Here is a 243793-nt window from a genome sequence, read left to right as displayed (position 1 = left end):
ATTATTGAGACATTTCACTAAAAAACCTCTAATGTCGACCTCATTGTTGTGCTACAGAAGATTCCAGCAGATCACCAGAGGCATTAACATTCACCCTCTGGTGACCATGGATATCAAAGACGCTAAATTTGTTGCATTGAGATATTTCAGTCTGGAACAAATTGGTGGACCAACTGGCTAACATTGCTAGCATTGCCAAAAACCATTCAGACTTACATGCACATGCAGATAAATATCCTCACAACTTTCTTACGATTGATCATCTCTTTGGCACCACATGAAAGATTCTTTAAAGTAAGCTAATCTCTCTAAAGCCTTGTCAGAATTTATCAAATCCAACAATGTGTTTGAGAAAAAAAATAGTAGTAGCCAAAGGTGGCAGGGGGAAAAAAAGTAATTTAATTGTGACACTCAGAAGATTTCATGTTAGAGCTAACACCCAAAGACTTACCTTCTGCAGCTTGTCAGCCTGTCCTCTGCTTTACAATGACGGACAGGCACTCGTCACACTGTCTTTGGAGCTCCGCCACCTGCTCCTTGTTCTGCAGCTCTCCAGACATGGCCTCCACCTTCTCCCATGTGTCACTGATCTTAAAAAGGCCATTATGCAGCGTGCTCAGCTGCTCCCCCGCACCGCCAACTCAGTGCATTTTTCTGTCAGCAGCCTAGATGGACACTCTCACACACACACACACACACACACAGACACACACGCGCGCGCGCACACACACAAAAGCAAAACCAGATGAGTGACACAGTTATTGTTATCGAGACAGGTGTTTAGTAAATTCAAGACAGACAGAGACATTTATCCACAGAGGAAGATTAGTAGAAGTCAGACACTGTAAAGTGACTGTAGCGGGAAGTCAAACTGCACATGGCCAGAGGACAAAGAAGAAAAAAGAAAAGAAGACTCTTTCTTTTCAAGTCTGTCTTACTACAATACTCACATGCCCACATGTATATTATTGGTTGCTGTCATCAGTCCTCCTGTCCTTACTGGCTGTGCAATGATCCATTCCTGGCACAACATAAACAGAAAAGCATGTTAGTGATAATGTGCTCTTGTTTAAAATATTGAAATAATAATGAAATAATTATCAGTATTATTGATGCAATTTACATAAAACTACTGTTATTAAAAAAGTTTGGGGGAAATACCATTATTAACTTTTTGCAAAGAATGCAGCTGGTTTCATCGAAGGTACGTTTAAAAACAATGGACAAACCTTAGAAGTCCTTAGAAACAGAGCGTTCTATTTCTACATGAATTATCGAATAGTTAAGTTTCACTCATGTGCACACTTTTGTAACAGGAACCAAAACATCACAGCCCATCCTTACTAAATGAACATGTTTGTATAAATGTACCTTTTGTAGGGAGCTTATTAAATTATGATAAAACATTATGAGAATAATAAAAATAAAAGGCTCCTGCTCTCTGACATTACATGGCAGCCCAAGCTAAACATTGTGAAAGAGGGCTACAAAACCCTTATTTAAAATGAGGTCTGGTGGAGAGGCTTGTAAATGCAATTAAAGTCAGTTCACGTTTAATGGGCACGAAAATGAAAGCCTCATGACGTGGAAAGCTAAAAAAAAAAAAAAAAACAGTCTCTGTTCCTGTTCAGCCATGTTCAGGTTACTGCCTTCATTGCCGACAGCAGTCCTCTCTGCTTTCCCATTCAAAAGCAGCTGCACTCACAGGTTGGCCAGCCTCGAGGCTCTTGTGGAGCACATGTATTTCATAGGGTTCTTATGGGCCTCATTACGTCAGAGGAAGGACTCTAGTCATACTGAAATAAGTGAAATTAAAAAATGGAAACAGTGGCCAATACAACCTTGGCAGGACTTCACTTTTGCTGCTGACTCATCGAACCCGGCCAGAGCTGCTAACTAGCGCTGAGCACAGAAGCAAGGACAAACATCCCCATTTAGCCCTGTGAAAACTGAGTCTTTTAGGTGATACGGGTAGGTATGAGGTGAGTGTCTTATTTAAGGACACGCACTTCAAAAGCACTACCTACAAATATGGCGAAGCAGAGTGTGTGAGTCGTGAGCTTAGCTGGTTAATTGGTGCAGCAAGACTCCCTGAGCTCTGGCAGTGTGATATGGATCCTGCTAGCAGCTAGTGGTCAGAGGGCCAGGACGCCTCGTCACCCAGAGAATGGTGATTAGCTCTGGGTAATGGTGCCTGCCAGCCCAATTAGCAGCATTATGTGTGACCAGTACCCTATGCCACTAATTACAACCAGGCCGTGAGTATGTGTGAGCGAATCAGAGAGAGACAAAAAAAGAGGTGTTCTATGAGAAAGGATGTGTGTGAGTGTGACGCCAGAGAGTATGAAGGATGAAAAATGCGTGCGCATGTGTGCGCACACAGCTGACCCTCTCCGCCACTGCATCCACCCTGTCATTTTCAATTAAGGCAAGCCTCAGGTCTTTGCTACAGCATCACCCAGCTTAACTAGACCTCATTTGCTTGACACCAAGCGTCAATCAGCCATTAACACACTGATTCGTGGTGAGACACGACCCACTGTCCTCAAATGTAATATTGAGGAGCTGCTGAGAGGAACTGTGGGGGCATAATTACATGTATCCGAGGGATGGAAGACCACTAGTGTATTTCAATTGGATCTTTTTTAGATCATTAAAAGGGTGTTATTATTGTCATTACAGTGGAGCAAATGAGCAAAATAAACAAAAGAGCAATGTCACAAAAATTAAAAGTTCAAATACAGATATGCTGCAAATATCAAAACAACTTCAAAAGGTAAAGTTAGAGTTGAAATATAGCATGCAGCAGGTGGTTCAATGAGCCAATTCTTCTAATTAAAAAAATGCAGCTACTGTGTATTATGTGCAGTTGTTCATGTTGCAGTGCCTGTTGATTATATTCCACATAAGTACTTACAAGAGAGCGTATTCTTCTTAATTTACCATGTTTATCTGACTGAAAAAATGTCTATTACTAACATCAAAAATCAACAAAAGCAGCCTCTTTATGCTGAAACCACAAATGCCATTTATTATTTTAAATAGTCATAAGCTGTGATTTCATTAATATATATATATACTCCAAGAATTGCATTAGAAAAGCTGTATGGAAATGGCAGAACTTAATAAAACTCCCCCAAATATGCAAGCCTTCAGGCTTTCTTGAAATTATTTTGCCAAAAAAAAGTTTAGACGCTGAATAGGATATGGAAACACTTTTGCCAAATAAGTTCTGTCATGGGGAAGATTTGACACAAATTTCTGAAGACCTCCCTTCATTTTTCTTTGGTATATGGCTTAGATGGCCGAGGCAACCTTTTTTGTTTCCTGATTTCAACTGTCGAGTCATACATTTTGTGTATGAAACAAGAGGCTGACTAACATCTAAGCTGGAGGGCAAGAGTACCAAATCTAAAACATGTGGGGCATGATAAGAGATGATAATAGCAGAATATTCAGTAAATTTCATGGCAGAGAGAAGGGTCCTGTCTAAAAAAAAAAAAAAATTAAATTCAAGAATAAATTTGGTGTGCCTAAGAAATACAGGAAAATTCTTTTGTAACCCGATTAAGAAAACGCCAGGAGTCTACACATCCCAACTCATTAACAAGGGATGATAATGTCCTGAGCATAGCAGGGGGAGTAAGTGTTTTAGGGTGTGAGCGGTTAAGTTTGGGATCTATCACTAGATTTAAATCACCTCCTATAATGAAAAAATCTGAATGATACTAACAATTAAAGCATCCGTGTACCAGTGTCTGCTTTATATCAGAGTGTTGCTCTTTCCAACAAGACCGTACGTCATCACATTGTGGCAGCGTAACATGGGATGGCAGACATTATTCAACCGCCTTGCAACCACACAGAGAAAAAAACAGCTAAGAGGTGTGTGAGTGTGTGCTGAGCCTTACACATACAGGTGAAGTAGAGTTGTTTACTTCTGAGTTTTACTGGATTATCAAAGTGCCCCACCATGTCTCAAAAATATACAATGCCTGCATATTATCCTTGTTGTTAAGGCAACAATTCACACACAGATGCTGGGGGGAAGCTGAAGTGCCATTAAGTGCAGAAGCTCTTCAGCCTAGAAGCACTGAAATGTGATTCATACTGCGCTCCTTTCATAAACCTGTGTGTCGACGGCTCGGAAGTTGGTGTGTGTGCACAGTGAGTACCTAGCCAAACACATTAGCGGATGAAATTTTCTGCTCTAATTATGGTTGTACAGGCAGGGCTATTCATCTGTGTTAATGTACTCATTGAGGACTACAGGTCAGAACAGTGTGAAACAAGAGAGAACAGGATTCTCAGAAAGATGAGAAATGAGGAGAAAAAGGGGAGGCAGGAAAATGTTGTGTTCCAGCCGGTCCCATTTTTATTTGTTTAATCTTTTAAAATGCTATTTTAAGTATTTATTAATCAATATAATGATAATGGGAAATAATAAAAATGTCACGATATTTACATTTTATTCCACATTTATATTGTATATATATTGTTGGATGGAATTCAAGGTGAAATTGATGAAGGTAATTTAATTTTGTGAGAGGCTGTTGTATCGAGATTTAATATTTTTTCAAAGCGATGTGATTTATGCACGCAATGCATTTGTGGTTTAGCCAAGAAAAAAAAAACACACAGTATTACAGTTAGACTTAATCACGCTTTTTTGCAAAAGACTTTCATAATGCCCTTGCAACAATTGTAAATCACATTTTTAGAGCTCCATATGACGGTGGGCAGCGAAATAATATGATATGTAGGCTACTTTAGTCATCAGTTTAACTACTCTGACAGCACAGTCATCACTCATGGCAAAACCACATTTTTAAGCGCTGCTGTTGGTTGAAAAAAAACAGTATTTTGTTCATTCTGGAGAGGCTGTCTGAATTCGGTCCAAACCTTCATGCCATAACAGATCAATAGGCCTGCAGACAAATGACTACAGGAAACCATACAAAATATTATAGAATACCATCAGGAGGCTCATGCAATTAATAAACAAAAGATATTGTGGGTTACAAGGACCAGGAGAGGTGGGGTGCAACATGAAAGAAAAAAACAAAACACATAATACAACTAACTCATCCACCTGGGGATGGGGTTACAGCAACACCGTCAGCACTCCTCCTTCCAGTTGTGTCTCCACAGTAGATGCAGTTTTTGTTAATAAGTCTCATGTTTTTCTTTTTACTTGAAAATTAAATTTCTGAGAGTTTGAGGTGTGCATAAGTGGGGGAGAAATGCGACGGACATTGCACCCCCTTGGCGGCGGGCCCGATACCAGCTGATATAGGACACAGTGTGCTGCAAGAAACAATGTCAGAATGTACCTGAAAGACTCTCCCACTGGGCTCATACAGAGCACTACGTGCAGGTTGTTCCTGACTCGCTCTATCAGATAGGTGGACAAGGACGCTGGCGTCTCCACCACATCTTTCCTGGCAGACTGACAAAGAATTGCCCACCTAGATAGAGGTAGGATGACAATGATTGCATGATATGATCATTGGAATTAGGTCTTGAATTACTTGAGATGTGTTATTAATATAAATTTAATAATAACATGATAATAATCACATGATATTGCAGCATGCAAATTAAAAACATATTCAAGGCTATATGTTACTTGTGGAAGATTTTGTGAGCAGACTGGGAGTCAGCCACTACAGTCAGGTCAGTAATAGCCTGGTAAGACCATCCTGATGACGTGAGCTTAACATTGTGTTTCGCTCTCTGTATCAATTTGACTCTCTGCCACCCCAAACACCCAAATTCAGCCAGGCTAATCAGAGATAGTTGGAAACGTAGGCAGCCAATCAGGGACAGCGTTATGGGTGATTATGCAGCAAGCAGGCTGCTGCTTGCAAAACAACAATGGCGGCTCCCTCTGCAGTGCTAACTTTAGCATTAGTAAAGTAAACACAGCAACAAGTGAAGCTGATTCAGTAACAGACTCGATAACAACAAACAAGAGCAAGAGGATGCACTCGCCAAGTTTCTCAGAAGTTAAGACTTTTTTGCCGTTTTTGTGTCTGGATTTGGCAAAAGCTTGATTTACTAACAGGCTCGCTTGGAGATGAAGAGATGTCCCCCTGTATAAATCCATGTTTATTGTTGTTTGGCCACTGATTTTGCTAATACGCCAATACGAGGAGCTGCAAAGCTGGGGATCAAGGCCATGCAGACTAGTGTTCACAAAACTTCAGACAGACAACAAGGATGCTGCCAGCTGCTATTCAGCAGTCCCGAGGCAGCTGGAAACAGAATGATAAGCTCATGTCATAAGGATGTTTTACCAGGCTAGATCAGTAATGCAATAACACAGGGATGATAGAAAGATAAGAGAAACACACTATACAAATTATTAATATATTTATCTACTTGATCTTAAACACCAGCTTGTCACAATCTTTAATAAGCCATTAAACGAATAGAATGTATGCTACTGATGGACCTAATGGCAGAAATATGCAGCATCAGCTACATATAAAACGTTTTTATTGTTACAAGTACTAAGAGATGCTCACTGACTTTAATTTAAGGCCTTCTGGAAACACACAGCTAGTCAGAATTCCCACATAAAATCAATAGGGGCTGACCTTCAGTCCTGCATGACACAGATCATCTGAGAGGAAGGGTTTCAACTGAGAACAATTTGATTTGTGTATATTTGTATTTTTTACTCCCCTGCTGTTTGATTTAACAACTGTAGGCATTTGAAATTATTCAACTAGAAAGTGCAGAGTCAAGCTCTTAAAGTGTCAATCTGAGTCAATATAGACTTCATATAGCCACATCATTTCAACTTTTGTGCTAAAAGGTCCATATACAATCGAGACATACACAGAGAATGGGAGAAAATCAAAATCCTTGCACGGTTTGCTCAACACGCCTTTCAGTTATTACAGCTTTACTACCTTGGTGTTGAAGGAGACAATATTTGAAATCAAATATTGTGCCACAAGAACTTCAATGTAACTTACATCTCCTGAGCATTTGTCAGAAATCCAACTTTGTTTTACTTGTTGAAATGTAACATTTTATTCCTGCAAGTATGTAAATACGAATGAAGACAAAACTGCCTATTGATGTCTAGAGGCAAGGACAGAAAAATCACCTTCTGTAATGCAGCTGACTGAAGCGGATGAGAGGAACTAACTGTACAAAGGCAGAGGTAATTCATCAAAATGGTAATTAAGGTCATTAAGTCAGGAGCTAAACTTCTTTATCCTGTTTTTCACCGAATAATTGAGGAAGTCATTAACTACAAATAGTGTCCATTGTCTATTGAGCAGGTCTTTCATGAATCTTTCAAATTGGAGAAAAAAAATATATTTGTGGGCTTTGGACTTGACTGTCTGCACCTTGAACCAGCTGGGAAAATCTGAGCGGTATTCTCTCCTACTGCTTATACACCACTGTAGCATCTTTGAGGAAGGAATTCAGCCTCCAATTGCTCGTCACCTCCAATAGAAGTTCTCTGTTGTGAATATAAACAAGAGTTTCAAAGTGTAGCCGCGTGCTGCTGTACAGCAGGAGCGCGCTCCGTCAACTTTTCCCAGATAAATACAATTTGAGGCAAAACAGAAAGCTTGATTATCTCAAAGAGACGAATAAATACAAATTACCTCAGCCATCACATTCAAAATGTCACTTTGTTGATATTGCAACAAAGATGCAGTTAGAAGGGAGATACTTTTAGTGGCGGACCAAATACGAGATGACAGCAAATAACTGTGACAAATGGCTTCTGTGTAAAGTGTTCCATTTAGTGGAGATCAGCAACATAAGGGCGGCAGTCTGAGACAATTAATATTTAATGTTCAGACAGTCGCAGCAGTATAATTCACTGCAATTATGTGCAAATGAACTTCTCTTACTCAGTCTGAGGCACAACAATCTCTGTCCCTCAGCTGTATTGTGATTTTGATCACTCCACTTTCTTTTCAGAAAACTACTGGACTTCAATGTGTGGTGACGAAGTGGCAGCATGAAGAATGTGCCAGTGGAGTTATGGTCTGTAACAGAAGACTGATGGAAGCTATATGAGCCCGTGGTTCGATCTAATCTTGTTTCATTTCCGTCTTGGATTCCAGTTTTCCTTGTTTTAATTTCTCAGAGGTTAGGGTGATTTCCTCAGTGGAAGGCATCAGATAAAGTCATGTTCTTTTCTCAAACATCAGTGAATGTACAACACTGCTGTAGTAGCAGTGTGTGTATATGTGTGTGTGTGTGTGTGTGAGTGTGTGTGATCTCACCCTGTCTGAACTGCTGCTTGCCGTACTGCTTTGTGACTTTCACCTGGAAAACCTGGTGCTCAGATAGAGCCAGCATTCTTAGACAGGCTCTGTCTGCCCGACTGATGGGTAAAACACACGTAAACATACAAATAAATACACACTTACACACACAGATACAGCAAGCAGCATGCCGTTAAAAACGAACTAAACACTCACACACTGATTTATGCTCAGGGATATTTTTCGAGAGGCGTATCAGCAAGTGCCTTTCATGCTGTGATTGGAGACGGACTACTTAAAGAGCAGAAAACACTATTGGAACTTATTCTGAGTCCTTGTGTGTGAATGGCATAATAAACAGAATGGCTGTTTTAGAAAGACAGCTTGAACAACTGTTAAAGAAGTCTTACCAACAGTAGACGCTAAATCATTTGGCATGTAATAAAAACTGCAAACCATTTTGTTGAACTGCAAAATTCTTGCATTCTTCCTTAATCTGAGCCACATCTGATTAGCACTGTTACCAACCTTTCACACTTTGCCCCCCCCCCCAAAAAAAACGTACAGATTTCTTATTTTTTTAAGTAGACTGTGTTAAATGTTGATGGATTTTCATTCACACAGACACATAAAGACAGACAGACAGACAGACAGACAGACAGACAGACAGACAGACAGACAGACACACACACACACACACACACAAACAAACAAACCCTCTATACCAACTGCCATGTCCAAACTGAATGCACAAAAACAGAAACCTACTGTACACAAAAGCCTTCAGCTGAGTGTTGACCCACGATGTTTCTATGGTAATTTAGTGCTATTGATTTGCAGTGGCGTGTGGTAAAGTGGCAGATTGACAGCGGTGTGCAGAGAGCAGAGCCCGGTGCTGAGAGGCCCTCTCTCTCTCGACTACAGGGTAGCTTTTAGCTGCACCTCATGCTGTGTTTTTCAAAGGAGCTTCAAACTGGGCCTGAATCCTAAAACTGACAAACAGTGAACACAGCAAAGACACATCAGCGTACAGCAGATGAGGACCTCTTATATTGATTGTGGTAATATACTGGATTGACTGGACAAAATGTGATGGGTGGAATTGACGCTGTGGGTTGATGCATCAGGAGAAATGTCTGCACTGCGTGTTCATTTAAAATGTGTGTGTGTGGTGTTCTCAGACGCACTGTGATCGATGGTGTCTTGAAAGAGCACCGGGCTCATGGGCACGTCAGGTAACAGTCCTCCAGTTGGGTCTCCATGAATTTCTTGAGACCCCTCATGTCCAGTCGGTTGTCTTACATGGGAGACTCACTTGGGAAATCACCTGACACACACAGAGAGAAACAAACACACAAACACATTCTTATCTCCAGCTGTATTCATCAATCTGTCAGTTAAGATATTACAATCAATAGATTCTCTAAATGATTATTTAACCTCAGAACATCCTCTATTCCATCATCTTATCTGTGGGGCCATCTCTACATCATTATGTGTTCACTAATAAGTGCACCGGATATTGGCGGTTGTTTGTCGGTCTCCATGTCACCGTGTTATGCAAAGTAGTTGAAGACATCCCGGAAATCAACAACTAGAATTACCGCCTCGCTGTTTTCTGCCATCCATGTTTATGTGGGCTCGTGCTTTAAATATGGATGTTGCTGCACTGTCAAGGTGGGCACCCAAAATTACTGTCACCAATTCAGTATCTGATCAAATGTCTCTCCTTCTGTTTCAGAGATATGATGCTGAGTTGTGGCCAGAAAAGAGTTTTTGCACAACATTGTGATGTCACACAAAACTGACCCTTGACCTTTTGGATATCTATAGTGATCACTTCATAATTTTGTATTTTTTTATCTCAATTTTTGAATTATGGCAAAGCATGTTTTGCGAGGTCACTGTGATCTTTGACCTCTTACGACCAAAATGAAATCAGTTCATTCTTGAATCAAAGTGAAAATTTGTGCAAAATCTGGGGAAGTTCCCTCAAGGCCTTCTGAGAAATCATGTTGATGAGAGCGGACAGACGCAACGTCACAGCAACCTTGACCTTTGACCACCAAAATGAGTTCATTATTGAGTCTAAGTGGACATTTGTGCTAGATCTGAAGAAATTCCTTCTTGGCCTTCTTGCAAATTGCATTCATGAGAATGAGACGCATGTTAAGTCACAGCGACCTTGACCTTTGATCAACAGGTCCCTAAATGTGGTCTGAAATTATTGCATTAACGAGAATGAGATAGACGAGGTCTTGGTGATTCTTGACCACCAAAATCTAATCAAATCATCGCTGAGTCCAAGGGAATGTTACGCCAGAGTAGAAGAAATTCCCTCAAGGCGCATGAGAGTGAGACAAATGGATGAATGGACAAACGTATGTATGAAGGAACATCCCAGAAAGATAATGCCTCAAGTTACAGCTTTGGAAACCTTTGTCATTTCTCTTAAAATTAATATTTATTTTCAGACTGTTTGTTTACAATTTGTCTTTTTCTCTTTCTTTAAAAATCTATTAACTGTTAATAGAGTTTACTTATCAACCTTATATACCGTAAACACCTCAAAAATCTGGATAAACCCATTGAATGTACAACCTTGCTTTCGAGGAAGTACCTATAGTAACTTTTTACGTTGCTTATTGAAAATGGCAACAAGAGGTACGTGAATTATTAAACTTTATAAAACAGAGTTTCACTTGGCCAATCAGGGTGAATCCAGAGCATTTCAATTAGAGAATAAGATGTTCTTCTCTGTTGCATCCCTTTTTATGAGTTAGGCTGATAAAGTGGATTTATTTTGCATTAAGATCTTGCCTAGAGCAGCAAGTTTATTTGCACAACATATTAGCACTTAATTGGAATGATAAAAAACATGACAGTAAAAAAACAAGGGGAGAAAGCAGATGCAATCAATAATATGCCGCTGAGATAAAAATGCCAAAGAGGCTTATATCAACTTCTCACCTCGAGACAAACAAAAACAAATCAAACTGAAACCCAATATCACCACTATCACAGGCAACCAAAACCACAAGGCAATTAAAAAAACAAGAGAATATTAACAGTATCCATAAAAAAAAAGATAATTACTTGTATGTCATCAAAAAGGAATATAATAATAATGATCATACTAGTGTAAGTTTTAGCCAAATTGATCTGGTTTCAGAAAAGCTAGGCAAATGATTTAATAAATTAGACTGTTTGATAGTTTGAGATCTTAATAAAGAACAATAACACACTTGAACGCAAAAAACCCGCTTAAATTCCCGCTTGAAAAACAATCTGACATTTACAAGAAATGATAATAATCTCTCTAGTTGATAACAAGGAGCTATTCTCAGGCACACACATTATTGTCTGCAAGAATAACATCACATGTTCAATTTCAATGCAGCACAAACAATATAATGCGACACAATTAACACTGTAGCCTGTGTTTAGTGCTTTAAAATGATTATATAGCTCTCCAACTTTACGCTAGAGCAGGAAGAGTGTGAACAAAAGACTTCTTTGTCCTCCACATATTTTATTTTCTTACATAAAACATACTAAAATGTAATTGGTAGGCCTTGAAATAAGTAAAAGATAAAGCATTGGTGTTACTTTATACCATTATCTGCCTCTTTATTAGCATTGATTAGAGCGTCGAATGTAAGCTATAATTATGTTAAAACTGTAATAACTTTGGACTTGATTTCAATTGAGCCATTAGATCCAGTCAAAAGATTTTCCATAAAAATGTCAACCCAGCCCTGATGCATTCTCTATAAGTTGATCAATAATTCCATTTAGAGTGGAAACTCTCTCACGAATGCCATGCTCATATCAAGATTTAGCTATGTGTTATTGTAGTAGAAATTATGTGTAATCTATGTTTATACTGTGGAGTGGATAATACCGAGGAGATTACACACAAAGATAGATGGGACTGCGGTGCTCACACAGTATTGATATTCAAATATCCAGCTGATGATATCATGAGTCTGGGCAGACAATAATGTGGAGGGAGCAATGAAACAACTTGATTGAGCGAGTGAGAGAAGAAAATATACACAAAAAAGGAGAGACAAAGATGCTGGTTACCTGAAGCACTAAAGGATCCAGCCTGCGGATGGTGCTTTTTGTTTAAGGGAAGTCTGGGGCAGCTCTCAGCAGGCCCTGAAACATCCAGAGGGAGATTATGGGGAGGTTGATAAAAAAGCAAATATATAATTGAGTTTATCCTCATATAAATAAGCATTGATTTTCAGGGGGAAGCAGGGGACATGCCCAACTTAATATTGAGACACGTGCATTTGTCCCTGTGGATAAAAAAAAAAAAAAAAAAAAAATTGCTTATAGAAACTTTAATATGAAAATCATTTTGAATATTAAACTAAATAACATATTGAAACAGATTAGTTTATATTTTGAACGAGCACGCTTGTTATACATCACCACAGGAACTAAGATAGAAATCTCTTGCTGCAATGGTTTATCTGTACATCCCACCTCCAGGCTTAATGGAAGGAAATTGATAATTTAACTACAGAATGTAGCACAGGAAAAAGTATGGAATCATTCATTTTTTCTCGTCATTTATGCTTATTATTATTATTTTTCCCGTAAATGTTATTTTTTTTACTTATTTATTATATATTATTGATAATTTTTACTTTTTTGTATCACCATTACCATCTCCCTCACATTATTATTATTATTATTTTATTTGTTTACTTTTAGTTACCTTTTTAACACGATTTTCATTATCACTATTACTATAAAGGAAATTGTATTTACCCGTGTATATATAGAACTTCAATCAATCTCTGTATGCCCATGGAAATTTTAATAAACAAAAACTGTAAAATAAATAATGTAGACCCATACTTGATAACACATGATGAGTTCTGCTAAGGTTGAGGACTGTGAGAGACTCAGCTTCTGAAGTCAGGACCAGGAAAGAGACTGGTCTTGACTTCAGCATGACAGAATACAAAACTGTCAAAGGGTAGTTTTCCTTTCCCCTCATTGTTTATGTGACTGTTTTCAGCTCAGTTTTATAGCCCCTAAAACCATACACAGCCAGAGAGTGACGATTTGCTCCCCTCTTTGCCTCATAGTTAAAAAAAAAAGTTTCTCTAAAGTTGTTGCCCTAATACAGAAATACTGTAAAATATAGTAAAATGATTATAGTAAATCAAAGCCGACAAAGATTAAGAGCACATAATAATGGAATTTGGAGGGCTGGAAGCAAATAGATTTTGTGTTACTTTTAGTTTAATGAGGCAAAGTGCCAAATACTTCCTCAGTCTATGGCAGCTGTGAACAGTTTGAGCACAAGTTCAAACTTTAAAAAAAATGAGCCAAAATTTGTCTTGTGTGGGAAGAAAAGCTTTAACAGCATAATAAAGTTTTAAGTTTGCCTGAGTCAGAATTTCTCCAGCGGGCTTCACCTCCTCCTTCATCCTCTGTTGCCTTTGGTTGATCATGGTTCTGCAGCCTGATCTGGGACTCCTGCGTGTGGGGACAGTCTGTTCAGGTTTTGTTCCTCTTGTAAATGACATAGATTTCAATGTTATACAGGTAAAGAAAAATGAAGGAATAACATGAAATGCATGAGGAACGGGCATACATCAATGAAAGATAAAGGACAGTAACAAAGCCTTTTCATGTTGTCCACTTCACAAATTCAAGAGGCAAGGCGACTCTGTAATTATTTCCTGAATGCAACATGGCTAAAAAGCAAATGTATCTTGTTTCTTTCTGGCAACAGAATGAGCAGGCACAAGATGACAAGAGCAGAGAGAGGAAGACAAGAACAAATAAGGGGCTGGGAGAGGAGAGAGACGAGGACAAGTGGCAGAGGTAAGACGGACCAGGGAAGGTTGAAAGGAGCACAACAACAGAGATGAAAGACTGCCAGAAAATTGAAAAAGACTGAAAGGAGACAAGAGGTGAGCTGGAGAGGGAGCGAGCGATGAGTGGTGAGAGCAGGGAAAGTATAAAAAAGCCAAATGAAACCAAAAAAGAGAAAGAAACAAAGAGAAATTGAGGGAATCTGAAAAAAATGAGATGGGGGAAACATTTTCAGGCAGCCTTTCAGTCAATCATAATCTCCTGGGTGTTGGATATGAGAGAGAGAGTGCAATTTTGCAGTGGTTATCATTATCATCACAGCTATAATCATAATCAGGGTAATTCCAGTGTGGGGAGATGGAAAGGCGGATGGCAAAGGGTGATGGAGGAGGATAAAATGTCAGATAGGAGGAACAAGGACATTACTGGGTGTAACCATGGCGAAATGCACAGAGACAGGGGGTACAGTTGGTAGATGAGAGTGAATGAAGGACAGAAAGTGTAGAAAACAGACAGATTGAGGCTCTTTTAATTAAATCAGGTGCAATTACCATGTTCACAAAGCCTGGGTTGATAACAATAATGTTAGTTTTCAGCGCACCACAATGCAGTGTAAAAAATAGAAAACATAATAAGGATGTTTGGTAGCAAAAACAGAGGCCTGAATCCTTTTCATTTCAATGACCCTATTGAAACAACCCTTTTATCATTACATATTGTATGTGTCTCAATGACAGACTGTTCTGTAATGAAAAAGTACAAAGAAAAATACATTTCTGTTTTTCAAACAGCACTGGAGAACTTTATTTGTAATGTAATAAACCACACAACAAAATAAATACAGACATTCTGAAATTATAGCTATTGAAAAATAGGGCATATGACTAAATAGGGAAAGTGTATATTTAGGAGAGAAGTGAGTTGCAGTAGCAGTGAGAGGAGAGGACTTAGAGTACATTAGGGAAGGTCATACTGACCAGAATGTGGGAGTCCTCCCTCCAACAGGGGGCTCCATCGACGCCAGCAAACACACGTCCTACAAGCTGAGATGCACACATGCACAAACACATGCACATGCACCCACAACCACACCCACACACAGCAAAATTCTATCAGGAACAATGTAAGGATACAGAATCTAGACTGTATATAAAGACGGACAACATGACAGTTGCTCCAAAGTGTAACATTTCAATCTGGATTGCCCCCTAGTGTCTGCCTGCAGTATAGGTCATAAAGCCCGCCCCTCCATGCTAGTGAATGGGAGATAGAACGAACTAAAAACTCAAATCAAATAAATTTTTCCCAAAGACAGTTTCTGGCGCTAAAGGTAGTTCTCATCGCCCTGATGTTTGTTAAAGAGATCGTTTTTATGGTAAGCACCCAAAATTATTGTCACTAATTCAGGATGTGGTGAAAACTCTCTACTTGCGTTGTCCCGGTACGACTTGAGTAATGACCAGAAAAGTATTTTTGCTGAATATTAGGATGTCCCAGTGAAGTTGTCCTTCAACCTTTTATCCTATTTCTGATTTGTGTAAAATTTTGTCTAAAATTATGACTTCTTTTGTTACAGCCTAAAACGTGTTTTGTGAGGTCACTGTGACGTTGACTTTTGACCATCAAAATTGAAATCAGTTCATCCTGTAGTTCAAACTGATGTTTGTGCCAACTTTGAAGAAATTCCCTCAAGGCCCTCTTGAGATTTTACATTCACAAGAATAAGACGGATGTATGGTTTTTGTATTAATGCCAAAACCTTCATGCATGCAGCTGGATGCAGAATACACAGTATGTAGATTGATAGATGCAGATTGCTCTACAGTTGTAGGATATGTGAATAGAGACCCATCCAACACGCTAACACACATTCAACAGCAACACCAGATATGCCAGGATAACATTTGTTTGGGTGCTTTTAAAAAAAAAATATATATATTATTTTGGATTTTTAGTTCTAGCATTAGATGCTTTTCAGTTTTACAGCCTGCTGTGACCTGTTGCCTTTTGGGAAAGTGTTTTTACTTCTTTTTACTAATATGAAAATAGTTCACCAAAGTTGCCAATGGGCATAACTACTGTCTTTTCAAAGTAAATGAACTTGTACAGAGCTTACACTGAACTATAGCTTCTGTGTAACATTACACCCCTGTTTTACAGTGATCTTACACACACCTACACACAGACTTGCACTTGCGCCCTGACCAAAATGCTCTCACTTACCACGAAAAAAATGTAAGGTTCTGTTGACTGTGGCGACAACAGAAGCCGCAGTCCAGTGGTGGCTGGGAGCCAAAGTGGTCAGGTGCAGGTATGTTAAGGTCATCCAGGCAGCACAGCAGGTGTTTCCTGCCTGCTGGCACAAACACGCCTTTGGCTCTCTTTCGATTTGGCTCTCCATGATGGCCTGGATGTTTTTTTAGAGGTGTGCTGGACAGTGGTTGAGACACAAAGGGAGAGACAAAGAGATTCAGGGAGAAATAGATAGCTATAGTCTTTTTCATCAAGCAGCCTGTTGCACCAGCTGTTTAAACCTTGGCTGAGAATGAGGGCTTTTTAAAATAAAAATATACATATTAAAACAAAAAAGCTCAATTGTTACTACATATTAACACCTAACAAGTACTAGGTGTAGCTGCTGCATAAAAGCTGGTGAGAATCACACAAATTGACCTAACAGTGAAAAAAAAACATTTGGCATGCTCACTATCAAGAGAAGAGCCAAATTGGACAGCTATCATTAGACAGTGTTTCAATCCAAGGCTAAACTGCAAAAAAACCCTCTAAGACATAATTTGATTGCTTGCTCTATTGACACTGTTGTTTCTGTAATTAGTGTGATGCTGCTGTTATTTTTTTGATGATTTTTTAAATGTTTTATTTATGATTGTAGGCAACTTAAGTGTTTCTCAGTAATTCATTTGCACTTTAAGGGTTTTACTGACTTCTGGTGTGCCCTGATTTCATGAACTGCAACTTTTTAAACAAATTTATAGCTACTAAGAACTTTGCAAGAACTAAAACAGATTTTATATTTTAGAGACAACAAATGTCCAATAATTAAGTCAGTAAAATTTTCCTTTTTTAAAAATATAATACCGAATCAGTGTAACAACAATGATGTAATCGAACAACTGAATTCAAACAAATATTAAAGAGTCAAAAATGGCATTTAACCAATGAGGTGTTGAATTGTTTTAGTTACACTAAATGTCACTAGATGAAAGTATTTTGTTAGATCAACAACCATAAATAAATAACCCAAAAAATTGAAACAAGTCTGTAAGAACATCAGTTTAAACCTCACAGTACCTCCAAACTCTCTTTTTAAACTAATACTTTAGTGAGTCAGTGTTCCTAGAAGGCACCCAAAATATTCAATTTTAGAAACAAATGGAGGCTTTGGAGGAAGGTATTAAAACGGGTGTGGGAGCAGAAGAGTGAGGGAGGAGGAGATGGATTGATACGGGCAAAATGATTCAAGCCAGGTGAAATGCATCAAATTGGAGAAGATAAGGGGAGAATAAGAGAAATCGAGCTATTAAAAGAGGTGCATGGCTCTGAGGAGGAAAAAAAAACGGAAGGAAGGGGGAGAGCGAAGCACTCACAGAAGCTAGAGAGAGAAAGATGAATAGACATGCGGATGAACAGAAGGAAGGAGAGTGGATGAAGGATAGAAAGTTGGAAAAGGCAGAGAGAGAGAGAGAGATAGACAGAGAGGGAAAGCAGGTGGAAGATTCATGGAGAGCACTTATCCCGAAATATATATGAATCCGTGGCAGGAAATGAGACAGATGCAGAAAAGAGAGGAGGGAAAAATGGCAGGGGGAGAGCTGCCAGGTTAGAATGGCTCTTGCTCAGAGTAGTTGCCTGGGAAAGTTTGGTAGTAATGGTGATGGATGTGGAGGAGGAGGGTGGGGGGAGTGGACCATGTGGAGGGGATTGTGGTGACGAATGGTGATGATGGTGACGGTAGTAAAGGTGGAGGGGGGGGGTGATGAGTGCCTCCATCATCCCTGGCTCTCTAATAGCCCTTCATCAGAGCTGTCCAGCACTGACGTGACTCAGCCTAATTGCGGCGCCTTGGAGCAACGCGTCACTTTTACTCTAATTGTAGTGAAGCCGAGATGGAGGCTATTCAGAGTCGCCACGTGGCCGGATGGAGGCAGATGCTCTCTCCCGCACACACAAAAAGAAGCAGCACACGCACACCCAACACCTGTACTCAATCACCTTTGGACCTTGGCTGCATCTCATGCTGCGAGTGAGGGCGGCTTGTCCTGAGCTATATTTGTCTGACAGGTGAGATGTGTGTGCATGTGTGGGCGAGTGTGTGCATCTATAGATTTGTCCATGACAGTGTGTGTGTGTCGCCTATTGGACACTGAATACTGTCCATGTAGTGGTACAACAGGAAAGACAAGGACAAGGAGCTGCTTAGAAATAGTTTTTAAGGGTCCAGCCATTTAATTATAAATTGCCATAAAGTTTGGGACTCGAAAGATATGCAAATAACTGGTTGAAAGCAAAAGAGATAAAGACATCCAAACTTTTAGTCCAAAGTATTTGTAAAGCTCCACAGACATCAGATCCTTCATTTTTCATAACACATCAGATATCATCACCTTGTTTGCGCCTCCCTACCTCGTAAATGCCAACATCTTTCAGTTTCCCAAGTTTGTAACACAGACGTTCTATCAAATAATTTTAACTTTCAGCTACCTCCCTTTTTGCCCGTAGATTATTGTATATGTTCTTTTGTTTTACTGTATTATAGCACTCCAAGCTTAGAAATCCTACACTTCCTGTTTTAACATCACTACTACTTTGTATTTTACATATAAAGCAATGTTTTATGCATTTGTCCTTGTCAAATAAACAAGTAAATGAATAAATATCCAACTGATACAGTGTGAATACTATATCATGGATTTTGGGGGAACTCACTTTTGGCTAAGATTTTTTGGTAAATCCAAAATTTGCGAGTAAATCCCTTGTTTATATTCTGGCTACAAAATTGAGAAAGAATTAAATAAATCTGTTACAAACTGAGGGGGATAGGTTTATGAATTTGCACATGGTGATGGCATGAATAGCATGAAGTATCTTTGTTGAGGTGAATTAGTGACGACTGATGAATCATCCTCACGCATGACTCATGCATCAGTCATAGCCTAATTTTAAGCATGATCACTGATGATGAAAATACAGAAAATAGCAAAAACAGCACTAGCCAAGCTCCCCCTGGCTCCGCTGTGATTCGCACCCTTCCATTATGACATCATCAGGTTACACCTTACAGGTGCCCTATGGAGATTTGTTAACGTTCGGTCTTTTTCTCCAAACACATTGTCTGTATACTTAAAGTCTAACAAAACATGCCGAGTGCTTTTCTGCACTCTTTTTTAACATGATAAACTGCGCATAATCTACATCAATATTTGCCTCCGGTATCCTCTTGCGCTGCCTGTATTTGTGGATTGCAGTATTTTGTGGCATGTTACTGTGGGAGGGTGACACAGGACTGGATTATTGCTCCTGTCCTATCCTGGAAGAATGACTCTCTCCAAGTCACATTCCTGTTCTGTGTTTTCATTTAAAGCCTGGAACTCAATATTCAAACATAAATATTATATACATTATATACATTTACATTGTAGCACAATGCTGAAATCTGCTGAAAATCCTGAAAAGATATCAGCCTCTAGTTATCGCCACTAACTGTCGATCACCAGAGTAGCATGAATCCAGTGGTAATTGCACCTTATGTAAGACCTTGTCAGACATTGCTTCATCGCAGTTCGAGTGGTCAAAAGCTCCATATAGGAGTCATTTCTCCCACTCGAACAGGTGCAACAAAGCTTACGGCACAGTGGGGGACATGTCAATCAGGTTTGCACACTCCCACAGAGACCAGAGAAGAGGTCTAATCATCCAGAATAAGTACAATTTCATGTGCAGTGGTACCATAGATGTGCAAGGTCTTTACTGCTCAAGGAGAAGTCTTAAAAACTCTGCAAAGATGTCCTTATTCTAAAAAGACAAAAAGAACAAGAGCATGAACCTGGCGTACATAAGCACAAACACACACCTCACGTTAGGGCACCAACATGTGACAGAGACCGTGAGGGCAGTACGCTTGGGGTTATCCAATCACTGGGTGCTGACCCAACACCAAAACCTCAACCAGGAAGTTGTAGTGACCTGTGCCCATACATAATCTTATACAAAGGAGTGCTGCAGGAAAGAGCAGCGGATATAAGGAAATGGATGTGCTGCAGATATTTATGATTAGATTATATCACATCATATGCGCGCTTTCCATTTCAATTTAAGAGCTCAATGCGCTTTGGCTGCAGGAACTGGCGCCTGTTGGATTTTTTTTAAGTGACATTTTGTACACTGTTTAGGGAAAACCGTCTCTGATAAGCAGTCGGTAAAGTAACTAAACTGACAAACGGGGAAATGGATGAAAGGATGAGCGGAAAGTGGGATGAGATGAGACGGGGAGGATAAGAGGGGAGGGATGAAAGCATGACAGGAGAGAGAAAGACAGAAGAGATACGGGATGAAGGGTAAGAATAGAGAGAGACAGATGAAAGCATGAGGGGGTAACAGGGATGACACGATGAAGAGAGATAGGTAAAGCGGAATGAGAAAAAAGGAAACGATAACGGGAGAACAGACAGGAGGGTGAGGAGTGAAAAAGGAAGGCAGAGGAGGTGATGCATATGGGGATGAGAGAGAAATTGGTTCACAGGGGTGAAGAGGGTAGGGAGACAAAACAGGATTAGAATAAAACAATCGACTCATCCCAGAAAGACAGAAAATATCTAAACGTAAAAGTAAAGAATCAGTCTGACGTCACTGATCATTTTTTAAAAATAGTTTTAAAAAGGAAACTGATGATTTTAACAAATTAAAAACTTAGTAAAAGTATTGTTTAACAAACTCTGTGTGTAATTATGACTTGTTTTTTGGCCATTTTTCATGTCCCACATTTTAATTTAAGTACTTAAAAAAGCATAGCCCCTGGGTTGAGGGTGTGACGGTTCATTTGAAGTTGGAAAAGCTCAGATACACCACTCACAGCTCACTTAATAAATTCCCCAAAATATGGCAACCACTCCTGGATGGCTGCAATAATGTTTTCACTACAAAAAATATAACTTAACTGCCTGAAACTGATAACCACAACTTAGAATTTCTGTAGAATCTTTATTTTATTCATTTATTTAATTTCAGTATATAAGCTGGTTTGTTGCTTCATTTTATTATTTTCTATTTATTATTGTTATTAGTTTTATTATCTATTTTTGTTATTGTTGGGGTGGGATGCAAATGTTGACATACTGTTTAATGTACATTATAATCTTTAAAAGCTAATCAAATATTTTAAACCATATGAAAGAAACCATATAATAAAAAAAACTAACTTACTAACAAAAACATAGCTTGAAAAAGTTTTAATGCTTTTGTAAAGATATAAAGACTGTTCTTTGTACTACTGCACTGCTTTTATTAAGGATTGTAGTAATGTCTACTGTTTGGAAACAATATCACCAGCCAGGAGTGAAAGCCTACTTGAAATTCAAAATCTTTTTTTCGTTTTTTTTGGCAGTGTGTCCAGGATATTTGTAGCTTCCTCTTAAATACATGCTGCTTTTGGTCTGGTCACTATATTTGTATAAAGTCTCAGCCTCACTGTGTGTTGTGCTGAACATAGCAAAATAAGAAGATAATAAAACGCAGGCAGATAAATACACTGCCGAACACTTCAGTGGAGAATGTGTTTTACTTTTGTATGAGTTTGTACATTTGTTTTTAGTGAACTCTTACAAAGTAAAACTTTAACATCAGTGTGGACAATTCTTCACACTGCTAACGCAACAAGCACCTTAAAGTCCTGGTGCAGTAGAAATAAATAGGTGTGCTGAGATTGTCACACTGCAGAAAAATGTCTTTTTTACCAGCCACGCAAATTTGAAGTATATCCAATTAGGTTTCAAAAGCATGAATAACTGAAAGTATTTTATTTGCTCTGAGACACTGGAGCAACAGACTCTTGTTAGGGGCTAAACTAATAGCACAGTAACCTACACAAATCCCGAGCTGAGCAACGAGCCACCATGCTCCTAACCCAGTAGCCCAGTAACATACCAAACCCCCTCTTGAGCAGTAACTGCCTGCAGGCCGGGTAGCTGATTTGTGCTCTTGTAGTCCTCATACTGTGGTAATTTGACCAAAAAAAAGTGTTACATAATAAAGTACACCAAAAAAAAGCACTTGGAAGAGGTTCTGCGTACAGGACACACGCATTCACAATGTCAGTGATTCTGTATATGGAGGTGAGGCTGGCGACTGTGGATAGGCAAGCCTGGCAGCAGGTGGCTGTCAGCTAGTCGTGCTGGGTACACACACACACACACACACACGCACAGACTCACATATATACGCATACTCCACCTGAGGTCAGGTACACAAGGCCAGACGGTCACTCACTTGGCAGTATTGCACCAGCCTTTTGGCAGCTTATCTTCTGAAGAGGACCAGGTTTTTCTTCTTGGAGTCCACATGGTGCAGGTAAAATAGTGTCCTGGAAGAGTTCAGAATGAAAGAGTTCAATGCATAAAAAGTTCAGACAATGTTAGTGTCTGCCAAGGAAATGATTCTAGTTTGTTGGACAAATAAGCAGCAGCACAGTATATTATTCGCAGCCTGTGGTGTGTTTACTGTGAGATTTTGCTCTTTAGTAACATTTAGTGACAGCTGTGAGAATCCTCAAAATATGGGCTAACTTGAGTCGTTCTCCACAGCCCCCATTTACAGAAGAGGAAACACAAACATTCACAGAGATGTAATCCATAAGCACCCCCAAAACACATGTGCTAAAGATTATTTTCCATCACGTCTCATGGTCGTCATGCTGTGTGTGTATTAATGTTTGTGTATGTGCAACTTCGGTCGATTCAGTGGTCTTGGCAGCCATATACAAAGCATGAAACATAAATGAGCAGAAAGGCTGGCACGACAGGTGGTACTGGCCAACTATGACACTTACTGCTACCACTTAAGAGGAAGCGCCTTTCCTTTTTCATGATATCAAGGTATATTTGGAAGCTTGCTTTTAAATTAAGTCATAGCTTTAAGGTAATTTTAGAAGCCTTTGGAGCCAACAGATTTATCCGCGTCCAGACTCTGGTAAAAGAGGCCAAATGAATGACCCTGTCAGTCTCCTTCACAGCACTATAGTTGTGATATCGGTACAAAATATAACAGTGACATATTTCTGAAGAGAAAAAAAGAGAATTAACCTGCATAAATGTTTTTTTTAGCCACACTTATTACTCGCCTTACAGCTTAAATGCAGAACCTGTTGGCAAACAGTTGCTTATTTATATTTCTGATTGGTAACCAGGTAACATTCACATTGCTTTGGAGTTTTTTTCTGGCTGTCTGATGCATGAAGGTACATATTACTACATTTGAGCTCTGTTGGGTTTCCACCAACCCCTGAAGGATATAACCAGCAATGATCTGCTAAATGCTCCCCTATAGTATGTTTAGCTTGTTGTTAACGTTGTTTGGCTGCCAATTGGTGTTTAGTAGTGGTGTTAACTTTTTTTTCAGGATTTTAATTGGCCAACATCTACTTCTTCTTTAAGTAGCTTTGGAGTTACAATTATATCGCCGCCTGTTGATTTAGCAGGCTGAGACGCAGGGATTTTTTAGATAACAAAGGGGCAAAAACAGTGTTTTAAAACATACCCATGTCTGGACGAAGCCAACAAAACTAACACCGTTGGGCAAGTAGTCTACAGTGGGGTTATCTGAGCTTTTTAACAGAAATAGCTGCCTGCTGTGGTTGAAAATTACACTGATGAGAGCACTGAGTGAACCTAAAAAGTAAAGATGTGGGCTGGAAAATCAAAATAATAATAGTTATTAACGCACATTAATCTCTGTGAGTTAATAACGCCGAGTGACCCCTGTAGAAGTACTCATCTGACCAACTGTCAAGATGAAAATATTGATTATAACAGCTCTGAGTAGTGCTTGCAGTACTGCAGCAACGTGACTCATGTTGCCAGAGCCACACAAAATAGAGCACCTCATGCAGAGAGAAAAGTGAAAACCTGAGTAGTTCAAGAGCTTTAATATGCCTTTGTTGTGCTGCCAAAGTATGCAGACTTCTACTAACCCGCTGATGGGATCAGTCACACACACACACACACACCACACATGGAAACAAAGGAATGCAAAGCTATGAAGCAAAAAAAGTATCTCCTTATATGCTCTGCTTAACTTAACCAAAAACAAGCTCAACTTCTCTCTAAGTTTTCAAATAAAGAAAGCAAACAGTGGTATGAGAGTGACAATAATAGCATAAAAGGTCGACTACAAACATTAGATGTTCCACGTTATTCCGACTTCACAGACATAATGAGGGAAATCTCTTCAGCATGATGCAAATGAAAAAGTTAATGGGTGGATTGGGATCAAGTCAGTCTCGATATGTGATATTCTTGATTTAGTTATCTAAAATATCATCTAGGTAGCAGACAGAGATGACTCCACACAGACAAAATTAAAGTTCAAGTCTCTGAATACTTCTCAAAATACTTCTTTTACATGGTCTGCTTCAGCCTGTGGAGAGACAAATCAATACAGAGAGGACCTGATGGAAAGAGGAGAGCTAGGATACCAAGAAGAAAGAACAAAAACATGATATACTGGAATGGATCAATTTGTTTGCAACTGTGGTTGTTTATATACAAAGTATACTGTATGTACTTTACAAACAATACAGACTGGATTGCAGCTTTTAGGGGGGCATATTACTTTTCCAGAAAGTATTCTCAAAAATAACATGAAAAATGGCTTGTAGACTTTTTAGGTCGTTTGTGCAGGCACCTTGTTGCGACTCATATTCCCCTGAACTGTATCGCGACAATCTCTGGTGATCATGGTATTAATGATGGAAGCAAAACAAGAAAGTCTGGTGACGTAGTAAGTGCGACAAAAAGCCAATGTATTTGCAGTCACAATGTTGGAGGGTTACAGCAGATGGCACTAGAAATAAAGGGGCTGGTTCAGCTCAGGTGCTTTTCACCTTTTTGGGTGCGCTCAAATGGATAGTTGTCGACTATTTTCATATGGAGAGTGGTTATTATTGATCTCTCATTGAGGCTCTTTTCAATAATTGCAGAATTATCATTCCTACCAATATCTTTCTCAATATATTTTGACCAAAGTCCAATTGTGGATGCCTCTGTGACACAAATCACTTATCCCCATGTTCTACAACAATGTGCCAGCTATTTAGCCATTTGGAAAGTGTATACTAGATTTTACTACATGTGTTGTACCCCAATGATATGATGCAATATGACGCTATGACTTCTCTTTTATACCTCCGTGGTAAGGAGGTGAAAAAGTTGGATTGATGGGTCAAACAAACAGAAGACTTTTACCCAGGAGACCACTGTTTGTGTCCCGGGTGAAACCAAAAGTCAATGTTTATTATTGTAACTTACTTTCCTATGTAACTTAACAAATGTACTTAATTTAACCCAAATCTCGTTTTCTTTAAGCTAACCAATTAGCTATGTCAAAACCTAACAAAACTGCAATGGTACCACAATGTAAAATAGTAGTTATTGCATGTAGCTTGAGTTCTATAAAAATGTGCAGCTGTTTCCAGTACTTTCCAACAGTCATATATATTATTTAGGTAGCAATTGGCAACCTATATTGTCATTTAGGTATAAGGACGTATTGTTTTTAACAGGATTACAGTTCTTAGATAAAACTTACTTGTACAGTTTGTGTAAAAGTAGTCTCTTGTGATCAATTCACATGGACCAAAAAGAAATTGCAATGGTGCACTCAGTAGGAAACTCCACTGTCACGGTGAAAAAAATCCAGCAAAATATGCAAAATTGATACGAATCATGACTTGACATGACTAAATGGGAATTATATAATTAACGTGGTTATTAAATATGTAGAATTAAATTATTATATTATGGTTAAAGTGGAAGTCTGATAACTGTGCTTCTGATATGAACAAGAGCGAAGCAGCAGTGTAACAGAACGTGTCCAACAAGGAGGGGATTTGTGTTTTAAACAACTGCTGATATATGTGGAGAAGTTGTCATTAATTGATGGGAGTGTCTTTCAGACAATGAAAGGCAGGTTAAGCTTGATTTAAAACTCCCTCCATCATTTAATCATGTAAAACACACAAACATGGGAGTGATGTGTTGGCTGTCACTTTGTTTCATTTCTAATGTGAGCCAGACTGTCAGCTAAATGGATCAAGTCACTTGGATGTTCCGGCTCCTTTTCCGTTTTGAGCTATTAATCTTATTCTGTCTTTGTGCTTCTGCCTTGTAGGATTTTCAAGACAGAAACCACACAAAAGCTTCAGTTTGTTTCCTTTGGACAACTTGGAGAACAAAACAATTTCTTGTCAGTGTATAAAATCATATGAAACCTGGCACTTATAACACAGTATACGCTGGCCAGGTTTCCATTCTCACCTGTTCAGGCAAGGAGATTTTCCCTGTGATGATGAGTGTGGGAACACTGTTATCATCTGTGACAGAGTTGTCATATTCACAGTTGAGTCTACAGTTCCTGTACTCCTCATCTGGTTTCTCATCTAAAGAATAAAGAGGAGAAGCAGAATGTGTGTGGCAGAGGAAGTGAGATAAAGTACAAACACCAGTAATGATTACACCTCAACACACTTTCTGGGAGCACTTACAAAAGGGACTACCTCACATCGTTGTCCCACAGAAACACACGCTCCATACTTCTCTTTTCATAGGTCTAATAATTTTTCATATACCTGATCATTCCACATTTAAAATATTGTACAGCATGTACTATACTTTACCCCTTGCTCTCATAAATACTGGTCACGTAATGCTGGTTACTAGCGTCCAAGTAGGGCTCAGCAATTAATCGAATTTCGATTACAATTTTGGCTTACCTCGATTTTCAAGATATTCGAGATAAAACGATTTTGTGCAGCATGATGAGTTTAACTGCTGCTCCCGTTTTGTCTTTTATTTTGTAAATCAAGGGCACCCTTTCCTAGTGCTAGACCTGTCCATCCACAGTCCAGTGGTTTTCCACCAGTTTCAGCACTGGTTGAAAATAGCCAGTCATGACGCGCTGCCTCTCTGGTTGTTTTTAAACTCTGGTTGTGTCTCAATTTGGATTCAAACAGCATGTGCAGCGAGAGAGAGAGCACAAGCAACAACAAGCACGAGCGGGGGAGCAGACTTGTATGTGCTGGTGATGGTGACAGTGAGGCTGCAGTGAGAGGAGCAGAGAGTATGATGTAAAACGCGGCTGTGTGATGTGTCAAACAGCTTAGGCTATTTGTCAGTGAATAAATACTACAACTCTTAAAGACCTGAGACACGTTCTCTTGTCTCGCTTGCCAGCTAATGATTAAAGTGACAGAGGTCAGCCCTGAAGTTAGCAAGCTAAGTTAGCTTTCCACTGGAAACAGACCAGGCTCCCTTAAGGTGGACTGTTAAGGTGGACCAGCTTTTTTCATTGTACTGACACTCCCAGCTGCTTCTGAACAGATAATGGAGAAATGTCTGTCTGCTGAGTCCCTCCTGAGCTAGTGAAACATCATTGCTCCTTGATACAGTAACTGTTATATATTGCTAAATTGTATTAGTTGGGTTAGGTTTTATTATTATGTGAATGTGAACAAACTACGGTAATGTGCAAGATGTGTTAAAGTCATTGCTGCACCACAAAGCCATCATTTTTTTCAGTTCACTTATATTTAAGGTTAAAGGACATCCAGTGTCCAGTTCAATAACAATAATAATAATAATAAAATAATCGTGATTATTATTTTTGTCATAATCAAGTCACCCTACTTCCAAGGCACATTGTTAGTGAAACATTTTACAAAATCTAAAGTACATTCTTCAGATTTGTTCTTTAGAAAATACTTGAATAGTATATTTAATGGGCAAAATTCCACGACAAACTCACAATTACAATTCATATACAATTTTAGAACCACTCATCTAGAAATCACCAAAATGTCAAGTAAGTTATCAAAATGTCAATATAGTGAAAGTCCTCCCCAGCTTAACATCTGAAAGCATCTTCACATTACTGATGCAAACTTTGGACCTCTAAAAGTCTTTGTTCAAACATGGCATGACATTTCCATATTTTAGTGTCACCCATAACAGGACCATAATGCTATAATGTCCATCATTTTATCCATCACTTCATGCTCATTATTAGCCGACATTTCCAGCTTGTTCCAAACCGAGGAGTGGGACAAGTCGAAAAAACTTTAAATGTGAATGAGATGGAACCAACAGCGGGGAGAGACAGACGAGACACACGGAGGAGGAAATGCAAACACACGTTTGACAAGTAAAACTGTCACAAGCCTTCTGGGACTGAGCCTTTCAGCAAATAAAGGTAGGAGGGGAAGATAAACAAGTCGAGCTGAAAGGAGGAGCAGTCAAGCGCTCGAGCAGGCATACGCAATCACACCTTCTCACACACATACATTCATATATAAACTCATGCGTCTGCTGATGCACCTGCACACATGTTCGCATAAGGAGAGACGCAACAACAAAGCAGATGTTACACTAAGGAGACCAAACTACTCCACAAACCCTGACGGAGTTTAAAATTCAATAACGGGTGAAAAAAAAAGATGCTGAAGAAAAATGGCAAATGAAAGGCGTGTCTATGAATGCAAGCACACACACGCACGCACGCACGCACGCACGCACGCACACACACACACACACACACACACACACACACACACAGAAGTGCCAGCAGGTGATGGCATGATTGATTTATAGATAGATTGGTGGTTGTGTCTCAGCTGTTAAAGCCATCTCATCTCAGTGCATGGACTGCAATGCACAAACACAGCTGGGAGCAGGCAGAGGGGAACAGGTGATCAGAGCGAGAACAGTGCAGAGATAAATATCGAGTCACAGTGATAAGAGGTGGAAGGCATGAAAGGCAATGAATTTGAAGGAAGAGAAACCGGCGGAGCAATTAGAGGCGGGGAAATGGAACAGAGGAGAGGAGGGAGGAAATAAGGGGTGTTAAGGGGATGAATACGATGAATGGATGCTGTGAAAATGGATGGCTGTGTGTGTGTGTGTGTGTGTGTGTGTAGGTGTGCACAAAAGTGTGTTTTCATTCACTCGTGTAATGGTGACTGTCAGTTTTTTAGTGTGTCTTGGTTAAACCCATTGACTTGTATATGGCCTGCATCAATTTAAAGAAGAACAATGCACTGTCTATTTCATAACACACACTTTTATAACAACACATTTCAGGAAGATGTTTTTGATTGAAGGGAAAACACAAAAGGGCTATTATGTGTATCCATGGTGATAGCTACTTCCTGGCATTTACTTTTTTTGAAGCAGCAGTAAAAGAGCGAGTAAAAGTTGAAGCAATCAGTATTATTGTAGTACAGTCTATCATTGCTGCAGCATTATATTGCTGCAAGCAATGTGCCTCAAATTACTAGTGTGAAATGTCCTGACATTTAGTGTTTGAGCCACACACATGAAGAAATAGCTGACATTACAGCCACTGCACATTTTTCTTGGTTGATTTTCACAGGGACACAGAAAACAGCTCTAGCAAATGGCAGTGGAGGGCATTTGTGATGATTACATGGCACTAAGAAGTAGGAAGATGTCAAAAAAAAATTTGGAGAAAGAAAAGTGTGTGGAGCTAAATAATCTTTTAACCACAGAGTTTTTAAAAGAAGTGAACGTGGCCTCTGGGTCTGAAAAATGAAGCCAATGTGAAATGCCTTAAACTTGCATTCTTGCTACTGGCCAGCAGGCGATTCCACTGGCTGCTAAAAGAAGTAATGTCTATGACAAAATGACCATATTTCCTTACCTAAGTTCACATTTTCTTGATAAGTTTATGATCTCAATCGCTATTTTCTAGTCTTCTTAAATACTGCATGATGTTCATTTTGGATATTATGGTTCCATTTAGAGTAAAACAAGCTATGAGGTAAGTAATACTTTCGAGGCGTCTTCAACATTTTTTAGGCCAAGTACCCCTGACCCAAAAGAGAGATGGAGCATGGTCCCCTACTAAATATACTGCATAAAATTCACTTGCATATTAAACTGGGGGGATGGAGGTTGTCAGGCAGAAAGCCATATCAGCCTCAGGCTGTAATCTTGACCTGTTTTTGCTTTTTTAGGCAGGTGAGGGATTAAAAACTCCCCTTTTACAAAGATAAATTGTTGCAAAAGTTAAAAAAAAAAAACCCAACGTGTTGGATTAATGTTAATGTATATTTTCAGGCATATTTAATTTTTTAAAAAAATAATCAAAAAATAATATGGCGACCTCCCTTGCAGTAACTCTGAGGACTCCCAAGGTGTCCTGGACCCTCCCTTGAAGACTCAGGCTTTCAGGTGTAATACTTGGTGACTGATACATTTCTACAGCAGCAAATCTGTCAACCCCAATACAGATGTAGTAATGTCAATGTGTAACTAAAATAGCCATGAATATATTTTTAGGTACTGTCTGTGTTTTCATTGTAGAAATTTGACTCTTTTTTGGGTTGTACTAAAATAAACTTTAAATAGTTGACTGTTCATTTTTTCCAGGTAAATTCATTTTGTTTTGACTCTGTTCCGTTGGTAGCCATTAGCATCACAATTAAATTTACAATTAATATGAATTACAGATACACCTTAATAACTAAACTGAGCTTGGGCAATTTTTAAGCTATTAAGTTACCTAATGTAAGTCAAATCCAGCCCTCCCTCCTCCACAGCTTCAAAACTGAGGCTTAAAAAAAGTAGTCAACAAAAAAGCGGCACCATATTGATGGCTACGTCCACGTAAGTCCACCTTTTTAAAGCTGTATGGCACTAATATTTCAGATGTGACCTATTGCATAGAAAGAGATACAGAAGTAGGGCCTGACACAGATTTATATTCACAGGTGGACAGAGGCTGATTGTATAGCATGTGTGTATACATGCACTGTCTATGTGTGTGGTTGTTCATCGAGGTGAGTGTGGCATCGCTGAGAACAGAAGACTGCAGCAATGAAAGGAGAGCGAGCGTGATAAGAGCACATACATCAGAGTCAGAAAACACCATCAACAGCAGCCAGGTCCAAAACGCGGGCTAACAAACCAATCAGATACCGGCTCAAAGAACGTCTACAAAACAAACTGAAACAAGAGGGAACAGCGAGATTAGAGCTGCTGTCCCAGAGGTGAACGAGACAGGATGAATGCTTGATGAAAAAAACCCAAAACATTACACAAGAGCAAGGCACATAAACAAACACTGTGTTTTTTCTCTCTCTCGGTTTGGTGCGCCCGTTTGAGTCTATGTGCATGTATATTGAGGCATGAGTGTGTGAGTGAATATTTGGCCATAGTAAAAAATGTTTTTGTGAGTGGCGTCCCAGCAGGACAGAGCTGTGTGCCAGCACAATACTGGTTGCAAAACCTGGACAAAGGTCTTGCTGGGAGGGACTACATGAAAAAGAACGAGGGGAAAAAAAAGAAGAAACGTTCAGGTACACCAAAAGAAAATGTTTGGGTGATGGAGAATGAGAGCAAAGGAGGGGAAAAAAAAGAGTAAAGAGAGAATGATAGGAGAAGTAGAAGAGGAAGAAAGATGGGGGGATTTGGCCCTCCTCTGTAGGTCTTGGTATCTCCAGTGAGCAGCACTGGGCCTCAACAGACCACAGAGAGAGAGGTGGATGGGAAGGAAACACAGAAGGTAGTGGATGAGAAATTTCTTGCGCTGGCTGGCTGGCTGTCAGACACCTGCCTGCGACTCACCACCCTCCTGCTACTCTCCCCCTCTCCGTCCAGTGGGGAGGAATGAGTCTGGGCAGAAAGAGAGGCTGTTAAGAAAGAAAGGATTCAGGAGAAAGCGATGGGGTTTCCAGGTAATGATGTGCGAGGGCTAAACACAGACACGGTTTTCGAGAGAAAGAGAGCTGGAGGGGGCAGATAGCTCTTGATAGGCAACAGGACACAGGTGTATGAGAGAGGCCTCCCCTCCGCACACACTCCACCTCACTGTCAGAAGGTGATGGTGTATATGAGCGTGTCCAAACTACTGAAGATACTTCACTTCCAATTTCAGTCGACATGCCACTTCTGTCTCAATCTATCTCTCCCGACTGCCTCTTTCAACCTTTGTTGAAATCTCTTTTCTTTTCAGAAGAGCTCCTAGGTCTCCTCTCTCTCTCAAATGTCACTCTATGTTCCCAACAGCATTATTGGTTCACAATAAACCAGTATGAACACATCTTTGTATGAACTCCTCTCCATCACACTGAAGCTATGACTTCCTTTTCAGCATTAGGTAAAGATTGTTTCGTGCAATTATCCTCAGAGACAACATTGTGTCCGTTTTCCTTCCCAACACTGCAGTGTGCATCCGTTTCTCAAGAGCTGGGGTGTGCCTGACAGGTGTTAGATGCACATAGAGCAGTGTCGGCATTTTTTGTTTTTATTTGGAAATTAGTGTTCAGCTGTAGCATGTGTGCACCTTACAAAACTTTGCCTCTGGCTTTTTTTGTTGTTTTTTAAAAAAATTTTTCTCCACATGATGAACGTGAAAAAAAAACAAAACAAAACAAAAATCTTAGATTTGCTGGGGTTAGTATACTCTGCTTGTGTTTCACAGAGCTTTGTCAGGTTATTGCGACTAGTTTGTAGGTCTACAGTAACTTGTCCATAATAATCCCCAGGGATTCTGCGTAGCCTTGCAATATTGTCCAATCACCGCAACTTGGACACTGCAACTTTGAGCAACTTCAGTGGATGCTTGAACTTAAAATTGATGTTTTGTATGTATTAACTTTGTCAGCAAAAATAAAAGATAGCAGTTTACGCTATGGGGAGAAATCAGCATGTTGGCTGATTCCAAATTTCATTTTAAAACCAATATCTGCCGATACTGATGACTTGGTGATATTATGTGCATCCTGAAAACAAAATGCAGCGCGTCCTGTGCTGAACACAAAGAAAGGAGAAAGTGGGCCGGTTTTCTGAAGGATTTGGGGTGAGGGTTTTCCATTTAAATTAATACTATACACCTTTAAAGATATACTATGTCAGATTTATCATAATCCCCTCATTGTTCACTTATGACCACTAGATGTGTGTGGGGTTTTTTTTCTGTAAGGACTTTGCCCTCTGTCTGTATTGTCTACTTTTCTCTTATTTTCTCTGTTTAGGACATTTATTGGAGTGTACCCTTAAAGTGCTTAGTTGAGGTCGGGGCTTTTTGAAAAGTAAGTGACCAGCTGTCAGACCATAAGCAGCAGGCATCAGAGAGCAACAGCTTCTAAAAACGCAACTGTAGCAAGGTGAAACACCAAAAAAGAGTGAATCTGGGGCTGTCTTTTACCTCCACTTTTGTTGGCAAGCTTAAAAACATAGCAGTGACATATTATCACCTCATAAAGTGTTAACACATCAAGTAGATGTGAGCAACATTAGGCTTCATTGTGTCCAATTTGCACTCTCTTTTAGCTCTGCTTTAGTCTCTTTAGCTAGCTTCAAACTTTGTGTGTCTGCTCTGCTGGACAGGCAGACAGAGTACGGTGGGTTTATCACAGCTTACACACAACCGACTGCCGCAGCTCTTCTGACTGCATCACATCAATGTACTGTAGGTGAGATGTTATTATTACTGTGTGCATTACTTTTAACTGAGTGGGCTCTGGACTGGCCTATAAAGGCTACCACTGTACCACAGGCATTTCACACACGCACAATTCAGCATGGACCTATTGAAAATCCCATCATCTCCAGCCCTCTGCAGCAGATGTAGAGGCATCTACACGCAAGCGGAAAAATGAACACCATCTCTTTTTTTATGTGCAGCAGTGTGTGGATTGAATGGCAAACTTACACAGTGTGAGAAAAAAACCCATATTGGAGCTACAATTCTGTGTGCTGGATCAAATCAATCCATTTTCACAGCAGCTTTACTAGCACAGCCTACAAGCCTGACACGCAAATGCTACTGAACCAGTAGCCCACTTTTCTGCTTGGACTTCTTTTCTCTTTCCTACACGGATCCTGAATGGAGGATAACAGTTATGACAGGAAAAGCCTTGTGGGGCTAGTGCCAGAAACAAACTGTTATCCCTGTGTGCATAGTGAAACAAAGAAAATGAAGTTCTGCAGACGATAAATTTAGATGCACTGATTACACGGTGGAGGGCTGTGGCTAATGCATGCAATAAAAGCTGGATAAATGTGTGTTAACATAAGGTGCCACCACAGATTTGATATGATTTTCTCATGTAAATGCTCATTTCCACAGCTTTTTTTTTTTTTTACAAATACTAATCATTGCTTTATGAAACACAGAATGAGAAAGAGCCTCAGTTGGGTTTATAAATGTGAATGGAGTACTGCCACTAGACTACATGCAGCATAATGTGAACAGTGCTGTGTGTGTTTCTATTATCTGTACCTGTGCAGGCTGATCTCATGAGGGAAGAAAGCACTCAGTTCACTCGCTGGCGGAGAGGTCGTTTTCTCCAAACAGCTTTCCCAGACTCATTGTCATGGAGTTCAGCTACTTCCATTGTCCCACTAGGGATCGAGGAAAAGATGAGATTTAAAAAAAAAAAAAAAAACAGTGCATGGTGAAAAAGCGTTGACAGCAGGGAAGGCACAAGATAAAATACTAATAAAGGTCTAGAAACAGATGATGCACAAACTGTACTTGTAAATATAATGATCGTCAAAAATGTCTTTCTTGTTTGTAAGCTGTCAAGATTTGCAAGACAAAATTGAAAAAGTATTAAAAATAATTAGAATTAGAGAGTTGCTTTTAAATGAACATCTGCCTCATTTTATCAGAAGGTAGCAGAGGGTGTGCATATTTCTCACATCGAGTGACAAAAAAAAAAATGAGGGCACGATAATAATGTGCTAAAAAAAAAGCTGTACAAATTGGGAGAGGAAAAAAAGTCAAAGGTGGAGATACATGTACACAAAGGCTTGTTGCAGTGTGATCATATCACGAAGATAACTGGCTTGTTTGTTAGCTACTAAGGTTTGAATGACAAAAAACATAATGCGCTGTAATTTAACAGCAGCTATCTGAGGAACATCTGCTGCGCTTTGTCTGAAGTTGCAGAGTGGGGATCATTAGTGACAAAAACAGGAGTTCACGGATAAAAAAATAAGTTGCTATAGAACAAAAGGCGGCAGAAGTGAAACATATTAAAGGCTTTGTGAGATTTGTAATAACAAATTGTGTTTTTCAGATCATGTCGCTGATAAGTCGCTTGAAATGTGAAAAAGACACTTCAGGAACAGATGCTTTTATTTATTGGCAGGTTACCGTCTGTTCCTGTAAGACTTTTTTTTGTTGTTGCATTAGCTGGAGAAGATAACATTGCAAGCAAGGATTATCACATGACACCTATGTGATAACATAATGGAAATACGACTTGCTGCAAGTTTAATTTCTTTCATTGTTTGATGTGTGACATTCATAAATGTTTAGGCGGTCAGTGTACAAGCCTACACTGCTTCCAGCTCTATCAAGTAAAATCCTAGCAATGTTTTCAAGGGAGGAAGGAAGGGAGCCAATCTTCGACAAGGTGTGTCTTGATGTTGCAGTTACCTTTCCTTTTAACAAGTACTTTTAGCACGTTTCTCATATTCCCAGAGGCAAAAAATAAAATGAATACAGGAGAAAATGACTGGTCTGAGGATGCAGCGCCTTTTAAAAAGTAAATGTGTGTGTGTGTGTGTGTGTGTGTGTGTGTGTGTGTGTGTGTGTGTGTGTGTGTGTGTGTGTGTGTGCTGTTTGGGTGCACACGCATGCACATGTGGGTGGGACAGGTTCGGGAATAGAAGGTATCTAAGTAGAGACAGAAGCAAGAGAGAGGAAGAGAGGGAGACAGATAATGAGAACCAGGGGGAGGTGATGCTGGCATGGGGAGAGGAAGATAGAGACCAGAAATAGACATGCAAAGAGCAAGGTGTTGAGTCAGAAAATGAAAGAAGAGATGGCAGGCATGGAAGGAGGATGGGAGAGAAGGAGGGAAGTAGGGAGAAAGTGGGAGGAGGAGGTGGGAAAATGCACAAGGAAGATGGAGGGACAGAGAGAAGGGAGAGAAGGAAATGAAAAATGGAAAATAGGAGATGTTGAGTGGGAAATGAAGAAGAAAGAGAGAGAAAATACAAGGAAAATTGTTAGGGAATGAAAGCAAGGAAGAGATACTAAGAGTGAGATGTAGGGAGGAAGGAGATGGAGAGAGGGAGAAAGAGACACAAATAGACGTGAGGTTGAGTCACACTGGGAACCTAGAACAAGCTGAAAGCATACAGAATTACAGCAGGAACCGCAGGGAGCATCACACACACACAATCCTTTTGCATATGTGATGTTGCGATGCATTTCTCAAGTACAGAATGAGAAAGCAAGGGCAAGAGTCCTTTTAAAATGCTCAAAGATAAAAGGAAGAAGGAGGAAGAGATGAAGATGGAGGTTAAGCAGGTGAAACACAACATGCTCAGAGTGATGAGCACTTTAGCTTGCATACAAAATGCACACAAACACACACAAACTTTTAAATGGAGGTTAAGTCTTCCTTTTCTAACCTTATTTTCTATTAATAACAGCATCTGGAATTGCTACACAAGAAGTGAGAGAAACAGATGAGGAAGAGGCGACAGTGATGATAGCCATGGAGGGAAGAGGAGAGTTAGACCATAGTGTGTGTTGTGTGTGTTTATGCCCTAGAGAGGCATCAGCCAGCAGCAGCAGCCAGCTGAGGCGACAGCAAACGGCAAAGTTCCGTCACAAACATATTGTCACTAGAAAGCACCGGTAAGCAGCGGCAATTAGCGCTGCCATCCCTTCCTGAGCGGGAGTGTTTCCATGTGAGCGACAACTCCCAGTTAATACAGTTGTGAGTGTGTTTGTGTATATAGATTCATATACGAGCGGGGCATGAGCATATATTTATAGTTAAAGTCTTAACTTGTTCATTCGTGTGTGACGATTGGTAAAGTGCGTTTGCCTCTACAGTATCTCGGGGGTTCATTTAAAACACTGCAAGGCGTCACTGTGAGCCAGTCAAGTGTATCTGTGTGTGACTTGATTGTCTCAGGGCCCGAAGAGACACAACATCCAGATAAAGCTGGATCAACATATGTGACTAAAACAAATAGTAGAATATGGGAAGACAAGGGAGGGAAGTGAAAGAAAGCATGAAAGAGAGATAGTAAGTGAGAGTGGAAAGAGACAAATGACAGACAACATAGATATCTAGTGTCGGTGGAAAATCTTGTTGGACATTTGTGAACCGACAATTGAACCACTAGATTGTTTACAATTTTGCGTGAATGCTGCTGTCACACTGATTGTCCAGCGGAGCCTGTTCAAACTTTAAAACTTTGTAAAGAAAATAAAACAAATTGTCTTATATGTGTACTGAACGGCCGAATCCGATTCGACTGACATGATTCTGAGTTGAATACAGCTAGAGTGTACAGTAAAATGCAAAACGCATTAAGGCTGGGCGATATGGGCCGAAAATTGTATTGCAATATTTTTAGGTTAAATCACGATTAACTATATATCTAAATAAGTCCATTTTTGATCAATAATCATTAACAATACTTTATATATTATGACTAAATGGGTAAAGGCGAGTATTAAAACAAGTAGATCCGTCTGATAAGTTCAGAAAAACACATCACTTTACTGTAATGCAACCTCAAAAATCAGGAAAAAACACAATTAATTCCGTATCACGATATAACAATATTCAGCATCTAAGATGATATATAGCCTTAAATCATGATAGGATATATTATCTTTTTATTGCCCAACCCTACAATGCGTGTTGATTATTAATTTCTCTTTGAGACAATTCCTGCATGGTTCATGTGATGGTAAAATAAACATTACTAAAAAAAAAGCTGAAAGTCAGCTTGTTAGGTTCAAACACCTTTGTTCTTTAAGCGCTGAACTTATGAGCCAACACAACAACAAAAAAAAAGAATAAATAATAACTTCCTTAATGAATAAATACATCTGAAATACTGAATATCAAACCTTAAGTTATAAATATCTAAAAAATATATATATGTAAAAAAACAACAACAAAATAAAAAAGCTGGTTGACAGTATTTTTTTTTTTTTTTTTTACTTTAAATTTTTCTTCAAATTCAACCTAAGACAGGGCGACCTTTAGCTCACCAGGTAGAGTATGCCCCCGGGTTTGATTCCGACCGACAGCCCTTTGCTGCGTGTCATCCCCATCTCTCTCTACCACCTTTCCTGTCTCTACTCTGCTGTACTTACATTAAAAGGCATAAAAAAAATTTTTTTTAAAATGAAAAAAATAAGTCAAAAAGTCAACCTGAGATTTGCAGGTACACAATGACCTTGCCTTGACTTTGCGTATGAAGCCTCCATGCAAAATGGTGAGATGGGCAGTGTATGTTACTTGTATTTTGTTGTCAAAATTCTCAAAATAATTTTACCATGATTGATAAAACATAAAAAATAGTACAAAGTCTTAGCTTAGTATATGGCTGGACTGTATATGAAACACTACAGGGCTTTTAATTTGGAATGAGAGCTTTTCATTTGGAACAGGAAGCAGTGGCATTCATTTAGTCATGGACCCATGGACTTTTGTTCCAATGCTATAATGCTATAGTGCTGGACCCACCCAAAAAATTATATAAATACATGTTAAAATGAAGACACTTAGCAGAAGGGGCCTGACTTTCTCTGGAGCTGCGCTGCTGATGACACTTGACACACTTTCTTTGAATCGTAAATCGAGCCTTCATTTTCCCAGGAGATTATACCCGCTGGAAGACAGGATTGCATGGTTAAAGCGAGGCTTACAGAAAACCAATCTAAACGCAGATGGAGTCATTATTCAATAGTCATTACATTGTGCAATTAACATTTACTGCATAATGAAAAGTCGAAACAAAAAGTTTTCTATTTCCACTCAAAGTCTGTCCTTTGTCTTTAAAACCGTTTCACAGGTGTACCGCACTGCTTACATGCTGCTGTTAGTTGGACGTTAAAGAAGCCACTGCGCTTTTCAGAAACCAAAAGACACCATACAGTGAACACTCCTCTTTCACTTGAAGTAAGACTGTTAAAAACTCTGGGTGCGCCCCTTTAAAATCGGAGAGTCAAACCATCAGTCAGAGCCCTCAGTAGATGAAGAGTGTATCAAGTTGAGCGATCAGTTTTTTTGTTTTGTGCTTGTCAGTGTGCTACAGATTTTGCTGCTGAGTGAGTTCTCTTGATCATACTACTCTTCGGTATAGGAAGTAGCGGCTGCACAGACAGTGGCACAGAGGAGAAAAGACACTGTACAGTAAGGCTCTGAGATAACGTTATCTATTCTCTTCTGCTTAGATGTGGTCAATTTACAGCTCTGGCTTTTGTTTTATCGCTAGTATTGTCAAAAAATGTTGTTGCACACTACTGATCTGTCGTAAGGGTTGTTAGCTTATTCATGTAATAGAGTATATTATACTATAGTACGTGAATGCTGCTGTCACACTGAACATCCCACTGATGTGTTCAAAGTTTAAAACTTTGGATGGAAAAAATATGAATAGTATATGACTATGTAAATATGAATAATAGTACATATGAATACGTATTTACCGTCTGAATCTAATTCGACGGACACAATTCTAAATCACGTGTAGACTGAAATGATTTTGTTATTGTAAGTGCAAACTAGAGGGCGACCAATATCAGTATTTCATGGCAGATAGTTCTGAATGAGACCGAAAAAACGACATTTGGAACCGATATGCATTAACAATAACAATAATATTTGTCGAAATTTTGGTTTATAACAAACTCTAACACAAAACTTTGTTTAAATGCCTTTAGCAAAGTTTAATTAAAACAGAAACTTTCATCATCATATAAAGCAAGTTCCCTGCAACTTTTTTAATAAAGTTCAGTGAAAATTTACATTAAAAAGAATGAATAAAAATAGAACCCTGAGGTTTTAAAAAGTAAAAGTTCCTCCCATGCTAATACTTTCTTTGCATGTATTGCAGACTGTTGGTTGAGTGTAATATGCACTCTTATTTATTAACTAATTTTATCAGCAATCATTAAAATAAAACACAGATACAGATAATCTGCAAAATGCCAAATATCAGTCCCAATAATTGGCCAAGCAGATAATATGGTGAACCTTAGTGCTAAACAACAAAAATCTACATGTAGGGTTTAAAAAGTCAATTTACAAATTTCTAAAGTTTTTTTTTTAAGGAAAAGTGCAAAAACACTTCCTCTGAACATCGCATGGAGTGTATTGTGACAATTCTCATCTCAAGTTCAGTCACTCGCTGTATGACAGGGTGTGCCACTTCCTCATCCGTCTCTCTCACTTAGACTTTCTTAGACTCCATGTCAACAAGATGATTCGCATTGGTGCTTTAATCCTCCACACTTGGCCCACCCGATCCATTTAAAACACTCACAAATACTCACACACATAGTGCTAGACTCCCTTGAAGCGGTAAGGGTGGTAGAAAGCAAAGGAGCTCTTAAAACTCATTAGAGGGGGGGAAGGCCCACTGCAGATGATGAGATACACTCAATTAAACAGGATAGGGTTCTACTGTGCCCAAGGGAGCCATGCTAAACCAGTAGGAAGAAAAAAACATGAGAGGGAGAAGATTTGTAATATCTTTGGTGTGTGTGATGATGCCTGTGTGTGCGAGATGAGCATCATAGAGTTGACAGAAACATCTGAATGTTTGGCAGTCTGTGTATGATGTGTGTCAAGTGTTTACGTGTGTGTGTGTGTGTGTGTGTGTGTGTGTGTGCTGGATGAGCTACAGACCCCCCCAGGGACGGCGGATGTGATCATATGTTGACGACGCATCCTGATAGGTGTGATAAATGCTTCAACACGCCTGTGTCAAAGTGAAGGGTGTGTAATTTCTTAGAAGGGCCCCTCGGGGACGGATGTTGCGATATTCATAGTAAATGAGAAATGGATGGACAGTATAAGAGAGAAAGAAGGAGACAGAGGATCATGGGGGAATTGGGAATACAGGCAGATAAAAACAAATAGAGCCTATTAGTCAAACAGACAGACACTTACTCTAAGCTAATGACAGGGAGCTGTAATCTACAGCCAATCTGGATGGCAGAGTGGATGCTGATCAATACTTCTGATTATTTGCTCAAGTCATTGATTCGATTGATGGTTTGATTTGTAAAATATCAGACTTTGAAATTATACAAAAAACAATTAAAATAATTGCAATCAAAGGTAGCAAAATCCTCACATTTGAGGCTTTTAAACATTTAGCACTTTTACATTAAAAATGATTTAAATCTTAATGTTACCTTATTTTTTGTCAATCAACAAATTGTTTCAACTCTACAACCCATATTCAAAAAAAGTCAAGATGCTGTGTAAAACAAAAATAAAAACAGAATGCAATGATTTGCAAATCCTTTTTGACTTACATTCGATCCAAACCATTACAAAGACCAACATTAATGTTTTGGTTTTTTTTAAATAAATATACACTCATTTGATGCCTGCAACATGTTCCAGAAGAGCTGGGAGAGGGATATATTTACCACTATGTTACATCACCTTTTCTTTTAACAACATTCAGTAAGCATATGGGAACTGAGGACACTAATAATTTGAGTTTCTGAAAGTGAATTTCTTTGCCATTCTTGCTTGATCTATGCTGTCAGTTGCCCAATAGTCTGGGGTCTCCACTGTTATATTTTGTGCTTCCTGATTTGCCCCACATTATCAATTTGAGACAAGTCCTCACTGCAGGCAGGTCATTTTAGTACCTGCACTCTTTTACTATGGAGCCACGCTGTTGTAACACATCCAGAATGTGGTTTGGTATTGTCTTGCTGGAATAAACAAACAAACAAACAAAAAAACAATTAAGTTTATAAGTTTGAACATCAAACATCTTGTCTTTGAACTGTATTCAAATAAATGGCCAATCATTGTATTCCATTTTTATTTTTGTTTCACATGTCACAACTTTTTTGGAATTAGGGTCGTACTTTTACTGTTGTTTTATGCGTGGTGCTGTAATAAATTTTATAACAGGCATCCTATTTATAGGTTCTTCATATGTTTTGTATGTGTATCTTAATCTGTAGACTAATATCTGAAGTTATCAAATAACTGTGGTGCAGTAAAAAGTAAACTATTTCCCACTGTCATGTAGAAAGGTAAAAGTATAAAGAAGCATAAAAAGAAAATACTTAAGTAAAGTAACAGTTCCTCAAATTTGCAATTAATCAGGTAAATAGACCAGGTTTTGTCGGCATTTTCCGAAAGGATCCCAGGTGGCGAGTTTATTCTCTAGCCCTGGGAGCCAGTCTGTTTAAAATCTCATACAGCTCGTGTCCTGTGGAGACCCACCAGCAATAGGCCCACAAACTATTTCTGGATCCAGCCGGAGTGGAAGAAAGAGGTCAGCTCCCAGTGAAGCTGACAAGATAGGTCACACATTGTCTTTTCCAAGAACTTGATGTTCTCCCCCAGGCAGAAGTCTTGGCTTTTTAAATGCATTTATTTTGGTGATTGTGATAAATATTCAGCCACGTCACTGCACTTAATACTAGCCCGATACCTATGTGTGTACTTTTAGTATCCTCTGGTTTACTTTACCGTGACTTGGTAAATTGGAGACAACAGGAAAAGAAGCTGACCAAATAAATACACAGCTAAACTCAGTGACTTTACTGTAAAAGACATTTCAAACACACTTGGTCTTTCTCATGGTATACCATGGGAGACATTATCCAGGTCTTGACAAAGCAGGACCAAGTGTGGTTGAAATGTTTGTCACATCAAATATATTTCACAATTCCCTTAGGTGTAGTCTTATTTTTATGGTGATCTTTGTGATGGTGTATGTACCGAAGATCAACATTTCTGGCAGATGAATCAGCTAGATATACCACTTTATAGAATGTAACATACAAACAAGTTTTTATTCTCTATAAAAGTTAAGAGAGTTATCTTCAGACAAGCAAATCAAAGAGAGAGCAGGGGAGGACAGACACAGGAATAAGAAAAAAGGACAGGGTCAGAATGTCGGCAGAGTTAAAAAATAAATGGTACAGATGCTGACTGAGGTACAAAAGCGACCACAGAGACAGATAGACGGCTGCCTGACAGTGAGCCAGACAAACAGACAGGAGGAGTTGAACCACACAGCAGGTGGCGTTTAGCCGCTCCCAGAGCCTCCACACAGAGAGAGGAAAGACGTCTCCAGTAGCAGATTCTGATCGAGGTGGAAATGAGTAACCAGTGGAGCCTGTCAGAGCAGATGGCTGAGAATCCATTAGCTAATAGTGGAGGAGCCTCCCAGCCAAACTAATGACGCCCTCATTACTACGCTGCACGCGCTCCCGCCCAGCCAATGGACTCTGGCTGGGCCTTTGTCTGGACTGGGATGCACAAACACACATACACACACACACGCATATGGATACATACACACTATGCTTGAGCATGCATCTGCACAAATGTCTACAGACATGGTCACACACACATGGAGGAGTGCATGCACGCACAAATACGCAGCAATAATGTGATGTTTGCAGGGAGAGGCTGCATTTTGTGAGTTAAAAAGACAAAAATGTGTGGACTGAGACACTATCCCATCCATCTATCCATCCTCCTGCACACATGACTGCCACCTCAAAATATGCCATCTGCTTTTCACAGCACGGAGAGATGAAAAACGAAGCAGAGATGAAAAACGCAATATCACAGCTGCATAAATAATTTAGCCCGTGTGTGCTCTGCATGTGATAATGCACAGCTATTCATTCACCTATCTGTTATCACCTGTGTTTATAAACACACTGGGGCACATGCTGATGGGCATGCAGAGGCGTGAGTCACAAAACCCACTGCAAGCTAAAGATGCAACCACATAGACACACGGGCAAAGAGACAAGGACAAAGGTGAGACGGCTGATGCAGTGACAGCAGTGTTGTCTAAATATTGTTGAACTCTACTGAGCATTCAGGTTCAGCAATGGTAAGAGGTGTTTATGTATTTTTTAGTGCTACAATGAATATTAAAAGGAGCTGACAGCTCTCAGGACAAGCTTTGCGTTTCATTTTGGATCTACCTACTCAGAAGAGGATTCACCTTCTTGGTATTTTGCAGTCAACAGAAATAAATAACAGAAACAACACAGGTATGCAGTCAAAAGACAATACAACAATAGTTCTGTGCAGGAATGCTGATCTCACTAGCTTACTTACTTTGCTGTAGTGTATAATAGGTGTTTCCGCAGCGGGGAAGTCCTGAGTGATTCCACTGAGCAGAGGCAGGTCACCTGAGGTCATCTTCTTAATGTCCATGTCCTTCGTAGCCATTAGCAGGTTCTGAGGACAAAGAGACAAGGGTAAATTCAAGCATAATTCAACTTGCCGATGTTAGACCAGTGCAGCTACTATAGGTTTAAAGGTGCTCGTTCACCTACAGTGTATTAGCATTTGGTTGTGTAGACAGACGATAAACTAAAGGAGAGATGACAGCACAGCTTGAGTTCACATTCCAGCTAATGCAGTCACAGCAACTGCCTGCTATTCCCATGCAAGTTTGTCCTAGACCACTCAGCCATCAGGGCAACCCCACCGAGAGAAAGTTGACAGCAGCTTGCATGACTAATATTACTTTGAAATGCAAGCTAATAGGCTTTTAAACAATAGTGACATTTTGGGGTAAAAAAAACTGAAGAATGTGACAACCAGTGTCTGCTGTTAGTGAATGATTCGCTCACATTGCCCCCCCACCCCAAAAAAAAAAAAAAAAAAACTGAAGAAAAGATTTTGTGATCAGGTACAAAATGATGAGGTCTTTTCAAGTTTGCTGTTTCAAGTTTTTGCCCCCTCTTTGATACATTTTTGATCACAGCAAGTTCCCCAGTGGGGTGTTAGGCACACATTTTCCTGGTGTCAAGCCTTCATCTACAGGCACTGTCTCATCAACTCCCGGTATGACTCAGTGTGCACAATCCTGTGTTTGTTAGCGCGTGTGTGTGTGTGTGGAGGCGGGCCACTTTCACAACAGAGCCTGGAGGACAAGGAGAAGCAAAGGGAGGGGACGGTAGTCCTAGTGTAGAGAGTCTGACTGGCAAAAGATGAGAATATGAGGTCAGGTAAGAGGTGAGTAGAGATGTACGCTCCATTCTGCATGTGCCAATTGCCTGTGAGACCTTTCTTTGATCTGTGAGATAGAAGCATGCAATCTGACTGACAAGGTTAGTTTAGGCAGTCTGGTGGAGCCAAAATAAGAGCTGGGTAACGGACACCAGTTGGTGAGCAATGTTCCTTGTGTGTTTTTGTAAGATTTGAACATTGTTTCCTCCACAATTAGTAAGACACTGCCCTGAGCTCTACTGGCTAAAGGCCTTGGCATGCTCCATTTTTTCAGATGCCTTTTTAAAATCTGTCAACCAAAAGAAAAAGAACAAAAGTTACGCAAAAAAACCCTGCACACTGAATCCGATGCATTGTATTGTTCTCTTTGGTGTGAAAAGGTACCTCCCTGGCTGCCTCCACTCTCTCTCCGTGTCTTACATTTGGCACTGCAAATGCATGAAGGGACTGAGGTGTCCTTCCCTCTGTCACTTAACTTGCACTTTTAACTGTCATTGTGTGGTCCACATCCTCCTCCTCATCATCATAATCCACCTGAGTATTAATATGTGACCTGTTTAAAGTGAGCTGTCCGAGTTATGAAATGAAATGATGATTTTTTTTTTATTTTCTTCACCGATGCTTGGTTAAACAACTCTCTCAAGGCTTTTTAGGGATGTATAAACGCAGACAATTGAACCTGTTCCGAAAACTAAAATGACGGACGAGAGTTTCAGAGTCAGTGGGCAAACGTGATTAACACACCACGAGATTGTATATATTTTTTGACATTCGACAATTTCGGATGAATAAAAACAGTCTCAGTGTGCAAAGGCTTCAACATACATACATACATTGCTTCTGGTCTTTGTGTAACTGGAGGGAAAATTGTGTCCTCAGTTGAAGGTCGGGGGGGGGGGGTTAAGTCCACAATATTTTACCTTCGAATGGTGCATTGTTTCTATTTGTTTGTCTATTTGGTTTACATATATTGGGGATTAGATTGAGCATGAGATCTGTCTTTTGCATCACTGCAGTCATGAGTTGAACCTGAATGTAAAACTCTCAGTTTATCAGTCTATCTCTTACCTCTGGCTACATAATTTGGGTAGTGACCAAAACAATAAGGTCATGGATAAAAACAGCTGTAATTCATTTTAACTTCAGGATGTTTGGGCAGACCCTTCAGAGCAAAACATTACCCACATAATTTCTCAAACACATAATGTTTGAACTAAGCAAAGTCCATTCAAAGTTGACGGTGCTGTTGTTGAACTCCACAATGGCCCGGCCAAAATTCCCAGCACGATGCGTGTGTCAGCTTCAGTTTCAAGCTTTGCGGTGAGGAGTGTTACATGAGGCAAGAATACGAATTGTCTTTTGAAAGTCTTTTTAAAAATGTGTTCCTACATTTGCACGTCTGTTCGCTCTTTCTCAACTGTCACGGCAACCCAGTTTGACATGTCTCTACTCATATTGGCTCCTTGAGGAATAAGATGTCTAATTTCACAGGGACAGGAGAGCAGTCACAGAGTTCATACAACCGCGCCATGCTTTTCTGATGTAGAAAGCAGTATGGTGTACTTTGGTTTACATACTTGTTGAAAGTGGGGTATATTTTTGCCGTTAGGGATAGGGGGAGGATTCAGGTGAAGTGTGTCACACCACAGAAAAATAACCACCTAGCCAAATTTGAATCATTAGAGAAAATCATTAAGTATGTAAAATTAGGTTCCAAAATTGTGGGGAAAAAAAGAGCAGTATGAAGCTGAAAGAAGCTGAAAACCTTGTTACAGCTCAATGTTGTGCAATGTTAAAGCTCACAACATTATATTATATACACTTGTTTTCAATTCACCCTCTGTGTGTGAGTAGCTAATTCTCCAAGTTCTACAATTCTCTTGGCTATTTCAGTCTAATAAATACATGAAAAACACCTCTGTTTATTCCACAATCATAAGAATAATAAAAAAAAAAATTAAATCATCTTGCTGCTTTTTTAACAGATTTATGTTTTCTGTCCCCTAATTTAATCATGGCAATGTCAACAATGCTCTCACAAAACACAATGACCCTGTCTTTTCTCTCACAATGATTTTGTCAAGATAATATATTAACTTATGACTGTTCATTAATGATTGTTTGACATTATGATCTATGGATACATTGCTGCTTGATTTTTTTTTTCAAATTATGTCTTTTAAGGTGTCTTTAAGTGCTTTGAAATGCATTGCATTGCAATCCTTTAAATGAAATATTATTATTATGCTATCAATATTAAAATCCTGGACACAGAAAAGGTGGTTTAAATGTCTAACTCCACAATGCAGAACTACACAGGTCCAAGTTATTTCTTATGTTTATAACAAGCATTTATCAGAGAGTATTTAAGAAATCACTGCTTTGCTTTAACTGGACTTTTCCTAAAGGGAAAGCATGGCAATATGCCCTATGAGGCTTTTGAGGGCCTTTGGAATACAAAATGTGTTTGAAAAATTGTTGTTTTAATTAGGAAATGAAGGCTCCATGCCTAACAGCAGATTTGTCAGCTCATTGATTGTAAATAAAATCAACACACAAGGTGAATCTCCTCTGGAGAGCAGCCTTTTCCCATTAGCTTCTGGTGAACATAGATGTTCATGTTTTTTTAATTAAATTGTTACTTAAAGCCTGGGATGAAACAAAAGAGTCGGTGCTGGTGACCAAGACCTACCAATCGTTTTAAAGGCTTGTCTCCAGTAGTATGTCATGAAATCACAAATTTGAGTGTTACATAGTCAAAGTTTGCTTTGAAATCCTCCCTAAGAGTTTGTGAACAGCCCTTATTACCCTTATTTGTACTAATGGAGGTTTTAACGTGCCTGTAGCAAATGTTGAAGCTCCCAGTACATTTAGAAAACAGAAACTGACCTCTTCATTAGCAGCACTGAGAAAAGAGCACAGATTCTTCCCAGCGTGGCGGAGCAAGGAGGTGTCGGCATGCAGGCCAAATCATAGTGGTACTGTTTAGACAGCTGCCCCTTCACCAGGGAGTACAGGGTGAACACCTTCTTAGCCGGGAGCTAAAGAGCAGAGAGACAGGTGAAGGAGAGGGTGAGAGAGGGATGAAGACATACAAGGTGACAAGAGTAAGAAGTATATATAAACACACAAAGAAGAGACAAAAACAGAACAATCAAGAGAGAACAAAGAAGAAGTATAACAGGAGAAGGGTGAATTATACAAGGTTGTCAGCTTTGGATAAATAGGATCAAAATTTGCAGTATGAACCAGAGATGAGCCAGGGTGACTGAGAAGGGCAGTGTGCCAGTAAAGCATGTCATGAAACACAAATCCATCAATTCCTATTCCCTGCCTCGGTGAACTTCAAAGACAGGTCTCAAATCATGCCTCCATTCAGCCATAGAGTTGGCTTGCATTGCAGCATGAAGAGTAAAATGTGGGCTGAGCATGGGAGAGTGCAAGTCTGCCTGTGCAGTATGTGGATATGCACTCAGGATGTCCCAGCGTGGAGTTCTTTAAGCCCTATTTTTGGAAGTTTAAGTGCTTATATGTCTGTGTTTGTACCGCATGTACAAGCTCTGTTTAAAATATGATACACCTAATACACTTAAATGTACATACAGACTGGTTTAACATGTACTGTTATTTTCCAAAAATACTTGGAATAACAGTTTTAAGACTTCACTTTTTCCAGACGACATATTTTGTCCATGTAAATAGTTTATTTGTGTGTGTACCTGAGGACGGGGGGAAAAGTGACAGGGAGTACTATATGTCTGAGAGAAAGAAAAAAAACTGACACATATTTCATTCAGTATGCAGGACTCCTGGGCCACTATGTCAGTTTGTTCTCATCAAAACCTGCTCCATGCAGCTCATGAGGGGCAGCAATGTGTGCAGACACACACACACACATGCACACGGACACATGCGTACACAACACGGCTGTCACACTAGGCAGCGCAGATGACGGGCTTGTGGGAGGCAAATCCACCTCCGTTCTGTTCCCGCTCAAAGAGTAGTCAGAGAGCTCCCAAACCAGGCCAAAGCACGCCGAAGTAGGCCAGTCCTGGGACCAAAGTCTCCTGCAGTGCCAAGACGGTTTTCTTCTACCAACAAGAGCTAAATCCTGGTCTTGTCAGCACCTGGCAACTTGTAAAAGGTGGGTGTGCATTGGTATTTTTGAGAGTTTGTGCGTAAGAATACATCCCAGTGTATTTCAGACGGATCTTAAAGCTTTGGTTTTTTTAAGCTAAAATCATTTAGGTTTCAGTAGGCATGGGTGCAATATGAAATTTCATGTTGGGGTTTTCCTATATTGATTAATTTTTATTTCGAAAACATTTTCCCTCCAATCATCAAAAATAACTCTTAAAATGGCTCTAGAACAGGGGTCTTTAACATTTTTCAGGCCATTTTTTAGATAATTTTGGGTATCTCTTGTTTGCCTGTAGCTGCTTAGTCAGCAGCAGTTGCAACATGGCTATGTGCTTTAAGCCTCACCATCTGCACGGGTAACAGTTATCTGATCATTATTGTTGGGTGCTGCATGTCGATTCAAGTTTATGTGTATTTTCAGACATATTTCAATTTAAAAAAAAACTCTGAGGACCCCCTCAGGGTCATGGAACCCCTGTTGTAGACCCAGGCACTAAACATAATGAAATCACTTTGAATATCTTTTTCAGATAGGACACACATATTTCTTTAGCGAATATCATTTTTTAGTGAAGAAAATTTAAGCTTTGTTAAAAAAAAAAACAGGCTTTAAACTACTTGATACAGATTCTGAATTTGCAATCATGTTTTGATATGAAACATGCCAATGCCTAATCAAGATCCTTTGCACTTTTTGAGGTTGGTGTGTATCCAGCCTGTTTTTGCACAGTCCCATTTTTTGCTGGCTGCCGAGCAGTCTGTTTGGGTGCTGTTGGACATGATGTTCACGATGCTGCTGATGATGGAAATTCCTCAAGATCAATCAAATCAAGTTATTCTGCTGTTTTTTTTTCTATCGCCACCCACAATAAAATCATATATTATCTCATCCCTCGGTTTAAATAGGGTTTCCTGCTGAGGTTAAAATTGGTTTAGTTTCAGGTAACAGTTTGGCATGTAGCTGTGAGGATTACTGTTTGGGCTAATAAGAGAGGGCATGGTAACCTTGTCAGAGGAGTCCATAAAATAATAAAGCTCCTACACCACAGTCTTCAGCGACATCGAGTACTGAGTGGCTGTGTTGTTTCAGTCTTAATCTGTTGTTGTTTGCACTGCTGCTTGGTTAACACTCCTAATTCTCTATCTGGCACATAATTACGGCTCCCAACAGGATCCAGCATGGCAAGACTGGTGCCATCCTAGCGTTCAGCCTAGTATACGTGTGTGCGTCTATGTCCCTGTTTGTGTGTGCATGTGAATGCGTCTGTGAGTAATAGAGACTGCTGTTTTGCTAAAGTTTTGCGAAAGTTGGTGAAGGAAGTAAAGTGAGTATGTGTGTCTGACTGTGTGGGCGACACTGTTGGATTTAGCTGAAGTCTCCAGAGAGCGTAATAGGTGTTCATGTTCAGGTGCAAGACGGAATTAGGATCTTGTTAAACGCACACGGGTTAGGAAGCGCACACACCACCGTCACCTCTTCTCATCACTCCGTAGCAAGTTAATACAGCGTACACACTAATGCGCACCAATTCTCACATTAAAACGCACACACACGGAGCAGCTCCCTGGTGAGTCAGCAGTAATCCTGCTCCAGCTCTGGTCCCAGAGAATCATGTGTCTGTGGTAATCATCACATGTACATACGGTACATGCACACAAATAGACACACACATTAATCCTCTCACACCTTGGCCCTGCACCAAACCCTGCATTGACACTGATCCCGGACCAGCGCTTACTGCTTAAAGGAGCTTGAAATCAGTGGGGAAACAGATGGATCAACACCCACTGCTGATCTATGTTCAGCTGAGGCCCCAGCCGCTCCAAGTAATGGGGTGGCACATTTCCTGTTCAGAATCACTATAATGACAGTGATTCCGGTTGGGACAATGGCAGCACAGACATTTGTCTGTTTAAAACCCTGTTCGAAATCTATTAAAAAAAAAAAAAAGTATGTAAGCCTATGAAAAAAAGTCTCCAAGTCTGTGACTTTGACATAAAAAGGCAAGCAGGATATTTTTAATTGAATCCATCAGATTGATTTGATGATATTGCATCTCTATCAGTGTAGAAGAACTCAATCTCATCTGCTGATTGCCTGAGCTCTTCACATAAAAGAAGCGGGAATGTTTCATTAAGGCTGTGATAATTCAACAAGATATACTTTAGAAATCAGTGCGTATTCAGAACTGTGTACAGGGTAAAAATAGCTCCCAGACCGAATTCATTAAATGGATACATCCACTACACAGACGAAGCCTTGTTACTGAGAAGTGAGACAGATGCAGCTGAAATGAGGTATCCTTTTAGTTACAGGGAGTAATACTATCTTGTGTTTCTGTATAAATGACAACGCTTTGCTGCTGGCCTTCCACCAGCGGACCAATCCTGGCTAAACAAGTCTATACTCTCAGCATTGTTCCAGCAGAGAGAACCAGGAGCCAAATCAGGGTTTTGTTGCACAGAATCACCATGGCACACACCCTAAGTCAGTGTCAGCTCAAATGATTCTCCCCTTTAACTGCATTAACTTGTAATCATAATTTGATTGGCAAAGATTTTGACAAAGTTTGCAGATACGGTAATGTCTACTCTAGCTCAAGGCAAGTGCTTGCTTATTTTCCTCTTGTTCTAAAACAAACAAATCAATTGATGCCCAGAGGCTTGGCTTTCAGCCAGCAATCTGCAGCACTATTGTTATCATTAACAAATTTCATTATTAGTACTGAAAACCACTGAATTCATATTTTAAGGGGGGAAAAAAAAATCAATTTTCAGTGCACTGTAGCCTTTTTACTTCATTAGGAATAAACAAAATTGGGAATAACAAATGAAATACAATGTTTAATGTGTTAAATCCAGAAACATCCATACTACATACTGACCAGTATATGATTTTAACTCTCATAGTCATCAATCATTATCTCATCATTAACTTTCATAATCGATCATTTTCCCTGTCCTATGTATTGTCATTCTCCTCCTCCTTTGTACCTGTGGCAGACCACAGCAAGTGCAGTGTGGCATGCTCTCCAGTATGAACAGATATCACAATTACTGCTGCATTAAGCAACTACTAATTTACCTAATAATAGTACTAATCCTTTGAATGGCACAAAAAACAGAGGTGTTAACTGGTGATTATACTGGCAATGCTAATGCTAGTTTTTGTCTTCTCAAAAGTAATTTACTCATTATTACCGCTACTAATCACAGTGCAAATCAGTACTGGATTTCTAGAATGGGAACGTGTTAGAAAGTCAACACTGATGCAAAGACCCTGTTACAAAAACTGTAATAACTGGTAATATCTATGTGCCTGACAAACTGTACTGACACAAACAAGCAGAGTTAATTATTGACTGATATGTGACAGGATGACTGATGTGTGCTGGTCATTGCAAATATTAACTGTATGTTGTTGGTAACTGTAGCCAAATTCAAAGTATGTGTTAGTTTATCTATTTGAAGAGGCCCCCATTTATTTCTTTTTTAGTTTTTTTTTTTTTTTTTTTTGCAATGATTTGTTTTTATTAACAGATGCTCAAATTATAATGCAATAACAACTCAAAAAATATATCAGATTTCCACTTGTGCATTTGAAAGTAACTATTTTGATAAGGAAAAGTAAGAGTACAAAGATACCTGTCAAAAACAGCCCAAATTTATTTCTATAATAGTCGTTGTTTAAACCCACATGCAATTCTACTGTATGTTACACAGCCCACATGCATTAGTGCCTCTTTTCCTGACCCTGACAGGCTATCCCATAAAACATCATGTTGAAATAATCTCATATACAGGAAATTGCAGTGCACATTAAGAACACGTAGTTGTTTAATTTTTAGTTAATCTACAGTATGCAGTTGTTGGGTACCAGTTTAGCTACATTCAAATCTCTGTCGCTTTTTCAGGAGTTTACTACTTCGTAGGGCGGCCCCTTAAACATCGGAGGCTCAAATCATCAGTCGGAAAACCTCAGTCAACTGAGAATGCTTCAAGTTGAGCAGCTGTTTTTTTGTCTATGCAGTGTTCTTATGGGGATTTTTTGTTCTCCATAAAGACAGCAAAGCTACAGCAAACAATAACTCCCAAGACAGAACATGATCCACGCGAAGTAACAATAAACAGTAGAACAACAGTGCAAAACAATATGGAACAATGCCACAGACCATTGGCCACAGTACCAATGGTCCTGCTATTTGACTAAAATCACTTTGAGATGTTTGCGATCGAACACACATTTCCCTGTTAGTTTAGCCTTGTCCTGATTTCACCCAAAAAATTGCACCCTCTCCTCTCCTTAAAACACATCCTCATGCTGTCAAGGTGAGGCCTGACCTGCCCTAGTCCCTCAATCAGACACAGTTAAACAGTTCGGCAGTACCTCCTTGTAACAATATGAGATTTCAGACTCAGAATACAATCATTTCCTGTGTTGCGGTTTGAATGTAATGTAATGTAATGTAAACAACTTTTACTTTGACAAGCTACTTTTCTTTAGTTCAGATGCAGTTCAACTACTTTTCATTGTGAAGTAGCTAATAGTTTTGTTAAACTACATCTCTAATGTCGTTTCCTGAACACTGGAAATTAGCCTGCCAATTAAGCGTGTCATCCTCTGTTCGAAAAAATAAAAAATAAAAAGAAAAGAAAAAAATACACAATACAATACACTATACAATATTTCAAGTTTTCTCTCTGAAACAGGTAGAAGGAAACACATTTACAGTCTTTTCTAAACACTTACTTCACACATTTTTCCAGTAAATGTTCATATTGTGGCCCCTTGGTGAAGAAAGAAACTCCTTGAACAGTATTACTTTCCTACATCAGTGCATCTTGTTATCCATTATCGTTATAAAACCTGCTATACAGTTTTGGTTTAGACTGGAAGACATGTCATGGGTGATAGGTTAAGGCAAAATCAAACCCCAACCAAAACAAGACTGCTACTGTTAACAAGAAGGCAATGTCAGACAGAATAAATGAAGTGGCAATGAAATGGCTATTCAGTCTCAAATATCAGCCTAGCAATCCCCCCACTCCATCCTGCTGGAAGAGCAAACAAAATAGGAAATGGGCAAGTAGAGTGGATGTTTTTTTGGCCTCCTTCCCACTCAAAAACTCATCTTTTGCCGCCGTTAGACGGGCCAGCAACGTAATGAGTGTTGGTGGAGAGTGAGAAAGGCTGATAATATGGGGAACAAATGCGAAGCGGAGAGAGGGTGTTAGTGCTCCGGCATTCTTTTAAGTGTTTCTTTCACTGACACAAACAGTCCAATGCGTGAAAGCTATTCATCTGCACTGTCTTGTTCCATCACACCATTGATTTTGGCTGTTACATTTCATTAAATAGCAGTGGTGGAAAGCAACACGGAGATGTTTTAAGATTCATTTCCGCTGCATGGATAACAGCCGTCATCCTATCGAGCAAACCTCTAAATGAACATTAACAACCACTTTCAGGGGTTATCAATTTTCTGTTTTGCAGTTGCTGCTTTTTCTACCTGCTCTCCATCAACAGCTGTTATTTCTTTTATCTTCATTATCTTTTTATACTTTCTTCCTTCAGTGCATTCCTTTGCCAAATATACTTCCACCTATTCAAACTCATACTGTAGGTATTGATGTCATCACAGACTGCCTTGGCCACCTTCCACTGACGTCCCAAACACGTAGCTCAAACTGCAAACCCCACAGATGCCCTTTAAGCAGCATGAGCGAGACAGTTATAGCTAAGGCTTAGCCGTACCCTAAAATCTCACACTGTATATTCCAACATGAGCCCTCTCTTAATTAGAAAAGTTTGCAATTTATTTCTCACATAATGTGGTGCTCATTTTTGTCATTTTAAGCTTCATTTTATTGTTTGCACTATAAGGTACTTCATATATTTCGGTGATGACATATCAACATTTAGTGGATATGGAAAGGGGTAATATTAAGTTCAGTGAGGGTGAGGATTTTTAATTTAAATAACATTATTGTGGATGGTACAATAGGCCACACAGGATGAGAAGAACAAGGATGAGAAATACTGGATATCAAATTGGTCATCGAATTGGATTAGAAATAGGAAAATCCATTTGAATTGCTTTAAAAATGCATTTTGTATGACCTTCAGAGACAGGGAGATGAGTGTGACATTGCATCAGTCTTAGTCCGCACTGTCAAAATGCAAACGCAGAATGAGAGATTAAAAAGGGAAAAAACAAAAAAGCATGTACCTGTCCCGGCCAATCCCCGACCCGTGTCTCTCTGTCGGGTCTTTTTTCTTCAGCGTATATTGCAGTCGTTCACAAATGGTCCTTTCAACACCACACAGCCAAACCTAGATGCACACAAAACAAAAATATGGCTCATATTTACCACCACAACCATCTCGATTGTGTTCATTACCACCAGTGTCATCATGATTACGCTCAGATCTGTCATCATAACACCAGCCTTATCAGTGTCATCAGTTCTCTGTACGCATTCATTGGCATATTTGTCTCTCGTCCTATTTAGTTCAGGCCTTGAACAGATAAAGAGCAGCTGATTTTAACTTGCCGGTCCGTCCTTGTCTCATTCTTATGATCCCACACATCAATAATAAATCATCAATTGACTGCAGTGTGTTATTGCGGTGCTTTGTTGATAAGCAGAAGGTGGGTGGAGGTGGGTTAAACAAGGGTCACGTTTGGCGCAAAGCTGCTGTTTTGGATCTGTCTGTGCTTGTGCCTCAAAGGTCTTTTTCTACTTGTTTTTAACTAAATAAATGGCATCCATCAGGTGAATATAATGTACTTATGTACCCTCTGAGTCCCCCTGCAGAGCTAGTGTCACAGGCCAGTTCATCCTGAACATCTGATTCATCATGATGTGAGATGCTGAAATGTGGCTGGATCAGCAGTTTGACACACTCAATAAGTGTAGCCTTTAGGTGGAAAATCAGATAAACCCTGCCATATGAGATTTTTTTTTAAAACCCTGTAAGAGTCATTTAGCAAGGTGTTCAGTATGAAAATATGATTTTTCTTGAATTAAGGAATAAATGTCATTGGGATAGCATAATTCAATTTCAAATGAACCTCTTAAAAACTCAGCTAACATCTTGATTTGCATAATATTTGACATTTTTGTATGTGGAATATGCACCTGTCATTATTTCTATTGTATTCTCCATTTCTTCTGAACTTCTGAAGACTTCACAGGAGTCATGGTAGTTTTCTAAGCAAAGGTAATGTTATCAAAGTCTCATCTCGATCCCAGATGCTTCTTGATGTCCTGTCCTTGAATAATCTCCTGAAAGGATGAAGAAGACGACGGATGACAGACAGAGATTGAAGGAGGGGGAGTGGAAATAAAGACCGAGAGAAAGGGAAACCACATTATTATAGGAAGAAAGTGGGGGTAAGAAAACTAAAAGCAGATGCCTGTCACAAAGATAAGACTCAGACCATTGTCCTGTTCATACATTAGAACCCGTGTGAGCAAATGTGCTTCAGGACACTGCTGGGCAGATTACAGAGGGCCTAACAGCGTGTTCAGGGGATTAACAGAATCTGCTTGTTGAAATGTGTAAATATTTTGTTCATGTTGGGTGCAGTGAGATTTTATTATGGATTACTTCACACAACCTCGACAATCCACACACTAGTGAAAATATAGCATAGCAAAATTAAACTTTTGTAGTATAAATATGTAGTTCAAGGAAAGAGAGAAACAGGAAGCAACAGAGAGACAAAGACAAAGCAAAATGAAACACAGACACATTCATCAGGTGGCAGGCGTGCACAGATAACCTCAGGCCAGCTGCTATAGCTTCGGGCAGGGACTCCCAGCACCCCATGAGCACAAGCAGCTCCTCGCTGGTTTAGAGACAGAGCTCTTCTGTAAATGTCTATTGTTTTTGACATTGGCTACCATGACATTTGTGTTTCTTTGTCTGGTTGGTTTGAAATTCTAATTTCAATTATTGGACAGAGAACAAGCATGAAATATAAAAAAAATGTGTTGCCAAATCGACTTCCAATAAATGTGGAGAGCATTACTGACCTATGAATCACCACTACTACAATGTAATCACAACATCACAAAAACAAAGAAGTCCTGATGTGCAAAAATTTAATGGATCAATATTGGTTGTATTATGCCCAAAAAATCAGAATCCGATCCTTTCTTTACTGTATTCCACTGTGTTTTGTCCAACTCAGCCTACAATTGCACTGCAGGTCTCCTTCACCACTGTAAAGTGCAGCTTTTCACTGCATGTGGGAGTGAAAATTTGAGTGTGTGAATGTGAAATATAATTTGGATGCACCGGTGAGTAAGGCTGGCAAAAAGCACTGATTTTCCAAAAACCAAAGAGCAAAGTACAAAACATTCAGCTAGAAACTTCTCCTTTTTACCGGGGGCCGTCCGTCTCTCTAACTGGTTAAATTGTCAAATACCGCCAGCGGCAGGTCTTATCAGCCGCAGCTAATTAACGTTAATTCTGTGAGTAACTTAGTTACACCACTCCACAGTCTAACACAGTGTTTCTGTGGTTTCAGCATACTCAACAAAGTGAGATGGCTTCTCTCTTGCGGATCGCTTCACAACTAACTTTTATTTATATTGTATTTAAGCTAGCTTAAAGGGGACCTATTATGGTCATATATATATATATATATATATATATATATATATATATATATATATATATAGATATAATAACCTTTTTCTATAAGCCCCCCCCTCCCCAAAAAGAAGGCCCAGTCTGCTCTGATTTGTCAACATATCCAGGTCTTCCTCACCTGCGCTCCATTTATCTCTGTACAGTTATCATTGTAGCTGAGGAACGACTATGAAATGTCATATAGGGTCACTTTCGACCATACTACTGTTCGCTTTCTACCACTGCACATGTTTCAACAGGAATATGAACCAAAAATGGGAAGAAATTTCAAACATTGGTAACCATGATTACACATTTCCCTGATGTTAGCATGTAGCTACACATAGCAGTGTACTTGCAGCCAGGGACAGAGTATATTGGCACTTTCTGCTATGGAAAATCACATATAAAAGCTTCTAAACCAATGTTTTCATAACTGGACATGTTTCCACACAAATATGATCTAATAGTTACATGTTTCCCTGATGTTAACATGATGCCACATATAGCATCGTACTTGCAACCAGTAATGAGTGTTAGGCAACACATTCTCCCTTTAAAACACACCAATAGAAGCTTGAAAACACAATGGGACATGTTTCAGCGGGGACATCCGAAATTGGGAAAAAGTTAACATCTGCAACTACGATAAACAAGATATGTTACAAAATATGTATGTGCATTAGCTTCAGCTGGTCTTTAAAGTAGAAAAGAACATAAGAAACAATAGTCAGAATGTTGGAAAGTAAAGGAAAGGAAAGAGGAACTTCAGTATTTGGGTCTGGTAGCTCATGAAAAATACGTACGTCAGATTCTTGGCCACAGCTCTTACTTCAATGTCCCGTATCTGACTCAGTACGGGCAGATATAAATGGAGTAAGATATCAGGACTGAGACAAGAAAAACTGAAACAGGACATCTCAAAACAATAATGTAAACAACAGAACAACTGTGAGAAAGGGTGTTTTGTCCAGTAGGTGGCAGCTACAGAATGACCACAGACAGGCTATTCAGCTGAGTGGTTTATAAAGCAGTATTTCTCTCTGAGTCTCTGAAAAATAATTAAGACCATGACTGATTACTAAAAAATCTTTTTAAAAACGAGCGCTGTCTTGCTCTTTGTTAACAGAGGAAAAACTGATTTCAAAAGTGAATACCCTGCCGAATCAATCCACTGAAGTCTACTCTGAAGGCGTATTTCAGATGGAATACAGGATATGTGTATGCAAAAAGACCCTTACATCCACACATAAGCACAGACACACACAAACACACGCTCCTGCAGTACAATCTACTCCAAAGATGCCTGTCTACATAAAGGTTTCAGAGGAATATCCATTACATAAACATTACAGTGGCCCACAGTAGAACTCAGAGCAGAGTTTGGCTTGCTGCTTTATTTGTAGGTGAACAAATAAAGCCTGCCATGCACACACATGCACGCACGCACGCACACACAAACACACACACACACACACACACACACAGTGCATGCCTAGCCACAGAGGCCTAACAAAATAAATACATATGTGCACCTCCTAACACATAAACACATACAGTACACCAGAGAGATGAGAAACACCTCTCTCTGCACATTCTGAGAGTACATCCTAACAAAGAGGTCTGTGAGATTCTGTGGGGAGGGAATTTGGGCTATAAGGAGGGGAGGCTAGGGGAGCTCCCTCTCCCTAACTCACACACACACACACACACACACACACACACACACACACACACACACACACACACACACCACACCACACACACTCACACACACACAAAGAAGGAGGAAGGGAACATAGTGATGCAGCACTGGTCTTCTCCTCCCAGCTTGGCGTGCCTGGAAACCATGGCAGCAGTGTCTCACGGTACTGCAGCCGTCGCCATGCCAACAGTGGTGGCAGCTTTCTGTGGGGATCAGACTCACTGGGTGACACCTGACGAATGCACAGACACATGCATGTGCGTTCATGCACACACACACAGGTGCATGCGCATGCACAAACACACACACACACACACACACACACACACACACACACACACACACACACACACACACACACACACTAATACACACAGGCAGGGAGCCACTAAAAGGAAATGGGAGAAAGGGAACAAAGAAAAGCATGCAGGGAGAGCTTGACACAGGTGGGTAAAAATACATGCCGAGATGCACACAAGGGCATGTACATGTGAGCACAAATAGACAGCAGGACACACACACACACACACACACCATGTAAGGCTTTCAGCAGGTGTACAAAAAGGCAACCTTTCTTTTATCCCTCTCCTCCTGTTCAGAGTCTGCATGCTCCACTCTGTCTATCTAATTAGAGAGCCAGCCTGAGTCTGGCTGTCTGCATGGGGGCGCACACGCACCCACGCACACACACACACACACACATGCATGCACACCCATTCACATTCACAACTTCATCTTTCTCTCAACACAAATCACACAACATCTAGTGCACGCAAATGACAAGAGCACTCTATCACTCTCCACATGCACAGAGACACACATATCCAGACTCACAAAACACACACACACATACACACACACATCCACTACCCACATATTAATAACCAGGTCTCCAATGTCAATTTGAGCTCTCAAGGACTGTGGGTGCTGAGCGAGGCAGAGGCCACAGAGAGAGAGAGAGAGAGAGAGAGAAAGAGCAAGAGAGAGAGAGAGAGGGAAGAGTAATGGCGTAATGCATTCAGGTTCTTATTCATGCTGATTCCCCCGCTGGGTGCACAGACTCATTTACCTAAACAATACATTTCAGACAGGGCAAAGAGGACACAGAGGTAGGGCTGGGTGAGTGTGTGTGTGTGTGTGTGTTCAGGGGTGAATGATAGCCTGCTACTGCCCTTTGTGTGCTCTAAAACGAGATATTTTTTGTGTGTTTAAGAGCGAAAAAGGTTTTTGGTACAGTATGTATGTGTGTTAGGCTGAAGAAAAAGATAGCGGTCACTGAGTCAGAGCAGTGTATGTAGCCAAGCTTTGACATGGCATTGAATACCGGCTGTCTGCATCTGATAGAGAAGAAAGAAGGCATAAAAAGGCAGCTGAGGGAAGGCGAGGAGGAAAAAAACAGAGCAAGGGATGGAAAAAGAGAGAGGCCCTCGAGTGAGATGGAGGTTAAGAAATGTGGTACTTGACCTCCAGTGTGTGCTTAGCATGAAGGGAGAAGGCTGAAATCTCCCTTTCTTTATGTGTCTACCTTCCTGACAGTGTGTCTACTGGCTGCCTGTTCATTCTGTTAGCCAGATACTTAAGCATAACCAAACACTCATATACATAGACAGCATACAGACAATAAACCTATACATGCAAATATACATGGGGTATAAATGGTTGCAGGAAATAAATGTGAGAGAATTACTGTTTATGAAAAGTGCCATACTTGTAACTTCTGTCTGACTTGTGTAAAATTATAAAACAGAACAGATTAAGGATGCAAAATGAATTTAAGAGTACGTTTTCATTTATGTTGTATTGTTTCGAATCGTATCGTATCGCATTGTATCGTATCATATTTTTACTACTTGAGACTTATTTTTGGTCATACATCTTACCAGTAATAGCCCTGTACTCATTAAGTTATTTGCTGTCACCTGGGAACACTGTAACATTGCTTATTAGAAGACAAGCACAAGTGGTCATGTAATCATAGACCCCCAAGGTCAGCCAATCATGTATGAGTGTAGAATTAGGAGTATGCAAAATGGATAAAATCCTCCTTCATTTTACATGAAACTTGATATTGTGATACTGATACTGATGTAATCTTAAATTGGTGGACAGTATGTCATGTTGTTTGTGCATCCTCAATAATTCAAAACTGGGATTCACTTCTAAAAACATTGCCCCATAGTAGGGCAGGGCAATATATTGCTAGATATCATCATCAATTTTGGATATCATAATATCATAAGTGTTGTCTTTTCCTGCTTTTAGATACAGAATTACTGTAATATGATGTAATTTTCTGAATTTACCAGACTACATTTCTATTATTTGCTATGGTCTAAGTCATTAAATCCACACAACTGATGATTTATTATAAAAAAAATCTCATGCACAAATATTTTGTAAAAGCAAAAACAGTTAACCTTACAATATTGTCACAGTATTGATATTGAGGTATTTCATCAAAAATATTGTAACATGATATCACCCAGTGCTACTACCAGAGCACATTGGTCCATTGAGTAACCCTAATTTTATGGAGTATCAGTTGAGGAAACTGTTGATGGATAAGATAATTAGTGGCTAAGCCAGGAAAAAACCTGACAAATCAAGATACATTATTACATTGACAGGAAAATCATGTAAAAATCCAATATGCAATAACAGACTCCTGATTAATGATTTGCAATATTCTCTGTGTATGGCCTAATAAATTCAGATATTAATGAATAAGCTACCTTGCATCCATCACAGACTATCTGGCTTATACCGTGGCTGACCTACCATACCTGTCATAGTTACACAAACACAGCATAGAAAGTTTTATTGCTATTTTTTTTTTTGCCAGGGTAACAGTTTTGGTCTCTGTTTACTTCCTGTCATCTACTGCATCAACAAACATTCAAACAGAGAGGGACCTTTTGAGAACATTTTATGTTGTCAAGCTTGAAACAGTCCATTCATGTACAACAGCAAGATTTTTCGAGTGTTCGCTTTTCTGTTTTCTTTTCTTTTTCTGAAACTGCTGACTTTGTTACAACCCGTTTGAGTTCCTTGCCTTGTCTTATTTTACTGTAGCTCTTTTAATGGGTTTCTTTATCTCAGCAATTACTTTGGTGAGTCCAAAAAATATCATAGCCAACACAAATGACGACTAAAACAGGAATATGAGCCACACTGTATGAAAGCAGAAAATACTTAAGCTCAAATGTGCACATGGAGCAACCTCATGCTTATATACTCTGACACACAGTACGTTCTGATCCTCGACATATGCTGTTACCTTAGGTGTGCGCCTGAAAACATTAACCATTAACCCAGCCTGACACACATACACACACACACGCAGAGCTGTCTTAATGAGATGCTGACTCAATGCAGTGACTCACGACATCTACTGTACAAACAGCGATGAGCTACGACCCAAATTATGAGCAGGCAATCCATCCACCCACATTAACACCAACAAGCAGAACAATTCATAATGATGTACAATATCCTGGTTATTACATAGGTTGACGGGTATAAATCCTCTAATGAGTATGTTTACAATGAAATACACATGGACATAAAAACACAATGGCTGCCGTAATTACTGCCACAGCAACGATTTAGAGGCGCTGAAAACACAAACTTATTGACCCAGAACCCTCTCCGGATAGCTGGATTTGTCCTGCTTTAAACTAACACACATTCATAGACCACACGTAGAGTAATACACTCATCGATCTGGATACTTAAGCACACCAGGCCAAGGTTTAGCCTGTTGGCCCATAATACTGGCTTCATGGCTGAATTTAGCCAAGAGGCAAAGTAATGGGGAGATGAAGATTACACACACACACTCACGCAGATGTCCAATGAGAAACAGTCATTACTGCCATGCTGTTTAGCCCGCTGTGTCTGTGTGTGCATTTTCCATCACGCAGAAAGGCTTGGAGGGTTTCACATGAGCTGTGGCATTATCTGCTGAAAGTCCTCTGTTGATGAGTGTGTCTGTAAGGTACCGAGGCAAACGTTTCTGCGTCATTTCTTTGGCTGTCTATTCTCTGGTTGGTTTTTGGGGTCTTTTAAACTTTAAAAGAGTAGTGATATTTTTTTAAGGTTTCCTGCCCAATGTGTATTTGTTACTTTTGAAAATTTGTTCCGTGGGTGAGTTTGTGTGTGTGTGTGTGTGTGTGTGTGGCACCTGCCTGAGGGCATGTTTGCACAGCACGGTGTGCTGACCCACTGCAGGGTTTTTGTGGTGAGAGGAACAGGTGAGAGACGAGAAAAAGGGAGTTGACAAGATGCCCTCCCTGCGCTCGCACAACAACAGAATCACATCCTGGTACACGCACAAACGTACACACCACTGTATGAGGGGAAAATCGAGCTACAGCAAACACTGTTCGACATATTTTGCAATTCTAGCAAGAGAAAAAAAAAAATGCTGCTGTGCAGAACCTTCGCTCGAGCAAAATACACAATCCCGCAATTGTTTAAAAGACTCCGTTTTCCAAAGTTGCCAGTCTGGCATGAGTTAAAAATCAGAGAAATATGCAGCAGATAATTGGGAACATATCCGCACAGCACACTGTTTATATGAGCCAATGTTTTTGTGCATTATGTCTCCAAGGGCTCTGAGCATATTTGACAGCATCTAGAACATATGAGAAAGTACGTTCCACTGGAAGAATGCTGCCACCAAGTCAACATGTGCATGTGGATATGCAGTATGTGTATGTTTGGGAGATTAGGCAGATTAGGCAGGTAGGTCTGAATACAACTGTGTATGTGCACGTGTTTGTTTGTGTTTTGGGTTGAGCGAGCCACAATTATCACTTCATATAGATGTGTATCTCCTTGTGCTCTAAAACTGTGTATAACCCTAGACTTATATTCCACTTAGACCAAAGTTTGTGCCAGTATATTATTCACCCACGCACATAAAAATATATATCCAATCGTCTCTCCAATCACTATAATTAATAGCTAATTCAAAGGTAGGACACCCTTGCAATTATCTGTTGGCATAGGATAAGGTCAAACAAACAAATAAGAAAAAAAAATACTTTCCAGAGCTTCCAATATGCTGTTTTTGATTGAAACCATTACTTAACTATGAATCCATGATTACAATAGGAAATGACTTCTAGTCATTATAAAGTAGTTTGGCCCATTTTAGCAAACATCAATGGTTTGCATGGTTGGCATGTACCGACTTACCCTGACATATATTGACAAATGTATCCTAAGTTTTAGTGTGTTTCAGATGTTTCATTTCCTCATCAAAGTTAGGAAAGTCGTTGCAGCACTCAAGTTTTGGTTTGCACGATGACAGGTTTATTTCCATCTGTCTTTGTCCAAATATTATGAGAGCGAACACGATGCTTATCTGTCGGGACGTTTTGCCTTTATTCAATCAGCTTTGTCTATTTCCTCTTGTTTTGCTCAAATGTTGGCAGAAGTCTTGTTTTGCTTTTTCTGTCTTCTTTCACCACTGTTGTTGTTGTTGTTGTTGAATCTGCGTTGGCATGAGTTTCAAGAGCAAAAGACAATGTAATTCCAAATCGACAATTTGGGACTACTTTTTTCTTCATTGTATCTGCTTGGGTTAGCCGTGGGTAAGAAATTGCTGATAAAAATTGACAATGACCTCAGGCAAATCCATCATCAGCCAGTCAGGTTTCATTTTCCGATTGTTTCCATTTACCTTTTACAAATTGTCCAGCCATGGTTAATTTATCTCAAGAATTTATTTGGAAATGTTTGATTTGTTTCATTTTCTGTTGCTTTTACTCGCGCTCCCTTTCTTCTACTATTGGCTCCACAATCCCTCTGTGTTTTTCCCCCCTCCCCGCCTCCTTCCATCGTGTTTACTGTGGGCCAGTGGCTGACTTTAGCCTTCCCCCCTCTGCCCAATCAGTGGCACTGGCTTGGGCTGCTAATTGAATTGGGCTGGAGGTCTAATTCTAATGTGCAGCAGATGGCCGGGGCATTCCTGCATTCAAGCAGCCGCGGGCCGCCACTCTGTTCCACACTGCTCTGCCCAGGGTAATGTAAACCACCACGGAGAGGAGGAGAGAGATGCAGAAAGAGCGAGACACCCCAAACTCAGTCACCTTGAGGTTACACACAAATGCACAAGGTCTCCTCCACTGCATTCACAGCAGCAGTTGAGTTGAGCTGTAAAGCCACACAGCAGTTCATTCTCACACTTCAAATGTGCTCTCTGCTATATAGTTTTGTACAAACAGATGATAACCATGTAACTTAGTCACCAAATGTCAAACATATATAAAAAAGGCATCTGAACATGCACAGCAAAATAATGTGCCTCCACTCTCTTTGTTACGCATCAGTGGATTAAACCATCACTGGATGGCAGTGTTGAGCTGCACTGGCCGTTCGGTGCTGGTGATGCTGGTGAACAAGGTTCCACTGAAGACATAATAAAGACACAAATCAATGGCCATAATTTGGAGCGAGACTGGGCCTGGGTTAGAGTTATAATTTCCCTGGTTTCTGGAGCTGCATTGGAAAGTAAACACTGTAAGTGCTAAATCACAACAGACAGAGCGGGAAGGAAGGAGGAACAGAGGGCGGTAGATAGATGGAGGAAGAAATCAGGAGATATAAGGCAGAGAGGTGGAGAGCTGCAGAAAGAGAGAAGGGGATAAAATCAGAGCTGCTAATGTAATAACAGCCCAACACAGAGATGAGGAACATTGCTCCTCACAATGGCTACTATCACCAGCTATCAAGTGCATCAGGGACGAGACATCAGGGAGCGTGCGTGTGTGTAATGGTGTGTGTGTACGGGTGCACACGTGCAAACACAGCGTACTTTATGCTTGCGCGGGGCTGCGCTTACTGTTTTGAGATGACTCCCCAGAGTGCAGCCTGAGTGCTGTGAGGAAGATTATGAGTAAGATAGAAAGCACACATGAATTTGGGCTTTGTTGTGCGTCAAGATAATAAAAGATGGAGCTCTTTGTCGGAGCGGGTAAGTGTATGTTTTGCGAGTAAATGACTGACAACACAAAACAGCCATTTGGGCTGTGGGTGTGACAGTAGCTCTTTGTACAAAGATCTTAGATTTGTAAGCAAGTGTGTTTATACATTTTTGCCAAAACGTATAAGCAGAAGTAGTTATTTGGATGCATCTCTGCGGATGTTCCGAGTGTTTGCGCATCACTCTGGGAAAAGTCAGAAATAAATGGCTTAGACTGTGGGTGGTAATTGCAGGTGATTTGGGTAGTGCAGAGTGTATCCTGTTGTTCTCTTATTATAGACACACTAAGACAATGCAGTTTCATCTGCAGGGGTAACAAACAGACAAGGTTTGAGGCCAAAAACTAATGCTTGAAGACCTGGAAAAGCAATTTAATGCAGTATATTCTCTTGCAATGTGTTGTGGATACACTGGCACCAATAATATTGTTTTTTTGTGATACTGGGAAACAGGTGTGACCTTTTAACTCTGGAGCCGCTCTGCTGTCGGTTTACCCTTTTGCCACTTTGGCTGTTGTACAAGTGAATGAGGGCTTTCTGAGCATTATTTGTGTGAAAAGCGTTTGACTCTGTGCACTTTGTAGTCATTTTAAAGCAACAGTTCACCCCAAAATTAAAAAAAAAAAAAAATCTTTTTCCTCTTACCTGTTAAAATCCTTTGGGTATGAGTTGCAAAGTGTTGGTGATATCAGCTGTAGAGATATCTAGTTTGCCTTTTCTTGAATAAATAAAGCAAGTTGGTACTCGGCTTGTGGTGCTAAAAGCAAAACAAAAAACAAACAAAAAAAGACATTTGTGTGTTGTGAGGTCTCTCTCAAAAAGTCACTTAATTAATTTACTCAAAATAATCTACAGACCTTGTTGTGAGCAGTTTGATGTAGGAACTATTTCCTGAATACCAAACTACACCCGTCAAGAGTATCACTGCGAATAAAAAGTGCACATTAGCTCATGAACGAGAGGTTTGTGCTTGAGACAGGGAGAGATGTAAACATTAATGACGTCCTCATTGGCTGAGCTGTTACATTAGCAAGCAAAGTTTGGTGCTAGTTGAACTAGCAGCAGTGGATGTACACTCCTATTGCACAGTGATACCACTGGCAGGTGTAGCTGGGTAGAAAGAAAATAGCTCCTACATCAAACTGCTCACAACAAGCTCTTTGGATTATCATGATTTCTGCCAATACCCCCAACCCTCAAAACAATCTCAACTAAAAAATAGATCTATAGGTAAGAGACAGAAATACGTATATTGGATTTTGAGGTGAACTGTCCATTTAACTCTGTGAGACTGACTGAACTTCATGTTGTTTTTATCTAGGGGATGGCAAGGTCAGTGGGTTGGTTCTGTCTACCACTTTCTCACAGACTTCGCTCCAGTTTGCTTCTCTGGTGTATTAACACTCCAGTCACAGAGGTATGCCTTTGTTTTGTTAAAAAGTAATCAGTCTAAGAGTCACAACTTTGGGGAATGCTTTAAAAATCTATTCAATCGTGCACCAGACAAAATAGCTTTTCACCCAGATGGTTAGAAGAGTCTGAGGATTTTGGAAATACCTTCAGAGCAGCAGCGGTAAGTGTTGCTAAACGACCTTTTGGGTTTTCCCAACAAATCCTGATATGTATGATCAGAGAAATGGATGCTTAGCTCTGTGACTCCAATGTGAACACACAAGAGGCTTGAACAGGAGTTAGCCCAGACTGTCTTAACAACTACCGGATGGATCGCCCTGAAATCTGGCACAGAAATGTATATTTTCCTGAGGCTGTATTATGAATAACTTTTGTTATCCCCAGACTGAATCTGCATCTAGAGCCATGATCAGGTCAAATATCAGCTACAGCAGCAAGCACCAGATACGTGTTTTGTCTGAGCGATGGCTAAAAAAGCAAAAGGAAGCCACAAATCCTCACAATAGAGATGATTTGCTTGATAAACAACAATAATTAACTCATCAAAAATGATTAATTTTGATTCCTGATGAATGATTTTCTCAACCGACTCATCATTTCATCCACAAAGAGTTTCTCCAAAATACGGCGTATGCATGATCTCTGCTTCGTGGAAACTTTTAAAGCAGCGCAATGATGGGTCTTTGATTGATGCATTACAATGTATTGTGTGGTGCAGAATCACAGGTATTGTGATGGCACTGTTATTGCAGGTTACACAGCGTATCTTGATGGCTTTGTATTGTAAGCCAACCTATGATTTCCCCTCTTACTCACCTGCCTATTCTATTTTATACTCACTTACACAGACACTTGCACTGAACTCTCTACTCCTCAGCACAAAAAGAAGCAGTGATGTCTCTTTCCCCTCGGTAATCACCACCAGCTACTACAGACGCACACACAGTTATATCCTCGGTGTGTGTGTCTGTCGGCATGCAGGCGATAATGTCTCAGTGTGTGTCTTACTCATATTGTCCATAGTATCATCATTAATCATTTCTCCTCTGCCCAGACATGGCCATCAGTTATTGAGAGGTGCAATAATTTGGAATTGATTTAGTCCCCCCCCCCCCACATGGAGCCTGGCTCCGAATATAAAATGCTCCTTTGGCAAGACAGAAGAATGAAAGCTAATGATAAAGGGCTGTCAGCATCTGAAGCTCTACAGCTCTGCAAACAGAGGTGTCTCTTTCCTTCTCTCTATCTTTCTCTTTTTGTCTATTTCTGTGCTTCTCTTTTTTCTTGACTAGAACGACTGGGAGCCAAGGCTGTAGGGAAACTGTTCCTGTTGTGTGCGTTTACTTGTTTGTGAGTCAGTTTTGGATGAGGAGGAGGAGGAGGAGGAGGAGAGAGGAGAAAACCTGATGGATGGAATCTCTCCCCTCCTACGCAAAAACCCCTTGTGTTAACAAGGATACAGATTTAGGAGAGAGAGCGTGAGAGAGACAGTCGCAGAAACCTTGAGAGATAGTTAGAGAGAGACAATGGGAGACTGAGCGAGAGAGCTCCAAGCTGAAGAGCAGACTACTAAGCCTCTATAAATAGGAAAAAGATTGAAGTACGAGGGTTGAGAGACCCTCTTAAAGCTCTGTTCTCTCTTTTTTCTTTCCCCTTTTGTCTTCAAGACTTCTCCAATTGATTTAAAACCCCATCAGTTGGCATCAGGATCATTTCTAGGAAAAGACAAAATGATATTCTACATGTATCATGTTACAGCAAGCTTACTGCTGATTACACGTATTACAGTAACGTCACTCAAACTGATATCACAATGCAATTAAACAACATTTTGAAATCGCATGCAAGCTTTGATGCAGTCGACATGTTAAGGATGTTTATCGGTACTACTACTCTAACCAATACTGCTTATCGATCCGGTACTTTAGCGGTACGTTATCTCAGCAATTCTTTGCTTTATTTTCTATGTACCGTAAAATGTCAATTAAAAGCTTACCCCCAAATAAATGCCCAGTCCCTTTAACTAGCCTGTGTGGCTTCACATTTTGACAAATAAGCACCTGCCTTAATAAGAAGCCTGGTCTGGTTGCCATGCAGTTCATTTTTATAGACGTTCTCTGGATCCATAAAATCGGTTTGTTGGCTACCCCGTGGAACTAACATTGGTTAGCTGCTTAGATCATGCATACAAATATAAATTTTTAAACTTCTGTCAATATGGACATGCTACAAACATGATTAGCTTGGTTAGATTCTCTACATTTCTATAATTCAGTCCATTTTACAGAAACCACAAGCACCAAAGCAGACAGTAATACCAGCAGAGTAAACAAGAGAGACGCAAGAAAGAAACAACTTCTTGTTTCCCATCTTTGCTAGGCAACAGTTAATTGAAGTTTTACAGAATGTAAGAACAGTATGAATAGCATTGTGTTAAACACATCACTATTACAGACTATAACATACCTGAGGTGGATGGGGTAATGGGAGATGAACTTCAAGCTAGGCGGTTGAAAACATAGCATTTTTCCACCTGTATGTGATGCTTTTCCGCAACATGTTTTGAAAAACTGCTCTTGTTTTTGCCTTTACGTGAAAAAGAGCTGCTGCACTTGTAAAAACAAGCAGCATTGGCATCAATTCTTGAGAAGTATAACCTGACTTTAGAGCATGTCACTGGAAGCAGGGCTCCTGTGTGTGTGAGACAGAGTGGCAGAGCTGACCCCGCCCCGCCCCTCGCACATGCTGCAGGCGCTGACGCACAGAGCTCTCCTCTCGACTGAAGAGCAAAAATGGATAGATAGATGAATGTTTTAATCTTATTGCAAACGGAGTTGGTGAGATAAAAACTGTAAATGTTTACATAAATAAACAAGAAAAATATTTATTTTATTACTCCTTATAGCAGAACCTTTACTGTCGGATCCTATCAATACTACAGTCTTTAATAATTCGATCCTGGTGCCTGTTTAATACTGGGTTTCAGTACCAATCCCTACATATTACAGTGTTATGATAATAGCGTTGCTCCTTTGGGGAACAGCTTGGTACTAGTGTGAATGTAGTAAATGTGTGCTTAAGTGCAAGAGAGAGAGAGAGTGACGTGGATGCACTCAAAGTAGACATGTGTTTCCAGTCGTAGCAGGGAAGAAATTACATTTAAAGTTTAGACTAGGTTTCTGTTTGTCCATGAATAAACGCAGCAACTCTTTAAAACCAAGGTTAAGTTCTCATGTCTTGCTTCCAGTCAAGAAAGTAAATCGGATACTCTGGATGATCAAGCAGACCTTGTTGTGAGCAGTTTCATGTTGAAACTATTTATTTTTTACTCGACCACATCCGCCAACCGCATCACTGCAGAGAAGGAAGCATGTATCCACTTATGGATGAAAGACTTGAGCTTGTGACAGTGACAGTACTGCTAGCTCACCTAGCATGACCGAGCTAACATTATAGCTAAGCCAAGGAAGAAACTGCTTATGATTAAATTTAATGCTGTCATTGGCACGAGCCTCTCTTTTATGAGTAGGTGCACGCTTCACCCTGGGCAGTAATATGGTTTGCAGGTGTAGTTTGGCAAAAAGAGAAAAAGGTTCCTACATAAAACTGTTTACAAAAAAGTCAGTGGATTATCTTGAGTAACAGGGTCATGATTCCTAGAAAGAAACATTACTTTGAGCCTTTCAAATGTATTTTTTAATTTATTTTTTGCGTTTTAAGTACCACAAGCAGAGTGCCATCTCGGTCCATTATATTCAACAGTTTCATTAAATTCAATAGAAGGCAGACGTCTCTACGACTGATAGCTGTCCCTTTGAAAACATGTTTACAATGTGTCAGTATGCGCTTCAGTTTTTTTGTTATTTGTTTCTGTAACTGACAGATTCCTGTGTATTTTTCACATAATAATGTTCACAACATTTCTGTTCTGTTGTTTTTGAGATACTATATAAGTCATGATGACTGCATTACATGTTAACAAAGCTTGGCATTACAAATTATAATCATCTGCTGTGAATGAATGTTTTTACAGTTCAATAGCTAAATAAAGATATGATTCATATCAGTTAATGCATCGATTTATCTTATGTTATCATAGCACATAGGCCTGGCCTTCATGGAAGAGCTGATTATATGTCGACTGTATCCAGTGTTGTGTTGCTCATACCACAGAATGACATATTGCTTGTGTATAGTGGAAAATAAAGAAGACAAGGAACATTTTTTCAAAAGTTGCAAAATTATTGCATACTGAATAGATTATTTTCCCATGTCGTTCAGCCCAAGTCATTATTATATTTATATTTTGCACATGGTTTGTTTATAACAAAGTTTTGCAGAAGCAGCGATGATATCTCCCAGTCAAAGAGTAGCTAAATGAGCAGTATGATATCAGCAATGGAGCATTACAGAAGCTATTGATGCCTGTCAACTATGGCATACCGTTATCAATTCCAATTCCAATTATTTTGTTATCGCTTGCAAATGTGAATTGGCTCTTGATATCGAACCCTTCCTTCTCAACTTCTCTCTGCTGCCTAATCTCTGCCTCCCTCAGCCACCCTCTCTGTTCTGCAAATCCACACAAAAAACATGAGGGTGGTAAACCCTCGTCTCGCTCTTCAATAATTCCATGCAAACTAGGTATTTTTAGATTGTTGTGGAACCAAAACCTCAACGTATATTTGGGTTTTAGCTGTCAGTTGCAGGTTATGTAAAACAACATCTCCTGTCTTAACTGTGAGCAGATTCAAATTGAGAGCAAAGATGATTCTGCAATCCTAACCGATATTTAGAGTACTGCCTGCCTATCTTCAATAGCGGCTGAGACTGAGACTGAGACTGTTATTTGCCTCAACAGAAGAGACAAACAGGCTATTATCACAGACAGGGCTTTATTCCTAATTCCCGTAAACCTGATCATGTTTATGTAAGAAGCCTCCCTGGTGTTGCTTCTGCCCCCATTTGCCATGTTAATTTATTGTTGCTGCTGTTTGCAGTTAATGCAAATTCAACACTTCCTCCATCTGTTTCAAATTACAGTCTTTTCAGCACATCAGAGAACATTATCCCTGCTCTTTGCCTGAAGGCTTTTATTGTGAAACATCTACAGGATATGTCGAGCTTGATTTACAGCAGTTTTACAGCAGCTAAGAGTATTAGAATGAATAATTGAAATCAATCTGTGAGAGAATAGAGGAAAACTCAGAGGTAAACGGGGGCAAATATGGCATTACTTTATTTTTATGCTGACGACCGAACACTATGGAAGTGTACACAGCATTCAATTCACTGTTTAAGTACTGGCTTTTGCAAGAGAAATCTGTGATCGCTCTCTGCTCTTTCTTTTAATTCCTCCCTTTCTTACTTTCCTTTGCTTAGTTTCCTCTTTATACTCATCCTGCTCTTGTCTGCAGCTTTTTTATGTGTGTGTGTGAGTGTGTGTGCGTGTGTGTTTGTGTGGCAGCGGTCTGGCGGAGGCTGGAAAGCAGGTGGGCGAGAGGAGTTGAAGTGACACCTGGTAACAGGCTGACAGCCCCAAGGAGAGATGCGGCACTTTCATCCCCTGACACGTCTCAACCTTCTCTCCTCACCATCATGAACTTTTAGAATCGAGGACACACACACACACATACACACACACACACAGACGCTGTTCACTGTAATGCTCACACACCAAAAAATAGCATGCATATACAGTACACACAGAAGCAAGTGACAGAACACAGCAGAATCTCCCCGAAAGAAACAGACAACATCACTTGAAGAGGAATTTTCGATGCCCCGAGATTGATCATTATACCTGAGCCTCCCATTGGGCAGGTGTCTTGTATTCCACATGTTCCTGTGGTTTCTGGTGGTTGTGCTTATACAGTTGAGCACACAATGAAAGTTGAGTCGTGGCCTGTGTTTCTACTTTGGCACCGTTACCCACAAAACAAATTATAAACAGGTGCAAATTTGCAATATCTACAGCCACATGTGCGCATGCATCCAACACTTGTCACTAGTCCAGTGATGCCTCTATAAAACAACCATTTAAAAGTTATGAAAGGGACATGTCAAAATGGTATGTGTCTGTGTGCGTGCCTTTTTAACAAAGTTTGGCCTAATGTGATGTGATTATGTGGAGTTACTGTTTGTCCCCCTTATAGCTATCTGGCATGAACCACAGACTGAAAATAAAGATGGATGACACAGTAGCTCACCAAAAGTTGGGTGAAAACATCTCAATCTCCCCCTGGTGGCTGGCTGCAGTATAGATCATAAACCCTGCCCCCTCCGTGTTATTAAATGGGGCAAGGGCAAAACTAAAAACTCAAAATACAAATTCATTTTTTCTCAAAGACGGTTTTTGTCAATTCAGGTATTACTTATCGTGCTGATGTATGTTCAAGTGTTCGTTTTTCTGATAGGTTTAGTTTTAATTTGTTGTCTAATGCTTTATAAAGGGGTTTTGACATCATGATGGACATTTCTGTGTGCCAATCAATGTGTTAGCAATCAATGGCGCTGCCCTTGATGGGTCAAACGGAAACACGAGATCACTGCTGTGCAGGCTCCAAACGACCTCAGTAGCAAAAGATGGCATCTTTATATACAGTCTATGGCATGAACACTGAACAAACACATACACGCACACTTAACTTCCATGCCAAATTTCAGCCTCCTACTGCAAGAACTGTTGCTGCCAAAGGGTGGGGAAATTTTTGTGGGTCGCCAACCAACCAACCAACCAACCAACCAACCAACCAACAGACAGAGGCACCTAAGATATATAGAGCTGTTGGTTGTTGCTAAAAGATAAATAAATTGAAAATAATAAGAATTAGTGCACAGTTATCTATAATTGATCAATGCAACAACTCCTCGGAATTAACCTCTCCCACTACATCAACAAATAAAATCCAATGTGTATTTCTGGTTGAGTTACACATTATAATTAACATACAAAAGAAAGGTAGTTGTATAAAACAGCAGCAGAAGTAGCAGCTATGCCTCAGGCTTGTTCTCAGCACTGGAGGAGAGATTTGTGCAGAGAAATCTGTGTGAAAGTTCAGTCAAACAAGCATTTCAAACCAACTAAGAATCTCTTTTTGGACTTGTTTGTGACTAAACTGCCTGCAAAAAATCCACACTTCACTGATATTGTGTAAAATGTTGAAAAATCCCCATAAACCAATGCTAAAAGCTCTTTACAACCACTTAAAAGAATTGCCATCAAAACACAACCAAGTCCCAGACGCAGCAGATGCCCTGTTGCTGACAAGCGGTGGAGTCAGCCATTGTGAGGCCCACAGATTTTAAAAGTCTCCGTTTATCAGAACTCTTAAAAGCTTCAAGCTTCTGCACTTTAATCCCCTCTCTTTTACTCTCCCCTGTGTTCTCCTTCACTTCATCCCCCAGTACCTCAGAGCCGGGGAGCTACGCTAATACTGCAATGGCACCAACATAAACACTCCATGAACCGACACGTCTCTCGATGAACTAGCACCCCAGGCGCTCCACTCCATCAGCCTGAGAAATGGATGCCCCTGCTGTTTACTCCTGCTCAGGTATTGCTATTGTTTTTCCCTCCACATTGCATTTATTAGATTCATTTTCTATATGGATGCTGTAAATAACTGAATTTGATGGTGCGGCTTCCACACAGACATGCAAACTCACAGCATCAGCACCGATTATGTACGACGCAGCCATCCGAGGAAACGCATGAAAGTTATTGTTCAATTAGGGAAGAGGGTAAAAATAATCTAATCCATAAATTAGCTAAAGTCAATTAGGACAACTCACCAATTAAGGACAAATCTGTTACTTGAGGGCACAGCTATAATGAGGTTGCGGGAGGAGCCACGCTGAGACTGTGTCCTTGCTTGTTTGTGTCACGCTCAACAAACACAGAGCTTTGACCATGTTTTTGATATGGAATTAGACCGCAAATTGAATTCTGGGGACCGAGCCCATGTCTGGGCACACAAGAAAGCAGGAGACAAGAGAGTGAGAGACACAGAGAGAGAGAGGGAAAAAAAAAGGAAGGAGCGAGAATGAGAGAGTGTGTGTTTGTGTGACTATTTATAGATGCTGTGTCAGTCTGAATACAGTAGAAGTAGAATCTTGTGTGCTCTGTGGAGCAGAATGACTGTCTTCAAACTCAATGCTGGCAAAACCCCAGTGTTTTTTGGAGTATTTATAGCTGACTGATTTTTACTTAAAAAGAAAAACTTTAAAGGAAATATTACCCTAAACAGTTTTAAAAACCAACACACTGACAAATACTTCCAATTAATTGCTGAGAAGAGATTAACACAAAACAATCACCTGATTTTCAACACATTCTTCTATCACCTCCTCTGTCATGCAACTTGATCTTTAAAGCTGATTAAACTTTGACCCCCCTGACCCTCTGTCCAGCCATGCCTTCAGGGCTCTGTTCACACCCTCATCTTTGTAATGTACAACGTCAAGAAACTTTCACACCCTGTCACTGCGATTCCCTAAAGACGCTTCAATATCAAAGCCAAAGTGTAGCGTTAACATATGGAAAACATCTTCGATGAAAACAGTCACCAAGGAGAGAAGACAAAAGGAGAGAGAGCAATGTTTTTTTCTTCTTTTCCGCAAGACCAGCAGTAAATCTTATGATGGTATGAGGCAGCACTAGAGGCAGGAAACTATTGATCTTAGCATCTATTGAGTGCTGCAGCTTGTGCACATCAGAGACAGAGAACCTCGTGATGATGACAGCATGTAATGGCGTCTCTTTTATGTGCTCCCTCTCCTCTGTCTATCTCCCCTCCCTCCACACTACATGACTTGTCAGTGAATTGTGGTGAGATTTTCAGTGAGTGAGTGGGGATTACTGGGAGGTCTGAATTAGGCACCTCTGACACCTCCCCAGGCCAAGGTTATTCGCACACTAAATTTGCACTTTTGTAACCTCTGTGAGTGCCGGGCTGTGTGACAGGGAGGTGGAGAGGGGCACTGACGTTGACGCCACTTGACAGGCAGACAGGGCTGCTCCATGAGCTGGTTTCTGCTGCCCCAGGACAGCAGGCCTGGAGGCAGAGAGGAAGGAAGCCAGTCAGCCTGTTCCCCCTCTGCTCCCCAGTCCCATTTCTGGTCTGGAGGAAATTAAGCCTTGTCTCTATTTCCCCCACTGCTTGCCTGCTTGGGCTCTAGACCTCATCCACACGGGGCCTTGGAGATGTTGGGGAATAAGCTGATGAGCTGATGCCAGGGGCTATGAGCTACAAGGCTATATGAGCCGCCATAGCCACTTAACCCTTTCTGTTCCCCTGCCAGCAGGGCCAAAAGCCCTTACCTGAGGTGATCACCACATGGACCTCAGCACCTGGCAGCCATTCATCATTCCCAGCAGCGCTGCGGCCTTTGATACCCTGATATGGCCCTAATGGCATGTGCAAGAGAAACAGGGCTCACATACACATATATGCAAACAAAATTCAGGGTTGAGGGATAAGTACAATTTGAAAGGAAATCCATTTTGCCTTTTGACCCCTGAAACCATAACAAAGGTCTCATGTGGCTGACCCAGGAGAGCGGCACTGTACTGACAGATAGCAGGGTCAAATGAATAACTTGCCATGGAGAATTCAAACACTAATGCTGCTGAGCTTTGAAATGGGCGAGGGGAGGGATGAAGACAGATGAGGACACAAGAAGGGTGAAAATGTATGAGAGGAAAAGTGAGTAACCCCTAAATTCCAACAAGGTCCATCAACGGCGCGCTATGACCACGGCATGGCCTCCGGAGCCAATCACAGACATTCTAGAAAATGCTGGTGATTAAATAAAAACTAAAATAAGGAAAATATGCACTGAGTGTAGGAGATGGACAGCAGCCGCGTCAAGCCGCACAGAGCAGATCATAACAACAGCAAGTCAAGTAGCGATGCATCTGGTCAATTTTCAAAATAAAACGCCTTGCATGGACTCAGGATCATGTTTCACTTAACTAAACGATTTATCAACAGTATGTGCTCCTTCTCCTCCCACCAGCCCTCTGCATTATGTCCAATAGGAGAATTAATGCTCGGGCCAACAGGCACTGTACAGGAAATTGACAGTAGATAAAAATTATGAACAGAACGGTATTAATCACAAAAACACGTTTAAAATCTCCTATATATCTATTTCGTTCGTAGTTGAATTATTATTCATCTATATAATTATTAAGATGAATATGTTTTTAACTAAAACACCACCACCAATCTTCTATCTATTCAATGCTTAACTGGATTTAACACTGCAAAAATTCTTTGATCTACTTCGTTCTCGGCTGGACTGCCCGCTGCAGCACAACGAAGTGGGCAAAAACATCAATAAACAGAATTTAAACAGACACAAAAGGAAATAATTTGTATATGCAGTCCACTCTGTTACGGTAGAATCATAAAAATCAAGTTAAAATAAGCACAAAATCAAGGGAAAACGAAATAAGCACTGTTTTTGTTAGATCTACGGTACCAGGCAGCAGGACACTTCGATTCTGAAACGCTCATGGCGGGATATAGAGCCGCATGGAGGACGTAGCAAAACAGCGCCACAGACATCAACAAACTGCCGGTAGAATCGAGGGCTAAATCTGTGATCCAGTAGGGAAACGCAAGCTTCAAATCATAGCAGGCAAAACACTAAAAATAGGTAACAAAGGTAGCTGCATAGCCTGCATCTGCACTTATCTGCATCACACCAGCTGTCTCCTTACAACTTTTCTTAGAAGAAAGGTGAGTGTCAGAATGAATGGAGGCTGGAAGAGCAAGACAACGCCAAATGATAGTCAGTGTAAAGGAAAAAAGACTGAACCTGTTCTGGTGAGAGCTCCAGCCAGCTTGCAGATCCTGTCAGCAAACTTGTCGAGGCCCAGAGATACGATCTTCATGATGTGAATTCAGTGTTTGGTCAAAGGAGTGCCGCAGCTCATGGCAGATCTGCATCCAGTTCCATAAAGAAAGCAGATTTAGATTCAGATTCAGACAACTTTATTTTTTTCAAGATAGAGAGGCAATTCAGTTTTACAGTCTACCCAGACCATACACAAACTCGCAAACAGAAACAAGCAGCAATCAGCAGTAGTATGTCAGAGAAATCAATATAATGCACAGGCAAAAAATACACACTGGCACCTCATGTGATGGCATTAGATGTATAATTAAAGCCAAATTATTTGCACACAAAAACAGAGCCCAACTCCACATGGCATTCATGAAATAAAGTATAAAAGTGGTATAAATAACATCAATTAATATGCTTGGGAATGTTAGCAACTTCCATCTGACTTAAACATGTAACAAACACCTCACAAACAATAATACAGACATGTTCTGCTGACAGAACAACACACTCAAATAGTGTCGTTTCAAATACTTAAAATAAGTGACAAATTGTTAATTACATACAAAGGAGGATAAATGAGCTGAGGATTTGTGTAAAAACTGTCAGGTAAGGTGCGATGTTTATTAGACACTGCTAAACTATTAACACACATTATTTTCACATTTCACAGGTTTGATAACATCCAAGAAAAGAAGAAAAACAGACAGGTGACAGACTGGCACATTGTACCTTAAAGGGATACTCTGCCAGTTTTAGCCAGCTGTGTATCATAACAATGTGGGTAGTATGTGTTAATGAACTGTGTTAAACTTCCCTACATCTTGCTGCTGTCCAGAGCCAAATCTGCAGAAATCCTGTCATTCAGCAGATTTTCACTGACTCTTGAGCTGTTGCTTATACTAAATTATATATCCTCATTTTTTAAAGCCCACTCTCTCACTCAAACTCAGATAAAACCAGTAACACCAAGCAGAGCTGATCAAATGTGAACCAAGACTATTTTACTGTATTGCCCATTTCTTGCCAGAAATGCCTAAAATTCATATTTTAGTGCAATGTTTGCAGTAATGGAAGAGTTAGTGAACAGAAGGTTGGCGTCTGTCTGGCTGTAACACAAGAGTGTGTGAACAGGAAGTGGGTACCATACCATTTCCTTGTGAAAAATGGAGACTGAAAAACAGTAAAACTATGACGCGCTGATCAAATATAAACCAAGATTCTGTTCCTGCGTTGCGTATTTGCCAACAACAATGTTTCTATAAACATATTTTAGCTGACTGTTAAACTGCAAATAGCCATATTTGCATATTTCTATTGAAATAACAGCCCGCCTTCACAAAAAGACCATCTTTCCAGCATTTCTTTAAATGTAAATGTCACGGAAAGCACTTTTAATGAACTGAAAGCAGCAACACTGTAAGCGTACACTCTTAAGCAGTGATGTTTTTTGAACTAGAAGAGCAGATCTGGGTCTTTTTTGGACAGCAATTACCCAGGGTCAAATGTGGGTGAACATAGGTTTGTGTCAGACGTGTGGTCTGTGTGTGAAAGTGGTAGTAATGACCACAGTCTGCCACAGAGGTAACAGCAATGAGAAGTGAATGTTTATGGGCCATAAATTTCTTATCCTGTGTAAAAAAAAATATCTAAATTTACAAAACTAGGCCATTTGTGAACTGCTTCCATATGAAAAGAGACGTACTGATGTATCACTCTGCTCTGAGCTCTGTACAGGAGCATCATTAGCACACTGACTGACATAACTGACAGCTGGAGAAGGATGGAGGGTGAAACAGAGAGGGAGGAGACGGAGCAGAATCTGTGCCAACCATCACCCTCTGGCTGTTCTCCACCGTTTTAATCACAGCAACAGTGCTCTCACTCTGCAACCCCTCAGAGACCCAGGTACCTTAGCCACACTTGACATTAACCACAAGGCGAATACACCCATGTTTAATACAGACAAGACTCTTTGCCATCTTCCTCAATGTGTTTCTTTCTCTTTCATTGCCCTCAACGACAACCAGAACAACCAGAACAACCAGAAGACAAACTGAGCAAACGAATATGTATTTTCTATTTTTTACCTGCTCCCCTTTTTTTCTACCTTTGCTGTTTTGTGGTGTATCTTAAGATGTAATCCTCTATTTATTTTCATTTATTCTGTGAGTGCAGTGAGCTTAGGAAAGCTCTTTCAAAAAGTTACATCACTGATGATAAAAACCCATCGCCGTCGACCGCTCATATTTGCTTGCCTTTGGCTTCTTATCAAAACAAGTCGTGCCGAGTCTGACCATCTTTATGGCAATGCTAGTGCCAATTTCGACAAAATGGACAGGATGAGCCTGGATAAAGATGCTTGTGTATGAAAAAAGTGAGATGTTTGTCTTTAGAGGCAATGTGTACGCTTTCCAGTGTAAGTGCCAGTTTCTCATAAAGTGCAGCAATGCTCCCTGGGAATGGAGCTACAGACACTGATGAGGGGAAACCGGACAGAGACTAAGACCTCAGATAGAAGGCAGCAGAACAAACTTCAGGAGGAGCAGACTGGACTAACCACAGTAATAAGCTTATTCTGTGAGACCTGGGCATTTGCCAGATCATCATTATCCCTTAACAGCATCACCAGCCGTCACAGCAGAGCTCTGTGCAAAAGAATGAAACCCGGCTTTTTAAGTGAGAAAATTAAAGCTAGCAGATCATTACTTCTGAGACAATTTACACCACTAAATTTCAAGACAATAAATTGCAAGGTATAATAAGGTATTTGGACTAAAATGATTATCATAAGACAAGTTAATATTTTGGTTTTTAATCAATACCTGTGTCTCGTAACTGAGAGGAATGATCCTCTTGAATGAGTGAATTTTGTTCTTGGAGAAATCTAATATGTCCCCCTCCTTATCCTGCAGTCAGACCAAGATCAGGTCCTCACTGCTGTGTAATGTTTATGTTAGAACTGCTGAGCTGTTCATTTTGGGGGAGCTGTGCATTTTGTGATATTAGCACCAAATTTGGTGCATCCTTGGGGGGGAAGGCTATAAAATGTTGTAGCTGTCACTGTAAAATGCATTTTAGGCAGACTCCGTGGGTCTCAAGCTAAAAATACTTCTAATGATGTCCCCTAAGAGTCTGCAAACTTTATAACCATTATAAAAACAAAGTGTAATTCCCTCCCTTTCTACTGAGACCACGATCAAAGTACAAGTCTAAGATTGTTCTGTACTGAGCAAATTCATTCTTTTGGCATTTATGTTGTATTTGCATAAAGCGAAGCCTGAATTGACCCATGTAAAATTATACAGTCGGAATCTACAAATATCTAATGAACTCTGTGTGAACTGACCTGTAGTTCTCTCTGGAGTTTGTGCAGTTTTTGGAACATGTCCTGTGCTCTCTGTCCGCAGCGCAGCAAACTGACCAACCTTCCAGATGTTCCACCTGGCTTTTCCGTGTAATATCTGCACATACACGCACAAAAGCGGACATAAATACATACAAAAAACTCAATGATGGTATTCTGAAGTACAATCAGAGCTGTTACAAGGTCAGCTTTCACAACACAAAACTATTCCTTCAAAACCCATGGCTGATACATTCATGCAGCTATTGTTAAGCCAAACATTCACTGCTATGCCACACTGCACAACAAATGGAAATTCTGCAGGGAACTGAGCTGATCAACAAAGAAGCATGACGGAATAAAACTCCAACAAACATCTACCGCCTTTGTTGTATTGTGCATTGCATAAAAGCATAAGGTGGTCTCCAGAAACAGCGAGGCTAAAAGAGAATGCAAAAAAAATGCTAGAAGTAACAAACCATTATATACTATAGTATGCTTATTTTTCCAATAGCTAGAAAATGGAAACTGTCAATCAAATGTAGCCAGACCTTGGTTTAAATGGACTGCATTTATTAGAGCCTCTATACCTGACAAAGCACTTTACAATTTGTCTTTCATTCAAACAGACGTTCATACACTGACGGTGGCGGAACTGCATCGAAGGTGCTGGCATGCCCTTGGGAGCAAGTTGAGGTTCAATGTCTTACTCAGTGATACTTTGACATACAGAAGGGAACCAGGGATCAAACTGTCACCTTTCTGATTAACCCTTTAGACCTGGATTGAAATCAATTTTTTTGTGCTGTGTTTAGAAGTATTTAAACTCGTTAACTCTGAGCAAATTGGTTGATTTTTTTCAGAAATACTCAAAAAGTGGCACACAGCATTTTGGCCAGAAATGTCAATTTGTAAGAAATTAGTAATTTACAAAATTATTTTTTAAAAAGTTAGAAAGTTGTCTAAAACTAAACTATATTTTTAATAATCAGAACTATATATTTCAATTATTTTACAGAATTATTATAATTACTGAGCACTTTCTTTGGGTCATTCTTTGTTTTGTTACATTCATTTTTACTTTCCTGTTTTTCTTTTTTTGTTGGTTTGGCTTTTTCAGGTATTTTTGTGGTACATTTTTATTAAATTCTTGCTATTTTTTGGGTAATTTCTCCTGACATTGCTCACTGTATTTTTTCCCATGTTTGTGAAAGACCTAAAGCCCAGGTTTCAAAGGGTTAAAAGACCATCGTGCCCTACCCCCTGAGCAACAGACGCCCCTTCCATTAAAGCATTATGCAACATCTTGACAATCAAAGAGCAAATTTCTAATTAATTACTACAAAATTGTGTAACAAAAATTTGAGACAACCATCTTGTCAAACTAATAATTCCTCTATGTTTCATAAAGGTTAGACTGGAGTCTGTTAACCAGGGAAAAAAGCCAGCAAATGTTTGATTGTCATGAGAATAATACCCATTGCAAAAAACAAAAAACAAAAAAAAACTGCAGGGGAAAAAAACAATTAAGACTGTCTGTTAACTGTGGATGGCATCTGTTCACTCATACTAATTATACTTACAGTCTAAGTTTTATTGAACTGTAAAAACTAAGACTGGGCAGGAAAGAAAAACAAAGCACAGGTTTTGTAAATTAAAAAAAAAAGTTTGCACTATATTCATATAATTTGGAACCTTTTGTTAAGGAGTCAGCGGGCAAAAGATTTGGAGATAGTTTCCTAATGCAGTTTGGAAGACAGCTTTAAACAGGATACAGTCCTCCTCAATTTGCCCAGTCCAAAACTAAATAGGTTCTGGCTAGCAATTTTTTTTTTTCATATGATTTGGAAACACCCAGAGAACCTTATGTTACTACTGCAGTGTCTGGTCTAGCTCCACAAAATGTACTTCTTAGTAGTCAGTGAAAAAAATGCAGTAGCCTCTGCATCTCTTTCAGGGAGATGACTTATACTGCTTACATGGAAGGAAACATTTACTTACACCTTTAAGCAGTGGATTAAAAACCTTCTAAATCATCTGACTTTAGAGAAAACTTGCTATGCTACAAGAGGGTGAAATACGGCGACCTTTTTGACCTACACATATAAAAACTATAATATGATATTGCAGGAGCAAAGTTAGCTAAGTTCACACCTAGTGTTGTCTGTCATTATTCTCAAGTCTAACATGAAAAAACACCTCTGCAGTAGTTCATGTGTTACGTCTGTTCCATTTATGTTTATTTTTATTACTTGCTTTGTCTGTTATATTGTCATGTTAGAAAGAGAAATACCTTTTGTAAAAAAAAAGATCGTAAATTCTAGAGGGGAGGCTTTCACTATAAGTCCCTTCGGGTTTCTCAACTCTCCTGCACAATCCCTGCTATGTTTGTTTGTATTTTCTTGCTTTTATTACATCTTGTGTGCTCTTAAAATTCAAATTCCGTCTTGTAATACTGACCCCCCCATTTGCTTTTTATTTTATTATTCACTCATTTTTAAATAATTCATTATTTTCAGTGTCTTTGCACTTTTTAAAATTGAATTTATTTTGTATCCTACAATTTTTGTCACACTGAATTTGCTTATATGTACTTACTGTGTGATTGCTGAATGGTACAGCTGGGATGGGGGCAGAAACATGAGGGGGTGTTATATTGCATTCTGAGAGTTATTATATTTATATGACTTTAAATACCAATAATAAGACCTTGAGAAAAAAAAAGTTGTCGGCTCAGCTCGCATCTTGCCTGATTCACACATACTGGCCACACACTTGGCAGTGTCTCCTTCAGTGGCTTAACTGCTTGTTTTGCTGAAATGTGTGAATAAGGTCAGGTCGAGTCAGGACAACAATTCAGTATGTTAGGATTACAAATTTGTTGGGGAAACACACCTTTCTCAGCATCCACGCTGTGGGGGGGCAGCTCAATCTTGGAGAAGCCCAGGTTATGAAGAACAATGATTTCCCTCCTCCAAAGCCCTCATATCTCCTTCATGGCTGTTCAGCACACTGTCAACTAGACCCAAACATGCATACGCAACACACGTAAGCAGGTGCACTACGCACACATACAAACACAGATGTGTTGCATAAATAACCAACATGCCAACTGCATCTAAAAGAGTCAGCAAGAATACACACATACTTTTGCAAGTGTTGTAAAAAACATCCAAACAGATGCACAAATTAGCAGCGTAGAGAGAGAGAGAGATGGTGCAAAAATAACTAATATCATAACTCATCTTAATGAAGTCACACTTCTATTTCATGCAAGCAGACACACAAACACACTCCCACTGATCTGACACATTACATGTGCTCACGACATTAAGCTGAGACGCTAATTTAAGACCTCTGCGACAACGTGCTCAGCGAGAGTTGTGACATAATTAGACAGTGGAGGAGCTGGAACACTGTGAGTGAAGATGGTTATCTATGTGATGTTTAGTTTAAACGGCAGCCATGTTGCTGGGTGTGTGTTAGCTATTGGGTGTGAGGAAAGGAGTGGAGGGATATGAGAGGAGGAGGGGAAAGGGGTGAAATCAAACATGGAGGAGAAGTGGAGAAAGTGTGAGATGTAAGGGTATAGTACAGGGAGGTGGAGATCACAGGAGTAAAGGTCAGAGGTGAATATATGAGAGGAGGTGTGAGACAAGTAAAAAGGAGTGAAGAGGAGGAGAGATGCCTGGGACAGTAGAAGCTGGCTTGGGGCCCAGCTATCCTCTATGGCCCTCCGCTTGGGCCAGGAGCCCCACACACACTCGGAGAGCTCCCACGGCCCTGCTCACTTGTGCGACAGCTTTGATTTACGGGATATTTGATCTTCACAGCTTTCCCTCTCCTCCCATCTACTCATAGTCTGGACTACATACACACTGCTTAGTGGCGACGTCCCAGCTCCCGGGCCCAAGCAACACAGAGGCACACACACAGGCACACACACAGGCACACACACAGGCACACACAGGCACACACACATCTGCAGCTCATATCTGCTTTCACTTAGGCCCTTTACTGCTCTTACTGTTCTTCCTGTTGTTGGAAGCTGGCCTCTGCAGAAGTGAGTGGGGTCCTAATGAGGAACCAATAACTTGCAGTAGCTATTAAAGATGTTAATGTAATTCATATATGATTAGCCACTTTATCTTAATTGAGGGAGCTGCATGTGGGGGGTGGAAAGATAGGAAGAGCGGCAGAGAATCAAAGAGAGAAGGGAGGGTCGGGGTGAGCGAGATGGACAGAGTGAGGAAAATGGAAATAAGACAAAGAGACAGTGTAGGACACAGCTAATGATTAGAGAGTATGAGGAGGTGAACGTTTGATGAGACTGTCTTTCTATTAAACTGTCACAGAATTCTCTCCTTCTGTTTGTGTGTGTGTGGGTGTCCTTCACAGAGGCACAGTGATGTGGCTGACCCAAATGACTGGGATATTATTGGGAGAGCGAGAGAGGGAGGCCCCTGTTGAATACTGATGAAGCTCGGCACAAAGCTGCCTCCTGGCCTCATTAACCTGCCGAAGACTGCCTTTGTTTTGCCTCTGCAATGCTCCAAACACTTCCTACATCCTGTCCGAAGGGGTTTCGGAAGTCACGCCGTGGACAGAGAAGGGGCAGCCTTCAAGATGCTCAGGGGTGGCAGTGTGAGCATGACCAGCACAGTGTGCGTGTTGGAAAAAGAAAATGGGGAGGAAGTGCTCTTTATAAGTGGAATAGTTTGTCTCTCTTCTTAGAGCTAAATGTTGCCACAGGAAAAGGAAGGGAATGAGGAAGCTAAGCAGTGAAGTAAAACGCAATATGTGAAAAACTTTCGCAAGGAGGTTTTCAAATGTGTTCAAAAGTGCCAGATGGAGAAAGGCGAAAAGTCTGCTCTTTTGCGATGAAGGAGAAAGCAAAATACAACACAAAAACAAAACATGGATCACACCGTCTCCCACCGCACTTGCAACAACTGAAGAAGAAAGAGAGGAGGTGGAGGCGAGGACAGAGAGTGAGGAAGTGGAGCAAAAGGATGAGAACAAGGTAAAGCAAAAGTAGGACGAGGGGTTTGCACTCTTTCATATGCCTTGGCACAGCATGTCGCTGTTTTGTTAGTCGACGTGTGTGGCAGTGTGCGGCGCGATGGCTGCATGCGCGTTTGTATCCGTCTTTGTACGCGCGTGTGTGTGTGTGCGTTAGCACAGGAGATTTCAATTTCATCTTTAATGGAAACAGCAAATAGGGGAACAAATAAAATGCGAAGGAGAAGAGCAAATCCTCCCAGCAGAGGCCCAGTCAGAATGGATGATGAGGCCGACATCAAGTAAACATTCAGCTGCTCACAAAACAAGGTGGGTATGAGGGCAGGGGAGGCGGAGACAGGAGACACGGGGGAAACTGAGGTGAGCGGGGAGGAGGAAAACGCAGCGTGGAGGAGGTGAGGGAAAGAGGAGGAATGATGGGAGTATCCATAAACAGAAGAGGAAACAGAGGAGCAGAAAGGAAAAGGCAGAGAGGGAGTGAGGAGCGATGACGGGACAGGGGATCAGTCACGGTGTGTCGTCTAGTTGGAGTCGTCACTTATACTGTGGAAGGGAGCAGCCATGTAGTCAGAAATCATCAGGAGCAGGAACAGATTAGATACAGGCTATTGGTTCTGATGAGGCCTCATATAGATCAGTAATGGCTCAGTAGGGACAGAGGAAGAGAGAGCGGGAGAGGCAGGCGGAGCAGCAATAAGGTGCTGCTTTTCAGTGCTGGCAGCACTTTTCTACTAGCAGTATAGATTCCCTGTATGCATAAAGAATTATATTATATAGAACTGGATAATTATTTGTGTATTATTATAAGGTTGGGTATCATTTGAATTTTTTCTATTCCAATTCTGCTTATAGATTCCCTGTTTCGATTCCAAAATGGTGCAAAAAAAAGTCAAATGTTGCCTGGTAAGACAGAATTGTCATCTCCTACCACTCCACCTTAGTGTTGTCAAAAATATCAATCTTATCAATTTATATCAATACTGAAAAATTTCAGTTTCAACGCTTATTTTCTACAGTATCAATACACCGGTACCAGCTGCGCTCTCCCTCTTGCAAAAGTTAACTACAGTCATTCTGCTTTTCTCTGCCAATAAAAAAAAAAAAAGGTCATCTCATGTTATAGTGTTGTTATATCTATCTTTTTCTACAAAACAAAAACAAACCAAATTGTATGCCGTTTTAATAAATGTCCCCATGGTATCAGAAATGGTATGGAATATATACTATAATATCTATATATATACTACGCTTTTGGAAGGCATTGTATCAAAGTTAGAAATTCCAGTACTGAAACAACTTTACTCAAGTCTAAATGATTTTCATCAAGGACAGGGATTCGATTTTTCTAAAGCTATCACTAGAGGCCAACGCATCTGCCTGAATATGAGTCATTTTATGTCGTCACTGGTGCATAGCCATGCCAACATGCCTGTTTTGACATGACTTTTAGAGTGGAGTAAAAAAAAAAAAACACCTACAATGTTTGACAATACTGAAAAGAAATGCCTACTTAGAACAGCCTTGATAATAGTGTCTCTATGTTCCATAACAATCGTCATTGTTGTTAATAGTCCTCTTTGGTTCCAGTGCACAATCTGACAATGCTTGACAACAGCTTGACGATGACATTAGTCCCGTCTGTGGAGCTGTTTGGCTGATCTTTAGTCCCCCCTGCAGCGCTCACTGGATCAAGTGCTTTCTTAAGACACCACTGTTTCATCTCATACTAAGAATCAGGCAAGGTCAAATGTTCAGATTACGTGCATTGAAATTAACTTTGTTGTCGTTTTGTCGTAGTCATGTGGGCAGTTCCTGGGCAACACCTAAGCACTACTCTTTGTTTGCAATAGTAAAGGGTTGTCGTTTTTAGGAACCCATAAGCAGAAGTGAAAGTCAATTCTTTCTTTCTTTTTTCTTTTTTTAACCAGGTACAGGTTAATTGGCAATTTGGATTTGGCTCTAATTTTGAACCAAGTTTCGCTCCCCAACACTAGGATTGAGTCAGTTAATTAAGAATGTGACAGTGATTTACCATATGTGTCATACTTGACAGTAGGATGAAAACAGAAGGACAGTGAGAGGAGATAAAGGAAGAGGCGGGTGGAGGGTTGGAGGTGGAGAGAGCTGCTGCCTGCTGCTGTGTCATGCAGGGACACGACCACCCGCCAGGCCAGTCAAGGCTGAGACCTCGCATCATGCCAGGCGTGCAGATAGACACCCAGCTGAGTCGTCTGGTCTTTGGTTGACGGGACAGATGGACAGATACGAATGTGCAAGTGCACACATAAACACACACACACAAGCACACCGAATATACATGTGTAGAACATGAATCACAAGAGATTAGACACATTTCTGTGTGATCTGTGTGTGACAGAGAAATGCCAACACACATGCACGCACACACACACACACGCACACACAGGTACCTTTGATGAAGGTTTTCTGATTATTTGTATGTATAATGTAAATGTAATGTGTCGAAAATGCAATTAATATGTGACACTCATCTCGTCTCTGCAGGTAGGGCTGATTTACATTCTGCCAAAGGACTACAGGATGGAAATTAGTCAATCTAACTTTTTCATTGTAATGTTGATTAATGTGCACTGTCCTTGACAAATTAATACAAATGTGAATACAAAAAGAGACATACACACGGGCAAAAAAATATATCCAATCACATATCAAGCAATCAGAAATCCACACAATGTACAGATACTAATAGGGATAATACAGAATAAATAATAAAGTATGAAAATGACTTGTCATATACTGTGTTCAAATTAGGTCATGTTTACCGTGACAGAGAAGAGTCCATTTGAACGTCCCCCTCATGTGGTATTTACAACCACTTGGAGTCCCCCAGTTGTGGGGTTTTTTTCTGACATTTTCAGAAATGGCACAGTTCATGGACTATCATTTTCGATGGATGGTAAGTTAATATATTGCAAATATAACTGAATAGAGTTGGTCTTTATATTTTAAAATTTGTCAGAGTAAAATGCTGATATTCCAAACAGTAGCGTCCATGTTGCCGTTGCCTAGCAGCGGTGCTCTGACGACTTAACAGCTTGAAAGCCAAGCATGTTGTGCAGTGTTTCCCACAGGATGGCAGTCAGTATGTTTACATGATGTTAGAAAAAGTCAAATCATTGTGTCATGTATTGAATCTTCAAGCTCTGGTTGGCCAGATATCTCTCTACAAGACTGTAGGTTTTTCCTTTAATTCATCACCCCACTCTAAGTATATGTACGTGTGTGTGTGTGTGTCAGAGGGGTGAGATAGTGCCTGACCTGTTGTCTGGATCTCCTGTTGAAGAGAAGAGGATGAAGCTGGTCTTGAACCTCTCCTGCTCCCTAGTCTGTGGTAGCTGTCAATCAACACCTGCTAGAGCCGCAGCGGCTCCCGATTCAGCAGCCACTCATCCTGCTCCTGTGGGGAAACGGGATTGAAATCTTGATGAGAACAATGATGAGAATGTTTTTCCAAAATATACCCAACCGCTGACTTCCACTGATGTCAGTGTTTTGATGCCTCAAGGTCTACCCACACAGATTTCATTATATCACTTCAGAGGGGTCAAAATGTCCTTCAAAACCGTGTTCCTGATTAACACGAAGGTGAGATGACATTGTGTTTATACAACAAATTCTTGGGTCACATCTTTCTTTCTATCAAAGAGCAAATTAGTAATTTCCCTCCCTGCTTCCCTGCACAATTACAACCATCAGCAGTGCAAAGTATGACAGGCATTTTAATTTGCACTCTGTGGATAATACTGTATAAAATAGTAATGAAAGACGTCTGCTCTCTCTAACTGAGAGATGTTTAGAATGTTTAGAGGACATTATGGTGATATTAACACAAAATACTGTCAATATTCAGTATTATATAACAACCTGCAACCTATGTGAATGACCTCGTATGCATGTGTGTATGTTTTTATTAATAAGTGTGCTGCTTACAGCCTGTTCTGCAGGGACTTAAATTTTGCCCAGGATAGCAATCTGTTCATAGATGAGAGGAATCTGAGACTCTGTCGTGGCCAACTCTCCCTGGAGAGTCTCCAAAAGCTTCAGGCTCCCACCAAGCTCCACCAGAGTCTGGAGAGGAGGCTCTCACTTGTACTGGACTAATATAGTGGTTTGCCTGCCTGCATCGGCCAGCTAAGCTTTTTGAAATGTAACATGGTCCGGACACAGTGACGGCCTCCATTTTGACTCTTCTGTGATCTTTATAGATATTTCCAGAAAGGGTTGAAACAAATTTTGTTTGAAAATACAAGCTTATGCTGTAATATAAACAACAGGATGCCAATCAGCTGCTCATGATCACCTTCTCACTACAAATTAAAGTGTACTTATCAAAAACAAGAAAATGAGTGTCTTGATCTGCACCTAGCACCAAAATGGTGAAGATTAGAGATTATTTTGCAGTGTACAGTACAGCACAGTATAGTACAAGGTAGGGTTTGCTGCAGTGCTGTTGTAAAGTGCCTAAAATACACTAGAAAACTTTGAAAAGAATTTGGAAAAACCTAAAACAGTTAACTCTGACACCTTCTCACATCTAGAAGACAATGTTAGTTTTTCATAATTCCAAGGCTTCACGATTTTGCAGTGTCACTATTTGCAAGACTACAACATGATCCTTTTTGAGATTATTCCTTTCCTGCCCCTGGTGGAACACATCCCTTCAAACTCCCTTCAGGAAAAATGACATAACATTTCCTGCAAACCAGTTATTCTACTATGTTATGACTGGTACTTGAGATCATACAGGTATATGTGTTGAGGTGCATACGTGTCTACAGCTCAGAAAGAAAAGAGAGGAGATGGACAGAGCAAATAATACTAAAAAGGAAGATATAGGAAATGCATAACGAATATATATATATATATATATATATATATATATATATATATATATATATATATATATATATATATATATATATATTGCCCTTTTGCATTCACAGATAAACAATTCCTGCAAAACCACATAACTCTAGCATCGAAAAATAAAAATTGTCATATGTCAACAATATGCTAACAAATCAGTATATTCAATAAAGATGTAACTGTATTTGCATACAAACTTTGCATCTTGTATTTTGTCGCTTCAACTTGCTGTTAGCCTCCATTGTTTATTGTGGAGGGTGAGAGCGTGGGAATGAGAAGCCAACTCTAAAAATGTTTTTTTCACTAAAATAATTGCTAGCTTTTCGATTAAATACATGCAGAATTACATGCACACCCTTGTTCACTCCACAGATCCACCTCTTTCTCCTCCTTTTCTGTCGTACAAAAGAACAAAGACCTTCTCACATTATAGCCCCACCTCGGCATCCCCTCCATGTTTACTGTCTACCCGGGTTGCAGCTTCTTGTTTGGTGCTGGGGAGAGCACAGCTATAGGTTGTTTACAATGTTCATGCCATTGAACTCCAGTATTTACATGAGCCAAGACTAAAAACCTGTGATAATATGAAACCTGTTTGACTAACCAAAATGTCAAGATGAGAAAAAAGATTGACCTGAGACAGCTTGGCTGAGTTTTATGACCACCTTACACCAATCAAAATCACAGGAGCCCGCACCGACTCCAGCAAAACTCTCCTGATTTTATTCTGACATTGGGAATTTGTCCGCAACAGTGAATCATTTGAAAAGTCGTTTGGTGTTAAGGCTGGCATTAGTTTTTAGCTGTTCGGTGCTTCTAATAAGCTGGCGTGTGTGTAGGACTGTGTGAATAAGCTGCTTTCTTTCGAGAAACAGAGGCCAGCAACCTTTTAAAGTCTTGAACTAAAATCTAATTAAATTTTCTCAGGGGATTTAAGAGTTTACATGTTGTCACTTTTTTCCAGTAACAGACAGTCTGGAGCAATTTCAAACAAATTTGGTTACTTACTTGTTCAAACATCATTGTATACACTTGTACTTTTCAAAAAAAAAAAAAACACACAAAACAATCACCTACTGTGTGAGAGAGTTGGTTGACAGAGATTTAAATAACCTAATTTAAAAAAGAAACCAAGTAATAAACATATCCACCTGTACTATCCTGCAATCATGTATAATAGCATCAATGCCACAAAACACAACAAGGAGCAATACAATGCAAATTTCATTTGTGCAATGAAAGAAATGTGATTAGTTTTATTGATGGAGGAGTATTATCGACATGAGTTTGAAAGCCAAAGTGCTGAGACAGGCTACTGTGTGTACACACACAGAACAGTGTTGACACTTTAGCCATTTACATATCAATGTCTTTGACAAATCCATAAGGCAATAATGCATACTTGCACTGCGGATGTACAGTATATGCATGTGTGTTAATGTCCGTGTAAGCCCAGCGTCATGTTTGCAGTGACTGTGTGACTGGACCTCAGTGTATAGATCCCACTGAGGTCACAAGGACAGTTTTCATTGCTTTAGTGTCGCCTCTGTGCCTAACTCATCACTTCTTTGCTTTTCACCACTAACTCCCACATCCTCTTTTCTCTCAATCATTACTGCATACTTTTAAGTGTTGTTGAGTGCTGGAAAGCTCTCCGGTAGCTCACCTACAGAGTCATACAAGCAGTTTTGTAATGTCCTGAAACTCTGAGATCTACAATGACTCACCGCAGCTGAGAATGTCCAGCTGTGCTTCACTGTGAATACTGGCAGAGCTCTAAGTGCTCGCAAATACTATCCTGTTCATTCTTCACACATCTACTTCTTCATTCACGTCGACTGCTCAACTGCTCTTCATGACCGACTCTGCATACAAACTGAGTATTCTTTCTTTTATTCACATTTCTATCACTCTCCGTCTTTTTAAATCTAGACTTGCACTGCAGGTGTTCATCACACAGCAGGAAATATTGAATGGACGACAGTGGAATTGACATTTCAGAGTGTACTTGCACATTTTCATTCAGACAAGCTGTATCCTCGAAAATTACTTTCACTACTTCAAATTTATATATTTTCTTGCACAACTTAGCTTGTGTAACATCAATAATACTGGCTGGTTTGAGATGTCTTATTCATATGCTGCGTTTGTTGTACTTTATGTGTATTGTAATTTAAGTCATGATTTTACATTCTCATGCAGCACACCGCAACCAGGGTTTATACCAAACACTCAAGTCGCAAAGCTGCTTTTATTACTGTAATTAAGTAAACATATTTTCAAACAGACCAAAAGGTCAACCCAGATTGCAGACTAAACTGAATATAAAACAATTTGATTTATTTATTTTTTTTCATATTTTGGGACTCTCAAGCTGTGTCCCCTTTCAGGGGTTAGGTGGTCCAAAGTGGCACACAATGGTGTGTCCTTCAGAGGACCTGAAACCCAGCTGAGCATGTTTGTCCTCTCAAAATTAGACAATCTAAGACTCACAGAGACCAAAATGAACTTTGTGCTCCTTTTTAACTTGTGAAGTCAAACAATTTTTAAAGTTTACTGTCAGAAAGTTTATACACCAGTGTTAAAGTGAGACAACCTCCATGACTTTAAAGTAATGAGTATAATATTTTACACATGACATCTGGCAAATAGTGAATCAATTAACCAGTCTACAACAAAATATTACATGTGTCCTCCAAATTTAGGCTGTATTTATTGATTTTGAAAAAGGACAGACCCTGTTGGCCTCTTAGGATATTTAGTCTAGAAATGCCAGCTTTGGAGGATCAAGTGCTCATCTGAGGTTTAGGAAGAGACCAGCTCCTCTGCCTCCCCTCTTTTCTGCTCAGTAATGCCTGGGAAACAACAAATAGTGACCTACTGCCACATCAACACCACCTTATCTTTTGCACCCCTGATGACTTTGTGTTTCTGAGACCACCCATCTAAGTCTCAGATGATTTCTCATCACAACTTCAAACAACTTCCAACATGGGAAGTCGGTGTTGAGGATGCTGCAGCTCCCGCTATTGACAAAGGGTAAACTACACATTCTTTGAATAGTTTTCCATTTTAGAGTAACTAATGGGTTATCTGATCCTTTGTTTTAAATTTTGAACAGTACACGATAAGGTGCATATCAGAAAATAGATGTAAAAAAAAAAAAAAAAATTAATGTGTGAATTTAATTAATTTTTCCAATCTGACATGCCAACATCATCATCTCAGGTGAAAGTGCAAAGGTAGGGGACAGCTAAACTTGGGGAAAAAATTCTTGCAACAGGAGCTTATCAATGGCTAAGACAAGGTGAACAGGCCGAGGCTGAAAAAAAAAAAAACAGAAAATTGCCAGGCCAGTTTTGAAGCTGCAGTTTAGATCCATAAATTTCCTTATGAATGAGCGACTGCCACAGCATAGGCATAGCCATTGGGGTGAAAACATTACCGCAAGCACTCTATTGTCCAACTTATAGCCTTTAAGCATTTTTGTCCTTTTATCTTACATGATCTCTACTTTTAACATATCATTTTATGAATGTTCTTATTTCACTTTTTTCCCCAAAAAATTACAGGAAAAGTAGGTAAGAAGGGGAAGAAACATGTTAAGGAGAGCAATCAGTTACTTAAAAAGTTTGGCTGAGAAGTGGCACTTCTTGTGTAGGTTTGAAAACAGCTGCTCTTTGGATTCAAGGACAGAGACGACCAGAAAAGGAGGGAAAGGTTAAAATTATAAAAAGAGGGAGAGGTTAGACTTGTTATTTCTTTTGTCAGAAATTCAAAACCAAAAAATTCCAAGGCACGCTGTTTTGCAAAAGTTAGATAGCCTGGTGTAAAACATTGTGCCATGGAATTTTTTGGTTTTGATCTACTGACAAAAGAAATAACAAGTCTAACCTCTCCCTCTTTTTATAATCAGTCCCTAAATTCAGGCTGTCCTGTGCACTACCTGTGTATACTTTATATGCTCCAACGGATGAGAAGGACGGGAAATAGCACTTGTTGATCTCCCATGTCCTCTCCTGTCCCAGGTCTTTGGCCTTCAGTTATACCCGCAGGTGTCCAGCATCGACTGTCATCTCTGTGGCTGCTGCTGTCTTTCATCTCCTCATCTTGCTCTGAAGGATTATAGAGGCCCAGAGTGAAAACAGGGACAAACACAGCAAGACAGAGATGAACAAGCCAACAAAGCACAACTGCAATGCTCATTATTCACTTGGCTGTACAAAAGAAATGTCCTTGTATGTCTGGAACTTAAAAGGGTATATAGCAGGGAGCGGCAAACTTTCCGATATGACGTGCCATTTTAAAATTTTCTTGTAAATCTGTGTTGCATATCAATACATCAGTCCCTTGCTGCTCAAAATGCTCCATAAAAACGCAGGCTTTATACCCACCTTTTGTTGTATGAGGCATGGGTTTTAAGCAGCAGGGCTCCTCCCTTACAGTCAAATCGCACAATGACGACACACAGATGTTCTCTTTCAAAAGAAAACAGGCTTGAGTGCTAACCATCAAGCTCAAGTTGTCCAAAAACAAGAACAAAAAAACAATTTCATTTTCAGTGCATTTCGAAGCAAAAATAAAGCAAGTGAAGTTAGACGGAGTAAGAGTGCGAGCAATGATTGCTGTCTGTCAAATATACAGCACACAGAGCATACAGCGTGGTATATATACATTCACTCACACACAAACACATGCTCAGACACATCTGATGCCTTAGTTAATATGGATAGGTGGATGGAAAGATGAGAAATAAAAAGAGGGATAAAGAGAAAGTGGCATGGTGAAGGGGGTAATGCTCAGGTTTTTAAGATGAGGTGCATAAGAGGTGCGGATCAGTGGAAGGGAAAACTGGCCGGCTGGGGCTGCGGAGGTCACTGAGTGAATATCTTGCAGGGAAAGGGGAGGAGAGCTGACTGGAGAGACTGAGGATGAGATTGTCTGGATCTTGCCTCATGAATTTTTCTGACTATTTCTTCCACACACATTTGTACTTCAAACTCATTTTAACTTTGTGATTTTTGTGTCTGGCGCTTCTGCTTGCGCTCTTAAAATTCACCAGATTTGATCAAACCAGTCATGAATTAACCAGTCCCTTTCCGTCACAGCTGAAAACAGCTATCTCACTTAAATGTGTATGTATGAAAACACATGCTAAAGAGAAGAGGCACAAGAGCAATATGAATATTTGATATCAACAGCAGAGGTAGAGGGAATGCAAATGTTCTAATCAAACAGAACCACGGTAACTCTTCTCGCATTTTATTTCATTTTTAGGTAAAGTGCTTTTTGCTCAGTAAATGCAGAAAGAAGATTACACAAATGTGTTTAGTGTACATCTTACTGAGTATACTGTTACAGTCAGCTGTTATCCTGGAAGGTCCCTTGCAATACTAAAAGGATAAGAAGACAGTCGTTACAGGTAGGGAAAGATTAAGCAGACATACCTGATACAATTAGGGTGATATCAGCCCATTCAATGGTTGTTATCTGTGGTTTTCAGCTTCATAGATATGGGTTATAAGGGGCCTTGGCACACCTACAGTTGGGTTGAGAAGCAGTTATCAGCCCATTAACTGACCGTTTGCATATCTAATGATGTGAAATGATCGCAATTTTGCAAGGTTTTACTTTACAGATCATGGTACATCATTTAAAACAATCGTCTCTGGTCAAAATAAGTCAACATTGACTTTACGTGAAGTTCTGTATTTGTTAAACCTATCTACTAGCACTGCCTCACACCTAATGTGGTTAGACTTATACCCTTTGTTGTGAGCGTCAAAACTGTGCTGAAACAACTCATTTCACTATCTAAACTTAGGCCATCCAGTTTGATGATGGAATAAATGACACACCGCTCCTTGACTGTATCCAGACTTTCTTTAATACATTAATGCTTTCTACTACTTCACCTGACCTACTCTTTTGCTCCTGTCATAATCCTCACAGCCATGAGAGACCACCACCAAACAAAAAACAAAAATGTTTAGAATGGACTTCTGAACCCAGTGGCAAACGCTTTTTGACACATATGATGACAACCAGTGATAATGGCCACTTAATGGCCTGATAACAGCCAAACCGACTGACACAGAAAATGTGGTAAGGTTTCTTAAACCAGAAAAAACAAGAACATCTTCAAGTAAAAGGTGCCATATGTGTTGCTTTCTGAGACAACTGAAAAATCAGCAGACTTAAACTATGCATTCAAATTCAGTGCCTCTCTGTGAAAACATTGTGACTGCAGAAAAAAATCAGTAAAATACAAAGAAAACTAAATAAAGAAAGAATGATATGGAAAATGTGAAAAGCAGAAGTTAAGAGTACTCTGGAGAGCGATGAGAAGGGAAAAGAGAAACAGTTTGGCCACTGGAAAAGGGATTACAGTGAATGATTGGTCAAATATGTGTTTAACACATTCCAATAATGCTGACTACAGCTGGCCATTATTCCATTTTTTTTCTCCTGTTTTTTTTGTCTCCTTGTTATCATTGCCAACAAAACACATGTTTTGCAGCAGTTTCTCTTTTTTGGATTCAATTCTACATTGTTATTTTATTATATAAAGTATATGAAGAAAGTTAACATGTCCCCAAGTGACTCTAGGAGAAATTGTATTGACAGTTATGAGCTAGGTCAGATCACCACATGAAAGCTAGTAAAAAGACTTTTTTTTTCTTTAGTTGTGGGTTTGTTTTTAACACCAGAGTAAAACTTGGAAGTTTTTTGGTCTGGAGAAAACAGCCTTGATGTGTTGATCACATTTGTGTATTTGCATACTGAATTAAAGCTCCCAATTTTCACTGCAATGTTACATTTGATTTTCACGATGAACGCCTTATTGATTAAAATACTGCAAACAAGGATTGGGAGCTTGGATCCAGTGAGCAAATTCATTTTCCCATTTGTTTTTCAGGTCTGCTTTTATCCAGCACCCAGCCAGAAGAACCTCTGCACACTGCTGCTCTCTTATGGAAAATGAAGCTCCCTGAGGAAAAGTTCTTAAAGTGAAAAGCGTCTTGCAAGTAATTTTCTGACCAGAGAGCCATTTAGAGTCTGAGATGGTGTTAAAGAGCTGAACCAGCTCCTACCGTGGACAAACATACACACCTTCATCCACACTGATTTTATCTATCCCACACAGCCATTCGCCCCATTGACATTAATATTAACCTCCATGGGATCAATGTGTTCAGCCTTGAGGCAGCAGGAACACTTCGAACAAGTATCTGCTTCTGTTTTTTCTCCAGACCAAAACAAAGTCAAATCCAAAATGCGGCTCCTGTCTCTGACAACATCATTGATTTTCATGACATAAAGATTCATCAAGTTCGTTCTTCTCCAAGCCAGCATTGTTCTATCGAGGCTAGCCCGTCGGGGACGCTGAACACCGAGCTGAGTTAATACGTTGTGATCTGTGCTATAGCTTGTCTCTTTAATGCAGGTTACAGTCAAACAACATGCATAAGGCATGACTCACATGTCAGTCCTGATTTACATCCAGCAGAGCTTCTCCTGTGATCTATGATGCCATCTCACTTTGTCAAGAATTACTGTGTGGGTGAGAGTGTCTGTGTTTGCATGTTTACCTACAAGATGATTTTAATAAAAAATCCAAGTGTTGTGTGCATGCTCTTGTCTGTGTGTGTTCTGGGCTGTTTGACAAGGACAAATGGCTATTCTTCTATCCTATCATGCCATATACAAGGTGTTGCCCTGTCTGCATGGGATTCTCAATGTGACTCAGACCTTGGAACTGCAACAAAGCTAGGGCATCACATGGGGAAGATAGATGACTTTGTTCAGCCCCAAAATATGAAATTCTTCCCTTTGTATATGTGTGCGTGTTTGTGTCTGAAAAAGAATAATATTGGTAGAACTCCCCCGTCTGAAGTAAATGTCAGAGCAAGATAAATAAATCTCTCCACATGCTTTTATTGCCTATTGTTATTTTGCATTCTTTATGCAAAACTTTCCTGCTGCGGGGACTATGTGTATGATAATGTGCCAGCATGTCTGGCATCATATTGACTCTCCAAAACACAACACTGCACATGTTGTGTAAGCTTATCTATGTGTGTGTCTGTGTGCCCTTTATCATGTCTGTCTGTACAATCATCTTAAAACACCTGGAAACAAATAGTTTAATATTTTCCAGGAGAGTTGGTCCCGACTAATGGGTGGGAATACGATCACTTCCTTTTCATCCTCTACTCATTTTGACATCTCCTGGATATTATGAAATGTCTCATTAAATCATGCCATTTCCATTTTTTGGTGTAAAGTAATATCTAATTATCAGTTTAATGAGACTCATTCAACATTTGTATAATTTCATTTCAAATGCAAGGCCATGTGTCAAAGCTAATTAAGCTTCACAGTAAATCTAGGACACCTGGTAGGGTTTACAGTAACTCTGCTTATCTTAACGGTTCCAGAATCAATATAAAGGACGTCTTATTATAGGTTATTGTTTAATGAAGCCTGATCTGTTGATAGATTTGTCCATCTTAGGTCAAGTTCATTCTATTCATACAGCATTTTTCCAAATGCTATAATGCTTTCATCATAGTTAATATAGTGAAGAAACAGGTTGGAAGGGAAACTGCTGCTTTGGAAAATGACTTGGTCCAAATAATGGAAAGGTAGAATAAGCAATATTTCATGAGGGGGGAGACAAAGCTCTGCTGATAATACCAATGTAATTTAACTAGAATTACCGCCTCACAGTTGTATTCCTCTGCCAACCAGTCAAGTTGCCATTTATATCCATGTCTGTCTAGACTCATATAATATATGAAGTGAAGACTGAAGGAATTTAATAAAAATGTATTAAGTGTGTTTTTTGGCTAAATAGAAGTTCACGGGCAATAAGCATGTATGATGCTAATAATTCTTCGTCTAAAAGCTATTTTCACAAAGAAGACTGATAGAGAGCTTTCTCACATGGTGCAATGACAATCACCTGATGCTCAATATCAGCAAAACCAATGAGCGCAGGGCTCCTCCAGCTTAAGGCACACAGATTTAAGACTTTTTTATGCCACTCTGAATAAAATTTTAGACAAAATTTACTCTCACATTTCATCATTATGGGTGACATAATGATGAAACGTGAGAAGCATTATGTTTTTGAGTATTTTGAGATTTTATAATGCAACAGGGGGAGGATTAAAACCCATGTCTTTGCATTTTTAAGACTTAAAAATTTATTTACATTTTTATACCAAGTGAGGCTTTATTGAATCCAATGCCTTTAAAGACTTTTTAAGGATCTGCAAAGTTGTAGCATGACGGTTTGCAATACTCCAAATATGGATGTTGCTGCAAAGAAGCTAAAAATTCTAAAACGTGAATGCTCAACATCTTCAACCAGGCAGCACAGAAGATCAATATGATCTACACAATGTGGACAGTAGCATGGCAAATTGTAAGCACTTTCCTGAAGCCATCTTTGGTAACATTAAAAATCGACTAATCTATTACTGTGATTTGAAAAAACAAACAAACACGAAAACATTGTTTTCCTCAATCAAAGCTCACAGCAACATATTGCCTGTTCTCTGACAGCACAACCCAGCCCATCAAACAAATAAAGATGGTGTTGACGAATGAAACAAATAAGAAAATATATAAGCGAGTAATGCTTTGTGTTGCCTGCTTCCTTTTCCAATGTCTCCGCCACACTCTTCTGTCTGTCCCCTTGATGGCCCTTTGATTGCTAAAGCTAGTCACTGAAACTTGCTTTCAAAATACAACATTCTCCTGATAATTGGAATGTAATAGGAGACTAATTATTACTTATCAGATCAGATCTTTATTTGATTGATTAAATTCCACGCTTGATCAAATTCTTAAATTGATCGATTAATTGTCATCGTCCCTCTTGGTAGCCAAGATTAGTGGCAACAGTCTGACCAAATCTCTCCCCCTCTGTTATGATGGTGAGGAAAAGTGTTTTTTCAGAACATTGTAATGTCACAGTGAAGATGGTCATTGTTTTTTTTTTTTTTTTTTTTTTTGAATATGTCATTACTTCATTATTTTATTCTATCAGAAATGTGTTAATTTGCTTTTGAATTCTTGAGTTATGGCCAAAAATGTGTTTTGTGAGGTCAAATTGACCTCTGATAACCAAATACTGTAGACATTAGTGCCTGATTTAAAGAAATTTCCTACAGGTTTTCCTAAAATATAGTATTCATGAGAACGGGACAGGTAAAAGACATACTGTGAGGATGGATGACCAAGCCATAAACATGATGCCTCCAACCATGGCTGCCTGCAGCCACTTGTGCTGCCAGCACAGAGGGAAAAAAAACCCCCAAAAAAACAAAAACAGATGATAGTAAAGGCAGGGAGATGGAAAAGAGTGGTTGTGAAACATATTGTGTATTTTTAAGTTTCAGATAGTCTGCTTTGCAAGAGAAACCGGTGTAGCATGTCATGTCAACACCGTATGTAATATGCTGTTTTTGCACTTTAACACCTTGTCAGCTTATTTGTATGCATCCCCTGGCCCTGCTGGAGGTGTTAGTTACCTTTGCCGGGGTCTAGGGGGCTCTCTGGTGCAGCGGTTCCAGGATCCTGAAGACATGCAGTCAACTTTCTGAGTAAGGCTCATCCATTGCTCCTGGAGCTTAAACACACAGTGAGGGAAAGGACAGAGAGCCAACTCATTAGATACAGCTTCAGACTTAGTTGGCTAAACCTCTTAGAGGCCTCTTGGAGTGGCTGTGAAAAGACACGCAATCCTTAATGACACTTGGAAAATGTATTATCTGTGTTATCCTGATTTTTTTCGGACTGCGCTCCAAACAGCTGGTAGAACCCTTGTTGTTGGCATACATCTGTGGCACAGCTCAACTATGTCATTCTTCAAAACAGTCAGAATGCTCAGTGGAGTATAACCATTAGAAGCAGGAAAAACACACACAGACACACACACACACACGCGCAGAGAAGTGTTTGCTGTAAAGGTTTTTGCAGGCAGCCGGGCGAGAAGGAATTTCAGAGCTAGAACAACACTGCTGAGCATACTGTTTGAAAACGGTTCTGCTGGTGAGCCTCTTGGTGGTCCTCAAGCTCCGACTCCTCAGGAAAAACAGCAGGAAAAATTCCCACGATGCAACCAATAAAACCTAAGTGCATCACGTGCAACGTGCACTGCTTCAATACAATGTTGAGAACGACAGAGACATCTCAGCGAGAGCAGAGCTGTAACAAACGAAACAATGACTCTTTTAACAAGGTTTTTTAAAGCGTTTACCTTTGCCTCTCACAGAGGTGAAGAATAAACTGCTGTGTTGTAACATTTAATACACCAACTACTTTGAAAATGAAAATCTTACTGTCTCACCTCACTTTAATTATACATAAGTATTGTAAAAAAAAAAAAAAACTTCAGTAGTAATACCTTACAAGGATACATTTTCATACAATTTGTTTTAAAGATTTAAAAGACTATATTTATGTAATAAACAATGAAATGTAGAACCTCCAAAATCACAGGGTATTAATTTGATCTGTTTATCACATTCGGCATCTGTTATAGTGAGTAGGACATTATATGCTAGTAAGTAACTGGAAATGATCCTGCTATCGGTGGAATAGCAATAATCATAGATTGTATTAAAGATGTGGACGCAGCCGTCGTGACATTACCCATTGGTTTGAGAGGTCCCTTTTTGAAGCCTTGAATTTGGCATTTTGGCTGTTGCCTTTTTGTTTTTTTGGAACTCCGCAGTGATGAGAGGGTGGAGTGTGGAGTATCTGACTAAGAAAGCTAAAGAAACTATGCATGTCACCACGGCAGTAAAAAGGTACACTGCTATATTGTCAATTTTGCACTAAGGGCTCATATGCTCAACATCACAAACATATATAGACACAGATGGGGCCTTCTGTCCATATTTTGCATTAATTTTGTCTGTATTTTCGCACGTTTTCTGGAAGCTTATGGATACTGACAAACCGAGCAGCACTGGCGAAGGTCATGGGGGCAGTATAGCGTAATCGATGCAAGATACACATGTGGGACACGACCAAGACATTTAACAAATCTGTCATATTGTGAAAAGAATTCTCTGTCCACATGTTGCAATGTATTTAATGGCCTCACAGACCACCATAATGCTACCTCCCCTAAAAGGTGCATTATTGCGACCTCCACTGTCGCAACTGTCGTATGAGAACAGTGATGGTTACATTGGATGTTTCTATTTTTGTTCATGAAGGCAGTATAAATGAGCCCTAAATGAGACCATGATTTATAAAATGAACATCATGCTGTATTGAAGGAGACTTGAAACTACTGTCTGAAAACATAAACTCATTAGGAAAATGTTTACTGAGGTAACAGATCACATGAGAAGGCTCATTTTCTCATAAATAGACTTCTATACAATTGTACTTTTTGCAAACAATGAAGTTTGTAAAGAGGAATGTAAGTTTCCAGACCCAGAGGCTACATCCGTTTCTTTTCTAAAGTCTACGGCACGGATACTTAATTTGCATTGCCCGGGGGCCACTTTTGCAAAATGACAGGAGGTCAGGGACCAGTCAGCAGCGCTGCACATGTACGCAGAGGCTAGGATTTAAAGATGTTTGGGGCTCAGCCTGGATGTCTGTCAGGGGTTGTGGGGGATTCTACCCTGACACTTTTTTTTAAAATAAACAAGCTTTATGTTCATGTTCTCAATGCATTGTGGCCGGGTTTGCATTACAGATATGTGCAAAACTTAGGCATTATTTTCAAATTGTCGATAAAACACAATTGCGAGATGACTGTGTCTCCATTGATGTTGTGCATCTTCTTCTCTCGCGATGACATTCCAAGAAGCATGGTGATGAAAATTCAAAACATAAGCAGGTTTATTTCCATTGCAGCCGCCGCACTAGCTGTCAATATTTCCAATTGAAGGTGATGAAGGATGTGAGCGATAATGGAAAGGCGAGCCCCTTATACGAGGGAGCGACCTCATATGAGAGATTTCTGGGAGGTGATAGTCCATGATTCCACAGAGGAACTGTGGATTCAAAACTTCCATATGATTGGCTCAGCTTTTGAAAAGTTATGCAATGCAATAACACCTCTTGTAGCGCCTGCTAGTTCCTACAGACAAGCGCATAGCCATAGCAACATGTGACAAAAGGGGAAAAAAGTGTTTCCGTTGCAGTTTTGCTAAATATGGCTTTTTGCCTGAAGTGCCGCCTCATATAGCATATAAACTTTTTTGCGATACAAGGAAGTTTTTTTTAATTTAAGTTTTTAAATTGACTCGTTTCCATTAAGTGTACTTTCTATTCGAAATTTCAATTTGCGCAATTGGAGGGTTAATGGAGACCTACCCTTTGACACACTGAACTGCTTTCACACTGCCATGGGGTAACTCGCTCCCTTCAATGAGAGGAAGGCAGCAGAGGGGAAGAAGTTTCAAACATGGCAGAAGAGGTATGACACGACGAGTTCACTGTGTTAAACTTCTGGCGGTAGCCGCCTGGTTTTGGACGGTCAAATAGAAGGGGGCAGCCATCACAGAAGCAGAAAGACAACAAGACGAAGGAGCTGATAATGTTGGTGACTGAATACTTAGAGTTGTACGACACAGTGCCAGTAACTAATAAGGACAACCAAAAGAGAAACGGGGCCTTTGATAACATTTCCACCAAAATTCAGATGGTAAATTGTCCAAATATGTAGAATCTTTGGTAATACCAGTGAAGTCTATGCTCTTGCTAAAGCATGCCATTATTTACAAGGCATCAGTCTTGCTTGCACTTCTGTCAGGGACGTTCACCTGCCCATAATCACAGCCCTGGCCTGTAGCAGCAGCTGCTTTTAACAACACTATGTTTTGGGGGATAAACGCTCTTGCAGGTGGGTGATTGGCACGAAGCAATGTAAAGGCAGCTGTGTTTATTACAAGAACAAAAGAAATTCCCAGTGCCAATCAATTTAATTTCCCTGTGAATTAGAAATGGTTTGGGGGGCCACCTGGCACCCTATCAGGGGCCAGATTTGGCCAACAGGCCATAAGTTGAGTATCACTGGTCTACCACAACAATTCACAAATCTGGGGAAAAAGGTCAGAGAACATTTTTACTGCATAAATTGGACCCACTATAAGGGTGTGTGCGCTTTATGGGGATAAAGAGAGGAGATGACAGGATTTTGGGAAGCACAAAGAATTCCACTGAGTTTGACAGCCCTGCATCTATTCTTCATCCCCTCAAAGGCCTCGGTCTTATTCTTCCAAGAACCCTTCTTCTCCATTTCCCAGTCCTTCACTCTTTCCCTCTCTGTGTCTCCCTGCAGTTGTGCAGATCAGAGGGGAGCTCATTACATAGGGATATCATGACTCTAACATCGCAAATACAACAAGAGTGCCTCATATCCTCTGTCTCTCTCTCTGGTTTGAATTACTGCAGACAGGCCTTATCCAGACAGCATCAGGCCAACATACATTCGACACTTCCCTGCTCAAATTGTGGGAGCGGAGAGCACATTCCCACCGAGATTCAACATGCTGCTGTCTCTCTCCCCCCAACTCTTTCTGTACAAATTTGCTTCTATATAGCACATATCACCCCCTTCTCTCACTTGCTGTCTGCACTGCTGGACCTAATTCCTAAGGAGAGTAATTTTGCTCTCACTCAAAATTCCAGATCCAAGTGCCAATCTCCGGATTTTATGGCTTTCATGGGGATAAGGCACAGCGTGCAGAATAAGCCTCTGCAAGGAATTTTGTTGGTGAGGAAGGAGGGTGACTATTCTGAGCCAGTTTAGATCTCTTTTGCAGATTCCCTCTGTCTCTCTCACGCTCTCTGTCTGTGTACCTAGAAGTGCGGAGACACACTGCCAGGCTTTTGACTTTGGGCTCCACAGATCTTGACATTGGCTTGATGTCGGCCTGATCTTAAATCCTTGGGGAGGAGCGCGGTGGCAATCCCTGCCAATGAGCATTAAGTTTTCATTAGGCATGCTCAACCTGCCGCGGCTCCAGCTGCCCCCTGGCAACTCATCCCAAAGCTTTTATTATTGTTTTTGAACTGTAGGCCAACAGCAAGCCATGTACGGAAGCTCAACTGTGTGTGTGTGTGTGCATGCATGTCCTGTATATATGTGTGTGTTTATGTGTCTGTCATATCCAATAAAACTTTCCATACTAACATTAATACCTATTCCTCCCAAATGAACCGTTAAATGAGTGCACATGAAAAGAAAAACATATTCATATGCTTACACTTGAGCACAGATGCTCGAACTGACACACATGCACGTACTGTACACACACTTCTCCCTCTGGTCATAAGTGTACGCTGTGCGGAAAGTCGACACGGCATCTATCTTTCCATTTTATGACCTTTGTGGGGTCTGACACAAGATTCCCCCCAAACAGGCTATGTATCACGGCCTGGACTGTGGCCAGGCTGACTCCACTGCTGCTCTGCTGCATTCATTTCAAACGCGGGCCCGAAAATGCAGATGACAGAATGATGACAGCTAAGCAGGCAGAAAAACACAGGAGAGTGTGGGTGAGTGACTGACTGAATAAAATAGGTAATTAGAAAAGAGAAGACAGCGAAGAGACCGCAATAAGAGCAGAGCATGAATGTAAATACAGGTGGGCAGGAAAGAAATATGAAGTGAAATAGAGTAATGGAGGCAAAGGGAAAGTCCTGTGTATAACAGTGTCACAGCTACTCTACTTGTGTCCCCTGCTGTGCTCAGAGCCAACAAGGTCAGAGAAGTCGGGCACATTGCTTGATAAATCCATAACCCTGCATACAGTTCAATGCACGCTGACTTGACCTAAATTCATAAGCTCTTCTATATCTTTAGCTGCTGGGAGGGAATCCGCAGTCCATATGGGGTCTTTGACAACACCTGCATACCAAACACGACAACTAAGATGATAAATGCTTAATGTAATATGCTTAATGTATAATTCAGTGAGATCTTCATCGAATAATCTTTCCTTGTATTAAACACTTGGCTCCCATTTCATAATGCCATTGTTTTTGTTTAGCACATTGAAACCAATATCCCTCATTAGGCCCACGTCTTCACAGTAAACTAGACTTAATCAAGTTGTCCCACTCGTTTATTGAACACAAGCACAAACAGACGCTGCCTCACACACGGCTTTCTTCTGCTATTCTTAAGAGGACCACTGTTATGAATTTCCACTTGCCTCTAGACTTTATTCTAACCTTATTTTTTATGGCGAGAACAAGAAATTCTTTTGAGTATTTATGTGTCCATGGAAGGTGAACTATGACCACTTTTTTCCAGTGATGATCTTCTTCACGTTGGAGATTTCAATGACAAACAACATTTTTAATCTCTTATTATGCAGATTCATTTCAGTAACTACAATTTAGGTCAGGGGCAGACAACTTCCTACCCTAAATCCATCAATGGGTGGGTAGATAGACAGACAGAAACTACAACAAACCATTAAAATATGACAACACATTAAAACACAACAACAGAAGATCAAAAACAACAAAAGATTAAAAACAAAAGCTGCATGCAGCTCTTTAGCTTCTCTCCAGTAGCTCCTTGTGGCTTTGACATTAAAAAGAAATTTGGGAGGTGAGACAGTTATTTTTAAAACTTTAAATTTATCATTGTTGTTGGCCTAAAGTTATTCTTTATATTCTTCAGTTGTAAAAAGGTGTCACCTTTACACCAACTAAAGACAGTTTTGACATACTGTGAACTAAAATTTGCTTCATACATCTACGGCCTGGCGCCTTTTCTTCTAAATTTTGCTGAACCTCAATAGTGATGGCTAGTCTTAAGTCTAGCTTGGCTTAAAATGTATTCCAAATGCAAAAGAGAAAAACTGTCATAAGAAAATAGCAAACTTAATAACACGTGGAAGGTTTCATTTACTTGAAGTACAAATTAATAATTAATAGCAAAGTGTCCCGTTTACCTTGAGGTAAAACACATTAATGAATGCTCATTTAGACCTATTCATAATGTTGCTTAACTATGTTAGACTTAATAGGCTGTTTTACCTTCATTACAAAGCTAAAATAAGTTCTGCAGCTTCAGACAGGTTTTTTTGGGGGGGGCAAAAATGGCCCCTTTGATAGCAAAGGTTGATTTAGGTGGTTTGCTGAAATTATAGGCTACATTTGCCTCCCAGTCTAAATGCCAGCAGAACCTTAAAAACATGAATTAAAACTGCTACAATGGTACTTTACACATGTTCATATTAGCTAGTGTTAAGTTATTGTTAATGTCCAAGAGACATTCACAGATAAAGAGGCTAAGATCTTTTTGGAAAACCACAGGAGAATCTTTTTATCAAGAAAAGGAAAATGCTTGCAAAAACAGACCCAACTTATCAGGATGCAACACCCCAGTGATAAAGACAGACAGACAGACAGACAGACAGACAGACAGACACACACACACACACACACAGGTCAAGTAAATATTCAGATTTTTTTTCTATTGGTCACTGAGTGAGCATTATTGGAGCAGGCAAGCTTATCTCATAACCAAAACTGCTGAGACAGCAAGTGCGCGGCCGTGTCTGTCACTGTGTGTGTGGTTTCATTTCGCAAAAATGCCCTGTAAGGTCTTGTATTGCCAGCTGACAGAAGAAAAAAATTTTTAATAGGAAATGTTCGACAGATTGGGCGTTTCGACAAACCATTACAAAAATGATCCCCATTCTCATTCAAGCTTATTCGACAAATATCTCAAACGGTATCACAGTTTCATTTAGGGAGAAATATGAGGCAAAAGTCTGTCGGCATTAGATGTGTTTGTGCATCCACTTGACCTCAGACTGGGTATCTTCTTGGGTTATGAGCATTCAGGGCATGCATGGCCAGCTAGATTTGTGCTGGCTCACTGGCAGACACACACATACGGAAAAGCTCTTTCACTCGCTGCATGGAGGTCTAATTTTCAGATGAGTGTGTGCTGAGCTTAAAAGAGTCCCAGCTCTGTATACATATGAGCTCCCCGCTGTCACTTGTATTGGGCTGTGTGACAACACTAATACCTTTGCATGTTGAAGGTGTCAGTGAATGTGTAGGGGAGGTTTGCTTTTTATTCATTGTTTACTCAGGACTTGTTATCCGCTCTCCTATATTACTTGATTTGTTCCAATCCCCTGTTTACAAAATGTTTCTGATTATATCAGGGTGGGCTAGATTGTTGTGGCATCTGCATTCATGTCGTCAAACAAAGTGTCCTTGTTGATATAACCACTAGGAGTCCACAAAGTCAGACTTTTTTTCAAATTTCAAATTATTTGCATAACCCAAGTAATATAAATCTTTTTTTTTTGGACAGAATGTAGTTAATCATATACAGCAACTAAAGTATTAGTGATGACGCTAAAGATACCTCTTCACCACCTCAAAAACTGTGTGAGCTTGTGTTTGTGTGAACACATTCAAGGTATAGTTTGAATCATTTGAAGTGGGGTTGTATGAGGTACTTGTCAGTGTACTGCAAACCGGGGGCTGTTGGCATGCTCCCAGCTTGGAGAAGCAGACGGAAGTATTGTCACGGAAGCTAAGCAATGTACTGTGATAAACAGGGCAGGAACAAAACATATTTTAGCCACCTAAAAAAATAAGTTACGCCAAAAAAAAAATCTAAATCATTTTAAGTGTACGCTATATTTAGAAATTTTTACCATTTTACCTTGCCATAGTACAGTGATTTCCACTGGGACTGAAGCCATTATCTATGGTTTCTACAAAGCCAGACACTACTAAAAGTGGTAATTTTACATAAATGAACACAGGAGCTGCTGGTATACCACCATTTGGAACAGTTTGTGTTATTGTGTGACTTCAGTGTTTTATTGGGGTAGTTTGGATTACCAAAGTCACAGAGTAATACAAACTACCTGATTGAGGCAGCGGTATATCAGCACCTCCTGTGTTCTGTGATGTAAAATGACTGAATGGCTTTGAGATAATCCTTTCCCCGTTCCCCCTCAGAAAAGGGCAGCTGGACATTAAGGTAAGGCAATAAAAATATTCTCAACGCAGTATATACTTGAACTGATTTTGAAATTTAAGTATGGACTTGTTTTAGGCAACTAATATTTTGTTTGCTGTTGGCCTGTCCACAGCAGTACATTGCTTAGCTTCAGCGTCAGTACTCCTGTCTGCTTCTCCAAACAAGAGCCCTTTGAAAGTGTCTACTGAAAGCAATTCACTTCAAATCTCAACTATCCCTTAAATGCAGGTATAAATGTTTACATCATGTTAGTGATACTAATAACTCTGATGCCTAAAACCTAACAAAACATCAGGACAATCAACATCACAAATATACAAAGGACTTATTGTCCAACACTGTCGCATTATACTTCCTACTACAGTGTGTTTATATTAAATTCAGTGTTGTGTATATGTGCCAGAGCTCACCAACAGCAGTGCTCTCTCTTTGACTCCGCCTGAGGAAGTTCTTCGCTGTGTGTCTCATTCATGAAGAGAGCCCTCTGAAGCACCTGGAGAGGAAGCAAAGGGACAAGGGAGTAGGTCAAAGAAAGAGGGATTCAGTTAAGACCATAAACAGTGACTGCTCCAGCTCTACAAACAAAGCATGTTCACAGTGTTATGCTTCCATCAAACTGTTGTCTGTTACATTTCAGCAAATATGAAGAAGCCACAAAGCCAATGGAAAGCAGGTGTTTCGGAAAGAGCTCTGCCTGGCTTCTTTTTCAGCAGAACACAGTGCTTTCAAGTTGAATGTAGTTTATCATTTTCGGAGGGAACACTAGAGCTTTGATTTGTAGCCAGCACCTGATTGGGCCCTTGGCTTTGGGTCCGACTGGACTCCATCATAGTTTAAATGCCTCAGGCCGATCAAGTTGGGATTCATTCTCTTTTTTCCCTAAATAGGAGCACTTTGCAATATCATCATTCAGCCTCAGCGGCCTTACCAGCACTATGTGTGACATTTAGAAGATGATCACCTTGCTGTAAGTTAACTTTAATGGAGCCAACAGTGCTGAATTCACGCACAAACTAAAACTACAAGCATTGTCCTGATATAAGTGAACTTCTGAATTTTGGATCAAAATTTAAACATATCTGTCAACACTGACAAAACAGGAGTGTGTTTTAATATTAACAGAGGGAAAAGCTGTACCCATTTAATCTCCAGAGTGTGCTGTTTTGTTTTCAGCAGACTAATGATGAGAAGAGTATGGTGAAGTTAAACACAATGACATCCAGAGTAAAAATAGTAAATATACAGTTTAAAAACTGTGAGTGGTTGTTGCTCTAATGAGGCCACTGTGTGCTGGGAGCAATTGGGAGGGCAGAAACACACAGTGTCTTGCTTCCGTACAGTAAGTGACAACACTGGAAGCATCTACAGTCAGTCAGTTGAATTAATATTGCTCTTGGACAAAATAAACAAGAAACAAACAAAAAAACTAATGAGGAGTGGCACACATAAGCATCCCATCATCGCAGTAAAACCAGCTCTTAATGAGGTGCAGCAACTGTTTCCATAAACAGCGCGAGTTAAAGAGAGAAGACAGAACGACATGTTGAAGACATGCTGTTAGTTTCTGTGCCTTTTGAAAAGCTCTATTTATCGACACGTGTTCGAGATCCTATCTCATTGTCTCGTCTTTCAAGGCATCTGTTGTGATCTCCAGGTCGACAACAGCACTGAGATTCCCTTACAGTTATCGCAGTGTCATCACATGACATTGTTCCTGGAGGTGTTACATTATCGAGTTAAACAGATGCCAATCTATTGAATTTGATTAAATTATCACTATTGAACACAACAGGGCCTAATGCAGAGCTTAAACACTTCATTATGTTCAGTGTTATGACCTTCCGAAAAAAAGGCAGAGCTGTAAAGTATCGTCTGAGTGAGAATCAGTACTTAGGGCTTTACTTCTTAATCATGAAAAGATAGTTTTCATAAGCAGAGAGCGATAAAAAATATATATATATAAATATATATATAGCATATTTAAGACTCAGAGTCCAGCACAGCGGCATACATATATTATCTATTTCATTGTTCACAGGAGGCTGTTCTTGGGCTATATCTCATTCCTGTCTCATATTTCAACCTTAATAGAACAATCTCTTATTCCAAAGAGAACATGATTAAAATAGAGGGCAACGAAATCATATCTGTGTACAATTAAAGCTCCCCCACTGTTGTAAATTTCTGTTCTTTGTGCATCCGGATGGAGATATAATTTTAAACAGAGTATGAGCTCTTACTGTTTTTGTGCTCATGTACATTTGTGTGTGTGTGTGTGTGTGTGTGTTACCAGAGGCAAATGCAGCAACAGCTGTGTTTAATAGTGACCAAGCCGCCAAGGCCACAGCTGGACCAAAGCCACAGATAGAGAAATCTGCTGGTGGGGGATCAGGGGGAGGTTTAGCCTGGCCTGGGTCAGTCTGGTTTAGTCTGGGCAGGCACAAAATTTCAAACCCAAAAGAACTTTGTGATGGTCTGAGTGCGAGATGGACTTATTGGCCTCCACTGGCTCTCTGAAGAGCGAACCATCAAAGCATTCCACACACTGCATAATAAGTAAACAGTCACATTCGACTATATGTGAGTAAAGTCATCTTCTCCCCTCCAGTGTTCCCAAGTATGGATAAGTTACTTTAAGGCTCTTCTCAAGTTAAAAGTTTACATTCAAAGGCTTTTTGTCTGCTGGCGTGAAAAGACTTCATTTTGATGCCAGTACACTGACCCATCTCTCACTACTGGTTCGCCATTTCCAAAGTTTACAAGCAGCAGGCAGAGTACATGTCTGCGTGTGAGAGAGACACAGAGGGAGCAGACAGAAGGAAGGAAGGAAAGGGAGAGAGAAAGAGCGCATGTGCATCTACTCGTCCATCACCATTTTTCCAGTTTTCGCCCGTTTCTGTGCTATAGTTTTGTTCTTTTCTTTATCAGTTTTCCGTCTTGTTTTTGTTGTTCATTTAGGTATGAAGCAAGGCTGAAAATGATAATGACAATCATTTTTTATCAATACTGAGATCACGATTATTTATTATGATTATTAGTCGTTCTAGGGACAATGTGTTTTTAATTGCACTTTCATGATTAAGACAGAGCACTGCTGTCACTTCCATACTGTGCTACATTTCAGGTAATGTGCAAATCTTTTAATCAAAAAAAAAAAAAAAAAAAGACTGGTTCTTATTCACAGTGCATCTCTTAAAAACAAAATCTAAATAAAACTGTATGTGCAACATGTTTTTATTGCAAGAGACAGAGCACTGCTTTCACTCTGAGTGTGCTAAATTTCAGCTAATTCACAAATCTTTGCATCAAAATAAGTCTTAAGCAGGTTCTTCTTCATCTGTTAATCTTCTTGGCCTTGATATTGTCATTGTGACTTTTTTTTAGGTGATTTAACAAGTTATAGTTGTGTTGCTTTGCAGAGCAGACGCAAGTCTCATACACTCTTTGCATATGATTTGTTGTCTCCTGTGTCCAACAGCAGATGATGATGGTTTATGATGGATTTTCGTTTTGCCCGTCTGCAGTTGCAACATTCAGCAAAGTTTTTCACAGGCTGCTGCAGGGTGCACCCAAAGCAGCATGACAGCTCTTCTAAAACGGAGGCCGCTCTTCGTTTATGACGTGCTTGATTTGATGCAGCAGAGTTTTCTTCGAGCCGAGCATGCATTTTAAACATTAATATCGCAGATGATCATTTAACTGTGGGAAACCAAAATTGTGACTGTGAATAATATTCAATTAATTGTGCAGCCCTAGGATGGAGGGGGAGAATATTTCCATTCAAATTAGGACAAAGCAGTGAGATGTCCAAAAGTACCAATTCTAAAATTTTTATCTAAAATTTACAAGGAATCACAAATTGCGAGTTTGGAACTAATGCTGGTTTTAAATGTATTTGCGGTCTAATTTCTTACCCATGATTGCATTACTTTTATTTTTCTATGCTCATTCCTGGTTCAAGTGCTGGGCTTTGAAGAAAAAAATTCAAAATATGAATGACTGCTCTATCCTGAGCATTGCATTGCATCTTTGATGCATCATGGACAGGTAATATGTCTAAAAAGCTTGTTAGAGTTGAGAGAAGGTGACTTGCTGACCTCCAGGTAGATGAACAATACAGAGACTCTTAAAGAAGAGACCTGTTGATGTGAAGAGATTGTCACCATAAAAATACCAAAGAATTTATTCAAAGCGAGCAGGAAAAACAATATTTATATGCAATGTGCATTTCAGCCAGAACTGGATACAAAACAAACTGAACTCATATAAATGATTTAGTGGGGGAAACAAAACTGCAGCTAAACTGTTGGAATTTTGTGGAGCTGAGCAACATGTCAATTTTTCCAAATCATTTGTGAATTGACCCGGTATCACATTTTGTACCTAAAAATATTCGCTGTGGCTTTGGGCAGACATTTTAACAGATTCTTGGTGCCATCCACACCTGCCTCACACAAAGAAAAATACAAACCTTGTCTAAATGTTCATAAGGATATCCATACGATGTAAAAGTTCGTTTAAAGTTTGGATTTTCAAAGTTCATCTGGCATTCTGATTTTTGCTCTAGAATTTCTCGACACCGAGTGCTGTGGTTGATATATTGCTATAGCAACCAACGCAACATGGGTTTGTTGTTGTGTGGGACTTTGAGGTAGCTCACATGGATTTGATTTTATTTGCATCTAATAAAAACACCCCCACCACTGACACAAGCCAGTTAAAACTGTGATGACTTTTAACTCTTTTTTTTGGCGTACGTTAACCCTTTGTAAGTATGTATACCTTTAAACCCTGAACAAATTGGTTAAAATTCTTTTGAAAACATAGAGACAAAAAGAAAATTAGCAACTTGCCAAGAAATGTCCCACAAATTGCAAAAAAATGAGTTGATCTAAAAAAATCTTTTCAAAAAGCTAAAGAAAAATGTGAAGAAAAATACTTAGAATTGTATTAATCATATCATAGTAATATTAATATTATGTTACAGCATTATTATTACTTTAAAAAAAAAACCATTTATGATCAGACAGCTAAAGACTGAAAGGGGGAGACAGAGAGTGAGGGGATGATATGCAGCAAAGGGCTGCAGGTGGGAATCGAACCTAGGCCGCTGCTGCAAGGATGTAGCCTCTGTGCATGGGGCACCCGCTCTACAAGGTAAGCTACTGGGCGCCCCAACGCTATTTTTACTTTTAAGGCACCTTTTTTTAAGGTCATTTCCTTTTCCATCTTTTTTTTTTTTTTAACTCAATTAATTTTCTTCTGCTTTTTTATTTTTTACTAATTTCTTGCAAATATTTGGGTCATATCCGATGCTTTTAAAGAAATCAAGTGAATTTGCCCAGGTTGCAAAAGGTAAAGATTCTTTTGTATTAGTTTACTACAAATTATCACACTAGAACACATGCATAGAAATGCATTTTCTACTGCAGATGTGATTAGCTGTTCCTTACACTAGCACAAGCCAGAATTTAAAAGACAATTTGGCAACTTTCTCCCTATGAATGAAGAAAGAATGTGAATGTTTCTGATCAGATTAACAGCCAATGCCCATTTGCCTTCTGTCATAAATTTACTTCATTTACTTTAGACATGCGGCTAATACAAATGTTGCTGATGTACTTCTGCTTGCTCTTGGCAGGCTAAGAAACCATCTGTCTGTCCTCTCTGATACTTTCTGTGACAGTTTAATTTGTTTTCTACTATAGACAGGCACATAAAGATACTGTCACTGATTATTACTACCATTATACAACTACACGGGTGTATAATACTAATAAAGATTCTCAGAATGCTAAAATTCCAGTCAATTACTTTTAGTTGATTAGACAGTTTCCAGCGGCTTTGACCTTGATGTTGGCATAAACGGTGAGTACAAGGAATAAGAAAGTTTTCTCTAAGTGACGTCTGAGGGCCCTCGCCTGTTATCTGGATCCAGGGGAAGTTCATGTCCTCTGTTACACCTACTGTACATTTCCTCCACCCTTTCTTCTGTGGTGTGTTTGATGGAAGAATAAAAGGATGAGAATAATAGGATGAGAGAGCATGAGTGTTGGGGATGAAAATACAAAGAAAAAAAAAGCAAGACAATGGAAAAAAGAGTCTTTACTCAGGAGAGTGGTGTTTATATCTATGGGTGAATACATAAAGTTGGTTGAGCGTGAGAAAGAAGCTCGCAGTGAATGCGGCACACACTGGGAAGCTGAGACAGACCTCGGGGCTCTCAGAAAGCTCAGAAATCAACGGAGGGTGGATAATCTACACACCAAGACTATTGTGGGAAAAGTGCCTTTGCTCTCTGTGTATTGAAGTGATAGAATGGGCAGTTCTCCATGGTCCATTTAGGGGAGGAAAATGGACTTGGGTGTAGGTGGGCCATAGCAAGCTACAGAGACAATAGGCATTCTGCAATTTATAGCCAGGTAACTGTGCAGTAAATATACGGAGAGAGAGTGTAAGTGACGCAAGTATAAAAGCATCTCTAGACCCTTTACTCATGCACAAAACATGCACTTTTTGCACATGTGACAAAAGCTCAATAGAGGCAGTGATTACACGGATCAAAAGCACACATCTAAAACAGGAATGTGCACACACACACTAACGCGCAGAAAAGCGGAAGGGGTGTATTGATTTGACTAATTTCAATGTGCTGAGTCGCTATGAAACACCTGCCCCAGACACAAGCGCAGCTGTTTGTCTTGGCAACAACATCGCAACCCTGTAACCCCCCATGACCCCAATCCATCATCCACATTGCACGCAGACCCACACACACAAATACACGCACAAATTCTGCCAGTGGACCCCTTTTCCCAAGACCTTTAGTGATGTGTCAGATGAGGGGGGGGAGGGACAGTGTAAGCAAAAGTCCCTGTGGGGTCAGGTCTTCGCCCTGTGACTCTACTCTGGAAATGCGCGCGCGCACACACACACACACACACACACACACACACAGAGAAAGTCAAACACAGAATACATATGCAGACATACATGCATACTGTATTTGCTTTAACATAAAGGACACTTGCAAATACATGTAGCACATTCATACATGCATGTCAAACAGGCAACTCATCCATCTTTGATCGTGTTATTCAGATAAGACGTCAAATGACCTGCTGTCACGGCAGCTCTGAATGACAATGAAGGGGTGTTTTTTCATGTCCTGCTCCACTGGGAGAGCAAAGGCCCCAACACAGATAAATTACATATGTGCACAGGAACACATGCACACACACAAGTGTGGCGATACAAGCTCATTTATCTGGGAGACACATACTAACTATGCATTTAATGTCAAATTTATGGACACACGCATCCACATGGACAGGCTGTCTAGACGCAACACTAATTTGATGCACTTTGGTTTCAATGGACGGCAGCCATTAGTCCATAAGGAGGAGCCCGAGACTGAAACAATTTGAGTGCTGTGTGTTCGTGTGCTGCATGAATATGTGTGTGCTCTATGTACAGTACTTTTTTTTTTTATCTTTTTGTAGCTCATTAAATGTATACAATTTCTCAGTTTTTGATTACTTTCTGAAAACTTTTAATTTGTTACTTTTTTTTTCCTTTCTCAATTTTAAGAGACAATATTTTATGATTTTTAGACAATAAAAAAGGATAATCAAATTTCCTGTCTTCTTCAGTCCTCCAGAAATAACTATGCTGAGCAATTTTATCCTCATTTTGACAACATGTTGACTAGTTTAGACAAAGCGGCATACATGACAAATGGCTGACTATCTATGACAACAATTAGTTTAAACAAAGAAACTGTCTTTCGCCAATTTATCCACAAACAATGATGCTTTTATGCGAACAAAATGATAATGGACTATACTGATATGGCCGGATGCTGGTGGGTGTAATGTTTTGCACACATATGCATGTGTGAAAGGGAAGAAAGCTGATTCCTGTCCTGTCTGACAACTGTGTACAGCAACCCATTATTACTTGAAAAATGACAAAAAATATGACAAAACACCCTTGTCTGGGTGTGTGTGTGTGTGTGTGAGCTAGCATAACGGGGGAGATATTTTATCCTGGCTCACAGGGCAAGGCACTGACTTCGAGGGAAGAAACAAGATAGATTCTCAGCCACAGAGCATTTATCTCTATTACTTCCAGCAACACCAGGCATCTAAATTCTGCTGATGACAGCCCAGGGATTTTATACCAGTTATCAGCATGATCCTCTCATATCAAACGTTTAACGTTCTCCTTGCTCAAAGTTGGTTATTTTTTCAACAGCTTAAACAGAAAGGAGAGGATCGTCTTTCAACCTACTCTTTAGAAAGTGCAGACGAGACAGCCTTATTTACTCCTAAATTTGGTAGTGATGCGCGGTCAAGTCTCCTGACATCCCTCCTGTTGTGCTTGGCATTCTCAATGACCAAACACCCGAACATCTCAAATATCAAGCATATAACAAGACAGTGGCTTTGAACTAGGCCTAGCTAAATCCCACAGAAGCCACTCTCTCCTGTTAAATCTTTGTGTGTGACCTTTTGAAGGACTACAACTTTACCTCTGTGTCTGGAGCAGTCACCGGTGTTCGATTAAGTAGATTACTCTGAAATTGTGTGCTCAATCTCATTTAAAAGGACACAAATATAGATACAATACTTACAACTAATTGCAGCAACTTTCCAACTCAGTGCTAAGCGTTATGCTTCATTTTGGGTAATTGCGCTTCGCCCTTGGCCTACTAAAAAATCATTAACTTGTTCAACACTTTAAGATGGGCCCCCAGTAGGCTCTTAGTTGTGTATTTTCCACCCATCCTGCTGTAGGTAGAAGTCCTGCTTTTTCTGGCAAACTGAGTTTTTTATTTCTAGGATATACCCACACACGTGCTTGCATTTAGAAACAGAAATTCAGTATATAGCTCTGCCTTAACTTTGATACTTTTACTATCAGTATTGTTACTGATTTTATTACTGGTTTGACTTTTTTGTCTCAATGCATTTGTTCTTCAGATTCTGAAAAGATATTAGTCCCTTAAACAATCCCTACTGAAGGCAAGAATATTGTGTCATTATGCCACCTTGCCGTTTTGTATATAAAGTATGATCGCAGAATTAGGGGACAGTTATCTTTCCTTTAAGCCGCCACAGGAGGTAGTAACAGCGCAGAAACAGTTACTGTTTAAACATGACAGCCGGCATGACGGGATCAAGCAGCTGTTAGCAGCTTACTTAAAGAAGAACAGCGGCAGGTAAATGTCCACAAATTTGGAAAACAATGACATTCGGAGCTATTTACCCTCCGAGCAGAGGACAAGACCAGCTGCCATATGACAGGAACGGTAAATGACCGTTATTGCCATGTTATGCCATTGTTATTGTTCAGAAACGGCTGCTAACGCATATGATGCATGTCACACTGGAGGCTGATGCTGTCATGTTACATGTCATGCCCATCACGCCTGTTTTGACTGCAGGATAATGGCATGTAGTCTGTCATCACACACACACGTTTGGTTCTTCTTAGCAGCCCGATAGCACAATCTCTCTGTAAAAAGGGCTGTTGTCTGAAAAAGTACTTTATACCCAGGTAAATATTCTAAGCCTAAGAGGAACAGGTGTTCATCAATAGTTTGGGCTTTTTTATTCAAGTATTGATCAAGAACTGGACAGGCGTACAGTAGGTGTATATGTACACTGCAGTTTAAAACTTTGGGATCACCTGCCATAAAAACTTGAGTCAGATGTCTGAGAGGATTTCTTGAATGGTCTTTTTTGCTTTTAGGTTGTAGAAAGTTTTCTTTACAGATAGATGTTATTTCGTATGATGGGTTTACAAAAAAACATCATGTTTTGCACATAGGGAACAAAATGTTGCACAACGGTTCAACCAGACTGACAAGTGAAAGGCCAAAAAGAGACAAAGGTTGATCAATAAGAATAGAAGAAATCACCGAACACTGGTAAAAAAAAACCAAAAAAAAAACTTAAATCTTAGCATCAAAATGTTTGCAGATTTTAACAGGAAAATGTCCCCTTTAAAATGTCTGGTGAACAATAATGCCTATAACAAGCTGGAATTAACAAACAGGCTGCTTTAGCAAAGCTATTCTTCAAACTCCCCAGTAGACACAAAAGGTTAGTGTAGGGTTAACACTACTGGGATTGAATCAGGGAATGTCAACTGAACCTAAAATGGACAGACAAATCACAGTTTAAACCTATCCAATCTAACCCCTGATTGGACTGCAGAGGGCCCAAAGAAAAACACCATCCAAAATATATAGAGCCAAACTGAACTGTTATGGTTTAATAATGATCAAGGGTCACTTGTGCTTTTCTGGACTGAAAAACAAATTCAAAATCAAAGGGTGTTTTGGGTGAAATTGGTTCCAACAGTAATTCCTCCTGTCATGCGGCATTGTGGGGTCATCAACTAAATTGAAGTTTTAATCATTTAATTATTATTTTTGGAGGGCCAAAGCTATTTCAAATGTAAATAATACATTTGCTGGTGGAATTATACTATTTATATTTGTGCTAAAATAGAAGTTTTTAAAGGACAAACATCAATGTAACAAGAGATTCCAAACTTTTGATTGGCATTGTATGTGGCCTGCTGCTCAAAATGAGGAGCTTTCTATTGTTTATTCCTAAATCACCATTTTTATTCTTGAATGTTATGTAAGTTACTTATTCTAGGTTAATTGAAAAGTGACTTATCTGCCCACTTCTTCAAGATATTATCAGTTAAAGTTATTTGAAACTTCCTGTGCAATGTTTTTACTTTTAATAATTCTGCACATACGACCGCAGGTATAACTCCATGAGTCATGAGTGAGCATCGTCAGACAGCTGCTTTGGTTGTGTTACTCTGTGTCACCCTCGTGGACAAACTTTACTCCACTCCACATGATTTCATTTGGCTCCAGCAGAAAGGTATTACTGCCACATGTTGCCCTAAATTCTGAGTGTTGTGGATTGTTTTAAAGGTTACATTTAATAGTACACAACACCATTACTTTGATCCGAGAGGCTTGTATGTGAGCGGTGACAACTCGTATTAGTCTAATAATAGCGCTGACACCCACCAGGCCACGAAGGTCACTGGTCCCCATATGTGAGGAAACAACGAAGAAACAGGAAACAGGAAAGAAATGTCATTGTCTTTTAAAGATAAACAGCACTACCTGTTGTAATCATTGTGCCAGGTGGTGTTTGGACGTCCAGGATGCCCGTGCTAACAAAGTGCAGATTCTTTAGGCAGCAGTGGAAGTTGCTCTGTATCTCCAGCAGGCAGCAGGTGACCTCTGGCCCTTGGCGCCCACCGAAGCGCTGCAGGGCTCTCTGCTGACCCTCCTCCCAATGGGCAAGCTGCTCCTGCAAGTCACATGACCAAGAGAGAATGATATCCCACATGAAAATGCAGTCATGGAGGAATGGGTTAAGATAAAGTACAAATAAGATGCAACACTGCTCTCCATGGCCTAATGCAGTGTAATCCATGGGAAAGAGCTGCAGGTGGATCATAGAGATGAAGCGGAAGCGAGAAAAGACAGGCTAGAATATATGTGAAAGAAATAAACACATACACACCGCATGAGGAGTATGTATGCGTTGTGTATGTACGTGACAAGAATTGAGTAAATACTGTTTGGTCTGAAGACTAAGTGTATTCAAGGTCACATCCCGTGGATTTGTAAAGGAGGAAATCTGCATTCAAGGATATCTTCAGCCAAAGTCCACAGGGAGGCTTGGTCAACAATAGCAGTGATAGCGGCTAGATGTGAAATACATGAATAGAATTGAAAAACTAAATGGGGGGAAAAAAAGCAACCAAAGGTTAAGCTAAAACATGTTAAAGGTCAAAGACATGCCAATTTGTGAGGTCGGTGGTGGATGGAGCTGCATCATAACCCTGCAATCAATTAAATCAAAGCATCAGCAGCCTTTGTCGATGTATTCTGACATCTCACTCCAAATTGGTTTTTTTTCTTTTTATAATGTGAAGTGATTTTCTGAAAATGTAATTAAAATTTGCACTTTAATTAACTTTATTAAGTAGTGAAATGTCCTGACAGGTATTTTATTAACATTGTTACTGACAATGTAGTGGTTTTTTTTGTTTGTTTTTTAACTGGCGATGTAATCATTTTCACGGATAAGGTAATAATGTAAAAAAAAATGCTCAAGGCTTTACGTAGAATTTGGTACATTACATGAGGCAAAAATGCATTAAACTGGAACAAACCTGCCCACACCTATGTTGATTGACTGTTGTGCAAGGATTGTCTCTCAGACCAAAGTGGATCTTAGATTAGGCCATCAGAAGATTACAAATGCAGACAATGGCTGACGTTACACATGCGAGTGATGAAGACAAAAGGGCAAGAGGCTGATTCAATCTCCATTAAATGTTCCTTTTCATCTGAGTTAAGTGATTCTTATTGAATGAAGTGTCTACTTCGCCTTCGTCTATCTTATGAAATTTCGGCATTCAAAAAGGTTTTCAAATAGATTTAGAAATCAAGAAAAAAGCTGACCTTAATACTTTGGTACATTTAAAGGTCTACTGTGTAGGAATTATTGGCATCTAGCAGTGAGGCTGCAAAACTGAAACAGCTCCAGTGTGCCGGGCGTTGCATGTGGGAGGACTATGATGGCCGAAAATGTAGAAGTGCAAATCACTCCATTAAAAGCCAGTGTTTAATGTGTTTTGTAGTTACTGTAGAAGCATCACGGACTCTGTGGAAAAGGACCAAAGAGTATGTAGATATAAGCGGCTCTATCGAAAGTTACAAAAACATGACTCTGAAGTTCAGAATATTATATACTAATAAAATTATGGTTATGAATATTATAGAATTTCTGTCAATATCACTGCCTAAACTCTATACAATTCTGAACATTTAACAGTAGAAGCTTGTCAACTTTTACTCAATTGCACACCAAAGGATTTTAATGAGGGGATCCAATCACACATTTTCTAGTTTTAAAGGGGAGTGCCCGACCAAAAAATGTTTACAGGTACTTTTTGCACCTCTAATGATTTATGTATTGATAAGGCAAAGTTAACATCATGTTGCGCTGAGAGTAGTACAGTCAAATTTCTGCAAGCGCACAGCTTGATTGTTTTTGCAAGCATGGGAAAATAACGCAACAGCTAAGCGCCTGTCAAGACAACAAGGCTGATGTAAAAAATAATTAATTTTGAAATAGGATATTTCAATTTATTAAATGCAGAATTGCAACAGCCTAAATATATATATATATTTTTTTTTTTGAGTTTTCAGTAGGTCAACATGGAGCCAACAGTATGATAAATTCTGTATAAATGAATTACATTTTGACATTGTAAGTTTTGGAAAAAAATGACCCACTTGAAAGGTATTACATTATCAGTAAAAATGTTAGTACAATATCAGTCAGTCTGTTTTATTCAATTATTGGTAAAGTGATTATATATTGTGTGTTATTACATGTGTGTTCAGGAAATGATTACATCATTGGGTGCTACACACCACCTCTGATGTAAGCATTCACGCTGTGATCTGAATATCAAGAAAATCAAAGATGACATGATTTTGAGTTTATGCAGTGAAGCCCTCCAAGTGAAGCATTGCGGGTCAAGAGACACTGAGTGTGCAGCTGTGTGTTGTGCTTGTGTGAGAGAGCAATTCACCTCAAGCAGGTCCCTGATTCTTTGAAAGAAGGACTAAAAATGCTGGTTTGCTCCAGGACACAGCCTTTGGAGAATACCTGGTTGAGACAGAGAGAAAGAACAAAAGTTAAATAAGAGGGAATGCAGAGACTAATAAAGAAATAATGAGAATGTAATACTGACAGAAACATACACAACATAAGTAAATAGAAGGTTAAGGAGAAAGAGCTGTCTTTCAAACAGATGAGCACCTCAGCATTTTAGAGCTGGGTCTCCAGCTGTCACTGTGTTGTAAAGTGCATGAAAACAAAAAGCAGACTGTCACTGTGGCAAAGCGCCATCCATACAGGCTGAGGGATAAAGGTCAGAATATGATCTGTCATTGGCATAATTGCATCCGCTGAAGTTGTGTATCGGTGGCCTGGCGTTGCTCAGATTGCTTTTCACACTTCATTCTACCCCTGATGGAAAGGTAATCCCAAAGACACAAATGTTTATAGTTGCTGCTCACAGTGGAAATGGAAAGCTGGAAAAGGGAGAGATGGACATCATGTGAAGCCAAGGTGACACCAGGTAGACTATAGAACGGGCATAAGACCTCAGAAAGTAGATACACTTTCTAAATAAATCCAGAGAAAACCTTTACTGAGCTTACAACTAAACAGCCTAACACATTGTAATCTAGTTGCTGACCTTTTGCTCCTAAATTTTTCTTCATAAACCTGTAGTGCCTGTGTCTGCTGAAAGATTTTTCATGTTTTTAATGTTCTGTTTAACCTGGGGGGACTGAAGTACAGGCTTCAACTTTTTTTTTTTCTGTGCCTTTGTAGTTTGTCAGCAGCTACTCCATACAAGCAAAGTGGGCATTTCTTCACTTACTGTCAATGTGCAAAACACAGGAACTCCTAAAATGCCTGGCAGCTCAGAGTGTCCTTTATGAACCTTTATGCTATGTTTGCACACATACACACACACACACACACACACACACACACACACACACACACACACACACACACAAAGACACAGACAACACATTTTCAGGCTGACACGAGGCGAAGGATGTGCTATATCATAACTGTTTCAGCGTGTACAGCCTCAAGGCTCAACATACATACAAAGACACATCTACAGCATATATTGCATTGACTAACAGGACTTGACAAATGGGCAAAGCATGAAATTGCCACAGCCCTGAAGGGGCTCCAAAAGCCCCACGTTTACTCTGTGTCAATTGGTTTGTGATTATTTCATTTGTTTGGAAATATGCATGACTAAAGAGCTACATCATGCATTTCATAAGTCAAAAAAACGTCAATGATGTCACACTAATGTCCGAGGCCAGTCCTTTCCAAACTCCAGCCAGGGTCAATTGTGGCCCTCAAACTGATTCTAAGATTCTTACGGCATGTCTCTCAAGATATACTATATGCTTAGCACAATATTGGTTACTTAAGCAAAATCACTTTTCACATATTTTTAATCACCTCAAGATGGCAGGACAATCATACAGTTTGTAGACATGCACAGGGTAGGAACTACATAGGAGAAACTAAGGTGTTTTCATAAAAAGAAGGTCAAGAAGCTAACAGACGGGTTACCTAACACCACATATTTCCTGCAACGAAGCAGAAATGGCCACGGGGAAGTCAACAGGGAGAGCTACCATTCAGGAGCAGTGGAAGGTTGAATACTAATTCACTTAAAATGAAACAAAATGGCACGAGAAGCAGCTGGCCCAGCTGTAACCAGCAACCAGCAATGCTCACTAAGTTTGTGGATTTAATTACATGTAAACCAACGGAATCAAATAATAAAATAACTGTTTCCAGATCAAGAAGGAAGAAATAAAATACTAGAACATAAACTTTGTAGATTTATCAAAGGGTGGTCCCTAACAATAAAGGCCTAGCACTAAAACAAAGGTCAATGTAGCCTTTGGGGACAGGGACAATATCTTGCAGGTTCCAGAATAGCTGGCAGGTATTCAGATAATAGATATCCAGGCCAAGACCTACTCTTCAGTGCACTGGTCACAGTGTACAATCCCATTAGCAAACTGAGAGTGCAGTATAGTACAGTTGGAGTTGAGAGAGAATGTCTACATTAAGATTATAGCTGATAATTAGCAGCTAATTTCAAAGCTAAATCGTCATCAGACAAAAGCAAAAAGGTTCAGAGACAGAACTGCTTACAGTTTACCTGCTTCCAACCAAAGCCCGCTCAAACACGATTGGTCAATTATACTTGGACTACAAATGTTCTACAAAGGGAAAGCAGAATGCTTCCCGTACCAAAATCTTCCCTGTATTCTGAATCACATACTTTTGTCTTTTTACAATCAGCATGTACTGCAGCTGCCCTCACAGACTATGTTCTGTTGCATGAAATATACATGTAAATAAGATCGCACCTTTAACTGTGACCTTGTTGCTCATATATCCGTAGCAGTCTGTAGTGCAAAATTTTAAGTAAAAAAAAAAAAAAAGAGTGCAATTTGGCCCTCTTCTAAAACATTTTTTCTTAATATTCCCTAAGAGATACAATAAAAACACCATCCGCCAAAATATCCAGAGAATATACATGTAGGTCAGCCTGGAGAGCTCTGTGGTCATTCCTTTGCAATACATTTAGTATTTACTTTTAAGTATTAACTGCATACAGTGTAGATTCTTACATGCAATATTATATTCAAGGCAGTAAAATTAAATGTACATTTCTGTTCCTTTGTTGTCGACTATCTTTATGATTGTTTTCTTCACTAAACAATTACTATAATTACTGTATTTGACTGGACACCAGTAACTTGAATGCTCTGTCATCTGTCATTACGGCCTCTGTCAGCTGTCAATGAGCTGTCAATGAGTTGTCAACGGGTTGTCAGTTAGCTGTCAGTTAGCTGTCATCTGTCTGTGGCTCAGTCCATGTGACGCATCTTTCGCTGTGCGGAGGACTGTGGGTTAGAATAGCCATAAAATGTTGCTGGCTTGCACACTGCAAAACGTGACCGGATACAGTAGGACATCCTGGTATTTTTGGTATTATGCATTTGACATATTGGGATATGCTTAATCTTTTTTCTGGCATACTAAAGAGTATGACAGTGCTGGAACACGCAGCTTGTCCTGTTGCCCACAGATTCTGCATTCAAATGCAGATATCTGTTTTAAGAGATTAGCATCCCCCCGCTAAATAATAGTTTAAAGGTATTGGATGATGGTTCTCTGTGGCAAGTGCTTGGTCTGGTTGTCGGATCAATGATGTGGAGGCAGCTGAGAGATCCGGTATGACACTTGACAACTGTTCTGTAGATCTCAAGCGCACAAAATTAGGAACTTTTTATAAATTCTTGACCATAATTGGCTGCGGTCTCCTCAGTGTCAACCTCGCCTTGTTCTTTTGGCTGGTTACTGGTTCCAGTTAATATGTATCTTCCTGACTCACTTCTATTTTGGCCATGTATCATCAACACTATTTCACCTCTCCTCCCACCACCAAGCCTGCTGTGGTCTGGTGCCTATTTCGTCCCATTGCACCTTGTCAATCATGAGGGTATTAGCCGCCTGTGTTGTGGAGAGTCACCATGGTCCTCTGGTCTACGTCTCCCTGTTCTACAGGCTCTCTTTCTGCTTCCTTGGTTCTGTTTTCTTTATGTAATTCCACAGGTATACTCTAAATAAGCAATTACCGCTGAGGGATGGAGCCATCTACTTGAGCTCAGCTACAAGTAAATTGTTTTTTCTCTTTGACCTCAATGCAAGAAAAAAAAGAAAGCAAAGTAATTACAAAAAAAGTACCTCTAAATAAAGGAAAACTATAGCACACAAATACAAAGGAAATCAAATAATTACCTATAAATAACAAATAAATCTTAATCTGCCCCTGCATATTCCTAAACAAATGTTTGTTTAATAAAAATACCAGATACTGACACAAGCAGGGTCTAATGGCAAAATATAACAAAGCTGCCATATGTTTTCTGCTGTGTTCATTGTGCTTAAAAGGGATTTGGAGTAGGCGAGTACATACACTGTGTGCAGAGCGTGGGATGACTCATGAGTCCACTGGGGCCCCAACAACTAGTTTTTGCCCCAGGGGCCCCTATAGGATGACTCTAATAATTAATCTTAGTTCCCTTAACAAATGTTTGTGTCAAAAAATAAAATAAGATAAAAAGCATACACATTGTTGACTTAAAGTGGATGCTAAAATGAAACACCAGGTGTCAGCACAACTATCAGGTAACATACCTTCTGTAGGTACAGTGTAATTACTATAAGTAGAATCAACAGCTAATTAGAGTTGCTGGGTTTAATTTGTGCAACAGTGTTGCATGATTCACTTTAGATTACCTAAAGACTTCTTCATCTACTAAAGCAGCTTCTTAGCACAGAAATGATACACGTGCCATTTGATACTTTAAAATATATACATGCACACACAGACACATAAGCGTGCTGTGTGCTCCTTTAAGGTGGAGGGATGAAGGATGGGGTTTTGCATTTGAAGTGTTAGAGAATGGTATTAAGGAAATGTGCAGGAGAAATGAAACAAGGAGAAGGGGAGAGGGTCCACATCTGTGACTCCGTCTCTAACTGCAGATGAAAGGAAGTCGTTTGAAGTTGATGTGGTGCTATTTCTCCAATGAGTCAGATTAAACACTGATGCCTGTGCCGAGCCGCACATTCATCACTTCAATGATACTTTTAGTGGCCGTTCCCCTGCTCAGGCGGAAATTAACAGCACTCTGGTGCCCAGTGTGTGCATTAAAAAACCTGCTCACTCACTCACACACACCTACACGTGCGCACAAATAAATGCCCAATTCTGCTCCAATACAAAGACATGCAGGTGTTTAGGGTATGCAAAGGCTATGTTTTTCATTACTTCTTCTTTTTTTCCCCCACACAGGAAACGAAAAACAATGCTTTTTTAAACTATGGCCTACTTTATCTCATCAACTCATTCACCGGAGGAGTTGGAGACTCTTTAATTATGCCATTAAAACATTATGATGAATCATTCATTTACCCGGTTGATTATAATTTAAATGACAGATGATGCTTGTGAAAAATGTTAACCTTGTTATGGAGAAAGAAAATGAGTACTTGCCTGACTTTTCATCATAGGGGTCTAAATAGTGACTTTACGTATGCATGAGGGAGGCTATGTAAGATATAGTACTGCATTAAACTACAACTAAAAAAAGCACTCTATGAACTTTGTTTATTTTTGGTTGTATATGAAAAATACATTTCAAAATAAAGTAGAAAAAAAACAGTTTAGAGGTTGCTGATTCACCTTATCTGACAACTATCTTTATATGGCATTGTATCGTGTTTATTTGATCTTAAAAAAAAAAAAATCTGTCACACGTTTATCACCAAAAGTACCTTCGGTGGTTGTGTTTACTGAGTGATGTTAGCTGGTTATGTGATTATCTTTAACATTAATTGTAACAGTGCAGGGCTCAGAGTGCAGCAGTTTGATCTGGCTGGGTGTAAAAAGAAGCCCAGCCTCTAGGGGTCTCTCTTGGGGTTTTCAGTCCCTTACTTTTGTTTAAGAATCAAATAACATCTTTCCATTTTGAATGAATGATAGGTGATTGTGGGGTGGGGGTCTCAGTTTTTATGCCTAGTATGTGTGTGCACTATAAAATCACCCATGCATCCAGAACATGCAGTACTTAGCTATGCAGAAGTCTGAATCAGTGTAATTTGATCAGTGTGGCCCTAACCTCATGGGATAAATACCCAATAAAAGACATTTTGGCGTCTGGATGAGCGTAAATCCATCCAATTTGGGGCCTAATTAAGTGGGACTTACATAGCACACACTGGGACAGTCGGTTATAAGGGACAGAAAAAATGACCGGAGGCATCAACGTCTCTGCTGTCTCGGGAGAGCACTAGATCCAATAAGGATGGAAATAAAAGAAGGGTCACCGTGGCTTACTTTAGTATGGAAGCACATCATCAGAACAGACTCTCACACACACACACAAATATACACACACACACACACACACACACACACACACACACACACACACACACACAGTAAGCATGTACAAGCTCTAGAACAAAGCCAGACACAAGTGCAAAAAAAAGATGGTGAATTTCTAATTTCTGACAGATCGCAGTCAGTCAAAGGTGCAGGATTAAAGCTGCACTAAGTGATTTTTGGTCTCACAGCACCTGGCTGACCTTTAACCCTTGGCAAGGGTCAAATAACTATATATCATCAGACACATATGACTTTATACTGAGAAACTGATAATTTCTTATTTTCTATCACCCTATATTCTCAAATCATTTGCTACAGCCACTACTAAACTGACTTTAATATAATATTTCCCATAGGCATAGAGGCATGACTTGTTGCTTCCGCCATAAACAGCCAGGTTGCACACAAACATAAACTCCAGTGATAAGCGTTATCTCATGATCATAAAAGTGTTGGGAGAGAGGGAATGTGGCCGCTTCTATATGGACAAAGATATACACGAGTCACGTCAGGCCACAAAACAAATTAGTCTCTGTCAGAATCCCTTCAGATGTCTTCCTGTGCATTTCCAGATTTCACGGGCAGAGCGAAAAAATAAAGGCCTCCTGCGATAGAGAGACAGAGAGCCATATCAGGAGGTCATCTGTGCTTCAAAAGGGAGATATATTAAATTCATTCATCTCAGTCAGTGGGAGTGCCAGTACTGTGGCTTCCATGTGATGAGGGATAGAGAGATCTCCCCCCTCTCATTCGGCCTGCCTGGCTCACCGCCTTCTGAGGCATTGTCTGGGAGAATATCCCCTGTAATAGAGCCAGTGATTAAATAAAGACGGAGAGGTGTGTGTGCATGACTGTATTTGCCTGAGTGTCCTGCATGGATGCACATGCAAAGAACACAGTGAACAGTCGGTGCTTGGAAGTGCTCTAAAAGACAAGGAAAAGAGAGAACGAAGGTGATGAAAAAGGTGGAAAATGAGAGAGACTAGCTGTGTTTCCCTTCAATTGCCAAGCGAATATTGGGACTTCTCTAATGTCCCAAAAAAGAAATGTAAATGACACAATTGGACACATTTCAATCAAGTGGTTTGGAGCAAATACACCTCACTTTGTAGAGTGTCATTTTATCAAAAGCTGGGAGTAGAGGCTAAGTTCTCAGTATGGCTATAATCCACAAATAAACAGATTAGAAGAAGGAGAGGTTGCAAACCGGAAACAGAACAAGCTGCTTTTGCAGACAGAGGTCTTTAGGAATTTATTTCAATTGGTTAAGTTTTCATTGTTCTTTTATATTTGCTAATATTGTTCATGTTCCCTCTGCTGTCTGGAGTTTAAGACAAATTAATACAATGATTGTAATGCATGAATAAACAGAGTAAACAGCTGATCAGGCCATATAGAACAACTACCAGACTTATGCTTTATACAACCATATAACAGCCTACATTTAAATGAAACACTTCAAGCTAAGTCATGAAGTGGTCATTTGAACAGATTGACTAACCAGACATTGGCGGCAAAGGAAAAGGACTCAGTGCGCCAAGCGTCACTGTAAAGTCCTCCATGAACAAATCCAGGAAGTCACCAAGCCTGCTAACCACCGTCTGGCTCACCATGAAGCATATCTCTGATATGATCTACAATGATCTAAGAGGAAATTTGTCACTGCCATGGATGTGACGTATGCTCTAAGGAGGCAGGGATGCACTCAGTGTGGCTTTGGTGAAAATAAAGATCCTGAAACCCTGAAATCTGATCAGCATAATATAATATAATAATATAACAAGTTTATAATTAAGTTGTCTTGGCAGTATTTTTATTGGTCACACTAGGCTATTTAACATGCAGTTAATGAATACAGTTATTTGTTTGGCATATTTCCCACAGATTTTTTCATCTGCCGTACAACTAAACATGATACCTGCAAAAAGCTGGCATATACAGGCTAACATAAATCCTGGTCATGACAGTTGTGCCGGTGTTACCTAGTTAGAGCAGCCGCACTGCTGGCATGAGCTGCACAGCTCAGGCGTGGCATGTCTGCTGCTCAGCTGCGGCACATCTAGGGAGTTCCAAGTGCAGTGCGCTTTTTTTTAGTAAAAACAGACAGTGCAAATGGTCTTTTGATGATCATATTGACGCTATACCACCTTATACTACAGCGTCGATATATATATGTCACAGACGGTTTTACCCAACCTTCCCTGTTTCTGTTTCAAAATAAAAGCACTCTGAGAATGTTGCTGAGTACACAATCACTTCAGTTGCTGACACAAGGTATTCTACTGAGAAATATTTGCAGGACTGTGCTGTTGACAATGTGGGACCTTGCACGGCTTCGTAAATGAATGCAGTCTGTGCTTTTAATTGTGGAAATACTGTTAGCAACAACACTGCCGGTGTGAACACCACAAGCATTCGAGACACAGAAGTTTAGCAAGGTTGCCTTCACATGCTGCTCACGCAAGCATTGCAGTCCGGGCTTTATTCGGCAAAGGTGTTTCCATGTCCCATTTAGTGCGTCAACTCTTTTTTGGCAAAGGCAACAACCCCCTCAAGCGAGCATAAACAAATGGTGCATAGTTGCTGAAGTTTTATTGAATTTGGCTTTTTCCATACAGCTTTTCTAACACTTGACTTCAAAATGCGCATAAAAATACATTAATGGAAATGCAGCAAAAGAGAGGGGAAGAAAAAGCAACAGAGAGGCCACCAGGAGGACAGAGAGGAGAGAGGGCAGACTGTGGCCAACCTCCCATTCATCATGTCACTACACTATGCTCATACAACACTTACATTCACATACAAGATAGATCTAGCATCTCAAATACACACTATCACATACACACATGTGGTGGTGAACAGAAACAAACTACATCAACTAACACCCCTGAGGGCTGTATAAACTAAATAAACTGTGCGTGTGGCTTCACAGACATACTGTATAGCCTTATATAAACATAAATGCTGGAAGGAGGAGAGGTTGCACAAGAGCAGAGAAGTTAACTGTGATTCATAGCTGTTTTCATGGTGAAGTCTCAACTTTGATCGATCTGCGAATGTGCTCTGTACTCCCGTGTCTCCTTGAGTCGTTAAATTGGCTGTTGAGTGAGAGACAGAGAACAGAAGAGTGCAAGGATGAAGGTGAAGGAGACGAGGAGAGAGGGAGAGGAGATGGCGGTGAAGGCGAAAGAAACAAAAGGAAAGTCAAGACTGAAGTGAGGCCAAGGGAGGAAATGAAGAGACGAAATTGTTTGAGCCAGATGGAGGTCTCAACACCTGGTTTATTACCTTAACAAGGTGAGGTGTTTAGTGATGTGGTTGTAAGCTGTTGTCTCTGCAGCTCTGACAGCATGCCTAACAGGAGCCTGGCTGGAGTAGATGGCTCATAATTATCCGCATCTCTTGATAGTCCTGATGGTTCAAAGAAATGACAAAACACTTGCATTAGTTCACATTTACACAAAGCTATTTAATACAGCATCCATGATTACACAGTGTAATTTCTTAACTGCTTTGTAGTCTAATGAAAACTGACTAAAGTGAGTTAAAATGTCAGTTCTTAAGAAATGGGCATTCACAAGTCAAAAAGGTTTACTTAACTGCAATTACAGCCTGTTCTGTGGTGTTAATGTGTCCCAGAATCACTGTATTTGCACTTAATACTGCGTGGGAGTGACCAATTTATCGCCACAGAAACATGTGAAAAATGGATGTGCTTTAAGAGCAGGAAGGTGAGAAGGACGCAAATGCTACAGTCTGGCTACTGTGGTGCTGGTGACAATTTGCCAGTCGACTTTCAATTTATGACTTCATTCTGCAGCTTATTCCATTTGCCACAGAGGAGGCTGCATTCCCTGGCGGATGCCTAATTCTGTGACAAATTCGGAGATGGTGGGATCCTTGGGGGACTAATAAATGGGTTTCCAAGCTGTCAGTATTGTTGTGTTGACATTGCATCTCACAGCACTTCACCAATTTCCCTGGATCGTGCTTTTCACAGCAGCAAATGTGTACGGGTTTGGCTGTGTCAGAGCTACTGAGGTGTATTCTGATGTAAAAGTCCTATTTTGCTTATTCATACTGCATCCCTTTCATGCCCTCTTCTATAGCCTATCAACACTACTCCACTGCTCCTCTCATCTCTTCCACACAATCTTCGTCTCTCTCTCTCCCTCTCTATTTCATTACCTTTTTCTCTTTTTTTCTGGCAGCTTGGTGTGAACTGCTTGTCTTTATTTATTTATTTTGCATGCATTTGCTACATTATATAAAGCAGAGAGACAGGAGCGGTAGGAGAACGGGCGAAAAATGTACTGAATAGTAGGCACATGGCATGTGGCCTGTTGCTTGGAGCCACCAGGACACGCCACAGTCACACATTTTTACCCTTGTTGACTTCTCCCTTCTTCTTCCTCATCTTGTCCTCCCTCCCTGCTGCTTTCTCTCCCTGCCCTGTGACTGAACCCAGTGTGTGGACTGACTGTGATATTGGCTGTGTGGGTGACAGGCTCACTGGTGTGATATCTGAAGGGGAGAAAAACAGATCGGCGTCTCTTTACTTAACACCCTCCCTCCTTCACCAGCTGCTGATGAGGGAAGGACTGACTGGAGATAGCAGGGAATGTTATTCATTTATTTTTCAAAAGGTGGTTATCTTTCACCAAGAGCCTTTTTCAGTTCAAGGTCTCTGGGAAATTCCATAAATAAAGAAAACTGATGCAAAAGGAAATCATTTTGATTCTGAAGGCTCAGAAGTTATGACTCTTTTACCCTCTTTTCAACTTATGTATCTCTCCTACACTACACATCACTACATACCATATCTATCAGGCTGTCTCACAAACAAACTGTGAACCACAGACGGTGATAAATGATGATCCTCCACTGTCTGCATTCCTCTGCATGTGTACAGGAGTGAGTTCAAAATAAACCTAACCTTGAGGGCACTCTTATTCAGTAATGCATTGACGGTAAAGTACAAGCTCAATATTTCAAGCAACTGGTAATAACATAACTTAGGCAGCAGTATGAACTGTACAGGGTTTAACCCACATTTATTTATTTGTGGCGGTCGGCCACGATTTAAACATCAGCTGCCATGTATTGATTTTATATTTTTGGAGCTGGACCAATTATTAAGAGTGCTGCTGGTGCGCTCGGTTATTCATTGCACCTCTAGAGGCAAGGAGCATACTCTGGGCACAGGCAGAGCAGCAGAACGCCAAGAGCAGTCAGTATGCTTACATGATGTTAGAAAAAGTTTAAAATCGTATTAGTCTGGCTAATACTGAACTTTGAAAATACTTGTACGCATGTTAGTCCAACTGAAATCACTCTGAAGTTGGATTTCTCAAAGTCTGACGAACACACCTAAATAATAAGAAGGGGGGGTTGATTTACTCTTCCATGTATAAGCCTCATCCGGACCTGAACTAAACTAGATGTTCTGTGCATGCGCCATAGCCCCCGCGCTGGGCTTTGACTCAGAAGTCGAACGGTATAAATTCAAAGAAGAAACCCAGGAACACAAAACAAGACAAAGGTATGAACAAAAAGTAGTTGAGTACGTATGAAATGTACAGCGCTGCAAAGTTATCTGTGTTTTCACCGTTCCACATGCAACCCGTTTGGCGCTTGCTATTGTGTTTTGTATGTGACGTAAATGTCCAATTAAATGGCCTATCTGAGCTATAACCGCAGCTCGATTTAACTGTGCATGTAAACATCGTGAGTGAAAGGGAAACCTAACCATTTCACTGCGCTAAATCTGCAAGTTTGCCTCCACTCACCTCTGTAGAAGCTGCTCCACTCATCCATCAATCTGATCGACTGAAGGCCCAACAGATTAGTTAAAACCGTGACTCTAACTTCCCAAAGCTGTTGAGGAGAAAAAGAACACATGATGAGCTGCGCCTGTGATGTGTTCACGGACCAGCAAAAACATCCAAAATTAGACAGGGGACACAGAATGATTTAAAAGGGACACACACAGTTTGCTGCCTCCCTCCCATGGAAAGCTTGTTATTATAAAAGTAAAACAGTGAGTGAATCGACTGAAAATACATTTTAAGTGGATTCATTCCAAACTATGTGACAGCTTTATTAAACACAATGCTTCTCCAACAAAGACTCAATAATGGCTCACTTCCTTATTTAAAATAAACTCCACTGGGGAGAGCAATTGATGCATTCGGCACATTAAGTGTGATCTCAGGGTGAGGAGCTTTAGATAGGACGACCAAATAGAAACTCTCACTGGTTCATGACGTGGATCTTCTTGAATAGCTCCCTTTCCTCTCCTGCTGTCCTCATCCTGCCCCACCCTAACCTCAGCCATCGATCAGGAACTAAGCGCCGTCTTTAATTGGTTGGACGAGGTCGATTGCCCGTGCAGACAGCGAGAGGCCCGAAGGGGTATTGGAGAGGCTGGAATGTGTGTATGTGTGTGTGTAAGCTAGTGTGCCAGCCAGTAAAAACACTGGTAGCCCTTCAGACTCTCTCTTAGGGCAATCATAGTAATGAAGTGAAAATCTGTGGTTCAGAAAACCACTGACCCACTGATTAACTGACAACTGAAGGAAACAAATAACTTGAAGCACAGCCACTTCCTCGTACCCTCCAACTGACTCGATAAAAACATGCTCTAATTTTTTTTTTGTGTGTGTGTGTGTGTGTGTGTTAAGCTTCTTTTTTTTCTTTTGTTGGGAATATCTGAAATGTTAAATTTGGGTGTACAGTTTGTGTTCTTCATTACAAGAAGAGCTAGTGTATGTAAATTCATGCAAAGACAGCGAAAGGAATGTACCTAGCTGACAGGAGAAGCAGATGTTTGCAGTGATCTGCTGTCACCGCAGTGCAGTTGGTATCACTTTGAAGTAAACAAGCACTCACATCTTTTGTCATTATACATAACTGCCCTATTATGCTATCATTTAGTGAGAGGTATGTGTCATTATTGTCAATAGCATCAGTAGCAGAGGTAGTGCTGTGATATCTGCCACTGTCACATTTCCCACAGAGGTGATGCATTTAAGAACGTAACAGCAAAACAAAAGCAATCACAATAGCTTTTGTATTAACGCGTTGCTAGTGATGAAAGTGGTTCATTCCTAGTGATTTTTAAAAGCAGATTAAAGTACCGACTAATAAAGTATAATGACTGACACCACATAGGTCTCTATCTAAGCACATGTTTGTAATCTTGTCCTAGCAATAACCTCCAGCTAAAAGCTTTGCTTTCTCTTCTCTATTGTGATAAGAAGTGCTTTTATCTGCTGTAAATTTGGCCCCTAATCTAAACTTCCACTTAACACTTTGTCTTGCACAGTCAGGAAAAGTATTCTATTCTGTACTAAGGGAAAAAATGACTGTCTCATGTAGTCAATTAAATTAAAATGTGTTCTAGAGAATGGGTTGAAGCCAGCTAATCATATTCACAAGTTTAGTCCCCGTGGCACCTTGTGTACTGATGGTAAACTGATCTCTTGGATGATCTTGATTGCTTCTAAACTTTTAGAGAACACAACAAAAAAACCACACAGCAAAATCTAATTATTTAAGAATAAACACAGCTAATGAAAGTATTGAAATAATAAATCAGCAGCATGAGAAAGGTTCAGCTTGTGGTATTTACCCTGTCTGAACTGATCTGAGACTGGACTAGATGTGCAAGTGAAACTTAACATGATCAACTGAAAATGCAGCGCAGCTGGGAACACGCTAAACTATTTAAAATCCCATTGTAACCCCAATTTGGCTATTATGAGTTTCTAGATTACAGAGTCACACTGGTCGGCAAAAAATAGGGCCAAGGACAGTCAGCACACACAACTCTGACTGTAGATTCAAATAGAAATCTCGTGCCTCCCAAATAAGGCTCAGGACCAAATCCCCACACCACATTTTGTAAAAAGTTCTTGAAATGTAATAGGACTCTGTCTCATGATCTGTTCACTTTAAGTTGTGCAACTGAATAATTCATACAGACATCATTTAATTTTTTTCATTCTTTTTTTTTATTTGATTGACCCTCTGTGAAGCCTACTGGAAACTACTGCTGTACAAAGAACAATTGTTTTTGTGGTTTTCCGACATTTTCAAGTCTGCAAAGACACAGACTTCTAAATAAAGGCTATTGGCACTCAGGTAGCATTTTAATTTATAACTGAGCCAGAGTCTAAATGAACTGAATGGACAGTCTACAAGCAGCAGATGAGAAGTCTCTGCTGTAAACTTTCGGGTCAGAACAGTTGAAGCCTTTACACTTACTTCAAAAGTAGTCATACATTTCAATCAGCTGCACAATTTGAACATCATCTTGTAGTTTGCGCTGAAATTTGAATGCAGCAAGTTTGTCTCTGACAGTAATTTGTAAAAGGTGAGTCATTAAATGAGATGAAACTGGGATCTAGGATTTGGTGTATTTCCAGTCTAACAAAACTGCACAAGAGAATAAGAAAATAAGTCCACACTACAGCCGGTGCCATTGATTTACCATGGCTTGACGGGGTTTATTTTTGGCTTACTTCCCAACTCTGCCTCGACTATCTATTTAATTTTACTGTGTGAAAATGAAATTTAATTAGAGATAAATCTGCACAACACAGTGAAAAATTAAGACCTCTAATTACTACATTTAATACAGCAATGCTCTATATGGAAATAAATTTAAATAATTTACCCCCCCCCCCCAGACACATTAAAATATAAATTATACTAATATTTTTTTAACACAGACTTCCTATATAACAGTTAACACTCTGAAAAGGGGCTGTAGCAGAACAGGCAGACCTATCAGATGGGAAACGGTGCCTTGCATCCTTAGTTTTAGGTGTTTGTTAGCTAGTAGGCTAACTGGCAGGGGCTGACACACACACTCATAATTTGTCTTGATCTTTTTGCCATTTTTTGTTGACCCCATTGTATATTGCTTGCATCAAAGTACTGTAATTTATTGTATTACATGTAATTTATTGTATTATCTTCGGTGAGGTATTTCTACAAGCCCATTTGGGTTTCTAACCTCTCCAGCACTGTGTTTTTTCTGTATTCTTTTTAACCTTTTTTTGTCACTGTTTTCATGGTGTGAATAAATAAAATAAAATAAAACACAGTGGTTCAATGGTTTTGATACATGCAATCTTATCTGCTACAATTGGGTTTTTGGTAGATAGTGGAAGGAAATTCCAGGGTTTGGTTCTGCCCCTAAACTTACTCAAATAGACGCTGCTCTTTGTACTGACAAATCTGCTCTGTGCTGGAGGTTTTAGGATTTTTTGCTAGTGTTCTTTAAAAGTCTGTTACCTTGTCGATATAGGTTTTTTTTTTGTTTTTAGACAGCAACTGATTTTTTCATTAGTGAGCTACTTAGCATGTGCTCGAATCAAATTTTTTGCGTAGACATCATTGCCTTCAGTGGAAGAATGTGAAAACATCTCTCTAGTGACAAACTGTGCCCAAATACAAGTCATTATAGTCAAGATCAGACATTTGAGGGGACATAAACATAAGAAAACACAATCTGGAGTGGAGGGTGACTTTAACATTTTACAGACCCCTTAAAGGACCCTTGTGTGTTGAGTCCAAACATATGCGATATTATTACTTACTTGTGGTGAATCTGCGAGCCATTCAGGTAACTTTCCTTCCAGGCCAGGCAAGACTGGAAACAGTCGGTGAGGTTTCACTTGCTGGAGAGATCACGTAGCCCTAAAAGAGCCTGTCCAGAGAGATGTTTTGGAAGCAACGGCGGATGATCTCATTACTCATCTGCAACACAGCAGAAAACAAACACTGTCTCACACACTTGTCACAAATAATGAGCTTCGGGGGACCAAGTTACAGACACTGAGATTTACATTTATTACACGCTCAAGTGCTGAGCCATAATAACAAGTCACTGTTGTACAAAAACCAGGATACGAACTAGTCTTACAGTACAAAATCATTAGCTACAAAAAGGGACAAACAGCAAGTAAACCAAGGTATTAGCTTATTCATTACCCGCTCCAAAGCACACGTTTCGGTTTTTATAAAGCTTAATTGAAGAGACAGAAGTATTATACTGGTTGGAGTGGACTGGCTCAGTGTGGATACTGGGTTGAGGTCCAGTAAGGTTCACTCAGAAACTCAGTGTCCTTAGTAAGTAAGTTATTCTTAAGTTTCTTCTTACATTGGCTAAAATGACAAAAACTAACTCACAAACGACGTAAGAAAGGCAAATAAAATTAAATTCAATAATTAACTTGTAGGAAAACAAACCAAGCATTAAACTGAACACAATGCACCACAGCTGTTTGACTGTTTGAGCATTTTCGCACTGAAACTGTAGCATTACGTTCGAGGAGAATTTTCACAAACACCAATCAACCAAAAATAAACATAATTGTCAAAACATAACGTCAAATTTTTGTGAGTTAGCATGATATGCAAACAAAGTGCCACCACTCTAGACAAGTATCAACAATGACAATATATAAATTACAAAAAAACTGACCATGATACAACTCCAAATTTTCCAAAAGAACACACAATAACAAAGAAACCTGAAATAGAAAACAATAAAATCAGAGAGATGTGGAACAGTGTAATAAGCTACGGTAAATAATTACTCCCGAGCTGCCCCAGTCATGTACCTGCATGAGATGTGTCATAGGTTGAATCTAGCCTTCAGCCTCTGTGTAGTCTCTGTAATTCCAGTGAAAATAGAAATTCCATAAAAATAGTCATAAAAAATGAAAGGGATCAATCTATGACAGCTTGGATCTGGTACCTCTTGACTTTCACACCAAAGGTCACATATGGCACAGACTTAAATTGACAGACCTTAAACTTACTTTACACTTGGGGCCTTGCTGTGTAACACTTTGCTTGAACTGAATATTTGATCACATTCATAAGCTTAAAGCCCCCAGATTGAAGCAGTTAGCTGCACATATCCCCCGCAGGTTCAGTCTAACTGCCAGATGTGAGCTGAGGGGGGCTAGGCACATCTGTATCGATTCAAAAGTGGACGCTTGCAAATGCATGCTCACGTGGGCACACACATGCATACATATAGACATGCATGTCACATAAACACACACACACACACACACGCAAACACAAACACACACACACAAACACACGCACACACACACACACACACACACACACACACACACACACACAGGTGTGGTTTTATACCACAGAGGGAAAAAAAAGGGTACGGTTTAAAGTGAGTGTAATTCAAGCAGGCGCACATTTCATAAAAGCCCCTATTTGATGTGCTGGGTGCCAGTCAAGCATGCCGTCTGTGACACACACACGTACGCACACACAGGTAGGAGGTTATAAGAGAGGAGGAAGCGAGGCGAAGGAAGGAGAGGGTGTAATTATTGAGGATGATGTGTATAGAGGCCTATGTGGAATGACAGCTTCCCTTTCATTTCTCTGATCACTGGTTTAATCCTGACAGAGCTACAGCGGGCCACGGAGCGGCTCTGTCTGCTCGCCTGCCTGGGCTCCAACACACTGCTTCTATATCTGTGTCTGTGTGTGTGTGTGTATACCTGCACATCTCTGTATGTGCATGTGACAGGATGACACAAAGTATACGTAGGTGTACGCATCTCTGCATTTGCCTGTGTCAAAACATCAATGTTTTTTTCATGTGTGTACCTGTGTGTTTTCAGTTTGCGTGTGTGTAAGTGCATGTGCAGGTTGCCTATGAGTGTGTCAGTGCTCACTGCCCAGGAAAATGTGTTGCACAAGCTGATTGCAGTGGCAAGCAAATGCTGCTTTTAATGAAGGAGGGGGAGAGAGGAGAGGGAAACACAGGAAATTAAATTGATATGTAAATGACGGAAATTCTCATTTGAGCTGAAGGTTGAGAGTGCTACAGCATTAACCAGCTTATGAGTTAATAATGATTTTTTCCCTCCCTCTCTCTCCTTTCCTTCACAGCCTGACTCCCCACCTCTCTCTCAGAAAAAAAGAGGGATGGGTAGGAGAGAGAGGCGGGCAAAGATGAAGACAACATATGTCCCTGAATCTTCACTCTCCAGAGATTTCCCCCTAAGCCCTTGTATAATCAGTTCCCTCAGAATCTGGACCTCTTCAAAAAGACGTGCAAAACAACAGGCCAGTCTTGACTTTAAAAGTAAATGTCCACTGGACGTTGTGTTCGCTCTTCTAACTACACATCTCTCACTTTTGTGTTTTTCCCCTTGTAAAAACAACCAGATGGTGTTGAATATATCTCAGATGGACATGGAGGAGACGAAGGGTGTCGGACAGCTTGTAATAGTGGTGTAGCTCCGTGAGGCGGGGAGTAACAAAGCAAAGACAACATCAGCTGCAGCTACATAGAATACCAGAGGCAAATGACTGCAGAATGATCACTGCAGCTATTATCAACCACTAGGGTTATTATTTTCTCTCCCCTCTCTTTGGTATTAGCTGGAACGAAACAGCCCAGTCAAAAGTCCTTGCCCTGCAGCCTTCAGTGATTGGAAAATGATATTAAACCAGACATTGTGTTCCCTAGTGCAAAAAGAGAAGAGGAGGGGGGAAAAAAAGAAGAAACACAAAGCTGCAACAAATGAAGAAAATGGTTGAGGCCCTGCAGGAGAGACAGGGGGCAGTGGCAAGTCACACACACACACACACACACACACACACACACACACACACACACACACACATTTGAAATACAATGCAGACTCACCCAGGCACAGATGTGCACACACACAAAGGGACACACTAAGTGCATGCATTACACATCACATACACATAAAAACAGCCAGACAACCACACACGCTACCATGACACAAATGGACTCTGATTAGAAAGTATTAGCCAAAAAACATCAGACACAAATGGAAACCACATCAGTGATCTGGTTCTGCTCCAGAAAAGAAGGAGAGGGCCTTGCTGGCTCATGGAATCCTTTTTTTCTGCAGAAAATAAACAAGACATTTTCCATCTCCATTATTTCATACAACTGGAGGGAGAAGAAAGCCTCCCAACCATAAGCAGCGATGGAAAGCATAAAGCAAGCAATGCTGCAGGAGAGGCCATGGCCTTCTGAGCTTCATAAAGCACAGTGAGCCACAGGTTTCCAAGTTCTCCCATGGCCAATGACAACATGCACCACTGCAGAGAGGGCAGGCTACATATGCCGTACACAGACATTTGCACAGTTACACTTCAAGATCTGTGATTTCTTTTAAACACACTCCAAGATGCAAACACACATGCACAGATCCAGGTCAGTGGTCAGCAGTGAAGCCTGCAGACTGTTGGCCCACTCAGCACAGACAGGATGCCTTTATTTGGCAGCAAGGCACCCAAATGGCTATAAAATGGCTTACTTCCACCTCAGGTTTGAGAAATAATAAATAAGTGAGTAAGGACTCGGTAAAGCCTTTTGTGACACCACTGAAGAGCACTAAAAAATGCGAAAAAAAAAACAGATGGTGGAGATGTACCCAGATGTGAGACGCTCAAGGCTGAGACGCTGATATAGGTCACAAAGCCATCACACCACTCAGCATCTTCTCATACTAAAAACACCATGATTAATAAAATTCTCAAGTACACGGCAACTAAGTCCCCTGGTTACAACTTCAAATGGAGTGTTCTGCTTTGTCCTTGGTGAGGCTAAAGGTGCACATTTAGAGGTACAAAAGCTTTAAAGGCAGCCATTCTGAAAAGAAGCATCGCCTTAACAGTGCTTAGGCTGTCAGATCATTGCAGCCACATCCACACTTAAAAAATAATTACACCAAATGTTTTGTTTGAGTCAGTATGCCTTGATGTATTATCAAAGGAATAAGAGAGGGAGAGAGAGACAGGGCCGAGAGGAGGAAGATGAGGATGATGTGGAAATACCGGGACACATTAAAGAAGAAGAGAAAAAGAAAAGTCATGCAACAGGGCAGCAAATGATTGCAACAATGAGAGTTCAGAACATAATTATTTGAGGTTAAACATTTTCCCCTTGGTCTGTGGAGCTGTCAGTTGAAGTGAAAAGAGTTGGGGTAATGAAAACAGTGATGGGGCCTTTATATTCGTACATTCGCTCTCAGAGTATTGTAACTCGGCTGTCTGAACACCCAGGATGAGTGGGAGTGGGCTTCAGTGATGATGACGCCTTATCGGAACAAGACAAAAACCTAATCCAACTGGAGAGCTGATCTACAACTGAAAGGACATTCTGACAGCAGAAGGTTATCTGCTAATGTTGCTCCGCTGACTTATCTGTGGAATACATGATTGCTTATGTAAAGGACCTTGCAGAAGCTCATCTATTAATAGTCTTCAACAAAGATGTTTGAAATATTAAGGCTGGATTGTTGGACAAGGCTGTGTGTATGCAGTGTGGAGGTAGGAGCATTCGTGTGAGAGTAATGGGAGTTAAGGACAGAGTAAGAAAAGATCAAGGAAAAGAGCCATAAAGAAATGCAGGTACCTCATGGAGAGGACCAGTGATCCTCTCACCGGTGTTGTAGTGACCCATAAAATGCAGATGTCACTGGCAGAAGCGACTTGGCGGACATGGCTCCTTCAATATAAACAGGTAGGGCAGGTATCAGTTTCACTTCACCCGCAGAAAGGAATCTGGGCATAAAACACACACACAAAGAAAAGCATTAAAAGCTGTGTACACAAAGTCTAGACAAGTGGTTTCCAACTGGTGGGTCAGGGGTCCAACAGTGGGTTGCAGGTCCATTCTGAATGGACAGCAAGTAATTCGTGAACATGTTGAATTTGTACAAAAACATACTTTATTTTGAAGTACAGTGAATTTCCAGCACAAAACTTTTATTTTGATGTGCTGTTTCTGTTTGGTTTTTTTTTTGCAATATCTTTTATTTCTTTGGTTTCTAAGTGGACGTGTTGAGTACATTTTGTGAAAAAAAAAAAGAAGAATATGTCATAATTAATAATGTGTGGACCCTGAACCAGGGTACCTACAGCTTAAGACAAGTTACATTTATGCCACTTGGAATTAAACTAAGGACCAATTTTACAATAATCAAAATTTAAGAAAAATAAAATAAACATGAACGCACATCATTTACTTAAGGTAAGGAACAATTTTATAAATTTTAATACCAATTAAGGCCTTCTTTTTAGATTAATGAATTCTATGATTTTTGAGACTTTTTGAAAATCTGCAGGAACCCTGTGAACTATTGCCTTAAGAAAAATCTGGACCCCAAGACTGGAGCAGAACCAAGCAAGCAAAAGTAATGCATAACATTTCTATCCACCTCAAACATCTCTCTTTTCTGTACACTCTTTCCTATGGACAGTTGCAGGCTGTAATCTACGGATATTTTTGCACGGTACCTCCAGTGATAAATGGCAAACGTCAAGCTCTGCTCCACACTTCACATAAAAGAGAAACATTGATAGAGTGTGGTGTGCTTCTGCCCCACAGTCTGCTTTGGCTCCTGCATGTGCACATACTGAGACTTTACCCAACATCCTTTCCCATCTAAATACATTCAACAGACTCAAAACACTGGCTCCATTCTCCCGTATACAGCAAGGTCACTGTGTGTGATTTGAGCATTAGCCAGTGTAATCAGTCATGGAGTGCCTAAATTCCACATCCAAGCAGGTGCTGTTGGGCAGGGTTTGGCCCTACAGTTAAATGGATTGTTTAGCTGGCTAAGCCAACTCAGAGCTGTAAAGCACAGTGGATAAAGCTTCAATATTCTCTGTTTGCCCATAATTCATCATTCTGTGCCTCCATGGTGGCTCTATACCAGCCAATATGCTGTGCTGGCCTAAGTTGCATGCTGTGTGACACTGCACAATGCTGCAAGCTACACTTTTCACGCCATGTAAAAGCTGTCTTTAAAAAAGCAGCTTGATGTAGAGATGCTGCAGCTGACTTACTCGATATAAAAGTCATCACTAATGAAGTGACTTGAGTTCTACTATGTAGGACAAGGTAGCAGGGCTGCACAATTATGGACAAAATGATAATCCCGATTATTTTGATCGATATGGATTTCACAATTACTTCTTACAATTATTTGTTGTTTGTGGGGAAAAATATGTTTATTGTACTCTTACATTTCATAAACAGAGCCCTGCTTTTACTTCCACGTTGGACTACACTACTGCGAATTTACCAATCTTTGCATCAAAACAAGACTGGTCCTTATTTACAGGGTATTTCCTAGGAGAAAAATATAAATAAAAATGTACCCAAAACTAAATCAACAGAGCACGACTTTTACATTCAGGTTGTGCTACAGCCTTGCTTATTAAAATAAAATAAGACAAGGTCCTTCTTCACCTGAATGTAGTGCATCTTTCATGGATTTGTTTCTGCCGCACCTATTATTTAAAAGTGGCCACCATGACATGCTGCAGCATCACTGTTATGGATGTCTGAGTTGATGCTGGACAAGGACGGGGATTCACGGTAATGGTACCGTGACATTAGTGACATTTATCCTCTGGCCTTCATGCAGTCATTGTACTGCAGATTGTGGTGTTTTTTCAAGTGGTTCAACACATTAGTTGTGTTGTTTGGACATAGGAGGGAACAAATCATATGCAAAGCAACACATCATGATGGTTGATGAACGGTTGATTTTCGTTTTGCCTGTTTGCAGTTGCAACATTCAGGAAGTTTTTCACAGGCTGCTGCTGCAGAGTGCACATGTAGCAGCATGACAGCTCTTCAAAAGTGAAGACTGCTGTGAGTTTACGGAGCGCTTGATCTGAAATGTTTTTTGTGAGCACAGTATTCATTTCAAACGTCAACATTGCAAATGACCATGTTTATTTAACTTTTTGTAGCCAAAATCTTGATGATGATTAATATTCAATTAATTGTGCAGCCCTACAATTCACCATAACTTTTCCACTGCTAGAAGTGACAGGAGATGCATTTTTGTTCCACACATTTTCCCAAAGCAACGTCAGTATATTTGTATGTTTCTGGGTGTTACATTTGAAGACACTGTCATAAGAATTAAATTTATGAAAGAACTTTAAAAAAATGTTGTATACACCCTTTAAGGAGACTGTAAAAATGTTAATGGATGCACACACTCACTGTACCTGTCTCACCTAAGAAAATCTTGGAGATCGGCAAGGTGCTCTTGACCCATGGCTTTTGCAGCTGCTTGTTGTTGTGCCCAACGGATTGGCACAGCCGTTCCTCCAGAAGTCTGCCGCTTAGAAAGCCAGATGTGTCCCTCATCCTCATCTTTTTCTGGGGATTCAGCGGCTCTGTGGTCTGAAGTAATGGCAGAAAGGGAAGATAAAGAGGTGAGAAAAATCAAGGTGGGGAAAATGGGGGGGCTAAGAAAATATACAATAATATAAAATATATAATAATGTTGGAAACAGGACTCAAAAAAAGGATGAAATAAAAGCATGGGTTGGAGGAGACTGTTTAGAAATGGAAGGAGAGAGATGATGGATGTACAAAGAGCCAAAGACAAAAAATGATGAAGAATGTTGATAGGTGAGGGTGAGAGGTGAAGAGCCCAGGGCCTCATTAAATAAAAGCTCTAAAGAGTGAAAGTCAGGAAGCAGATGCTGGAGCTTCAATGGCGTTTTGAACACAGAATCACAGATCAAAAGATAAAGTCTGAGTGACCTTTTAGACAGCGTCCCCAGGGAGACGAATAGTGAGACAAAGGCACCCACACAAAAACACACACACACACACACACACACACACACACACACACACACACACATGCACACACAGCCCCTTAGGCTTACTCTCCATTCTCTCTACTGGCTTCTTGTCCTTGCTGGCCTCCTTAGGGCTGCGCTGTAGGCCTTCCTTTGGGATGTGCAGCATGTTGCCCACCGTCTTCAACATATTATCTGTTCAAAAATAACATTGTATAAAACATTACACATCACACAGCCACACTGAGGCTTTCACGAGATTACTCTGGTGTAAGGTAACGCAGATCAGGCAGAAAAGGGTTTGTTTTCTTTTCAAAATACAGAAAATGCAGTAAAGTCATATATATCATCTCAAGAGAGCAATGCTCTCTCAGGTTTTTATGCCTACAAAGTGCAAGAATAGGAACTGCATAAAAGAGTGGAAGGTATCGAGAGAGTGGCACTCTTTTCTGTGTCGACAAAGCACAAGAAAAACAGCTGTTAAGATACATGGAATGAAATATGCAACTCACTCTTTGCACTGAGATCAAATGGATTTCAATCTGCAACCCTCAGTGGGAGAAACACAAAGTGTTTACAACTTCACCCGCAATGGACAAAAGAAAGCCAAGAAAAAGCTTCCCTCAACTCCAAAGCGCTCCTCATATGCAGCATCTTACACTTGGGAAGGTGCACAAGGTGAAAAATAACATCGGCAACATGAATAAACACACCAAACATACCCAGAACATGAATAAAACGATCAGTCATAAATGAAGAGCAGGTACATGAATGGAAACAGAGGGAACAGGGTGCAAGGTCATGAAGAATAATGAGGGACTTTAAAAGCCAGTGTATTAGTGAGACCACAGCTGCCTGCTATCAGTTCAGATCCCCCACTGAGGAAACTGTTAGGATCAGCACAGAGAAGATAGCTGGGCATCATCAAAACACACTTTCATACCCAGTGGCAACAACATGTAGCCTTCCATTAGCCTTTTAACAGAGGAGATAAACAAGACAAGGACAGGAAACGAAGGAGGAAAAGAGAAATAATGAGCCAACTCCAAGCACAGAAGGTGAGCAAAACAGCTGAAGAGCACATTACAGAAATCTGTGTGAGGATGTGTTATTTTGCCACCTAGTACTGTTTTCTTCCCATACCTGTTTAAGAACATAATTCAATGTGTGTGATTGAATATGTACATCTATGTGCATGCTTTCTCTGGTCATTTAACCTTTGTGAGCCTGCAGTGAATCGATGAAGACATACTGATTGGGGTGCAGCCTTGCCCAGAGCCAAATAAGTGCTTTGCATGATTGCTACCACTCACTCTGACATGGGAGTGAAATCTGTGTACCCAGGAGCTATAACATTACCTGTGTTCTCCATTTACATACGTATTTATGCTAAAAGCCAACCTCCTGTAGTCACAGGGGGCAAATTATTGTGACTTCATTGCTACTGAATCTGGAAAGTTTAGAATAAAGTTTCTAGAAAGCAAAAAAAAAAAAAGAAAAGAAAAATGTTTACCCCACAGGCCAGATTTGTGAGTCGAGGAATTTTAAATCCTTGAAATGCCTTTGATTGTTGGTGTATTGACTGAAAATGATATAGCAAAATGAGAATTTGCAGGGGGCTGAGGGAATGAAAAGGATTTCTGTCAGGATTATCCAATCTTTGTCTGATTATCCGGGAAACGTGGAGCTGTGTCAGGTAGAGGGGGCTGTAATTGTGGGTGTGCAGTTTCTGTTTACTAGCAGCGTGGGTGTGTACACACGCGTTTGTGCGCCTGTGTGCGAGTGTGTGTTGCCTTTTTGAAAAGCAGTGGCGTTTTGTACACTGATTGAGATAATTAGCATGAGAATTGAACCATCACAACGCACCAGTACGCTGTGTGATTACCCCCGTGTGTCTCCCCATTCAACTAGTCCGACAGCGTTTACCTTTCTGGCTTTGCAAACAACGGAGAGCATCTTTTTGGCTGCAACATTATAGAACAAGTCCAAATTCTGGAGGAGCTTGTCGTTCCACATGAAGGAGATCAATGGTTGGCTGTCAAGCTGACATTTTGTCAAAGGGGATAACCTTTACTGTGATGCGCTCTTCTTTTAATAGGAAGTGTTCTGTGCACATGACAGGGTAATTTTTAGGTAGCTGTGGTGAAATTTATAAAAAGTGCTTCGGTTAATGAAGGTTATGGTTAAAACATCTGTTGAAGGACTGACAGAGTGAAGAAGAAACTATGTCAATGGTTCAGCCACAGTAGTCTAAGAGATTTGTTACCACACAAGGAAGGGAGAAAGAGAGGCCTACATTCAATTTTTTTAATTCAATGTTCAAGACCCTCATCACAGAGGTGTCAATAGCCCCTTTTACATTGTCTGCTCAAGATGAAATATCAAGCTGTTATTCCGCCTCAACGCTCTTAATAAAATGTATGATCGAGGAATGTGGGGACAGAGTTGTCTCGCCTTTAAGCCGGCAGCAGAGGTAGTAACAGCGCCAAATCTGTGTAAAAGAGACATCCAGCAGGACAGGATCACGAATGGAGGGTACCCAGTGGCTCACCTGGGAATGTACAAAAGGCGGTGTCATTGCTGCTGCAGCCACAGATTCGACTCCAACCTGCAGCCCATTGCTGCATATTATCCCCTCTCTCTCCCCCTTTCATGCTGAAGCTATCCTATCAAAATAAAGGCAAAAAAAGCCCCCCCCAAAATGGATCACAGACAGGATGAGTATGACATTTTGACAATGTGCGATGTGACCCTCCTCTGGGGGCTTTAAAAAACAGCTGACAGCAGTTAGCAGCTAGCTCAAACATGAAGAACAGCGGCTGAAAAATGTCCACAAATTGGGAAAACAATGAGGCAGACGGTGTGATCAGCCGCCATATAAAACGGACATTAAATAAATGCTACTGCTATGTTAGTGCCATTGTTATTGTTGAGAAGGCGCTGCTGGCGTGTACCTTATGTCACACTGGAAGCTGACGTGTGTGGTGTCGTGTTACATGGCACACCTGTCATGGCTTTTTTCCACAATGGCAGTATACTGTCTAAAATCACACACAGGAGCTGTATGATGCCACCATTATTTCTTTCAGTGTAAAAATGCAGTGTAAAGAAGGGACTTTGTAGTGGTCTACTGGTAGTGTAGTGCGATCTCTGTTTATAAAGGGCTTCTGAACATCTTGTCTAATTATGTTTATTTGTGTAGCCAAATATCACATACAATTTCTCAAAAAAAAAAAAAAAATCCTAGCAGCGAAGAAGTTGCAGCTGACAGCAGAAGCCAGCCACAGGCCAGCAGAGCAAACACCAAAACACAGCTACTACACTCCAGGACAGTGCTGAGCTTCAGGAGGAGGTGAGCAAATGTTAACAGAGGTGATGGATATCTGTGGCTGGTTAATGCTGTACAGAGGCAACCCATAAACCTCCTATTTATGAGTTTCTTTAGAACTACGACCAAGTTCAGCGTTGTTTGATAGTGAACTGTCTCTCTATTTCGCTGAGGTACCCACCTGTGAGGCAGCAGAACATGCTGCTGGTGTCCTTGATGCTCTTTTTCTCTCAGTGGGTGCTGAGGGCAACCAAGGGGGCATGCAAACAGGTCATCCTGCTCAGCTCAGGGTGGGGTCGTCCCGCGCCGTGCCAAACTGTACGGCCGCATCAAACGTCTCCTCTGTGATTACCGTCTCTGACACATGGACATAGTAGGCCAGCTGCTCTGCCACCTGTCCATGTAAAAGAGTGAAGCAGAGGAGAAATGAATCAGAGCGCTGAAGAGAGGCAGAGATATAAAAGGGAACATGGGGATAAAAGGAAGGGGGTGAAAGAATTAAAGACAAGACAGAATGGGCAGCGGAAAAATGGCAAGATGAGAAATTGGAAACGAGGAAAAGGAAAGAAATGGAAATGAGTGCTGAGAGAGAGAGAGAGAGAGAGAGAGAGAGAGAGAGAGAGAGAGAGAGAGAGAGAGAGAGAGAGAGAGAGAGCACAAGTGAAATGAAAGAGTGGAGTCGAAAAGGGAGACAGGGGAAAGACAAAGAGCAAAATCATAATGGGGATGCAAAATTTCCAAAAGGCTCAATACATGCAGAGACACCCTGAAATACATAATTAAATTATGGCATTCAGTGATTCTCTTTTGTGATCTCTCGAAAGCAGGAAACCACTGCGGCCATGAAATGGGAGATATTTTTATTAATTCCTGTGGGTCCCTTCAGTTGCAGCTCACTTGGTATTCAGGGACATCATTACCAAAATCTACAAAAGCTCTTATCAGTTATAATACTGCATAGCACTGCGCCTGAGTGTGTAGGGGTGTGTGTGTGTGTCTTTGACAAGGCTTGGCAGCAATCTCTGCTTCACATCTTTTGGCTTCTGAGGAGAATGGGCAGTCCAGCTTTTTCTACAGTGTTTTTGACATTTCCATTAGTCGGGATGAAAGCTAAACAGGTATCAGACAAGCTGGACAAGGCTGCATAAAGACTCTGTACAAAGGCATTGGAACACCTCTCTCTGACGGGTACACGCAGGTACACACATATGAAACTACGTGGCCAATTAAAAAAGCACGGCTAAACACCGTTTCGGCCGTTGCTACTTTCAGCCACTATTTCCTCTATCAAAACGTGTTAGGTACTTGAACCTGCTCATAGGAATTAAGCAGCCTCCCCCCCCTGGGATTTTCAATGTCAGAACATTCATTATAGGGCTCAATGGGGCACAACTCTTTCATTAAGGGCTCCATAACACATGTCTCACAGGGGTTCAGTCGTTATCTGTCGGTGCAGCACTCCACTGCAGCTGCATTTGGCTGGGGAGGGGGCGTCGGCTATACCTGTGAGGGCACGGAGGACTCCGCCCGCTGCCATGGGTGTGATGCTGGTGTCCTTGGTGGAATTATACAGCTTTCTTTATCTCCCCAACATACAAAAGTCCTTGGTTACACCAGGATGGATCCAAGGGACTGATAAAACTTCTGCAGGATGGTGGGTCCAAGGACGAGAGGGGGGAAAAGGTGGTTATTAAGTGTGATAATGTCACCATGCAACAGTGCACACCCAAGAGAAATGGCAGGAAAAGTTTGTGCAATTACACCCAATGACCTGTATCCCCCAATTATAACAGTGTATATCATAATTGGAGAGGGCTGTGTTCTAACTCCACGAAGACCCCCACCCTACCCACCCCAGCTGGTCCCATTCCTCACCAGATATTTAAACATACAAGCAGGTGGTGCCTGAGCTACCTCCGATATTAGCTAAATGATATCACTATGCAGATTACACATGGAGCTGTCTTGTTGAATAATGCTAACAGGCAGCTACGGCAAAATGTGCATGTGCCTGTGCGTGATTGTAGATGTGTTTGTGTGTGTGTCATCACTGCCCGCACTCTGATGCTGTTATTTTCAAGGGGAAGGTGCATGAACGCAAATACATGCACAAAATCATACATAAACACCATATGTAAATGCCAGCGGTGTGTTCCCTGCCAGAGAGTTGTAATTAAATCTATTAATTCAATTGATGAGAGGACAGTGACTGTGCAGCATCACTGAGCTCGCACACCAGCAGCAATCACAACCCGTTCTCTATAGTCCCCTTTTTCTCATGCTTTTTAATGCATGGAAATTTGTTTTCACAATTGAAAGAGAAAAAAAAAACAACATTGATTAACACTACAAAGAGAAAAATACCCGTAACTAACGAAGGCATGTGAGATGAAATTAGAGCAAAATAACAGATAAACAGTTAAAAGAAAAAACATTAACTGGGACTGGTGCACTCTGGATGCTGAATAGTAATAATGTAATTCTGTTTAAAGGGAACCAAGTAAACACAGTTGAAACAGAAACCTAATTATTTGACCATGTATACACCTCAACGAGTGTGTTCAAAGTGCTTTAAGTGAGCACAATTACGGAGCAAACACTCAGTAACAATATTGTCATTAACAGCTGTGTAGTGTGAGGAGGGAGAGATGACTTGTGGCTATGTGCAAAATACAGTTTATTGTAACATTTATTTTGGTATTTGCAGCTGAAATTAAACTAATGTGATGCATTATTAAACTCCTTTCAACAATACTACGGTGGAGCTTTTATTTGGATGTAGTCTATTCAAATTAACTACTAAACCACAACATTATATAAATAAAGCAATGTTTCAAGATTATTGTTATATGTCATGTTAAAGTATATTGGTTAACCCTAATTGTAGCATAATTTTATGTTTACTAATTTAAGCTAAATTTCCACTGAAAGTAAACACAACTGTGTTAATCTTTCTTTAGAGGTGTGGAGTGTAAGCATTACATAAACTGATTTTCAGAGCAGGCTGTTTGCATATAAATGCTTCATCCAACTCTCTGCCTTGACAAGATAACCTGCTGCTACGCTGAAACAAAGCCAGAGCTACAAAATGAATCTTTAACGCAGGAGTTTAAACTGAGAGTCAAGATTCAACACATATGTAGGCAACAAGCTGACATATTTACTATTAGGACTGTGCAAAAAAGTTTTTAGTCCCTGAAGCTATGAAGAGTAGACTTGAGAATCAATTAGAATAAAAAAACAGAGTTGTCTTGGAAAGCAGGAATGATTTTAAAGGAATGCGGGCATATGTTCTGGTTCAGCAGTGGTATAATCACTATAGGAAAAAAAAAAAGAAAAAAACTCAGCGGGTTCTGTAAGCTTAAATAAACATCTGGTGGCTCACAAAATCCAAATAGCATTCATTGTTTATGGAGCACTTCTGAGACAGTCTGGGTGACACAGCAGGCGAGTCCTGGAAGAAGTTTTTTGGCTTAGAATGAGAGTTGTTCATGTTCACAAACATTGATTGGACTGTATGGGACGCAAGAATAATATATGTCTTGAATTGAGTGGTATTCCAGTTTAATGTTTGTCTGCAATGTAGTTTCAACCCTGCAGAGTGCCACTGTTGGTGGTTGGGAGAACCTGATCATCAATTCTTCATTGCTGACAAGGTTTCCATTAACCAGTTTGAATACTTTACCAGGTTACTGGTGCACAGTGTGGCTTTTTAACTCCACTAAAGCCGTTCTACTGCATTCATAATCAGTTTCCCTGTAGCTTACAGTATGTGAGCACAGATACACAGACAAATAGTACTTTATATCCACTGACTGACGTGTGCACAAGGCCTTTTAACAGATCTTTGGAATGCACTGATATACTGAAGGACACCAATTTTCAAGATTATATCTGGTTCATATTGTAACTGTCTTTCTTTTTTTGATATTTTGAGCAACGCTAATACTTTTGACAGTAGGAGTCTGGAGTTAAGAGTTGGCTTAATTGTGCTGAGATTTACCATTGTATAAATGAAAAGTCACCATTTCCTCCCCCCCAGAGGTAATCACATAATCACAAAATTAGGCATTTTGGTGGAGAACGATAAAGGATAACTGTGTGTCGCTTTGTCATTTTAAAGATTTGCTGGACACCACATGAAAAAGAAATATTCAAGGCATCAAGCTGTGAGAAAGTGCAAAAGCCCTGGATTTACATTCTGTGCACACCATCACACTTAAATTAATTTGCAGTGCATTAAGAGCTTTTGCATGTATGCATATAATTTTAATATGTGTTATCCTCTAAATTGTGTCACACGCTTTTAATTAATAATTGATTGCATTAAATAATTGACAAATATTTAATGCAAAAAACTGTAAATGAAACCTAACATTTGCATGGTTCCCTTCAAAACTCAAGAAAATATTTTCAAAATGACTGAGAGAGTTATGTTTATCCACAAATAATCACTTCCTCTACAAAATGTGTTTGTATACACGGAGTATGGTTATGTTCCTGTGTGCAGCCATCATAACTTTTTACCTTCAGTTTGGGCCTCCTGCACTCAACATGAGAGACTTGGGGCCATCAGAAAGGTTGTAGCTCCTTGTCTTCTCCAATCCTCCTGAGTCAGTTTCAAAATAGAAAGGAGAGGAAAGGTCAAAGATCTGAAACAAAGAGAGTAAGGAGTGGCCTTGTCTAACTTCAAAGTCTTCACTGCTGCAGCTTTGTCTTTTTCTAAGTAAATCTGAATTGATTCGTATCATAATAGCTTCTATAGTTTTATCAAGATCTTGGCAAATATGCATGCACCTGAGCTCATGACAAACGCACAACTCCCATCTTCCATACCAACTCCTAATCCTGGGATTGACAGTTGGGGCCTGTGGGGGGAGCACGATGAATAATTTGTGGGCAGAAAGAGCTGCAGGCAGCCGGAAAATTCGGAGACAAAAGTAATAAAATGGTGAAGTCAACAGCTTCATGAACTATTTATCTTTCTGGGACCGATATGTCCTCCTTCAGTCTCTTTCTGTACTGTTCCACTCCAGCCACCTCACTTGTCAAAGCCCACAGCAGTCCAGGCTTTATTGAAACTTTGATTCAGTTTCCCAAGTTGTCACTTTCTAAGGACTGTGTGCAATAAAGGAGACAGGTTATTGGGGAGAAGAACAGAGAAAGGGACTAATGAAAAAAGAAACCTTTACTGGAAAGAAAAAAAAGCTAAGAAGCCCACACTACACAAGGTGATCTGATGTTGGAGGAAGCACAAAAGTTGACAATGATCAATAACATTAATATGGGCTGCTGCAGACAGTCTGCTTCAGGCAGATTAACTAACTGCTGCTGAGAAAGACAACAGACAACAGTGACAGAGTAAAGCTACTGTGTGATATTTAGCCTTCAAAAGTTTTTCATTTGTTTGTGGTTAATCCCACCAATCAATTATGAGTTTGAAGTTGCATGCGACAAGACAAAATCATGTAGTTCAAACAGTTCATATTTTGGCAAATGGAAAACCTTGATTTACAGGTGCATATTCCTTCTGAAAAAAACTGTTGACTTTTAGTTATAACCTTGCCAGTGACGTAAGCAGAGTCTGTATTGATATTACACAAACCTACAACCAACAAGAGCTAAAACTAGAGACTACTCCCATGTCATCATACACATAGGAGTATTGTTAACCTTTATTGACATTGTTCAATTCAAGTATGTAACATAAGGTATATGTTTGAAAATAGATAAATCGGAAATTATAGGACAAATGTAATGTCTATTACCTGGAGTGGTGCGAAACCTGAATGTGATGGAAAGCCAGGAAAAAGCACACATGAAAAAAACTTGATTAACAGCAATGACTCAGTTCCATTAAATGTCCCAGTGTGTATGTCTGTGAGCCAGCATGATAAATACTAAGGCCCTGGAACAAGCCCACTTAACGTTTAATGGCATGCACTAATCATGGTAACAATTACACCTGAGCTTTTCCTGCTATAACATGCCAAAATGACTGCTATCAAAGAGATGGTGCTGTTCATTTTCATAGTTTACAGGGACGCACTAATGTCATTAGATAATGTGCCTGCTTTTCCTGCAATGAGTTAAAATTGTCTGCTGTGACATGGGCACACATACTGGCATTAAGTTAAAGAAATACTAACATATTATCATATATTTTTCATTTACTTAAACTTAATTAAGAATAAGCCACTATTTAATTTGAATTTTAAAAACGTTTTGTCTTTTCAGTTTTTGTGACGGTGTTAAAACACTCAATATTAACTTACCTCCCACAATAATAGTAGCATTACACAGAGAAACATGCAGTTGTAATGTTCCGTTACACACATAGTGTTACTGGGTAGATAATAACTTATCCCTGCATGTAGCGTGTTATCATTGTTTTTGAATATTCATTTATTAAAACATTCATTTTACTGCTTTATCTCATACAGGACGACAACTAAAAAAATAGCTTTAAACAGTAGAAGTTAGCCACGTTAGCAAACACTTTGCTAATGTTAGCTAAGGTTAGCATACAGACATGACGCAGCAAAAAATGGTTATACAGTCTCATCTTTTATTGCTCCACTGACCGCTTTATGGGTCAATTACGACTATTCGTGTCAACTAATGTTATCAATATTTATTTCTTTTATTTATGCGCCCAAAACAAAGTTTTCACCTGAGGCTAATGACGTTAGCTTTGTGAGGACTGTCTACATTAGTGATCCGGATGTGTAGCCGCGCACTGAGCTTTCAGCGTCATAACATCGCAAACCATTGTTATCTGTGTAAACTGCGTGTTTCCACTTGTCGTGATCATAATTACTAATATAAAACAATATGACAAACTCACCTGAGCATTGTTTAACTTCTCAGCGATCGAATATATCGAATATAAATCTCTGTTGGGCAACTGTAACATGAAGAAACCAAACAAATCTCACCAGAGTGCAGCAGGTAGCAATGTCATTAATTAAGAAAATGTTTCCATTTTGGCGCCATCCACTGGTGAATCACAGACTAACACCAGTCCACTCTGGGTTGTTAAATCATGTCAACAAATTAAAATGCATGTTCTCAGAAATCTTAGATACATGGTATAATCAAATGAAATTTTCAAGAATAAGTCGTCATGTTGGATCCACTTTAAGCTTAAAATTCAAGTGCAAGGAGTACATTTACTCCTGGAGGTTGGTGGTTCAAACCCTGGACCCCAAGCTTCCAGTGGGCAAACTGGTGCCTTGTCAATCTCCCACAAGCATATTCTCCTTAAAAATTGCAATAAAATTATAGTCTCATAGGAGCATTAACGGGCCTACATCTACAAGAGTGTTCTCCTATATTGCAAAAACAGAAGTATTTTGTAACTTGAAGAAATTACATAACATTACCTGACCTGAGTAGTGACCCCCTCATTTTTTTCCCCTTGCAACAAAGGGATTTACCATTTTCTTAGACTATCAGACTGTGCCGCACCCTGGCATATTTTCAATTCAGTTTTAACAGACATCGTTCTTGTATAACTGTCTCACTCAGCATCAGTTGCGTTTTCAGCACAATATCTCATTTTTCTTCGTCTCTGAGGGCTCTTAATACTTCAATAAATATTTGCTTCATTACACTAATTCATACAAAATTAACTAGGTTTGTTTTAATTAACTAGACTTTCCCTGAGTCATCAACAGTAGCAAGAAATCATGTCCCAGCTTTTCAAAAGAGCCTAATGGGAACTATTGCTAAAGCTATGTAAACACTTGTTAGGTTCATTTATGTCTGAAGGCCATTTGTTATCTAAATAGCTGAGAAAGTGCAACTTCATTATAATCTTATCTCCCATTCTCATTGCGATTTAATATCCACATCTGAAAATTTTCTGAAGCAGTTGGCAATGTGTGTCCCTGCAGTCGAACACCAGTATGAAACATCGCTGTTTTCCGTGTATCATATGTCTCTTATTTTTGACCTATCTCAAGCTTTTAACATGAGCAAAGGCGAAAATGGAGGGGGCCCTGTAGCAATACTATCAGCAAGTTGACCCCCAGTTGAGCACAGCCACTTCTGTGATTTCCTCTAAAGGGTAAGTACTGTACTGTAACTGGGATGACTCTGCTCTGAGTGCTCTTTCACAGTCTCACCTTCTTTTCTGCCACTTGGATTGTCCAAGAGTTGAACCCATCAGACAAGGCAGCGGGAAAAGACGGGGGAGTTCACGGTCCCACTTTTATCATGTTTTATTTAAAATCAGATATTAAACATTAAATTCTCTTCAAAGCTTTTTTTTCATGTGGGAGAGTGAAGAGAAGCTTTACCATTGGTGATAGTATCCAGTCATCACAGAGAGTTAGTAATGCGGTTTCACCTCAATTACCTGTCCAAAACATTGCTGCTTGCTGTCGGCAAAGAGAGCTCCCGGACATAGTGTGTGCTGAGGAGAGACAAACACACAGTCAACAAATATGAAAAAGGCTGTCTCACAAGGCACTTTGAATTCATGTTGTCACAATACCAGAATTTTAAACTTTGATAGCTGTATTAAAAACAATGCTCAGTGCCTCTTTCCTTATCGTGGCAACAAGAAAACTAGAGTTACGACTCCGCAGTTGCATGCCTATGTGAATCAATCAAGTTGCAGTGAACATCCATGTCTGTGAAGACTCATACGAAGCCATGACAGCAGACAATTCTTTAAATATGGATGTTGATGCAAAAAAGTTATATATTCTAAGACGTGGATGCTAAACACATATTAAACACAGCTGCATAGAAAATCTATTCGATCAGCACAATTTTAAAGTGGACAACCCAAAAATAGTGTCCCCAATTCAGTATCTGAAAAAAAAAAGTCTTCATTTCTATTCCTGACTTGTGGCATTAAATACCAGAACATCGTTTTTGCAAAACATTATGATGTCATGGTGACGGCGACCTTAAATCCTTAGGGATTGTTCGGCACATTTTATGTGCTTTTCATTCTTAATTTTTTGGTAATTTGTTTCTGTGTTCATGCATATGGCATCAAATTTGTCAAGATTGTGGATTTTTGTTTAATCTCAGAATTTCTTGCTCAGCTCCTCCATTTAGTTTAAGATACACTGTGTGAACACAATTCTTACATTCATACTGTTAAGTGCAAAACAATCAGGCTCTGAGAATTATAATTAAAAAAAAAAACAACTACTTTGCATGTAGTATTTTGAAATAATCAATTTTTGCATTTGTTTTCAATCTCAAAACATAATGGCATCATGACAAAAACCTAGCATTTAAAGGGTTAAAATTCAGAAAATTAATGAATATTTGATATTTATGATAAGAAATGATGTGGGTAAAAAAAAATCTTAATGAAAGTAGAAAATAATATTAATGCATACTTTTCTTTATAGCTTGACTCTGAAAGGCACATTTTGTGTACAGAGCGACACAAGTGTAATATTAAAGCAAGCCCTAAAGCTTAACCTTTCAGATATAAAATGTCATAACTTCATTTTTTCCATCCTATTATACACCTCAACCCAAAAATGTGATACCTCTGTCCAGTGTGGAGGCATAAAATAATGATTCAATACCATGGCAAAAAGACAAAAAGTACTAGGCATATAAAAAAATAGTTACTATTTTTTTTTTCTTTTCTTTAAATAAACAACCTGCAAACAATGCTGGTACAGAGAAAGTCACCGAGCACATACCAAAACTTTTGTAATACTTCAAAACTTTTGTATACTTTCGCCTTGGGTTGAAAATCTGATTGTAGATCTTTTTTTTTGAAAGCTTCTTTACTTTTGATACTATCTAATGTATAATTAATGGAAAGTTTATCGCTTTAAACAAGCGGTACCTCAGAAGTACAGATACTTTTGACAATCTAACTTGGAATACTGTATTCATTTTGAAATATATAAAAAGCATCGTGGCATGGGGAATTTCACGGCTGCTCCCTTTGAAAATACATTTAATTACTATTTTTAAGGATAATTATATTCTAAAACCTATACAGTCTCGCACAAATCACTTTGGTAGGGGAATTATTTGTGTTAATTGGTTGGAAATTTCCCCCTAAAAGCTGTCATCTAGAGACAAATCATTTCCTATTGTGCAAATATTGGCTCAGTATCATAATTTAAATGGAAATAAGCATAAGCATATGTAAACTGGCCAATTAAGAAATCAAATCAATAGGCCTGTGTGCATTTCAAGGCTTACCTCGCAGCTTTGAAGCACTTTGCTGGTGACAGTAGACACTGAAAAAAAGGGTCCTTATGCAGTTTCCATCATACAGCTGTGCGTTGAGAAGCCCTTGAAAAGAAGAAAATGATTAAGTATTAAAATCATCAATCTTTCATGAGTGGAAAAATGGTAAAACATAAACATTTGTACCAAAAGACAGGATATAGAGCCCACACATATTTATTTTATTGCAAACTCCCTTAAAAAACATATTATTACACTGGTATATTAAAACTAACTTCTAAGTAGGGGATACAGTGCATGTAGCTGTTCTATGGATTGCTGAGAAATGCTTTTCTTACCTTTCCTTGTGAGCGGATGTATACATGCATGTGTTCGTCAGTGTTGTGAAGTGAATAAAATGTGAAGGTGAGTCAGCGGGGAGCTGGTGTTGGAATGAGCAGGATTGATGTGCTCACAGCGGACGGCCTCGGATCCATCATTGGCTTGTCTAAACCGGGCTCCCGGGTTTATTCAGTGTGGAGTATACCTGCAGTATGGTGCCCTTTACAAGTCTCTGCTGCACAGGAGGCCACTGCAGAGGTCATTGTGGTCGCTTTATTCACACATGAATGCACACGCGAACAGTACATGAACACACACACAGACGTGCACGACACCTACTGTTGCTGAGCAGACCTGTGCAGAGGGCTAAATTAGGAACAAAGCTGTAATAGCCAAGTGTTACTGGAACAGAGTCGTTGAATGCTGTGCATCAGACGCACCAGCTGTGCGTCTAGACGTCATTACTTAGCCCTGTAACAGAACAGATGTGGCACACACTTTCACTTTGAAGAAAATAAACATTTTCTGGTACCAGATTTTGACAGCATCAAGCAAAAAAGGTCATACTGTACACAGTGAGTGTTTGTGTGAATAGACACTTCTATTACAATGCAAAAGCAGCCTATGTAGTTGGACAGAAATGTACTGTAATGTAGCATTTTTGATCAGCTACACACCTTTTTGTGTGTTTGTTTGGGGAGTTTTGTTGACAGAGTTGTTGCCTCACTTTCTAGGAACTGCCAGCCTGTCCTGTGTTGCCCCTTAAAAATTCAATAACTGATGCTGGTTCAGGGCTTTAAATCTGCTTCCATACACCCTTGAGGCTCAATGTCAGCCAATTCGGTTCAGGGTGGAAGTAAAAAAAAATAAAATAAAAGTAAAAAATAGCCTCCTGTCTTGGTTTGTATCAGTGCTGTTGAGACAGATGGAGCTGTGGCAGTCTATGTAAATTACATATTGATTAAACATGTTTTGATGATTGATTGGTTTGTATCAAATAGAAATATTTATTTAAAAAAAAAAACCACCATATGAAATATCAAACAATCACTTTTGCTTCTATAGTTCACTCACATATCAAATCAATCCCCTCAGGTGCTTTAAAAAAACAAATATACAAATGGAAATCCATACCCCTTTGAACTGCTGTAATCACCCTAAATATTAAGTTGTTACATTTAAGTCGAGCGATGTCAGTCATGTTTGGTTCCAGCGGCATAACGGTGTCATTGATCCCTGATGGTATTAAGAGATTAAAAGGTTCCCCCGTCCTCTCCGTGTTGTTGACAAGCGTTGTGACTCATTACGGCCATTAGCATTAAGCTGGCTCATCAATAAGCACTTGGACGATCCATCAGTCTTCCTCTGATGTAGCCCAGGGGACTCCGCCATAGGTCCCCGCCAGCACCGAGCGCAGCCGCGTGGGCACCCTTGATCTGTCGGTCAACCGTGCACATACACACACACTCATCTGCCATTGTGTCTGCCTGACAGGGAGGATTCAAGTGTCACTGCGAGCTTCTATTTGTTAAGTTCTTTGTTGATGCTGCTGTAAGTGTTGGGTGAGTGCAACCACTTCTGCATGTCAGCATCTTTGTGTTTGTCAGTGCATTCTTGTCATTTTGTTTTGTGTCGACTTGATCACTGAGGCCTTGTATGTATGTGTGTGTGTGTGTGTGTGTGCGCGCGTGTGTGCGCGGGAGAGACAATGCAGCAAGTCTTTCCAAGTTTTTGTGCTGTATCTGTCAACTTTAGTAATGTCTTGTACTGTATTTTTATGTATGCCATGTAGGTGTCTGTATGTGTGTGTGTGTGTAACTGTCGGGTATGGCAGTGTCAGTGTCAGTCAGTGCCAGACTATGCAGTGTCAATGTATGACAGCCAGCCGTAGTCTGATGTGATAGTGTGCCACAGTGAATGACAATGTCTCGACTTAGAAACCAGTGTTGTCTTTGAGAGCAAGAGTGTAAGAAACAGAGCCAAAATAGACAAGAGAAGGGATAGATGTTGATGGGTATTACAGCTCATCGTGAATGGATTCTCCTTCTGCGTGGTCCAGAGCTCCCATCATCAGCAGGGCGCCGGTAGCGTTGTCTCTAACAAAAATGATAAAGGGGTGATCAGCATAAAACAGCTTGGGCTTTTCTATGTTCTCCTCCTCCAGATCTGCGGCTCCTTTCCCAGCTTGAGCAGCCAGCTCAAGGGAAGCCCAGTGCAAGACCCCACCCAGGTGGAGTTTCCCCTTGCCCTTGTCGGACACCCCGGAGAAATCGGCAGCCTTCTGGTCCCAAGCGTCAGTCAAGCCCAGAGCAGACAACTGTTTCTGGAATGAAAAAAAAAAAAACAAAGGGATGGAATTTATGCGCTGCCTTGAATTCCCCCAAAGCTTTGAGGCCACACTATATAGAGACGTCCTGCAAGCGAACAAGCAGCTGCCAGGACACTGATCAATTATGCACGCAAGGAGACCAAACAACGAGTGGGAGGGAAAGCACATTTTAAAATTTCATGATGCTGTGACCCTCAGAAGTAGGAGAAACACACTGCCCTTCCTGAAACTCGCCACACCATTATCGTAAACATACCCTGCAGAAAGCAGTCAATCAGTAACTTTTTTTTAAAGGAGTTTGGGACCATCATGTTTATTTACTTTCTATCCCCCAAAAATTCGAGACGGGAAGGAGGCTGACAGTTGCCCTTGTTGTGAGCTGGCAGAACAAAGTGGGCGACAGGCAGAGAGGAGACGGAAGGAGGAAGCAGAGGATGAATAATTTAAGAGTGATGCCCCGTGACCTCAGCACCTCCTTTGTTTTGGCTCTGATATGAATTCCACAGAAAGTCGTCGTCATGACAGGTAGTTTATCCTCCCATGGCAGAGGGCCACTCACAGTGACAGGCTTCTCCAGGGGCCAGATGAGAGCATGTGTGGGTGTGAGCGTGCGGACTTGTGTGTGGATGTGCGTGGAGGCCACGGCTGGAAGGAAAGTTGCAGAGGGAGACGAGTGGGTAAAGATCATGTTTTCTAGCATTGTTTAAGCTTTTGCTGATCAAACTCTTTATTGGAAATACTGGCAGACGAAAACAGTAAATTATTTAGAGCAGAGATTCCCAACTGGTCCAGCTGCTGGGTCCAGATTTCTACTTTGTCAGTAGTTCAAGGTCCGCACAAAAGAAAATTACCACATATTCAATTTTATTTGACAAAATGGAAATAACATGAAGGCCTAACACAGAATGAAATAAAACATATTACTAGAATAAAGTGCTATTAGTTTAAACCATGTTTTTTTTTTAAGGATTTTTGTTTTTTAGAATATTTTTTTTTTTTTTACAATGGGTTTTTTAAAATGATTTTCTTTTTTTTGTGATTTTCTTTTTCTATAAAAATGTTTTGTTTTTGGGTGATTTTTAAATAAAACCTGTGGGTCTGCCAAAATAAAAATCGCCAAAATGTCACTATTTTCACAGCCAGAAACTGTAAAAAATTTTTTTTTAAAAAACTGTAGCTTTGGGGAGGGTAAAAAAAACAAACAAACCATAACAAACAAACAGCCAACCCCTTCCCTTGCGCCTATTGTCATTTTTGGAAAAAAAAGCCACATAATACAAAAACAGGGTACAAAATAGTAACTGTTCTCAAAAAAAACCCCAAAAAAAACACACCTCTCACTCTACAGCACGAAATCACATTTCAAAATAAAAGCTCTGTGCTGTAAATTCATTGTACTTCAACAAAAAGTGCTTTTTTTTTACAAGCATGGTCATGAGTCACTTGTGAACTATTTAGAATGGGTGTGCGACCCACCTTTGGACCGTGCCCCACCAGTTGGGAACCACCGTTTTAGTGGAGTTGTCAGAGTTAATGTAAATGCTTTGTGGGTGCTGCCTCGCTGACTTTGGCCCTCTCTGCAAAACCACATCATTATAGCTCTGGATAATACTGCTCACCACGTGCTAATGGACAATCGTAATGACCCATGTCTGCTTTAGTACTTAAAAGTTCAGACGCGCACACGAGAGGAAGTCCAACTGGATCATGTCGGCTTAAGCCTAAACATGAAATAAGCACATGTATATACGCTTGTAGGCATCTGTCAATCCCATTCAAGTGTTTTCATGCAAAGCTCCCTCTCCACAGACACACACACCTCCTGCTCTAATGCACTTCTATTGTCCTCATCCATTATTCCTCCACTCCTTCCTCTCTTCCTCCACTCGCTACCACTACATCACTGTCTTCCTCTGCTGCTCTGCCACTTGGCTGGCATCCCCATCCCTCATCTGCCCCGCCTGCCTCTATTTTATCCCACTCTGTCTCTCTCTGCCTCTGCTCCTAGCTCAGTCTTTTTTCCTGCGGCCTCATCCTTCTCTTTCTCTGACAGGGCCCCGGCTCAGCCCACGGTACACATCGCTCTCTCAACTTCTCCATCTCCGTCTGCAATCATCTCCAGGTTTTTCTGCTCCTTATCTAACGAGGAAACAGACTTAAGCCGGTGGATTCCCAAGATTGCTGAAGACAAATGTGTGCGTGAGGAAAAAGGCTTCTGTGTCACCCACGTAAACCCTTCCCCGTTTTCTTCACCACAATTCCATGAGGACCCAGCTCGCTTGGCCTACAGTCGTGCAGGTGCCACTATGAAGCATATAAATAGTACAAACCAACCCCACGACTCCCTCTCTGACTCTCTTGCTCTGCACGTCAAGGCAAAAGCACTCGGTTAATTTTTTTTTAAGCTGTAACACGTTTAAAAATTAAGGCACCCCGTGGCGCTGCGCTGGGAAACAGACCAGGGGTGTCAGAGGAGCCTGTGGAGGCCTCGTGCACCACCGAGGTGTGGCACTGCATTATATGGGGAGAAAAAAACCTCTGGGAGGTGCTCTTTGGCTGCCCTTTCTCTCTGAAGCACCACATGAATCTTAGATGGAACAGCATTGGGCCGACTGCTGATGCCTTGCACACAGCATCAATGAGCTATTTGTCTGCGAGTGAGAGCCACAGGCATTGTCAGCTGGTGGTTTCCTCTGTGTGTGTGTGTGTGTTAGGCTTACTCGGCCTACAGCGGTGCAGTCTAACCGGGCCTGAGGTAGCATGGCATCAACCCTCAGGCGTGCAGCACTCAGCTTCACATTATTTCAGCTTGATGGTTGAGCCCACTAAGTAGCTTGTTGGGTGTACCTGTGGGGGTTTTAAGGGGATAGGTTGTGGCAGCCGGGACATGTTACAACTCTATCGGTGAGGAGACACTGCAGCTGATGGTATAAGACAGAGCACGCATAATATTGACAATGGGGGTAAAAAAAGACAGATGAGAAGAAAGCAGAGATCAAAAAGGTAGACTATTGCTTAACACTGCTCCTTTTATATTAGCTGCTGCTCACAAACTATAGGACTCAAGCTGGGAAAAGAGCTTAAAATGATCAAAAACTCAGAAAGACTACACACCACACATAACAACTACTTCCACTATCGTCAGGTATTTTCAATTTTTTATATTATTTTCAGCTGTCAAATAGGAAGACGTGCCAAGCAACTTAGTAAAGAGAACAACAGTTAGGTAACGGCCAACATCCAATGAAAAGTCTTGTATGGTTGTGCATTGAACTGAATGCTCGTGACTACTTTGATATTGATTATATTCTGGATTTATTATTTGCTCGATGAAAAGTCAGAAAGTAGTTTAAAACAAACAAAACATTATGAGTCCTAAAAGATGACGTATTCAGTTGACAATTAGCAATGATGCCAATGCCATAATAATGAAAAAACCTAGAAAATGTTGTCTGCAATGATGTAAAACAGAAAAAAACAAGAAAAATTCTAACAAATAAGGAGGTGGAACTAAAATCTATATGCTATTTTTGATTAAAAAAGTTCTGAAGGGGAGACACCACAGATGAACAGGGTAAAATCTTTTAAATTATTGATATCACCATTAAACTTTTCTGGTTAATTGCTTGCCAAAGACAATTGTTGTGTATACAACAAGATTTCTGAAAATGAATGTTTACATATGTAAACAAGGCATTATCTCATTAAATATGTGGTAATTTGTACACATTTCCAGCACAAAAACACAAAAAGAGTCAAAGGTTTTTACAGAGGGAATTTTCTGTCTCTCTTTTTATTACTCCATAAATCAGGAAACACCGTCTTTAAAATAAAAATCAATTTTCAACATGTTTTTACATATAAGGCTATGAATAATATGTGATTAAAACCCTCTGTAAAAACTTTCAGAGTATAGAGAGAAACAAAACTGGAAAGTTTATTATATGTAAGTGCCGCTGAGGTGGAGATTTATGGTTAAGAGTATGAGAAAAGGGTCATTTTGAAAAAACCTCCTTTAAAAGTGTATATTATCAAACATTATTAAGAAAAAAAAAGACACAACCTAAAAAATTATAACCAACAAATATCACCACCAAACCTCCCCATCTGATTACTTACATTAAGACAATTATTTTTGTATTCCAAGTTATGCAAAGAGGCATTGTCCAATGATATATTGTCTTTTTGCATACATTTCCAAAACAGAAATCTAAGATAAACACCTAAATGTGTATTTCATACATTTTCTTTCAAGTAGTGTTATGGAGACAAAATCACCCAAAATCCCAAGAGATTTTAATTTTCATTGTAAATGCATATCGATTCCAAATGTTGGTTATCGGTCTCATTAACTATTAATAATCGGTATCGGCCCTCAAAAACAAATATCGGTCGACCCCTACTGAGGACCTTTGTTGCATGTCATCCCCTTCACTCTCCCCTTGTTTCCTGTCTGCCTCTTTCACGTCCAACAAAAGTGAGGATGCCAAGATAAATATATAAATAATTAATAAATCTTGATGCATCGTCTGCATCAGAACGCAAAGGGTTTAAATTCTTAAACACCAGAAGCTATGATTTAACCTCCTAACATCAACATAAGCTGACCTGACTGAAACAAAATAAATCCAACATGGTCCAAACAACTGTAAAGTCCACATCGTGACTATAAAAAGTCCAAAAATCACAAAAACTAGTGGTAAAACGTCTACTGCTCCTGCACAGTTTACACCTCCTGTTCCCTCAGGCTTCCTAATCACGCCCGCCCAAATGATTCTTTTAAGCTATCGCCACCTTAAACAACCACAGACGTGTTCTGCTTAATTCAATACTGCCCTTAACATTCTGTGTGGGTGGTTTCAAGTATGCAGTATGTGGCACTGGCATCATCACAGCTCCATTTCACGGACACATTTGATGCAGGCTTTAAAAAAAAAAATAAATAGAAACCCTTCTCTTTCTATCCGCTCTCTTGAGGCTTCAAAGCCTCTCTATCTCTTTATTGAGTCTCATCAGTGATACCGCTATTGGTATCTTATTTACATGGGCTTTTACCTCTTTTTGCACGGTCAATGCGTTCTCATTCACTCGCTCACACATACCCATGAACTGCTTTTTATTCCACAAGGCTGTTTTACCGCAAATGAAAGGACAAAAAAGAAAAGAAAAAAAAGCCTTAGCTTTTAGCGAGATATTTAAGCAATGGCCATGGAACACATCTGATTAATTCATATGATGCAGGGCAGTGGTAGCGGTGTTAAAACAGCTGTCCCTCGACACTGTATACTGCGGAGTGCGCTCTTGTAAATATTTGATGGCCTTTTGACCTCATTAGCCGTGATTGAGTGAGCTCTCCGGTGCACACTCATATGTCTTAGTCACCGACTGGAGATGCGGCCGGAATGGAGCTCGACCATTAGTGTGTGCGTGCGTGTGGCCTGGTCAGCACTGGATCAGAGACGGAGGGAGAGAGCGATGAGGGTGGTTTATCCACTGACCTCTGGGCCAGGCTTGTTAAGAGGGTTCTCCGTCTCCCGACTACAGACTCCGACACAGTCTGCCCTTCACCAGAGGAGAGCGCCACAAATAGGAGGACAGGGAGAAAGAGAAAGGCAGAATCCTGCGGCTATTTATAGTTCTCAGTGACGCTTTCCACCTTGTCCCCGAGCAATCATTGACCCCCCTCGTCCTCCTCCACCTCTTCAGCTCACTTGCCTGCGAATGTCACTTCTATTTAGGTCAGCGGAGCCAACGTGCGGCCGCTGACTGATGGCGTATCACAGTCACATGTGAGACCTACAAAAAGGAATTAGATCTCTGGGAGTGATATGAAAGAGAGGACAGAGGTGAGGGAGGGAATGGGTGCAAATCCATGTTGCGTGACCCAGAGGTGCGTGATTTTGTTTGCTCTCATTTGCCCCGCACTAGTGTTAGGGTTGGCGTACACACACTACGATCTTCTGTTTGTCCAGATGCCGCCCTCTAATCTCATGGCCGTCCCAAGCGCTGACAGACAGAGTGGTAAACAGCATTAACGCGCAGTGATGAGCAATTATTTGCCCGAGCCAATTGGAAAAATGATCGTCAGAGAAGACATGGCAGGCTGTCACTGGCCAGAGGGGTCGGGACGGACAGATGAAATGAGATTGGAGTGGGTCGAGGGTTTGTTCAGAGCTTCATTCCTTTCATAATGATTCCTCGAATGCGCCTCTTTTTTCTTTTCAAACAGAGGCAGACAACTCTTGACGAGTCAGAGAAGCGGAGGCCGAAACATTCAAGTACTTGCCGGTAATTAGGTTATGTAATGAGAGCAAAGTACAGCGAATTTTAGTTGTTTACAAGAGTTGAAAGTTTGTTTTTTTTTCCTTCTGTCTGGCAAACTCTCTCACGGAGACAAAAGAGGATTTGTGCAACAGTGCAACAGTACGTTTTCTGCTCTTTCCCTGGCAAAGTCGCGGCTGTGTCAAAAAGAGTTGTTTCAAGCTTTAGTTCTAGATTACAGCCTCCTCCCCAGAGTGTCCTGACAATGTTAATGTCAAAAGCTTGTTCTTCAGGGCATTGCTCGTGGAATAACATGGCAGCACAACTCTTCAGAGATGTTTGTTAAACTAGAAGGAGGCCAAAGTGGATTTCATCAGTCAATGATGAGGTTACAACGTACATCCACAGAGGACATGGTAATAGGTTCCAGTCAGTGTACCTTGCCCTAAGGAAATGGATTTTACTGACATGCCCTCTGTATCTGTCAGGTTCAACTAACCTCTCTCTCTCTCTTTCTCTCTCACAATGTCTTTCTTACTCATCCACAACAGTCAAACCTCCAACTCCTGTCTCTCGCTGACTCAAAAAGTGTGTCCAGACTGAACGCAAAGCCAATGGAAACATGCAAATGGATCCAAACTTAAGTGAACTAAGAGGTGGAGACGCATCCATGCAATTTGAAAATGTTTTAACTTAATTTTCAAAAAAGCACTCATCCAGACATTGTGTGACTCCACTTCATAATCGTACAAAATGACAAATAATACAAGGTGAAAATCTGCTTTGCATTCAAACTTAATGTATCTTCAGGTTCGTCTCTTGCTGGTGAGTAATGGTGAGCAACAGAGATGTCTGAAGAAGATTTTAATGGTCCGGCGCTATCTTAAATGCCAATCCTTTCTTTACTGTGTTTTGCTCACCTAAGCCTGATCTACTTTATGACAGCCAGTCTTCACAGTGTGAGCCTTTTTGCTGAACGAACTAACAAATCTGTTAAAAAAATAAAAAAAATCATCACCCTTGACAGTATAAATGGGAACAAGAAGGTCATATTTTTTGTATTTATTTGAAACAGCTGACATTCTGTGACAAATTTTACTTTATTTTTTAATGATTGTAATGTGAAAAAAGTCAGCGTTGCAGAGTGGGTTCTAACCAATGGAGTCCACCATGATGTACGGTAGATAAGGATGGACAAACCCAACTCTGGCTCTAGATGGGGTCATCTGCCTTTTTGCATCAGCGGCCGTAGTTCTTCTATAGCTGGGCACAAAGAAGTTTCAGCTGGTTGCAATCTGCAACTTTTCCACTAAATGTCACTTAATTCAACGCACTACAATTTAAGTTACTGGATGATAGGGCTGAACAGTGAGGGTGGAAAAAGTTATCACGATTTTTTTTTGACCAATACTGCAATAGAGTATGTTTTTCCTCATCTGTATTACCCCAAACACACAAGCAATATATCCTTCTATTGTATGAGCTACACAACATTGGAAACCATCAATATACACTGCTTTTTTGAGAGGGCCAGGCCTACGTGTTCTGATACAATTAGATGAATTGATGCATGATATGAATCACATTCTCTGTTAAGCTGTTGAATTCTTCAAGCCTTGTAAACATGTAATATAATCATCACAACCTGAATAATATCTGACAAAAGAACAACCACGCAACACAGAACAACAGGCCAGCTGTGGACACTCAAATATGCAAAAGAAATATGAATCTTACTGGCCTCCAGTCAGTTACAGTATTGTAATAAATCGCACAAACTAAAGTGCACACTGACTGTGGCTATACCTCTCGCCTTGTTGTAAACACCTTGTTAAAAGTACTTGCATCAAGACGCACACAGAGTCTCTTCTCCAACTGCCAGCACCTTGTCTGCTCCCAGCACATCCACAGTGGGAAAGTTCTTTTGCTTTACTACACTCTCTACAGCAAATAATGTAACACATAAATGTGAATGCATTAAAAGCTGTTCTTGTCTATTTTCATACTGTAGCACTGCAAAATAAAAGCTGGCATGTGGCATTTTACGAGTTGCTTTCTTTGTCAATTCTCATCTAGAGGTGTTTCCAGCCTAGTTGTTATTGGGTTTTTTTTTTAGCCGTAGCTTTTGTGACTTGAAAATTGCAGGCTATTACGTTGCGATGTCAGACTGAATGTAATTAATTATTCAGCCCTACTTGTTGATAGACCAAAATTTAACTTGGCTGTTGTCAGGTGTGTGTGCACTCAGCCAAAGATCATTTGTGAGGGAAGAGCGTCTATTGAGTGACGCACTGATGAATCCAAACTTTGAGTTTCTGTAGTTCCGACATGGTGTTAGCACTTGTCTATTCATCAATTTATAGTTTAGAACCAAGACCATCAATATTTGCATGCAGCTCGTAAAAAATCAGGCACACATACAAAAAGCTTGACAGAAACATCCCTAGTGGGTGCATTGTTTGGTAACTGCAAATGAAAGAAGTTAACAGCAGAACTATGCCTGTAACTAATGTCAGTACAATACACTTGAAAAGGAAACTTTCTTTTTGCCATGACCCACATCAGGAGGATATTCTCCAAGGTGTGGAGGCCTGTGTGATTCTAGCAACTTGTCTGTGCCCTTGCCCCTGCTACGGACCCCTTGCCCTGGTCAAATACGTGCTCTTACACTGGCTCGACAACTCTCCAACCTTTCAGTCAGCAGCCCGACACAGCCTCCGGTCTGGCCTGTGTGAACCTTAACAAGCCCCATGCACTCACATTAGCATCAGCGGCCACTAAGCTGCTGCCTGTCTGCCTGGTGCTCCTCCTGGCTTCCTGTCTTCTGACTCAGACCAGCTACCTGCTGACTCTGGGGCCAAGAGGAGCACAGATACAGGCAGACTACCAGCTGGGCGGTGGCATGACCTTTGTGCTCCTGCAAAAGGAAGTCTGTGGGAGGCTTTGGAAGCCCACAGAGGAGCCACAGGTCATGGTCATCCTCAGGCCCCTCTTAGCCTCCTAGCAGCCAGGGTTTGATTCCCTGCTGAAGACTGTTACAGCCCAATGCTGTGAGTACAGCTGGATGCCCATCACCTCAAGGGAGAGAGGAGAAGTGTAGGAAGACGTGACATTTGAACTCACCAGAGTCAGAGTCTGCATTGAACTGGAAAGGGCAAGCCAGGCCACTGCTTCAGTTACTAAGAGCACTAAAGAGGAAAAAAGAGAAAGAAGGAAAAGTAGGCAAGAAGCAGAGGCCACAGGTGAAGAACGCATGAAGAAGGACAACAAAGAGAAAGACCCTGCATTAGAGAAATACTGCAGAACATGGAGGCAGAGCAGCAAGAGAGGATAGAACAGAGCCAAGTGAGGAGGAAGAGGAAAGACATATGAATAGAGAAAAAATTACTCTTGAAGGGGAAGAGAAAGGGAACGGAGATAAGCAGAGTGCGAGTCAGGAAGAGGAGGTGGCCGAGACAGAGGCACGGAACAAAAAAGAGGAGACGTGCAAAAAGCAAAGAGGATGAAAAAGGCAAAGAAACAATGAGAATGATGACTGGATTTCTTGGAGATATAAGAAACCGTATCAGGTGAAGTGAAAAATGATGCAGTGTGTGGAAACAGGAAATGAATGAAAGATAGAAAACTAAAGGAAAGAAAGTACAATAGAGGCTGCATGAAGGGATTCACTCTGTCAAATTCCACTACAGTATTAAAAGAAGCTAAGAAACAGCTTCTCCAGTCCATGTTTAATGTGCTGTATAAGCATATCACCTCTATTCGCTGTATGAAATACAAATGCAGGGAACATGGATTAAAAGACAAAAGAATGAACCAGTGTAACTCCTGACTACCTGTAGATCCCCTTTGGAAAAAAACCCACCACAAACCCTGTTGCTAGGGCAGGTGAGGTGAGTGTTAAAATTAGGCTAATACAAGATGGACTGCGCCTGCTGGGGACGGAGCATCTGGTTGTTCACACTCACTCCGGATTTGCCAGAGCCAGCCAAGGCCCTTGGGGAAAATTCAGGAGCAACAGCTCATGCGGCAGTGTTGTAGCTGCATGCACACCAGAGGGAGAGGGAAAAGCATGCATCACAAACCTAGATGTACCTCGTTTAAAGACATGACCCTAAAATGGAACAGGGTGTCTCATGGTTAGATTGTAAAATTCAGTGAGATTAAAAAAAAACTACTAAAGGCCCTCTATTGCACTCTACGGCTGGATTATACCAACAAGGATTACTTAAAAACTCTCTTAAAATGATGAAGGATTAAATTCAACCCCCTTTTTAAATCTCAGTTTCGTTTTTACTTAGGTTAAATTGAATTCTGTTGCACCACAACTTTAAACTGTGATCCAGGGTTAACTTTAAACATACAGTTGAGGTGGTTTAACTGTTACAATGGCTGCCTTTTTGAGATGGAATTAAGCAAAATAATCAACTTCCCTGAAGAAAATTAAAAGACAGACTCAACCCACTTGACTTTTATAATGATGATGAATTTTTGTCAAGATACCGTGCACCAAGGACACTGTTTTGGAGCTGGACAGAAAGGCTGGCCAACTGCCAAACTTTTTTTTATGTTCTCTGGTTTGGCAATATTGTGCCATTATTTCAGCCTACAAGTTTCTCAAAGAACATAAAATGTCAATATGAAATAATACAAAGAAAAAGACCAAAAACAAAAAAAAAAACAATAAGCAACAAAAGCGATAAAACAACAAATAAAAGTAAATAAAACAAATAAAACATGATTTAAAAAGGTTATAATAAAATAAAAATAAATTAATTAAATAAAAATGGGTTAATGTGTTTTAAGAAGTGATTTAAAAGAAGTCACTGATTCTGTGAGCCTTATGTCATGATTATTGTTATGGAAAAGCTGCCATTTAAATGGATAACGCCCCCCGTCCAACTATCTTTTATACTTACTAGATGCATGCTGTTATATTTATTTATTGAAGTATTTCTGTTTTAATATGTCCTTTGATAGGACGCTTGTCTCTATTTATCAAACTCAGTTCAAATTCTGTTTAAATAAATAAACTTGGCTTTACTAAAGCGAGATTCATCTTTGACGGTGCAACAGAGCTCCACTTAATTTTTAATCTGGATTTACTCATTTTAACCCTAGTTTTACTAAACTCTGATTAAAGCTAATCTTAGATTAAATTTATCCTTGTTGGTGCAACCCAAACTTTCTCAGCTTTTCAAATGAGGCAAAAAAAAATCAGCTAAGTCTTAAATCTAAACATTTCAGAGCAGACAGCAGAAATACCACTCAGCCAGCCATAGAAGACAGGAATGATGTAATAGCCTGACCTATATAGGCCTCAAAGTATGAGAAATATACTATATGGGATACAAAAACATTATGATGTGATTTATTTATAGCTAGAGTGTATCACGGAGCAAGGCATCACAATTAAATGAATTAATAATTGATGGAGGCTGAGGTCAAGTGTATTCCATCCTTCTGTAAGGGCATGTGCCCACAGAGCGCTTTTATTTGGCAGAAAAGCCAAAGGGTGCTTCATAAAAAAATCACTTGGATTATATTTATATTTATGACAACAATATCTTGACATTAACAGCAGCTTGTTAGTGAAGGTAACTCTACATTGACAGAAGCTTGCTGACACAGGCAACAGGCTTATAACCCATATGGTGATAAAAGCACAACAATCACCCGCAACATTCAGTGTCGTTGTTGTACATGTGATCGGCAAATGACAAAAACGCAGAAAAAGACACCAAAATTAAATAAATCACACCATTCATTTTGTCTGCTGTTCACAAGGAATCTTCCATCGTTTCTCAAACAAACAGAAGCACATGGCTACTTACGAAGCTTAATCACGTCATCGGACTATAAACCAGGCAGTCGGACCTCGGTTGGATATTTAATAAATCGGTCTTCCCTGGCTGGCATTATGTAGTGTTCCATGCAGCGGTGGCTTTATGATGGTAATGAGGGCATAATCCGCTAAGAAGAACAAGCTGCTCTTGTTTCTTAATGGTTGCACAGTACACAATTTTAAGAGAACTGTAACCCGCAATACATCCCCTTTGTTATCCTGGGAAAAAGTACCACACTGCCTTAAAAAACTGCAGAGTTTCAGGAGTTGATTTGTTTGGGGAAACTTTATAAACTCTGAAAAGCTGTTTACTGCAAAATTCTTAATTGTTTTCCCACTCTTGTAAATTCGGCAAATCAAGTACAGCAAAGTTATGCAATCTGTATATAAAGTCCTGAGGCCTAAACTACAAAGCAGGTTCATCATATCCAGAATATCTTTTGATTATCTGGCTTTACTAACCCTAACATTGGCCATCTGGATACCCGCTGTAACAAAGCTGGTTATCAACTCATTAGGTCAATTCTGGATTTTCCTATCCAGCCACGAGCATTTCAATGCGAAAGAGTTGGGGTTGCTAATCACAAGCGACATCATCAGAACCATGAATGAAGTACCTTATGAGATGAAACACTAATGCTAATTTCTTGTTTAATGGACAGCAAAAGTCATATTCACCAGATAATCTCACAGTAGCATTAGAAAACATGGAAACACAAATATTCAAAGTAGGCCAAGGCTTACAATACGAGTAGGTAATATTATATATGACTTAAGTACAGAGTGAGTATGTTTTGTGTGTTTAGTTGGATGATGAAGGATCTATTTTAAATATGTCACATAAAACACTTAAAACAATGCCAGACTTTCTTCTACCAAAGTAAAGCGTGTAAATGACAAGGTCTGACCAAAATGCTGCATTTATAACCATGGGAGCCAATTAACAGTGTGCATAATTTTTATCTTTGGTTGTTATTTCGGTTCTTATCACACAGGTGTCTCATTTAGTTCTGAGCCGCAGTGATGGAATCAGGGTGTAAAATCAGCCACGCTGTCAGCAATCACTCCAGGGATAAAATTAACGTTACACAATTTCGATGCAGCTAATAACGTCATAATGTGTTGTTGTGAACAAGCTCTCTGTTTGACTACATTGCTGTCTTCTTTCTTCTTTTGTGACAAATAAACAATCAAACAGGAGAATAATGGAGGGCTAAAACAACATGCCAGGGCCAGATGACCTCTATGACCCCCGTCTTCCCAGATAAATATATGTTTTTAATGGATTTGCATGATTCTTATGGGTCGCATTTCAAGGTCGAAAAAAAAAAATTAATTGAGAATTAATCCAGAAAAATCACATCCCTGATTGTGATAGTTTCTGACTGACATATGGTGCAGCTTGGGACACGTCACAGTGACAACAACAGCACCTCTAAAAAGTTTAGTACTTTTCAACTAGAAGAAGAAACAAAATCTGTGCAGTATCTTTTCTCTAGGCGGCCACATGTACTCTTTCTGTTCATTGGTAAACAATTGGAAAAAGACGCTGGAACTCGAACCCCCCCCCCCAAAAAAAAAAACAAACTACATGTGGACCACAGACAGTATATAAAGATGGACAACATGAAAGTTACCCCAAAGAGTAGCTTTTCAACCTCGATCACCTCCTGGTGTCTGTCTGCAATATAAGCCATAAAGCCTGCCCCTCCATGTTAGTGAATGGGACATAAGCCAAACTAATAACTCCAAGTTATTCAATTCTACAAAATGAGGATGAGCAAAATGAGAACAGCCAATCCATGCACTCATGTTCGATGGTCGAACAGGTGTTTTGACAGGAACTCCCCCACCACGGATATTGCTACTGCATTGACTCCAGCTCTGAATAAAGCACAAGATGGCAGCAGCTGGGATATTATAGCTTCACATAAACATAGAGGGAGTGAGTTGGGACTTGTTATCCATCTATATATAGAAGTTTAAACTTACCTTGACTTTTGAGTACCCTAACATACCAAAGGGTTAAAGTTGTTTTTACTAACCTGCAGACTGAGTGTGCTGGTGATGTTCGCCTTGGGCATTGAGATGGTCATACTGGTGATATTGGTCTTCTCCAGCCACTTGGACAGCAGCTCAAGGGTCAGCAGCTTCTCCAACCTCGCAAGACTCTCGACGTGGAAGGGCAGCAGGAGCACCATGCTGGCCTTGCCCCCGCTTAGAGGCGCCTCCAAGACCTGTACCATGTTTTCAATGTCTTCATGGTGACGGTAAAAACCTGGAGGAAATGACAGGCGGAGGCATGCACTGAGGTGAGGAAAGATCAGAGTCAAGGAGAGAAATTTGCCATAATGTAACATTCTTGCTTTTCAGCAGTAGTTCAGAGCAGTAGTTCTCCACAGCAGCTCTTTTGGAAGTTCAGGCTTGTAATTTCGGCTGTGTCACTGCAGTCACTTGAAGAGCTCTCACTTTCCCTAAATGAACTGAGCTTAAGGAGAAAACACTACAGAGCTGAATCCATTCAAACATAATGTGAATGCAACTTTAGACAGTATGACAAAGGATCACTAAGATAATCTTTTTCATAAATTGAAAATGACATTATACTATAACATTAAACACAATACAACGTATGCCTCTAACACCTTTTAATGCCGCAGAAAATTCGCTCTGCCTTGCTGTTGTTTTAAGACAATGCATAAAATATGAAAAGCGTGTTAAATAAATCATAAGGTACACTGTGATAAATAGGAGAGAAGCAGATTGGACCTTACAGATGTTCAAGCCATTTTAGAACTCAAATTGCTTTTCGCTGCATTTATTTGCTGGCAGGAGTACAGCAGTGACAGACTGTTTTTTGGGCTGTTTTTTTTTTTTTTTACCTGCTCTGTGCATCATCATCACTTTGGTGTATTTCTTCCCCAAGAAGGTACGATGATCTGTGCTCTCACCGCTGAACTCTCTCTCCCACAGCCCTGAGCAAACAGCCAAACAAACAGAGGACAGAGCCATTTTGAATGCAGGATGCCTGACATGAGTAGGCTGTGAGAAAATACTGAATTATAGCACAATGTGAGAAGGTGGACACCAGCTTAAACAATGCCATGTTCATAAAATACATACAGACCTCATACAGAGTGACATTAGCTGACACTGCTCATGAATTATCAATATGTACTGGCCATTAAAAACTGTCTACTCTCCTCAAAGCTGCTGAGTTGAGTGCTGTACTGAGGCAGTTATGAGGTCCTTAAGGCCACAACGTCCCATTCACTGTGCACCACATCCCACTTGGCCCTGCTAACCCCTGACAGCTGTCAATTTAGGAGGGGCTGAGAGTGGTGGAATTACTGTTGTAATAACCTCACAACACATTCCCAAAGCCGCCGACCCATTTGATTGTGCAGGGGACACTGGATGGAGTGAGGAGGTCAACAGATTATGACTTGTACTTATGTCACTCTTTGTGAATGACGCCTGGGGACGGCTAGGGCTGCAACTAATGATTTTTATCATCGATTTATTGATCGCCACACCCATGACACAATACTAACATGAAAGGAGGTCAAAAATAATCAAATGGCTCATTTGCCCTGATAAATTCTATAGACCAATTTCTTGGCTTTATCGTGAAATACTTGCACTGGACAAAGCATGCAGTTTTTTCTGTTCTACAGATCATCAATATAAATTATTCTTTTCAATGTTTACAAAAATAGTGACAAATACCCATTGCAAAGTGACCACTTCAACTTGCTTGTGTGGGCGAATAAACAATACCACGCAATTCAAAGTAACATTTAAATAATTACACGACAATCCATACAATGTTTGTCAAGGCCTGTCAGTAGACACCAAAAATATCAACCTAATGGTAGCGCTACAGAAAAAAAAAAGGAGAAATTTCAAGGGTCTGTATCCAATGTTGTGCTGATACATTTGGTAGATTCTGGGCTAAACCACCTGTTTGTGGTGCTACAGGAAAATTCAGGGAATCACCAAAGTCAGTAGCATTCATCCTCTGGGGACCATGAATGTCTGCTCAAAATCCCATGGCAGTCCATCCAATAGTTGATGAGATATTTCAGTCTATATAGCCATCACTAAAGCCACATTGCTTGTCATATTTTTATGGATATTGATTAAATAAATATTGCAAGCATAAAGTTCATAATCAAATATTGAGCAGAGGCTGACCTATTGCAACATTTCGTCTGTATGGCTTTCAAACTCTTCTCCCCTAATAGTTCTATCAGCTTTATATTCGCCAAACCTTGGGAAAGCTCCACACAAGACCTTACACAGCACATAAACTTCATCTGTGATATCTGAGCCACTTTATTTTGTTTAACTGGCAATTTAGAATGATGCATTTTCTGTTGACTAACTGTTTCAACACAAGGGGTGGGCATTCCCCAAAAAAACCACCCAGCCTCCACTGGACCGCCTACAAAAACAAGCCGCAGCAGAACGACATGTGATTCTCCCTCCCAGGCATGCTAGCGCAAGTCACAGACATTCGCTCCGCTTCCTTTAACATCAGAGAGTGGAATATGATCGCTCTGGAATTCAAAAACTACTGGCTGAAGATTACCTAAAGTGGCAGCCGTGTTGTTGGAATGATGTCATAATGAGGAGTAACTTCCCCACAGTATGTATACATGCGTGAGCAGGGATTTTAATGACCTCACTGGGCTGCACAGCACTCTCTGTTGATCTCTGCGTGTGGCTCGGTGGCCTTGTGTCTAGACGAGCGGGTCTGCTTTGGGTTTGCATGCATCCTTTTATAGGACAGCGCTGCTGCGGAGGGATCACTTGAAACCTGAATCCATTAATATCCATCAACAATAAACAATGAGACAATTGCACAGCGAAGGAATCCAATCGCTCACAGGCTCCCCAATTCATACTGTAAACTTCAGCAAAAAAAAAAACAGAGAAGAATCAATGAGAACGACCTGCTCCCTCTCCTCCCTCATCAACTTTTGATTACAAGTAGTTGTGGTATTTCAGAAGCTATTATTAGAGGTAAAATATGTGGGGACTTGTTATTCTCTTTCGCCTTTTCTTTCCTCTAGTTCCCCATGTTGCCGCGTTATCTTGTGTATAAGTTTCTCTCTACTGTGTTTTTTTTCCCCCTTCGCAATCTTATTTTTCTTCTTCCGTCTTCCAGTGTTTGTTTGTCTAAAACAGGAACAAAGCCTGAATTAATTAACTAGTTTGGACTGGAACTCCCAAGGTAGGCCTTTTACATCCCTCCACTATGTCTGTCAATCTCTTTCGCTCTCTCAGCAGGCCACCCTCTCTTTCTTTACTTTTCGCAGTTTTTGCTCTTTACTTTTCTCCCCACCTCTCTTTGTCCCCTTCCCACCCAGAAATCGCTCCTGACACTGCTCTTTCTCTGCAGTCCTCTTGCCGCTCTCTTTGCATTAACCATCTCTTCACTATAAACATGTTCCACTACTAATTGCCCCTGACCTTTCCCTTTCTTTGAATGTTGTGTGCAGCCCAGGGAAGAAGGGACAGCAAAGAGCTTTTTTTTTCTTTTAATTCTCCCCTTCAATAATTAACTAAAGGGAATGAAAGTGAAACAAACAAAAACGGACAAGGAAGCAGATGCCTGTTCAGTGCCAAAAGAAATCCCGGCACCATCTCTGAAACCATTACATTATCACACACTATGAATTGCCTAAGGACCGTGAAATCAAAGACAAATAAAAAAAAAAGAAGTTACAACACACCAGAGGCAGCCAGTACGAGCAAGAAGCAAACTATCGACCACTTGTGAATTATGAATCAAAACTAAAGAATCCAATTTTACGTAATCTAATTTGGGCGCTGCAATCTGCTGTATAATCTAATTTGTATACTTCCTCCACAAAATTAATGAACCGACCAACGAGGGTCGGCTCACAGAAAAACTAATTTCGTAATGAAGTCAAAACATCAAACAAAGAAAATTAATTAAATTGCTTATCAATGTATAGTCTGTCAGGGAATGTTATTTTCAAAAGGCTGTCTATCTGTTGGCAACCTGTTTTCACTTCAGCCGCCTCGCCTTCTTTGCACCTAATAAAAAGAATACCTGCAGGAGGAAACAGAAGGAGGAGAGGCAGACAGACTCAGATAATGATGTGGTAAGGAAGAGGAAGAGGAGACAGGGGTAGATAAGACACGCGATAAACAATGACAAAAGCACAAAAAAAAGAGACAAACGCCACAAAAAGTACAAGAGAAAGGACATATTTAACGCGTCATTGTCTTTTGTGGAGACTGCAAACAAAAATGAGATCAGCAAGCATGCGAATGTTGGCTCTGAGAAAGAGAGAGATGGTAGATTACACTCCTGAAAAGTTGTCAAGAAAATGGAAAACAAGCTATGTGCTATTTCCCTGACTCATGAGGAATAAAAATATAGTTTTACACATACTGCCACCCTTTAACAGCCAAATAAAGTTTGAATATTGAATATTCTGACTCTTTAACCTTTAAAGGTGCCATATTGTAAAAAGTCAGATGTATTTTTCTCAATATAAAGCAGGTATAGGTGCAGTTTAAATACTGTGATTGTATCAAAATGCTCAATCCACAGAGAAATGCATTCATTCTATCCTCAGACACTTTACCTCTAAACTCGTTCAACAAGCCATCAGGATTTCCATGAAGTTGTGATGTCACAAATACACTACATAGACAGTTTCACACTTGAAACATAAAATCACTAAATGGGTCCCTTTGACTTTTCCTGTTGGAATACATGGGACATATAATACAATAAACAATATTTTCCTTGTTACAGTGTGTAATGACATTAGCTGACAGGAAGTAAACACAGACCCAAGCTGTTGCCAATGGGTCGTACACATGCCGCTTCTTTTGCGCACTCCATTCTATTGTTTTCAATTGAGACACGCAGCAATCGTGCACATAAGCCACACCGACACTGTCACATCATGCACGCAGGGCACAACAGCCGCACCCTTAGATGAACAGAATTCAACTTCTGGAACACAGCAGTGCACACCGCAAGTCATGTGAAGAGGAACAATCACTCTCAGTCGGCAGATGTCTCCCCTTTCTTCCGTAAATATCAGACAGAGAAATTGATCGTTTTAATGCAGGGATAACCTGAGCTTGACATCTCTGTCACAGACTATATTTTAGGTCCAATACACTCTGAAACACCTGGAAGATCAGCTGCACTCAGGATTTCTGCTAAGAGGGCTATGATGCGGTGCTGTTTATGGTTGCTTAGCAACTTCAGACGCTAACCTGCCACTGTGCTCATAAAAGTTGACAGAGAATGGACACAAGACTAGCACCAAGTGCCTGACCTCAAATTTTCCAGGCGGTTAAAGACAAGGCCTCTAACAATGCAATTCCAGAGAAATGCTCTATAATGGTAGGAAGCGGCGGTCAACTGATATTCCTTTTACATGGCCGATACACATAAGTAGTTAATGAGGCCAATAACTGATATTTGGAATAGATATGCATTTACAATAAAACTGAAAATCTCTCTGTCAATATTCAGAATTTGGAATATAACAAAGTCCAACACAAAGCTTTGTTTAAATGTTCAATCAAAACTAAAACTTCAAACATCAAACACAGAAAGTTCCCAGCAACTTTTTATTTATTGTTTTTTTCACTGAAGTCAAGGGAAAACTTAAATAAAAAAAAATAGCTCCCTTAAGTTTGCAAAGCACTTTCTTTGTATTTTTTAGTAAAGTAATTTCATAGGCTATCAATAAAATAAAATACAGATGAAGATAATCAGCAAAATGCCAAATTCAATCCCAATAATCGTCCAGGCTGATAATCTGTGAACCCGTAGTAGGAAGTGCTACTTTCCCCGCTGCTATGATACACAAAGATCATACATCTGAAACAGTTAAAAATGCTGCCCGATCTGAGCAGACTGGGCTTTTTCAGGAGGGGGGCTTAAAGAGACAAGCACTAAAGCAAAACGTTTCAGATACAAGATTACTACAGGTGTATTCAAGCAGATGGTGTGACAATTTTTTTTTTCTTTCACCATGAAAGCATGTAAACCAAGAACCCAAAAATTTGCATAATATGGGACCTTTAATATTACTTTGTAAAAAGGCACAGTGATGAACTTCAGGTAAGGATTACATGGATATGACTTGGGAGTGCAACACACAGATGGGGTGTCTAACTGACTGCATTCGCACCGAAACATTGACTAGTTCCCTCCACTGTGGACCCATCACAAAGAACAGATCCGAGCCAAGCTGTGCCGCCGCAGACTTGGAGCGCTCTGAGCACAGATGTTCGGCACGACACCGAGGGAGAGAGTCTGGACACTTGTTACTCAATTATTTAAGATGACACATCACCCCCCAATGGAAGATGAATAAGCTCTCAGTGATAGACCCCAGAATCATCCTTTATCTGCTGTGTCCACCAGCTGGAATCCACCTCATGCACGCACACAGAAACACATACTGAGACGTGCATGCTGCACACAGGTGGGCATGCTGGCACACACAATGCAGCGGGCAAACTGGCATGTAGGCTCCCAGTGCTGTCTGAACACTGGAAACGGTACATGTGCGACACCATATTAATATTCTAAGACTACTCATCTGATGCAGCAAACATCTTATATGGAAACATTACATAATTACAAATGACTCCACAATTACAAAGCACACCAGTCCATTTCCCCATTGCCCAGTGTAGCCTAGCTGCTATCTTACATGTCTACATCAAGCCAGTTATGCACCATAATGAAATATTCAGTGGCTCTAAAGTTGCATCATTTAGAGTCACAGTCAGGGCTGTTTTGGGCACAAATGAAGACATGTTTGCATACTATTTTACAATTATCATTTCCCAACTAATGGCACATTTTCCAAGATTTTGTGACCACAGATATGATGAATATGTGTATGTATTTACTGTGCACTGTTTCCACATACCTTTAAAGCGCAGGGCATTGGCCACTATCAGAGCGCCAGCCTTAGCTTGGATATCATCTGCCAAAGGAGCTTCCTCCAGCCCACCGAGCCCAGTTTTAGCCCAGCCACGGAGCTGCTTTAGGTCAGCCTTGGAATCACCTTTTCCCAGTGGCTGATGCTGCAGTCCGAACCTGGCCTGGCTCTCCTTCACAAATGCCTGGCTGACTGGAGGAGCTTGCTTGGAAAACAGAGCCGAGGATGTGTGCAGGTGAAAGCTGGTACCATTGGCTGCAGTGAAGCTCTTCAACGCCCCGGACAGGAGCTCCCCAGCCTTGGCGATGGATGGAGTCTTGAGGAGGTCTTGGAGCTGGTTGGAGGTGGCGCCCGCTGAACCTCCACCCAGCGCCCCGAGCGAGGAAGCAAGTAGCAGAGGGGAGAAGAGGGTGTTTACAGAGCTCGAGTCAGAGCGGAGCGCCCGGTACAGATGCAAACCAAGATCCCAGGTGGGGTCACCCAGAGGAGGAGGCGGGCGGGGTGGAGTGCTGGTTGGGGCAGCAGGGCTCTTTTTGGATGAATCAGCCGCGCTGCCCTGTACCAGAAGGACTGGGAAAGAAATGAGGATGAAGATAGGAAGCTTGGGCGGCATGGCAGATCTAGAGAAAATCACAGAAAGGAGAGTCAGCATTACAGTTTTTATCATTTGTGTCCATTAAGAAGTTACATTTTCAAAACAGGTCACACACACAGGAACTAGAAGCTGCTGACCAAAATGACTCATTTTGTTTGCAAAATGCTTTAAAACTCAAAAAACATGCAACAAAAGCAAATATTGCCATCAATCAACACAACTTTGGTCAAATCTGTGTATTCCTTCAATCAATCATTACACAGTTGACAACAAAAAATAAAAAATTATGCTGTCATATATACACCGGTTTAAGTAGTTTGTGCTCTATGCCTGAGCCTTTTGTTGATACTTTTTATCATAGCATGAATTTACCCAATCTGCATTTGCCATTTTTTACATCCTTTCGAAAAAAGGATTTTTTTTTTTTTTAAAAAAGTTCTTACAAATTGCAAGAATACACATAAACAGCATTTCAAATTTAAAGTTCTGTGCTGCAAATCCTCTACACTTACTAGCTTGTTCATGCATGTTCAGCAGTAACTTGCTGTCCATTCAGAATGAACCTACAACCCAGCTTTGGACTGCGACCCACCAGTTGGGAACCACTGCTTTAGAGATTAAAAATCCAAGTAATTTCTATCAACTGTGCATAGATGTTGTTTTTTTTTTGTTAAACACAGCTAATCCAATAGAATTCTGTGTATCTTTATGAGATCAGTGTTAACTGTTTTAGAAAGGGTGCGAAAAATGAGTGAAACCCATGAAAAAGTGCCGACACATTTGCAAGAGACGACTTCTGCTGTGCTAAGAAGGTGATAATGAAGATCAAGTGGATCCCAGTTTCATTCGTTGTTCTAGCAATAGACAAAAACTGTAGTATCAGTGTGTGTGTGTGTGTGTGTGTGTGTGTGTGTGTGTGACAATGATAGAAATTAAGAAGATGCATTCTTCTCATTTACAAAACAAAGAACATTTCATTACACCCATTTTGACTGATTTTTAACAGTGTAATGGTAGTGCTCATGCTGTTATTGCACTGTTCATATTTGAGATAAAGCAATATAAACACTGCCTAAGGGTTCCCTCTTTGCTGTGAAGCTACTTGTGCAAACAGCAGCCCTTACTCCTACAGTGCCACAGCAGTAAACTTGATTTTGTAAATTCCTTCCCACTTGGCAACACGGTTATTATCTCACCCGCTGCGGGAAAACCAGAATGTGACAATTAACTTTGATGAAGTTTCAAAAGAAGCTTTTTGGGAAATGCGTTTCACCATCTTGCCTTACATAAACTGATTTTGCCGAGCGGGTGACGGTAGTGACGCGAAACAGCTGCTCCCGAGCCCAGCCTGCTCTGTTATGATTCCCGAAGACCTCCAAGCTCAAAGGGGAAAAAGGAAAAAGCGCATTTAGTTGAATTTACCGTTAATTTATTCAAGTTTGTCCCTCTCCTCCGCTGTTGTCCGTTCAGCTGTGTCCTCCACAGGAAGCGGGGCTGCTGCTGGTTCAGACGTGGCAGCACATAGAGGAAGTTTACCGTCTCCCCTCACCTTCACCCCGGGAGAGATTTCTGCGTTTCCCGAAACTTCCATGAAGCAGCTTCTGTGCGCAGTTTGACAAAACAGAAACGAGCAAAACGACAGCTGAAGAAAAGTTAGATAAAACCAAACAAATATCCCAAACACCCCTGCAACCACAGTGATACGTAGTCTTTTCGACAACAAAATCCGAAAAACCGTTAAAAGTGTAAGGCTGTGAAAAAGCACCATAAAAGTCTTAGTCTCCTGTTTTTAAGGCATTACACATAACCAGTGCTGGAATATAACAAAGTAAATATACTCAGGCATTGTACTTAAGTATGAATTACTTGTACTTAAGTATTTTCTTTTCATATTACAAAATATTTTTACTCGTCTAGCTACATTTAAGAGGGAAATATTGTATATATATTTAAATATTATATTGTATATATATTCAAATATTACTTTTCATTTCACTTTATTTATCTGACAGCTTTAGTTGTTTCACAAATTAAGACTGTTGCAGAAAAACAGAAGGGTTTTTAAAATATGTTTTGTTATATGTTAAATTGACTAACTGTTTATAGAAGTACAGGTGCAACAATTATTTGATTAACAAATCAGTCAATTAACAGAAAATGAAATGCGAATCTGTTGATAAAAATGTAAGAATTTTTTTGGGGGGTATTATTCAATTTTGTTGTTTTAAATTAGTTTTTTTTTTCCTTTTGGGGAGGGGGGTGTTTTTCTTCTTTTTTTAAGTATTATTTTGAAGTTTAGTTCTCCTATTTTTTATAATTTTGAGTTCTTTGTAGTTTTTTTTAAGCTTTTTTAAATAATTTAATAATTTCGAATTTGGGATTTTTTCTCAATTTTTTTTTAAAATCTTTTTTTAAATGTTTTTATTTTCTTTTCAAAAAATAATTTGGCAGTTTTGGGGTGTTCTTGAATTATCTTTAAATAATTTTGAGTTTTTGTGGATGCGTTTTTTTTTCTTGATTTTTTTTTTTTTGCATCAAGTTTTATTCAAGTATTTTATTTCAAATACTTTAAGTACATTTCTCTGAATATACTTACTTTTACTTTTACTATTGCAGAATTTTTACTTGTAACAGATTATTTTCACAGGATGGTATTACTACTTTTACTTGAGTAGAGGATCTGAATACTTCCACCACTGCACATAACCCAGTTATACCACATGTCACAGCTTAATATGCAGCTTTGTGTACAACAAAAATATTTATGAATATAGAATCCAAGAAGCAAACCACTGGAGAAAATCCACTGTCATGTCCCTTTTGTGGTATCTGTATCCTTCTACACATGCATGCTTTACAAAACCATAATTAAATATGACAAAGTCCCTGTAGGCACATATTATAGCTGTTCCTGAGGAGTTTGGCAGCTCTTGTGTGCATGTTGGGCAGGGTATAGTTTTTTAAACGAACAAAAACCCACCAGTTGCAGTAAATGAGGCGTTTCTCCATACATTCAAAGGCAAAGCTCTGTGGGTTCGCCTGGATAATAAACCCTCTTGTTCTTGGCTCAGTGGGGGTTGCAGTTCCCAGAGCCATTCAAGCGGGGTCGCTAATGGTCTTCTCATCGCCTCAGCTCAGTGACCCTGTGAGAGGCTGCGGCATGTGGGCCAGGGCCTGGCGAACTTGACACCCAGCCCTCCCAGCGGAGACGATATCTACCACAGAGGCAGCAGGCAGGCGTTTGGTCCAGGCAAATCCACCTGAGGAGCTTTTACTTTGTAGCTGGGATTTAATGGTAAATCTGTCTGCATTTTGGGAGGATAATTAGAATATGGGTAGTAACAATATAATGTTTAAAATACCCCGTCTTTTAGATCCTTTATTATATATTTCTAGTTAGGGACTGTACTTAATTTATCGAGTAGGAGAGTGGCTGAGGGTGTGACTTAGCTTTAAAAAAAAAAAAAATCATGACTCTCCCTGGAGCTACAATTATTTTTCCTTGAGCCTCTTCGAGTGACTGGAGGGAAAATGCATGACCCTCTCTCCAGCATAAATAACCATATTTCACAGTTTCTGGCTATGAGAAATGGTGTGATTTTGTTTTACAGAAAACATGCCATTCAAACTTATTTGCAGGTTTTGTGAAACAAAACACACCTCACATTAAATGTGTGTGTCCCTTTGTATCATTCGGTGTCCCCTCTCTTAATTCTGAGGTTTATGTGGGTTCGTGAACACAGTGCAGGCGCATCTTTCCATACATTTTTTTTTTTATTCCTAAAAAGCAGTTTGTGACTTATGGGCTCAATAACTGATCTGTTGATCTGTTTAGAGCTGTGTAGAGTGCACTCTGTGCTCCAAGTGCGGTGCAGTGAATAAACAAACAGTATATATATTTCCACAGCACTCCTTATAATGATCCAATTCCAAAAATTGAAAATCTAATTTTGGCAGCACATGTTTTAATTGTGGCAGGCTGCCACAAATAAACTAATGTGTAGGAAACCCTGCTTTTAAAGTTTAATGTCCCTCCCTGAAGCCAAATAAAAAAAAAAAACATAACACTTTCCCCAGTGCTTAAAAAACTATTTGGACTGCCTCCCCCATTTTGCACCACCCCCTTCCCCCTGATAAATAACAAACAGTCCCTTTATGAAATGAAACTTGCAGGTGACCCCCACACTCCCAGTGAATGCACTCTAGCACCCACCTCACTTTGCAGTAGCTGTGCTAATGTAGTCCGCTGTCAAAGAAAAGTAGGGCAGACCATGCCAGCCTGTAATACGTCTGACCCTTCCAAATGTCCTCATTCTGTATTCTCCTCATTTCCCTGTTTTTCGCCTTCCTAAATTGTACCTGCCTTCCCCCTACAGCAGAACAAGGAGTGGAGAGCAGATAACTTGTAACACACAGCTTCGGGACAAGGATTATTGCCCAAATTGAAGGATGGAGAATGGTCATATAGGGTCCCTAATCAATAAATGTAGAGATAGACTAAGGAGGCTAGAGAAGGATCAGAGAGGGATATGGAGGAAGATAACTGCTCGAGACCACCAATGCTCAGCAATCAGGCCGAACATGACAGCTTGTAGACCCAACCAATTATTTACCCCAGCCAAATCAATAGAGCTCTCTCCGAAAGATAACCATCAGCAGCACTATCTGGAACACATTCACAGCAGAACTCACAAACACACACTGAGCACTCTGCTCACTGCCACTCTCGCTCCCTGTCTCTTTTGCAAACACACACACGCACATTTCCCCCTCGCAGACACTTAGTTATCAGACTTCTTTGGAAAAAAGACACAAATCTTTTAATTATTGGACATCTAAGCTGAAAAGAGAAACATTAAAACAGCATGTGTCAAGCCGTGCCTACAGCGAACGTGAAATCGCTTCACAGGGATACTTAAAAGAAACGCTTGCAAACGCACATTCGTTAATGACGTCGAGGCTGCTCCGACGGGCTGTGTGTACATGTTAGTGGTGATGAGTCGATGTGTTGCAGCTTCAGAGATCTTAACCCTCACCACAGGAGTCTCTGGCCCCCCCCCTGGGACCCCCATGCACCACATCACAGTCAGTTTCGTCAGTAATGAGCAGTGATACACATTACAGGTGATTCATAAGAAAACAGGGCTTGTGCTGCAGTTAAACGAGTCCCCGGGGAAATGGTTGGGAACCTGAGACGCCCCTCAGTCAGCGGATTGTGCATCTAGGGATTTATAAAGGGACCACCACATCTTACCGTTTACCCCTCCCCCACACATAAGGCCTCACCTGCACGTTGCCTTGTATGACCTCGCCTTTTTCGCACCTTGTCCAAGCCTTGATTCAGTTTTCCAGCTCCAGATGTCATTGTCTTGGGCGGTACATGTTGTATTTCCCCTCACATGTTATCAGTTTATGCGGCTGTTAGCCATTGTTCTTGGCTGTTGTTGAGGTTAAACGTTTGTGGCTCTAGGGCTCGGCAACAGAATCAACACCTCGCAATGAAAGCCGTTATGGTAACTGCCAACTGGCCTAGAGCTATATCCACCCCATGCCCTATTCTTGCTCTCATTTTCTCTCTGTGTCTCTTCAGCCCACACATATTGTAGCTTTTTATTTTATTCTACCCCGCTCTTTCCCCTTCACTCTTCCCGCAATGAGATATTTCACTTCGCACTACATTAGCTCGGCTTCCTGAGACTCCTTTTCACTCCATAACTTCCTCTTTCCCTTCCTTTCCGTTTTCATCCCTCCATGTCACTGTGCCTGAGGTTAGTTCTCTCTATACTCCTCCTACGTCTGGGGGCTCCACACACACGCATACACACACACACACACACACACACACACATCTATTTCCTCCTCCTACCTCTCTGACATTTCTAAGAGAGGACATAAAGCAGACTGAACCCCCTCACCGTACCTGAAACAAAAACTCAAACTTTTCTTATGAATATGTTAAAGTGTCCTCCCACAGCGCTCTTTCCTCTCCCACCCTTTTCCTCCACCTTCTTCCAACTCCCCTTACTCACTGTCGACCCACTTCCTCTCCGCCTCTCACCTCCACTCCTACTCTTTTCCCATCTCTCCTTCTCCCTTTCCAACGCTGCTTAAATCTCTCCCCGTCCCTCCGCGGCTCACACATTTTTGGAGTCTGTACAGAACAAACAGCGTGTAACATGTGAGCCCCTGTTCTCGTCAGTTCTGGTCTGCCTGTCTGTCAACAGCTCTGGCCCGTTTCAACTAGCGCAGAGCTGGTTTAGGCCCCCGTCTGGACAGGCCCGCAGGGTCCTGTTGGTTTACATCAAGTTCCATTGTGGTCCTTTCAAATTAGAGCTCTTACTTAACGTCTAGCCAAGCTGCTAAGCTGCAACTATGATTTTTATTGAAGCATTACCTTAACCCCGGCCTCACACTGGCTGGAGATCTGGAGCCAAAAGCTGACCATAAATTAAAAAGAAACACATAACAGAGTAACAGGATTATGGAAAGGTCACCTGGACCTTGACCATTGCTGTTTTCACAATGAGGAGCTTTTAATTTTGAGAGTTTAGGATTTCAATTCTATTTATTCTAATCAAGATGTAAAAGAAAGGTTGAGGCAGACAAAGGGAGACAAAAGGGGCAGAACAGATATAAATCAATTTGGAACGGGCTCTTTTATGCTCAGCCTTAGATAAGTATAAAGACACGACAGTGTGACGGTGACAGTAGGCTGCAGTGACAGGAGCAGAGAGTATGAAGTGAAACATAGCAGCGCAATGTGTGTACATTTGAGGCAGTTTGCTAGTGAATAAATACTACAACTCTTAAAGAGTCAGGCTAAGCCCCTGTGTTTTGGTTACCATTTGCTAATAAAGCAAAGGTGCTTCTCATTAAAGGTAAATAGCGAAGTTAGCTTCACATTGACACTAACCAGGCTCTCTGAAGGTGGTCAAGCTATCATCATTGTAGTGACAACTTCAGCCACCCCTAGTCAGATAGTCGAGAAATGTCTCTCCTGAGTTAGTGAGACAATAATTTATCCCAACTCAAAGTTTTATTTTGATTTCATTATTGCTGTAACTGTTGATTAGTGTTAAAGAATAGCTGTTGATATGTTAATGTGTTATGTGAATTTGTTAATAGTGTTTTGTATGAATTTCTGTTTATATATCTAAGTGTGCTATCATTTGTTAAGCGGTAATATATTGAATTTCCAGATCAAATTTGCCTTTGCAATAAAAAAAGACATTCTTTTATATTGTTAATTGTCTTTTTGTGATTTATTTTGAAAAAAAAAATCCCTGTTAAGGCACCAGTACCATTTTAAAAGTACAGTTGTAGCATCAGTATCAGAAAAAAAACAACAATACCCAACCCTATCTATTCGATGCATCTTTTCTTTTCTTTTCTTCAATCATTTTTATACATAAAAGCAGTATAAATGAGCCCTAACGCCAAAAAAAAAGATGCTTGGGTCTGCTTCAATGAAGATCTAAAAATACACATTTTGGATGGGATTTGGGGGGAGTTAGAGATGAGTGTGTCCCCCAACTGGGATGTTTTTCCCCCACATTGAATCTAGGGCAAAACTTTCTAAGGCAACAGGAGGTATGGCTGGACAGATGGAAGGAAAGGAATATGTGTTTTTAATCGATGGAGGGGGGAGAGAAAGGGGTCAGAGGCAGAAAGGTGAGGAGGGCCAGTGGCGGTCGGGGTCGCGGTGAACATGTTGAACTGTGCCAAAATCACAGACACATCTGCTGTTCATCTCGAATGTTTCCAATAAGCTTTAAATGTTTCCTGAAGCCCTGTGAAAGTTTACCGAGCTGCCAAGACAGAAGAAGGGGGGTGTTTGATTTTCTTTGTGAAGGAATAGGTGGTCTCACACTTTTTTTTCATAAAGCGTTGCTATAAATTACCTCAACTTGTACAGAAATACAAAAGCAAGGGTACACATCTCTAAAGGCACACATCCACACAGCTAGGAAGGCAAATAAGTGGTTTTAATGTGCTCAGTGAGTCAGAAAGAAAAGCAAATGCCAAGCACCCACAAGAGTACACAGCTGCTTCAAGCAAGTGTTGACAACTATCTTTATAGGAATTAAATATTGCTCTTAACCTCACCCCCAGTAACCGCCACACACCTGTGACTCACATCACTCAGGGCTCAGATTCCATGACATTAAATCAACATGTTCACTTTCTGACACGTCACAGAAACTCATGTAATGCGCCTCACACGCGAGCACATACACACCTAGCAGAAATATGGACACGCACCTTCAAAGACCGATGTTTTGACACCCACACCAACCCACACACACACCCACAGACACACACACACAGAGCTTATATCCTCTGGCTGTGAGTTTGCCAGCAGCCAGCTGGTACTGTCATGTCTGATAGGCTGGAACAGAGAGAGAGACGGAGACGAGGCCGGGAGAGGGGAGAAGGAAGGGGGGAGGCAAGCTGGGAAAATGTCTACAGCAGAATGCATTAGTAAGATTGGGAAAACTGTATCAAACCCTGGCAACTCATTACACTGTCTCATTTGGGTCCAGAGGGAGCCTCCCCCACCGTCCTTCATCCCACTGCTCGAAACTACAGGACATTTTTCTTTGTCTGCCGCTGCCTTCTTTCCTCCACTGACCTCCTGTTTTGTGTTTTTGATCACGATTTGAATTGAATGTGATCATGACGGGGATGAATTGTGCCTTGACATAAGTGCATAAGTGAGAGATAATGTTTGTGTGTGTAAGCTATGATGTTTTTAATAAAAGGGAAACAAATAGGATTTTTTCCTGCCCTGTGAGACGTAATTAAAATGTTGATCAAGACAAATCGCTCTGCAATTATTCCACCAAGTGAATAGCCAAAAAAGCACAAGACAAAGCACTATTATTAGTCCAGTGTTTTGCAATGTCTGAATCTGCCTCCAGACCAGACAAGTCTGGGTAATGTGAAAATGTTGGTTGGGAGAATTAATGGCCACACAGACAGTAGCTGATAAAGGTCATAGATTTCTTCATACAAAACCAACTGTCCACTGAAGACAAATGGTCCTTGAAATTCAGTATCTAGTGTAATTATCCAATTTTAAACCGCTGTGATATTTTTCTGTAAGTTTCAAGGACACTAGGACATGTTGACTGTCTATGGGACACCACTTAATGGGTTCCTATTTGTACTGCCTTTAGAGGTGTCTACAGGTGAACACTTTGCCGAGAGTGCCTGGCAAACTACCTCTTTAGTTTGGCTTTGTATTGGAAAAAGAAATACCTTGCACACCATTAGGCCATGGAGACAGATATCAGAGGGAATTATGTTGTGCCTGACAAAGTGAAAAGGACTCCTACACACTGCTAAAAACATAAAGTGAGCATTGTTTCAGTAATGAAGACAGATGAAGTGTTAGCCTGCTTGTTTTGAATGTAATAGTGCTCAATTTTTTAATTTTCAGTTTTAATTTTCTTCAGAAACAAATGTTTTTGGGCTGTTTGGAACAGAAATAAAAAGGAACAAAACTAACACCAAAGCCATGCTGATGGCTGATGTGTAGCAGGTATAGTTTTAACCATATTCATCATCTTAATTTACTGTGTTAGCAGGTTAACATGGAATGGGAGTGCCATTAGTTTTGCATGTGTTTGGTCTGATGATGGTATTAGATGTTAGGGGAACAACAAAGAGGTAACAATTCATCCTGAGGGGAACATGAATGTCAATACAAAGTCCATCCAATACTCATTAAGAAATTCCACTTAAAACCACACATATCAAGCCAATGTTAGTGCTAGAAGAAAAGTCAGAGATAACCGAAACCATATTATTTGTCTGGAATGTTGGTGCCGATCCGTCTAATCGATGTCGAGGTATCTCACAGAATAAGTGGACACATTAACCTTCTTGTGGCGCTAGAGGAAAAGTCAAGAGAGAACACCAAAGTTGTTGGCTTTATCCACTGGGAAACATGAATGTCTGGACTAAATGTCATGTCAAATCATCCAACAGACGTTAAGAGATTTTGGTCTGAACTAAAGTTGTGAACCAACAGACTAACTGAAATGATATTGCCATCCCTAGAACCATGTGGTTAAAATGATTAAAATTGCAAATATTCTGTTTCTTTTCAGAAGCACTCAAAACAGTTGAAGTGCTGGTGAGCAAAGCACTTAACCCTAATCTGCTCCAGTGGAGATGATCAGTGGCTAACAGCAAGTTACCCATTGCAGTAACAGGCAATTTACTTTGGATGATTAGCAAACATTATCTCTGGGGCATGAGCTTTCCACAGGTGTCAGCTTTCAATGAAAATCTACAAATTTATATTTGAATTTCTTTGGCTATTACTGTGATTATTACTTTATATTATTATATAAAGTGAAATTCTTGATTAGCCTACCTTAAAGGCCATATAAGTCTGAATAATAGGTCAATATTTGAGGTCTTTTGACAAAAAGTCTTGAATCACTCAGCTGTAAGTAAGAATGTAAGCAAGCTTGTGCCTTCTGTTAAGATGCGCAACAATGAGCGCTTAAGTTCTTATAGGGGCAAATCATTTAGGGACACATCTGCAACTCATCTCAAAATTTTACCACAAAACTAAAAAAGGTGGAGGATTATATGCATATACATCTCACTATCCAAAACAATACTGTTGCATCCCAGATATGTTAACAAGGTTTTTCATAACTGGGAGAAAAGCTTATCTGGGTCATTATAAGCAGGTTATGATGTTTACATGCATCCACCAAAAAGCACAAGTCTATCAAAATGAGTGATGTCTCCAGAATTAAAAGTTGTTTGCTTGCATATGAATGTCCTCAGCAAAGTTTTATAATAAAAAGAAAACTTATGGCTGCCCCTTAATTATAGTTTATTGCAAAACTTTTCACGCTTGATGGTTAAACTATATTGTGGATGTTATGCTGCTCTACCTTATACAGAAAGAATATTCATATATTCAAAAGTCATTGTTATTATAATGTAATTCCAAACGTAAAGAACACGGCGCGTACTCGCTTTAAGCGCAGAATGCAGTGACATTTGAACAGGATATTGTGAAGTCCTCACAATCACAGCCAGGTAACAGCCTTGGAGATTAACATCCATAAAGAGTATAGTAGAGCTACCATCACCTGTCCCCATGTTTTATTCACAAACCTCTCCTCGTGCATTACCATACATATTTATAAGAGATAACTACATTTACATGTACATGTAGACTCACACACATACACACACATGCACACAGAAGTTCAGCCTCTCCCTGCGGGCTGAAGCTGTCATTTTAGTCCTTCACAGCAGTTACTGTACGCGTGTCTCCCATGGAGCACACACAGAGATCTATTGTGCGTGTGTGTGTGTGTGTGATTCAGATTGACTGATAGATGATGGCTGCGGGGCAGGTGGGCACTGAGTCATCTGTGGGTGGATGGATGGAGGGGAAATGGGTAAGGATTTGGGGGGACGGGGAGGGGTGGAAGAGAAGAGAAGTTGGGCAGCCTGTCGGTCAGGCTGCCACTCAGCCTCATGGGAAACTGGTTACACCGCCGCTTAAGGGCACACAGACAGAGGGAGGAAACTGAAATAATGTGGGAACGAGAGGCAGAAGGGGAAAGGGTAAAAGGTCAAAATATGGGTCACATGGGGGATTTCAGTTACTGAGAGATGCAAATGAATAGCGTCACTGCTTTATTAATCACTCTGCCTTGGAAAGGTGGATCAACGCGGGGGAATCAGAGGAACACGTGAATATAAAAATACGTGAATTCTGGTAAGCAACAGGCAAAAGCACAAACGAGTGGATGAGTAATGGCACAGGAGTGAAAGACGAGGTGAGTGGCGTGCGCAGGCAGAATACAAAAAAAAAGCGTCTAATAAAGAGCAAAAAAGAGTGAGAGGTGTAATATATCACTGCTACTGAATCAACAGGTGATGTCACGCTGGGTTTGGGGCGACAGGGTTGAGAGATGGAAGAGGGGGTGTAACTGCAACCTCGTAAAAGAAATCTGCTCTCTACATTCTCATTATCCCATCATCTCTCTCCCTCACTCTCTCTCTCTCTCCGGTTTGTATCAAAGCTCCTCTGTCTCTCTCTCTCTCTCTCTCCCTACCACCCCTCCCGCGCCCGCGCCTCCCCTAAGCCGCTCTGCTATTCGCTCCGGCGAGGCTTAAGATGGAGGGATTTTGCCCTCTTCTTCCTCCATGTCGGTTCATTTCCAGTACAGAGCGCTATACGCCGAGCCGGCATCTATCAGCAAGGAGATATAAGCTGCTATGAATGTCAAGGGTCAACTTGTGATATTATTCTGCTGTTAATGGCCCACCGTGTTATAAGGCCTCTAATATCCCTGGAAATGACTGCTTAGACAGCTGCACTTTGTGTGTGTGTGTGTGTGTGTGTGTGTGTGTGTGTGTGTGTGTGTCACATCAAGAGTCCGTGAGACCACCTTGCAGAGTCACATGACTAATACTCTTTCGTGTGTGGGCTCCCCTCACAATTGTAGTGCATATGTGTGGTGGTAGTTGACGACAAGGGGTGAATTTCGTTTTTTTTTGTTTGTTAAAATGCATGTGTGTCCCTTTGTATCATTCTGTGTCCCCTCTCTAAAGTCAAAGGTTTTTGCTGTTCATGACTGCAGCCCAGGTGAAGCTCTTCATGAGCAATTTTTTTCTAAGTGGCTAAATCGTGAATATGTGATCTGTCGATCCGTTCAGAGCTGGTAAGATCAGTAGGGCTCTCCCTTAAAAGTCAGAGATTTGAATCATTAGTAGAACACCCTCAGTCCACTGAAACTGTGTCGAATCGGGCAGAAAAATCGGTCAGTTTTTTCTGTGCAGTGTCCATCAGTGGACATTGTGGTCCCCAGATTTTCCTGCGGAGTCAGTGCTCTTAACTTTCACACTACTCTTTGCATGTCTGCAACTACACAGAGTTGCGGACATGCAGGCAGCGAAACAGAGGAGGAGAGAAAAGAGACGTTCTGCTCAGAACTCGTGAATTTACAGCTCACAACAACTTATTACCACACAGTCTCTGGCTTTTGTTTGAAATCTAGTGTCAACAAAAAATGTTGCACGTTTACACCCCATTGTTAGTTAGCTTGTTTGTTATATTACGTGAATGCCGCCATCACATTGAACATCCCGCAGAGCCCAAACTTAAAACTTTGTATGGAAAATAAAAAGAATCATTGAGTATTCATATTGAAGAGCCACATCAAAGTTGATTGACAACATTTTGAATTGCATACAGCCCTACAGATCAGTTTGATAGATAAGAGGAGCAGCTGCTGCAGAAGTCAGTTAGACCTAGTTTAGGCCCAGCAAAATGTATGGTTAAGTTTCAGTTTCAATGCACCTGAGGTTCTGCTGCTCCGTCTGTGTCCAGTGTACGCTCTGAGCTCCAAAAGTGTGGTGCAATGAATAACCGGATAGTATATATACTTCAACTGTGCTTCTAATGAAAAGTCCACCTCCAAAAGTAGAAAATCTATTTGTGGCAGCAGATGTTTTAATCGTGGCAGGCTGCCACAAATAAATTAATGTGTGGGAAACCCTGGGATTCATCCATATCCAACAGCGCGCACACAGCCGCATAAGCACAAACAAAGATTTTTGCCCATTAATTTGCACTTCAGCCAGACTCTATAAAGTTCTGACCTTTAGTTTATAGTTCCGCTTTGGCTCTCTACTTTCTCTAAAGCTCTATAAACACAGCAACTTTTTAAAAAATAAATGTCATTTAATGGCATTAAATGGAAGTGTGAGAGTGTGTTGGGGGAAAACTGGGGCATGAATTAATTCCTTTTGCATTCATCAAAATTATATTGGTTTCAGCCATGCCCAGTGTGAAGTCCAAAGATGCACACCGAGAGGCTTGTAAATATTATTTCACTGTAATTCCAAAGTGGCCACAGGTGCAGCCCTCATGCATTTATTAAAAGCACATTTGAATTTTTAAACTGTTGAATAGCATTGTGTTGGGATGCAGGTTCATGTCTCTCCCTCCTGCTGCAATGAGCAATAAAAGACTCACATGCAGGATTTTGAAGGGGACACTATCCACCGTGTCCACATTTTTTAATCTTAAAGGTCTTATAGGCAGTATGTGATAGGGCTAAACTATCGTATACTCTTTTTAGGACTGATGAGACCAATACCGCGAGATTACTAGTGCTATGTGGATCATTTGAAGATAAATAATTCAGTGTCACATTAATTTGGAGACATAAAAACAATTACCATAAACCAAAATATCTACTGCTGAACAAAATGGCCTCTGTGCTCCATAAAACATTGTCTTTGCAACAAAAAGTAGCAGCAATCAGAGGAAATGTGGACACGTGCTAAAAATACTCATGGCATGATGGTGGGTAGCAATCATCTCGTCTTTTGTCTCAGCTGATTACAGCATTTATGCTAAGGTACTGTATACATAAGTTGATAACTCTATAGCAATGATTAAGAATTCTATTTGAAGCAGCTTTTAGATTTGTTGCATGAATGCAGTCATTTAGGAGAGAAAACTTTTTTGTTTTTGGATGACATTATTCAGCCAAGCCATAACAGACGCCACAAGGACAGATCTGATTGGGTCTGATTCCTTTCTTTAGCCTGAAGTGGCTTTGCATTGTGCTCAATCCAGTTCTCATTTCAGAAGTTCTGTTTTTCATTTCACTAATATACGCAGTGAGAAGTGGTGGAAAAATATTCAGATCCTCTGAGTAAAAAGCAGCAATATCACCATGCAGAAATACTCCATCAGAAGTTGAAGTCCTGCATTTAAAACTTTACTTGGAGGAGAAATAGTTCTGAAGAATGACCCCTTTTAGGGTGTTCAGCTATCAATTAATTCAAGTGTAGGCAGCAATTTAATGTAAGCCGGTCAAGGTGGAGCTAAATTTAACAACGTAAAATACACTTGGGTAGTTTAACCTATAACAATTATGATGTGTTTTGCATGTGTTTTACACAAATAGGGTGGCACAAAATGTGTTACTTTCCAGTGAAATGTAGTTAATTAATCAAGCTCTACTGAATGTACATACTTTTCATCTCTGCAGATGACATTCCCAAAAAGCACACTGTTTGCATTGAGCATATGAAGCTGTCTCAGGCTTCATCACATAACCTTAAATAAAGGGTTAAGTTCACATTTTCACTGATTAAAAAAGTTTGTAAATTAGGGTTGCCACAATATGCTTATTTGCATATTTGATAGAATCACAATACTTGGGTGCAGATTTAATATAATAAGTAGTGCAATTTTTAAGTATTTTAATTCCACAATCTGATATTATAATTATTGCGATAAGCACAGATTCATGAGAAAAAGTATAATCATTAACTGCTACAGACAACATATCATGAAACATTTCCAAAAACAATTTCATATCTCATGCCAGTCAGTCTTTCTAACTATAAACTGCATAAACTACATCATATACCGCATAGAAAAGTGGCAAATAAACTAAAGTTTTAACTTTTTTCATTTAATATTATTTTAGTTTTATAACAAGTTTATTCCAGTTAAGGACTATATGACCTTGCTCTGTGAAATGTGCTTTATTAAATAAACTTTACTTATTTAATTTCTAAAATGAATGTTACATGCACAATACACTAAATGAAAAACTTAGCTGATTTAGCTAGCATGAAGCTAGTGCAATGTTCCCCATACATTAAAATTATTTGCAGTGGCTTCATCAATATCAACATTAACTGAAACTTATTGTTTAAAGAACTTAAAAGAAAGAAAATCAGAATTTGATATGGGTAAAAACTTCATTGTAGAGCTTTGTGTAGCACACTGATGTTGAACTCAGCCCCTCGCCTTTCTCTCTGTCTCTCTCTCTGTTTATCAGACTACAAATTAAACTAGAGTTGGCTATCTAGCTGGCTGGGTCTAATCTGTGTGACGGCAGCAGAAAGTTTGCTGATCTAGCAGGGAGTTTGCGCTGGCCTGGATGAATTCAAGTTGTTATTTGAGCAGCTGGATGTCCGTCCTCGGACTTTCTTTCACTGTCTGCTTTCTCACTTTGACTTTGTTTTCCTTCAAAAGTACATGTCCTGTTACTCTTAAATCACCTCAATAAATGCACCAACTTTTGTTCACCACATTTGAATTAAATAGATTCAGGTATTTAAAAAAAATTGAGTCAAAAACTGCAAAAAGAAAAGTGAAGTGAATACATTTTTCACCCTGCCCTAATGTATATCAAAGTCACAGTTTTTCACTGCAATCATGCTTTCAATATCAGAAATGTGATACAAAATCCACAACCCATGATCCAAAATAAACACCAACGTTCATCTAAAGCTAAAAACCACTAACCCAGGCTACTTAGGCCTTGTTTCAGCTTCAGCTGACCTCTGAAATGTATAAAAACGAGGACTGTGATTTAGCTGTCCCTAGCCTTGGAAGCACATTAGCAAGGGATCATTTAATGGTCAGCATGGACAGAGGAATGATTAAAGCAAAAACCTTTCCTTTCATGCGGTCACATGAAAAATCATGGCTGTATACAAGGAGATGACGGTGACCCCTATCTTGGTTCAAGAATGGTCTCAGCCTCTTTGATCTTTCTACGGCCATCCACAGTGTGCGGGTCGATGACCTTGACCGCCTCCCAGTCAATTACATGACCAGTTTTGGACTGGTGTTCAACAGAGTGCTGATGTTATCTGCTTCTGGGGATTATTCTTGTCTAGGGGCCTCGCTGTCAACCAATGCAGTGTTTTTCATTGCTGCTGCTAATGTTAGTATACACAGCTCCTGTTTTTCTACCCAGGAGGCCCTTTCTTTATGGCAGGGGCCGGCAAACTGCTACTCCAAAACCACACGCTGCTCTTTAGACGCACTCCAGTGACTCTGAAAGGCTTTTAAAAAATCATATGGAATTTTTCTTTGTTTAAAAAAAACATTTATCTTTCATTCATTATTGTTGTAGGCCTGAAGACATTCTTAAAATTGTAAAACCTTGTAGCCCATACACCAAAAAAAAAAAAAAAAGCTTTAACATTTCATCAACTGAAATGTGCATCATATTACAAGATCCTGGGCCCTTTTCCACGAAATTTAGTAGGGGTGTCAGCATTAATGTGTTAATCACGATGCAATTTAAGTCTGTACAGGTTATTTTGTTTTTTTAATCGCGTTAGTCTTCGGTCATAATTCTTGTTTTTTAAAGGCTGCAATGGGCCAAGTTTTTAGAGTGATAAAAGTAGAAGACCAAGACAATCTGGTAATAATTACCATAGCAATATGCACTTCAAAACTGTTTTGAAAACCAAAATAACAGAATTATACCTTGATTTTTTTTAAAGAAATTAATTGCAATTATAAATTAATTTTTTGACAGCCCTAAAATTTAGCTGAACCTCAATAGCAGTGACTACTGAGGCTAGCTATGGATTTCAAATCCAGTAAGAATCCATAAAGTAAAAGTCTCAGAGGAAAAAAAGTAATTTAATAATGGTTTCACAGTTTGCTTTCACAGCCAAATCTGCAAAGTTATATTACCAAATAATCATAAACAGCTCACTCCAGAGTAGCCATCCTGTGGTAAAACATAGATGAATATCCATTTAGATCTATTAGTAACGCTGATAGGCTAATTTAGACACAATAGGCTGTGTTATCTTTCTCTTAGGGCTAAAATATGCTTTGCGGATCCAAATTTTTATTTATTTATTTTTTAAAAAAATTTTTTGGTCAAAATGGCTCTTTTTTAAGGTTGCTGACCCCTGCTTTTGGGTGTACCAGCAGAGATGGCTTATAACAAAAACTAACTTCCTCTGACTTGAAGATGCTTGTTGGGTGTAACAAAAGTTTAGATTCATAAAGGATTTGTTAAAAATGTATCTGGATGCACATAGCTCCTGCTTGCTTTTTAAATATCTGATTCATGACAAACTAATGATGACAAACTAACATTTTAAATTGTGGTTCCTGTTCTGTACAGTATGCAGATCCCAAGAGCACCATGCAGGACCTCTCTGATATTAAAGCAACCTTTTTTTAGGAAATAACACAAATTCTATCCCCCCCCGCCCTCAGTAACCCTCATCCTGTTGCACTACCCAGCTTGATTTACGGTCGTCAAGGTAACCGCTCCATTATAAACCTAATAGCTTGCAGAGAACAATGCATGTCATAATTTTGACAAATTTCTGTACGGCCGCACTGGAAAATCATTGTCGTCATAATTGCGATCAATGTGTGTACCACAGCATGAGCGCACACCTGGGCACCTGGTACATATTCTTGAAATGGTCTGGCTCTGACAGCACAGACAAAGAGGGCAGAATAAGCGGCAAACTGAAATCTGTTCTTTCCAGCTTTTTCACAGACTCCCACTGTTTGCTGTTTTTCTTTTTGAAGGCGATTTAATTTTTTTTCCTCAACAATTTCTTATTCAGACAGCAGGAGGCTGACACAGAGGCAAAAGAGAAATGTTCTGCGCGGCCAGAACTCTATGAGCTACAATGATACACACCAGTGAAATTCAAAAGGCGCAGCTCCTTTGCAGTGGGATCATATCCCGACTTTGTAGAAGTGATGAGAGCAGCACAGAGACATGGTAATAAACCAGGAGGCTGTAGTCTTAGCTATGCGGAGGCCTTTCGCATAATGAACAGTATAATTATTTTCTCTTCCTGTACTGTATTGTGTTGGGTGTTAATCCTAACAGATGAGAGCTCAGGTGGACAGAAGGCGGTAAAGAGCTGGGAGGCTGTTGCAGGGTTTAGTGCGCTGTGGCCTCAGCTGTAATGAAGCAGGTGGATGCAGCGGAGGTAGAGGAGGGAGCTGTAATCTGGGAGGCTGTCTGCTTTATTACCCCACTGTCTCGTCATGAGGCCACTGCACATGTGAGAGACAAAAGAAAAGAAAAAAAAAAAAGAACGATAGAACAGGGAAAGAAAGAGGGAGAACAAAACTGAATGTGTGAAGTAGAGAGGCAGAGGAGGGGAGGGGAGGGAGGAAGGGGAAGCAATCAGCCGCCTGGTCCTAATCATGTTCCTCTCTCTTTCCTTTTCACTGAAGCCCTGCTCCCAGCTCCGCATTTGGAAGCATTAAGTTGCCTAAATTATTTCATAAGCATCTCGGCCTTCACCACCAGCGAAGGAAGAATGCAAGGGAATGATGTACAAGGCACTGATTAGACCTAATTATGAATCCTGATTAAGGCTTTTAATTAGTCGAGCCAGCACTTCAGCTGGAGAGGGCGGCAGAGATGGAGAAGACAGTGGGAGAGAAAAGGGGGAGGAGGGGAGGAGAGGAGGGTTTGAAGGAAATTGGAAGAGTCTGTGGAGAGGATCGAGGTGAGGCGTAATGTGAGCGAATGCCAAGATCAAAGGAGAGAGATTGAATATTAATGTAGTATTGGCAATATTATTTGGAATAGTATGATAAAGAAAAGCGGAGAACAGGTGACAAAAATCTGAAGCACATAGGCGAAGTGCATGACGAGGCTCGATGTGATCTGAATATTTCAGTCAAAACTGATTCAGCAGGTCATAGTTGGTTTTTTTTTTTCTTTGTGAGCTTCCTGCTCTATTTTAAAAGAGTTGACATTGACTTATGAAAGATACTGATAGAAATCTTTTCAATAACACTCAGCAAGCAATTACTGGACGGGAATGTGTGAGAGGTGGCTCGGTTCAGTGTCAACCTAAATGAAAGCAAAATATGATATCATGGAACTATTTTTATTTAACAGCTTTGGAAAGCATTTGAAGGTTTGAGAACAGAGGGCGCTTAGCGTAATGACAAAGGAAAGAGTTAAGCTATAGTAAAATTGCTATTTTAGGAGCTATATTCTGTATATTGCCAATTCATTTTTGACCTGGAAATCAGCAATTGACAAAACTTGATTCAAAGTCCTCTTACTTGTCTGTTTCTGGGCTTTCAACTGTATCAGTTTTCATCAGTAAATAGAGTTGCTTGTTTTTTTTAGGCCTGTCACTTTTCCAAACACTTCAACTTCAACCCCCAATAAAATATGTAACAGAATTAGCACTACCTAGATTAAGTGAAACCCAAAATCAAAAATACATATTTTTCCTCTTACCTGTAGTGCTATTTATCAATCTACATTGTTTTGGTGTGAGTGTCAGAGATATCTGCCATAGAAATGTCTGCTTTCTCTCATACATAATGTAACTAGATGGAACTTGGCTGTGGTGCTCAAAGTGCCAAAAAACAACAACAAAAAAATAAATTGAAAAACTCAACAGCACTGTCTTATTGTAGAAATCATGACACAGTTACTCAAGATATTCCACAAACCTTGTTGTAAGCAGTTTTATGTAGGAACTAATTTCTCTCTAAACCTACCAACCGTATTACTGTGCAGAAGGAAGTGTGCATCTACTGCTAGCTCAACTAGCACTACCGAGCTAGCTAACGTTAAAGCTCAGCTGTGGAGGACACCAGTTAATGTTTACATCTCACGCTGTCACGAGCCCACGAGTGGATGTACGCTTCCTTATGTGTAGTGATTAGGTCTTAGGGTGTAGTTTGGTTGAAAATGACGTTGACTTTTTCAACTTTTTTTGCGCTTTGAGCACCACAAGCTGAGTGCCATCTAGTTCCATTTATACTAAAGAAAACACACACATCTCTACAGCCGATATCCCCAACACTCGGCAACTCGCACAAAAACAAACGAGTATTAAATAGCACTACAGATAAGAGGAAAAATATGTTCTTTGATTTTGGTGTGAACTGTCCCTTTAAGACTGTATTATTAACTGCACTGAAGCTCCGTTATGACAAAACAATGACAGCAAGAACATGTTCTTTCAGAGCTTCAAGAAATGTGAATGAGATGTATTAGAAAGAAAATCTTTTATGTTTCAAGCCATTTCTTATAAAATACTATGATGACATTTCTGATGTTAATCTTTTCAGATCATAAATGCATTTTTCTTGTGTGAGAGGTAGTAAGTTAAACAGTTAATTAATATAAGAGGCGATTTCTGCTGCTGGGGCTGTGTAAATTAATGAGCAGCTTCAATAGTTAAACCACCACATGCTATAAGCTACTAGCAACTCTGCTAATCCGCCGCACAGGGAATGGAAAGATACTTTCATAAAAGACAATCTTATCTCAGTCCTCATTCTGGTCTATAGGTTTTTAAATGGTATTATTACTTCTAAACCTAACCCTCCATAGTCCATCAGATCTACTAATTTCCATTGGAAGTATGAGAAAAATACTTAACATATCTGTGGTTTTTCACCAAAGACAAGCAGGGAATGCGGATATTTCCCTTTGACTTTTCCACCAGTGTTTGCATCCATCCTTCTGATCTTCCTCTGCTGGAGAGCCCTGATTTGCCTCGGCGCTGTTGATCTTCACATTTTGACAGATCCTCGTTACAAACATAACCTCTCAGTTGTTACGTTCTTCGCCTCTCATCTTCCTCCTTTCCTCATTTTCTTCTACTTTTCCTTTGTTCTGCTTCCCATCTGGCTTTTTTCCCCCCCTCAAAGTACTTCACACTCTCTCTCTCTCTTTCTGTCTCCCTCCTCTCTCTACTGTAGACCATTTGGCACAAACCTCATCTCTCCTCCTCTCATCCCTCGCTCTCACCTCAATTTTCGGCTGTTGCATAATTAATTAGCAGCACTGTTCACTATCAATGCAATTACTCCAGAGAATGGAGAAAGAGAGAAATGGAGAGAGAGGAGATAGAGGGGGGAATAAAATGGGAGAACAGGGCCAAAGCGGAGATGCCATGAAAAACATGGAATAAAAAGGAAGGGAGCGAAAGCGAGAGTGATTTTAGCCCTTACAGGAATGGAGTCAATATGGGCTACAATCAAAGTGGTAATTTTAACAATGCAAAATCCATTTGGAGGCTCAGGGATCCAGATGGAGACAACACAGGTTTGGTGCAAAACACGATACACACATTAAGACTCCCACAAGCGAGATTTGCAAAGCAACACACCTCACCACTGTTTTTCTTGGGGCAACAATACTTGTGACTAAACATCTGCATATTCACAAAAAAGTCTTCATGGCAGATTTATTCATCTGAGTCCCTGCGAAAGTGTTTGCATGTGCGCGAAGGCAAATGCTCATTCCCCCCAAATTATTTATGAATTTATGTCAACACTCCCCCTGTTTAATCTTGTTTGGACATAAACCAGACTCATTCCATTCTTGGTCTGGCACCGGCGATGTAGATGGTGTTACACACATGCATCAGTGCACTGTGCATTTTGATCCGAAGCAGCCGACTAATAAGAATAATGATACATAAGTGGGTCAAATTTATTCTTATTCCCACAATAATTTGGGCGGGTGACTTTATAAAACAATGTGCACACATGCTGGAATAAAACCAAGCTTGCAGAAGGAGATTTTTATTCACAGTGCTATAAATGTTATCCAAAGTGAGGCTGTTGTTGAAAGCTATGATGTCATGACTGCAGTTTCAAATGAAGTGTCACACATGGTGCAAAGCGTGTGTGAAGGTATGCGCATTTCGAACAATAAATACCAGATACTGCGCGGAAACGTATTTTTCTTTCGTCCAGATACATCATTTGTACATCTGGCCCCTGTTATTTTTTATATCACAGTGACAGGCCCAAAGGGAGGCTCTACAATTACAGGTCGAAACAAGGTGACATATTTGTTGGTGATTGACCCAGATAAGTGTGCGGCATTTACTGGAAATGACATTTCTGCTGTTGTCTGGTTTGCAACAGGTCTATCAGCTGGTGTATTGTTACAACACAGAAAGCATTTCAATTTACTAAACATACACTATCACCTCCAGAAGATGACAAATTATTTGTTGTGTCAACAGCACCATTTTCACTCCATGCCATTTACTAAAGCCTCTTGCAAAAAGAATCACTGCAAGTGAAAAATAGCACCTTGTTTCAGTCCACGTAGGAACTTTTATCATTTACATGCAAATGGCCTTTAGCAGAGATTTAGTCAAGACCAATTACTTACTCAGTGGCAATTAACACAAAGCCAGTGCATTCAAGGATCGATGCCATTTGTCTGTCTTTAATTTGTAAGCCAGACATCATATTACACTGTTGGGATGCTGGAGTCCGGTATTTCATGCGTGACTGAGGGATCTGGGGAGAGTGATGCATATGGAGAGGCTCACCATACCAAATCACCATCAGAGAGAAGATGTTCTCTAGCGTCTGACAACCCATAACTGACAGATGGACTAATACGACTTAATTCCTTTCGGCCTGTAATTCTTTGTCCTCATCTTAACAATTTAATTGCAATTCGACGCTGGATGTATTTCCACATACAATGCAACTGGTGTCATTGTATGCTATTCTTGGCAGTCTGCCACATTTCATTTCTGCGCTCTCTGTCGTCAGTCGTCAATTCTATTCACTCAATACAGATACCAATCTTCTTTACATTGGTAATAATAAACAGGATGTGTTAAAAACATGTCATGGAAAGAGAAATAGACGTATGAGAAAGCTATTTTCAGTGTATCCTGTTTCCCTATTCATCTGCAGCCCATTCAGCTCTATTTGATCGTAGTTTCTATGCCTTTCCATTACTGAAATGGCAATTCTATGAGCATTAATGAGTGAGTCACATAAAAGGCCAGCAAAGTGGAAAGGAAAACAGTTTTAAAGGAATTTATTAAGACAACACGCGTACACAATCACTTGCGTGCAGATGCTCGCGCACACACATGCAGAAATAACCTGGAAGGTATTCCTAATTACAGGCAAATGTATTCATTGATATTGTTGCAGCACTTTATCATCGCAGGATGTGATTTGCATTGAATTTTTTTTTGTGCTGTTGTGTTAATTGTTTACTGTGGGCTAATTAAAGCCCGCCTGTCATTAACGATGATCACTGCTCTCTGCAGATGGAGGCAATGGTGACAGACCCCGACAGAGGGAGGAGAGGAAACAAAAGAGACAGAGAGAGGGAGAGACAGAGGGAGGGAGAGAGAGGGCCTTGTAGAGGGATCATTACGGGGGGTTTTGCCTGGGCTCTAGGGATGGCAATGTCTGTCTATGTGTTTATCCACCTCTACGGTTTAAACAGACATATTTTAACAATTAAATTCTGTGCAGCCATGGTCCCCGGAGGATAAATCTTATTTACTATTTGAGATCCCCTGGCTTTTCCTCTCGTGACACCTGTAGATCAAGGTTATCACTTATCAACAGAGAGATCAACATCTGATGATTTCAATTCGATTCGATTTGATTCAATTCAATTCAATTCAGAGTCCTGCAATTGATGTAAGATGATGAGATATAAGATATCCCAAAGGTTTTTCTTGGGTGTGTAACATTGTCTGATATATCTATCCAGACTGATGTATTATCACACCCCCAGTTAGCATGCTAATATGCTAAACCAGGATGATATGAAGTATAAACATTACATCTGCAAAACATCAACATGTTCGCATTGTAATTGTGAGCATGTCACTATGCTAGTGTTAGCATTTAGCTGAAAGCATCACTTTGCCAATGCTCAAAGAGCTGCTAGCATGGCTGTAGACTCTCAGTGTTTTGTTTAATTAAAGACAGAATTTACACTCCATAAACATGTAATTTTTGCTTCAAAGTTATTCATTTAAATCAAATTGAAATGAACTGAAGAAAGATATTAGTGATTTGAGTTACTATTCAAGGAAAACTACAGCACAATTATAATTTTTAGGATTATTGGTGCCCAGTGGGGACTTCCATACATTAGGCCATACTATTTATTTATTCACCATTCATTCAGCATGTTCACCAAATATTCACTATATGGCAAGGCAGTGTACCTTTGATAACAAAGTTGTTTTTTTAATGTTGTAATTTACAGTTTTAGACATCGGAGTTGTATACTCATATTTTTTTTTGAAAATACACTACACTACCTATATATCTCCCAAATGAAGATACACTACATATTAAAAGCCGAGAGAAAAATAGGGCATGTGAGAATGTATAAAAGTGTGTTTGTATGGTACATAATGACCATGGAATCAGAAAGTCTTGTCTTGGCAAAATGTAATTCAGTGATGAACATCAAAGATTTGGCAGCAGTTGAGAAAGAAAATGATGTATCTATTTAAACACAGAAAGTGTGATTGCAGCTGTTGTAATCGAATGTGTAGAGCGTGTGTGAGCGCTGTTTGTGTGTATTCTCCTGTGTATGTTTCTGCATGTTTGTGTGGGTGACTGTGTGTAAAAGACAGAGCGAGCTTTGTGCAAGCTCGTGTCAATCACTGTTAGCTGGAGTGGATGTGTTTGTTAGTGCATGTCTTTCTCCATCACTGAGTGTCCATCCACATTAGATCCTATGGCAGGATTAAGTGGCACTGCTGAAGGTACACGGCGGCCAGGAGTGGTTATATCTTCATTTACTGCTGGCAGCTGGTGATTTGTTCCTGTGCACATCTTGCATGTCTGTGTGTGCGTGTGTGTGTGTCTGTATGCATGCATACACACGGAGTCAGGAGTAAATGGGGAGTGAAGAGATTTCAACTCAAGCTGATCGACTGTGTGTATATCACATGTAGCTATAAGTGTGTGCGTGTGTGTGTGTTAGAGAGACTGAATAGACGGAGCGATAGGTGGTAAATGTGAGGAGAAAGGTAATCTCTATTGATGAGAGAGGAAAGATCGCAGGTGAAGGTTGCTGATGATCAGTCAAATGCAGACCTGGTTGGCTCTGTAGAAACAATCAAGGCAGGAGGCACTTGGGAATGCAAGTTACAAATGAAACCCGATCAAATAAATCACACAGCGCGGAAAGTGTTGTATGTAGGGCGTAGCACAAATTTCTGGGCCCTGTACAGTCTCTGTGGGCCCCCTGCCCTTTCTCTCTTGGTCAATTTTTAACTTTTTGGATTTTTGTTTTTACAAAAAATATGCAAATTCAAGTGCAGGGGCAGACTAAATCATTTTGTGCCTTTAAGGGATGAGAGCATCCTCAAATTGCTTCCACTATTTTTAATTTTACAATTTAAACGGACCTGCACTTGTTTAGCACCTTAATAGTCTTCCAACCACTCAAAGTGCTTTAACAATACGTCTTAACCCATTCACACATACACTTTCACTCAATGATGGCCGACTTAGTCATTGGGAGCAATTTGGGGTTCTGTATTTTGCCCAAGGATACTTCGATAGACTGAAGAGACTGGGGATCGAACCCCCAACCCTCCCATTAGTGGTAGACCCACTCTACCTTTTGAGCCACAGCCACCTTACTAAATAAAATACTGCAAACAAGACCAAACAGTCAGTCCCACATAACCCCTCCACTATGACACCACTGTATTACATGTTTGGACTGGTTTGCATCTGTAGCCAAACATGTCAAGAAGTTAAGTTTGTGATATGGGATTAAGCTCTACGATCCCTGGATCCCACACTTACCATAATGCAACTAATAGTGTCTTTTCAATTGAAATGTCTATGTCTTTGTAACTTTATAACTGATTTATTGTAATAAATGTATGCTCTTCAAGCACAATCTGATTTAACCTCTGGTGACATCATTAGGGTATCCTAAAAGTCTAACCCCTTGTCCTTGCGATGGGAGATGGACACAAGCAAAGTGCGGAATTGCCAAAGAGTGCAATGAATGGTGGCCACTGTTATAATAAGGCTGTCATGGAATAACCATAAAACACGCTAGCTATTTGGGTTCTGGTAAAGCGGGTGGTCCCATCGCCACTCAGCAAACAACAATGATTACACAAACAACTGCAATGAATCTATGGCATCAGTGCTTGAGGTCAATAGGTGTTCCTTGCAGGACAAGCAATACACCTGGAATGAAAAGGAGAAAACAGAAAAAAAAGACAAGTGCACTGGAGAGGAACTATGCATGACTTTTGCTCCAGTAAGAGTGAAAGGGTTAAGTCAAGTTCAAGACGTCATAGGAGCTCATTTTTCCGGACATGACAAAACTCAGTTCCTAGAGTCGGGTCCCATCAAACTTATAGTTATACACTTTGTTTTTTGTATTTAACAAACAAGGTATTATCTGTTAATCTGTAATCCTTGGAGATGCTGTTTCCCCTCTGCTTGCAGTCTTTAGCTAAGCTAAGATAAGCTATTGCTGGCTGTAGCTTCATATTCAGGCATAAAGGCATCAAAGTTGTATTGATCTTCAAATCTAACACTAAGCAAGAAAGCATATTTCCCAAATTGTCAAACTACTCCTTTAAGGTGTTTAAATACTAAATATGCGCACCTCTATGTCTATGCAAGATAATCAGATATTTGCAGTCTGGATTTATCCCTTATGACCTGCAAATAGCTCAAAAACACCAGCATGACTGATAAGACTGATGTCGTCGTTGTGTTATCGCAGTACAGAACTGGTTAAACTACTTTGTTCTTTCCTGAAAGTTTTAAGGTGACCTTTCCATCGAGGTGACAAATGCAACAAGACAAAACAAGCGATTTTTAAATGGCACTCCTGCACTGTTTGCATGAGTGTATGCATATGCATCTTTAAATGAGAAAAGAGAGAAACAGGCACGGATTGTTTTTCAGCCATCTGCCAATTTTACCGCCCCACGGCAAAAACAAAATGACTATATATAAAAATAAGTACAAAGGAATTAGACTCACTGATGTGGGATATAAATTACACAGTTTGCAGCAGGTGAGCCAACTCATGTTAATTTGGACCCAGCCATGCCTACCCATGTATGTCCTTCCTCGTCCAAGCTGACAATGCCAACTACCACCAGCACCTGCTTCCTCTCAGCTCTTGCCCGAACAAACAAAAACACTTTCCTATCAGCTCCAGGTTATGCTTGGCTTTTTCTTTTAAAGAGAACAATAAGAGCATGCAGCAAACAGGCTGATAGCAATTGCAAAGAACTTATCTTAATAAAAACAATTTGCTGTGCAAAAAAGGTGTGTAAACTTCATTTCCTGACTTAAAAGCTGTGTAAACTATGTGTGTTTATTCTCTGATGGTGCCAATCAGCTCTTTGTCTATCTCGCTGCCCCCAGGGTCCTGGCCCATATGCCTGCCTGGTCTGCAAGCCTGGTCACACAGGTCAGGACCCTGCCAGCCACACTGGGATACAAGACTGTGTGTGAAAGTGTGTGCGTGTGTGTGCGCGTCCATCTGTTACAATTGAGGTGCGTTGTGTGACAGATCACCCCTGACCCCACCCCTCTGGGAGAGAGAGCGTGTGTGTATTGCTTTAGTTACACACCACAGATGTAGAGTGTGTTCACATGGCGTCTGTCTGAGCATGTACACATTCGAGGGCTTGCATGGGCCCCAAAATCTCTGTATCTGTCTTTATAAGCGAAAGGCGTGCCTGACCCCCCAGCCACCAACTCATAACCACCACTTCTTTTAACACGCCCCCCTCCTCTCTCCTATCAGTGTATTCTGAAGCAGATGGGGTGCCAGGGTCACCTCTGACCCCCTGCCGCTCTGTGACTGATGGGACAGCCCAGCCCTGTCACCCCCCTCTATTGTACCCTGATGGGCATCTGACACCACTCGGACTCATTTATTAAGAACACTTCCACCACGCACCTGAGCTTCTTAATAAGTCTGCCAATCAGGGTTACCCCATAAGCAATACATTTCAATAACTCTTTGTTGTAGCAAATTTATCAGAGGACTATAATCAGTCAAATGTCATGTGGCACCTGAGCTTAATAATAATGCTGACAATCAATGCATTTGGCATTAGAAAGCAACTGACCTGTAGTTAAAGGGTCGATACACACAAATGAAAAAAAAGCATTTCCTCACTTACATCTGATGGTATTGAGTCACGCTGATAGCTTTGGTTTTATTTGCCAAGACTTTGAGATATCTGTCTCTGGTAAACGGGGGTAAATAAAATAATGCTTGCGCTGCCGAAAGAATTTGAAAGAATACATTCATAATTTGACAGCAATGTATCTTTCTTGAGAAAGTATCTTCATCACATAAGAGCAATCCACTCATCAAAGTGTCAACGGTTTTATTGGGACTATTTCTTTTAGGGATGCACCATATTGGATTTAGTGCTGATATACAACAACTCATTTGGCCGATAACTGATAGATATAGCGATACAATGTTTTTTAATGTGTGTAATATTAATTAATTGTTACACGAAACAGATGTTGACAGATTTTTTTCATTGGAAACGTAATTTGCAGTTGAAAAAAGGTAAAATATCACAATATATGCTATAATACTCTGTCAATCGTAACACGTTTAACATCACAATAAAACTGTATCATTACCTTTAGTATTGTGATTACATTTTTTTGTGTGGCCTCTGGCCCACTCCTAATGCCTGCTCACCAAAATGTAACTCTGCGCTGCATAAGATTTGGATTGTGGTATGAAAGATAATAATGTTAAATGGGACATGATGCTGTGATATTGGCGCATCAAGCACTAACACACCAACTAAGAGGAAGATGTTTGAATTAAACAGATTTTTTTTAAACATATAAATGTTTAAATGACATGTTCACGTTATGTTTTTCCTCTACAGTGAAGTCCATGCCTGCTTTTAACTGCTCTGACATAACGCCCAACAGCCCCTCCTACTACCAACCCCGCAATCTTGGGTAAGCATTATTTTATGCTATAAAGGCAAAAACAATCACCTTACCCTAATATCAAAACCATACTGCATTCACCTAAAATTACCTTCATACTGGTAAAAGTGAGAGGAAGTATATTATTTCATAATTTCTGTGAACTGCCCCTTTAAACTCCCCCATCCAGTCTGAGCTGTTCCCACACAGAGCCTTCCTCTACAGACTCAAAACACAGCCAGCTATGTAGAAAGGCACCTTAACATAAATAGATTTTAATCAAAGGAATGCACTTCGGTCTGCGCTTGTTATTTCACGTCTGCACTTTTTATCCATGTGTCTTCATGTGTCCTCCTTGTGTCCGTCTCATGAACTCCTGCTGGTACGTGAAGCTATTTTTGTAGTGTAAAATGAACATCAAGGCCATCGGGAGGAGGTGGATGTTTGGCTCACAGAATCTAAGGGAATGCCTCATGCTAACGCTCTGAGACAAATTAGCATACTGATTCAGCCGTGGCTGTTGTAAATCCATTTTTCTCCTTGCAGATCTGTAATAAACACCGTCGCTGGTTATGAGAACGAGTTTTTTCCCTTGTGATGATTGCTTTTTCCCCCAATGTGGGGAAATACATCTTACTGTATTATGCGATTGCTACAGCATGCTGCAATATTAAGTGTAATGTGTTTTTTTTTTTTTTTTTCCTTGGATGATCCCTATCAGAGTATCGGGTGAGATTGAAATCATATGGTTGCATGGGCCCCATGGCGTGTAAATCTCTTTTGGGGCAGAGGTGATAAGCCAAAAAAGTTATTTCCTCCAAAATGCCAGGGAGGGCTGTAGAGGTCAATCTCCTTCCCTAACAGAAAAAAATGATTATCTCTGACTTTTGAGAAAGAGATTAGGGTTTCCATCCATTACAAGAGTGCCATTTTTAAAAAGTGTATTTGCTTCTATGTGGGCATATCCAACAGTTTGTGTGTTTGGGTATTCATTTTTTTTGTTTTATGATTATCCTGAACAGCTGCAGTGATATTACATGGCGCAAACACGGAGAATAACAGTAAGAGTAAGTGATAAGACAAAATGCATGAGGGATGGCTAAAGTATAACCATGCCACAGATGGAAAAATCAACACTTGAAGCCATTTCTTTTTCCAGAATGACTGACACACCTCTTAAAAAGAAGGATCACCTATAAAGAAATCTGTTTTTGAAAGTTATTTAAGTCGATTCGTCTTATTTTGAAAACAGCAGGTTTGCAAATCAAGTTTTGAACCAGACCAAAAGCGCTGGGTAAAATTTAAATGAAAACAATCCCAAAAAAAGCTATTTGCCATCTGCAATCCATATCCTTTGGGAAAATGTGCATATGCAAGAGTGAAATAACGGAGAAAAAAAAAACATTTGGAGCTTTAAAGGTCAAATGTTGACTGTGAAGTGCTGTCCATACTCAAATGAGGCCCCTGGGGCCGTGTTTTGAAGTGAGCGTTTAAAATGAGTACAGTGAATAGCACAACCAGTCACCTCTCACATTCTGAAGGTTACATTATTTAAAAAGGGCACCGTGTCCCAGAATGAAGGGTTTTCAGGACCACACGCCACATACAGTAGTTCTGCATTTAGCCAAAGTGCAAGAGCACAACCAACTGCTACGACTCGACCTGGAGGTGTCGTTTCAGGATGCCTCTTTAATTTGACCTTTCTCAGGTACACTTGGTGTTGACCTTTACTTTTTAATACTGGTAGGTATTTCAGCACATGTTTTACTCATTAGAGGTCAGGAGAATCCTCAAAACATGAAATGTAAACTGCATGCTACCTGGATGGGATCCTTTCATGAAATATTCCATCAGAGATCAATGATTTCATGCCAAGAATGCTAATTAGCATCTAGCAGGCAATTTCTGACCCCAATCTCAACCCCTCAACATTAACTCCTAATCCTAACCCTGTATCTCTAATCTCAATATAATTTCTACTGCTTCGCCTTGAAATTAAACTCATATCTGCTGCATAATCAGTTCTCTTTCCATATGTCTGATTTTTCCTTATTTGCACTGAACCCTGGGACCTGGTGTGATTTAGGAATCCACGTCTGCGTTTCACGCGTTGCCTTTCCACCAAATAAACAAAGTCAGTGTTTCGCTCTAATTTAATCCCAAGGATCATCTCTGGAGACGGCAGAAACATAATGGGTCTTCATGCTGAGCGGCTAGATGAGCATCCTGAATCTGCACCCAAATTACTATCAAGCTTTCATTAGGATTTTTCACAGCAGCCTCCATAAATTGCTAAACCAAAAAAAAAAAAAAGAGAAAAAAAGAAAAAAAATGTGCAGGAAAAAACAAAAACAAAAAACGCTTATGGGAGGTAAAATTGCCCACATTAATGAGATGCAGAATCACATGGGATAATTTATCAAATGATCACTTTGTAAAATTCCATCATAAATTACCATACCGTGCGAGATTACAGACACAGCAGATTCGTACGGGATTAAGAGCACAGACAACTGGTGCAATTATTGCAAATCCCAGCGTGGCCCAGAGGCGATACAATTTCTGTGCAAAAAAGCAAATTATTATGATGCTAAACAGACAACTAATTCCAAACAGATTAGTTTAAATGCCATGATAATTTTTTATCTACAGCCATAATTAACCTTTATTCAGGTTGTGTTAAATGACTGCAACTCTAATCTCGCAATCAAACGCCTTCGGTGACGCACGGAAGTTGTTGCCTCGGTGACAATCAACATTGTTTCATGTGGCCTGATTTGGATCTTAAGTCGTGACTTTGAGAAAACTTCTGAATGATGAATAGGTTAGAGGGTTAGTTGTTGAGTCAAAGTAGCGACTGACAGGCAGCTACAAGGTTAATAAGTTGTCACAGATACAACAGAATGTGACACCAGTTTCCTTTACTAAAACTAAAGCACTAAAGGGTCTTCCACATCTGTTTTATTACTTTTTCCCTGAGTTGTTTTTTGCTTTCGGGTAACTCTAACTACCATTCTAAATGTTTGCTCAGTGCTAGAGGGACACACAATTAAAGCAGGCAATGGTGGCTCCCACTGTACTTCTCTGCATGACCTTAACAATACGTGTCTCATTCAATATTCCAATGGCTGTAAGCATTGTTAGATGGCGCTGCATTGATTTGTAAGTCCTGTTTGTAAGCGCAGAAAGCATTTACAAATGGTGCCGGGTAGAAAGGGCTGACTGCCTCTGGCCAATTAATTAGTTGGTGTCACACATGTCATCAATCCTGACATACAAACTGACTTAGAAACTCGGTTACTACAAGCTCTGGTGCCTCATGTAGTGTAGTGCGTATTAGCATAATGAAATATTGAATGTGCCATAGTGAGGGTGTCAATTTGTTGCACGCAGAGCAGCATTAGCCAGTTTGACCCTTTGCTGCTTGTGTCCTTTGTGGTAAATGAGCTGGTACGCATGATGTGTTGGGATTTGGCAGGCGGAGTGAGTTTTGATTCTGCTTGTTTGGTTTAGTCATAGTTGTAAAATTTTCTCTTACCTAAGAGAAAAGAATAAATAATTTTTTTTTTTTAAAAAGTATAAAAAAGTATTGGTGAATGCCAAAAATTAATGAGTACTAACAAAACAAGAACAAACGTAGATACATGCAAAAAAAATAAGAGAAAATCTGCTCTTACATCAGGCCCATTGACGTAAAGTTTGAAATTCAACCCCCCACATTTTGAAATGTCAGACCCCCCCACCCCACTCCAACCCCCTTGAGGAGACACAAAACAACTTCAAAAAGACACAAACTTACAACAAAGAGACACAAAACAAACAACGACAAAAAAACGTCCTGAAAGAGACACAAAACTACTACACAACACATTATTACTACAGAGGCACAAAACAAGCACAAAGACACGCAAAAGTCACACAACCTGAGACACAAAATGTCCACAAAAACACAAATGATCACACAGTATGCCCACAAAGTTACATACAAAACACACAAAATTACCTTAAAGTGACAAAAATTGGCTACAAAACGACTTGAAATTTGAACAGAGAGCCAAAACAACTTCAAAAACACATTATAATGAGACATAATAATAACACAATTATCTCAAAGAAACCCAAAACAACCACAAAACACATTAACAAGTACAATAAGTCACAAAATGACCACAAAGAGAGCGACAGAATCAAAAAAGACCAAATTATCAGGAAGAAACGCAAAAAGATCAAAAGAGATCCTCCCCTGAGGATAAACTGCAGAGACTTTGGTTATTGCTCAACTTTTGATTTAGCTCCATTATCAGGTCGAAATTGTTATTTGTCCAAGCGAATACCTGAATGACCACTGATACTCTCATCAGCCCCAGCTAATCGGCAATAGTTAGCAAGCTAATACATTAAGCTAACATGGTGAACAACGTGAGGATCGAATGCTAAACATCAGCATGTTAATGTTGCTGCAAGCTAACTTTAGCATTTAGCTGAAAGCACTGCCGTGCATATGGCTGATAGCGCCACCAGCATGGCTCTAAACTCTTGTTGCAGCATAAAACAGACAAGCTGGAAACTACAGTTTGGACAGATACTCATATCAAGCTGTTTCTTCATGTTTTCATAACTGCCGTCTTTGCCAAATAAGAACAAGCACAGACAGGTCTGTCAACACAAGCCAAAAATCTCTGATTTATTGGGATGATGGATTACTAAAACTCTGTCCAATAAAGCTTCCTTGTTTTCGGCAGGAGAGGGATTCTCGCTGTGCCTGAGCAAACGACAACAGTCTGCGGGTTTACTCGGATGCACAAGTTGAAGGCTAAGAATAATGGTTTAAAAAAGGGAAGTGGTGCACCATGTCTGTTTTCAAGCCACAGCTTACTGGTAATGAGGCATCGCCGACCTTAACAAAACAAATAAAACAAAGAGAACTTTCCTACTGTGGTCTGGACCACAGAAAGCAAACTGTAGGTGTGATATTACACACAGTGTTTTTTCCAAAGAGCACTGAAACTGACACGTTGTGCAGAAAACATGCCCTGTTCTCCGCTCTCCTCGATGAATACAGTGAAATAAACATTTATTCTTATAGCGATGCAATTTCCAAGTAAGGGACAGCCTGTGGCTCAAGAGCAATAAGTGCTCACGCTGATGATACAGCCTGTAGTCAATGAGATGGACAAGTAGCCAGACAGTGATTTGACTCACTGTTTGTATTCCGAAGACTTGCTATGGGAAATGTCCACTCTGAGGCTTCATTTTATTCCGTGGCCTTAAAATCATTGTTTGTCAGTGTTAGTCATCCTCTCGCCCTCTCTCCCTTACACTCATACCTTTCTATGGTCGCCTCGTTCCCCTATCTCGCCATGTCTGCTTTCTCCCCCCGGCCGCCCCCCTGAAGTCCTCTTGATCCCAAACAAAGGTGGAGCTCTTGAATTGGCTTTAGGGGGGAAAAAGACTAAGAGAATGTAATGTATCTGTTTCTATCCCGGCAGCCAGTGGGAACAAATATTGACATGTAATTCTTTCTTCTCTCTCCCTTCTGTCTGTGGCCAAACCTTCACTTCCATTACAGCTGTGAGGAAGAATGGGAGGGAGAGTCAGTGTCACCGGGGAGACCGACATGAATGATATATTTTTCCGTTCTTTTCTCCCGTTTCTCTGTGCTCCTCTCTTGTGCTCTTTCTTTTTTTTTTTTTTTTTTTTTTTTTTTTGCAAGGTTGCTCGGCTTTCGCTCACGTCCTGTTGTTGTCGATCTCTGCGGTGAGAAAGCGAAGCCCTTTTCCAACAAGGTAAATAACCATTAGCGTGTGAGTGAGTGGGAAAGAGAGAGATGGCACGGCAGAGGCAGAGAATGAAACACACAGAGTGAGAAAGACAGAAGGAAGAGATGAAACTTGGAGAAGGTCATTTGTTGCTTTTTCAATATCCTCGAGCCCCCCCGTCCCACCTTTTATTTTATCCAAGTGCCTATTTATCTTTGCCCGAATTGTGCCTTGACTCAAGCAAGACAGCTCGGGCCTTTTACTATTCACGACTTGTAATATATGAACACTATGGCTGCTTCTCACAGGTTGTAAGATTTCTCATTACATCTCTTTATTTATCTTGCCAGCACAGAGACACAGAAGGAGGGATGTGGAGACAAAAAGACAGGACAGTGATGTGACAAGAAAGGAAAATAAGTGATTTATTTTATTATTTAAGCACAATATCCTGTTGCAGGAGGCGTAGTGCTTTGGTGGGTGGCGGTGATGTAACACATCCAAGGGCCCGGCTGGCGCTCTCCTGCGCCTATCACTCATTGGACACATATTATTGATCACAGATGCTGCTGGTTGCCTTGGTTGCTTTAACTCGGTTTGCCCTCTGTCTTGCCGTCTGCCTTTCTTCCTCTTTGTGTCGGCGTCTCCCATCCTCTCCCGTTTCTTCTCCCCTCCAATCCTTCTGCCTCTCCCAAGCGCCCCACTTCTCATCTTCCTCCATCTGCCACCTCTCTCTGCCTCCCCTTCTGCTACCGTCCCTCGAAGTCCGTCTCTTTGTCTATGGCAGCCCTCTCTCCTGTCAGACATGCCTCTCTCCTCCCTCCACCTCCTCCTGTCTCCCTGAGTGTCCTTAGGAGACACTTGTAGACGAGGCAGGGGCTCATATACTTGGAGGTTATGAAGGAGAAACACTGAATCAAGTTCGGGGCTGTCCAAGTGTTTGCTCGGCATCCGAGCACCTCGTTTGTGGATTTCATGAATAATTGATTAAATAATGGAAAATGTAATGAGGGAGATGTTTTAAAATTCAAATTCAAATCAAACAACTAGCCGTGGCATTCGCCCGCTCTTCAATAAGCAGATCTCGGCGGTGATTGGCTACGGGACGGGGGCTGTGTGACTGCAGTGTTCATCCAGCCATGGAGGGAGGAGATTAATTTGAGGGTATTTTGGGGAGTTGCGAACACACAGGTGAGTTTATGTGCGCACAAACTTGGCCAAGTTCAAACAAGTCAGCCTCATGTCTGCGCTGCTTCATCTTCAAGAGTAATTTTCAGCCGAATCGTCCTATAGGTCTCCCACGATCAAGATACATGTGTTCGTGCTCACATCTGTCTGCGCTAAAAGATGGATTTGCGTGTCTGTTCATACAGTGCCTCGGCGGCTCTGACTGAATGTGTGACTCGGTAAATGTATGCGCTCTCATGTGCCCGCTTGTACCATGCATGTCCATTAATGTCACGCTCCAGCGGCGGTGAGCGTGTGACATAACGGATCAGACAGTGGCGTTCTGAGGAAAAGGCGCCACATTAGGAAGCCGTGGCGTATGGAAAATGCATGTCACATCCATGTTCACTCAGTCTCTCCTCGGCGCCATCCTTCACTCTGCTGCACCGCTTCTTTCATTTATCGTCCCCTCGCTGTTTTTCCACTTACTTTTCCACTACTTCCTCTTCTTCCCCTTCCTCTGTCTTTCCCTGTTTCTTTCCCTCTCTATCACTCACTCCATAATTTCACCTATGCTCTGCATCACTCCCCGGCTCTCCCTCCCTCAGATATTTCGGTCCCTCTCTCCGGCACTGCCATGGCACAATGCAGGGATCATTAGTGGCTTAATGGAGGTAGCCATTTTCTGCAGGGGGGAATAACAATGGCAATGAGCAGTATCCACCACTCCTCTGCCCTCCCCTTCCTCTCCGCTTCTTTTTCCCCCTTTTTCTATCTTGTTGACTCTTTGCTTCCTCGCCCTCTCTCCTGCTGCGGTGACAGGGACACTGAGTGCTGTGTGCACCCGCTGTAAGAGTGGCTCCTCCTGTCTCATTTACACTGATATTGGACTAGGTATCAGGTGTGTGTGTGTGTGTGTGTGTGTGTGTGTGTGTGTGTGTGTGTGTGTGTGTGTGTGTGTGTGTGTTTGACATGGGAACGGCCATCACTGCCAAATAACTGCATAAGCGTACCGCGATATGACACATCGGCAAGAACAAACGCAGGTGGGAAGCTTACACACTCACAAACTGAAAGTATTGTGCATGAGTGTGTATGTGTGTGTGTTTCTTCAACCCAGCAACTCTCTGCCAGTTTATTTTGGGTGATATTGTTGCATGGAGAGGGGTAGAAAGATGGCGATTCGGTAACACATAGCTGAGGCCTTATGGGAAAGAACGGGGAATAAAATCCCACACATTTGCTATATACACACACACACGCACAACCCGTTTGACGTCAGCATTTCTTATAGTGGGATAATCATTAAAATCTGTTATATGTGCTCTAACTGTTATTAATTGGCTTAGGGGCCTTTTAAGTTTTTTACAGGGTCATCTAATAAAACTCCATTCATAAATATTTAAATGTAATAAAAGAAAAATGTCATTAAAGATATATGTGTAATTTCAGGTGGCTTTAAAAGAAAATATGTAGTGATACATGCAGTCAATGATAGAGATAAATGTTCTCAACAGTACATGTGCACTTGTTGAAAAGAGGACAGTCACGCCTCTCTTAAATTCCGTCTCCAGTCAGTGCATTAAAGTTCGGGTAAAGCAAAAATAAAAATGTGTTTGTCACACCACAGAGAAATGTGCTATTAACCACCACCAAATTTGAGTGATTTGAGTATATAAAATTAGGTTTTAAAACTGTGAAAAGATAAGCAGTTTTCTCTGCGTTGGGATGCTGTAGGCATGTTGGCTGTAGGTAATGAGCCGCGGTGAAGCGACAGACTCTCCACAGTAGCAAACATAGCACACGCTGTCTAGTTAAAGAAGTATTTTACAGATATAAGGAGAGTCCTCACATAACACTAGGCTGTCTATGCAGTAGAAAGATGCATATACTTTTCAAATTGGTGCTACATGACCACAGAAATCAGAGAAAAAGGACTGTGGCATTGGCTTTTGCTCAAAATGCAGAAAACTTCAACTACCAGAATGCATTGGACCAATAAACTCCCCCATTGGTGGATGACGTTATGTGCGTAGCCAGCCAAATCTCTTGTTACAGTTAAACAGTAAGCTAAAAAATGTTTCAGAAAACATGAAGCGAGAAATATGCAACGCGGTAACAGAGTCTTGGTTTATAATTGATCAGCGCTGCTTATTTCGACCATTAGATCTCTGTTATTCAGCCTGGATTTTCACTGTACAGGAAGCAGTTTGGCATCTACTCCCTGTTCACAAATTCTCATCATGGCAAAACGGTGCACTGAAATAGTTTCTGAAAACATTTTTAGATGAGAAATAGGCAGTGCAGTAGCTGCAGGTTGCTCCACAGCGACAGTATCTTGTTCACCAGTTAACAAAGCACCCTCCCAAAGCAAAGGGCAGTAACTGCCAGTGGACCGAGTAGTCAATTGGGGCTGAAAGACTTAAAGGTATCTTTGCGTCAGCATCAGACTTACTCATTTGTGTATTTATTAGACTGAAAGAACCAAGAGAGCTTGCAGAATGTAGCAAACTCACCACTCATGCACAGGGTGTGACCGCAACAACACTGATGTTACGTGCTCTTCTATTGTTAGTAGTAATGTAGTGTGCATCATCTACTTGGCACAATGAACCTTTGTGGGCAGAAATAAATGAAAGCAGGCATTATTGATTAAGCTTAAACTAATGCCTGTCTCATCACAATGTTGCACACATCACATTGCTAATTAAGCATAACAAATGGAGATACTTCGACGCGGGACGCAAAGCGTTAACGAATGCTTTGAGCATGAACATACAGTGATGTATATCATATGCTACAGCCTTCACATTCACCAGATCTCAACCCAACTGAACACCTACAGTATGGGATTTTGGTGCAATATGTTGGTGAGCACTCTGCATCACCATCATCAAAACATCAAATGAGTGAAAAAATGTTTTGGGCAGACTGGTGTTCATCGCTCCAGTGGAGTTCCACTGACATGGAAAATCGAGCGGTGCAAGAACAGCATCTTATTAATGACACTTGATGGTGGCTTCACTTTTAACTTGTTACCCATGTGAATATACACACTCATACATACCGATCTCTCCGCTAATTGTTCACATTGATATACACTGGGCACCGGGTCACAAATTGTTGGCATTAAATTTTCATTGTATGGATTTGGCTCATTAATATGAATGAGGTCTGCTGTGTGTTTGCAGTAGTCCATCTGTAAGACTCACAGAGGAGCATGTGTGATGCCATGCACACAAACACAAACACACACAAATACACACACTCACATGCATCCATATGTAGAGACAGAGGCACGCACACACATGCTGGCACAGTGTGCATTGCTTGACAAACTGCTGCTGCCCTACTCACATCCCTTTATTTACCCAGCGATGTGCCCTGTGTCCCTCCACGCCTCTCTCTCCATCCATTCTTTCTCCTCTCCTCCTTTAATACAAGTCTACCCTACAGTTACCACCTCCCCGATCACTGCCTGCTGCCACAAATCACAGCGGCAAAAAGACTGAAAGGACAGAGAGAGACAGTGAAAAAAAAGGCAGAAACAGAAAATGTTAAAGGGAGGGGAGGCATTAGTGGGGGTCTGTCTTTCTTTCTCTCCAACAAAAGACCAGTGGGCATCCATCTCGGGCCTATCTGTTGACACAGGGCCACAGAATGAGCAGCCAGCTGGCTGGATCAACATGGATGAAAAATAGTAGAGTCACAGCGACCACAGCAGTGACAACTATGACAACAGTTGCTCTGGCAAAAAAAACAACAACAAATATAAACAACCAAGATATCTGCACAAAAAGCAAAGACCGCCAACGACTGCATGCAACATCAAGGGCGGCAATCACAACAATAAAAGCACCCAACAAGGAGAATCACACCTACTGCAACAACTCCTTCTTCTCCTCAGACATCCACTATAACAACCACCTACACAACGGCAGCAGCAAAACACCAACAAAAATAGCATACCCTGCTACAACTCCAACCATAGCAACAGCGAGAAAAACATCCCCAACCTCCTTCCACCACCTCCAACAATTGCAGTGTTTGCTACAACTATTATTATTTTTTGCTACCACTCTGGGTTTTATGTCTGTTAGTTATTTTTTCTCACTTTTCCATTCTACTTCTCCGTTTCTCTTCCACATCTCTCTCTCACTCTCTCCCTCTCATCCATTTCGCAGCTGCGGCAGTGCGAACATCTGAAAACCCTAAATCCGAAATGTGTGCGAGGGGGGCAAACAGCACCCAGTCATTTCTCCGCCACACCCGCTCATCCTCCCCTCTCCATCTCGCCTCTTTCCCTTCTCTCCTCACAGCCATCAACCACAGCAATCAAGCAAGATCTTCTCTGAGAGCGGCGAGGGAGGGTGCAGCGAGCATGAAGAGGAGGAGAGAGGGAGGAATATGGAGGAAATTGATGGTAGAGTGCAACTGCTTGACATTTAAGGCAAGAACTGACTGGCCTTCATATGTACCGATGGCTCTGGCAATGATTTGACTTGTTCTACATATACGGGTCACAACGTTGTTAATGTTAGTATTAATAATCCCAGTTCATGGCAGATTCTTTATTTGTTTTTCTAACCACAGAATTAATAGTGATGATGTGGCTTTTACTGAACTTTAATTAAACCAAAACGTTAAATCAGCAGTTTGAATTTAAAAAGCATGCCAGGTGCAAGAAAGCAAATTATGGCAGAAAATATGCACTTTACTCCTATCAGGGTTGATAACAATTTTAGTATTTACCAGTTTAATTGCAAGGAGATGGAGTCGCGTGGACTTTATCTAAATTACTTTTTTGGGGGGGGAGGGTAAAAGAAAGGTACAGTAAATGAATCTGACAATGTCCATTATTATTGTCCTTTGAAAAGAATGAGTAAAAAAACTAAGAAGGTTGAAGTTTAACAAGGAACTAGCTTTCCTAACTCAAAACAGAGCCTTTGCAACCAATGTCATACACATGCATGTAGGAGCAACAATATGAAACGTTACATTTGCACAGGCATTTTGGGAAAAATGAATGACACACTAAAGTGAAGCTTAATCTCCCAAATGATCGCCATAGTAGGAGGGTCCGATGATGTCATTCTGCATAATAAGTAGCTATGTGCTTCTGTTTGGCTGAGTGTCAGAAATGGCCCTTTAGAAATCTGGCCCTTCAGAGCAACGGGTGTTTGTTTTCGGGCTAACAGGCTGTCGTACAAATGGACTTTCAGTCCACTAGCTCTATGCTGTCATGGCATGTAGGCGAGCTGCCCTAATCACAAAGCGCCTGGCAGTCGGGGTCTTTTGGCTAGCGAATGAGACCAACTACCGCAGCAGTGGTGTGGCTATGTTAGCCTTCAGTAGTTTCAGCGGGCCGCACTGACACTGTACGGTAAGTAATCTGCTCCTGCACAGTTAAGTGTAACGGGAAAAGCCATCAGTGTTAGGGAAGTTAATCACAGGCGGACCAATAATACTATATTAACAGAAAACTTAAGTCACAAAAGAATATTAATGGGATTGTAAATGCTTTTTGATACGCTGAGTATTGCAATAAAATATCTTGAGATTTATTATCTTTTTTTCCCAACTGTAAATTATGTCTCCAAATGAAACATTTGTCAACATCTGTTCTGTCTAATAAGATAAAGTTTTAAAGGTTTTAAGTTTTTTACTTTAATTACTTCAAGTGTAGCAAAATGCATCTAGTAGACTAACAAAGGAATTGATTTTATTATTCGTCCAGGCTACCAAAAGTAAAATTTGTATTTGCAATATTAATCATTTATATAAAATAAAAAATCCATACTTGGTGTCCATTTATCAATATTGCCACACAAAATATTGCAATACTATGCTGTATTGATCGAATATGTATCAGATTTAGGCCACTTTTGCTTTTCAATGTGAACGTAGCCTCAAGCCCTTTGTAGAGCTGAGGGAAACTGCAAAGTTAGCTAATTATTCTCAATGGGTTCTTCACTACAAATGGCCTTATTCACATTACACTCAGTCATTTAGTTCTTTGTTAATATGAAAATACTGATCGGTGCACCTTGACAAATACATCCCCTGATTCTTTTCAAATGTTTCATAGCCTCGTCCAAATCCCCAAATTTCCTCCACATTCAATCTGGTGTTTCATATTTCTACTGTAAAGTTTGACCTCCAAATATAAACAATGATTCAAGGATTATCACTTCACAATATACTGCCATGACCGAAACATTGCTAAGAATGACCTCAATTCATTTTTATGAATACAATTCATTCAGTTTAAGTCATGTTTAAGCATCAGAAAAAAGAAGAAAAACCTTCAGACAGGAACTTTCCATTTCAGTCTGCCTGGACCAAAAAAAAAAAAATTCTAGGCCGTTGATGTCGGTGGAGACGGAGGAGGGGAGTGAGCGATGATGGAGCAAACACAAATCAGTAGAGGAGTGAGGAGGTGCAGAGGGGAATGGAGAGGGAGGACTGAGATAAGACATGGTGGAGGGAAGCGGAGAGGACCAGCGCGGCGAAGAAGTGACGAGAGTTGATCTCTATTGATCACCACAGACAGCTTCATTATCAGCACTTACTGGACACACGATGAATTCACAACCACTTCCGTCTGTGTGTGGGTGGCTGTGCGTATGTGTGTGTGTGTGTCTACGCGGTGTACATTACTTTTTAAATGCAGCCTGGTAGAGATTCTCAGGTCGGTGGTTTCAAACAGGTTCTTTTGGGTTTGCGTGACTTCAAAATCCACTCTATAAAAAGGGAACAAATTATTTTAATCCACTCCTGAATTAATATGCTATTTATTGCAATCAGATTACCATAATCCCACTTCATTTAAATCCCTGCGTCCTAACCCGTAATGTTTGTGCATGCTCATATGATTATATGTACCTGCGTTCACTGTGGATGTCTCCCTGCAGTCCTCCACAACAAGTTACAGTGAGCGTTTTCACAGGCAGTGCATTCATGAATTAATGAGCAGGGCTGTTGAGACATCTCTCTGAGAGCCCGAGAAAGTATTGAACGATCAAGGAGGACCGTGAGAGAATGAAAGGAGGACGGAAAGAGCAAGAAAACAAAATGGTCTTTTGTAAGACCAGTCTGCTTGATGCTTTTGTAGAATTCTATTATGAATACAGTTTCTGAAGGCCAATATCAACATCAGCGCAAAAAAATATGCGGTTCTATCTTCATAACAAAATGCTTGGTGTAGGATTGTGACAGTGAAAAGCAGTGATGTAAAGTAACTTGGTATATCTATTCAAGCACTGTGTTTAAGTTCTATTCTGAGGTACTTGTATCACTGCTTGTACAAAAACCCTTGTAGGGACATGGATCGGAAATTAGCAGTTCTTGATGCATCAAAGTAACATGAAATGAAATGAATAGGGCAACACTTTAGGAAATGGGAATATTCCATGTTTTCTGAGAGATGAAAGTGTGGATATACCACTCTACTGTCTGCAGGGTTAATGTAAAATTACAGTCAGCGGCTGGTTAGCTTAGCATAGCATAAAAACTGGGAAAAGGGGGCAAACAGATAGAGTGGCTCTCACCCCAAAGCTAACAAAATATGTAAAAGCGCCTCCGTTATATCACATTATATCATATTTGTTTAATCTGTACAAAAACCGAAGTGAAAAAACATAAATTTGCCGTTTTACAGAGGAAATATGCCAAAATATTTTGGCTGGGGCTGCTTCCTGGTGTCTTCCCCTGACAACCTCAGTCTGCCAAGAAAAAGTCCACCACCTAAACGTGAAAAACCACAACCTGCTGTTCTTACACTTTCTTTTCCTATATTTGAACTCCAGCTACATTTATTTACAGTAAAAGTACTTGTTATACTTTAAGTTCATGTTACTAATAAAACTGATGTGTACTGATCTGTATTTTCACTGATCGCTTAGACAATTATCCAAACAACTGGCTAAAAGGAATCATTTAAGCCATTTATCAGGAAAAATGCAGATAATCTTGATTTCAGCTCCTTAAATTTGAATATGTCTTGTATTTCCCTATCTATTTCAATATTTTGATCATGGTAAACTGAATATATGTAAATATTAGTCTGTTAATTGGACTACTCAAGTGATAATAAGACATCAACTGGGGTTACGACAACTTGTCACGGGCACTTTACACTATTTTCTGATGTTTTAATACACTAAATTATTAAACAGTCAGCAGGGTAACTCATTATATGAATAACAGATCTTTAACACAGCAGACTGTAACTTGTCAAAGAAGTGAAGGCAAAAATGTTTCATACATTAGCGATGGCGCTGTTACATATAAGTGTTCCAGTAAGCCGTGACAGTGAGCCAGCAGGCACAATAGCAGGACTCTTAAAGTGAAGCAACTAAACAGAATTCAGCCATCATTCATTTTGTTATTTACAGTTATGCTTTTCCTTCTGTTGCATGTTAAATGTCTTGCATTAAACAGGTCTATTGTTAGTGGCAGCCATGATGCTCAATAATACTGCGCAGTTGATTGGTGTAATTCAGAAGAAAGAAAATAGTTCCGCCATGAAACTGCTCACAATAAGGTCGGTGGATTATCTTGAGTAATGGGATGATTTCTGGAAGGAGAAATTGCTGTTGAGCTTTTTTTTTAACCTATTTTTATGGTTTTTTTTGGCACTTTGAGTACCACAAGCTAAGTGCCATCTAGTTCCTTTATATTTGAGAGAACGTAACGGCTAATATCTCCAACACTCGGCAACTCACACCAAAACAATCTAGATTAAAAGGGCTTCAGGTAAGAAGAAAGACAAGTTATTTTTTGATATTGGGGCAAACTTTTCCCTTTTAGTAGAAAAAATTAAATGGAGAACTTGCAATGGAGCATTTTTACTAGAGGTGAAAAGACTCTTTGCCTGTTCTATTGTTGAGGCTGCTTTTTGGCATTTTGCCGATTATCTGTATCAGCGTTTTATTTTAATAATCTTGATAAAATTAATCAAGTAAAACGTGCAAAGAAAGTGTCAGCATATGAGGAACTTTTACTTTGTAAAACCTCAGGGAGCTTTTCTAATTCAATCTCTTTAATTTTCACTTGACTTTCTAAAAAGTTGCTTGCTGTATATGATGCTGAAAGTTTCTGTTTTGATTAAACTTTGATTAAATTTGATTGACAGAAAGATTTTCACATTTAATGTTAACGCATATAGGTTCCAAATATCTGTTATTTGTCTCATTACCTACTAATAATTGGCCCTGAGAAAACAATATTGGCCCCTAATTTTTAAATGGACTACTTTACGGCTACTTCTAATTAAGTAAAGCATCTGAATACTTCCTTTATTACTGTTGAAAGCAATACACTAAATAGTTACAACAAATATGTATGTAATAAAACATCTGATGAGGCAGTATATGATGTACATTAAAAGGTCAATGGGTGAGCTAACCACAATCCACAGTATGACTAACAGCGTCAGAATGAGGCTACATCACTGGACTGAAAGGCTCGTCAGTGAGGGCAACATGCACTACATTAGCTCTGTCTCTGTGTTTATGGGCTTCTCTCATCAGTTTCCTGCTATAAAACCGGGGAACATAGTCCACTCCACGGCCAACCATTACATCAATGAGTACACCGTCTGAATGCATTGAATAGTCAATAGGATACAGCGGCAGATAATATGGCAGAGGGAAGGGAAACAGGGTATAATGCATGTTCACTTCAAATCTTCTTTCTTTCCCTTTCAGCAACCCCCCTCTCCTTCCCCCGTGCACCCTTCGCTTCATATCTTCCTTTCATTACCTGGAGAGGAAGCGGCGGCGGTGGGGAGGGAGGGGTTGAGATTGAAGGTAGTTAGTGGTTGCTGGAGTTAGAGGTGTGTGTGGTGGTGGTGGGGAGGGGGGACGTGAGGGGGACGTGAGGAGAGGAGGGAAGAAAGAATGAGCGAAGGTTGGCGAGGAGTTGCCTTGGCAACGGGGAGCGGGGCCCTCGTTAGCCCAGCAGGTGCTAATAGGGATAACGAGGGGGTGTTGAGGGAGGGAGCAAAGAGAGAGAGAGGAGAGACCTTTACCTCTCCCAGCATCCTTTGCTCCGGTACTCCCTCTGTCTGTTCCTCTTCCTCCTTTGCTTTAGCCCTCGTCTCCTACCCCTTTATCCTCCTCTCTCCCTCCCTGTCCGCCTCCTGCTCCCCCTATTTCTTATTCTTCTCCTCTTTCTATCCAGCTAGTCCACTTTCAGCATCTCTTTCCATTTCAGCTGCACCGGTTGCACTCATTTCAACAACTACCGGCCCCATTTTTCCCCCACTCTCTCTCTCTCCCTGTCCCTCCATTTCCACTTTTCTTCTCCGATCCATTTTTGCCTCTCTCTTTAAGCCCCGTCCTCTCTTCCACCCCTCCATCCTGTCCTCCATCCATCCTTACAGTACTTCAAGACTGATAGAAAATAAAGTCCTCCAGCGGCTCTCTAGATGGAGGGAAAAAAAGGCAGAGAGACAAGGAAATAAAAGCTGAGGGGATGGCGAGGGCAAAGGAGGGAAAGAGGGAGAGAGACAGAGAGAGGACATTCAAATCAATACTTGTGTTTGTCAGGTTGTATTTTTCTGCTGTCTCGTGTTTAGTCCTCCCCCCCCGTAACATTCTCTCTCTGTATCTCTCTTGCTAGACACACACACACCCGTGCTCTGGCCATGAACCCAGCAGCCGCCGCCATTTCAGGTTGTTTTCTCCTGCTCAAAGCTCTTTCTCCCTCGGCTGCCCTGGCCATTTTGCGGTCTCTGTCAAAGCCTCTTCATAAGGCATTCAGCAAAAAGGACAGATCTTACACCGCCCTTTCATGAATTTCGAGTTCATACAACCTGATGCTAATTAAAATACAAGTGCCCAAGGCCTGGCCACTTATTGGGACAAAGAATACACAAGGACTGGGTATCAATGCAGCAGATTTGTTCAAATGAAAGGTGCTCTGCTACAAATATGCTCAAAATTCGAAAAAACAACATTCTGTTGCTGATAAAATGCAACATTTTTTTTCCAAGGTCACTTTTTCCTGTTAAAAGATGAACACAAACACCAAACTCATCTATGTGTCACCGGTGAATCATCAGCTCTGCTGCTACCTGGTGCTAAGCACAAATTATTGGGATACAGCAGACTGGTAGAAAGTAAGACTGACCTTTAAGTAATTTGGAACACCTGACGCAGACTGCATGCACAGAGCAGACAGAATGGCCCAAGGTACATATGCACCTTTACCCAAATGCAAATCTGTCCCTTGCTCCATTTCTCCTCATGCAAATCTAAAAGCAGGAGCTCCCTCTAAATCTAAAGTTTGTTGGGGGTCCATTCTGATTGGAGTGACTCGCAACAATGTCGGTTTACAAAAAACACACTTTGTTTTCAAGTACAGTGAAGTGCGATTTCCTGCTGAAGAGTGGGGGAGTTTTTTTTCAACAAGAACAATAACTATTTCAGTGTTCTGTTCTTGGTATTATGTGGCCTGTTTAAAAAAAAAAAAAAGACTAGGTCTGGGGGACCTAAGGGACCTCCCCCCCAAAAAAACCTACAAATATTTATCCTTCAGCCTCCCAGAGTGACTCTAGAAAAATGCATGAAGTGCTTCTCCCACATGATGTGTTCAAGGACTGTCACAAATTCAAATATCTGAAAAACAATAATTTCTATTTTTACAATTTCTGCCTGTGATAAATGGTGTCATTTTTATTTTGGCGAGTTTAGAGGGTATGTTTTCTTCAAAAATAACCAAAAATTTAAAAGAAAAAAAATGGCCAAAAGTTTTAAGAGAAAAGAAAACTGCCAGAAAAATGTATTTATTTGAAGAAAAAACACCTTTCAAACCTGTGGGCCCACAGGTATAAAGGCATATTTCCTTGAAAAGTTTTGGCAATTTTTTTTTCTTACAAAGGTCCAGGCTAAGAAACCCAGTGTCCTCAAATCCTATAAATGCCTTGGTTTTAACTAATTTTACTTTATTCTTTACTTAAAGCCTCTGTGTTATTTACATTTTGCCAAAAAAATTAATATATGGTAATTTGTCTTATGTGAGACCTTGAACAAATGACTATGGAGAAATCTGGACCCAGTGCCTGGAGCAGCTGAGAATAACTGCTTTATCCAACACTCCCTGGCTATAAAGTCACTCACAAAATACCCTAAATTTTCCAAACAATTCCACATACGCGGCCCAATCTGTTAACATACCTGTCAAATCTCTGTTTATGCCCGTGAAACTCACATTTTTGTGTCTTAGCTGGCATCTAAGGGCCATGAAAGGAAAATCTCGTGGATCGTCACGCTGCCAAACACAGTAAGAAAAAAGTGCATGTTGTAATCTTGTCTCTGACGCACTGCTGAGCGAGCTCCCTGGCTTCTGTGTTCTGGGGAGAGGTGGCAATCACACTGGGAAGCAGTGTAGCGGAGTAATTTCCATTGTCCGCTGTGTTCCGGGCGTCATACGGCTGACCTCGGGAGTGTTCTGCAGTGGCGCCCAGAGCGGCGTGTTAGTGCTGTGGTGCTTCAAGGACTGAAAAGTCTGATCACAGGTTACACTGATTCCTTGAGGTTTTGCATCACCCCACTCCCTATTTCCATCGCAGTTATGTTGACAGGTATGTGTTAAGCGGTCGTTAAAATGTTGAGCCAGCCATTAAAAGGAAGCAAGAAATTGATAGTGGACTCATTTGGTTTAATACTCTAAAACAGACTGGCATTGTCCACAGTCACCAGATTTCTCCCATGAATATAAAAACTCTGTGTAGAGGTGGATGTCTCCTTTCTTCTGCTTGTTTAAATTCCAGTATTCTTGTTGGTAGTTAGGTTGTTTAACTGCCAACAGAAAAAAAACAGACACAGAGGCGTGACATGGACATAGGAAAGAGCTTATTCATAATTAATAAATTCTTACGCGGGGCTGGTCTGGCTGACTCCAGCTGGGCACCTTTGTTGCATCCCTCTCTCTCTTAGGTGCCATCTAATAGAGCCATAAATGCCCAAACAAATTAAATATTTTATAGTTTGTAACCTATCATAAAATGAAAAACCGCACATTAACCTTAAGCAGGAATGTCCGGCAGAAATGTTAACTGGTCGAGTTCACATATGTCATGTTTGAAAACCCAGAAAGAGTCTGCTCCAAACAGCCGGTAGCAAAATCTCTCTCTAGTTGTACTTTCACCTTGAAACTCTAAATCATAAGTCTAGTAATATTATAGCTGGCACATTTTCAAATATTTGCAATAGCTGATAATCTTGCAAAAAAAAAAACCCACTGCTGCACCACTTTGCTGTAGTTTGCACATCCAGTCACTGGAATTACATCTCACCACTGAAGAGACTGACAACATGTTCCAGATTTCCATTTAATGTTGGAGCACTTTTTCTATCACTTTGGTGTCTCTCCTGCATGTTAATAGTTGGAGAAGTTTATTGACCAAATGGTTATAGTTTGAAGTCCACATCCTCTGAGCCTTGTTGTGATGCTGCGTTAGTCATTTTGGGGATTCTATTGGCCTTTTAATGTGCACCACATGCTGGCTCATATACATTTGAAAAACTCAACAGCAATGTCTCTTTCTAGAAACCATGACCCAGTTACTCAAGAAAATCCACCGACCTTGTTCTGAGCAGTTGCAGGAACTTTTTTCTTTCTACTGAACTACATCTGCCAACTGTATCACCACACAGACGGAAGCGTGTTTATGATGCACAATGAGCTAGCTCAGCTGAAGGGGCTGTCAAAAGCATGTGACTGCTGTCCATGAGTAGATGCACACTTTCCATTGCACCGTGATACGGTAAATCTGTATAATGTTTAGTTTAGTTTAGTTTAGTTTTTATTCAGTCATGACAACACCAAATATTGTACACAGTATTGACATTTCACACAAAATCACAAAATCATTAACTCAAGAATCATGTGTTGAATACTGACTGAAAAGGCATAGGCAGAAGCAGACTGCTTATTAAAGCCTATCCTATATTATCAACTTTTTGGTCCACCAACCTCCAGAAAAACAAAGAAGACACAACAACAGATAATTAATCACACTTATAAGCTTCAAAAATAGCTTTACAAAGCATTTTCTTAAAAACCAAAAAAGAATGACATGTTTTTAAATTTATGTCGGCATCATTCCAGAATTTAACGCCTATAATGGAGACACATCTTCTTTTCATACCTTTTTTAGCTTTTTGTACAGTGAACTTGTAAACACCTCTAAGATTATAAGGACTGTCCTGAATTGAAAAGAACCTCTGTATTGAGTCAGGGAGCATTTTTGATTTTGCTCTGAACATAATTTGCATTATTTTATAATAAAACAGATCATTAAATTTCATAACATGAGAATTTAGAAAAAGTATTTCTGTGTGTGCATAATAGTTAGCATTATTGATGATACGTATAGCTCGTTTTTGCAATTTTACAATTGAATTTATGGTGGTTTTAAAGGTGGATCCCCACAATTCCACACAGTAAGACATATAGGGAACAATCAATGAGTAATAGATCAAATGCAAAGCCTTGGAATTCAGCACATTTCTGGATTTATATAGGATTGCAAGTGATTTTGAGATTTTCCCTTTAATATACTCAATGTGTTGTTTCCATGTTAGCTTTTGATCAATGACAACCCCAAGGAATTTAGTCTCAGAGACTTTCAATGTCAATATTACAGATTTTTAATTTAACATTACAGTCACTTTCATTTGGATTCCCAAATACCATAAATTTTGTTTTCTTAATATTTAAGGATAATTTGTTGACATCAAACCAAGTCTTGAGATTTTCCAGCTCCATTTCTACACAACACAAAAGTTCCTTTAAATTCTTACCCGAACAAAACAGATTGGTATCATCTGCAAATATTACATATCTAAAAAAATCGGTTACATTGCAGATGTCATTTATATAAAGAATGAACAGTATTGGACCAATCACTGATCCTTGTGGTACACCACATGTAATCTTTCTCAGTGCTGACATAGTATCATTAATTTGTACACACTGGTGTCTATTGCCTAAATAGCTTTCCAGCCAAGAATGAACAACCCCTCGTATTCCATACATCTCTAGCTTCTTCAATAACTGTCCGTGATCTATGGTGTCAAACGCCTTCTGCAGATCAATATACAGACCAATAGAACACTCACCATTTTCATTTGCATTTGCTATTTCTTCTACCATTTGCATTACTGCAAAGGCAGTAGTTCTGCTCTCTCTGAATCCATATTGATTTTCACTTAATAATTTATTTTTATGAATGAACAAATTTAATTGTTTCACAAACAATTTCTCTATAATTTTAGAAAATTGTGGCAAAAGTGATATTGGTCTGTAATTTTCCATATAGTGTTTATCTCCATGTATCTAGTTCCAGACATCTCTGCAGCCGATTTCTCCTACAACCGTCAACTCATGCCAAAACAATCTAGACTGACAAATAGCACTACAGGTAAGAGGAAAAATATGTACTTCAAGGCTGCACAGTCATTTAAAAATAAAAAAAATCGTAATATGGTCAAGTGAAATATCCAAATAGCAATAGCTGCAATTTTTGATAAAAGTACACAACAATACGGGGAGGAGGGGGGGAACTTGGTATAAAAAATTCCACATATTGCAGTAATTAGTAAATTTTTAATTTTTAAATTTTTTTTTATTAAATAGGGGAAAAAGAAGAAAAAACTGGGGAAAAAGCAGTATTTATAAACAATGATTTGTAAAGAATCTTATTTTTAAGCACTTTTTCAAAGTCTTGCTTGCCTTGTGCTTTTTAAAAGGTCATTTTCTTTTACTTTTTACCAATTTCTTGCTATTTTTTGGGGTAAGTTCTTTTGCTGCTCATTACCTTCGTTCTGTGTTTTTTTTAAACCAAGTCAATTTGCATAGGTTTCAAAGGGTTAAGTACATGTTAGATAACACTTCAGTGCATTACAGCCAAGTTTTATTTAGAACTAAATAACTTATAATCATAGTGTTTCTTCTATTTTATCAGCCCCATCTCCACTCTAACACCCACATGTAGGCTGTGATTGTAGTTTCTCCTAAAGGGGGGAATTTATTAGCCTGCTGTTACGCCCTGTTCGCCGACTTAAATATATGCTACAGGGGAGTGATGAGGTCAGAGAGAGCACGGTAAACAGTAACAACTCTATTCACAAATTAATAAAGTCTTTTCACATACTTGACTGTAGGAGGATCATTTTACCCTGGGCTCGAGGAGTAGGAAGAATCCAGTGCAACCACAACCCACACATTTAAAATAAGATAATAGCCTATTATTACTGCCGATGTAAATTAATTGGCAAGGTGCCCTGATACAAACAGTGAAAATGTTCTTATCATTATTGTAGATAATGATCAGCAGGATCTAAACTCCAGTCTACCAACAAAAGTTAAATGTGTACTGCATTTTTTCACGCTACGATATCCACCGTAGTTTAAGGCATTGTGAAATTGTATGCACTCCCACTACTGCAAAGCACTTTGGATGAAAGTGTCCCACCATATTATGGAGTATTATGCATATATTGTGTATGCATGCAGGATAGAGGACACATAAGTAAGTTCAGTGATGCACAAACCAACAAGGACACTGAAGCACACACACTTATGCAGCAGATCCTGAATGAATAAACCAGTGATGCAGAGGACTAACTCAAGGACTATCTCTATCTTTTGTGTGTGTATGTGTGTCTCTCTCTCTCTCTCACTCTGTCTCCCTCTCCCTCTCTTCACAAAAATAAACCAGGTGTGCATCTGGCGTCCCCTCCTCCCTCTACCTGTCACCTCAGGGATGAAGGGATGAGTGAGAGAGAGGAGGAAGAGAAGAGGGTGAGGGAAGAGGAAATTCCCAGCAGAGGAGACAAGAGTACAGACATTCCTAGGATGTGAATGGTAACAACCCTTCCCTTTTATCCTGCGTGGAATCAGGTCCAAAATGCTTGGGGGCAGATATGACCCTGAAACTTGCACGCACACACACACACACACACACACACACACACACACACACACACACACACACACACACACACACACACACACACACACACAAAGAGCACAAAGTCTTCTGAAACAGCTGGATAAAGACATCATCTGTCATGGTTGTCAGCTTACGCCCCTCGCTTCTCAACAACAACACCGAAAATGCTCATGTACGCCGGCGCGTGCACACGCACCCTCCGAACACACGCTGGCTGAAATGCGTGTGACGGTTGAAAGCCACCCTCCCACCTCCAGTAAATCACATGGACAAACACACATTCGTCCTTCGCTCTCATCTCTCTATAATAGTGGGATAGAGACGTCATCTGTCACACTCAACTGTCAACTGTCCAAACACAGCCGCCCACCTGTCCACGTACACACGCACACACTCACACACCCAAAACCTGCACACACACATGCACAGACTACACAGATGTAACCACATCCCATCACACACATTCATTACATTTCTGTCTGTAAACATGCCAATTACCTGAGAGCAGCATGGGGTCTGGGGTGGGGGAGGGGTTGCTGCTTCATTATCATGACATTATAATGTTAACACATGTGTCTGCGTCATAACCACACACCCACATGTGATGATGGGGTCACGCCATAGGGCTGACAGCACTCCCATAGGTGGATGAAGGAGGTTACACCCAAATACATGCATTCAGGATGAGGGGAAAAACACATGTACTCATGATGATAGGTATTTTGCTTGAGTGTTTATCACAGCGTTACATAAACGCACAGAACTCCACTTTATATGGGAACATACTTCCAGCCAACAAGCTGCCGCATTTTGAACGAAAGCAATTTAAGTCTAACAACAGTCACAGCTGCTTGTACAACAGCAGCCCCTCTCTGTAATGCATTGTCCAATATTCTGTAACTATGTTAAAGACCAGCTCTAGAGCAGCTAAGCTATTACTGCTAAGTGGCTAAGTGCTTCCTAATACACTTCATCCTGTGTGCTGGTTGTTTAGAAAGAAAAAATGTAAGTAAAGGGAAAAGCGGCTTCAAAAAAAAAGAATGGCAATTCGGGAATTGTTGCAAAATGCAGCTGGTGGACTGTTTTCTGTCGCTGCTGAATGCTGGCAAGTTTTAGTCTTGTTCACTTCCTGACAAATGCTGGAGCTCTTCTATTCTAGTTTATTAACTCTATTTTTGTATTTTCTAGCCACTATTTTCACAGCCTGTTCATTAAATCCTGGACACCTGTGCCTGGTCAGTGCAGGTTCAACAGAGGATACTTTCCCAGAGCCTGTGCTCATAAAGCAGGCAGTTTTGGACACCTCCCTGGAATGTGATTGGCCACTGAAATATACTCCCTTATTCCCACTTGACAATGACTTTTCACTTGTGCTGGCGCAGCTTGAAAATGAAGTGAAATTGAGTGTAGAGAGAGTTATGGCTCAGCAAGATCTACTTTTGAGGGGTGTTTAGCCCTCCCTGACGGTGTTGGCTCTGTCATCCAGTCAACGAATTTAAGCAGGCCAGACACACATTCAATAACATCCTGATCACCCTCCAACCCTAATATGGGCTCCATAAAATGCTCCACTGGCAGCCCCGCTCATAACGTTCAACATCAGCACCGGGAGGGACCGAGGAACGCAGGGATCACATATTTTCATAGTCCCTTGACCTTGACGATTGAAAGTTATTTGTTTAAGGATAATTCTCAAGTGTATTAACGGGCCCAGTGTTTCACGAGGCTGGTGGTATAAATACAAGCTGTGTTTAGGTTTGAATGGGCCTGAGCATTCCTGAATGACGGGGGAAAGGCAAACAGCGTGGTCAAAGCTGCTGGCAAGTGAGACAGTAGAATAGAATATTGAATCTGCCCAAATATGGAAACAGCCATAAAACAATCACATCAACAGCAGGACTCTTTCAGGACAAGCGTTTTTGTGGGCGTCCAAGTGAGGGGATTGAAATGGCACACATGCTTGCACTTGCGCACACACGCTCATTTACACAGGCGCACATGCACACACACATACACACACGCAGTATTGGACAGTATCTCCATTTAAACAGGGGAGTGGAGAGAGAAAGCACATAATGGCACAACAAAAAGCACCAGAGAGACAATTAGCTCATGCATATAAAGTCACAATGGAGCATGTGTGTGTTTGAGTATGTGTGCTCATGCATGCTTATGTGACTGTTTGTGTAAGTGTGCATACCATGTGCCAAACTGTGTGTGTCCGACTGTGCATGCATTGCAGCCGGCTGTATGTATGCACGCCAGTCTGCTTGTTTGCTCACCAATCAAACACACGCCACTCGTGTGTGCATTGTAGCCGTCACTCGTCTCTTGCCCAAAACACACGCACACAAATACACACGCACCCTGGTTGGCATCTGGGTTGGCATTTGCATTGGCAGCATGGCACCCATGTCTGGTACCCACACAAAGAAGCAGAGAGCTGTAATCCAGACCCGGCCCTTGGTGGGTTTTGTGGGTTTGTGTGTGTGCGTGTAGTGTGTGTCATCGAGAGACACAGTTGTTGTCCTTAGTGGGTTGCGTAACTGCACGCTTCAGCCCTCGCTTCCCTCTTTTTCTGGCACAACATGCCACAGCGGCAGCCAGACAACTAGCCCTCTGGCCTGGAGAGGTGCGCCTAGCCGGGTCCGTGCGTGTGTGTGTGTGTGTGTGTATGCATAGTTGTGGTGTCTGTATACTTTTTTATGTGATTGGGTGTGTAGCAATGTGGCATGACTGTATGAGTCTGAAATCCTCCCAGGTGTGTACGATGTGTTCCAGCTCAGACTGTGTGATATCACACACAGATACACACAGCAACCACTGTTTCACAGGTGTTGCAGTGCTGATATGCTTTTGTGTTCTCACACACGGACAGACTCATACAAGTTACATATCTTTCACACCTTGAAACCACTCACTATGTGATCTGTGTGTGTGTGTGTACGTGTGTATGTGTGTGTGTGTGTGCGTGTGTGTGTAAGACTCAGGTGTGGATTAGCAGGCTGGGGCTCAGGGAGCGAGCTCAGCACACAGCCACTCCTGTGGGGGTTGGGTGGGGTGAAGGGGGTTAATTAACAATGGCTACACACATACACACCTATGCACACATATCTACACACCACTGACTCGTAGCGGGAGACCCGCGTGTTGGTTCATCCCCAGCGGAGAATAGGTGTAGGTTTAAGGAAGGCATGTGTGAATGTGAAGGTGTGTGATTGGACAGTACAGATATAGAAACTAAATTGGAGTCAGACAGACGGGAGGATAGGTAAGAGGACAACATGGGAGACAGATGAGCAGAGAGACAGAAAGCAAAGGTCAATAAACAGAGAGTAAGAACGGCAGAATGCAAACAGACGGAGACAAACAGGCAGAGGAGCAAATACGCCAAACTAGATTGAAACTCGAGAAAAAAAAAGATGGAAACTTCAGGATTCAAGATATCATGAGACAGTGCACAGGGAGCTCTACCACACTAATGCAGGTAATCAGGAACAAGCAGCGTCAAACACAACGTGACTCTCTGCTAAGGTCACACTGATTATTGGTTCGCTGATATATGAGTCAGTGCTTTCAGTGACATTTTTATCTCAAGCTGATGCACTGTGATTGATTAGATATTTGAATAATTGATTACACATTTGTATTGATGGGAACAACACTGTCACATCAGGTTTATTTTTATGGCCAAACATCTCACTCAGTGTCTTAATGGACTTTATATATCCAACCCACACTCACTGAGAGCCGTCTAATACAGAAGCTACATAATGCAGCCCAAATAAATGCGTTTTTGACCCGCTTACATGAGACAGCTGTCTGAGGTGGCATTGAGCTTTCAGACACCTGTCTGCAGCTCTTTTTAAACAAGATCAGTT

General features: G+C 40.3%; 2 protein-coding genes and 2 long non-coding RNA genes across 6 annotated transcripts in view; all 4 read right to left on the bottom strand.

Annotated features, from left to right (window-relative positions):
- Positions 1–969: 969 nt before the first annotated feature.
- On the bottom strand, positions 970–8345 carry LOC148185630 (uncharacterized). Its single transcript, XR_015775742.1, has 3 exons — positions 8262–8345; positions 5334–5468; positions 970–1021 (listed from the first exon to the last, which is right to left on the bottom strand). It is a non-coding gene; the product is annotated as an uncharacterized LOC148185630 (long non-coding RNA).
- Positions 8346–13653: 5308 nt separating this feature from the next.
- LOC148185629 (uncharacterized) lies at positions 13654–79505 on the bottom strand. 2 transcript variants are annotated; one of them, XR_015775762.1, is made up of 7 exons: positions 79065–79505; positions 55716–55819; positions 44446–44568; positions 22590–22683; positions 16311–16517; positions 15065–15130; positions 13654–13745 (listed from the first exon to the last, which is right to left on the bottom strand). It is a non-coding gene; the product is annotated as an uncharacterized LOC148185629 (long non-coding RNA). The 2 variants fall into 2 exon arrangements; XR_015775763.1 differs by lacking the exons at positions 55716–55819; positions 79065–79505 and adding an exon at positions 48235–48370.
- A 2387-nt stretch (positions 79506–81892) lies between these two features.
- Positions 81893–158977, bottom strand: LOC148185628 (uncharacterized). Its single transcript, XM_088073942.1, has 19 exons — positions 158842–158977; positions 157763–157779; positions 156522–156603; positions 153498–153638; positions 152176–152388; positions 148754–148861; positions 148091–148259; positions 145464–145612; positions 140620–140779; positions 136801–136888; positions 134300–134422; positions 125027–125103; positions 122535–122724; positions 111784–111866; positions 102909–103006; positions 96311–96479; positions 90757–90895; positions 85333–85456; positions 81893–82555 (listed from the first exon to the last, which is right to left on the bottom strand). Exons 5-8 carry the CDS (start codon positions 152192–152194, stop codon positions 145489–145491), a joined length of 420 nt encoding a protein of 139 aa, XP_087930068.1. The 5' UTR covers positions 152195–152388; positions 153498–153638; positions 156522–156603; positions 157763–157779; positions 158842–158977; the 3' UTR covers positions 81893–82555; positions 85333–85456; positions 90757–90895; positions 96311–96479; positions 102909–103006; positions 111784–111866; positions 122535–122724; positions 125027–125103; positions 134300–134422; positions 136801–136888; positions 140620–140779; positions 145464–145488.
- Positions 158978–162756: 3779 nt separating this feature from the next.
- serpinh2 (serine (or cysteine) peptidase inhibitor, clade H, member 2) overlaps positions 162757–243793 on the bottom strand; it is a 161412-nt gene continuing 80375 nt past the window's right edge. For both annotated transcript variants that reach the window (XM_088073904.1, XM_042512405.2), the window contains 5 exons: positions 187907–188085; positions 185878–186509; positions 179812–179904; positions 178975–179207; positions 162757–164820 (listed from right to left, as the gene is read on the bottom strand). In XM_088073904.1, the coding sequence (XP_087930030.1) occupies positions 164515–164820; positions 178975–179207; positions 179812–179904; positions 185878–186502 (1257 nt within the window). In that variant the 5' untranslated portion in view covers positions 186503–186509; positions 187907–188085 and the 3' untranslated portion in view covers positions 162757–164514. The remainder of the gene's footprint in view (positions 164821–178974; positions 179208–179811; positions 179905–185877; positions 186510–187906; positions 188086–243793) is intronic.

The sequence above is a fragment of the Plectropomus leopardus genome, chromosome 23, assembly GCF_026936395.1.
Source record: "Plectropomus leopardus strain MGB_pleo_1.0 chromosome 23, ASM2693639v1, whole genome shotgun sequence".
Taxonomy (NCBI): domain Eukaryota; kingdom Metazoa; phylum Chordata; class Actinopteri; order Perciformes; family Serranidae; genus Plectropomus; species Plectropomus leopardus.
The sequence above is the reverse complement of the archived record's forward strand: the minus strand, read 5'-3'. Positions and strand labels throughout refer to the sequence as shown.

What these genes read in the sequence shown, in the direction of transcription:
- LOC148185628 (XM_088073942.1), bottom strand. An exon ending in GCCAGTAGAGAGAATGGAGA is followed by an intron (nt 148,260 to 148,753) that starts GTAAGCCTAAGG and finishes CCATTACTTCAG; the next exon opens with ACCACAGAGCCGCTGAATCC. An exon ending in GATCTCCAAGATTTTCTTAG is followed by an intron (nt 145,613 to 148,090) that starts GTGAGACAGGTA and finishes TTTTATGCCCAG; the next exon opens with ATTCCTTTCTGCGGGTGAAG.